Here is a 288,358-nt window from a genome sequence, read left to right as displayed (position 1 = left end):
CCCAGTGCTCCACGCAGAACGTGCCCTCTTTAATACCCATCACCAGGCTAACCCATCCCCCCACCCCCTCCCCTCTAGAACCCTCAGTTTGTTGTTCAGAGTCCATCGTCTCTCATGGTTCGTCTCCCCCTCCGACTTACTCCCCTTCATTCTTCCCCTTATAGGTTAGATGTTCTATTACATAGGATGGCTGGCAACTAACCAAACATTTCCTCAAATTGTTATAATGACATTAATATGAAAGATTGCATTATCATCAACCCCAGGAATACATCCTGTGTTTACCCCAAAGGAAGATGGTGACTTTCTTTCAAGTAATTTACCTCAAAAACCTGGGGGATTGATGTTTGCTGGAGGGAAGGGGAGTATATTTCATATACTAGCATCATCTCATGGTGAAGAATAGTAAGGGTGAACTCTTGCCAGTGTGATTAGGAATCACTGTGTATGTTTTGAGGTCATAGTTACTGGGATGGACATAAAAATATTCTTTGCACCAGAGGAAATACAACTGATGATTTATGTCCAGGTGGGCACAGCAGATCAGAGATATTGTAGAGGGGGGACTGGTCAGGAAAATAGCAGAGCAAGGCCAGGTCTGGGTTAGATATTGGCCACAGTGTTGAATACTGACCATATTGGATCATCTGACTCTGGACATTTGCTTTTAGCAGGCCCCAGACTGATTGAGCTCATCTCTCTCACTATGGGAACCGCTAGATTAGAGATTATCTGGAGGAGAATACTAGCGAAGTAAGTATCTGGGCCAGAGAGCAGTGGGAAAGGAAGAGGAAGGAGGATCCAACAAAAGCACCAGGAAAGGAAGCCAACCTACTGAAGAAGTATAATGAAAGGTTAGGAACCCCAGGTGAGTCCTCCTGAAGGAATATCAGAGCAGAAGAGGGAAAGTGAGAAAATAGAAATGCTGTATTAAGTGGGGAATGTTTAGAAGCCTGGGAAAGGCTGTTTCCTGAGGAACATAGGGCAGAGGTACTGGAGCTCTTGAGCCCCCTGGGAGCGCGAGCTGCCGATACATCCAGGAGCTTCAGCTCAGGAAGCTGCTGAGGGATGTGTGGTCCCCACCTTTCTCAGGAAGCAGATTTCACAGGCCTGAGAGAAAATACAGAAAGAGTCACAACAACAACCTCACTGTCAAGACCAGGAATGCCTGCTTAAGAGAGAAGAGCAAGGCTGTCATTTAAGAAGCTCAAACTCAGTGCAACTCTGGGGTTTCAGAAGCAAGAAACTCAAAGGGAAAGAGGAAAAGAAGAAGTACTGAATAAGTCCCAAGCAAATGCAAGGCATTTCAATCAAACCTGGTGATAGCGGTGGACACCATGTAAAATTCTAAACTTTGAAGAATAATTGCCAACATTTATCAAGAGCTTGCTGTGGGCTGGGCACTGTTCTGTGTTACACGAATTAGCTCATTGAATTCTCACAACACTCTGAAAAGGTGAGAACCACTTTTAATCCTTTTTTTTCTTTTACAGACGAAGAAATTTAAATGCTGGGAACAGGTACCTCGCCCCAGGTCAACACAGCTAAAAAGGAGTAGGAGTTAGTTGAGCCCACAAAGTCTAACTTTAAAGAAAGCCCTCCTAATTACTGTATGATAAAACCAGGACAGAATGGGTCTGCAAGAGAGGAGGTAGTTTTCCTGCCCTGCTGGGGATATGCATGGTGCCAAATCCAAACCCTATTGAGAGGTATCTTCCACTAAAATAAGTGGGAGATATTCCAGAAAACTCACAGGCTGACACCTTGGAAGACTGAAATTAAGATGATCCCTTCTGGGTGTGGCAGACACTGGAGTTGACCAACCTAAGGTCCCATTCCATCACCTCCCTATCCCCTTTCCAACCTGAGGTGGTCTTGTAGCATCATTCCAGCCAATGAAATTCAAGCAGAAAAATTCTGGTTGCAACTTCCAGGCAAGATTTCACGTGCCTGACAGAAAGGGAAACTTAGCTGCTGTGGCCTTTCACGCACTGCCCTGTTTCCTTCTTGCTTCCCTGTGATACCCAGAGGGGCAGCAGGCATCCAAGGACCCTGAGGAGAGCCACAATGTGAGGATGACACCACAAGAGTAGAGGATCCTGAGCCCTTGAAGGCATCATCCAACATCTTCCCCGCCCTGGACTGGTTGCCTCTGGACCTCATATTTGGGAGACAAATAAGCCACGATCATTTGAGAAAACAAAAAGAAAATATTCAGATAATTCTTTTGAGTACTTTATGCTGAGCTTGCTCTTTATCTCTCAGATCTATCCAAATGTTTAGTAACTACAGTCTCCAAGGAGGTGACTCCTTAATTATGAGTTGCTTCTCAGCAGTGTCTTGAACCTTAGCGCCCACCAGTAGACACTGGGCATGTGATGCCATGTAGCTCACTGAGGGTGTGGTCTCTCTTCATCTGATGGAGATCTTTGGCTCCAAACACCCTGTCCCATCAAACAACTACTAGAGCATCTTCCCCCTACCTTTGTTTTAAGATTTTATTTTTTTATTTTTGAGAAAGAGAGAGACCATTAACAGGGGGAAGGGGCAGAGGGAGAGGGAGAAGCAGGCTTCCCAGTGAGCAGGGAATCTGACGCGGCACTCCCTGGATCCTAGGACCCTGGGATCATGACCTGAGTGGAGGGCAGATGCTTAACTGATGGAGCCACCCAGGCACCCCCTTTTTTAAAGATTTTATTTATTTAGCACCTTCCCCTTTTCTAACACCCAGTTTAAACATGGGTATATCACCTTTCCCCTCTCATCTCCCTGTAGCTTTAATTTTTTTCAAGAAAGCAGGATGAAAAGAAAAAAAATTAAGTTATCTGAAGAATTAAAGAATGCTATATTTTAAACTTCATACATAAACAGGTTGTTTCTTTTCTTAAATTTTTAAGCATAGGAAAAACTATCCGAGGAAAGTCATTAAAATTAAGGAAGTCATAAAAATATTTTAATCAGTGATTCTCAAAGTAGATTCCTCTGGGAATGGTTAGAAATGCAAATTCCAGGCCCTGGCGCAGATCTGCTGAATCAGAAACTCTGGGAGTGGGGCCCAATAATCTGTGTTTTGCCAAGCACCCCCATGGGACTCTGATGCATGTTTGAGTGTAAGAACCACTGATCTAGGCTCTAAAATGTTCAACCCTCCCCCTTTCACTCACAGTAAACACATTTATATACTGAAATGCAAGTTCCTGGGGAACAAGGCCTTGGTCTTATTTATCTTTGTGTCCCCAACACTCAGTAACGTGCCTCATACAAAGTGAGCAGTTAATGAAATATGCAGGCTAATAAATGAATCAGACAACAACAGTGGTGATACTTTATTTTTAAAGCAAGTCCAAATAAAAACAGCTAATTCATAAATTTGAATTAGAAATACTACATATGAAATACCAAGCACATTAATCGTCTCAAGTTTCATCATATAGCTGTGCCTTTTTTGGACATTTTTTGCTTCTATTGTTCGTTATATATTATATGCAGAAAAGTAATATATATATATAGTATAACATTTGAAAATGAAATAAACAGGTAACTAGCATCCAGAGTAAAAAATAGAATGTTTAAGTTATTTAGAATTCACTATGCCTCATCCCCTCTGCCCTCTCCCTTGAGATAATCATTACACAAAACGTTGTGACAATCATTCTTTATAACATTTTCCCACTCATGTGTGGATCCTTCAACAAATGGCATCTAGCTGTGCCTGTTTTTGAATTATACTGAACAGATTCTTTGAGGCTTTGTTCTTCTCCAGATGAGAACCATCCATGTTGATGCATGTAACTGTAGCTCATTTTCACTGCTATACAATTACATTGTGTGAATGTGCCATTTTTTTTTTGTCTGCTCTACTATTTATTGGCATTTGAGTTGTTTCCAGGTTTTACTGTTGTAAATATTGCCCAGCTACAACAATCACTAGCTCACTGACACATATGAGCCAAAAACCCACTTCCTAATCCTCCTGCCCCACATGATTATTTTGAAGCAATTCAAAGTCTCATATCATTGTTTCTATAATCTATAAAGATTCTTCTGATAAATAGAAATTTTAAAATTTAATGTGATCACATTGACCAATCTTAGTCAAGGCTGGGGCTTCTTTTAGACTAGTTTTAAAACAAAAACCTTTCCTACTTGAAATTTTTCAAGACATTTTTATCTTGATTTTACACACTTTCAATTTTTACTTTTTTATATGTATGCCTTAATCCATTCGTACCCTGCTCTCTGTGTAGGGAGATTGAATTTCAGTTTTTGTTTAATATGATAAATAAGTTGCCTCTAGGACATTCAGTAAAAAATCTACCCATTTACTGCTAGTCTGCATTACCATGTCTGCCATATTTAAAGCTTCTGTATCTATACAGGTTTAGCATCTAAGCTTTCTACCATGTTCTATTTGCTCATATTTTAGTCCTTGCACCAATAATCCAGTGTCATAAGTCCTTTAGCTTTATAATCTGATAAAGTACTCACCTTGCTCTCTTTCTGCCACTATTCTTAGCCTTTGCAATTCCCATATAATTCTAGAATCAGTTCATCACATTACAAAATAATTGTGACTTTGTTTGACATGCATAGTAAATCAATTTTGAAAGCATTGATATCTACACAATATTGACTCTGTCAACCTATGAGCATGATAATATCTGTGATTGTCTCTTTGAAGGACTTGTATGACTTATTATATTTATTCTTAGGTAATTATATTTTTATGCTATTGTAAAATTTTAAATTTGACTTTTGTTTGCTCTTAGTATGTAGACTAATATATCTATAGTTTTTAAAAATATTTGTAGTAATCTATTGGTGTGTAATAAATTATCCCAAAATCTAGTGGCTTAAAGCAAAGCAATAATAATCATTTATTATTGCTCATGCTCTCTGTGGGTCAGCAATTCAGATAGGGTACAGTGGAGATGGATGCTCTGCTCTATAATGTCCTCAGCTGGACAATTGGGGCCTTAGAATCATCTGTAGTCTTGTTCGTTTTCCAGCAATTGCTGACTATTAGCTCAGATCTTAGCTAAGGCTGTCGGCTGGAACATCCCCATGTGGCCTTTCCAGGTGTCCTGGGCTTCCTCCCAACATGGTGGCTGTGTTCCAAAAGCAAGGGTCCTGAAAGAGAGAAAGCCATAGTATTCCACTGGATTCCATTGGTCTGGGCATCACAAATCTCCTCCCTGATTCAAGGAGAAGGAACACAGATGCTGCCTCTCTCTGGGAGGAGTGCCAATCACACTCTAAACAGCTTCCTATGAAATAGAATTGGTGGGGCCATGTTGGAACATACAACTTGCCACAATATTATATACACAGGGAAATTATCTGCAAATAATGATGGTTTTGTTTCTCCTTTTGCAGTTCTTTCTTTCTTTCTTTCTTTTTTTTTTTTTGTTTTTTTGCCATACTACTCCAGCAGATAACTTTAAGACCATGCCATATAGAAGAGCTAAGAAGGAGAGGCTGCATTTCTTTCTCTCCATCTCAAAGAAAATGCTTTTAAACATCCCATCATCAAGAATAACTTTTGCTGTAGGTTTTTGTTGTGGTGCACATGATGGTGTGACAGCTGTGTCCCCCGGGAGGAAAGGAATTGTTTCCCACCTATAGGAAGGCAACGAGCAGACGTCACCCCTACAGGGTCTGCCTCAGGTATAGACAGCTGTCCCAGCTGAGATCATGCCTGTTTGGAACAGCCTGCCTCAGGAGACTGAGTGATGTAGGGTATGAAGGCCTGGCCAATTTGGCAAAACATGGGATCCTCAGGCAGCTGGTACCAGGTCTAGAACTCCCCACCATGCTTTCTGAGGCTCTGCTAGACCAGCATCACAGCTCACTTCTTCTTCTGGCCCATCTTTCTTCCATCCACTTTCCCTCACAAGCAGTGATTCTTAGAAAATACCTCACAGCTCAAACTCTACCTTACCACCTGCTTCCAGAAAACCCACCCTACATCTCTTCACACTGGTAGTGGTAGGATAAAGCGGACAATGAGCAGGAACTTGGAGATGGATGGCCCACCTCCTGGCTGGAGGAGGATACCATCCCAAGTAGTCAGTGGAACACAGAAAACTTGGGCAGAAGATGGTGGTTCAATTGTCACGACATTGACTGGAGGTGAATTTGGAGAATATTTTGATGGAAACAAGGCACCACAGGGAGTGACATATCAGGCATTTGAGAAGTCTGGGGATAATAACAGCTATAAGGTTAAGGACGTTGGAGGGTATATTATTTTGCTAGGGCTGCCATAACAGAATACCACAGACCAGGGGCTTAAATAATAGAAATTTATTTTTTCACAGATCGGGAGGCTAGAAGCCCAAGATGAAAATGCCAGCAGTACTGGCTTCTGATGAGACTGCTCTCCTTGGCTTATGGATGGCCACCCTCTTGCTGTGTCTTCACAGGCCTTTCCTCTGTGTGCATGCACTCCTGGTATCTCTTCTTTTCTTTTAAGCACAAATCCTATTGGATTGGGGCTTCATCCTTATGACCTCATTTCACCTTAATTATGGCCTTAAAGGCCCTAAAGCTCTACCTCTAAATATAGTCATATTGAGAGTTAAGGCTACAACATGAAATTTGGGGGGGGTGGAAGGGACACAATTCAGTCCATAAGGATGGTCATTACTAAGCACCATCAATGCCCTACAAAATGATAGTAAACAGCTGAAGGGAGTAACAGGCTATTAATTAGAAGGTGGTTGTGAAAGCCAGGGGACCTCTTGCATACAGAGAAGAAGAAAGACAGAGGAAGCTAGGCAGATTTATACCATACAGATAGACTTTGCCATCCACGCTCCAGCAACAGTTCCTCCATGGCACCATCAGCCCCTCTTTCTGAGGGGAAAGATAGAAAAGGGACATTAGACCAAGCCCTCATCACTGCAGTAGAGCTCAGAGTGCAAAGGTACTCACTGTCTGTCTCTTGGATGTCCATTCAGCAGGCCTTGGCAGCTTACTTGGAGACAGGACCAAAACCCCCATTCCTGGGGGTGAGAGGTACACTTGTCCATTCATGATTTCAAGTGAATCAGCCCATTTCCCCGTGATTCTTCTGGCCTTTATTATGTAACTGCAGTCTGACCCCTTCGCAGAGCTGTAGCAATTACCCTGCGGGTGGTGACTACTCTCCTAGGGCTCCTTCAAGTTGTGCTGTCCTTCACACTTCTTTTAGATTTATTTGCCAGTTGATCTTGGGATATTTACCTAGACGTGTGGATTCCAGGGCAAAGAGTAAGTATGCACACACTTGTCAGCACGATTGCTGAATCCCCCTCTGCAGGTGTCGTTCCATTTTGGAGTTATGCCACCAACGTATGAGAATGCTTGTGTCCCACAACCTCACCAATAGAGAATTTTGTCCAGTTAAACAGGTTTGGGTTTTTGGTTATTTTTTAAATATCTCTTTATGCAAGGGATAGTACAGTGGCTTCCTGCCCCATCGATGAAACCTGAGCCCCTATGGATGCTCTCGTCCCTTCTGAGCAGTAGGAGGGGCTCCTCACATCAGTTGACTTCTAAGCAGAAGTCATCAATAAAGCTGGTGTTTAATACTATCTCTCACCTTCCAGCTGGTTCTGTTTCCTGCCTTCTAAGACCTTGGAGAAATTGAGGCAGTGCAAGAATTCCATTCAACGTGGTGATGGCGGAGGACAAAGTCAGGATTTTGCTCAATTAGAGAAGTAAGATTCACAAGGGCAAACTCTCTTTGCTAAGGGAGTAGGGGAAGCTTCATGTAGAGCTGGCAACCATCATTTTCCCCAGAGAACCCTGGACACTAATATACTGAATCAGAAAATACCAGTGTTGGGGCACCTGGGCAGCTCAGTCGGTTGAGCGTCCGAGTCTTGGTTTCAGCTCAGGTCATGGTCTCAGTGTCCTGGGATCGAACCCCTCGTCGGGTTCATTGCTAGGCATGGAGCCTGCTTAAGATTCTCTCTCTCTACCACTCTGCCCCTCTGTGCTCGCTCTTTCTTAAGAAAGAGAGAAAGAAAGAAAGAAAGAAAGAAAGAAAGAAAGAAAGAAAGAAAGAAAGAAAGAAAGAAAGAAAGAAAGAAAGAAAGAAAGAAAGAAAGAAAGAAAATACCAAAGAGGTTGGGAACTTTGGTCATTATCCACCTTCTAGGTTACAGAAAAATCACAACCTCTGTCAAAGATAAACAAAGCTGGACAATAAAGTGGCAAGAACAGATTTTAATCAGTAATATGCGATTGCAATAGGGAAAAGAATCCAGTGTGGTCTGAACTTAGCTTGCATTTGTACAGAGATGACTGAGCATTTTAAAGGGGACCCAGGGGAATAGGGAGGGAGGGAGCAGGGGCTCAGTAGAGTCAGGGAAGTGAACAGTTACAAAAAGTGGGAGGGGGCTTGCTCAATGTGACACCCACCTGGGATTGCTCCTACCCTCCCATAGAGACCAAGAGACAGGGACCTTGTCTTTAGGAGTTGGGTGAACAAATAGTAAATTGTTTTGTCAACTTTGAGTTTTCTCGGCAGGCGCTTTAAAGGGGACCACACTCATCCTAGGAATGTGGCCTTGAGCTGTTAGAAACTGTTAACGTTTGTGCAAGTTTATAGGCCAAGGTTGAGGTCTAGTCAAGAAGAGAGCTCAGAGGAGCCTGGCTGGGGGTTGTTCAGTCAAGGGAGAATCTTAGTCACCTCTAAAGACCAAACACCTGGCCCAGGGTCACCTAAGAAAATAAGGAAAGACACTGGACCAGGACACTTATGTCTCAACTGCCACTGGCTGGTCACATTGTATTGGCAGAAAGTGTCTATTTAAAAAGAATATTTACCCACCCATATGAAGAGCCCTCAAATCTAGAAAGCCAGCTACTTAAGCTATTTCGTTTAAAATAAAATAATAGTATGAATCCTCCTTTTGCTTGTTCCAATGAAAGTGACCTATGGAGAAGCCTATTTCTCAGCACATGATCCATGATTCAAACAGAAGTGCTGCCTACTTCCTCATTAGCTAAATTGTGTTCGTTGCAGAAAGCAGCTTTTGGTAGCTATATCGATCAGCAGGAAGTAAGATGGAAGATGGAAAAAATTAACACAACTTGAAGACTCCATTCTCTGGGGTGTAGCTCATCATCTGGGAATGACTTATTAGGACAGGAACAAGGAAATATTGTCCATACATTACTTTTCCATTTTACATATTCAGTCTGTCCTCATTAGTCTGAGCCCACCAACATGGGGTTTGTGACGCTTCAGAATTGTGATCCGAATGTTCTGTGCAAAACATTTAACTTAGGACCTTAATGTGTCTGATGCACTTGGAAACGTTTCCCTCCTTTTCTTTAACTGTTTTGATATGCATATAATTCCCACAATGTACACACTGGGTGAAATGGATGTATCTAATTTCTTTTTTTTTAAGATTTTATTTATCTATTTGAGAAAGAGAGAGAGAGAGCACAAGCAGGGGTGGGGTGGGGCAGAGGGAGAGAGAGAAGCAGACTCCCCATTGAGCAGGGACCTGAACACATGGGGCTCGATCCCAGGACCCCGAGATCATGACCTGAGCTGAAGTCAGATGCTTAACCCACTGAGTCACCCAGGCGCCCCGTCTTTTTTTTTCATTCTCACATTTCAATTGCTTTGATAATTTCCCCCCTCATTTTAAATTAATACCATTTTATATGAAAAGAATGATTCCCTTTTTATTGTGCTATTTTATCTCAAAAAACTTCTTTCCACCTAGGTAACAAAGATATTTTTAAACAAATGGTCAAGGTAAAAAATGCAATAAAATAAGAGTGCTAGTTATAGCACCTTCTCTGGAGAAATTCACAGAAAAATACTACATACAATGTTTGTTATTGAAAATCCACTTTATCTTTCCTTTTGTGTGTGCTGATAATTGAACAATTAACACTCCGCAAGTAAATTAAAATAAAATTACACTCTCCTAAATCCATTACCCGAGTTATTTTTAATAATTTCCTGTTTACTTGCAGTTTCCAATTGTTTTTATTTCAGTTTTTTTTTAATCAGTTCACTCCTTCAGATGAAACGTAAATGGGTTGACTAAAGATGCCAACTGTTTCTAAAGAATATGAATTGACCCAAATAATTGAGCGAGAATTTGAAGTTAATAGCAGAACGGATCTATCACAAGGCAGGAACGATAGTAGGAGGTAAATAGCGTATCATTATTCACTTCCTCCATTCACACTTCTTCTGTGTTTGTTACAAATTTCCAATTTGTTGTGAAGTGATTTCAAATTAAAGCTAATTATCAACCATATATCAATGTTTTTATTGCAGCAAATATATCATAAATGTCTCCATGTCAGAGCACTATGTTGGGGGAAATGCAAAGAGAAATAGAGCCAGACTCCTGCCATCTGAGCAATGTGTGATCCAGTTGGAGGGGAAAATGCAAAGTGGTTACAGAAATAATAAGATGGTGGCATAGCAGTTTCCTGTGGTTGTTGTAACAAATTGCCACAGGCTGGAGGCTTAAAACCATAGAAATTCATTCTCTCACAGTTCTGGAGGCCAGAAGTCCAAATCAAGGAGTCAACAGGGCTGCGGTCCCTCCAAAGACTTGAGGGGAGGATCCTCTGTGCCCCCTCCAGCTTCTGTTGGCTCCTGACCATCCTCGTACTGGTACTCCTCCATCTGGCCCCTGCCTCCTTCTTCACTGAGTGTTCTACTATTTCAAGGGTACCAGTCACTAAATTCAGGACCCACTGTGACCTAGTGTGTCCTCATCTTAATTTTGTTATATTTGGGAAAGCCTTATTTCCAAATAAAGTCTCATCCTGAGGTTCTGTGCAGACATGGATTTTGGGGGGACACTAGTCAATCTACTAAAATAGGAGTAGAGTCTGAGTTGGACTGAGTACCCCCATAAGTTCAGAGCAAGGTAGAACAAAAGGCATGATACTGGGCATCATGGAAAACATGACTGTATGGGCTTTTATCACCTGGGCCCAACCTGTCTGCCCATTCTTCATGCCTTATCTCTTTCTAGCCAAAAAGCATGCACTCTGCTTACGCTGATTTTCACTTCTGGGATGTGTGGCAATCTCTTAAACCTCTGCAGGTGGCAACTTCCTATATTTGTTTGTCTCTGTAATTCTATGGAGATTTTAAATCTGGGACAATAGAGGTTAATTGCCCATATGTTCTATAGACGAGAGTTAAGTCCATCTCTGCCAGACCTGCTAAGGGCTGGACAGAACAAGTCCTCAGACCTTAGCCCAAAACTTATCACCAACCTAACTTTACAAGAGATTGATTCAATAAATTGAGTGGAGAATTTTTTTTTTCAAGAAAGTTGTTGATCTAGGATGGGTAAAGGCCAGAACAGGTGTGGGAGGGGGCCCTGAGTCCCAGTTCTGACGTGGGGCTCCACAGAGTGCAGGGAGAGAGCTTTCTGATAAATTGACTTGTGCCTTAAAGGGTAAAGGGCACAGGGATGGTGTTGGATACTTGCCTATGGGGCAAATGCTGGCTGCAGCTGCCCCAGTTGCGGACAGCACTTCCCCAACAAGGCAGCAAGGGCCTGCTTCCTTTACATAGGTGTCCGCGTGTGATCTTACCTGTTTTGAGAAGGAAAGAGGACTAGACTGTGAGCAGCTCTAAGGACTACCAAATTGAGCAAGGTTAGTGGAAGAGGCTGCATTCTCCCTTTCTCATGGCTGGTTTCAAAACATGTTCAGATTCTTTCCTCTTGTGCCCAGAATAAGGCAGTAGAACAGACCAAAAGCCCGCTGTCAAACCCAGCTGACCCATGGCCCAAGAACTGTCCAGCCAAGCCTAGTGTAGATGAGCTGAACCACAGCTGTCCTGCAGGCAGGGCGAGTGAGAGTAATGGCTCACGGCTGTAAGCCACTGGGTTTCAAATTGTTTGTTACAAAGCATTGTCATGGGAATTGCTGACTGATGCATACATGAAAGTGATTGGAAAGCTCTTTCCAAGCATCACTTCAAATTTGGAAAAGGAAAAATGACAGAATGGGCTTGGTACCAGAGGAGTCAAACGTGTTTTTAAGTGTTTTAGTTTACACTCTGTCAAATTCAGCTCATTCAACAAATCAGTCATAGCTCTTCTCCTTTACCCAATTTGTTTGTCTTTTTTCCTGCAACTTTTCTCCATGTGAACAATCTCTACTATTCTTTGAAGACCCTAGGACCATGTTACCTCCTCAGTGAATGTCTACTGATGGTCAAGGACAGGCAGGACAAGACAGTATCCAGTATTGTTCTCAGTGTTTTTGTATGTATTACTACATATTTGTTAAGCTGAATGCTTAAGCAACCCCAGGGGGAAAAATATCATTGGTGAGGCTGGATTATGAATATTGGGTTTTATGTGCTTTGGGGGACAATCAAATGGAAAGAGTCAATAGGGACTGAATTTAAAGGGGGTTTGCAGAGAGATCTTAGCTACAAATTACATCAGGGATTCATCTGTATGTGATAGCAATAGATTTGGACTTGATACATCAAGTAAACCTAAGTGAAAAGATTTCTCAGACATTGCAGAAAATGCACAAAACACCGAAATTTGAATGTAAGCTCGAGACCAGAAACATTTCTGTCCACTGTTCTATCCTCAGTACCTAAAAAGGCACTCAGCACATCATAAGAAGGTGCTCAATAAGTGTTTGCAAAAGTTTAAATAAGTAAAGGCATTTGAGAGCCAGACAGAAAAACATCAAATCAGACCACTAAGAAATACCTGAATCAGGGTTCAAAATATGGTATCTGATTCCAAAGACTTACTTCCTCTACTATAACCCACTGCTTTGTGAAAGATAAAATGAGGGCTTAAAGAACAAGCCAAGGTTGATGGGTATTAAAGAGGGCACGTTCTGCATGGAGCACTGTGTGTTATATGCAAACAATGAATCATGGAACACTACATCAAAAACTAATGATGTAATGTATGGTGATTAACATAACATAATAATAATAAAAAAAGAACAAGCCAAGGTAAAAATGAAGTATAGCTGCATATAGTTGATCTAGGTAATATAAAGTCAAGACCAATCTATTTTTATTTGGCCCATTTCATGAGATTGTTCTCTGGGCAATGGGGAGTCTTCTCCTCTCATGAATAAGACCTCAAAAGAGAAAAGTACAGGTTTCCCCCCAGTATCTGAAAGTAGAGGGTTACTGGGAAATGTTCTGTAAACCAAAATGTCCTAAAGCCAAGAGTGTCCCCTACTTTCCAGTTACTAATGTCCATCTTTCCTAAAAGCAATTAGTGCAAAACAAACTTTCAGAAAGTGAGGGATACCTGATTATGTGCCTTTTTTTTATTTCTGTTAACTTCTCAGACACACACACACACACGCACACACCCCTCACATATACAGGAGATAGAAAGAGGGAATGAAAGAGAGAGGAAGGAAAGGAGACAGAAGAGAAGAGAAAAAGGAAAAAGGAGAAAGAGAGAGAGGAGCATAGCTACCCCAACCTTCCTACAACACTGTCATTTAAACCTAATTACACAAATAATGATGCACACTAATTTTAATGGAGATTTTGATTATATAATTTTTAACAATTAGAATGTGGCAGAGAGCAGTATAATTTAAAAGCTAATTATGAAAGATGCTAGTGAAAAAGTCATAGGAGAAATCCCAGACTATTGTCCTGTTCTCCTGGTGATCCCCATTGGAGATCCCTCTGGATGCATCAGGAATTGCCCTGAGATTTGTCTTTGCAGGACATGCCTTGAGTACACAGGGAGCCTAAGGGAGGAGCTCACTTCCCCAGGACACAGAGGGAAAAATGAAACAGCCAGGGGTCTGGAGCAAAACAAATAAGAACAAAGTATAAGCATAAATGCCAAACTATGACTACACAGCCATGCAGAGTGGGAGACTCACTTACCCTTCCCAAATTTCTGTGACCCTGTCTGCTACATGAGGATGGGAACACCACCCCCCGCCCAGAGGATTACTGAGAGCATTGTCTGTAAAGCATGAGCACTCAAGCATGTAGCTGACACTCAGTGTGTGGACACAATCACCAGAGACGGGGGAGGGAAGTTACCAACAAAGAGGAGGTGTTTGTCATGTGCATGTTGTCAATGGGGACAGTAATGTCCATGTACAGGTTGAATCATGTCCCCCAAAAGATATGGTGATGTCCTCATCCCCAGTATGATCTTATTTGGAAGCAGGATCTTTGCAGATGTAATCAAGTTGAGATGAGGTCATTAGGATACAACCTAATCTGGTATGACTGGTTCCTTATTATACGAAGATGGTCGTAGGAAGACAGAGACACAGGGAGAAGTTCATGTGAAGACAGAGGCAGAGATTGGAGGAACGTATCTATGAGCCAAGGACACCAAGGATTGCTGGCAACACAGAAGCTAAGAAAAATGTAAGCAACAGATTCTTCCCTACAGGCTTCAGAGAGCGCATGGCCCTATGGGCTCCTTGATCTTTGACTTCTAGCCTCCAGAACTGTGTGGGAGTAAGTCTCTGTTATTGAAAGCCACCCAGTTTGTGGAACGTCCTTATGGCATCTCTAGGTAACGAACAGTCTGTAATGCATTTAACATGGTTGCTGACTTGATTAGAGTCTGTCTCCTCTCTTTCCCCACCATCCACCCGTAGCATTTCCTATTGTCGGGGCTGATTGCTCCTGAAGGTCTTGGATTCCAGTCCCGGGAGTCATCTACAAATGGTGTAACCATGGGCACAATGGCAGTGCCTGTATCATGGCTCACCAGCTGGCATCCCATGACTTCTTTCTCCCAGTCAATCTCATTGAAGTCTGGGTAACAGTTTCAAAATGTAAATCCCCCCAATACTTCCCAGGCTTCCCCACGTTTTCAAGATAAAGACAAAAACCAACTCGAGGCCTGTGTGGTCTGGCTCTGCCTACCACTCTGCTGCCACAGCCACACAGAGGGAGTGTGGTGCAATTGAGGAATTGAATGACCAGCCTCAGGCCCTTTCTACGCGATGCCCCACGTTAGAAATGGCCCCTACATCTCCTTCTCCCAGACAGTGCCCATCCCATTCAGGTCAAACATCACTTCCTTGGGGAAGACTAGACAGACTCCAGTTTACCGTTTATTATTGGCATGAGTACTTTTATTTCATGGCATACATTACAACTCATATTTACATATTTATGAACTATTATATTAGTGGTTCTTGAGACCCCACTAGATTATAAACTCTAAGAAGATAGGAACTGAGTCTGCTCAGAACTGCATCTTAGTATTTAGCAAAGTACCTGCCATTTAAAAAGAGTTCAATATGGGGCACCTGGGTAGAACAGCCGGTTGAGCATCGACTTTTTGTTTTGGCTTAGGTCGTGATCTGGGGGTTGTGGGATTGAGCCCCACGATGGGCTCCAGACTCAGCATAAAGTCTGCTTGAGACTCTCTCTCCCTCTTCCTCTGCCGCTCCCCACCTCTCTCTCTCTGTCTCTCTCTCAAATAAATAAATAAATCTTTTTTAAAAAGCTCAATATACATTGGATGGAGGGGTGGGTGAGTGGACGGATGGGTGTGTTGACAGATGGATGGTAGATGAACATCCTAACCAAAAACAGAATAAATATTTGGCTTAGTCAGTTGGACATGTCCATTACTGAGGACTGGAAAGTAAAGAGTGTGATGAGCCTAGGCCTGACACTGGCCTTACCTGGCTCTCTCAGGTTCCGTGGTCATACTACCCTGGCAATCTGTACATCACCCTTTGGCATTTCTGTCCTCACTTCTACCCACATACCCAGCTTATAACCTACTGACCACCTCAACTTTGATGCCTCTACTTTCTAATAATCTTCCTGACTGCCTTTTTGTGGAATAAATATAGTTTTGATGCTAGAAAGACATGGACCCAAAGTCCAGTTTTCCCAAATACACACCATGTGGTTTTGGTTGATTTACCTGCACTTCTTCGGTCCTCATATAACTATAAAATTATATATTATCTCTTTTTTTTTGTAGATCATGAAAGATTACCTATTTGAAAAAAAAATAAGGAAAGTTTCAGAGAGCTGATATGACTTTCTCAAGGTTAAAAATGATTGAAGTTAAAATAACTGAGATTTCCAACTAAGTCCAGTATTCTTTTTTTTTTCCCCCTTCTTGATCACAGTTCGTACATTTTTTTTTTAATCTAGGATATTTTCCATTGTTCTCAAGGATTATGGCATACTCAGGCACATACACATTTGTTCCCAGTCTGAATTTAAGCCTTTCTTCATTGCTGAAGTTCAATTTAAATCCTCTGCTCCCACCTACTGAAGGAAACAAAAGGGATAAAATAATGAGGGATGTGGAACCAGTGAAAAGAGATGTCATATCACAAGGAATCTTGATTACTCCTCTTGAAAGTCTTCGTTACTGCAGAGTGTGTGGGGGGAGGTGTAGAGGGAAGTATTCAAAAAATTAGCCAAGGTTAAATAATCAGTGTGAATGTACCCGAGCTGAACAGATTAGAACATTCGAAGAGAAACTTCACACAGGATGGAGGAAAATGTTACAAAATTAAAATTAATGAGAATAAGTTTGGCACTCGTGGGTTAACTTGGATCAACATGAATATGAACAAAAAGGCACATCCTGCTGGAGAAAGGGAGGTGGGAGGGCAGGTGTGATGCTGACCATCGCCTTCTATGCGTCTGGAGCCAACCTGAGACCCGGTTGTGGCTGCTCTTCACACGTAAACTCAAGTTAATCTCGGTCAAGTCTAAATTTCTCACACTTTCTCTGTATCTCATTCTCCCAGAGCTGGGTATCCATTTTTATTTTCCCTTTTCAGCCTTTTTGTTCTGCATTCACAATAGTTCCCGAATTAGAAGATGTGAAACCGAGATGATATATTTGAAAAGCATAGATTCAGAGCCACGTCGACTTGCATTTGTATTCTGACTTGGTCCAGATCTGTGTCACTGTGTTCTTCAGTCTCTGTTTCCTTGTCGTTACCATGACGAGAAGAAATCTCTGTCTGGGAGAATTTATTGCAGTTTAATGCACTGGAACCAATTTAATGTAGAGTTTGCTCCTCAATTGGGGGTCTTGGTTGCAAGCCATGGAAGATGCCTCTGGATGTTTATACAGAGAAGAGGTTTTTTCAAGGATATTAGGTAGCTCACTTAATTTGGGGGAAAGTTAGAAATTAAACTCATGTATCGATTTCCAGCAATGTCTGATGAAAAAATTGCCCTAGCCCACGAAGAAGTAGAGGAAACTGTCCCTGCTGCCTCCAACATTGTCACTCCTGCCCCAGAAATCCTGCTTCCAGCTTTTCAGAACACTCAGGAAATGTCCTCACAAGAAATGAAGCTCCAAAACTTTATACCCCCCCAAGAGTAAAATAAAATAAAATAATAAAACAAAACAAAATAAAGTAACAAAATAAAATAAAATAATAAAACAAAAAAATAGTAAAATAAAACTTTACAGCCCACCTTGGGCAGGTGCCACCCACATACCCCTTCCTTCTGCTCATTGGATCTTGACAGCAAAATACACTAATGCCCTGATCAGTTAATTTCTGCCAGATCAAGAATAAAACATCAGACGAAAACGGAATTGCGCACATTCTCTTTTTTTTAATTTTTTAAAAAGATTTTATTTACTTATTTGTCAGAGAGAGAAAGAAAGAGACACCACAAGCAGGGGGGAGCATCAGGCAAAGGGAGAAGCAGCCTTCTCAATGCGCAAGGAGCCCTGATGTGGGACTCAATCCTAGAACCAAGGGATCATGACCTGAGCTGAAGGCAGATTCTTAACCGATTAAGCTACCCAGGTGTCCCAAGCACATTCTCTTCTGATGTGTCTTTGTCTATGGTTTGTCTCCCCGACTCACTAAATTTTCAGCTCTATGCCTTTAGAATGGATTTGTGTATCACTGCATCATCCGTGCCTAGAATTGCAACTAGCAAGGATGTTTGGTAAGTATTTCGTGAGGGAATAAATGATTATTAAGAGGGAAGTGAGGTCAATATCCCTCCTGGGAGCCCTTCCCAATCAAGAGATGAGTAGATCAGAGCCCCACAAAGTCTGAACGAAGGAGACCAAGTATGTGGCAGGGATTAGGAGGGAAAGTGGGGGAAAAAGTCAAACAGCCTGCCTGGAAATTAAAGGCACAGATGGACCTGGCTGACAAGGTAATAGCCTCTTCTTGTTGTCCACTAAAGTGGTACTGGCATGCCTGCCAGAGCCTGAGCATGAAACCGCCTGGTTGCATTGTCTTCTGACTGACTCACATGGCTGGTGGTCTCCCTCTCATGGAGGAGAGCCCTGCACAGAGCAAAGAAATGAGTGCTGAGTAAACCCACCTCACCCACCTACCATGATTCCATCAAGTTCAGTCTAGCTCCCAGGATCTCGGGAAGCTTGAAGAAAACCACCGGACCATGTCAAATAACAGGAGCACCTACTATACAGGGTAGAGAGGAAGCTCAGCACACCTATTGTTTCACTTAATCCACACAACTCAGTGTGGAAGGTACCGTGCCATCCCATTTCTTAGCAAGAAAACCAAAACAGAGGGCTTAACACGTCCCAAGTTCACACAACTCCTAGGATGCAGAGCCAGGATCCCAACTCAAGGATGTGACCACGGGATCCACGAACATGAGGAAAGAGATGGAGAAAAGCAGGGTGAAGCTTCCTTTATTCCTCTCATCCTCCCTCTGAGTAATTCCAGCAAAGATTTATGAAGCTTTGCATCCCCCAGATAAGAACCGGCAGCTACAAAGGGGGGATGGGGGCGGAGGGAGAGAGAGAATCAGAGAAAAATAATTCTTAGAGATTAAAATTTTTATTGCCAACATTTTTTTAAAAAAACCTCATAGAATGGTTGAAGATTATAATTTAGCAATGTAAATTGGAGCAGTTATTGAATATAAATTGTAAAATGCAAAATGCAACTTGGACTTATTGATTACCATTTTAATATACAACAACTCATTGATCCAGCAACTGCACTTGCAGGTCCTTAAGAGAAGTGCTTATTCACGGGAACTGCACAGGTGCCTGGGGCTCACGCCGTGCCACGGGCAACACCTAAGCCCCGGGAACCTCTTAACTGCCCATTACTGAGCCAATGATGTCACATTTGTCATTCTTTACTATGGAATACTGTTTAAACATTTTTGGTTATTTTTTTAAGGAGGGCACAATACACTTACTGATATGGACACATTCATCATATACTTTTCTTGAAAAAAGCAAATTGTTACTTCCCATTGAATAAGTCAGGGGAGTGGATATGTATTCATGAATGTGTATGTGTTGGGTGGGGCTAGAAAGACGTACAAACTAAACAACAGAACCTCTTAAAAGTTACAATGGCCATGAGGGAGAAGAAAGGAGAACAGCAAGCTAGAGAAAGATTTTTCCCATGCTGGACTTCTAAGCCAGAGTTTAGCTTCAAAGAACATGGGCCACTTTTATAATTAAAAAAAAAAAAAAAAAGGGTCACCCTTCTGGCTCAGTTGGTTAAGCAGCCAACTCTTGGTTTCAGCTCAGGTCATGATTTCAGGGTCGTGGGATCAAGCCCTGCCCTAGGATCCTCACTCAGATGGGAGTTTGCTTGAGACTCTCTCCCTCTGCCCGCTCCCCCAACTCAAGCAAGCACAGGTAAGCACTCTCTCTCAAATAAATAAATAAATATTTTTAAAAATAAATAAATAAATAAAGGACTACTAAAAGGCATGCCAAGCTCAGAGGGAAAACAAGGGAGATCAAAGAAGAAAAACAGAGCAAGGAAAGATGCACACACAAACACTCGGACTCCAACAAAGATCTTGTACATTTCAACCCAACTTCAGCCTACACTCGCAGAGTCTCCAGGAAGATCAAACTTTACTGAGAAAAAGTTGGGCCCGAGCAGCTTGTGAATGCATGACTTTCTTGTGAGGGATAGCACAGGGATTTCCAGGAGGCCAGCCCCGCGTGTTCCCAGGCTCTTGCCACTCAACCTTGAAGGGAGCATACAGAAAGGGGGACCTGGACCAATGGAAAGACATTAATGTAGGGAGTAAGGACTCATGTTTAAGACTGAGATTGGACTTGATTATTTCCCAAATCCTAGGTCCCTAATCTCATTGTGACAAGCAAATCACTTAATCCCTCTTTACTGTGTATCAATTTCCTGACACCATGTAACAAAGTATCATGAACTAGGAGGTTTGAAACAAATTCATTCTCTCCCAGTTCAGGAGGTCAGAAGTGTGAAATCTAGGTGTCCCCAGGGTTGGTTCCTTCTGGAAGCTCCAGGGAAGAATCTGTTCTAGGTCTCTCTCCTTGCTCCTGGTGAAAGCCAACAATCCTTGGCAATTCTTCGCTTGTAGACACATCACTCCTGCCTCTGTCTCCATCCTCATCTGGTGTTCTTCCTGTGTGTCTCTGTGTGTGGTTGAATTTCCCTTTTTATAAGGAGACTAATCACTGGATTAGGACCCACTCTACTCCAGTATGACCTCATCTACAGATCCCTTACTCTCAAATAAGGTCACATTCACAAGTGCCCAGGGGATGATGATTTGAACAAATCTTTTGAGGGCACACAATTTTACCCACAACAGGGTTCAAGTCCCCACTCCCTAGTTAACTTCACAATATTTGTCATGAGGAAAAATGAAATACAATTATGACAGTACAGGCCATGAAATGTGGGTGTTCCTATATCTGAGCAGTAACCATGATTTCTTTAGCATTCAGTTTCCAAATCCACATCAGGGAAATGTGGAGGTCCTTTTATCACACCAAGATATTTCCACGTCCTGTGATGTGCCTGGGGCCAGGGATATAAGGACAGTAGAGGAAGGGGAAGACCTGGCCCCGGCCCTGGGCTCCTGGCTTGTAGGGAGAACCCAGGGCTGGACCCTGGGAGTCCTAGTCTTGCCAGCATTTGTGCTCCAAGAATGTGAACTCAGGCTCTCTCCATCCCTTTTCCAGCCCCAAGACAGCTCTGGACGAGGTTCAGAAAAGAGCGCGGAAGGGTCTGGTTTGGAAGCCTGGCTCCCAGTGACTGAGTAACGGGCACAGGGCCGCCTGTCTTCACTGAGTCCCTCCTGCTTCATTTTCCTCAGACTCAGAGCCCCTGCCAGCCCACTGCCCTCTGCTCTCCCCACTGCTCCTCCCTTCCCTCCACCTCTCCCCAAAACTGGGTTGTCAAAGCTTCCCCTGCTGATGCTTTCCTGTCTCTCTCCCTTCCACCGTGGCTCTGCAGCCTGTCACTGCTGTTCCTCTCCCTCCCCTCCCCAGGGACCAAGAGAGAAGCAGGCAAACCCCTCTCCCCAGCCCCCAACCGCAGCCAGTCAGCCTGATGGCTCTGCCAGGAAGCAGGCTTTCTCTGGCTGCGGGAACCATTTCCCTCCACTCCCCTCCAAATGCTGATGCTGAGTGTTAGAGTCACGGGCTAATTAAGACTTCGGGTCCTTTCTAAGCATTAGGCATTTTGCAACTTTCTTTCATTAAAAAAAAAAGTCTAAGTAACTTGCTTGAGGTCAGACTGCAAGTAAGTTGTGGATCTGGGCTCATATCTCATTGCTCTGTAGACCCCAAACAGATGCCCAGCTAGTACCCAGCAAGACAGCTCTGGAAAACTGAGATCAAATTCCGGCTTTCTTGAGTGTTGTTCTGAAGGGATCCATGTCAGCAGGGGTCAGCGTCAGTGTCACTGCCACCCAAATCCCCTTTCCAGAAGGGGCTCTGTCTACCTCAGTTCTCCCCCAGCCACCGTGTGCCTTTGACACAAAGGCAAGTTTACAGTACTTTCAGGGGCTCTAAACACAGACTCACAAACAAAAGACTACAGCTAAGCTGTCAGTGGGAGGATGAAAGCCAAACAAGGAGACAGCCCACAAGTGCACTGAGTCATAACACATTATCCAAAATGACGGCGTGCATCTGCACACTCACACCCGGGGCCTCACCCCAGGCAACCCCCTCATACACGCAGAATATGAAATGCCAAGTATGAAGATAAGAGAAAGAGGGAGGGAAAGAATAAAAGGAACAATACAGAATCATGATTGATCAGGCCACCAGCCCTAGAAGGGACTGGAGTAAGAAGCACACACAGGATGTTGCATTCTGAGAATGGAAGACAAAGCAGAGAATGATGGCCCCATGCAAGGGCTCACCAGGAGTGATAAGTGCAGCCCAGTCTCTCCTAGCATTGCCCCCCCCCCACCCATTTCAGGGTAGGCTGAGGATGCAAAAAATTATAATTTAAAGGCCAACACGCTTATGCCTTGTAAAACAAAAACAAAAAAACGTTCATCTTCGCAGTCAGGAAAAAAAAAAAAAACAACACCTTGATTTAAATTCAATCTTTGCCACTTATGGGCCTCAAGACTTTGGGTGGAATCCTTAACCCCTCTCTGCCTCCATGGCCTCCTATATAAAACAGAATTGACATGGCAGTCTCCCAGAACCAAGTGGTCATGACTTGAGATGGTTTAGGTAAAGCCCATGAAATGTACTAGCTAGTAATAAATATAACAACAGTAAAAATAAACATGAAAATAATAAAGCAGACTGTTTAGAGACTACTTTAGTTTAACATATTTTAAAGGAAATTGGACAGAGGCACGGTAGGGCTGGATTGCAGGATTTGGTGTTCAAGTTATAGAAAAGCAGGGCAGCCAGATGGCCTGGATTCCAATTCCCAGTCCTGTCATTTTCCGTAGATATTAGGAAAGTTACCTGTGCCTCAGTTTTCTCCATTTGTAAATGGTATCCATAGGGTTATAGTAGAGCATGTTAATATAAAACATTTAGAACAGTGCTTGGAACATTGTAACCATCATATGAATATTAGCTACTCTTTTTATTACACCCCTTAAATGATTCATTCCTTTTTTTTTTTTTTTTAGATTTTATTTTTAAGCAATCTTTATACCCAGCTTGGGACTCAAACTCACAACCCTGAGATCAAGAGTCATGTGCTCCACAGATGGAGTCAGCCAGGCACCCTCAACAATTTATTCCTAATCTGATTTGGACTCCAGTGGACTTTACGAATATAAGCATGATGTTCAGATATTCTTCAGAGTCTCCGTCTATAAATGCTATATATTGAGCGTATTACACATGTTTTATTTCTCAGGTGTAGGGACTTCCATGCACTGCTTCAGGGGAACAGTAATGTTTTCCTTTACTTCATTATAAGAATTCCTGGCTTTGGAAACTGTAAGGTAAAACTCATTGCTTGGCTCTGAATGTCTGTGTGCACCCCCAAGTTCATATGTAGAAATTCAGTATGATGATATCTGGAGGTGGGGACTTTGGGAGGTCATGAAAATGGAGCTCCCATGAATGGGATTAGTGCCCTAAAGGACACAGAGAGAAGTCAGCAGCCTGCAACCCAGAGAGGGTCCTCACCAGAAATCGACTATGCGGGCACCTGATCTTGGATTTCAGCCTCCAGAACTGGGAGCAGCAAATTCTGCTATTTATAAGTCACCCATCAATGTATAGTACTTTGTTTAAGCAGCCCAGATGGACTCAGATGTACATAAAATAGTAAGGTATCCAATCACTTAAATAGTACCTCATTTTTGTACAATTAGTTTTATGAACTGCATTCTATATGCCACATTCCAAGATCTCGAAACCTACCCATTGAGAGAAGAGTTCTCTTAACCTCAAGATATCAAATGGTCTTTACCAAATTTCAACCACTAAAAAGCTCAGCCCTAAGCTTTAAGTTTTTTTTTTTTTCAAGGTGAGTTCCAGTTCAGTATACCTTTTCTCCCTTTATAAGAGATTTAATTAACTCGGTGACCCTCTGCTGATCTTAAGTGAGAGGTGACTTAGACCTTGTCTTATTCCCCCATATGTTGCAACATCAGTGGACACTTTTCCCCACTGGGTCCCTATGCTATGTTTTGAACTTGGAGAGAAGAATCTGACTATTCACCAGCACGTTTCTAGAACCACATCACATATATAGTACCTGGTTTTATGATGAAATAACCCAGTTTTATAAATCTGTCAAGAGAATAAGTTGCAATTCTTTTTAAGGGTAGGTCATACTTTGCTCAAATAAATCAGATTCATGGAAAGTTTTGAAGTTCCTTTTGAGAGTATTTTTAGAGCATTTTTTTCAGTGTCTTAACGCTCATGAGAGGCTGAATGGCATATTTAGAACACAAGAAACAGTCTAATAAGGGCACGAAGTCATACAGAACTGAGTTTAAATCCCAGTCCTTTAATTGAATCAAATCACAGATATCAGGGAGGAAATTAAATTCTCCCAGTGTTTCAAAGGTTAACCTACAGTCTGAGCCAATGTGGTATTGCTTGGATGGGACAACTTTGGTGGGAACCCTGACTGCAACCCTTGGCAAGTCACCTGATCCCTCTGAGCTTATTCTTTGCATTTCTTTTATTTTTTTTAAGATTTTATTTTTATTTATTTATCTGAAGGGGGAGCACAAGTGGGGGGTCGGGCAGAGGAAGATGCAGACTCCCTGCTGTACAAGGAGCCCAATGCGGGGCTCAATCCCAGGACCCTGGGATCATGACTCGAGTCGAAGGCAGATGCTTAACCAACTGAGCCACCCAGGCAACCCTTGAATTTTTGTACGAAGAAAAATAATATCCGTTAGGAGAGTAAAGTGAGCCCTTCAAATGTCAGCCCCCATCCTCCCCAAAACAGAGCAAATCAGAACAAAAACTTTTCTGATCTGCACCTGGCATTTAGGCTAAAAACAAGTATCTCCCCCAGCTCTGGCCCCCTTGTTGGTGAAGTTGCATACACAAGCAAATGTGCTTTGGCAAGGCAGAATGTTTTTTCAGCTGAAATGGTGGTGGTTCAATTAGCTTAGCAGTTTGCAGAGAAGATTCATTCAAAACACTGAAAAGCAAACATTGGCAAAATGGAAAGTTATTTCCTAGCTCGCTTTGGAGATATTTTAAACACTGAAACTCAAGAGAAAAAGAGCTCTAAGACAGCTTCCTGGTCCAACCAAAGTAGAAGTAGCCTCAGATCAAATGAATTCATGAAGAAACGAAGACATTTGCTACTTGGGTTGTGCGTCACATGTTCCCAGTAGACACGACACAGGGTTCCAGGTCCAGGCAATTGGCCATTATTGTTTATTCTTTTATTTAATATTTATCTCATTCTTCCTTCCTTTATATTAAGTGGTGTATCCCTTCCCCGCTTTACTGGACCATGAGCCACCTGAAGGCTAAGAAACTGAATAGCACCCGGTGGTGGTTGGAAAGAGAGCAGGAATTCCAAGCCCATGAGTGAGTCAAGCTGAGCAACTTAGCCATATGGCATGGCTGGTCTGGAGTCACGGACATCTGGGTTGCAGCCTACACTTCAACACATGGAAAAGTGACCAATCAGCTCTGAGCCTCAGTTTCTCACCTATGAAATGAGGATTATGTCTCCTAGCTGGGACACTATTTTCAGAACTGAGGTGAGGTGTGACAAGAGTTAGACACTTTATTACTGCTGGTTTTCTTTCCTCTCCAACAATCACATGATGGACACGGACAGTGAAGGGAGTCAATGATAAAAAGATAGAATCAAAGGCACATCTACTGAGCACCTACTGTGTGTGTAGATCCCTCAGTGCCCCGAGGAGAGCAAGGCAGCAGGCTCACTGTTGGGTTCCAGCAATGGCCTCCCTGTGCCTGCAGGACCCTGAGAGCAGAGGACCTCCTTAAAAGTCAGGGCTACATGTCTGCTTGTCTCACTCTGGTGCCTGTTTTGGCTGGTGTCCTCAGGTTCCTGAAACAAATACTGCAAACCGGATGGCTCACAACACAAATTTATCCTCTTACAGATTTGGAGGCTAGAGGTCCTCAATGAAGGTGTCACAGCATCTCTCTTTCTCTCTCTGAAGGCTCAAGGGAAGAACTCATTCCCTGCTTTTTCTAGTTTCTGGAGGCCTCAGGTGCTCAGTGACTGTAGCTGCCTTACTCCTATTCTACCTCTATCTTCACATGACCCTCCCCTCTTTCTCTGTGCATCTCTCCTTCATCCCTTATGAGGACATTTGTCACTGGATTTAAGAATCACCTGGATAATCTGGGATGATCTTCTCTCAAGATCCTTAATTACATCTGTCAAAACCCTTTTCCGCTCACAGTTTTTGGGGACTAAGACACATTCATATATGTTGCCGGGGGCCCTATAACTCACTACCATTCTCTTCTTTCCTCTAGCCTCCTCCTCAAACTCCTTTTCTGCAACAGGGATTGACCCCATCACCCATGTTTGGTAAGAGCAGAAACAGGGAGCCCAGCTGAGATGGGGAAAGTTTTGACAAATGAGAACACTCACAGAACCTTATGGTTCTATGTGTAATTACAGTAGTCATCAAAAGTGCAATCAGTTCATTTGAAAATGTAAACTCAATGAGGATAGGAACTGGGAACTGTTCAAAGCTTTGACTCTAGTCTTGTGGTTCACTGGTGCTCAGGAACTATGCCTTCAAGACATGGATGGAGAAGGATTGGGAGGGTAATATACCCCCATTACACACCTTCTAAGGACATAGTCTAAGATTTATACTCACCTGCCTAGCGTAGGTGGACAAGGGCATCCTAGAATGAGAATTGGACTAGAAACCAAAAGAACCAGATTCTGACCCTGTTCCCAATTCTGAGTCTTTGCATCTGTAAAATGGGGAATTAATTACTGTCATTATTGGTACTGATGAATACATCCTAAGTCATTGGTTTTTGCCAGAAATACACTGAAGGCAAGAGGGTAGGCTTAGGAAAGGTACAAATAAGCCTGTTTGATAGATCTGAGCCAATTTGATGTGTACAATATCCAGACAGTTGAATCTTCCCTTCTGCTACCAGAAGGCACTGGATAAAGGGAGATGGGGACCCATGGCCGCCATGCCTGGGAACCAGGCCAGGAGTCAAAGCCACTTTTTTCTCTGCAGCCAAGTTCCTTCCTTCTGCCTTATTTTCCAGTGGTGTGTGTAATATCAGCACATGGTGAGATGCAATTAAAATGTGTGTCACGGAGCATGAGTATCTTTACATTCTAATTACAGGTTAATAGAATGGACCCAGAGAGATCACCTAATTAATCTTGGAAGGAGATGCATATGTTTAACGATCCTCCAATAAAGGAGCTATGTTCCCTCCAAGAGGATAGTATTGAAAGGAGGCTAAAATCAGGTAAGGGATTCATTTCTGAATGAATACATACCATCCACATCAAATGCACCCAAAATTGGGGTCCACCGCATGTGTGTTCAATTCTAGTTCATGAGTGCTGGTATTGTCAATGTCTTTCTCTCTCCCACCCTAAATACACATATTTCACATTCATTTTATCATCCGTTCAGCACATACTTACTGATCAACGACAACTGTGAGCAGGAACCGATTATTTCAAATGTCAGGGTCACCTGAGTCTCCAATTGTAACTCACCTGATCTGTTGCAATCACCTCCGAAATGATGCTTGTTACTCAAATTTCTCCCAGTTCCAGTCTGAACACCACAATGCAGGGACAGTGGATGTTTCTGTCTCGTGGTTATAATCTCTGGATTTCACAGCATGGGAGGTCCTCATTACTTCAAGAATGAGCTCAGAACTCAACATGGCTTCTAGGAATGGCTAAAAGGTCTTGACTAGGTCTTTTTGAATCTTTCTCAATCCCATGCTGCTACCGGACCACACTGTCTCTCATGTTCTCTCTGCTACTTTCATGTCACAGTGTTTCTCAAACGGAGGCCATCTGTGCCACCTGCAGCAGAATCACCAAACTGCTTGATAAAAAGGTCAACCCTGGCCTCTAGGCCCCACAGGCTGAATCTGGCCCTCTAATGCTGGATCCCTGTCGATGCCTTCTTATGAAGCATTCTGGATGCTTTTGATGCCACTATAGTTTGAGAAGCTGGGCTCTAGGAATACGAAGCTTTCAGCCAAATTCTGAACACTCCATTCTGTTTCTCACCTCTGTATATCTGCTTGCACTGGCTTCTCTTCAGGATCCCCTTCCCCTCTTCTCTTCTCAATGAATTCCGCTCATCTTCCGAGCCCACTCAAACGCCACCTCTTTGGGGGAAAACTTCTACTCCCTCCCCTTTAGTGCCTGTGTGAGTCCCTCTCTCCTCTGGGACCCTCACTCTTTGCTCTTGGTCTCCACCCACCTAGAGTACTCAGGATGTTTTATTGCAGACATTCATTTTCTTCACCACATCTCTCATTTTTTGCAGAGGAAAAAAATGGTTTGTTGGACTCAACATTTTCAGCTTGGAGTGCATTGCTTGTATCTTGGACCTCTCCCAGAGTGTCAGTGTCCCTTAAAATTAGGATGATGACCAAATAAATATGAGGTGGACCTAGAGAGAGCTGAGTTTGAAACTTCAATTCTAACACCAATTTTTTTTCTTGGCAAAATCTATGTAAGCCTCAATTTCTCCATAAAAATTAGATTGATGTAATATATTTTGAACAGATTGATTCTGTTAATAGTCATAATTCTTCATCCTCCAAGTATCTATACCCTTCACCATGCAACTCTAGAGTCTCTCACAAAAGAAATGGAATCTGCTCCTCCACTCTGTGAATCTGGATGGGCTAGTGATGTGCGTTAGCCAAAGAGATGTAAAAATGTGTAATGCAGATGGAGGCTTGAAAAAGCCCTTGTACAGATGTTCCTGTGTTCTTGTGCTGCTGCCACCACCACAAGCACATGCTGGGGCTGGTCTGCTGGAGGATGAGAGGCATGTGGAGCAAACTCACTCCAGCCAAAGCCTGGCTAGATCAGCCGACAACCAGCTGACCCCCGAGCATGGGTGGGCTGCCTAAGACCAGCATAACTACCCTGCTTCCTCTCCTCCACCCCCAGATGCATGAGCAGTAATTAACCCTTAGTGTGGTTTTGTAGCTTTCTGCTGTGCAGCATTACTGCAGCCATGGATAACTGAGATACAAAACCACTGGGTTGTTGCAAAGATTAAGTGCAAGCATGTAAGCATGGTTAGCTCAGCAGCTAGGGGTATCCTTAGAGCTCTCAATACATAGTAGTTAATGATCACGAATATGGACATGGCCCTAAGTAGTTTTCCATGAAGGCATCTTTGGGAATTCGGCCCACAATCAATGTCCATTTCTTCCTTGTTCTGTTCCTTCCTCTTGGCCAATGGCATAAAATAGGCCCTTGATTTCAAGTAACTTTTTGTCAAAGGAGTAGGAAGCTACACTTGCACTCCCCACTTGGAAGTCTAGCAGAGCTTTCAAATCACCATATTTTGCAGATCATCTACTCTTCTTCATGAAAGGACTCATCATTAATTCAACAAATGTCTGTTAAAACAATAATACATTTTAATGTCTTGGGGGTATAGAAATAAACAGGTCAGATGGAGTCCCCCACTCTCTTGAAACAAACAAGGTTTTGATATACTGGTGACTACACTCGGTCATTCATGTTATTTCTTATTTTATTCATTAATTCATTAAATATTATTGAGCACAACTCCATACTGGCACTAAGGTAGAGGTACTTATCAGTTTTTCAAGAAATCCTTAAAGAAATGCAGATTTTTAGGTAAAACTTCTAGATTTTGAAATGTTGGCATCAAATAGAAAAAATATGAAAGCTTTGCATGTGTCAAACAAAAAAGCCAAGGGCCACTGTTCGAAATGCTGCTTTGTCACTCTCGTAACCCTCACTGAAATTATCTACGTGCATTTTTGTCTCCCCTTTTAGATGATGAATTCATTTGAGACAAGATCAGTGGGTTCTTCTTGGTGTCTCCCAGGTGTTCTGCACTGTACTTTCAAGTAGGAAATGTCTATGAATCTTTATGAATTTGACTGCTGAGACACAGTGTCTGTATTTTAGGTTACAAACTGATCACAGAGATAAGATAGACAAGACATGCTCGCAAATAACTATTCCATATTAATAACTATGGTGAAAGCAACAGCCAAAGATACTGCCGATTACCGAGCCTCTGCAGTGCGCCAGGCACTGCACTGTCTAGAGATCTGCTGCTTACTATAGTCCTCACAGCTAGTCTGCGGAATGCCATCATTAGATGGCACCTGTCTGAGTGCCCTTAAATGCCCTTTCCTTCTGAGGTCACATGTCCTACAATTTTAAATTTTAAAATGGCTTATACCCCCTCCTCCATAAAACAGAAAAGCAACCACCTACCACAAGAGATCAAATGACTTCACTCCCTATTCAGGTCTTACTCTGGTTTCCTGCCTGTGCTGGACTCTGGACCTTGCTTGTGTCTCATTTCCCACTGTTGACTTTTTTCTCATACTACTCAAATATTGAGACAGCCCTCTCTCCTTTGGTTCTGCAATGTGACCACAAAATACCTGCTATTAAGAGTTTACTGAAGATTTGGGATTAACAAGTCAGGATTTCACTGAACACACCACAGAATGAGATTTCTAAAAGAATATTCCTACATACTCTTCTTAAAAGTCTCTTTGCCTGGCATAATATTGGGGAAATCTCACTGGCTTCTTATCATTCCTGATTGCTTTCTACCAAGTTGCATAGGGATTCCCCCTCTCTCAAGACCATCTTAAATATCTTGATCTCTGTCACCTCTACCACATCTTTTCCACAACTACTTCTGGTTTCCCTAGTTGCCCCCAGGAACTTCCAATTCTTACCAAGCTTTTAGCAGAATAAATCACTTCTTGTGATTGTTAATTTCATGTGTCAACTTGTCTGAGCTATAGTGCCAATTTCTTCAGTCAAGCACCAGTCTCAATGTTGCCATGAAAATATTTTTTAGACGTGATTGACATTTAATTCAGTAGACTTTGAGTAAAGCAGGTGAGCCTGTGGGTGGGCCTCATCCAATCAGTTGATGGCCCTAAGAGAAAAGACTGAGCTCCCCAGTGAGGAAGGAATTCTGCCTTCAGCTGGCCTTTTTGCTAAAGACTTCAACAACAAATCTTGTGAGAATTTCCAGTCTGCCTCCCTGAAGATTTTAGATTTGCCAAACCCATAATCACATGAGCCAATTCTTTAAAATAAATTTCTTGGGGCACCTGGGTGGCTCAGTTGGTTAAGCGTCTGCCTTTGGCTCAGATCATGATATCAGGGTCCTGGGATCCAGCACTGCATCGGGCTCCTTGCTGTGCCAGGAGCTGCTTCTCCTTTTGCCTCTGCCTGCTGCTCCACCTGCTTGTGCTTGCCCTCTCTCTCTCTGTCAAATAAATAAATAAAATCTTTTTAAAAATAAAATAAATCAAATAAATAAATCTCTTTATGTGTGTGTGTGTGTGTATATATGTGTTGTCCTATTATTTCTGTTTCTCTGGAGAACCTTGATTCTTTTGTCTTTGCTGTCCTCTCTTGGCATTGCCCTGAGGTATGGGAGGTCATTCATTGGGCTCTCAAGGCATATTGACAAGTATAGCCAACAAACCCTAAAGATATTTTTTCTAATTCCTAATAAAGCAGAACAAAGCATAGACAGATGGTTTTTGCAGAGCATTTTCCTTCCTGAATAAGAGTTTAGTTTGCCTTTCATTTGTTGAGTTGAATAGCAGAGAAAATGAAAATCAGAGGGATTGGATTATTTCTTCTGAGCTATTAAATGGCTAGTCTGGACTTAGGAACTTCAAAGTTCATGCCCCTCCACCACACCTTACTGTCCCGATAATGCCAGAAGAGCCAAGAGAGAAGCATATCTTACATCTTGGCTCAGTCAGGGAATCCTTCACTGTGAGATGCAGACTCTGGGACCTGGAAAGATAGGTTGTCCCTTCCAGGGACAGTGGGTAGGATGATAGCAGAAAGAAAGGCAGGGAAGTGAGAAAGTAGAAGGTTTATTTGGGGGAATAGAGAACAAAGCAATCTGGCTGGGAATTCCATTAGCACAGTCTGGCAAGCTAGAAGGGGCACAGCCATGGGAGAACGTGAGTGCCACGTTGGTAGCTCAGTGAAGCACTATTTCAGACAGAAATAGCGTTCAAACCTTAACAGCCTGGGTACAGTGTCACAGGCCCCCTAACTCCAGCACTATTTAGAAGAAATGAAATGAAGAGCCTTAATTGCACAGGAATCAAGATGAAGACAAAGACATAAGTCATAATTTGCAGCCCCTCTCGCATATTAAGCAACCTGCAAAGCATATCAACTTGAAGGTCATTTTTAGAATGAGAGAGACACTTGAGAAAGTTAAATTGCTCTTTCTCTCAAGCTTCTAAAAAGCCCTGTGTACATGCGTTACTGTCTGTCATCACGAAGATGCCACTGATGAGGAGCTGCCTGGACATGAGTAAGATTCCGCTGGGTTCTGTCAACCCGAAATGGTTCCCTCCTGCCAGAGCTGCCTGAGACCCAAGGCAGCAGTTACTTTCCTAAGCTTGAGGCTCTGATCCTGGAAGATGTCCTTTCTCCCTAGAGTCCTTATGGCTTCCTACATCTCTTGAAGATGAGACAAATGAAGCAGACAGAAAGCAGAAGGTTCAGGGTCTCCTGGGTCATGGAAAGGACATTATTGGTCTTCATCTTGACATTTTCTTTGAGCCTGGTCATCAGCCCATCAGCTTCCCATACATGCTGCACTCACTGCCCTTCCCAAAAAAATCTTACACAGGCTGATCCCTCTGCCTGAAATGTTCTCCCCTTTCCTCCCCTCTATCATTCAGATTTGGTTAGAATCTGAAAATATTTCGTGGCGTTTGGCCCTGGGTGAGCCAGCTGGATGGCACTCTCATGGCAGCCTATATATGTAATTTCTTATCACTGGCATCCCTTGGGGCCCTCACGCACACCTGTCTCCATCTGACTTCTTACCCTTCATTCAGGTCACCTGAAATGTTACCTGCTCCCTGCTGCCTGCATCCCCACCCACCTCCCACACTGACTAGTATGGCTACTTCTCCTTTGACTCTTGTACTTTGAGTCCTTACATCATACACTGTGGTAGACAGATGTTTTAGTCTGTTCAGACAGTTACAACAGGATAGGAGAGACTGGGCGAGCTTATAAACAACAGAAATTCATTTCTAACAGCTCTGGAGGGTGGCAAGTCTGAGATCAAGGCAAATTTAGTGTTGGGTCAGAGCCTCCCTTCCTGGATAGTAGACTCTGTCCCACTGTGTCCTCACAGGGTGGACAAGGCAAAGAGCTCTGTGGGGTCTCTTTTATGAGAGCACTGATCCCATTCATGAGGCCTCTACCCTCATGACCTAATCACCTCCCAAAGCCCCCACTTCCTAACACCACCATACTGGGGAAATGGGTTTCAACATATGAATTATGGAGCTGAAACAACTATTCAGCCTATAGCAACAGAATAAGGACACCCCCAAAGATGTCCTAATCCAAATCCCCAGAACCTTTGAATCTGTTACCTTACGTGGCAAAAGGGGCTGTACAGATGTGATTGAGTTAGAGACCTCCAGATAGAGACATAATCCTGGATGTTCCCAGATGGTCCCATGTAACTGCTCACCATGTGAACGAAGGATAAGAGAAAAGCAAATGACACACAATTACTCATGGAGTAATATACTGTAAATATGGGGGAGGACCGCATGAGCCAAAGAACATGGGTGCCTCTGGAAGCTGGAAGAGGCAAGGAAGCAAGTTCTCTCTGAACCTCCAAAGAAATCCCTTCAAGTTTAGCCTACGTGAGACCATGCTGCACGGAGACCATGAAGACTCGAACCTCCAGAATGGACAGATAGTAATTTCGTGTTGTTGTAAACTACTACAAAGTGCATGGTAATTAGCCACAGCGGTGACAGAAAAACAGTGCCCGTAGCCTGGCGTCGTGGTGGTATAACTGCTTCTCCCCTCACAAGGCTGGGTCTGCTCAAGAATAAGGAGCTTGCCTTAGTCACTCATGTTTGTATTCTCAGTCCGTGCCACAAAGTAAACACAACAAATACATTTTTGGGGTTTCTTTTAACTAAATAAATGTGTAAATGAATGACTCGCTCAGTCAACCAACTTTACTCTTACAGACTTGTTTCTTTCGCTTATTTAACTTTTTAAATATTTGAGTGCTTTGTTCAAATGTAAGAGAGAGAAGTGCACGTACCATCAGTGAACAGCTTGATGAATTTACACAAAGTGAACACATCTAGCTAACCAACACCCAGCTCAAGACACCAAATGTTAACAGGGCCTCCAGAAGACCCTCCAGGGACCCCTTCCACTCACCAAACACACTAGCAATTTGTACCACCATGTGCTCCTTTTTCAAATAATGCATTCATGTGGTGAAGAATCCAAATGTTCAAAATATATATACAGTGAAAAGTTAAGTTGTTTTGACCTTTTCTATGCTGATTCTCCCCAGAGGCAACCAAATAAATTTGCCAATAAATTGTGAATCCTTTCAGGGACATCTTTTGTATATGTCAGTATAAGCCTTCCAGTTTTTGAATCACGTTCTGCAGAAGCGTTGTCTCTGGGTTAACATTACCTTTAATTTTTGCTCTAAGAAGGCATGTGAAAGTTCAGCATTGTGAGTGCTAACACATGTGGTGTAATTTTCAAGATAAATGACCTCACCTAGCAGCTAGGATGCCCAGGTTGCTTTGCTCACTGGTCTACTGTCCATCTCTGGTCCATCCCTCCTGCCTGACTCACCTGCCCTCGGATAGCAGAAAAGGGACTTGTCCATGGCTGAAAAGAAAGCAACCCTTGAACAGAGCACATGAGTAATAGCTCCTTGGAGGTGGAGTTAACACCCAGCTGCCAAAATCTGCCTTCTGTTTAAACACAGGCGTGTGATTCACTGGTGGTGTAAGTGTGTGCAGAGGGTGTCACATTTCAGCTGCACGGCAGAGTTGTCTGCTTGCTGGAAAAGGCCAGATGTAAGTGAGAACTTCTTTGGGACCACCGTCGTGCAAACGCCGCAGTACCATTTTAGCTCACTGTAGACACGCTCAGTGTAATTCTCTTACCCTCTCTGCCTGGGGGAAGCAAGGCTCTCTCATCCCTTATGCCGGTGCATTCCAAACCACCTTCCCCCAGAGCTCAGTTCTGTACCCCAAGTAGACAGAGGAGGACAACAGGAAAAGCATGGATTTTAAAGTCAGGATGTGTGGATCCACATTGACCACTTAAAAACCCTGTGAGCTTGGGACCCTGGGAAGGTCACTTGGTCTCAGAGTCTCATAATGTGAACAGAGAAAGGAAAACGGTGACTTACCTTGCCAGTTAGTTAAGGATATTAAAAAAATAAATGGCAGTTATCAGCCCCCAAGGACTTTGCACTGGAAAATAAAAATAAATGAATAAAGCAGCTCACCTACGTCTTCCATACCAGCTTTCCCATATACATTATCACCATCACCCCGAGTATTCAGGGAACATACACAAAACTTGGGAACATCTTCAATTCCTTCTGTCCTTTGACTTCTCTCAACTGCTCAACCACCATCTTCCCCCATCCCTCCTTAACTACTCTTTTTTCCTGCCCCAACTCAAGCTCACCCCGGCTTTCATCTGGTCAGTGGTTCTCAACCATGGGCAATTTTACCTCCCAGGGCATAGCTGGAAATGTCTGAAGACATTTTTGTTGTCACACCGGGAGTACAGATGTGGCTAAATATCCTACAATAAAAACAGCAGCCTGACAACAAAGCGTTATCAGGTCCAAATATCAATCATACCAAGGTTGAGAAACACTGGTCTGTGTCTCATCTAAATCTCCTTCCCTTTCTCTCTGCCAGACTAATCTTCCTAAAATTTTCTTATGATCTATAACTCATAATGACTCTGTGTTCCCTAAAAGAACAAGCCCAAAATTATGGGTTTACTTTGTTTACCTGTAGAAAAAGAATTAATACCAATAATAATTAATAGTTTTGAGCAATAAATATTGTGCTAGGAATGGTTCTAAGTATTTAATGTACATTAACTTATATCATCTTCAAAACAGTGCTATCAGGATTAAATTCAGGTTTTCATTAGCTCTAGTATTGTAAGATGGCTTTCTTTATTGAGCTTGGGACATAGGAGGCACTCAGGAAAATTTGTTGGGCAACAATAGTTAACATCAAATGGACCTGCTAATATTTGTAGAATTTGTTACAGGGTCTACTGTCTCACCTGTATTACTTCATTTTGTAATCAAAAACAAACATTTATTCCTGTAACAGGAATAAAATGTAAGTGTCCAACTCAGGTTCTCATATGGTTTAAGGTCCGTGGGAGGGCAGACAGTAAAATAAAATAAAGCCATTTTTTTCATTCCACAATGAAAGAAATTTTGAGGGGCCTAAGAACTCTAGATGTAAATGCACATTCCAGATTTTTTCCCCATGCCTTCACTGAAAAGGAATATCTGAGGTTTGGCAGTCTTGTATCTTTGAAGAATTTATCTCCTACCCACTAGAGTACATGAGTCTTATCAAGGTTTCCAGTGTACCAACTTGCTCATTTAGTCTTATTAGGATGACCTCATCAACACTATGAACTAGTGTGATGTTCTGTAGAAGGTCCAGCTGGTCCAGGACTCTTCATACTAAGACCAGGTATTACAACAGAGGTTGGGAGAGTTAGCATAACGCTAAGGCAGGACAGCAAATAAATACTGTTGTCCAGTCCAGGTGAATGCAACCCTTTCTGATCTTCTTTCTGATAAGGTTAAGAATAGATTCACCAAATTGATGGCCACATGCCATGTACCTGGAGACATGCCAATCTGCTCTAGCAAACATCCGACACATGGCCTAGTAGTTGTAACTTTGGACTACTATTTGGATATGATCACTGTGATCACTGTCCAGGATCTGTCTAGGTTTTATAGGAATGAGTCTGAGCAATTAAATTGTGGAATAGTAGGGATCATCACGCCTATATCTATTAAGTATTGAAGGGAGATGTTAATTTCTGCCATCCCCCCTCATATGTGGTATTGTTTTTATGTACTTGTTTAATCCAAGGAGTGGGCAGTTTCAGAGAATTTCTCTTGGCATTCCCCATTACAAAAGCTTCTACCCTGAAAGCCAAGGTATCAATATAGAAATTGTGGCAACTGCCAAGAGTGTTGTATTAGTCTGCTCAGGATGCCATAGGAAAGAACCACTGACTTGGTGGCTTAAACAATAGAAACATGTTTTTACACAGTTCCGGAAGCTTTAAGTCTGACATCAAGGGGTCCACAGGGCTGCATCTTTGGAGGCTTCCTCCCTTGGCTTACAGATTACCACCTCCCCCTTGAGGCTTCACATGATCCTCTCTCTGTGTGTCTGTGTCTCAATCTCCTCTTCTTATAAGGACGCCAATCCCATTGGATTAGGGTCCAACTGAATGACCTTATTTTACCTTAATTTCTTTTTTAAAGCTCCTATCTCCCAAATACAGTCACATCTGACGGACTGAGGGTTAGGACTTCAGCCCATGAATTTGGAGAGGATATATTTCAACCCCCCTACAGAAGTCCCTTCCAATGACATCATTGGGGACCGGAAAAAATGACCACCTAATATGTCCATGGATCCGTCATTGGATGCAGACCCTCCCAAGAGACATAACCCTGGATAATGGGGCTCTCTTGAGCTGAACTCATTTTTTATAGGGGATTAGAAGCTGAAAGCTGTATGTCAGGTGCACTCCTATAACTATCAGATTCCATTCTTTCTTCCTAAAAGTTGTTCTTCTGTGTGAAACATCAAAGCATCTGTCACACAAGCTTGGGCACTTGGACGACCTTCAAACTGACTCATCAATTTGTTGACAATTTACTTGAACATTTTGCAAATTCAGACACTAATTAATTAAAAAGTATACCATCCCTCCCCAAGTGACAAATGACCATCATCATTCGAAGCCTTTCTGGTTTTCAGCAACAAGGGGTAATCAGTAAATTGGGTATCAAAAAATCCTGACTATGTACTCCCCTCCTGGAACATCCTTGCTACTCACAGAGTGGTCCATGAACAAGCAACAGCTGTATCCCCTGGAAGCTTGTAGAAATACACAATCTCAGGTCCCACCTCAGAACTACTGAATCAGAATCTGCATTGTAATAAGATCCCCAGGTGATTCTTTTTCTCACTAAAGTCTGCATGTGACCTTGAGCAATTAATTAACCTCTGTGAACCTGATGTTCTTCATCTGTGAAAGAAGGCAACTGTAGCTAGAAGACCCCTTAGATCCCTTCAAGTTCTAAAATGCCGAGAAAATCTGAGCAGGGTTTGATCTTTAAAAGTAACACTGGGGGCGCCTGGGTGGCTCAGATGGTTAAGCGTCTGCCTTCGGCTCAGGTCACGATCCCAGGGTCCTGGGATCGAGTCCCGCGTCGGGCTCCCTGCTCCTTGGGAGCCTACTTCTCCCTCTGCCTCTCTCTCTCTCTCTGTCTTTCATGAATAAATAAATAAAGTCTTTAAAAATAAATAAATAAAAAATAAAAGTAACACTGTGTCTCTCATAGAAAATGCATTGAACTTTTAGCCTTCCTTATCCATGAACGTTCGGCTTCCTGCAAACTTAACTTCCATTAAAGTCATGGTTGAAAGGAGACTTCTGATAGCCTAAATGTAAAAGGCATACCTTGTTAATATGTCAGCTCGGAACCTTAAGACTAATGTAACTTAGAGGTATCTCGTGGTAATGTGTAAATGTGCTAGACCAACACTTACTGGAGTTTAAGAAGTGATTTGGGTGAGGCCAGCAAGGACCATTATCAGGTTCTTCATTTAGTGACTTGACCATAATAAAGAACTGGCTCTTTGTTAGCCAGTGTAATTTATGGCTATACTTCATTTAGATGCAGTCATCAGCAAGATAGCAATGGGGGGGCAGGTCGGGGGTGTGAAAGATTTGTGACGAATGAAAGATGGAAGCTTTAAGGTTGAACACCAAATTATCTCCCGTTCTCTTTGTATGAACTATTTGAAGCCCCAGGCCCCCTTCTAAATTGAAACTTCCCAAATGATTAAGAATCCCAAAGTACTTGAATGGTACTGCAAATATAATTTGGTATAAAAAATGGAAGTCAAAACTTACTATCAAAAGATGTGTTCATTTTTTTGTGAAGACCACAAAAATGAAGTTGCAGGGCTAGGGAAAACTATACAGAAATTGTGGTATAAACCATAATAATAATATTAATACAAATAGACTAATAAAACTCATTGCAGCTAACCTTTATTGAGTGTTTTCTCAATGAGAGAAACTTTTTTATGTACTTCATTTATCCTCAAAACAAAACAATAAGGAAACACTATTATTATACCCATTATACAGATGAGGAAATTGGAGCCTAGATTAGATGCTCCGAATGTGGCATAGCTGGAATAGGAACTCAGATCGTCTGGCCCCAACACTTATTTCTATGCCATCTTACACTTCTTAGTCAGATATCCTTGATCACTTGCCACATAAATCTTCTTACTAAGTATGCACGATGGGAATTATAATCTTTATTTTAGATGAGGAGAGGTCAACTACCTACCCAGATTCCCCCAGGTTTATTGCTTGGCAGAAGAGACGCTGTATCTACCTGACTCACTCAATCTGCAGAAATATCCCAGGTGGTGTCATGGAAGTCTTGGTTGAGAGAGGTGCGGTGATGAGGCAGACCCCAGGGGTACCCACTCTTATCCTGCAGTGCTTACCGTCCATGCACACTGCCTCACCTCCAGCTGCCAGCATCCAGGCTCTTTCCCTGAAGGCTTGGTTTTCTTTGTCAGACAAGTTCTCTCTGCCTGCACACCAGGCAGGCCAACAACGCTGGGGAGTCATCGCCACCCTGCCCTCATCCCCATCCACTAGCCCCCAGCCGGTGCCTAGTGGGATCTAATGGCCTCAGGCCCAAGCTCCCTCGCCCCTGGAGCAAGATAACTCTGAGATGTGTTCTACACTGTCTCTCAGAATTCCTCTGTGGAGTAAGCTGTTTTCTCCAGTGCCCATAGTCAAAATGTCTGAGGAATCCCTCCTTAGTTTCCTTTTTTTCTCTCTCTCACTTCCCCACTCCCCCAGTTTTTCCTGGGATCACCTTTTGAATACACTATTGCACTCAAAACATTAACATGAGTTTCTCCCAGAAGACAAGACAGATGTCTCGTTCAAGTTTACCTTCATATTATGAGCTGAGTGCTTGCATTATATCAAGCACTTGAACTAAGTGTTGAGGATATGATGATAAACCAGACAGATGGGGCCCCTTCTCTCACTGTGTCCACAGTCCAGGGATAAGACCTGAGAAGGCAATTTGCACGTTATAAAGTAATCACAATGGCATGGGAGAGGCCAGTCTAGAAGAGATTTGTGAGTGGTGTTCCATTTGTTTTGACATTTTGAGAGGGAGTCATGATGGGGAGAATGTTGCAAGCAGAAGGAATGGCAAATCAGAAGGTAAACCCAAAAGACCATGTGTTGCTTTGAAGTGGTAAGAAGGTCAATGTTGCTGCAGGTGAGGGATGGTGGCTCTGAAATAAGGATAAGGATGGGGAGGGAGGCAGGGGCGGGTCCTAGCAAGAACATTTACTTACAACAAGGGTGTAGGGCTTTATCCTCAGGGCAACGCAAATCTGTTGAAAGATTTTATTTTTTTACTAACATATAATGTATTATTTGTTTCAGGGGTACAGGTCTGAGATTCATCAGTCTTACACAATTCACAGCGCTCACCACAGTACCTACCCTCCTCAATGTCCATCATCCAGCCACCCCATCCCTCCCACACCCCTCCACTCCAGCAACCCTCGGTTTGTTTCCTGAGATTAAGAGTCTCTCATGGTTTGTCTTCCTCTCTGGTTTCATCTTGTTTCATTTTTCCCTCACTTCCCCTATGATCCACTGTCTTGTTTCTCAAATTCCACATATCAGTGAGATCATATGATAATTGTCTTTCTCTGACTTATTTCACTTAGCATAATACCCTCTAGTTCTACCCATGTCATTGCAATTGGCAAGATTTCATTTTTTTTTTGATGGCTACATAATATCCCATTGTAAATATATACCACTTTTTCTTTATCCATTCGTCTGCTGGTGGACATCTAGACTCTTTCCATAGTTTGGCTTTTGTAGACATTGCTGCTATAAACATTGGGGTGCACGTGCCCCTTTGGATCACTACATTTGTATCTTTGGGGTAAATACCCAGTAGTGCAATTGCTGCATCATAGGGTAGCTCTATTTTCAACTGTTTAAGGAACCTCCATACTGTTTTCCAGAGTGGCTGCACCAGCCTGCATTCCCACCAACAGTGTAGGAGGGTTCCCCATTCTCCGCATCCCCGCCAACATCTGTCGTTTCCTGACTTGTTAATTTTAGCCATTCTGACTGGTGTGAGGTGGTATCTCATTGAGGTTTTGATTTGGATTTCCCTGATGCCGAGCAATGTTGAGCACTTTCTCATGTGACGGTTGGCCATTTGGATGTCTTCTTTGCAGAAATGTCTCTTCATGTCTTCTGCCCATTTCTTGATTGGATTATTTGTTCTTTGGGTGTTGAGTTTAAGAAGTTCTTTATAGATTTTGGATACCAGCCCTTTATCTGATATGTCATTTGCAAATATCTTCTCCCATTCTGTCGGTTGTCTTTTGGTTTTGTGGACTGTTTCCCTTGCTGTGCAAAAGCTTTTTATCTTGATGAAGTCCCAATAGTTCATTTTGCCCTTGCTTCCCTTGCCTTTGGTGATGTTTCTAGGAAGAAGTTGCTGCGACTGCAGTCAAAGAGGTTGCTGCCTGTGTTCTCCTCTAGGATTTTGATGGATTCCTGTCTCACATTGGGGTCTTTCATTCATTTTGAGTCTATTTTTGTGTGTGGTGTAAGGAAATGGTCCAGTTTCATTCTTCTGCATGTGGCTGTCCAATTTTCCCAACACCATTTGTTGAAGAGACTGTCTTTTTTCCATTGGACATTCTTTCCTGCTTTGTCGAAGATTAGTTGACCATAGAGCTGAGGGTCCATTTCTGGGCTCTCTATTCTGTTCCATTGATCTATGTGTCTGTTTTTGTGCCAGTACCATACTGTCTTGATGATTACAGCTTTGCAATAGAATTGGAAGTCCGGAATTGTGATGCCACAGCTTTGCTTTTCTTTTTCAACATTTCCTCTGGCTATTTGGGGTCTTTTCTGGTTCCATACAAATTTTAGGATTATTTGTTCCATTTCTTTGAAAAAAGCTGATGGTATTTTGATAGGGATTGCATTAAATGTGTAGATTGCTCTAGGTAGCATAGACATTTTTACAATATTTGTTCTTCTAATCCATGAGCATGGAACATTTTTCCATTTCTTTGTGTCTTCCTCAATTTCTTTCATGAGTATTTTATAGTTTTCTGAGTACATATTCTTTGCCTCTTTAGTTAGATTTATTCCTAGGTATCTTACGGTTCTGGGCGCAATTGTAAATGGTATCAACTCCTTAATTTCTCTTTCTTCTGTCTTGTTTTTGATGTATAGAAATGCCACTGATTTCTGTGCATTGATTTTATATCCTGCCACTTTACTGAATTCCTGTTGAAAGATTTTAAACGAGATGATGGAAATATCACCCTAGCTAAAATGTGGAAACTTAGTAGGGAAGATTTGCAGCTGGAAGACCAATTAAGCAAGATCAGACTTCTAGGCCAGGACTTTTCCAATATACCTTGCTTTCTTTCAATGACTATGTCACTTAGGGATTGAGTTTAACATCACACAACAGAAAATCCATATAACAGTGCCTTACACAAGTTAGAGATTTTTTGTTCTTTCAGAGCACTAAATTCAAGATGAGGTATTTTTTGCTTTGGTTTATTGGCTCAAGGATGTTGGGGATGAAGTCTTTGTGGGTATCTTGCTATTGTCCTCATGGTCATAGACCCTCCAATCTCAACCATTATGTCTGCATCCAGACAAGCCAAAAGTAAAAGAAGGCAGGGAAAAAAAAAAAAAAAAAAAGACACTATCCAGCCAAGTCCACTTTTTAAGGAACACTCATGAGATTTCACCTAATGATTTCTGCTTACATGAATTTGTATGTCTTGTGGTCCTCCCCAGTCACTCAGGAAAATGGGAAATACAGTTTTTACCTGGGAACATTGCCATGGAACAAAAACCCAAAGTTCCATTAACAAAAGAAAAAGGGAAAATGGATTTTGGGGGAAGCAATTAGCAGGCTCCACCAAATCTATATATACAATAAACAAATTAGACAAAACAACAAACCCACAAACCATAGCAAGAGAAAAACTCATAACAATGATCATAATTCTAATACTGCCTCTGTTTGCAGAGCATTTGTACTTTTCAAAGTACATTTTGTGAATTCAATTCCCCTGTTTAATATACTTAATAAAATAGTGAAGCATAAAGATATCGATGTTTCATGAAGCAGAAATAGCCCAAGAAAAGCTGAAATCATGATAAATAGGAATAGCAGAGCAAAAAACTCATCAATGACTCTTAAATTACTTCTTTACCACAATTTTTTTTTCTAGCCTCTAACTTACGATTGTAATTGGTTATGGCTTCCTGAAGCAGGTGCATATTGCGCTCATTTAAAGAAAAGGACCAAAAGAGTTGTAGAATGATGGAAAGAGAGAGGTCCAAGTTCACATGTGGCCTGCATGATCATTCATGCCCCATGAGAAATGAGGAAGCTATGCATCCTTTGAGCCTCAGTTTCCTTTATTACCAGATTTTCTAAAATCTGGGAAATTATACCTGTCTTCCAGACTTTTAATGGTTTCAAGACAATTTCTGGCTCACTATATATTAATTTTAGTGCTTGTGTATTCTTCCCTTAGTATGCTACCACTAGTGATTAGACACTAGGAAGAATATTAAAGGAACAAATTTGCTGACGTGAGTGGTAAATTTTGCCTGGGCACAGGGGGAGGAGGGTAGTTGTGTAACTGAAACCCAAACCATGGCTGGGCTCTGTCAGAAGTGACAAGGTTTGCTCTGACACTATAGGCTGGGTGTTAGAAAGTAAAATATCCTGATTCCAGCATCTTCCTTAGGCAGAGGAGCACTGGATCGACAGTAGGGACAGAGAAGGACAGGGAAGCCTTTAAAGAGAGGTCCTCTGATTTTTATTTCCCTTGAGAATGGCACATTTGAAGTGTGACCAAAGTCCCGTTTACCAAAAATAGTCTCCGTGCCCTGAAAGGAGCTCTGGGCAATGTGGTTGCACAGCGACTGATGGCTCCTGAGGAGAAAATCCCTAGGGCCTGTGGGGTTGGCCTTTGGGGCAACCCCTCCGTCTGCCTTCTGCTCCTGCTGTGAGTCTGAGACATCGTCTCTGAAGGACTGTGTCTTGCCATCCCCCATCACCTGCCTGCAGATCCCAAAACAAAATTAACCGGACCCACCCCCTGCTGAGTTTGGTGAAGCTGCCTGGAGTTGACAGGAGGGAACAGGGGAGACCACTCACACAGATCTCAGAACGTTTGACATCTGGCCTGGGCAGGCAGTCGAATCCAACAATCATTTACCAAACGCAGACTTCATGCCAGGCTCTAAGCTTGGCTCTGAAGACAAAGAATGATAAATCACGGTTCTCTCTTTTTTTTTTTAAGGAGTTCATAAGCAAATGGGGGAGGGTCACATAGAAGAGGCAAAAGAAGGGGTGCCCACCACCTGAGAATCCTGGGGAGTTTCTCCGCAGGGGTGCATTTGAGTGCCGTGAGAAATATGGAAGGAAATATCAGGCCAAGGAATTTGAATGCCCAAAGGCACAGAGGAGGGACACAGCACGGCACGGTCAGGTGGCTGGAAACAGCAAGACTAGAAATCCATTTTCAGAAAAATATGCTGGGTTCCATCATGAACGCAGAGCTAAAGAACGTGACCGTTTATTCTTCAGTCAGTAGGGAGTCATTGAAGGATTTTGACCAAGAATAGGGTGTATTCAGATATTTATTTAAGTTAATAGTTCATCAGGGTAGAGAAGCAACCAGAGTGGACGAAGCCTACAGGGAGGTGAAGAAGATGAGCTAAGGAAACAAGGTGAGACCCAAAAGAACTAGGCGAGTCAACGAAGATCCTCTTCTGGGCAGTAGAGATGGGTACATGTGAGAGCCGGAGCCCCTTGCACAATGTGCATGCACAGATGCCACATCAAGCCACACTCATGACAGGTCTATCCCCATTTGACAGATAGGACTGAGGTCCTGAGAGAAGACATGGTCCACCCTAGCGGCAGACCCAGGACCGCGTGGATGCAATTTCAGTTTGTCAGTCTAGGCAGCATGTGGATTCACGAGTTTGCTAATGAGAAGGACTTAACGTCAGAAATCACAAGTAGTGCTTAGAATGTCTGCCAGGTGGAGGAACGTCCAGAATGCTTTTTAAAAGAGTTCTTTTGCCCATGTGGAGAGGAATTTCAGGGATGCTGCTGGGGTTGTGTGTTTAACCTATCTCCTTTCTGGGGAGTCTCACAGGTCGGGTTTGAAATCAAGTTCCCAGAATTTCTTTCCTCGGTCCCCTTTCTGAGTCCCTGCAGGAGGTACTTTTGCTTCAACTCCAGTCTGAAGCAGATGTGTTTAGAAAGTATCAGGGATATTTGTTGGAAAATATAATCATTTCCTAACATTTGTATTCATTTCTCTGAGCTGTTGGCTTATTTCTAGATATTAATTTAAATCCCCTCCTAATTTCAGAGGTAGGATTTAATAGTGATGAGTCTTTACTTTTTTTTTTCCTCCTTCTTCTAGGAAAGAATGTTAACTTCAGCAATCCAGGATTTAAAGCTATCTGTATTTATTCTGGGACTTAACAGCAATGAGTGGGGTTTAATATTTGGATAGGGAATATGGGAGTGCAATCACTATGCCTTTTGAAATTAATTAAAAATACTTTCAGATTTTTTAATGGGTTATTTAGTTAAATCACTCTGAAGTAATAAACTAGAGTGAGCCCAGCTTTAATGAAGTCCCAGGCATTTGAGTGGTGAGCTGCATCTCGTTCTGTCCCATCCCGACCCCCACTAACTCACTTCTCGCACCTAGACTCCTCTTGCTCCTTCAGCGCTCCGCCAACTACCTTCCTCTTGCTGCATTTCAGACAGAGTGCCGCTCCGTTCCTCTTGCCTTTCCTCACACCCCATGCCCATTCGTGCCCTCGGACTTCCTCAGCCCCGTTCCTCCTGCTTGAAGCCCCCTCCATGCCCTTACGCAGCCAGCAGATTCCTATGCAGTATTTGGAGCCTTGCTAAAGCGTACTCTCCAGTGAATCTTCCAGACAGAATTTATCCATCCCTTCTTTTAGCATTTCTATCCCTCAGACAACTACATAGGTGTTTATTATAAGGTACTGCACTTGCGTATAAATGCCCATTTACCTTTCTAGAATTTAAGTCCTTTCAGGTATTATTTGCCTCTGAATCCCCCCACCAGGCAGTACTGAGTAGTGTTGTTCAGCAACCGTTTTGTATCCTCCCCACCAGTCAGTACAGAGTAGTATTGTTCAGCAGTACTGTTCTGTATCCTCCCCCCAGTCAGTACAGAGTAGTATTGTTCAGCAGTACTGTTCTGTATCCTCCCCCCAGTCAGTACAGAGTAGTATTGTTCAGCAGTACTGTTCTGTATCCTCCCCACCAGGCAGTACTGAGTAGTATTGTTCAGTAGTACTGTTCTGTATCCTCCCCCCAGTCAGTACAGAGTAGTATTGTTCAGCAGTACTGTTCTGTATCCTCCCCACCAGGCAGTACTGAGTAGTATTGTTCAGCAGTACTGTTCTGTATCCTCCCCACCAGGCAGTACAGAGTAGTATTGTTCAGCAGTACTGTTCTGTATCCTCCCCCCAGTCAGTACTGAGTAGTATTGTTCAACAGTACTGTTCTGTATCCTCCCCACCAGGCAGTACTGAGTAGTATTGTTCAGCAGTACTGTTCTGTATCCTCCCCACCAGGCAGTACAGAGTAGTATTGTTCAGTAGTACTGTTCTGTATCCTCCCCCCAGTCAGTACAGAGTAGTATTGTTCAGTAGTACTGTTCTGTATCCTCCCCCCAGTCAGTACAGAGTAGTATTGTTCAGCAGTACTGTTCTGTATCCTCCCCCCAGTCAGTACTGAGTAGTATTGTTCAACAGTACTGTTCTGTATCCTCCCCACCAGGCAGTACTGAATAGTATTGTTCAGTAGTACTGTTCTGTATCCTCCCCACCAGGCAGTACAGAGTAGTATTGTTCAGTAGTACTGTTCTGTATCCTCCCCCCAGTCAGTACAGAGTAGTATTGTTCAGCAGTACTGTTCTGTATCCTCCCCACCAGGCAGTACTGAATAGTATTGTTCAGCAGTACTGTTCTGTATCCTCCCCACCAGGCAGTACTGAGTAGTATTGTTCAGCAGTACTGTTCTGTATCCTCCCCACCAGGCAGTACTGAATAGTATTGTTCAGCAGTACTGTTCTGTATCCTCTCCCCAGTCAGTACTGAGTAGTATTGTTCAGCAGTACTGTTCTGTATCCTCCCCACCAGGCAGTACTGAATAGTATTGTTCAGCAGTACTGTTCTGTATCCTCCCCACCAGGCAGTACAGAGTAGTATTGTTCAGCAGTACTGTTCTGTATCCTCTCCCCAGTCAGTACTGAGTAGTATTGTTCAACAGTACTGTTCTGTATCCTCCCCACCAGGCAGTACTGAATAGTATTGTTCAGTAGTACTGTTCTGTATCCTCCCCACCAGGCAGTACTGAGTAGTATTGTTCAGCAGTACTGTTCTGTATCCTCCCCACCAGGCAGTACAGAGTAGTATTGTTCAGTAGTACTGTTCTGTATCCTCCCCCCAGTCAGTACAGAGTAGTATTGTTCAGTAGTACTGTTCTGTATCCTCCCCCCAGTCAGTACAGAGTAGTATTGTTCAGCAGTACTGTTCTGTATCCTCCCCCCAGTCAGTACTGAGTAGTATTGTTCAACAGTACTGTTCTGTATCCTCCCCACCAGGCAGTACTGAATAGTATTGTTCAGTAGTACTGTTCTGTATCCTCCCCACCAGGCAGTACAGAGTAGTATTGTTCAGTAGTACTGTTCTGTATCCTCCCCCCAGTCAGTACAGAGTAGTATTGTTCAGCAGTACTGTTCTGTATCCTCCCCACCAGGCAGTACTGAATAGTATTGTTCAGCAGTACTGTTCTGTATCCTCCCCACCAGGCAGTACTGAGTAGTATTGTTCAGCAGTACTGTTCTGTATCCTCCCCACCAGGCAGTACTGAATAGTATTGTTCAGCAGTACTGTTCTGTATCCTCTCCCCAGTCAGTACTGAGTAGTATTGTTCAGCAGTACTGTTCTGTATCCTCCCCACCAGGCAGTACTGAATAGTATTGTTCAGCAGTACTGTTCTGTATCCTCCCCACCAGGCAGTACAGAGTAGTATTGTTCAGCAGTACTGTTCTGTATCCTCCCCCCAGTCAGTACTGAGTAGTATTGTTCAACAGTACTGTTCTGTATCCTCCCCACCAGGCAGTACTGAGTAGTATTGTTCAGCAGTACTGTTCTGTATCCTCCCCACCAGGCAGTACAGAGTAGTATTGTTCAGTAGTACTGTTCTGTATCCTCCCCCCAGTCAGTACAGAGTAGTATTGTTCAGTAGTACTGTTCTGTATCCTCCCCCCAGTCAGTACAGAGTAGTATTGTTCAGCAGTACTGTTCTGTATCCTCCCCCCAGTCAGTACTGAGTAGTATTGTTCAACAGTACTGTTCTGTATCCTCCCCACCAGGCAGTACTGAATAGTATTGTTCAGTAGTACTGTTCTGTATCCTCCCCACCAGGCAGTACAGAGTAGTATTGTTCAGTAGTACTGTTCTGTATCCTCCCCCCAGTCAGTACAGAGTAGTATTGTTCAGCAGTACTGTTCTGTATCCTCCCCACCAGGCAGTACTGAATAGTATTGTTCAGCAGTACTGTTCTGTATCCTCCCCACCAGGCAGTACTGAGTAGTATTGTTCAGCAGTACTGTTCTGTATCCTCCCCACCAGGCAGTACTGAATAGTATTGTTCAGCAGTACTGTTCTGTATCCTCTCCCCAGTCAGTACTGAGTAGTATTGTTCAGCAGTACTGTTCTGTATCCTCCCCACCAGGCAGTACTGAATAGTATTGTTCAGCAGTACTGTTCTGTATCCTCCCCACCAGGCAGTACAGAGTAGTATTGTTCAGCAGTACTGTTCTGTATCCTCTCCCCAGTCAGTACTGAGTAGTATTGTTCAACAGTACTGTTCTGTATCCTCCCCACCAGGCAGTACTGAATAGTATTGTTCAGTAGTACTGTTCTGTATCCTCCCCACCAGGCAGTACTGAGTAGTATTGTTCAGCAGTACTGTTCTGTATCCTCCCCACCAGGCAGTACAGAGTAGTATTGTTCAGTAGTACTGTTCTGTATCCTCCCCCCAGTCAGTACAGAGTAGTATTGTTCAGTAGTACTGTTCTGTATCCTCCCCCCAGTCAGTACAGAGTAGTATTGTTCAGCAGTACTGTTCTGTATCCTCCCCCCAGTCAGTACTGAGTAGTATTGTTCAACAGTACTGTTCTGTATCCTCCCCACCAGGCAGTACTGAATAGTATTGTTCAGTAGTACTGTTCTGTATCCTCCCCACCAGGCAGTACAGAGTAGTATTGTTCAGTAGTACTGTTCTGTATCCTCCCCCCAGTCAGTACAGAGTAGTATTGTTCAGCAGTACTGTTCTGTATCCTCCCCACCAGGCAGTACTGAATAGTATTGTTCAGCAGTACTGTTCTGTATCCTCCCCACCAGGCAGTACTGAGTAGTATTGTTCAGCAGTACTGTTCTGTATCCTCCCCACCAGGCAGTACTGAATAGTATTGTTCAGCAGTACTGTTCTGTATCCTCTCCCCAGTCAGTACTGAGTAGTATTGTTCAGCAGTACTGTTCTGTATCCTCCCCACCAGGCAGTACTGAATAGTATTGTTCAGCAGTACTGTTCTGTATCCTCCCCACCAGGCAGTACAGAGTAGTATTGTTCAGCAGTACTGTTCTGTATCCTCTCCCCAGTCAGTACTGAGTAGTATTGTTCAACAGTACTGTTCTGTATCCTCCCCACCAGGCAGTACTGAATAGTATTGTTCAGTAGTACTGTTCTGTATCCTCCCCACCAGGCAGTACAGAGTAGTATTGTTCAGTAGTACTGTTCTGTATCCTCCCCCCAGTCAGTACAGAGTAGTATTGTTCAGCAGTACTGTTCTGTATCCTCCCCACCAGGCAGTACTGAATAGTATTGTTCAGCAGTACTGTTCTGTATCCTCCCCACCAGGCAGTACTGAGTAGTATTGTTCAGCAGTACTGTTCTGTATCCTCCCCACCAGGCAGTACTGAATAGTATTGTTCAGCAGTACTGTTCTGTATCCTCTCCCCAGTCAGTACTGAGTAGTATTGTTCAGCAGTACTGTTCTGTATCCTCCCCACCAGGCAGTACTGAATAGTATTGTTCAGCAGTACTGTTCTGTATCCTCCCCACCAGGCAGTACAGAGTAGTATTGTTCAGCAGTACTGTTCTGTATCCTCTCCCCAGTCAGTACTGAGTAGTATTGTTCAGCAGTACTGTTCTGTATCCTCCCCACCAGGCAGTACTGAATAGTATTGTTCAGCAGTACTGTTCTGTATCCTCCCCACCAGGCAGTACAGAGTAGTATTGTTCAGCAGTACTGTTCTGTATCCTCCCCCCAGTCAGTACTGAGTAGTATTGTTCAGTAGTACTGTTCTGTATCCTCCCCACCAGGCAGTACTGAGTAGTATTGTTCAGCAGTACTGTTCTGTATCCTCCCCACCAGGCAGTACAGAGTAGTATTGTTCAGTAGTACTGTTCTGTATCCTCCCCCCAGTCAGTACAGAGTAGTATTGTTCAGCAGTACTGTTCTGTATCCTCCCCACCAGGCAGTACTGAGTAGTATTGTTCAGCAGTACTGTTCTGTATCCTCCCCACCAGGCAGTACTGAATAGTATTGTTCAGTAGTACTGTTCTGTATCCTCCCCCCAGTCAGTACAGAGTAGTATTTTTTAGTAGTACTGTTCTGTATCCCCCCACCAGGCAGTACTGGGTAAGACTGTTCAGTAGGACTGTTCTGTATCCCCCCACAGGTAGTACTGAGTAGTACTCTTCAGTAGGACTGTTTGGTATACCCCCCCACCAGGTAGTACTGAGTAAGACTGTTCAATAGTACTGTTCTATATGCCCCCACCAGGTAAAACTAAGTAATACTGTTCAGTAGGACTGTTCTTTATCCCCCACCAGGTAGTACTAAGTAATACTCTTCAGTAGGACTATTCTGTATCCTCCCACCAGGCTTAGTGTATGACTCAAAAATAGTACTGGCTCAAAAAAACCTGAACTCATCTCCCTACCCTACCTTTTTCAGGGGAAAGTGGTATAACTACACAATGAAAGTTGACCCTTACTTTTCACCTACCAAGTAGATTATACTTCCAATTCGTCAACAGTGTGGGTTGAACACAATCACAGGTGGGAGACTTAGTGCAGTTATTAAGTGCCAACTGGAAAAAAAATGACAGAAAACTATTGATTTTATAGCTTGGAATTTACAATTTTCTCTTTGAAGGAACACCATTGACATCAAGAAGTGAAACGAAATAACACTGATATGGTCTGATTAAACTGGGTGAGAAAGTAGCCGAATTTTTTTCTGCACTAGGAGCTTTCTTTTTGTTGTGAAGGACTCAAAAGTGAGAAGCTTGATAAGGAGCAGAGCCCTACTGCTTGCTTTCTTCTTTGACTTCTTATTGTACCTGGGCCCCAACCTGTGATGCATGGCAAGGACAAAGTGTATTTTAGAGAGAATGAGCAGGAGATTCAGAAGTCATAGTCTAAATGGCTTTTTTTTTTTAAGCTCAGAAATTTAACAAACATACCTAAAGCTTCTGCAACAGTGAAATTCCCCAGAGAAGCCTCATAGTCATTTTTTGAAACCTAGGATTTTATAAAACATAGTGTCAAAAATAATTCTGTAGACTCAGCAACATCTGTTTTATTTTCCCTATTCTCCATGTTATTTTGGGCATCAAGGGTGAAACACGTGTAACACACACACACATTGTGTGTCACACATGAGCTCCGGGATCTGATCATTGACCAGCAGTTCTCTATATCATTTCCTCATATAAATCATGTAGTAGCCTGCAGCAAGCCCCTTGAGCAGGACCTGCCTGGTAGAACATGGTTAAGAGAAGGGAGGTCCCTCCTCCTTACTCCCTCCCCCTCCCCGTTCCTCCCTGGAAAGGGAGTAAAAGTACACATTCATGTTTAAGTGTTCCATTCTAAAGAATGCCAGCTTCTAATTTACCTTCTAATCTCCTATGAATTGAGAAACCAGATGGCCGAGTTTATTTGACTTATATAGAAGAAAAGAATAAGTGGAGCTAATGAAGACAAAGGAAGAAAATGTCTAGAAATTTATTTTAAGATTTAAACCCAGAACAAGACAAGGGGTCAGTAGAGTAGTGGTGAGGTCACACTGAACAGCTTTCATCTGATATAAATCAAACATTTGTTCCGCGAACCTTATTGCTTTTTCTACTGCATTCTGGTCAATGTATTGGACTCAGTGGATTCAAAATGAATTAAAATGGAGGCACCCTTTCTGCAGTCCAAGAGTTAACAGTCAGTGTGAAGACAAAGACACCTAGTTTTGTAACCATCTACTTTCCCACCACTGTAATAGAGTAGAAGTCCAATCACAGAAGGGAGAGAGACAAAAGCCCAGGGTCCTGTCTCTCTCGCTTCTATTAGGGGACAGTGGGTGGCAGTTACCAGTGAATGTTTTGCTGAACAGCACCTAGGGAGGGGTACTGTGATACAGAGTGGATCATGACCTGCAAGCTACAGGGAGTAATCAACAGCTTCTAGACTAGGAAGGGACTTGACGGCATGACCAGATATGTGTTCTGGAAGGGTGATATTCAGAAAGTTGACCCTCATGTTTTTATAAGATCTTCAGTATATAGATGGTCGCATTGCAATCATACCTAATTTGATGAGACAGTAACTTCTCATTATCTAAAAGTACCACAAGTGTAAGGGTTCCTGGGTGGCATGTCGGTTAAGCATCTGGCTCTTGGTTTTGGCTCAGGTAGTGATCTCAGGGTCCTGTGATCGAGTCCTGCATTGGGCTCTATGCTCAGCATGCAGTCTGCTTGGGATTCTCTCTCTCCCTTCCCCCACCCCTGCTTGCTCACTCTCACTCTCTCTCTCTCAAATAAATAAATATATTTTTTAAAAAGTACCACTAGTATAGTGAAAAGTCTCACTCTGCAAGTTACCACAGTCCAGTGTCAGTAGAACTGCTTGGGGAAAGGGATCTTTTCTTGTCATGAGGACAGAAGGTGTCAGTGGGTGGTAGGAAACAAAATTGTGTGGGTAACTAAAATAAACAAGAAAACCCTGTTGCTTTTAGTTTTGTAGCAGAAAAGATTTCAAACCTATTTTTTCCAGTTTTCTGTGGCTTAAATAAAATTTTCTGAAAATAATTTCTTTGTCATGATTTATTGCTTTGCATGACTCCATTTGTCTGTTCATTCATTCGTTGGAAGGAAAAGTATCCCTTATTGTCTACTAAGTACCATGCACAGTGCGAAGGCATTTTCACACACTTTATTTCATTTAATTTTCCCCCAAATCCCTGTGGAGTAGATGTTGCCTTCTTCATAGTCTAGATAACGAGAGTGTAACTCAGAGTTGGCATTCCTTGCCAAAGCTCACAGGACTAGTCAGGCGCAGTTTCCAATCTCCATTCCTTCCAGGGCTACCATGTTGGTTCAAGTGGGTTGTGAATGGTATCCTGTAGATTATGCAGTGTGACAGCCCAATTACACCCCTATGTAATCCCCAAAGGCCGGTGAGAGGTACCTTCCAGGATCCTGCCATGCCAAGGGCCATCTTTACACCAGTTCTCAACTGTATTAATGTATGGTGCTGAAGGATTGGAGAAAGGACTCCATATACCAGAAAGTCAACAAACCCTGAGTAGTAATTCATCCATTGTGGAGATTTGTTATGTTCTCATAAAAATCCATGTAGAAAATCAAAGCATACTAATTATTTCAAGGCTTTAGTTAATAAGATCCAATTATTTGGGTTTTCATTCCATAGTTCCAGCTCATTTACTTTACCCAGAATTCCAAGCTCCCCAGGACAGCTGAGAACACAAGAAAAGGCCAATAATGACCCCAGAGGCTCCAGAATGCCTTTCAGAAAGTCCATGCTCTGAAGCGAAGCAAATTATCCTTAGGACTGACTTACATCTTCTCTCCACTCTGTTCCTTATGTTCTTCTGAGAAACTACGTGGTCTTCATTTGGAAAGGATTCTAACATGGCTGACTGTGGGTTGGTCAGCCTATAGCACAGGAAGTGACAGTGGAGATGAAGAGCAATGAGAAGGCAGAAAGAAACCAAAAGTGCTCATGACTATGTTTCCTGTGAGGGCAGGCATCCATCCAGACTTCGCAGGGCCCCTGAAGGATTCAGTCTAGAGGAGGAGTCGACAAACCAAGCCCACAGGCCAGATCCAGATGGTAGCCCATTTTAGTAAGTAATGGTATATAAACTGGATCACAAACAAACTCATTCTCCACGGCTGCTTGCATGCTGCAATGACAAAGTTGAGGAGTTGTGAAAGAGACCCGATGGCCCGTAAAGACTCAACTATTTATTTTATGGCTTTTTACAGCAGAGTAAGGCCCGCTTTAGATTAATCAATGGTACAAGGATTTCTCCTGGCCATCAGGTTTCGCTCTTTTCTGTGGGTCACCTCTAGGCAATAACTCTCTGGAGCAGCTGGAGAATTACCTCGTAACCATGGTACTCGCAAGGTATTCCAAGCATCATCCAGTGAGCAAATTCCCAGAAATATGGTTAAGTCCTTAAAACTGTATTGATGCTTAAAATAGTAACCTTTTCTTACAAGAACATTTGCTTAAGTGACATTAGTGGGTCTTTCTGCCTGGAATATTCCCCCAGATCTCTGTATGGCGTGTACTTTTCATTTTATTCGGGGCTCTGTTCACATACCACCACCTCAAGGACCCCTGCCCTGACCTCTGACCTAAGTGACCACACTCTTTGTTGCCCATTCTCTATACTTTATTTTCCTTCAAAGAACTGAGTGCTCACTGGGGCGCCTGGGTGGCTCAGTCAGTTAAGCATCTGCCTTCGGCTCAGGTCATGATCCCAGGGTCCTGGGATCAAGCCCCACCTCGGGCTCCCTGCTCAACGGGGAGTCTGCTTCTCCCTCTGCCTCTCACCCCACTCATGCTCTCTCTCTCTCACTCTGTCACTCTCTTAAATAAATAAATAAAATATTTAAAAAAAGAAAGAAGGAAAGAACTGAGTGCTCCCTCAATTTGTAATATTGTAGAAGCATCTCTGATTTATTGGTTCCCTCTCACCAGCATTCAGCACCCATGGGGACAGGGCCTTGTTCACATTGTCACCACCTTAGCCACAGCCCCTGTGAAGGTCCCCTGCTTGCTCAGTGAACACCTGCTGAATGAACACACCAGTGAGTCAGGCAACAGCACCAAGCAGATTAGACGTTTACCTTCCTCTTATCAATGTCAGGAGGCTTAGAAGAGAAAAAAAAAATTCCCCATTAAAACATAAACTATTTCTCTTTTTTTAATTAATTAATTTATTTTTTTGAGAGAGAGAAAGAGCGGGAGGGAGAAGGAGAGTCTCAAGCAGACTCCACACTGAGCGAGTCCAGAGCTCAACACGGGGCTCAGTCCCACACTGCAAAATCATGACCTCAGCCAAAAACCAAGAATCAGCCTCTCAACTGACTGAGCCACCCAGGCGCCCCAAAACATGAACTATTTTTTTAACTCTTTAATATACTAAGAAGTCAATGGAATCATGGAAGAAAATATTTCTTCTCTTCTGTGGTGAGATGATGAGACAGAGTAACAAATGCACGGACTGACTGACATCAGTCTGGGTTCAAATTCCAGGTCCACTTTTTTTTTTTGCATTTTTTTTATTTTATTATGTTATGTTAATCATCATACATTACATCATTAGTTTTTGCCAGGTCAACTTTTTAATAATCACCCTTTTTATATATAAAATACTTCAATACACACATATTTGTATATATATTTATATTTTTTAATTTTTATAAATATATCTTTATATAGATACATAATACATATGTGTATATATTTGAATTTATATATGTAAAATATATGCATATATGTAATAGATACATGTATATATGTATAAGATATATACAGATACAATGTATATGTATATGCGTACATATATACATATATATGTAATGTGGTTATGATTAGTTACCACGAAGTTATTATGAATGAAAAGGATTTGACCTTTTTATACATAAAATACATAAATATATACACATGCATATACGCATGTGAATATATTTGATATTCATATTCCATATGTGAAATGTACAAATATTACAAGCACAAATGGGGTTGGAATTAGCTGCCACAGAGGGCTATTCCGAACCAGGAGGATGTAGCCTGAGGACTCAGTGGGGGCTTGGATCCTGCGGTGTGGGCTGGTCGGGTCTGCAGTGGAATGAGTCTAGCAGGACGGCAGCCTGCTCAAGAGGAGGCACCACTGCTCAGACCTGCCTCCACAGTTCTTTAGTAAGCCCTCAGTTCCTCACTTTTCATTTTGAAAGTAAAAATGAGAAGCGAAAGTCATCTCCCAGGTGAACGCACTCCTTGGGTCACTGTCTTGTTGGCTGGGAGGGAAATCCAGGGTCTTTGAAAGAAGGCAGCAATGTGTTTACTGTTTTCCACGGTCTCGTTGGTCGTCAGAGCCTGACTTGAGGCAGCCCTGGGACCAGCCTCCTCATTAGAATAAAGCCCACTTTATGCCTTCCGTGGCCAGCAGCCAGACATCTAAAAGGGGCTGCTGGCCACCCCCTGCCTGTGACCAGCGCTTGCAGTCAGAGGGGACAGGCCTCCAAATCAAGGGTGGGGATACATTCCCCATTCTCGACCCACTGCCAAATAGTACAACCACTGTAGATGTTTTTGGAATAAATAAATAAATAATATCTCAGCATGAAAGGCAAATGTTATGCTCTCATCAAAATAACTGCCAAGTTTTTTTTTAAAAAAATGCCACAGTTAAAAGGCGTTCTGTGAAAAGGGTGCTCTGGGAGAAGGAAAAAGAAGCGAAGGAATGTTCTCAGCCAGGCACTACCTCACTGTGGTAAGAAAAACAGAATAAAATAAAATGAAATGAGAGATTTGCCTTTTGCTTTTTGAGAAGGAGTAGCCAGCTCAGCAAACAAAGAGCCCCGCTGAAATTTTAAGGACTTCTAATTACGACAAATAAGCTTGGCCTCAGGCTAATTGCCATCCCTAAGATTTACAACTTCCAGCTGCTTGGAGAATTTTAGTTCTTCAGTAGGATCCTTCTGGTGAATGGAGTCACTTCTTGTTTGTCTGCAACACTGAGGAAATGGGGGGTTTTTAGTCTATTAATTCAGGTCTCAGTAATAACGAATAAAACCAGACATGGTTTCAAATCCCAGGTCTGTTACATCATGGCTGTGTGACCTTGGACAAGATCTTAACCTCTTTGAGCTCAATGTTATCATTTGTAAGATGTACAAAATGTTGCCTAAATTTAAAGGCTGGTTGGGAAAGGTAAGATCCCATTTTCAAGGTGCCTAGAACAGTGTGCCGTGGAGTAATTCCCTCTTATTCCTTGACCTCTGCATGCCACACTTTAAGACAGTTGTAGGAAAATGGCTCAGGACCATAACCTGAAAACCTAAGACAAAGTGATGGAAAAAGAGATGCTTAGCATCGGGAAGAAGACTTACGGGGACATGAAAGCCATCTTCAAACATGGGCTATGAGGTAGGAGAGGGATTGAACCTATACAGGTGACATGAAGGAAGGGGAAAAAAAACAAGGATTAACAATTATAGGGGACATACTTCAGTTTAGAATTGAGCTAATAGGGAATATTAATTAAAAGTGGGGTGTGAAGTCAGACAGATCTCAGTTCTTGTATGAGTTATATGTCTTTGGGAACATACCTTGACTTCTTAGGGGTCAGGTTTTTTTCTGAAAAATGGAGCCAATCACAATCCTCATGACAAATTTAAGACCTAGATATTTAATGTTTAGTGATATAAAGCACTCTGTGCCGGGCTCATAAAAATAAATAATAATAAAATAGAATAAAATAATAAAATAAATAAATAATAAAATAGAATGTAATGTAAAAATATAATAATAATAGAGCCATTATAGTTTCCTGACATACAAAGAGAGTGGTCAGAGAAGAAATAGTAATGATTCCTAGTTTCTGATGTGAGGTTAACACAGAGGTACGCATTTTTCCAGGAGGGGATTTGAGCAAAGATCATTGCCCTAGAAGACTTTCAATCTTCATTCCAACCTCAGAAAGCTAGGATTCCAACGTTGACCTCAGGAAACTAGGATTCCAATGTTGCTGTTATCCAAAAAATGTTTTTTGTTGTTGCTTTTCACTTTGTTGGTGTAGTTTTTTTTTATTTTATTTATTTTATTTTTAAAAAGATTTTATTTTTATTTATTTGAGAAAGAGAGAGAGCATGAAAGAGAGAGAGTGCACACGAGCAGGGGGGAGGGGCAGAGGCAGAGGGAGAAGTGGACTCCCCACTCAGTGGGGAGCACAATGTGGGACTCGGTTCCAAGACCCTGGGATCATGACCTGGGCCAAAGGCAAATGCTTAACCAACCAACTGAGCCACCCAGGCACCCCAGGGAATTTTTTTAAATAATAGCTGTATTGAGATATAAGCCACATATCATAAGATTCACCCTGTTAAAGTATACAGTTCAGTGGAGCTTAGTATCCCACAAAGTTGTGCAGCCATCACCATGATTGGGTTTGAGAACAGTTTTGTCACCCCCTAAAAGCTCCCATACCCATTTGGGTCACTCCCCATCTCCCCCAACCCTTCTCCCTAAACAAACACCAATCTACTTTCTATCTCTCTGGATTTGCCTCTTCTGGAGGCCTCTTCATATATGTAAGAAATCATTGGTCTTTTGGGACTAGCTTCTTTCACTTAGCATGTTTTCCAGGTTCATCCATGTTGTAGCATGTATCAGTATGTTATTCCTTTTTATGACCAAATAATATTCCATTGTATGGATATACCACATTTGTTTAGCCATTCATCTATCAATGGACATTTGAGTTTTTCCCACTTTTTGGTTATTTGAATAATGCTGCTATAAACATTTGTAAACAACTTTTTATATGTAAATACATTTTCATTTCTCTTGGGTATATACCTAGAATTGGAATTTCTAGTAAAGCTGTTTGGTATTTTCTCCATATCCTGGACAATCATATTTTTGTTGTCTTTTTTATTTTAGCCATCTTAGTGGGTATGAAGTGGTGGCTCATTGTAATTTTTTTAATGATTTTTATTTATTTATTTATTTATGTATGTATTTAAGAGAGACAGAGAGTGCACGAGAGTGGGAGGAGGAACAAAGGAAAAGGGAGAGGGACAAGCAGACTCCAAGGTTAGTGCAGAGCCCAATACGGGGCTCAATCTCAGGACTCTGAGATCATGAACTGAGCTGAAACCATGAGTATGATGCTCAACCAACTGAGTCACCAAGGCACTCCTCATTGTGATTTTGATTTATATTTCCCTAATAATTAATGAGCATTATTTTCTGTGTTTATTGGCAATTTGTATTTCTTCTTTGGAGAAATATTCTATATTTCTTTGGAGAAATGTCTATTCAAATCCTTCGCTCATTTTTTGGTTGGGTTATTTGTCTTTTTATTGTTGAATTATAAGACTTTTTGGTATTCTGGATACAAATCCCTTATTAGACATACGATTTGCAAATATTTTCTCCCATTTTTTCATTTGGCTGCTCACATTCTTACAGATGTCTTTTGAACAGCCAACATTGTTAACTGTGATGAAGTGTATCCTTTCTATGTTTTTCTTTTGTTGCTTATGCATTTGATGTCATATCTAAGAAACAATTGCCTAACCCAAGGTTACAAAGATTTAACCTTATGTTTTCTTCCAAGAGTTTTATAGTCTTAGCTGTTCCATTTAGGTCTATAGTCCATTTTGAATTAATTTATATATACTGTGTAGTGTAGGGAGTCCACCTTTATTTTTTTCCATGTGTATATTCAGTTGTCCTAGAACACTTATTGAAAAGATTATTCTTTATTGAATTATTCTGTAAAAAATCAATTGATGGGAAATATAAGGGTTTATTTTTGTCCTCTTGATTCTATTCCATTGTCCTCTATGTTCATTCTTATACCAGTGCCCCACTACCTTGATTATTATAGATTTGTAGTGAGTTTTGAAATCAAAACACGTGAGTTCTCCAACTTTGTTGCTTTTTTTAGGATTGTTTTGGCTAATCTGGGTCTCTTGCATTCCCATATAGATTTTATTATCACCTTATCAAGTTCTTCAAAAGAAATCTGCTGGGATCTTAATAGGGTTATATGGAATCTGTAGATTAATCTGGGGAGCATTGCTGTCTTGACAACATTGAGTCTTCTGGTATACGAACATAGAATATCTTCTCATTTATTTAGATCTTTCATTTCTTTCAACAATGTCATATAATTTTTAATTTTATTTCTTTTGTGAAATTTATTCTTAAATATTTTAATTTGTTTTTAGGATTTTATTTACTTATGAGAAAGAGAGAGAGAGAAAGAGCATGAGTGGGGGGAGAGGCAGAGGGAGACAGAGAGAAGCAGAAGCTCTGCTGAGTAGGGAACCCAAAATAGGGCTCAATCCCAGGACCCCAGGATCATGACCTGAGCCAAAGGTGGACACCTAGCCAACTGAGCCACCCAGGTGCACAAAAATTTCAATTTTTTGATGTTAGTATAAGTAAAATCATTTTCTTGATTTCATTTTCAAAGTATTCACTTCCAGTGTATGGAAATACAATTGATTTTTGTATATTGGTCTTATATCAGTTTAAGCTTATGGTGGGCACACCAGCCATACATGTACCGTGGTAAATAGAAAACTGGAATTGTAATCTGGTGAATTCACAATTAAAGATGCTGACTTTTTCTTTTGTCTCCTAAAAGCATAGGTTAGAATTATGTTTTAACCCTGTATTTATCAGAAAATTATTTTTGTCTCTGAAAGACTTCATCAGAGGAGATAGAAATCTGAATCATGGGTAGGAACAGACAGGTGAACGCAGCAGCACAACTGAGGACCCAGAAGCAAGAAGGTGCTTTGCTCTGCATGGCTCTGCCAGCTACCTAAAATTTTATGCTATCTTTACATTCTTGTAATAAGGGAGAATTGAGTATAGAAACACTTTTCTTCATTAACAATGTGCCAGAAAAAGAAGGGGAAAAATCTTAAGTCTTATTCAACATGTTGTCCTCAGGACAATGTTTTTAGATTATAGTGAAACCTAAAGAAATCAACAATTTTTGTTCAATCTGTGCTTCTTGTTTTACACAGTTTCAGTGTATTTTTCCCAGACTACTTCTGCTCTTGCTCCCCAGGGACCTTATTCCATTTTCAATTTTAACACCATTCTCATTTTCAAAATCACTCGTGCAGCACACAGAAATAGAAACGTAGGCTACCTGAATCAACCTGAAAAAGTAACTATCCAGTACTTCCCCATCCCTAAGTGACCCCTGAGACACTGCAACAGTGCACAGATCTCCCTTTCAGCCCTGCCCACATGGGTTACAGCTAGCAGTTCCTACACCTGCCCCCACAAACCCTTTTAGAAAAAGAAGACTGCCCTTTGCATCACTGCATCCCTAAGCATCCATCACAATGTCTGGTCCATAGCAGATGCTTAGAAAATGTTTTCCAAATGAGTGTGCAAGGGAACTCTCTTTTGAGAGTCTCAAAAGAAAGAGGCTTTACCTTTTCTGAGTCCCCAAACAGCTTTACAATCATAACTGCTTTGGCATAATTTTTCCAAGCATTTCTTCTGACATTTCTTCTGGGAAATAATTTTACCAAAAGTCAACAGAGTTATTGAGCACCTGCTGTGTGGAAGACTCTGCCATATGTCATGGGGCATACAAAGAATGGAGCTTTTGAACTAACCGGGGACACAATTTGTTTAGGTGATAAAAATAAATGCCAGGGTTGACCAAGTACTTACTATATGCCAGTCATGGCGTTTGATGAATGTTACTCATTTAATCCCTGCAGGAAACTCATGAAGTGGACACTGGCTTTGTCCTCTACCACAGGTGAGGGTGTTACACAGGTGGGCTGACTAGCTTGCACAAGGTCACCCAACTCATCAATGGCTGAGCCAGGATTTGATCCCAGGCAATCTGACTCCAGAACATATTCGCTTAACTTAATGCACTACTACACACACAAGGCCCCAGATGACCACCAACAGATAAATATTCTTTATTCCTCTAGTGATTTAGGGAAGCAGATGACTACTACCAGCTGGGATGTTTATTGAAGGACTTGAGAGGTGGTAGATTTGAGTTGGCTATATAAAGCTGAGCCAAATTTAAAGACAAAGGCAGGAAACCCTAAGCAATGGGCAACACTATGGAGGCAGGTGGGAGTTTCAGGTATTCGGAGATGATGGTTAATAGTGTCCAGTGGACTATTCTGGGCAATGAAGATCAGATAAGATACAGTTCATGCTCCTGGACATTATAGAAGAAATGAATTCAAAATAAATAAGACTTATCCAGTGATGAAATGTGCTATTAAAAATAAAAGAGTTTAAGGGTATACAAAGGGACAACAGAGGTGTTGCTGTTTTATATAGTACATGAAGGAAACAGCCTCTCTGAGAAGGTGACATTTCACCAGACACCCAAAGAAAGAAGAAGGAGTCACATGGAAAGCTAGGGATGAGGCATTTCCAGGAAAGAGGAAGAGGAAATTTAAAGGCCAAATGCAGAGTGTTCTTATTGAGTTTGAAGAAATTCAGGAGGCCAGTATGGCTGGAGTGGAGTGGGTAAAGAGGTTGGAGGTGAGACCCAACAGGTAGATGGGGCCAAGTTCTGTAGAGTTTTGTAGACAGCACAAAGGCTTTGGCTTTTCTTCTGCTCTAGACTTCCAATGGCTCCCCGTCTGACTCAGAGGGGGAACAAATGGGTCTATTGTTTGATAAAGACCATTCTAGTTGACTGTTCCTGGATCAAAGAGTAAATGAGCAGCTACCCAGGAATGTTGGAGGAGAAATCTTCTTAACATAAATGCTTATGTAGAGAAACAGTGAGAATTAATTAAGCTGGAGAAAGTAGATTAAGGGTGGTCTTGGTTGCCATGATGACAAATTTGGGCTTTAACCCTGTGGCAATCAAAGGGTTGGAGGAGGACTCTATACCAAATACATGATACAATGCTCATATTCCCCATCTCAAATATCTTCCTGTTCTATGTATAACGTGAGCACTGATGGTTTTCAGATTTTTTTAAGTATATCCAATTAGGTGAGATACAGGAAATCAAAGAAACTCCAAACTAGCAAAGATGCCACCACCACTGATCCTGGGACAGTTGAGATGTATTCCAGATGATTTTATTTTAATGATAACAGATGTCTTCTGAGAATTTCCTATATGTGAGACATTTCCAGGTATTTCTCTGATGCATGCTTTCCTGGTATTATCTCATTGAATCTTTATAAGAATGCAAGTAATCCAGAGCATCTTGATTTCACAGATGTGGAACCTGAGACCAGGAGAGGGTGGATAAGTTAGCAATGGTCATGCAGTTAAGAAAGGTAAAGTCTGGGAGTGTTTTCATTAATATTTTATAGTCCTTTTTTAATATCACCATATACTAGTATAAATATTTACAGTCAAGTTACTTAACCCAAGGTTTATGAACAATTCCCAGCAATTCCTAAGAAATTGTTCATAATGGATGAACGAATATATTCTCTATCACATATAAACCGGAAACCTGTATTTAGAGTTAGGAGAAAAAGTGGATGCATTGACACACCAGAGGAGACATAGAAAAATGTGGGCCTTGCATCCCTCCATCCAGTCTTAGTGATATTGGACCAAAATAATAATAATAATAATTGGTCATAAACTCAAAGTTTTTAAGAAAATATTAAACATTTTAAATATATAGTTTCCTTTGTAAGATCCTTATAAACATCCAAATAATTACTCAGAAAGAAATTCAGTGAGGATTTAGTCCTTATTCTTCACTTCCCAGGAGCTAAAAATGACTTATCTAAGGTCTCACACCTGGTGAGCCTTCAGCTATACTAACCTCAGGTACTCCTCTCCCATCCTGGGATTTTTTTAATTTCCCAACTGTGAGTTCCAAATCTGATTACTAGTGTAGCTACCATAAGAAGAAAGGTCAGATTTTGCGTGTTAACTCTCCATCAAAAACCCACATTTCACTCCTGAAGAAAACATGACTTCCTTCTACCTCGGGGTGTTGTGTTCAACCTTGTGGGCTGGTGACTTTTCCTACTAAATGCGGCTACCCCAAATTTCTCCATGGAAGTCAGACATAAGAGTCATGAGTTTCTCACATTAATGATACCGCATATAAACCAGGAACATGATGTCAGAGAACTTCCTCTTGACAACCTCTTTTGTCCACTAGTTTGATTCCATTTAGCAGAAGAGACATCAAGACAAGGGGGCAGCCAGTCCTTCTAGCCCTCCTGTGACTACAGGTGATTCCTGCAGATGCATCTCCTTTTGATTCCCCTGTTTGTATAGTGGGTCGACTCCTACAGACTGAACACTCGATACCTGTCTCATCAGATACAATTGGCAAAAACATTGCTTTCCTATACTCCTTCAAAAGGATATTAAATCAGTTGTAGATGACTTTGCAAAATTAGGTACTGATTAAAAAAAATGGTTTACCTTCTACCTTTTCAGGCAAGGAGTAGAGAAAGAAATAGGCTAACTCAGTATCAATAAGAGAAATGGCCCCTTAGGATTTCCCAAAGAACTGAATGGGAAGGTCATGAAGAATGAAAGCAATAAGAGAACACTGGCTTTGCATCCCTGCGTGACCTCCTCTGAACTCTATTATCTACGCATCATCTACCAACCATGTCTGTCATAAACTGCCTATGTAGGTGACTATCCATCCATTTTTAAACTTTCTTCATTTTGTAGGCGGATATGGTACTTGTGGCATAGTCTGTTCTTATATTATATTAACAGGGACATCATAGTCAATAAAGACCCGCCATTAGCCTGCAGTGTTTGTGGAGAGAGACTAATGAGTGATTATAATGACAAGTGCATGGGATCAACACTGAGAAAAGGGTTAGCACAGGTTCTGTGGGGACTCAGAGGGGTGATGCCTAGGGAGACTCAGTAGATGGATAGGCATTAAACAGTCAAGGAAGGGAGAAGAAAGAGTAGGCAGAGAACAGAATGCACCAAGATGTGGAGATAAAAGACAGAAGTCAGAACCTGGTCAATCAGGAAAGGCGGGTGCAGTACCAAGTTAAATCTCTGGTTCCACTTCGAAGTTGTTTTTCAACAAACGTCATGAATGTAATTGGAACCCTGCCCAGAACACCTGCAATCCAAATGTAAATACTGTGGTGTGCTTTAATTCATCTTCCCAGAAAGAGGTGAGCTCTGATGTCATGTAAAACATTCCGACTGCCAACATAGACTTGAGTGTATTGTCAGTTTATATTATAAACATGAGTGCTGGGGTGTCATTTGACACTATCTGGAAAACAAGTTACTGTTAAGCGAGGGTCTGGGGGGAAGAAAAAAGGAAAGATAAAAGGGAAAAAGTCATTGCAGCACTAGATGTGCGCATTCTTGATCACCACTCAGACAGTTTGCTTTTCCATTGAATATGTTGCTGTCCCAGGTGAAAACAACAGAGAATTTCAGTTATTATCCAAGTAGGATTAAGAATCTGGTTTCCACATTGACGCAAAGATCTAACACACTCTCCTCTTTGGATTTGGTCTTTTAAACACAGCCTATTACAAATTGCTTTAATTGGCATTTTGTTAGAAAGTTAATGCAAACTTACCAAAAATAGCTTGTGGAAAAAGCAGATAAGAACACAAAAGAAAAGTACATTCTAATTGCATAACTTCTTTGCTTTCATTCAAGCTTCTTTTCAAAAGCAGTTTTAAAAATAGTGGCTCAATAACTTAGCCTTCGGCACTCTGGTATCCCTGTGCCTCCATTATTCCTGGAGGGATCTCACTCACTCCTGCTTCTATATTGTTGGTGAGAAGGCTTTCTTATTCATCCAATCAATATTGTTGATGATGCATTGCAGATCTCTCATTGCAACACACAATCTGTTTGTTTGACTCCTTTCTGTTTATCCCTTTTCCAAGAGACTACATTTTCATATCTGTCCTTTGGGAACTGCTTATAAATCCTGTGTCAGGGAGGTTTCACTGCAGCAGACTTTTTTATTCCTTTCGCAAATGCAGAGTCACATTGCCTATCTTGTGCCAGGTAACACAGGTAAAATGTACACATAGTCCTCACCTCCAAAAAGCTCATTGTCGGATGGGCAAGACAGATGAGCAGAAAATTAGAGTAAAATTTAGTATGCAATGTGTTAAAGAGCTATACAGAGACAAAGAAAAAGACAAAGGAACATAGCCCCAGGAGGAGGGCAGAGGGAAATTTCAATTCCCTCTACCCAAGACACAGTAGGTCTTATATGCCACGAAGTGACATTAATCCCATGGGTTACTGGACTTGTCCAAAGCCTCTCTGATACTCTTCATTTGCATATTCTCTTTGCATAATAATTATATAATCACTTTCTTCCTGAAGCCACAAAGGAGGCATTGAATATTTAAATTAAAATCGACCAATTTGGTTACTGGCTCTTTCTCCTGGCTGGACTTCTTTTCCTGTTCTGCCGTGCACTCTTACTTTTACATGTACCTTGCTCCTGCACAAACCCACACACTTGCTCACCTCTCTCTGGAGCAAGTGTGCTAGTAAGACTGGCAAGTATGACTCAGATTGCACAGCGGCCATCATAGACCATGATTGCCATCTTGGCCATCCTAGAGACCATCACATCTGTGAAGCACTTAGCAAAGATGTTCAGTGTGTAGTATGTACATTTCACCAACACTCATAAGGAAACCTCTTAACAACTCCATGAAGCTGGGATTATTCCCTTTGTTTTGCACATTTCAAGGAAGTAGGTGCCCAGATCATTCAGCTGGGTGGTACCTGAGCCCTTCCTATGAGAACCGAGGCATAGGCTGAGAATGTGGGATGGACTCTCAGTTAATCAAAACTAGAGCAGAATCTGGCTCACAAGATTGGTGAGACTAGGAGCGGTTCTGGAACTGCTTAAATCCCTCCTTCCTTGGTCAATTCTAAGAGTCCTGGCTGGGGGAAGGGAGGCAGGAAGCAGGCAGAACTGATGAGACAACTCTGAGTTCACACCCTGCAGCTAAGAGGACTGTTCCCCCATCTTTGCTCACCAGGCTCTACACTAATCTTATTTGACGTGTCAGGGCTGCTTAACCTCTAAGGGAGGACCAGCTTTGTTCAAGATTCTGTAGAGACAAAGGGCCTGGCAGGGATTAAAAGCCAGGCTTCTGAAGTAGTGCAGCCTATGTCCCTTTGCTCAGCCAAGGCTGCAGGCAATACATTAGCCGAAAGTTCTGAGTGTCAGGTCAGCTTTGCTCTGGTCATATCTGACCTGTGCCTCAGTTCTGGAAATAGAGTGTCCTTGTCATTCCCAAGGCCAACTGCTCACATGATGGCCCAGTACTGGTCCCAGGCCTTAGCCTCTTTTTCTCTCCCTGAACATCAAGGTCAATAACTGGATTGCTACCCAAACCCCTGAGCCTAAGTCTCCATTAATTACCCATTACTTTCATTATCCCCAATATTTCAGAGACTAAATTCCAAACTTTCTCTTCCATGTCTTCTTCTCTGTTCTCAGATAGAAGCTTCTGCTAAAGCCAAACATAAAGCCTGAGCCCACCTCCTTGATATAAGACCTAGCTGATGCTACTACCTTACCACCTACTAAATTCTAAGCACTTCCTGGCCTCATGTTCTTATTATTCTTTCTCTCAAGCTTTATTTTATTATCTTACACACTTTGACCCTGATGCTAAGTATAAGAGAAGATCAGGACCTGACACCCCACAACCTGCATAATAAAGTCTCAACCTCTTAATACACAGAGTGTGTCCATGATGACATGAACCCCAGCAACCTCTCCAGCCTCCTTTCTTACCATCATCCGCTACACCTGTGATGACCCAGGACCACCAAACTGTGTGGACTTCCCCGAGCACACCATTCTGTTCAACCCAACCCCATTTACATTTCTTGAGATATTCTCTTTTCTACTTAGCAAACTCCTCTTCAAATCTAGAGCTTACGTCACCTCTTTGATGAAGGAGAAATATACCTGTCCCTTGAGAGAAAGAGAGAGAATATGTGTGTTTTTCTACTATCTACTGATAGTTGATACAACCTGTGCCCTTTTTGTGAATGTCTATCATTCCATTCACTTGTCCCCAGAGTTCCATCCAATGGGTACATTGGTAGAAACCTGAATCAAAATCCATTTGATTACTGAGCTAACTTATTCCAGGGCTATAAAATAACAGCTTCAGGGGCCCTCATGGTTGTCCTTAATAGATGATGATGCTTTTTCCTACTGAGCCTGCCCCGGGTCTCAGAACCCTTTGTAAAGTACTGCTGTAATCAATATGAAATGGAAGATGAACCTGTGTTCACCAAAAGATTCCATGAGAACAAACATCCTGGGAGAAGATATTTGAAATGTACATAACAAATGATCAGCATCCAGATCTCGTAGAATGCTGACAAATAAAGCAAGAAAAGGCACATTTGCTACCTTCACTCAAGGAAGGAAGATTCCTGGTTGGGGGAGGCAGGGTGGGAGAGACTTGAGTTCCCTAAGCTTAGCGTTTATGAACATAAGAAAAGAGCACCATGGGAACATGCAACTGTTTGATGTCAACAGCAGGTGTGGATCACGCTGTGGCTCCACCTTGGCTCTGCTCACCTGCTTTGTCCCCGAGCCAGCAGACTCTAAGCTCCTGCTGGCAATTTCGTGTACTTATGAGTAGCTAGCAGGGACTTCAGGTTGATTTGGTTCTCCTTGGGCACTACACCCATCAAATAGACCAAGATCTTTACAGATCAAGATCTTTACAGGGGAGCCAGAAAGGGATGACCTTTCTGAACAAGTACAGACACAAAACATTTTGACAGTGAAGAAAATCCGATGGTTCTATTATGGCAGCTGGGATTTGACCATAATATAGAAGACACATGGTGAATACAGTTGCAAGTCATCTAGTCATATTTCTTGCTAAATTGTTGTGCTTTCAATGGTGAGTCCATTAAACTTTTATTTTATTAAGCTTCCTTCAACTATGAAACGGACAAAATTGTCAACAGACTAGTCTCCTTAAAAGGAGACCTGAAAAAAGAGGGAAAGATTGGGCTGAGGGATGTCAGGATTCCCTCACCTGACGCTATAATGCTGTTGTTTTTGCGGTAGTGTTCTGAGAGGTGATGAGTGTTGTCTCAAAGACAGAATGGTGGAACTGTGAGATTTAGATTGATAGCACTGCATGCAGCAAAATGGTCGGGCTTTGGTGTCAGATGGATTTAGGCTCTGAAAGTCCCGGGACTGGGGGTAAGTCTCTTAATTTCTGTGATCTTCAGCTAACTCAGTTACAAAACCAGGTGAAAGATGTCTCTTCATAAGGCTGTTGCAGAGGGGAAAAATGAGATCCCACTGTAGTGTAGGCCCCTGGTAGTTGCTTCTTGTATCTGTTGCCTTTCCTTATTAGCACTCCTAAAAGAAAGTGAAAGAGTGCTAGGGCTGATCTAATGGGCCAGTAGTAAAAACCATAGACTAACTTTAAAAATGCACTTTAAGGAAGTAAGCATTGGTAACGGTGCTTCCAGAACCAACTATTTAGGAGAATGGCGTTGACGTATGGTGGGCATGCAGGAATGTCAGCTCTGTGGGGCCAGGGACCTCATTATTCACTCTCTGTGGATCTCTAGCACTTAGCTCCACAGCAACACAATGCTAAAATTCTCTGAAAACTTATAAAAGCACCTCTGAACAAAATATAATGGGCATTGGGTAAATAGGTCTTATGAATCATGACCCCAGCAAGAGAACTTGGAAGACATGGTACCTGGTACATAGCAGGTACTGAGAATGAATAAGTAAATTAATGGTTTGATACACTCATTTCCTTGACACCTAACCTGGAAAGAAATGGGGAGTACCCTTATCCCCATTGTATAGGTAAGAAAACTGAGACCCAGAGAGGTTCCCTAGCCTATCCAGTATCACATAACTAATACATAATGAAGCAGAAATTTGACTGTCTTCAAAGCCATTTTTCTTAAGGCTAACCCCAGCCAGGACTGATGGGGTCTGACTCTGAGTGGACAGTGAAGGGGAGAAGGGGGGCTGCTGTCAGGAGTGTCTGGGGTGGCAGGAGCCCAAAGGGTATGGTTGTGGCACAGGGTGGATGGGTGGACACAGGGGTTGTGTTAGCTTCAGGGCTCCTGCTGTGGGAGGGATTAGAGCAGACACTGGCAGAGCCCCGAGAGAGAGGCAGCTGCGGAGTCAGGAAGCTGTGGCTAAACTTCAGAGGGCTAAGGGAGCCAGAGAAGACAATGCCGTAGCTCTTCATCGGTTTTCCTCCTCTTGGGTTGTGCTCTCTGAAATCTCTTGCACAAGGAATTTCCTAAAATGAAACATCACAGCATTTACTGTCCTATTCACTCCGGCCAAGAAGGAATGGCATAAATAACACACATCATCCTTTTTAGGATCATGTTGGCAAAAATATATTAGCAGATATAATTGTCTGACACTTCAAGGAAGTGATGTTTCAAAAATAGGAACCCATGAAGAGGGAGAGAGAGAAAGAGAAAACACCTGACTCACTTTGCTTCCTGTGGCTATTTATTTTAAAGACAAGGCTTTTTTTTTTCCTGGCCTCAAGTTCCTGGCATAGTTATGTACCTACTTACAATGCACAAGATAACATCTTGAGAACCTCTTCTATCTGTCCTTGAAAACTTCAGTTTCTTTCATTATCATGAAATTTCAGAGTTGAGGATAGTCATCCAGAGCCTGAATCCTCTGCTTGTGCTTTTACCCAAATTCAACCAAAACTACTCAGTGACAACAGGAACCCCCCTCCTCCACAATAAGCCTTTCCCAAGTACAATCTGATCATTTCACCTCTGCTTATACATCTGCAGGGGCTTCCCCTGTTATCCAGTTGAAGAGCAAAAAGCCTTAGAGAGCTGGCTAAGGCCCATCTCATTACAGGGGCTCTGCACATACTGCACCTCTGCGCAGCCCCCATGCCCAGTTAAACCCACTCTCTCAGTGTGCTGCTGGATACAGCTCGCATGGCCTCACAGGACTGTTAAATTTTCAAGAACACTATGTGCTGGTTGTTAAACAGAGCTTTTATTTTTAAGTGAAATAAATTATATTAAAACAAAGGCAATAAATACTCAAAATGTATAATTTCCTGACTTTTAGCAACTTTCAATGTGCTTGTGTGTGTATATACACACAAACATATATATAGAGAGAGAAACTTTATGTGTGTGTATATATATATATACACACAATATTATGAAAAACTTTATATATGTATATATATATTCACAGTATTATTAACTATAATCACCATGCTATACATGATATCTACTGAACTTATTCGTCTTATAACTGGAATATTGTACCCTTTGACCAACATTTCCCCATTTCTTCCACCCGACCCCCAGCCCTGGCAACAACCATTCAAAGCTCTGTTTCTATGAGTTCAGTGTTTTTAGATTCTACTTTATATATAAGTGATATCAACAGTATCTATGCTCATAAGGTCATTTCTGTGTGATAGAAGTGCTGTATAATGGTGGTTACTATACTATACTTTACTATACTATACTATATAATTAATATATTATACACTCCACATTCAGACCTGCCACATTGATAGCTTGGAGCCAGACATAGAGAGAACATATACACCACAGAAATTGGCAAATGCTACACATCAGGGCCCGTCCCCTTTCCCACTCCCCCATAGAGCCAGTTGTTAAACCTTTAGCAGCACACCATTGCTTCAAAATCATCTCTATCCTCACTTCCTGGGGCTGCATTCCCTGATCCCTAGTCTAGGTCAGATCCTCATGTGCCATGACTTCATAGGTTTGAATTCCTTCCTTGAAAACTCTCTTTTTCTTTATTTTATTTTATTATGTTATGTTAGTCACCATACAATACAGCATTAGTTTTTGATGTAGTGATCCACGATTCATTGTTTTCATATAACACCCAGGGCTCCATGCAGCACGTGCCCTCCTTAATAGCCATCACCGGGCTAACCCATCCCCCCATTCCCCACCTCTCTAACACTCTCAGTTTGTTTCTCAGAGTCCATAGTCTCTCATGGTTCATCTCTTCCTCCAATTTGCCCCCCTTCATTTTTTCCTTCCTTCTCCTAATGTCCTCCATGTTATTCCTTATGTTCCACAAATAAGTGAAACCATATGATAATTGACTTTCTGTGCTTGACTTATTTCACTTAACATAATCTCCTCCAGTCCCATCCATGTTGATGTAAGAGTTGGATATTCATCCTTCCTTTTTTTTTTATTATGTTATGTTAATCACCATACATTACATCATTAGTTTTTGATGTAGTGTTCCATGATTCATTGTTTGCATATAACACCCAGTGCTCCATTCAGTACGTGCCCTCTTTAATGCCCATCACCAGGTTAACCCATCCCCCCACCCCCTTCCCCTCTAGAACCCTCAGTTTGTTTCTCAGAGTCCATAGTCTCTCATGGTTCATCTCCCTCTCCGATTTCCCCCACTTCATTTTCCCCTTCCTGCTATCTTCTTCTTTTTTATTTTTAACATACAATGTATTATTTGTTTCAGAGGTACAGGTCTGTGATTCATCAGTCTTACACAATTCACAGCACTCACCATAGCACACACCCTCCCCAATGTCCATCACCCAGCCACCCCATCCCTCCCACCCCCACCACTCCAGCAGCCCTCAGTTTGTTTCCTGAGATTAAGAATTCCTCACACCAGTGAGATCATATGATACATGTCTTTCTCTGATTGACTTATTTCGCTCAGCATAGGGTATTTGTCCTTTCTGATGGCTGAGTAATATTCCATTGTATATATGGACCACATCTCCTTTATCCATTCATCTGTTGAAGGGCATCTAGGCTCTTTCCACAGCTTGGCTATTGCGGACATTGCTGCTATGAACATTGGGGTGCATATGGCCCTTCCTTTCACTACATCTGTGTCTTTGGGGTAAATACCCAGAATGCAATTGCTGGGTCATAGGGTAGCTCTATTTTTAATTTTTTGAGGCACCTCCACACTGTTTTCCAAAGTGGCTGTACCAACAGTGTAAGAGAGTTCCCCTTTCTCCACAACCTCTCCAACATTTGTTGTTTCTTGCCCTGTCCATTTTTGCCATTCTAACTGGTATAAGGTGGTATCTCAGTGTGGTTTTGATTTGAACTTCCCTGATGGCTAATGATGATGAACATTTTTTCATGTGTCTGTTAGTCATTTGTATGTCTCCTTTGGAGAAGTGTCTGTTCATGACTTCTGCCCATTTTTTGACTTGATTATTTGTTTTTTGGGTGTTGAGTCTGAGAAGTTCTTTATAGATCTTGGATACCATCCCTTTATCTGTAGTGTCATTTGCAAATATCTTCTCCCATTCTGTGGGTTGCCTCTCTGTTTTGTTGGCTGTTTCCTTTGCTGTGTAAAAGCTTTTTATCTTGATGAAGTCCCAAAAGTTCATTTTTGCTTTTATTTCACTAGCTTTTGGAGATGTATCTTGAAAGAATTTACTCTGGCCAATGTCAAAGAGGTTACTGCCTATGTTCTCCTCTAGGATTTTGATGGATTCCTGTCTCACATTAAGGTCTTTCATCCATTTTGAGTTTATCTTTTTTTTTTAAGATTTTATTTATTTATTTATTTGACAGAGAGAGAGAGATAGTGAGAGCAGGAACACAAGCAGGGGGAATGGGAGAGGGAGAAGCAAGCTTCCCATGGAGCAGGGAGCCCGACGCGTGGTTCGATCCCAGGACCCTGGGATCATGACCTGAGCCAAAGGCAGATGCTTAACGACTGAGCCACCCAGGCACCCAAGTTTATCTTTGTGTATGGTGTTAGAGAATGGTTGAGTTTCATTCTTCTGTATATAGTTGTCTGATTTCCTCAGCACCATTTATTGAAGAGACTCTCTTTTTCCCATTGCATATTTTTCCCTGCTTCATCAAAGATTATTTGACCATAGACTTGAGGGCCCATATCTGTGCTCTCTATTCTGTTCCATTGGTCTACATGTCTGTTTTTGTGCCAGCACCATGCTGTCTTGGTGATCACTGCTTTGTAATATAGCTTGAAATCAGGCAACGTGATGCCCCCAGCTTTATTTTTCTTTTTCAACATTTCCTTGGCGATTCAGGGTCTTTTCCAATTATTAGAAATTATTATCAACAACTATATGCCAATAAATTGAGCAACCTAGATGAAATGAATGCCTTCCCGGAAACCTATAAACTCCCAAGACTGAAACAGGAAGAAATTGACAACCTGAGTAGGCTAATAACCAGTAACAAAATTGAAGCAGTGATCAAAAACCTCCCAAAAAACAAGAGTCCAGGGCCTGACGGGTTCCCTGGGGAATTCTACCAAACATTCAAAGAAGAAATAATACCTGTTCTCCTGAAGCTGTTTCAAAAAACAGAAACAGAAGGAAAGCTTCCACACTGATTCTATGAGGCCAGCATTACCTTAATCCTCAAACCAGGCAAAGACCCCATCAAAAAGGAGAACTTGAGATGGATATCCCTGATGAATATGGATTCCAAAATCCTCAACAAAATCCTAGCTAATAGGATCCAACAATATTTTAAAAGGATCATCCACCATGACCAAGTGGGATTTATCCCCGGGATGCAAGGGTGGTTCAACATTCGCAAATCAGTCAGTGTGATAGAACACATTAATAAGAAGAGAGAGAAGAACCATATGGTCCTCTCAATCAATGCAGAGAAAGCATTTGACAAAATACAGCATCCTTTCCTGATTAAAACTCTTCAGAGTATAGGGATAGAGGGAACATTCCTCAAGTTCATAAAATCCATCTATGAAAAACCCACAGCGAATGTCATCCTCAATGTGGAAAAGTTGACAGCCTTTCCCTTAAGATCAGGAACACGACAAGGATGCCCACTCTCACCACTATTGTTCAACATAGTACTAGAAGTCCTAGCAATAGCAATCAGATAACAAAAAGAAATAAAAGTTATTCAAATTGGCAAAGAAGAAGTCAAACTCTCTCTTTTCGCAGGTGACATGACACTTTATGTGGAAAACCCAAAAGACTCCACCCCCAAATTCCTAGAACTCATACAGCAATTCAGTAATGTGGCAGGATACAAAATCAATATAGAGAAATCAGTTGCTTTCTTATACACTAACAACGCAACTGTAGAAAGAGAAATTAGAGAAACAATTCCATTTACAATAGCACCAAAAACCATGAGATACCTCAGAATAAACCTAACCAAAGAGGTAAAGGATCCATACTCTAAGAACCACAGAACACTCATGAAAGAAATTGAAGAAGACACAAAAAGATGGAAAAACATTCCATGCTCATGGATTGGAAGAATAAACGTTGTTAAAATGTCTATGCTACCCAGAGCGATCTATACCTTCAATGCCATCCGATCAAAATTCTAATGACATTTTTCAAAGTGCTGGAACAAACAATCCTAAAATTTGTATGGAATCTTACAAAGTCTTCTCATTTTGTAATGACACATTAACAGTGAATGGAACTATTAAATACGTAGAATCTATACTCTATAGGAGCAGAATTCTTGCTGAGTTTTGCCCACTATTACAATGCCCCTGGCAACAAAATGATGCCAAACTCATAAGAAATTCTTAATAAATAACTGGAGGTTGATAACAAACAAAATATTACAAATATTTAACTTGATTTGAAATCTTCATGCCCTTTTAAGGGAGAATAACAATTTATTATCTTAACACTGAATCAGAATTCTTAGGAAGAAAATATGTTCTTTTGGAGTAATACTGATAAGCTATTTGAAGTTAAAAGGAATGCCTCCTGAGGACTGCGTGTTAGGAGGAGCTAAGACACAAAGGATGTGGTTAAACCCCCTGCGTGAGAGAAGAGGAATGGGTAGCCTTATAGCATGAGACTGGAAGACTAAGGGCTGTGAACTCACCAGTGAGAAACCCCCTGTGGTTGGGTGGCCAAAGAAAGTTTAAGAAAAAGGATGTCTGGTATTTCATTGGAAGTTTTTGTTGACATGAGGTAACTCTTGGCTCTTGTCTTCCTCCCTAACCATGCACAAGATGCTGTGTGTGGGCACACAAGTGTAGATTAAAGGAAGGGCTACATTTCATGCTTGAATTGATACTACAGTATGTGTTGGATGGCAAAATAATTCATAAACTGAAACGATTGAACATGTACAAGAGTTGAGAATTTGAGGTAGTCATAATCAAGGAAGACCAGGAATTTAGGAAAACCTTTAGATCTGTAATTCATGAGGCATGTAAGATTTTAAGTTGTTTGTTGCCATTAAGATTGTTCCTCAGATCTTCAGGTGCTGGAAGACCAGTGGTGGTCCTATTTCTAAACCAAGAGCCCAGAAAATTATTTGTGTCTGAAAGTCCCCTTTGAGGAAAGGGAAAGCTTGGAGTCAGCCAGACCTATATTCAAATGCAAGATTAGAAATGTATGACCCCAGTTTAATGTCATTATAATCATCCAACAAGAGCTACTGGAGGCTGAATTAAATGGGAGAAGGAAGAGAGGAGTGGCAGATTTTAAGATACATTTTGGACATTGCATCATCAGTAAGACTTGTTAATAGATTAATACTGAAAATGAAGAAAACAGAGTAGTTGTAAAATCACTCAGATTTCTGAGTATAGTTTCTGAGGGGATGGCGGTATCATTTAATGAAATGGGGAAAACTGCAGGAGCACCATGGCGTGGAAGGGAAATGTGTACAATGTCAGTTCAGTGGTGTATTGATGGCCCTTGTTAGAGCAAGGACGGCCAGAGTTGTTGGATATGAACCTTTCACTTAGCAGGTGGATGCCCAGAAATACTCATGGTGAGGTGGCATGATTAGGATCACACAGCCACTGCCAATACACTCACTAGCTGTATCTGTTGACTTCTGCTCTTCAACTCACTTTGTGCGGATCGGCACCCTGTGGATTAACTTGGATAAAGTTAGAGGTTTGAGTCATATGAATAAATGTTTATATTTCAAATCCATTTCTTTTTGAGAAGCAAATGGCAGTAAAAATATCAGCTTGAGAATGCATATAAAAACTGTTCTGGGAAATTTCCAATATACATCTTTTATGACTTATTTATTTAATCTTTCCTACTTGCCAGAATTATACATTAAACATTGAATGAAATGTGGTCAAGTAAATACTATAAAGGAAAAGGGGCAGAGGGGACAGGTAATTGTATATAAATTACCTTTTTCAAAACATGTAATATTGTTCTTGTAGTTCAAGTTTTAATGAACATCAAGCGTACACCATGGCACCAGGAAAATGCAATTCAGATATGACTTCAAAGAGCTTACAGTATCAAGAAGCCACAGAGACACCTATATTCAAAGTTACAAAGTGCCAAATGAGACATAAATAGACAAGTTCAGAAGAAGGAGAAATCATTCTCACTTAGCAATGATTCAAAGATTTGAGTATATGATACTAATGATGGTTATGTACTGTAAGGAAACCAACAGAAATCATTATATAATATGCATATGGATTGAGGCATATGGCAAAAAAAAATGGCTCCACAGAAAAATGAATCACTATACGAAGTAGTTAAACTAGGATATGTTTGGGACATGATAAATAGAGAATAATACCACAAATATAAGCTGAAATTATGGGAAAGGATCCATCACAGACCAGGGTGGAACCTGGATATCTTGCTGATTTAAGCATTAGGTCAGGTTATTTCCCAACATCAAGGTCATTATTACAAATGGAATGTAACTATATAAAACATGTGGTATGCACGCATTCTTCTAAACACAATTTTGCAAACACTGACTTGGAGGAGACAAGAGAGGTTTTGCGTGGGAGATGGGTCAGGGTTTCCTGACGTCATCACTATTGACATTTAGGGCAGGACAGCTGCTGTGCAGGACTGTACTGTGCATTGTAGGATGTGTACCAGCAGCCCTGTCCCCTACTCAACTAAAGTCCAGAAGCCCTTCCTCAGTCGTGGCAATCAAACAACTCTTCAGACATCATCAAATATCTACTGAAAGGCAAGAACTGTTGAGCTGAACCAGCAAGACATGAAGGATTTGAAAGGCTCCTATAAGATCCTAACCACATGATCTGGGGCGCATTTCCTGAGCTTTCTTACTTTAGTGGCCTCATTTCTGAAAAAGGCATAATATGAGCAAGTGTGTCACAGGGCTCCTGGGAGAAGCAAGGAAGATGGTGCACATGACACTGAGAAGTGTGTCTGGCATGAGGGAAGGACTTAATCAATGCTATGCTAGATGCTTGGTGTCTTTCCCATCTTGCCTTTGTATTTGTGCAGAATCTCAGGTGCAGAAAATCGAGTGGAACCCACTCTTCAGATCATAGGACAACATCAACATTTGTTTAAAGGGCCAAAGATTCTTTCTTTCTTTCCCTTCATCACTCATTCCTTCTCATGTTTCCTTTCTAATATGGAGGAAACTCATTAGAATGGATGTCTCTATTGTCAAAAATTTTTGTGTGTATGTATGTTTTTAATTTAAATAAATTCTATCTAGCAAGAAACTTCCCTTCCTTCCTCCCTCCCTCCCTCCCTTCCTCCCCTCTTTTCTTTCTTTCTTTCTTTCTTTCTTTCTTTCTTTCTTTCTTTCTTTCTTTCTTTCTTTCTTTCTTTCTTTCTTTCTTTTTCTTTCTTTCTTTCTTTCTTTTCTTCTTTCTTTCCTTTCTCTTTCTTTCTTTCTTCTTTCTCTTTCTTTCTTTCTTTCTCTTTCTTTCTTTCTTTCTTCTTTCTTTCTTCCTTCCTTTCTTTCTTTCCTTCCTTTTCTTTTCTTTCTTTCTTACCTAAGACTAAGTTTTAATATTGATCCAAGATACCTTTACTTAAGTGTCTCCTGACCTGAAGCATACATTAAAATCTCAAGGATGTCTTGTTAAAACAGTTTGCTAGGCCCCACCCCAGATTTTCTGATCCATTAGATCTGGGATGGGGATCTGTTTCTAACAAATTCCCAGGTGATGCTTATGCACCACAATTGGATAGCCACTACTCTGGTCCATGTCTTCTGGCTGCTGCCTTAGTACTGTATTCATTCATTCTTCTAATGGTGGATGACCTGGCCGTCTCCACTTTTCTGACCCCACAAACAATGCTGAGGTCAGCATCATCCTTGTGCCTGTCCCCTCACACACTGGGTGTGACTTTCCCTAGTTCTGTACTAGGAATGACATGGCTGGCCCATGGGATGCATGCATGCTTATTGCATTAGGTCCTGCCTGATCACACTTTGGAATGGCTGAGCCTGGCTATGCTCCCACTAACTGTGCCTTAATAGCTTTATCCCCATTTAACTGAAGAGGAACTATGAATCAGGAAGTTAACTAAACTGACTCCCTCTGCTCTGACCATTAACACAGCTAATGAGTGAGCAGTCTTGGTGCAAACCCCAGTGACTCTACCCTGATGGTTGCTTTTAAGATGATCTTTCAGTGGCTTTGAGTTCCACCACAGAATTTTCCACAACTCTCAAACTGACTTTATTATTCACCTCACCCTAAAGTGTGCATATTTACCCTCCCTGGACCTCAAAATCTTATGCTGGAAAACAAGCATTATTTTGTTCAGAATTTTACCAGTTAAAAGAGTAAAGGCGCCTGGTCTTTGTGAGTTTCCCCAGAGTTGGATTGGATTGCCCAGGCTGGTCAAATTCTAATTTTTGTATGGCATGAGTTAATAGCTGTGACATATCCCCCATCCCTGCTCACATGAGTCTTAGACTTTTGCCTTGAAACTCACAGACAGGGTGCTGTGTCTAAGGAAAGAACTCCAGGCTTAATGTGATATTCCATAGATACCAATGGCATGTTGGCCTGTCACCTGCATTGTGACCTTAAAAAAATTACCCTTTACTCATATATGTCGGTTAGAGTTGATAAAGCATCTTTACGGTGATGGTCTCATTTGACTTTTATCACCTCTGCCAGGCAATTCCAGGTAATGTCACATTCAAGTGGAGGATAAAGTTCCCAGTCAGTGACTCTAGGTCATGTGGTTTATAAGATATGAGGCTAAAATTCTAAAATGGGCATGTCCTTCCCCTCCACCATACTCTGAAACATCTCTGGACTTCAACTTCCTTTTGCATAAAATGAGTTGGTTAAAGAATTTGTTGGTTTTTAATCTAATAATTTTATAATTGAAATTTTTTTTTAATTTTTTTATTGTTATGTTAATCACCATATATTACATCATTAGTTTTTGATGCAGTGTTCCATGATTCATTGTTTGTTCATAACACCCAGTGCTCCATGCAGAACGTGCCCTCCTCAATACCCATCACCAGGCTAACCCATCCCCCTACCCCCCTCCCCTCTAGAACCCTCAGTTTGTTTTTCAGAGTCCATCATCTCTCATGGTTCGTCTCCCCCTCTGACATACTCCCCTTTTCTTCCTCTCCTGTTATCTTCTTCTTTTTCTTTTTTCTTAAAATATGTTGCGTTATTTGTTTCAGAAGTACAGATCTGTGATTCAACAGTCTTGCACAATTCACAGCGCTCACCGTAGCACATACCCTCCCCAATGTCTATCACCCAACCACCCCATCCCTCCCACCCCCAACCATTCCAGTAACACTCAGTTTGTTTCCTGAGGTTAAGAATTCCTCATATCAGTGAGGTCATGTGATACATGTCTTTCTGTGATTGACTTATTTCACTCAGCATAACACCCTCCAGTTCCATCCACGTCGTTGCAAATGGCAAGATCTCATTCCTTTTGATGGCTGCATAATATTCCATTGTGTATATATACCACTTCTTCTTTATCCATTCATCTGTCGATGGACATCTTGGCTCTTTCCACAGTTTGGCTATTGTGGACATTGCTGCTATAAACATTGGGGTACACGTACCCCTTCGAGTCCCTACATTTGTATCTTTGTGGTAAATACCCAGTAGTGCAATTGCTGGATCGAACGGTAGCTCTAATTTCAACTGTTTGAGGAACCTCCATACTGTTTTCCAGAGGGGTTGCACCAGCTTCCATTCCCACCAACAGTGTAGGAGGGTTCCCCTTTCTCCACATCCCCGCCAACATCTGTCGTTCCCTGACTTGTTAATTTTAGCCATTCTGACGGGTGTGAGGTGGTATCTCATTGAGGTTTTGATTTGGATTTCCCTGATGCCGAGCGATGTTGAGCACTTTTTCATGTGCCTGTTGGCCATTTGGATGTCTCCTTTGAAGAAATGTCTGTTCATGTCTTCTGCCCATTTCTTGATTGGATTATTTGTTCTTTGGGTGTTGAGTTTGATAAGTTCTTTATAGATTTTGGATACTAGCCCTTTATCTGATATGTCATTTGCAAATATTTTCTCCCATTCTGTCGGTTGTCTTTTGGTTTTGTGGACTGTTTCTTTTGCTGTGCAAAAGCTTTTTATCTTGATGAAATTCCAATAGTTCATTTTTGCCCTGGCTTCCCGTGCCTTTGGCGATGTTTCTAGGAAGAAGTTGCCGCGGGTAAGGTCGAAAAGGTTGCTACCTGTGTTCTCCTTTAGGATTTTGATGGACTCCTGTCTCACGTTTAGGTCTTTCAACCATTTGGAGTCTATTTTTGTGTGTGGTGTAAGGAAATGGTCCAGTTTCATTCTTCTGCATGTGGCTGTCCAATTTTCCCAACACCATTTGTTGAAGAGACTGTCTTTTTGCCATTGGACATTCTTTCCTGCTTTGTCAAAAATAAGTTAACCATAGAGTTGAGGGTCCATTTCTGGGCTCTCGATTCTGTTCCATTGATCTATGTGTCTGTTTTTGTGCCAGTACCATACTGTCTTGATGATGACAGCTTTGTAATAGAGCTGGAAGTCCGGAATTGTGATGCCGCCAGCTTTGCTTTTCTTTTTCAGTATTCCTCTGGCTATTCGGGGTCTCTTCTGGTTCCATACAAATTTTAGGATTATTTGTTCCATTTCTTTGAAAAAAGTGGATGGTATTTTGATGGGGATTGCATTGAATGTGTAGATTGCTCTAGGTAGCATTGACATCTTCACAATGTTGATTCTCCCAATCCATGAGCGTGGAACGTTTTTCCATTTCTTTGTGTCTTCTTCAATTTCTTTCATGAGTATTTTATAGTTTTCTGAGTACAGATCCTTTGCCTCTTTGGTTAGATTTATTCCTAGGTATCTAATGGTTTTGGGTGCAATTGTAAATGGGATCGACTCCTTGATTTGTCTCTCTTCTGTCTTGTTGTTGGTGTATAGGAATGCCACTGATTTCTGTGCATTGATTTTATATCCTGCTACTTTACTGAATTCCTGTATGAGTTCTAGCAGTTTTGGGGTGGAGTCTTTTGGGTTTTCCACATACAGTATCATATCATCTGCAAAGAGTGAGAGTTTGACTTCCTCTTTGCCGATTTGGATGCCTTTGATTTCTTTTTGTTGTCTGATTGCTGTGGCTAGGACTTCTATTACTATGTTGAATAGCAGTGGTGAGAGTGGACATCCCTGCCGCGTTCCTGACCTTAGGGGAAAGGCTCTCAGCCTTTCCCCATTGAGAATGATATTCGCTGTAGGTTTTTCATAGATGGCTTTTATGATATTGAGGTATGTACCCTCTATCCCTATACTCTGAAGAGTTTTGATCAAGAAAGGATGTTGTACTTTGTCAAATGCTTTTTCTGCATCTATTGAGAGGATCATATGATTCTTGTTCTTTCTTTTGTTAATGTATAGTATCACGTTGATTGATTTGCGGATGTTGAACCAGCCTTGCAGCCCAGGGATAAATCCCACTTGGTCATGGTGAACAATCCTTTTAATGTACTGTTGGATCCTATTGGCTAGTATTTTGGTGAGAATTTTTGCATCCATGTTCATCAAGGATATTGGTCTGTAATTCTCTTTTTTGATCGGGTCTTTGTCTGGTTTTGGGATCAAGGTAATGCTGGCCTCATAAAATGAGTTTGGAAGTTTCCCTTCCATTTCTATTTTTTGGAACAGTTTCAGGAGAATAGGTATTAATTCTTCTTGAAATGTCTGATAGAATTCCCCTGGGAAGCCATCTGGCCCTGGGCTTTTGTTTCTTGGGAGATTTTTGATGACTGTTTCAATTTCCTTAGTGGTTATAGGTCTGTTCAGGTTTTCTATTTCTTCCTGGTTCAATTTTGGTAGTTGATACATCTCTAGAAATGCACCCATTTCTTCCAGGTTATCTAATTTGCTGGCATAGAGTGGCTCATAATATGTTCTTATAATTGTTTGTATTTCTTTGGTGTTGGTTGTGATCTCTCCTCTTTCATTCATGATTTTGTTGATTTGGGTCATTTCTCTTTTCTTTTTGATCAGTCTGGCCAGGGGTTTATCAATCTTGTTAATTCTTTCAAAGAACCAGCTCCTAGTTTCGTTGATCTGTTCTACTGTTCTTTTGGTTTCTAGTTCATTGATTTCTGCTCTGATCTTTATGATTTCTCTTCTCCTGCTGGGTTTAGGCTTTATTTGCTGTTCTTTCTCCAGCTCCTTTAGGTGTAGGGTTAGGTTGTGTATTTGAGACCTTTCTTGTTTCTTGAGAAAGCCTTGTATTGCTATATACTTTCCTCTCAGGACTGCCTTTGCTGTATCCCAAAGATTTTGAACAGTTGTGTTTTCATTTTCATTGGTTTCCATGAATTTTTTTAATTCTTCTTTAATTTCTTGGTTGACCCATTCATTCTTTAGTAGGATGCTCTTTAGCCTCCATGTATTTGAGTTCTTTCCGACTTTCCTCTTGTGGTTGAGTTCTAGTTTCAAAGCATTGTGGTCTGAAAATATGCAGGGAATGATCCCAATCTTTTGGTACCGATTGAGACCTGATTTGTGACCTAGGATGTGATCAATTCTGGAGAATGTTCCATGGGCACTAGAGAAGAATGTGTATTCCGTTGCTTTGGGATGGAATGTTCTGAATATGTCTGTGAAGTCCATTTGGTCCAGTGTGTCATTTAAAGTCTTTATTTCCTTGTTGATCTTTTGCTTAGATGATCTGTCCATTTCAGTCAGGGGGGTGTTAAAGTCCCCCACTATTATTGTATTGTTGTCAATGTGTTTCTTTGCTTTTGTTATTAATTGCCTTATATCATTGGCTGCTCCCATGTTCGGGGCATAGATATTTACAATTGTTAGATCTTCTTGTTGGATAGACCCTTTAAGTAGGATATAGTGTCCTTCCTCATCTCTTATTACAGTCTTTGTTTTAAAATCTAGTTTGTCTGATATAAGGATTGCCACCCCAGCTTTCTTTTGGTGTCCATTAGCATGGTAAATGGTTTTCCACGCCCTCACTTTCAATCTGGGGGTGTCTTTGCGTCTAAAATGAGTCTCTTGCAGACAGCATATGGATGGGTCTTGTTTTTTAATCCAATCTGATAGCCTGTGTCTTTTGATTGGGGCATTTAGCCCATTTACATTCAGGGTAACTATTGAAAGGTATGAATTTAGTGCCATTGTATTACCTGTAAGGTGACTGTTAACTGTCTGTTGTCTGTGTTCGTTTCTGCTCTTTGCTGCTTTTAGGTTCTCTCTTTGCTTAGAGGACCCCTCTCAATATTTCTTGGAGGGCTGGTTTCGTGTTTGCAAATTCCTTTAGTTTTTGTTTGTTCTGGAAGCTTTTTATCTCTCCTTCTATTTTCAATGATAGCCTAGCTGGATATAGTATTCTTGGCTGCATATTTTTCTCGTTTAGTGCTCTGAAGATATCTTGCCAGTCCTTTCTGGCCTGCCAGGTCTCTGTGGATAGGTCTGTTGCCAATCTAATGTTTCTACCATTGTAGGTTACATATCTCTTCTCCCGAGCTGCTTTCAGGATTTTCTCTTTGTCTCTGAGACTCGTAAATTTTACTATTAGATGTCAGGGTGTTGACCTATTATTATTGATTTTGAGAGGGGTTCTCTGTGCCTCCTGGATTTTAATGCCTGTTTCCTTCCTCACATTAGGGAAGTTCTCTGCTATAATTTGCTCCAATATACCTTCTGCCCCTCTCTCTCTCTTCTTCTTCTGGGATCCCAATTATTCTAATATTGTTTCGTCTTATCGTATCACTTATCTCTCGAATTCTGCCCTCGTGATCCTGTAGTTGTTTCTCTCTCTTTTTCTCAGCCTCTTTATTTTCCATCATTTGGTCTTCTATATTGCTGATTCTCTCTTCTGCCTCATTTATCCTAGCATTTAGTGCCCCCATTTTTGATTGCACCTCATCAATAGCCTTTTTGATTTCAATTTGGTTAGATTTTAGTTCTTTTATTTCTCCAGAAAGGGTTTCTCTAATAACTTCCACGCTTTTTTCAAGCCCAGCTAGTATCTTTAAAGTCATGATTCTGAACTCTAGGTCCGACATCGTACTAATGTCCGGATTGAGTAGGTCCCTGGCTGACGGTACTACCTCTTGTTCTTTTTGCTGAGGTGATTTCTTTCGTCTTGTCATTTCGTCCAGAGGAGAATAGATGAATGAGAGAACAAAATGCTAACAGGTTTACAACGTCCCCAGCAAATATAGTGTATACAAATCAGAAAAGACCTGAAACCAGGGGAAAAGAAAGGGAAAGAAAGAAAAAAGAAAGAGGAAAAAAAAAAGATAAAAAAAGATAAAAACAAAAACAGAACAATACAAAAAAAAGCAGAATATGATCAAATATGATCAGGCTAGTGCATAGATCAGTGCCACACACTAGATTTTGGGCATATTTTGGTCTGTTAGAAAAAAGTGCCTCCTAAAATTTTAAAGGAAGCAAGACATATATGTACAAAATAAGGGTTGATACAATGAAGGGATGGAAGATGACTGTAAAGATGAAAATTATAAAAGATTTTATAAAAGGACTTGGTAAGACAAGTTGTTTGAAAAAAGAAAGAAGATTTAAGAAAAAAAAAGGAAAAAGGGAGAGAATGTGATCAGGCAGGAGACTAGAACAAAGCCATACACTAGTCATTTAGGGTATCTTTTGATCTGTTAGAAGAAACTGTACCTCAAAATTTTAAAGAGAGAACAACTTATATATATATGCCAAAAACAAGGATAACTACTATGAAGGGATAAAATATGACTCTAAAAATGAAAAAAAAATAAAAAATGTTTTTTTTTTTTAAAAAAGGGATTTATAAGATGTTGGTTGAAAAAGGGAAAAAGAAAAATAAAAAAAAGTCAACAAAAATTAACTTTGATGAAATAATGAATCATGGTAAAAAAAAAAAAAAAGAAGAAGAAGCCATGAATCTATGTGCAGTATTCCCCTAGCGCTGGAGTTCTCCCATTCTCCTTGATCGATCAACTTGGTCTTGGCTTGCTGGCTGTTTGTGCTGATCTTCTGGGGGAGGGGCCTGTTGCTGTGGTTTCCAAATGTCTTTGCCGGAGGCGGAATTGCCCTACTCTTGTCGGTCCGGGCTAAGGAAGCTGCTCTGGTTTGCTCTCAGGAGCTTTTGTTCCCTGCAAGCTCTCCGTACAGCCTTGGAGGACCAGGGCAGAAATGGTGGTCTCCCAATCTCCACCCGGAGGAGCTGAGAACTCGGGGCCCGCTCCTCAGTGTGCCCCCAGAGAAAAGCAGTCACTCCCGTCTCCCCGGTCTCTGGCCGCACCCCGTGCTCACCCGGCCTGTGATCGAGCGTTGCTATCTCTGGCACCCGACCCCACGCGGAGTCTCCAAACCCAGCAGATCCCTGCAGTGCGTTCCCGCACCGCTCCTCCCCGGGAAGGAAGGGGAGTCTCCCCGGATCTGCCGCCTGCTGGGTCCCTGCTGGAGGAGCCGTGCCCCAACTGGGCCACGGATCACAGTTTATGGCCACCCCGAGCTGAGAGCCCGCGCCTCGGCTCCGTCTCTGCAGCCGGCTTCCCCACTCTGATACCTGGGAGCTCTGGCGCACTCAGGCACCCCCGGTCTCTCTGTGACCCCAAGGGTCCTGGGACCACACTGTCCCGGGAGGATTCCACCCCCCTCTTAGCCACTGCAGCGACGTCCCTCCGCCAAGCCAACTTCTACAAGGTCCGATTCTGTGCTCCGCGGCTCTAGCACTTGCCAGAAGCGGCCGGCGGAGGCCCCTCCCCCGCCGTCTATCCTCCCGAATATCGCCTCGGATTCACTTCTCCGCACGCCCTACCTTCCAGTAAGTGGTCGCTTCTCTGTTCAGAGAGTTGTTGCTACTCTCCTGTTCGATCTCCTGTTGAGTTCGTAGGTGTTCAGAATGGTTTGATCCCTATTCAGCTGAATCCCTGAGACCAGACGAAATCTAGGTCTCCTACTCCTCTGCCATCTTGCTCCGCCCCCCGTTATAATTGAAATCTTAATTACACCATAGGTAGGCTGAATTGTGTCTCCCCCAAATTTATTTATTTATTTATTTATGTTATGTTCAGTTAGTCACTGTATAGTACATAATTAGTCCTTGATGTAGTGTTCAACGATTCATTAGTTAAGTATAACACCCAGTGATCATCACCACACATGCCCTCCTCAATACCCATCACCTGTTAACCCTACTCCCATCCCCCTCCCCTCTGAAACTCCCAGATTGTTTCTCGGGGTCCATGGTCTCTCGTGGTTCATCTCCCTCTCTGATGCCCCCCTTTCGATTTCCCTCCCTTCCCCTATGGTCCCCCGTGCTATTGCTTATGTTTCACATATGAGTGAAACCATATGATAATTGTCTTTCTCTGCTTGACTTATCTCACTTAACATAATCCCCTCCAGTTCCATCCATGTGGATGCAAATGGTGGGTATTCATTGTTTCTGATGGCTGAATAATATTCCATTGTGTATATGTACCACATCTTCTTTATCCATTCATCTCTTGAAGGGCATCTCGGCTCCTTCCATAGTTTGGTTATTGTGGGCATTGTTGCTATGAACATTGGTGTGCAGGTGCCCCTTCAGATCACTACATTTGTATCTCTGGGGGAAATACCCAGTAGTGCAATTGCTGGGTTGTAGGGTAGCTCTATTATTAACATATTGAGGAACCTCCATACTGTTTTCCAGAGTGGCTGTACCAACTTGCATTCCCAGCAACAGTGTAAGAGGGTTACCCTTTTTCCACATCCCTGACAACATTTGTTGTTTCCTGTGTTTGTCCCCCAAATTTATAATCATAACCCCCATTATCTCAGGATGTGACCCTACTGGGAAATGTGATCTTTGCAGATGTAACTAGTTTGAATGAGGTCATAATGGAGCAGGGTGGGCTCCTACTCCAATATGACTGGTGTCCTTATAAAAGGAGGAAATTTGGACATAGGAATACACAGGATGATATAGCAGAAACCAGGAAATGGCACAGATAACCAGCAAACCACCATAAGCTGGAAAACAGGCCTTCTCTTATAGCCCTCAGAAGGAATCAGCACTGCCAACACCTTGATTTCCAACTTCTGGTCTCCAGAAGCATATGAGAATAAATTTCTGTTGTTCTAAGCTCCCTAGTTTATAGTACTTTGTCACAGCAGCCCTCGGAAACTAATGCACACCCTAATATATTCAGTGGATCCCAGTTGATAGGTCTCTTCCTTTTCAAATCTGGTTCCTACATGTTACATAGAATGTCCCTTTAGCTGGGGAAGGGAGTAGTGAGGCAAATGAGGGTAGAGCTCTCTCTTTCTGCATCTGGGATCCATTTGTGGGGCTAGTTACTCCTCATCACTGAGAAGTACAGATGTCTTTGCAGGTGCTGTCAAGCCAGAGACTGGAGAGAGGAGGGCACCCTCTTCTTCCCATTCCAGAGACTGTCTTGCTCACCCATCTTCACCTTGAATTCATACTGCACCAAATGGAGGTCGGGGCCCAGGCAAATGTGCCCTAAATTGTTGTAAACCTGTGAGTCCCAGGTCTGGTATAAAGCCACAGAAAGTGGAGATTGTGTGCCTTGCTTAAGGCATTAGAATTAAACAATCTTTTCATAAAACGTCTCACCCCATGGGTCACAGTTAATCACCCTCGGCTTAAGCAAAAGACATCTTTAGCAAAAGGACTCATTTGCCATCCCCAATGTGTTACAGGAATCTAGAGAAGAATTATGCCCCTTGTCTAGGTTCTCTGGCTCTTTCATGTCACAAGGCAAATAGGCTGTGAACTCAATAGATACAGGGTCAGGGACACACCCTCTTGTGCTCTGTCACCCCTTGGCTGACCCTTAGATATCACCCACAGGCCTCTCCCTTCTTCACCTCATTCTCCACAGCTGTACTGTCTCCACCCTCTTCCCCAGGATCCAGCAACGCTTGTCTCCAAAATAATACACATAGTTTGTCTTCCCATACCCTCTTGGGTCTTAGAATTTTTCAGTCCCAGACAATTACATTTGAGTGGCCTTTCTCTTATCCCCCATAACTAAGCTCCCCACCCTTCCACCCCAAAGGAATCATGGGTTCTGGGCATAAGATTTGCCAAGTCACCGGGAAAAGGGAAGGCTCTCTTCCCACACAAGGGCTGAGGGCTTGGAAAAGAAATCATGGAGTCACGTGAGCCCTGGGTTGCATCTGCTCCTGCCTTGGAAGGTCTCCAAGCAAACCCATCTCTTCATCACTGGAGCTCTTTCTTTCCCAAAGCTTATCTGATTAATTCCTTTATTTACCCAATATTAAGCATCTACTGGGTGCTGGGCACTACTCTAAGGACTTAGCCCATGACAGTGAACAAAACAGATAAAGCTCCTTGTTCTAGTGAGGTTGATGTTTCAATGGGTGGGGGTGGGGAGCAGGAAATAAACTGCAAATATAATAATACTCAAGTGAGGCATATATATTCCAGGAGGTGATTTGAGTCATAAGAACAAGAAAAGTAGAGAAAGAAGTGGAATGGAGAGTGTGTGTTACAGAATTAAACAGGGTGGCAGGATGTATCTCTCCAAGAAGGTGACATTTGCACAAAGACTTGCAGGATGAGGTGAGGGAGTTATCCACATAGATGCCTAGCAGAAGAGCATTCCAGGAGACAGAATAGTATTCTAGAAGACAAATCAAAGATGGGACCGTGTTTGGCATGTTTAGGGAGCAGCAAGAAGCCTAGTGTGGCCAGAGCAAAGTGAGGGCAAGAGAGAGGCATCTATGTAACCTACATGAGGAATTCATATACATACTATATAAACTTTTATACACTGCCTTTCCTAATAAGAAGTAATTTTACTGAAAGCATCCCTCAACCCCTTGTATCCCTATTCTGAAATATCTCACCAAGTGAAATACGCTGAAGTTTCTGGGCAAACTCATGTCCCCTCCACACAAAAAATAACCAAAGCCACACTGCTTTCCCTGCTCCCTCCCTCTCTCCCTGGCCCCTGAGGTATTCTCAGACCCTTCAGAGAGCAGTAGAATTTCAGTGAACATAGATTAATGTGATATAACTGGAAGAGGTATGAGAAGTCCTGTGATTTGGTAATTTTCTAACCAGTTTTTTCAGCAACATTTATCTACTATGTACCAGTAAGTCATATATTGAATAGCAGACACAATTATTATTTGCAACATTATTATTACTGTACAAGAGTCCAAAAGCTGGGAAAAATGAAACAAGAAATAGCCCCTCCCTCAAATAAAAAAAAAAGTGGACAGAAATCGAGAAAAAGATTTCCCATCGTACAGTAAGAGTGCTATACATATTCCAGACAGTTTGCTGAACATTTTCCATGTGTTATTCCTCTTGCATCCATCAATTCATAAAGAGAAAGAGATACTGAGAGGTTAACAAGCTTCCCTCAGTTAAAACAATAAGTGTGTGGAAAAAGTGGAATTCCTTCTCTGATTCCTGAGCCTCCTAATGCACTCTGCTGGCATACAATTAGAACCGGAAAAACACATACACTTAAGTGCTACAGAAAAAGAGAGGAGCAGCCATTCATTCTCCCTCTGTGGAGTAACGGGAAAGCCACCAAAAACTACAGTACAGTGATGCGTCGGGTTTACAAGTGGGGAAAGGGCATTCCTGTGAAGGAAACACATGCAGAGAACATGAAAAACATAAGGAGCCTAGCTGAGCTTGCAGGAGTTGGGGTGGGAAGGGGAGTTTGAGGCCATGTTGTGAGAGCCTTGTGATCCCTGTTTAGGAGCTTGCATTGTATAGTGGCTGTAATCAAATTCCATCCTGCTGAATGCACAATTTTACTCAACCCTATACAAAATGGGTGAATTACTCTCCTTTTCCATGTCATATCTACCTTATTTCCTGGGTTGTCAGAAGGCTAATAATTTGGCACCCAGCTCTGAAAACATACTTCCTTTACGTAGTCAATGAGCAGTTATAAAATTAATGAAATATATGTTCATATTGTTATGCCAAGCAACCTGGCAAACCTTGGGGGTAGAATAGGCACTTGTCAATATTGGATGGTTGAATGGTTTGTTGACTGATTGGTTGGTTGGGTTGGTAGTATACTTTGTTGATAGAATGTATAAATGAATTTCTGTAAGATCCCTAAATTCAGAGCCTGTGTCCTGTTTATTTCTCCATCCCCCTCATGCTTAATACCATACTTCATATATAGTTGGTCTCACTGATTACTGTTTGAATGAAAGATAAGATGAACAAGTGAATGAATATGTTTATAAATGAATGACTGTAAGATCATATAAATGAGTGGACAAATTGAGTGCATGAACAAAGTGAATGAATGAACAAATATGTCGAAGTTCCACCCAATCTCTTTCCCTACAGGGAGTAGAGACTTTTATCTGCACACAACACATTCTCTCTGTACTGCTTTCAACCTCTCTCCTCCAAAACACAATCCAGAAGTAGCCCATATTGCTGGGGAGAGGACCCTGTTACTGTGTTTTTGTTAGTATTTAATTAAACTTTTAAAATGTGAGATGATTATAGAGTCTCATGTAGTTATAAAACATAAAAAAAAAAAGCTCTAGAGTGCCCATTACTCAGTGGTAATATCTTGTAAAACTGTAGTACAGTATCACAATCAGGATACAAACATTGAAAGAGACAAGATCCAGAACATCTCCATCACTGCCAAGATCCCTCATGATGCCCTTTTATAGCTACACCCCCTCCCCTGACACTCCCTTCATGGTGTCCACACATTTCCTTCCCATCCTCCTAGTCCCTGATAAACATTTATCTGTTTTCCATTTCTAAAATTTTCTCATTTCAAGAATCTTAGATAAATAAAATCATACAATAAGTACCTTTTGGAATTGACTTCTTCCACTCAACGTAATTCTCTGGAGATTCATCCAAGTTGCTGTGTGTATCAATAATTCATTCCTTTTTATTGCTGAGTAGTATTTTATCATATGGGTGTACCTCAGATCATTTAGTCATTCACCCACTGAAGGACATACGTGTTCTTTCCAGGTTTTTTTTAGTACTATCAATGATTAATAACCTGTATGTGTATACATTTTTGTGTGAACATAAATTTTCATTTCTCTGGGATAAATGACCACGGTGGGGGTGGAGAGCCATCTGTTAGACATCAGTGCTTTAAGAATCTGCAAAACTGTTCTCCAGAGCCCTTGTATCTTTGTACCTGAGTGACCCAGGGAGGATATGGAGATACTGGATCACTCACACATTGCTGGTGGAAATGTAAAGTGGTATAGGAACTCTGTACACCCACTTGGTTGTATGTCAGCCATTCTAATAGGTTACATACTGATATCTCACTGAGGTTTTAATTTGCATTTTTCTAATAGCTAATGATGTGGAACATCTTTTCATGTGCTTATTTGCCATCTGTGTATCCTCTTCTGTGAAATGTCTGCTCATGTCTTTAGCCCATTTTCTAATTGAATTTCTTTCTATTGAGTTTTGAGAGCTCTTTAAATAGTCTAGATATTACTTCTTTGTCAGATATGTGGTTTGCAAATGTTTCCTTCCAGTCTGTAGTTTGTCTTTTATCCTCTTAACAGCCCACTACAGAGCAAAAGGTTTTCATTTTGATGAAGCCCGACTCATCCATTTTCTTCTCTTATAAATTATGCTTTTGGTGTCAAGTCTAAGAACTCTTTGCCTAGCCCTTGATTGGAAGATTTTGCCCATTTTTTTCTAAAAGTTTTATAATTTTACATTTAAGGCAATGATCCTTCTTGAGTTAATATTTATATAAAGTGTGAGACTTAGGTCAAGGTTCATTTTTTTCATTGCCTCTGGATGTCCAATTACACCAGTCCCATCTGTTGAATACGCTATCTTTCTGCCATTGATTCACTTTTGCACCCTTGTCAAAAGTGAGTTGGACACATCTGTGTGGGTCTCTTTCTGGATTCTCTGTTCTATTCCATTGCTCTGTGTGTCTATCTTTCTCCCAATACCACACCATCTTGATTAATGTAGCCATATAAGTCTTGCAATTGGGTAAACTCATTCTTATATCTTTTTTTCTTCAAAATTGTTTTGGCTATTCTAGTTCCTTTGCCTTTCCGTATAAATTTTGGGACAATCTTATCTGTAGCTATGAAACAAATCTTGTTGTGATTGCAATAGTAATTGTATTCAGCAAGTTCCCAGCATAAAACACACACACAAAAATTAATTATATTCCATACACTAACAATAATAAGTGGACACTGAATTACGGTACCATTTATAATCATTACAAAGAATAAAAGGACACTTAGGCGTAAATCTAAGAAAACATGTACAGGATGTGCTAAAAGTCACAAATTGCTAATGAAAAAAATCAAAGGTGATCTAAATAAATGTAGAGATATACTTTGTTCATGGATTGGAAGATTCAATATAGTGAAGACATTATCTCTTTGATTTCCTTACTAATTACAGGTCAATTCAAATGATCTATTTCATATCTGGTGAATGGTAGTATTTTTTTTTTATTTTTTGAAGAATTAGTCTGTTTTATCTAGGTTGTCAAATCCATGTGTGTAGAGTTGTTCACATATCCCCTTATTATCCTTTTGATGTCATCAGGGTCTATAGTAATATCTCCTCTCCTTCCTGATGGTGGTAATTTCTGTCTTCTCTTTTTTTTCTTTGTCAATATTTCTCTTTTTTTTTAAGATTTTATTTATTTATTTGAGAAAGAGAGAGAGAGCGAGCAGGGGGAAGAAGCAGAGGGAGAGGCAGAAGCAGGCTCCATGCTGAGCAGAGATCCCGACATGGGGCTTGATCCCAGGACACTGGAATCATGACTTGAGCCAAATGCAGATGCTTACCCGATTGAGCCACCCAGGCACCCCTCCTTGTCAATATTTCCAAAAGTTTGTAAATTTTATTGATCTTTTAAAAGCAACAGTTCTTTATTTCATTGATTTTTCTCTAAAGTTTTTCTGTTTTCAATTTCATTGATTTCTGTTCTTATCTTTATCATTTCCTTCTTTCGGCTTCCTTTGGGTTTATTTTGTTCTTTTGTTTTTTCTTAGTTTCCTAAGGTAGGAACTAGATCATTGATTTGAGATTTTATTTTCTCATATATGTAACCAGGACTACAAATTTCCATTGAGCATTGTTTGAGCTATATCCCACAAAATTTTGTATATCACACTGTCATTTTCATTCAATTCAATGTATTTTGTTAATTTCACTTAAGATATCGTCTCTGACTCATGAATTATTTAGAAGTGTGTTGTTGAATTTTCAAGTGTTGGGAGATTTTCCTGTCATCTTTATTAGTAATTTCCAGTTGGTTCCACATGGGTCAGAGAACATGTAACATAGGATTTGAAGTCATGAATTTGTTGAGGTTTGTTTTATCGCCCAAGATGTAGACTATCTTGATATATGGTGTATTGTGATACTTTTGGGTTCAGTGTTTTATAAGTGTTGATTAGATCCTCTTAATTGATAGCATGTCAAGTTCTTCTATGTCCTTGATGATCTTCTGTCTGGTTGTTCTATTAATTGTTGAGAGAGAGGTGCTGTTGTTTCCAACTATAACTGTGGATTTGCCTATTTCTCCCTTCAGTCTTATCAATTTCCAGTTTCCATATTTTGCAGCTGTTTTTCATCCATATACATTTAGGATCACTACATCTTCTTGGTGGATTGGTCCTTTTACCATATATGTTCCTTTTTGTGATAATTTTTTCTCTGAAGTCTTCTTCATCTGATATTAATATAGTCATTCCTACATTCTTTTGATTAATAGTTGCAAATTAATTAAAATTAAAATTAATATCATTTTTTATCCTTTTACTTTCAACCTACCTGTGCTATTGTATTGGAAGTGAGTTTCTTGCAGACACAGTTGAGCCATACTCATGAGTTTTTACCCAGTCTGCCGATATATGTCCAGATTAAATGTGAATATGACCATTTACATTTAATGTAATTACTTATGTTAGGGCTTGAAACTGACATTTAGATTTTGGTTTATGTTTGTTCCTGCTATTTGCATTTCTGTCTTCTTTTTCCTACCTGCTGTGGACACTTTTTTTTTTATAACTACATTTTGATTTATCTATAGAATATATGAGTATATCATTTTGAATGGCTTTTCTAGTGGTTGCTCTAAGTATTAACATTATATATACAAAACTTAACATGGTCTACTGGTAGTGTCATTTTACCAGTTCAAGTAAAGTGTAGAAACCCTACCACCCTCTACATCCCTCAACCCCTTCTCATTTATAATCAGCTTAAATATTTCCTCTACATACATCTAGAACCACACAGTGTTATAGTTTTCACCTCAACCATGAAACATAATTTGGAAACTCAAAAGGAAGAGGAAAGTCTATTTGTCCATATTTCAGCATACTATGTTTTTTTATTCTTCCTGGTGTCCCAAGGTTCTTTTCTTTAACATTTCCTTTCTGTTTAGAGAACTTCTTTGAGCCATTTGTTAGAGTATGCTAGTGTCAAATTCTGTTTTTCTTCACCTATGTATGACTTGATTTCCCCTGCATTCCTAAAACATATTTTTACTGTATATAGAATTCTGGCTTTATAGTTCTTTTTAATTTTTTTTCAGCACTTGAAAAAATGTTGTGCCATTTTCTTCTGATCTCCATAATTTCTGATGAGAAATCCACTCCCATTTGAATTGTTATTCCCCCAGGAGGTAAAGTACTAAATAATTTCTTGCTACTTCCAAGGTATTTTGTCTTTAGTTTTCAGAAATCTGACTATGATATATCTTGGTATGGATTTCTTTGGGCTTATCTTGTTTGGGTTTACTCAGCTTCTCAAACATGTAGGTATATAAGTCTTTTACAAAATCAGGAATTCATCAGTAATTATCCCTTTTGGTATTTTTTTCAATTCCACCTTCTTTCTCCCCTCTTTGTGGGAACTTTCATGACACCAGTGTTAAATCTTTTGTTATAGACCCACACACCTCTAAGACTCCGTTTGTTCACTTGTTTGTTTCAGCCTATTTTCTTTGTGTTTTTCAGATTGGATCATTTCTATTGTTTTCTTTCCAGTTCATTGATTCTTCCGTCCTCCCCTTTCCATCCTGCTACTGAGCCCACCCATTCAGGTTCTTGCTACAGTGATTGTATTTTCACTTCTAAAATTTCCATTTGGTTCTTCTTTATATCTTCTATTTCTTTGCTGAGAATTTTTATTTCTTTGCTAAGATTCTTATTTTTTCATTGTTCTCAAGCTGTTCTTCATGGCTCACTGAAGAATTTTTGTAATAGCTCTTTAAAATCTTTGTCAGAAAATTCTGACATCTCTATCATCTCCATTGGCATCTATTAATTGCCTTTTTTCATCAACCAGAACTTGCTCATTCTTAGTATGATGAGCTATTTTAAATTGAAACTTTACAACTTGGGTTTTATGTTATAGGACTCTGATATTATTTAAGCCTTACATTTTAACCGGCATCCTCTGACACCACACTGACAAGGGAAGGGGTGGTGCTGCCTCATTAGTTCCAGAGGCAGTTTGAGTTTGGAAGTCTAGATTCTCCATGTGGCCTCCATAGTATCCAATGGGGTGTGCTCTTTGTTACTGGTAAGTGGAGGTGGGAGTTCTCCTCCTGACTCCCCCCTTGTTTGGGAGGTAAGGGGTAGGAGTGCTCATTATAACTCTCATTAGGCCTCTTTTGACACATCCAGTGTGTGGAAGGGTGGTGAACACCTCACTGCTACCCAGTGAGGAAACCCACATGGTCTCTACAGACACTGCAATGGGGAGGGGGCTCATTACTGCCTGACAAGAATGAAAGTTCCAGCTCTCTCCTCAGTCTCCTCTGACACCACTACAGCAGGAAGTTTGGGGCCTCTTGTGACAACCTGGGAGGAGAAAAGTCTAGCTCCCCACTCAGACTTTGTTGGCTTGGGTGGGCCACAGTTTTTTGTGGTGTTTGGGTACAATAAAGTGGTTGTTTTCTAGATGTTTTCTGTCTTGCTTGCCTGCCCCTTTCCTGTTCCTTGGGTAGTGAGGTTAGACTTTTTTGAAGCTGTTTTTATCTGTGCCTTTTGGCATTTCTGAGTTGCTGGCTTCTTCAGCTCCAAGTCTGGGACATGTGAAGCAAAAAGAAAAGTCAGACTCACCACCTTGTTTCTTTTGGTGGTCTCGAAGTCTCCAGCCTGTCTACTAGCTCCCCACATTTGAGAGTTTCCATGTACTTTTGTTAACATAATGTCTAGGGTGTTTAGTTGTACTTAGTGGAAAAAAAATGTCAAAAATCACTTCCATCTTTCCAGAAGGATGAGACTCAAAGCGTTTTTCAAGGTTTCTATGGAAATATTCAATTGCTCACACATTTGGCCTCAACTGAGACATTTATGTATTTCTTAATAACCCATTTACTTGACTTTACCAGAATTCCAACTCTCAGAGCAAACAAAAAGTCAGCGGGAAGGGAGAGGACAAAGTCATAGAAGTTTTCCTGAGTCAGGAGACTGTTAGTGTTGCCACTTATAAAGAAGAAAACTCTTGAGAATTAATTCAGATAGAAACTGCTTATTTTTGATTTAATGTTGCTGAAACCTCGATTTGGCGGCATTCACTCAGAAATCCCAATTTTAAAAATAATTTTGCATGCTCAACTTTTGGTTAGATATCATTAAAAAACTTCCCTACCTTTTCAAACAGTAGAGACTCAGGAAAGGAATTCACTTCTTGATGACTCAGATCCTAATTCTAAGCTTCTGGGGCAGCTTTGATTTCTCTCTGCCAGGCAATTGCAAGCTCCCAATGCTCTTTTCACAGATGCCATTCCCACTTCCCTAACCCCGGCTTATAATGTTCTGGGGGATTGGAAATGAGAATACCATGCTTGGCAGAGTTTTGGGTAGATCAAGAGCCAAATGCTTGAGTTGAGGACACAGGGTCTCTCCTACCATGAGACAGGCAGGGGATTTGACTCATGGTGGGTTTGATAATTTTAGTGTCACTAAATAATTTAAACAATTCAATATTCTTAGTTATACTAAGGATGGCTAAGATTGCCAAACAAGCAGAAGTTAAAGCAAAAAAAAAAAAAAAAAGGAAGAAGGAAAGAGAGACAGAAGAAAGAGAAATTGTTATTTTTACAATGGTGGGTTTACTGTTACCCTGTCGGCAGTAAGTTTGTGGACTGTTGGTATGAACCAGATAATACACCAGATCCATTACGGATGCTATTATTTTGAATACAGCCTAATTTGCAAAGTCATGGCAAAGTATATTATCCACATTTTTAAAATGAGAGAACCGGGTTTGGGAATCTAATTGAATTGCCTGAGGTCACACCCATTGCAAACAAAGTAGCTGGATTAAAACCAGTTCTGCTCTTATCTTTTCCAAGACAATGGGGTGGGTGCCACAAAATCTAGTTAAGCACACAGACAATAAATCCCATGCTCCGTGTAACATGGCTATCTAAAAGAGTGCGTCTCAAACTCTAATGGGCATAACAATTCCAACACAGTAGGTCTAAGACAGGGAGTTGTGGTGTATATTTCTGACAAGCTCTCAGATTTTCCTGATGCTGCTTGTGCACTGGCTACATTTAAATAGCAAGGATCTAAAAGATCCACTTTGATAATATGTAAAGAGCAGGAATATGGGTTCGATCTTTAATTGAAGGTATTTCAGGCAATTCATTGTTTTGGTTAGTTTTTTTTTTCCTTTAAAAAATGCAACATAGTCATAAAAATTACATGGCTGTTTCATTACTGATACAGAAACTGAATAGGAATGTTGATTCAAGAAAAGGAAAAAAATCTTAGGGCATATAAATGAATTAAAAGAAAAATGTCTGAACATAAAAAAGAAAACTAATCCCTTACCTATTACTAGTAGTATTCAATATTCTTTAGCTGCATTGACCATAATCACTAAATCAAAAATCAGAATACATGATTTGATGATTCAACAAAAGATTAAAAAGTAAAATTCGGTAATTAGGGTGAGTTCTCCATTGAGATCCGAAATATTTCACTGTTAAAGACATCGAATAAACATGAAAATAACGCCCCCCATACACACACATACCCCACTATGAATGTGTTATCTAAAATACTTTAGATTAAAAGAGATCTAAGGGCCTAAGGATGTTTATATACCAGCTGCTGTCCTGATTTTTGAATCTGCAATTTGTGTAAATCAAAATAATAACCCTCTGCATACTGATCTGAAAGAAAATATTTAGCCCTTTGAACAACATATATCTAAGTACGTTCCAGATGATTGTATTTTTCATGGCCCTGCCTCTAGTTTCTCTTAAGTAACACAACACATTCTAGTCAGCTTAAGTCCCAAGTACAATCTTGCTTTGCTATTTGAAAAGTGTATTTCCAATTTAAAAGACGAAATGTCAATGTTGATTTAGAGACTCAGCTCCTCCCCCACCCCCAGTGGAGGTGCACTCAAGAAAGGGCCTCTACGTGGCATTTTCTCTTTCCCCTCCCTAGCACTTTCTCCTACCACTCCCCTCAGAGCCTATCTGTGTAGGCTGCATTGACCATAATTGCTAAATCAAATTCAGAATACATGATCTGATGATTCAACAGAAGATTAAAAAGTAAAATTCGGTAATTAGGGTGACTTCTCCATTGAGATCCGAAATATTTCACTGTTAAAGACATCGAATAAACATGAAAATAATGCCCGCCACACACACACACACACACACACACACACACACACCACTATGAAATTCGGTAATTAGGGTGACTTCTAACCTAACCCATATTCAGAGCCACTCCCCTCAGAGCCTTTCCCCTCCCTAGCACTTTCTCCTACCACTCCCCTCAGAGCCTATCTGTGTCAGTTTGAAGCACATGGAAAAAGGAGAAAAAGAGAGGTTTACAGGAAAGTTCTTGTTTGCTCAATAATGCTGTGAGCTGGTAGTCTGGGTTTGGCAGTTCTAACAAGGACCATGAGGTATCCAAAAGAGGGTCAACCTCTGAGACACCACTCACACTTGTGCCTGTTTTTAGCCATCTCTCCCTGCAGTTATTTGATGTGGATGATGTTCCCATCTTCCTCTGGCTTTTCTTCTATCTTCTGTACCTTCTTTTTACAGAAGTCATTCACCCTTCTGGGTGCCATCTTGGTCAGGAGCTAAGATGGCTCCACACCAGCTCTCTCTTGCTCATGACACTCATGTTGTCTAGGAATATATTCATTGACGCATCTTTTTCACAGAGAGATTCTGGAAGCACAGGATATCCGGCACAGCCAACACCCCCTCCCAGCACCCCCAACCCCCAGTTCATCCATTTGCAGGTAATCAGCTATGCTCTTACACTTCAGGTTTGTCAAAGAAGACTCAGATTCCAGAACACTCCGACCACCCTCCTTCCCACTGCATGGGACTTACACAAAACTCTCTGAGTGGTCCGCCAAAGACGACCCACCACCAGGTGTGAGATGGGGAACACCTACCTCCTCCCTTTCTTCTTTGTGAGGTGTAAGGGTCTAAAAGCTCAGCAAAGTATTTTCCAAAAATACATATTCAAAAAATTTTACTCACTCTCCACTCTACTACCCTTTTGATACCCTTATATGGTGTGACATCCAACTAGCTTTTGATCATCTACTTTGAACTTTCTTCATATGATCTAGTACCTGCTTTGAAATGCAATATCCATTGTCTCCTGGTGCCTCAGCCAACATTTGTTAAATATGCTAATGGACCTCTGGAATCCCCAAGAGTGTTTCTGAAACTTCTTCCAACTTCAAATCTTTTCATGGGACAGATCACAGAACTGGTTTGGAGCACTTTTCTGTAAACACTTCAGTAAGTGGCTGCGGGCATTGGAAAGGACATTAGAAATAATCTCACTATCTCTCTCTCTGTAAAATAAACAAATAAAAAAATATTTAAAAAAAAAAGAAATCCTTCCTTTAGTATAGTAAAGATGATCTGGGGCCCAGAATGTATATTGATGAAGTAGTCACCCAGGTTCTGAGCAGGAGAGCTGGAATGAGGCCAGCTGCCCAACTGGTAGACTTCTCCACCATGCAAGGGCCAGAAAAGAGACAGAGGTCTCAGTGTTTGAAATTTTATAAAACTGAAGGAGAATAAAAATATGTTACCTTTTTTTAAATGGAATTAAACCAGTCTTTCAAAACAAAAAGAGTTTGTGAAGAAAATATAAGCAGTATGTGTTTCCAAGACTCTCTGTTCCAGGATTCTCTGAGACATCTTTTTTATGGATTAATATATACTTTTATATTTCAAAATTATTTGGCAGCTATTCTTTGGAGAGACTGTTTTGTGACTCAGCAGTATCAGACTAGAAGGTCTTCTATGACATGAAGGATCAGAGTCAGAGAGCACTTTTTTTTTTTTTTTTGCTAAGAAACCAGTGGTCCTTGTGTTCATGTTGGAAACCAGGTCCTGCACTGCATTAAAGAAGCTCGGTACTCTTGCTGCCCCTAAAGCCCACATCAGTGTAACAAAGCAGTTAAGAGCAAGGATACTTTAGGGTTTCAGACATAGGTTTGACCACCAGCTCACACCTTTAGAAAAAGGAGAGCATGTTGCCCACAAGTTCAGAATCCTTTACATTGGTCTATAGAGTTTCCTCTTTACTAAGAGGCTAGGACCTTCACACCTTGAGCTGGAAACCACTCATGAGGCCAAGTCAGGCCTGTGGGCTCTAAACATCACTCATCCTATATTGATAGTCAAAGACTTCAAGCCCAGAAGGAAACATCCTTACAGAATCTGGTCTCACATTCAAGCAAATCAGCTTTCCTATCCAACTACTCTATGATGATGCTCTCTCGTCAACTTATTCATTTGGCTTTTATCCATCAGGGAATATGTGAAGGGGACCATATAAAAAAATTAATGACAGGTTGGGAGCTTGAGGAGGTGACAGTATAAAGGGAATCAGCATGCCCCTCTATCATAGCACTTACCCTATGTGTCTGAGAGGAACTGAGTGGTTCAAGAGAAAAAGCACCCCAACTTTGGGGTTGAGTACATCACAGCTCTGTTTCCAAGATACAGTGACTTCACTTCCTCAGTCAAGCTCCTTTATTTCCAAAACAGTAGTGTCTTTGGACATAAAATGGGGATAGGGCAGTGCCTGACTCAAGGAGGTATTGAAAGGATGAACTACTGAGTTAATAACTTCAAATCAACTAGAACAGGGCCTGGCACAAATCAATGCCCAGCACACATTAGCTCTTGTCATTGGGAAGACTACACCAAGGAACACATGCCAAATAAACACACAGAAAAGCCTGGTGTCCCTTCACTTCTTTATGAGTGTTTCTGTAGCGCACGATTTTCCCTCTGCATTGTCATTCTGACCAGCTTCACTTTCACCCTCTTCCCAGGAAGCTGGATGGCCACTCCAGCATGAGCTAGTCTTTCATACCTGTCCATCCTGATCACTCATCACCCTCAGACTGAGGAGCACAGAAAACCACCCACTCCCGATACCTCACACCTCTGCTCAGAAATCCAAGGGGCAGCTACTACCCAGAACCTCAATCTCTGCACTTTCTTGACTTACAGTTCCCAGGGAGAGGGAGACCTGGGGTAGCTCTCTTTTGCTTATTACATTTCAGAAATGATCCAGTCTAGATACTAAACCAAATGGTTATCATATCAGTAATTGGTAATGCATCATAACAAACAAACTCCAACACAAGGACTTAATAAACATTTATTGAGCTTGTGAGTTGGAGGTTGGGCTTGGCTGGGCAGTTCTGGTCAAGTCCACACTGCACTGTTATGAGCTGGGTTCATGCCTGCCTCTGTGATGTAAGCGGGAATGTATGAGGATGACTGACAGATCTAGAATGCCCTCACATGTCTGCAGTGTCAGCTGGGGTGGCAGGGCTACTGGGCCTTGTGTCCCCCATCTTCCACAATTTAGGCTGGTGTTATTCAGCTGGTGGTCATTATGGCCTGAATTTCTATGTTCCCCCAGAAATTCATATGTTGAAGCCCTAACCCACAATGTGATGGTATTAGGAGGTGGGACTCCATGATGGAACTAGTGTTCTTCTAAGAGGAGGAAGAGACCAGACCCCTCTCCCTCTATCATATGAGGACACATGTGTCATCTACAAGCCAGGACGAGGGCCCTCACTAAGAACCAAATCAGCCAACACCTTGATCTCAGACTTCCAGCCTCCAAAACGGTGAGAAATAAAGGCCTGTTGTTTAAACCTCCCTGTCCTTGGTATTTTGTTATAGCAGCCTAACCTGACTAAGCCAATGGGCTACCTGACAGGTTCCATGAGACCTAAGGAATGTATGCAAGGTTTCTTGAGGCCTGAGCTTGAAACCAAAACATGCCTCTTCTACCTCATTCTACTGGCAGAATGAGTCTTGAGACAGCTTAGATTTGAAGGGCAAGGAAGTAGATTTCACCACTTGAGGGGAAGAGCAGGGAAATAATGTTGTAAGGGCCCAGCTGAAAAAAAAAATGAGAATTATGGCCTCTTTTGCTATCAATCTACCAATGTCATCAAACTCAGAAATAAGAGTTTCAGAGTCAGAAAAATTCAGGTTTGAAATTAGTTGTGAGATCTTGGGAAAATGATTTAATCTCCTGAAGACTCCCATTTCTTCACCTATAAAGTAGCAATAGTAATCACACCACCTTCACATGGCAATTCTAATGATTAAACAAGAAAATTCCTATGAGTATGGTGTCTGGACATATTTAGCTATTAGGTCCTATAGTAGTACTCAATAAACATCGGCTTCATAGATATTTTATGCAAAGTACCTTCCACTGAACAACATTTTTTGAGTCTCCCAAGGACCATATTTTACAAATGGGAATACAAAGTGAATATAAGTCTCATTCTCAAAACTCCCGATTCCTGTCTGGTACCATGCCACTATCCACGATTAAAGGAATCTTATTAATATGAAACTTATTTACTAAAGCTACTAAGTGAGTATCCTTGCTTAAGTAGAGTATTTTAATGCTGTTTCTTATGTTCATGCAAACTGATTTGTAAAGCCAGGATTTTCAATAGACCTCTTCATTGCATAAGAAACTCTGGAAAGACAGCTTTATAACATGATCATTAAAGTGGCCTCCATGGCATTTTGGCAGTCCCAAGTAGAATCTTGGTCTCTCCTTCTTTAACCTGTGACACTCTGACTTCTTTCTGTGATACCCTAAAGTCTAGGATCTCTTGATCTCTCTCAAAAATACTTAAAATTTCCTCCAGTATCCTGCAAAGACAATATTCTGTCTTATCCAGTCTAAGCCTTCCTCTATATGGCCGCCAGAGTGATCACCTTAAAATGAATATCTGCCAAGTCACGCCCACCCTTCCTTGAGCTCTCATAAGCAGAGCCCTTCATGATCAGGCCTCTGCCCACCTCCTCTGCTCAACAACACCCCCTCTGCCCTGCCAGACGCTTATTGTATGTTGGTACTCTATATGCATTATCTACACACACTGGTTACAAGCATGGCTGCATCTGAATTCTGACTCTTCTGATTAGCATGTAACCTTGAACAAGTTACTTATGTTTAGGTTCCTCATCTTAGAATGGAAAAATAGTAGTGTCCAAAAAAAAAAAAAACTTGAGAAGAATTAATAGGTGTAAAGTACTTAGACTTGTGTCTGGAAATAATAAATATTACTTTAGCTATTCTTAAATATTATCCAATATAATCATCCCGAAATGATACACAATCATATTTCTCTTCCAGATGTAAAATCCTTGTGCACAGAAAGATGGAACAGCAGCAATAAGTAACACTGATGGGCTTTGAGCCCAGGTCTTTCTGACATCAGCACCGACTGCTATCCTCGGTGCCAGGCTCCCTCCTGCCACCCCCTCCCACCAGAGGGAACTGCCTACTCTTCTCTGACAGTGCCAAGGCACCTCTCCCCTCTGTTTTACTGCCTGGAAATCCTGCATCCCATCTTGGTCCAGTGAAGGCCTACTTTGCCTCTAGTGTTCAAGTCAAGTATCATTTCCTCCCTGGGAAACAGCTAACCCTCTCCACACAGGCTCAGGCAACCTCCTCAGGTCTAAAACACACCCTGCACTTTCTGTCCTGGGGACCCATGCTGCACTGTACTGCCGTCACTTCTTTACCAATTTGCTATAAGATGCTTAAGGATGACAACCAGGTCTCATTTCCTCCCCTATCCCCTGAATGAATGAGTGAAACTTAGCTGTGCCCTAAGGAAGTCTGTGATCCTCAGCACTAGAAGCAACAGTTCAGAAACCTCAGAAAGGAGATGCGTGGTGCCTTGGCCTGGTCCATGGCCAACTGGGTAAAGTGGGTTTTACTTTTTTTACCTGTGCAAAGGCAATAACAAAACCCCTCCTATGTAATTTAAAGATTTGGATGAGACATCAAAGGAGGAAATGAATGGACAGCCCAAGACAACCAAAGGAGATATACACTGATGACATGCATTTTCTTCTCCCCCTCAGGTCCCCATAGCTGATCCCAGACTCTGGATATTTTCAGATGCCTCCAGAGGGATTGAAATGGAGTCTGACCCTTGCCCACTGAAACCTTAGTGTTTATGTTGGCATCCTGCCCATAAGCCAGGGAGTCCTGCCCTGTGGCCCTTGGCTGGGAACTTCTGTGTGGAGTCAGCTCAACACAGAAACAAATCCTGGGATGGTTTCTAAGTGTCCCCAAGTGGGTCCCTTTAATCTTGAATTTACAGTAATAGAAGCACAACCCTTGGGAGGGTACTAGAAGTCCAGGAGTTCAGATTCTATATGACTCTTCTATGGAAGGCCCAGATGAGAAGCAGAAAGGGAGTGAACTGCCCCAAGACACACTTGGGCTAGAACTCTGAGATTTTGAGGCAAGCGGGGCATTCCATTATACTTGTTTCCCACATTCTTCCCTTTTGGCGGGTAATACCTGGAATATATTTAGAAATATGCAATCATGTTAACCTCTCTAGAGAATAGAGCAAGACATTATTACAGATCCACCCCATTCCTGCTTCTTCCTGCTTCCCACAGCAGACAGGGCTGCTGATCCACAGGTGAAGAAACAGGGAGCCATCCAAATAAATGGCTCACTGGCTCACACAGTTCATGAAGAGTGACTGACGCCAAAACCAGAACCCATGGCTTCTGAAACTAGTCCAGTGCCCCTCACCCAATGTAAACAGCACATTTGATTTTGTGTGACAGTGCCAAAAGCAGCCATGCCCTCATTCCCAGCAACTGTAAATGTGTTTGTTGTGTTAGTGGCAAAGGGGAATTAAGGTTGCCAGTGGAATGAGGCTGTTCATCAGTTGACCTTAGAATTGGGAGATTATCCTGGATTATATGGGTGGGCCCAATAAAATGACAGAATCATTTAATGTGGAAGAGGGAGGCGGGAGAGAGGGTCAGAGGGATGCGAATTAAGAAAACTCAACCCCACACTGCTGAAGATGTGGGAGGGGCCACGTGCCAAGGATCCAGGGGCAGCCTCTAGAAGCTGATAAGGCTAGAACACAGAGTCTCCTATAGAACCTCCAGAAGGAACACAGCCCTGCCTTCACCTGAATTTTAGCCCAGTGAGACCCAGTTTGGACTTTGGACTTCCAGAACTATTAGATTAAAAGATTGCATTGTTTAAGCCACTAAGTTTCTGGCAATTTGTGATAGCAGCAAATAAAAAAGCAATACAGTGTCTAGGTATAACTAGTATTTCCCAAGGTCTTACCAACTGAGGAAGGACAAATGGGTCCTAACATGTACGCATGTGTTGTGTTCAATTCTTTCTCTACACTTATGGTAGTTTCAGCCTTCAGACCCCATTCCTTCCACCCTGTTACTATTGGTGGCTCTTTGCTTCATGAAGGCACTTCCTCTGCACCCACTTCCCACACTTGAGCCAAACCATCCTGTTCTCTCTACACTTAGATACCACACTTACCACCTTGGTCCCACTGAGGCACCAGAGCACTTGATGCCCCCAAGGAGAGTGCTATTCCACCAAGTCTTCCATTCACTAGAGTTCAGCCCCTCATCCCTAAACCTCTCATCCATCCCCCCACAGACTAATGTTCAAGAACAAATCTGCGTGGCAAATACCATCTGATTTAGGATGCCCTGATTTCTGACCCCAGAAGCATTTCTATTGATCAAGCATATATCCCTGACCCTGTGTTCATCTGGATAAGTTTACTAGGAGTTTTTTCCATTCTTCATGGGACTAAGGAGTCTCAAAGTCCAGATGGACACCTTTAGGGATGAATTTAAGAAAGGTAGGAAAACCAGTAGGGAGTAGGTCTGTTTCAGTTTATATGCACTGCAAACCAACTGTGTGCCAGACATTTTACCAGATGCTTTATGTAATCATGTCATTTATTTTTCCCAGTTCAGGTCTCTGAACTCCAGAGAGTTTAACTCTTCCCCAACCCTACAGCCAGGAAGTAGAGTGTCTAGAATGTCAGGTAAAGGGAGGCTGGACCCCATGTATACGGAGACATATTTGCTCTGAGCAAATATGGCATAGCTGGAATGGGGAGTGGGTGTGCTGTCCTAGCAGCTTGTCCCTGTCCAACCTGGGGGATGGACGTGGATCTCCTCCAGAGTATGGTTGATCAAAGGAGGGAGGGAAGAGAGCTGAAGGCAGCACCATCCCCAGGGGCTCAGGGTAGGCAGCTGACATCAGCCAGCAAGGAAAAAAAAATCCATTTTTAAAACAGCAGAAGAAAAATTAAACTTGCAACTCCATCATTTCGTATAAAAAAATCAAGAATGAAAATAAGCATGGTTCCAAGTTGTTTTATTCTGAATTTATTTTCAATGCCAGTGACAACAAAATAGCTCTTTTATGAGTCATTTTACAAAACAGAAAACATGATTTCCTGAAATGGCATTTTACGGAAGCTTAAAGGAAACCACTGTTTGACATGAGAAAGATGGAATGCAGCTAACTCTGTTCACCTGGGAGTCTTTTGCCACCTCTCTCCCTAGAATGCTCTCCCCTCTTTTTAGCTACCTCCCCTTTCTTCCTGCAAATCTCTTATGCTATAGTGGAATGCCCAACTTATGTTGTTATTTCCTCAGGGACTTCTTTGGTCACCCCTCATTTTTTTTATTTTATTTAAATTCAGTTAATTAACATATAGTATAGTATTAGTTTCAGGGGTAGAGTTTAGTGATTCATTTGTTGTGTATAACACCCAGTGCTCATTACATCAAGTGCCTTCCTTAATGCCCATCACCCAATTACCCCATCTCCCCCCACCTCCCCTCCAGCAACCTTCAGTTTGTTCCCTAGAGTTAAGAGTCTCTTATCGTTTGTCTTCCCCTCTGTCTCTATTTCATTTTTTCTTCCCTTCCCTTATACTCCTCTGTTTTGTTTCTTAAATTCCATATATGAGTGAAATCATATAATTGTCTTTCTCTGATTGACTTATTTAACTTAGCATAATACCCTCTAGTTCTATGCACATTGTTGCAAATGGCAAGATTTCATTTTTTTTGATGGTTGAGTAATATTCCATTGTGTATATATACCACATCTTCTTTATCCATTCATTTGTCAAAGGACATCTCTGCTCTTTCTATAGTTTGGGTATTGTGGACATTGCTGTTATGAACGTTGGTGGTCACCCCCTCATTTTAGATAAGGTCCCCCCATTAAGTGTTCTCAAAGAACACTGTATTATTTCATCATTGCATTTCCTGAAATTGTGATAATTGTTCTGTATGGGTTTATGTGCCAGGCGCTTAGACATGTGGATGTACAGACCCAGACAACCCTGCTCTCTTGGAGCTTACAGTCTAACTGGGGGAGAGGGATAGCTTCTGTGTCTCTCTCAATTAATTATACTAAGAAGTTCAGAATTCCAGAAAACAAATGGACTTCAGGCAAGAACCAGGAGAGCAGATAGCAGAGGACAAAGCTAGTCATGCTTATGCATTAAACATACACATAAACATATGTCTCCTTTATGAGATGTTGTCTGTCCTGTTTGGTACATATTAGGTGCTAATTAAATAATTATTAAAATACTTAATGAAATGGAAAGTAGCCCCTTACAACATGTGGGCTAGTGATGTACTTAATGCCAGTGGCTCCTCATTCAAAGCTGAATGCAGCTGACCTACAAGATAAACATTTTGATTATTATCACTAATAATCCCACAAGGTACATGCCAACTTTCATCTTTGAGGTGGATTCCAAACCTAATAAGTCACTTGTTATCTTTAACTTAATTGTTCTGTCACCTGGGTTCTGCCCTGTTGACACCATGTCCTTGAAGAAATGTGCTTGATGTGATATAAGGCTTTGCTGATGTTTTTCTTAGTCTCTAGATGGTACTTCTAATAGTCTTCTTCAGTCCATTTCTAAGATGCTGGTCCTCCTCAGGCTTCTCTCCCTGTTTCCTGCCCAAGACTCAACATGTACCGAGCAAGAAAAGAAAGCTCAGCTGCCATCTAGATGGGAGTTAATTTACTTATTTTGCTGAATAGGCATTCATATAGCAAAGACTAAGTTCCAGGCACTATTCTAGATGTTTTGTTAAATAATAATTCAATTACAGTTAATAACTTTCACAACTCAAGAGTAAGACATGACTGGAAGCAGAATTCCAGACTCATATCCAAGAAATGGTGGTACAAATGGATGGTGTTAAGAGGACTTGGGTTGCCCCATAAATGACTACAGCACCTCCTTTCTTGAGAACTAGCCAGTTGTCCATATCACTAAACACTGCTGTGACAAGCCCCCGGTCACTTCTACCCAGAGTGCCACCTTTCAGCTCCTCTTTCCAGGTGCTGGTCCCCACCATATTCATCCATAATGTGTACATATCATCCCAGGCATATGTCCCAAGCACCTCCAGCCCTCCAAAATAGTGTCATCTTCCTCCTTTCTGCTCCATTTTATATGTTCCTGTAGACCCATCCAACCTGGCCACAGTCCTCAGCATCTCCCTCTTCACCTGCCTAGCTTATCAGTCCCAAGCCTTCCAGTCCATCTTGGGCACTTTGCTTTTCCTGCCCACAACACCTTTCTGTCCCCTGGCACCTAGATGATTGTGAGAGTCTCCCTGCTGGTCTCTGCTTTGGGTCCCCTCTTTCTTCTTTAAATATATACTATCCTAGATACTAGGTACTCTAGATACTTTACTAGATGTTCTAGATACTCTCCTTCACACCTCCTCCAAATGACCTCATGGAAAATGGAAATCAGATCATGACATTCCTCTATGTAAAAATCTTTGATGGCTTCTTCTTGTCTTCAGAATACAACAGGGAAGTCTTTATCTGGAAGGGGCAAGATAAATATGCTGACAAGTCTAGTCTTACCTTTGGCATATGTGTCTTCATACCTGTGTGCCACAGGCATCCCAAGCTGTAGGTCTCCATCCCTGCCTCGTCTTCCCAGTCCCTTCCACCTCTGAATAGGCAATTCAGTCTACACAGAATCTGCTTCCCACTTCCTCTGACTGGTTAACCACTCCTTCTCCCCTGACCACCAGCTGAGATGGTAGAGGATGGCAGCTAAGTATATGTGCCAGTCTACCTGGATTCAAATCTCAACCCTCATACCTGCAGGGTGACCTTATACTACTGCTTTTCTGTGCCTCAGTTTCCCCTTCTACAAAATAAGGATGATGGTAACCTACCTCACCGAGTTATTGTGAGGACCAAAAGAGCTAATATATGTAAACATACGGTAGCCCATGTCAAGCATTATGTGAGTTTTTATTATGATCAGCTGCTGCATATTACCAGCTTTCTCCACAAACCCCTTATGCATATCTTTTATATGTTCATTCACCAAACAACTTGTCTGTTTATTTTCAGTTTCTCACCTCACTGCAAGTTCCTTGAGAGCAGGGGCTGGGTTTTATTCATCCTGCCAACATCTAGCACAGAACATGGCGAGGACCAGAAGTTCAGTGGAGATTTGCAGTGCTAGCAAATAATGCCAGTTTTCAGCTGTGCTCTCAAGCACACAACCTGGTACAGAGTGGCCGGGACATATCATTTAATGCAGGACATTCAACCATACTGGTAGAAAAGAAGCAAGGGAAGGAGTAGTTTTAAGGACAGGATTGTACTTTATGTCCACAGGTAATAGATACAACTGAGCCTGAAATAAACATCTGCTTGCAAAATCTATAGCATGATTTTAAGCATTTCCTTTTCAAAGTATTGACAAAAAAATGAAAAATGTGTATCTTATTCATGTCCAGAAAACTTGGATGGTGATAGCCCCATGGAATCTTCATTTAAAAAATGGAAGACTTCATTGAGGGCTTAGAGAAATTATGACTAGGCAAAGGGTAGAGCTGCTAAAACCTCTTACAGGTGCAAAATATGATCACCATAAGACACTCTTAACTATAGGGAACAAACTGAGGGTTGCTGGAGGTGAATTAGTGGGGGGGAATGGAGTAATTGGGTGAAGGGCATTAAGGAGGGCGCTTGATGTAAAGAGCACTGGGTGTTATATGCAACTGATGAATCACTAAACTCTACCCTGAAACTAATAATACACTATATGTTAACTAACTTGATTTTAAATTAAAAAAAAAAAAAGATGATCACCATTTTCCAGCAAGTTGGAATCATCACAATTTGCTAAAGTGTTTTAGGCAGTAAAACAGTTGAATGATACAATTTCTAAATGCAAAGCCTCTGTGTAATTATATATATGCCATGCATATATTTTGCAATGACATTTACATATTCCTGTTTGCATTGTTTACACAAAAGCATGTTTTTTTTAACTTTATGAAAGAAGGCGATTTTTCAAGTAATTGTCCCCACCCATGCTTGTTGCCTCACCACCTCCAATAAGAATCTAAACTCTTTTATTCACCTCTGAATAAGAGGCGATGCACATGGCTTAGAGTCAGGAAGTCTGAGCTCCAGTATGGTCACAGCATTCAAGCTGCATGATTAACAGGTCCCTTCACTTGGCTGAGTCTCAAGCTTCCTTATCTGTAAAATTAAAAATAGTACCCACATCACAAGTCAGGTTCTGAAATTTGAATAAGGTAACGAGTGCTAAATTTTCGGAGACTGTGAAACACTGTGGATGTATAATAGGAACCCACTTACAGCTTTTAGGCAAAATAATGGATAATTTCAAGGTCTCTGTAAAATCATAATGGACATTTCTTTGGCTTTGGAGTTGGACAGGCTTGGATTCCTTTCCAGATTTTCTAGATATCTTTAACCACAGTGACTTCAGTTTCCTGTAGAATGACCTTCAGTTTCCTGTAGAATAATCATATCAGTCTCACAGCATTTACTGAGTATTTATGATGTTGGATGCATTACACAGATGATCTCATTTGATTATCATTGCAGTTCTTATCTTTTTTACCCAAAAGTCAGCGCCCTCACTTCCGCCTCATTCCTTTAATTCCATAACTAGACATTCTTCCCTTTGCCAAACTTGTTTCTTCTCTAATTCCTATTGAAATGCAAATACTTTGTACATGAATGTATTAATCAGAGTTCTCCAAAGACAGACAGATGGATAATAAGAAATTGGCTCAGGTGGTTACAGAGGCTAAAATAAAGTCAAGATGTGCTGTCAGCAAGACAGAGACCCAGGAGAGTGATAGTGTAGTTCCAGACTGAATCCAAAGGCCTGAGAAGCAGGAAAGAATATGGCTTCAGTTCCAGTTTGAAAGCTGGCAGGCTTAAGATACAAGAAGAGCCAATGTTTCAGTCCAAGTCCAAAGGCTGGAAACCAATATCCCACCTCAAACATTCAAGCAAAAAGAGTTCCCTCTTACTCAGCCTTTCTGTTCTAATCAAGTCTTCAAATGATTAGATGAGGCCCAACCTCAGAAGCAGATTGCCCAGAAAAACAATCTGCTTTACTCAGTCTACTGATTCCCATGTTAACCTCATGTAGAAACACCCTCATAGATATACCCAGAATGATGTTTAGCCAAATGTTTGGCCACTCCATGCCTCAGTCAAATTGACATATAAAATAAACTATCCTGAGGGTCCATGAGAGTTCCATCACAACGTAAGTTGAATAATGCTCCCTGACCTTTCCTTGAAGATTTCAGTTAGGAGGTGGAAATATCTGAAAAATATGAGGATTTTGGAAGGTGCTCCATCAAGGGACAGGTGGGTCTAAGTGTGGGAGGAAAAAGCAGAGAATACCAAGTACCAAATTAGCTTCACAGATTTTCAGAAATATGACCAAACCTGTCTTATATATATTGTCAGATTTTATTTTTCCATTAGTCATCCATTCATATATTTACATATTCACGTTTCAACTCACATTTACTGAGGGCATAATATGGTCTAGGTATTATGTGGGTACAAGGGCCAAACAAGCATCTAAAGTATGAAGTTTGCCCTCAAAGTACAGTGGAAGCTAAAACCATGTTTTCAAATTTCTTCTGAATGATATGCTCATGAATCCCTAGACCTATTGGTTTGGAATTTCCCTTAAGTCTTGTGTAGTTCAAACCCACCACCAGCGACACCACCATCTCCACCAGGGACTTTTGACTCTTAGTCCTATCTACATAGACTGGGATCTCACAACCCACCATCTGAATTAACATTCCTTTGTTTTTCAGTTTAATTTTGAGTGGAAAAAATGCTTATTTCAGCTTTTATCCCCACAGTCCTATTTATATCATACAAATCAATACAAAACAGTCAATAATTCCATAGATGCACATTCTGTTACTGTCTTCTTAGCCCAGTTTGGTTACCATAATGATGAGATGACAGTGACACTTAAAGACCATTTCTTAAATTCCTATTCCATGCTATGACCTTTTATAATTAGCCTCGTGTTATTCTCACAACCTACAAAAGCTAAAACAAAGTGTCCATTGTCCAAATAAGTAGACCAAAATTTAGACACAATGAATAGTTTGCTCAATGTTCCCAAAATAGTGAAGAACTAAGTTGAGTTTTGAAGCCATTTCTGTGTGACCCCTAGTTCATTCTTCACCTGCTACACTAGGTAGCTTTGCTGAAAAGGAGCCAGCAAAGAGAAAATTAAAAGCAAATATATCCTGTATATACCCAGTTGCCTCACTAGCTACATGAAGAATGTGTTTGAGTGTGTGAAGCCATTCTTGTTGGACTCTTGAACTTAGTGAATTACTTGGGGGAAAGTAAATAATAATGCTTTTCTCCCTCACAAGTTCATTCATTGCTGAAATTTTGTTTTCACTACACAAATACTTACAAATACTATCATAGTTTCTTTTGTTCACGAAGAGAAATGATGGACTGAAATTTCTTGGCCACTCCAACCCTCATTCTGTAAGGACTTTCTTAATTAAGTCAGTTGTGCAGACTTTTAGAAGATTGTCCACATATCCATGTCTCCAGATTTTAGATGTTAAATAAATTACACCAAGGCTCAGCAATTCCTCATGGGTAACTTTGGGATGAAAGCAGGCATGGGACCAATCCTATGTCAGTGAGATTACCACCCTGAATCTATGTGGTAGCCTCTGGTGACTTCGGGTACATAACCAACTTTTCTTGAATGGGTTTTAAGATTTCTTTTGCAATCACATGTGTCTGGAATCATTCACCTGTGGCAGGAAATGTATCATAGTTTGGGAGATGATAGGTGGGTTTGAAAGCCATAGCTAGACATTTCTCAGTTGTTCTAGGCAAATAGGATGTTGAGGGCACATACCTTGCCCCTCTTCCTCCTGCCCCTTTATCCTAGACTGTAACACTGGTTCTCAGACTCTGATATGCATGAGAATCACCAGAGGAGCTTGTTTAGAAGGAACAGCACTATACCTAAAACTCAGAGATTCTAATCATGGGATGGGTGCCTGGAATCTGCATTTTTAACAAGTGTCCCAGGTGATTCAGAGAAAACACTATAAAATCAACCATAGGGGAAACTTGTCTTAACATTGTTCCCCAGAAAACAGAGCTTAAAGCATTAATGGTTGGCTACTTCACTAGAAAATTTGATCCTAGAGAAGGTGGAATGAAGGCGCCTGGGAATGTGACAGGTTAGGAGGGAGACCCAATGTGATAAGATGGCACTGAGCTGGCAGAGCATTTCATATCATGCCCAAGTAAGTGTTCCATCCCACTATCACATGGTGCTATCTTCCTAGGGTCCTCAAAAACTATTGGATCCTAGACAATGCATTTTGGGGAAGGAAGGGGAAAAGCATATCTGCCAGCTTATATTTCCCAATATTCCCTATGCATTTTAACTCCTTATACTTCCATTTGGGTTTTACATAGGTTTAAGTGAGTACTGAAGTACCTCATGCTTCAGTGGCAAGTGAGGTGCTCCAGCACCTTGGAAGTGAGAGGCTCAAGTAGTGACTACCAGGCTGGGTGGTGGTAGATTGTAAAGTATATGTGGAGTAGATGCAGCAGAGATGGCTGATGAAGCTCATGTAGAATATGACTGTAGCCAGAGTTAGGTGGCCATAAATAGATGGCCAAAAGGACCTGTGGTGGCACATAAAAACCATCTGATACAGAGTCCATGGTCAACTTCCTCTTTACTCCATCTACTTGGAGAAGAAAGTCTATGGCCCAGGGCAAAATGGAGTCCTCAAAGACAACCAGGGGGGCTGAATTCTGTGTGGGCTATTAAAATGAAACTCGGAGCTGGAAACTCCCCTCTTCTCACCACGTGCATCTCCATTTTGGACAAGAGGGACTGGAGAACCACATGCCTGGAGAGTGGCCCTGAGCCAGACTAGGAGGGAGAAGGAAGAGAGCCTTGAGGATGTCACTTGGCGAAAGGGCTTCATTCCCCTTTCTTATCTCTTACTCTGTCACAATAAGTTCCAGAAGGCCCTGCAGGGTCAGGAAAGGTATAAAGAGAAGCAGGCATGGGGCAGGACATGAAGTTTAGTCTGGGAGGAAAAGTAGAATAAGGAGAGGTTTCAAGTCAGCTAGGTGTGATTAGGTCAAGCCTGGATCCAGGGGCTGTCTAGTTTGATAATACTAAAACTCCCAGAGATTCAATCTCCTTCTTTTTAAATAGAGATGATGCCCACCTTGAGAAGCTGCACCAATGCTTACCCAAAACAATATACGCATAGTATCTGGGGATATACAGGTATCCAACCAGTACGAGTGAACATATTCCTCACCTTCTTGTCCAAGGTGTAGTCTAGTGGTGTAAATGTAAGCTGAAGACCCACACTCGGTCCCACCTCGTTGGATAGAAATTAAATAGAATTTGGGAATCTTGCACAGTCAGCAAAAGAACAAGGTTTATTGCACTGTGTTTATGTTATTGGAGTTTATGCTGCTCAAAAGGCTGATGTGGCAATTATAGGGTCCTGGAGGCTAATTCAGGGATGGTTTTCCCACATCCCTCGTAACCAAGAGCAAAGGCTAAAGGAGCTGGTACACCATGTTGGGAAGACAGGGCAGTATTTCTGTTGAAAGGCCTAGAATATTTGAATACATTATCTCAACTGCTAATTAAAGAGAAATTATAGCTGCTAGTCACAGGATGTCTGACCACCGGCATTTAAAGCCATGGTGTCCCCACTCCAACACACGAATGTGATCTATCATATTTGAATCCCTGAAAATCCTCAGATCATTTATTTAAAATCACATTATAAAAAGTTTGTTTCAATGAAGATAAAAAGGGATTCAGAACTGGTCTTGCAAGTTCTTGAAATAATGGTGTTTCAAAGTTACAAATGTGTGTCTCTACGCTAGTTTACTGGGGCTGCTATAACATATACCACAAACCAGGTGGCTTACAACCACAGAAATGTCTTCTCTCACAGTTCTGGAGGCCAGAAGTCTTCCATAAGGGTGTCAGTAGGACTCTGTTCCCTCCATAACCTATAGTACAGAATCCTTCCTTGCTTCTGCCAGCTTCTACCAGCCCAGGCCCTCCTTGGTTTGTGGCCACATCACTCAGATCTTTGCCTTCATCTTCATATGGTCATCTCTTCCCAGTGCGTGGCTGAGTCTTCACATGGTATTCTCCTTTCTGTGTGTCTCTCCTCTTGTTACAAGAACACCAGTCATCGTGGCTAGGAACACCCAAAGGACCTCATCTTAGATTGGTTGCATCTATACAAAGACCCCACTTCTAAAAAAGCTTTCATTCTCATATACTTGGGTTATAACTACAACATATCTCTTCAGGCAGGGCACAATTCAACCCACAGCCAGCTCTAAAATCATCACTGAACAAATTCATTCTTTAATTACACCTAACTTTCACTCCTGAGCCTTTTCTCCCATCCATACCATCAGAATCGCTATTACATTACTTCTTACACATTCTCATCCCTTTCACACCCATTACTACGATAGACCAGGCTCAAGAAGAACCAAATAAAGCAGCAGTCTTGCAAACCCAAAAAGCTTCCCTGACACTCCAGAACTGGTTCTACTTCCCAACTGAAATTCTATTGCATATACCCTCAGAGGCCTATAATGAAGCCCTATTCCCTAATTGATTGATTAGAATATATTCAATCCATATTGGACAATTGTTCAGTACAGGAGCCATGTCTTCATCTAAGACCTAGTACTAACCCTATGGAGGCTTAGTATTCAAGTTATTTGGTATCAATTGAAAAACCTATGTAACCTTTTATTTTTTCTTTTCCATTTGCTAACCTGCAAGGCTTCATAAGTACTGTTCCAGGTGCCAGAACATAGCATAAACAACACAGATCAAGCCCAGGCCACATGGAGGCTATATAATTGAGTACCTACTCTGTGTCCAGGGATGCTTGCTATGGCAGATCCCAACAGGGACACGATGGTGGGAGCACCCTTCTTGTTCTCTCTCTAAAGTGCCATAGAATTCTTTCATTCTTACAATCTTCTTCTTAGGATTGTAGTTGTGATGGACTGAATGTTTGTGTCCCCTCAAAATTCATACGTTGAAATCCTACCCCCCCCCAGTTCAATGGTACAAGTAGATGGTACCTTTGGGACATGATTAGGGCAAGATTAGGTCATGCAGGTGGGGGGCCCCAGGAATGAATCAGTGATCTTATAAGAGTCACTAGAGAGCTTGCTCCCTCTCTCTGCTGTGAGGATACAACCAGAAGCTGGCAGTTAACAACTGAAAGATGGCTCTCACCAGACCCTAACCATGCTGGGGCCCTGACTTAGGACTTCCAGCCTCCCAAAATGTGAAGAATACGTTTCTGTTGTTGATAAGCACCCCCAGTCTATGGAACTTTTTTTACAGCAGCCCAAACTAACAAAGACACTCATCTTCCCCTGGCTGCTGTAAAATACTTCTAGGATTTTTGGTGTGTGATCATTAAGGAACCATGTTCCTACTGTTTCTTAGAAAACCCCAGAGTCATAGAAGGTTCCAGGCACAGGGATGGCAATATGGACTTATATGAAGAGCTCCAGCCTTAAATCCAAGTCACAGAACTGCCAATTTCACAAATGCTTACCGTGGACTCAGCCCCTACTTTTCACTCCGTTGAGCCTCTATGTCTCCTTTTTAAAGAAAGACACATTATTGGCTGGGGCAAGAGGCCTGAGGGTTAGAGATCCAGGTTTGTCCTTGCCCGGTGGTTTCCCAGACGCAGGATCCAGGCAACACTTGTAACTTAACTGCTTTGAGTCTCAAAAATTATGCTGAGTGGTAGGTGTATTACAGACTGAGATGCAAATGAAGAAAAAGTTCAGGAAAATTTGGGCACCTGGGTGGTTCAGTCAGTTAAGCATCTGACTCTTGATTTTGGCTCAGGTCATGATCTCAGGGACCTGGGATAGAGCCCTGCCTGGGGTTCACACTCAGCAGGGTGTCTGCTTGAAGATTCTCTCCCTCTGTCCATTCCCTGCTCTCTCTTACTTTCTCTAAAATAAATAAATTAATTTAAAAAAAAGGAAAAGAATCTAAAAATTGTAGTTACCCTACTTATACCAGCTATGGTTATTCCTATTTGCCTTAAAGACAGAAAAGCAATTTTAGTTTCCTTCTCCTTCCTTCTAGAAAAGAAAAAATTAAAAAAGGAAAAAGCAGAGAAAGAGAATGAGAGGCTAAAAGCCCTGTCTCCATTTAAAAGTCAAAGGTCCAACTCCATTTTTGATGTTAAACTTGGCCTCCTTCCTCTCTTCTATTCTAAGTCCTGCCTTGCTCCACTGTCTCCCCTAATGATGGTTCATCCCACGTGCTAAGCAAAACCTATCAAGGATTCCTCTGTGCTGTTCCTGCTGTTTTCTTTTTCCTTAATCCGACTCTCACTTCAAGACCTAAATTCAACCAATGTGAGGACAGATGGTGTAGGGCCCTTTGCCCTGCCAATTTAGCAACCCTGGCAACAATTCAGCTCCTGCATGGAGAGGGAGTGATTTTGCCCGCATGATTTAAAAATACCACAGTGTTTTAACCCCCGGCAAAAGTGTTTGGCAAACAACCCATAGCAGATTTGTGTGTGTGTGTGGATGATGTCACACTCCTTACCAGATTTGTCTAAACAAGGCTCTGCTCAAGATAAATGGCTAACTGTGGCTGCCATTTAAATGTAGAATCAGGAGACAAAGCTGTGCGAGGCTGAAAAGAGATTTAGCTGAGAAGCTGGACTTGTACCACTGTCTTCGTTCTTCCCCCGATTCACCTCAGTGGTCAGTCAGGTTTCTTCCACTTCCTCATTTGAAAATGAGAAGTGTAATCTACAGCCAATTCCATTCACCCAATTGCTGGATGATACATGGTGGGTTCTTGGTATTGTAAAGGATTCCAGGATGAGAAGCAACTACAGCCACCCTCAAGGAATTTATGATTTAATGAGACACATGAAGTTTATCCCCCAAATCTCATCTCTTTCTCAACAACCTCTTATGGGGTTATCTCCACTCAGAAATCCCTTCCCTCCAGACCTGCATCTGGCTGAGTCTTTTTCCTCACTCAGGCCTCAGCTCAAATGTCATCCCAACAGAGATTCAACCTCATACCGCCTGATATGAAGAAACTCTCCTCCCTATACATCCCCAGCCACTCTCTGTCCTGTTATCCTGTATCATTCCTTCACTGAGCTGCACTTCTGCTTACGTATTTCTTTCTCACTGGCATTTCACCAGGCACAGTAGCCTCTGCTGCTACTGGTTCCCATGGCCTTGGTAGGGCAGAGCTCTTGTGATGCCAAAGCTGGGAGGGAACTTGTGGAGGCAGTGGGGATAGATGACTCTATCACCAGTGTGGTGATGCTGAGACTCTGCTCTTTCACATGGGTAATAGTAATAATGATGCCAACATGGAGGCATTATTGTGATAATTAAATTATGCATTTATGCGAAATGCCTAGAACAATGAGGTCTTACTTAATGTTAGCCCCATGAGGCTCTTCCAGGGAAAAGTAGCATGAACTAAGTACTGAATTTGTATTTAATGGATCTTCATTAATTGATAAACAACCTAGCATTTCTACAAATGCAGAATTAGAGGAGTCCAAGGAACCTCAGCAGAGATTTAAGGGAAAAGCTCTTTCTTTCTGCATTTACTTATCATTTCCACCCTGTGATTTCCAAAGTTATGCATGAATGCAACAAAATTTGGCTAGAAAATCGATCCAACAATCAGAAACCTTGAGCTCTTACACTGAGCCCTGGGTCTACCTATGTTGGTGTTTGCTTTCCTGTAGGATGTGGTAGGGTGGTTGGTCCAGGAAGCCAGGGACGCCTGAAGGTCCTTTCTAGAGAGAATGGACTTCTATGGGAACAACCTCCACAGCTGTAACTCCCCAGACACCAGATGAGTTCGAATATCAACTATGTTTATATGTTGAGGTTTTTCCTCAGAAGCTACTTCTTGGCAGTCATGAAAACTGCCCAAATGGGGACATAAACCCAGCTGACATTGAGCCTCTGAAACACAGCACAGAACTCAATTCATACTCACACCAAGATTCCCCTTTCCAGAGTCCTCATGTGATGTGTGAGAGAGACAACAGCTAATGGAGAGAGGCTCATAATGTGCTTCCTGGAGGAGATAGGACATAAAATGAAAAGCAATTAGCATGAGGTGAGCCCCTCTCAGTGGCCCAGAGTCAAACTGCCCAAGGCCCACACACAAACAGGTGCTAAGCTATAAAAAATCAGAAATGCTTATGTCAATTAACCTAGGTTTTCATAGGAGCTCTCATATAATTCATAAAAAGTACATGGATTTTGATCCATTACAAGAGACAGTACCCTGTCTCTTTATAAAACAAACACATACCTACTGTGATGGTGTTAAACAGTCTCTCTTATGTTTTGGGGTTTACGGATGTATGTGCAAGCTTCATTGTCAACCTCAGGCCTTGACACCATCCTGAGACTAGCTGTATGACAGGAGCCTGAACTTGGCAATCACCACCCTCCAAAAGGAGGACACCAAATACCACCCAGTATTAGGATGCTGACCCAGGACCAGCAATTTTTTTTAATCACCTGAAGTTATTTTGTTCAAAAAATTTTAAAAGAAAACCAATGAGAGAGCAAGAACAGCAGGAAAGTGGTTAAGCCAGGTTTTATCATCTTTTTTTATTTTTTTAATTTTTTTGCTTTTTTGCTTTTCTAACACATTGTCTCAGCTTTAGAGAAAACTGAATGCATCTGTGTAGAATGTTTATTCATAAGAAATCAGTTTCTCCAGTGAAAAGTGGGTGACAGGTACTCCATGGGATCTCTCTATATGATTTTGGCAACTGCTTGTGAGTCTATAATTACTCCAAAATAAAAATTGTTTAAATAAGACAATAATTTTCAAAGTATAGATATGCATTTCAGTTTCTCCTTATGTGTGTTAAATTCAAGTTGAAAAAATATTTAAAGAACTCTTTGAATGGGTTCCAGGTTGTTGACATGTGGTTGCACCTTTTCTTCTACCTACATTTATGAGGTAAATTTATCATTTTGTGCACTGGAAATGCTATGAGGTTAGTAGTACAACGCTCCTTTTTAAAGGTGAGAAATGAAAGTATCAGTTAAGTTAGATAACTTGCTGGAAGTCATTCAATTAGGGCCAGAAGGGATTTGAACAAAGCCAGAGTAATTCCAAGTCCCGACAGTCTTGCAGTTCTGTCTCCCAGCAGGGCCTACAAGAGCCAGTAAAAGCTTTCTTTCCCTCCATCCTAGGAACTGTGGTCCTGCTTGAACATAATTAGGTCTTGAAAGTCTTGCTTTCTGGTTTTTTGTGTTTATTTGGTTTTTTATTTTTTTTCCTGTGATTCTTCCATACAATATACCCAAGGTCTTCATATGCTGAGTGGACTAGCCAGGGAGTGAAATCTTGACAAAATCACTGTGTCAAGCGTTGACAGAAATGTCCCTTTCAGACCCACAGGCATCTCATCCCATACACTGCATCCTTTGTTCACAGATGTGGTGGATCACTCATCCATCAGTAGTGTTTCTGGAGGCCGCATATTACGCTTTAGTGGCACTGCAAGAGGGCCCCAGGGAAAACTAAGGGACTGATATTAATTAGATGCCAGACACAGTACTAGACACTCTGCAGGAGGCAAGCAATGTAATCTTCACAGTAAAGATTATCCTTCCCAATTTACAGATGCAACAGAATGGTCAAGTCCTTGGCCCAAAGCCAGGTAGACTTCCAGTGACACATCTTGGGACATTTGATCTGGCCATTAAAACCCAAACTCCTCTGGATTTTTCCCATACTCCTCCAGTATTACTCAGGGTCCATGGACCCAATAAACTATGTAGGCAGGGGGTGGAGTGTGATGGGCAGGAGATAAGAACTCATGAAGTAATTAACACAAAATAAATTGTCACCCAAATCAAAGACAACTGTGAGGGAGTCCTCCTCTTGGGGGGATATAAAGTGGACAGCAAAAAAGAGGGAGATGTGGATGGGAACCTGTGGGTGGCTGGTTCAGACTCAAAGAACACAGCCAGTCTTTCTAGCTGCTTCTGCACCGTGCTCTCCCGGTTGTCTCTGCCTTTCAGTCACCTTTGCTTTTTGAGGTTCCTCCAGTGAGCTACATACGCTGTCTCTTCCATCCTGGCATTTAGATATACAGTTGCTTTGGCCTGGAACATTCTCCCTGACCTTTACTCACCCCTTCTCCTCTCCCTCCTGCTCTTTTCCCTACTTTGTTCCATTCTCCCTCCCTCCCTCTCTCCCTCCCTTCCTTCCTTCCTTTTATCCTGCCTTCTTTCCCTCACATCCTCTCCCCCGCCCCCTTTCCCCTCTTTTGGTCTAGCAAATTCCAACTCATCATCAAAGACCTCTAATATCACCCCGTCCCAAAGGGAGTCAGTCTTCCCTGAGCCCCCAGAGTAGAATAAATACCACCTACACTATTAACCACATTCTTGTTATACCAAACTATCTCCAGTTCTTCTTTGGTAAAAAGCAGGGATTTTTCATATCATCAAGGTTTGAGCTCCCACTGTGGTCCAGCTGCTAGCTAGATCCCAACATGGGCATTAGATTATTTCCCAAAGAAGGCCACGGTACCTCCCTTCCCCAGATCTGTCCCTTGAGTGATTTTCTCCCACATTCATTCTGGACTTGTCCTTGTGATTTGCTTTGGTTAAGGGGACCATAGCAAACAGGATGCACGCAGAGACTTGAAGTCTTGAGCCTTGAGACCTTCCCTCTCTGCTGCATTCTCTGCTGCCCTGAGGCCACCACGTATTTGGGCCTGAGCTAGCCTGCTGGATGATAAGAAGCCAAGTGGAGAACTGAGGCACCTAGCTGACCTCCTGCCAACCAACAGAAACATGACTCTAAGGACTCCATGTCCTCTAGCTACCTGCCAGCGCACAGAGATTCATATGTTAAAATTCATATGTTAAAATCCTAACATCTAGTGCCTCAGACAGTGTCTTCAAATGGTAATCAAGTGAAAATGAGGTCATGAGGGTGGGCCCTACTCCCTTGTGACTGGTATCCTTATAAGAAGGGGAAATGTGGACACAGGCATAGGAAGAATGCCAAGTGAGGATGAAGACCACCATCTCCAAGGCAAAGACAGAGGCCCGGAACAAACCTGATCCTCACGGCCAGAGGGAACCAATCCTGCCAACACATCGATTCAGACTGCTGGCTTCCAGAACTGGGAGAAAATGCATTTGTGTTGCTTTAGCAGCCCACTTTGTAGAACTTTGCTACTGCAGGCCCAGGAAACTAACACAGGCCCAGACCAAGTGAGCCAAACCGTAGTGAACTCAGGGAATTGGCTACTCTTTTAAGCCCCTGGTGCATCAAAAGCTAATTGATAAAGTGGGTGAATTACTTGAATTTCCCTAGGCTTCAGTTTCCACAATCACAAAAAGGGTTTAAATGTCTTTTCCTCACATTATTATCAGTAAGATTTAGTAGGATAATGGCTGCAAATTGCTCAGCACAGTTCCTGGCACATAATTAACATTTAATGAGTGCTTACTTTAACATTACCTTTGGGTTATCTGTCAAGTCAAAACGAGAATTATCTACCCAAGAAAAGATAAACTTCTACCTTTGAGTTTATCTTAAATGATGTTGGGATTTATTATGGAATTCAACATCAATTTATATAAAACCAGAGGGTCAAGTGGCAAGTACTGGATTATAGAAGGAACTTGTAAGAACTTACTGCCAGCTTAAATAAACCAGAAGTAAGGCAGAGAGAAATTAAATATGCTGAGCACCCAGTATGTGCCCCAAACCTTGCTACATGTCTTAATTTACATTATTTTGATCATTTCTTGGAACAGCTCTAAAATACAGATATTATTATCCCTGGATCATAGACATGGAAGCTGGTTGACAAACAACAACTTGTCCAAGATCACACAAATAACAATTAGTACAGCAGGAGTAAGAGCTAGGCATTTCTCTTGCCAGACCCCATGTTCTCTCCATCACACCTGAGGGATCTGGTCCATGTGTCTTGTGTGGTCTCAGGGAGCCATGGGCAACATCAAGTCATATGATAAATAGCGTTCAGTGCACATGTGAAACAAGACCAACAAAACCCACCTTTGATGCTTGAGTGTTGCTCAGCAATCCATTTTAGTGTATTCTATAATTGTGAAGGGCCACTCAGGGACTCCATGTGTCTTTAAGGACACCCTTTGGGTTGGGAGACCTTAGCCTCCAACGGCTTCACATACAGCATTGCACTGAAGAGGAAGTCCTACCCACACACAGGTCCTACCACCCTAATCTGTGGTCACATTTCACAGGAAACCAAACTTAAAACGGACCTAGGAGGGGCTTTCTGTTAAAGGACACTGCTTAGCATTGAGAATCATTCACCCCACTGACTTACGGATTACTGGCTCCCGGAGTTTTCTGCAATGCTGCCACGGTGGCCCCTCACAGGAGACCAGCATCTCAGCACGGGACCTTGTGCTCCTCCACGGCTCTTCAGGTAAACTAAGGAGGCAGCTCCATCTGAGTGGGCATCTCACTGGCATAAATGATCATTAGGAAAGAGCTGACACCAAGCAAAAAAGGATTTTATAACATTCAATGCTGGGCCTTCTATAAAGCATCGAACAGCATAAAGAAAGCCAGCTCCCTTAACTCAGTTTTTAAAGAATCCTTCATTCTGCTAGAAAAAAGAATCAAGATACGTAGCCATTAAAAATTAAAAGACTAGATGTTTTCAATCTTCTCATCCTGGAGCTTGGACCCCCTGACTGTTTGCTACTAAAATCTAAAGGCCAAGCCAGTTGCTGGCTTTCTTGGCTGACCTTCATTAGGACAGCCCCCTAGAAAGGCAGCCTCAATTCAAAGTAGGTCATTGAAAGTAGAAGTTAAATCCTGGAGCCCCTGTGGAGAGATATATATATATACACTTTTTTTTAATGTTCTAAATTGAAATAATTTCCTTTCTGGTTTGGTGTGATTTTGGAATCATGCTGACCATCCTTCCACTCACAGGGATGAGGAGCCCAAGAGTAAGAGTGAAGGTGGGTACAATATTCACCCTCCAAGATGCCGGGAGACATCTCTGCCAGGTTTTTCTTGGAGAGAACAAACAAAACATAAATGAGTGAGACAGAAAAGAGAGTTAGTGTCCTCAAAGTCTGTCTGCTTTACAAGATAGTGACATGGCTGCAATTTATCAATACTGATTTTATTATTGTGTGCCAGTGTTACTTATCGGATTATCCTCTTTGTCTCTATTGTAGCATAGACCCTCAATGATGTTGCTCCATTGGATTCCCAGGGGTACCCTCAAACCACTGGAAATGGTTATTTCAAATCTCAGGAAGACAGCTGTAGGTATCAGGCCAATTGGAGGTCTGCCAGAGAAGTGACAAAACTTCAGAAAGCCTCTGAGAAACTCAAGATAAAATATGCCCCAGAGAAGCAGGAAAGGCAACTGGCATTTACAACTCTGTCTCTTGCTGGCCAGTCTGTATGTATTAACTCATTTGATCTTCACACCCAACCTTGAGAGTTAGGTAGTATTTTCCCCCATTTACAGAGGAACTTGAGTGATCCAAGTAGGTGTTCAAGGTTGTCCAGCCACTAATATCATAAGAGAATTCAAAAGTACCCTGATTGCACCTGAGCTGACCGATAAGAACAATGTTTCTTGGCAGCTTCCTAGGGTTCATCTTGAAGCTGTTCCTGGAGCGGCGTTAGAAATATCTAATGACGGTATTTCTCCTTCTTCCCTCCAAGCCCACTCAGACGACTCCATGAACAAGACCATTCTAAAACCAAAGATTATACTTTCTGTACCATCTGGCCAGTGCTGCCCTTAGCATCAGGGGACCCTGTTTCTAGCTCACTTTGCCATGAGTCAGGTGCTCACTTTGCCATGAGTCAGGTGCTGTCCTGGAAAGACTGTGGGGTTTAACATCTGACAAGTTGGTCAAGATCCAAATTCTGCCACTTGGACCAGACATGTTACTTTATCTTCTCCAATCCTTGATTCCTGCATCTTTAGAATGGACCAAGATCACATAACACTTGCACTGACAGCTATGTAACCTCAATAATATACTATTTATATTAAATGAAATATGGTACATATTTAACACTTAGTAAGCACTCAATAAATGTCAGCTCTTACCCCAAATTAGTGTTGGCCTTATTCCTAAAACATGCCCATAATCACCATGGAGTAATTAATACAGATAAATTTATGAATATTTGATTTTAATAATCTCATTAAACAATAGTAATATGCAACAGTTGCATAGCCTTGTACAAGCAGCCTGAACTAAGTAGACAGGACGACATCAGGTCATTTAAGAGATGTTGCCACTGAGGCTCTGGGAAGTTGACGAGGTGGTACAGCATGGTGAAACAGGAAAAGAAGGAGCTTTGAAGTCAGTCAACACTGTATGTGAATGTGATGTGTGACTTGTGTGTCTTTGGGTAGGTGACTTAACCTCTCTGAGCTTCAGTCAACTGTTGTTGGTTTGTTGTAACACAAAACTGGGTAAAATAATACACTTTGTGACTTGCTGTGAAGATGAAAGCAAATGTACTTATGGTGTCTGACACAGAAATGACATTCAGGAAATGGACAAGTGGTAGGTGAGCGGTGTCACTGCCAAGGTCACACAGTGAGTAGCAGAGCTCGCTCTATAAGTGTCTTTTTATGAACACCACTATATAAAGCAGTTATGTTCTTATGTCAATGATACTTCAATAATAATTTTTTAAAAAGCAGTTATAGGCACCATTGCAGATAATTGCCAAGGTCTACCAGGACCTGAGTTCTGGAGAGTTCCTCCAGGCTATGCCTACCTGTTCTAGCGTGAGAAAGATACAGTGCTCAAAGGGGTTACATCATTAAATAGAGATAACCACTTGAATCTAAAATAGGTTGAAGATTTTTACTGATGGAAACAAAATGTCCAGTGATGTTACAAAGTGAATTATCAATAAGTCTGGAAAGATCTGGTTAAATAAGTTCAGTATCAGTAACTTAAGAAAGAAAAATTACCATGGAAAACAGAATTGTGGAAAAAAGTCATTATGGGAATATACCTTGTGGTTTTTGTTTCATTTGTTACTTTTGTGGATAGAATACATTGGAAATCATCATCACGGTTCACTGTCTTTTTTTAGTAGGGATATTTATTCTTACTCTACAAGAGGATGCTGAGGTTCAGAGAGATTCCCTACAATTTACACTTTACACAGTGAATAAGAGGGAAAGCCAAAAATGGGACTCAGGTCTACCTGAGTCCCAAGCTCCTGCTTTGTGCACAAGGTTTAATCAGTACTCTGCTGAATGTGTTCAGGGTCATGATCATAGCATCACTTTCCTTCAAACTAAACAACAGCATTTTAGGACTCCCAGATAGACCACAAGCAATAGCAAAATCGGTGTATGAGTTTGGTTATTTTTTTTCATTGGTGATGCTAATTGAAAGACTATTTCTGAAACACTTAAGAATGAAAAATAGAAGTCCACTGTGCTGAAATGGCACTGTGCATAGTTATCTGCCATCTAAACCTAGAGGAATCAAAAGATCTGAACATGACATGGAAATTCTATATCCATGTGTTTGAACACACCTTCCATTGTGGTGGGTTTTCTGTTGAATTTAGTGTGAGATAAATATGAGGGGTGCCTAATAACCCAAACCCAACCTTTGAGAGAATTAAGCCTTTGTGGGGTTCCATCAGACCCATATTTCATCATGGGTTTTGCAGATTTCATCCAAGGCATTCAAAGCTGATGGTACTCAAGGATGTTGTCAATACTGGCATTCTGGCCCATATATCTATCTTCTGTGACTCTGTTCAAGTGTTAAAAGTGTACTTAGGTTGTAAGTTCCTTTCCAGTAGGCAAATCTATGCAGGAAACCAAATTAATGCAGGGAGGTAGCTTCCTGAAAACAAAGTCAGAGCTGGGTCATTACAGTCCCTCAATTAACCGAGCTATTGACAATCTGATGTCTTGATAGGCACCTGGGAGCCAGTCTGCCCCATGACTCCTTATGGATATTCATAGATCAGGTCCCCCTTACTCCTGGGCATGTCCAGGGATCTCCTGACCAGCTCCACCTCTATGGGCATTCCCCGTAAGAACATTTCCCTAACCCAAACTCCTCCTTCTGTTCCCAAGCTCTTCCTACTACATGGCTCTACCCACTCTTTGAGAAAGAAATAACCTAGGTTTGGGTTCAGACTGTTACTTTCTAGCAGAATGGTTTCAGGCAACTTATCTAACCTCTCAGAATCCCAGGTTATCCTTATAAGATGGAATTGCAATACCCACCTTCTGGACGTGGCGGGGAGGAATGAGATGTGGTATATAAAAATTATGTATTATAGTGCATGGCAATTATTAAAAGCAAAGTAAATGATAGTGGCTATATTATCATTTTTAGCACAATTATCATGAGTTTAATTTACATTCAGGCAAACTTTCATTAGATTCTTTGGCTTCTTTTCCCTCTTTAAGAGTTTTGACCTAAAGAAGTCTATTTTAAGGTGATTTCTCTCAGAAAGCTAATCTCATCATTTTCGTATTTATTTTAATCATTCATCTATCAAAGCCTCAGTAGTATCTTACAACTCCCCAAATGTACCAATCCTCTGAAAATATTAAAACTTAATGGAAAATGATAGAAACTTCTTTAGAACACTTTCCTTGCCAATTTCAAATCCTCACTGTCCTTCACGGTACTGATAACTTTTAGAAATTGCTCAATAGTTACCTGTTGAACTAGACAACATAACCTTTTTTAGTTGACAAGATACTTTCACTTCCATCATCCCACCTATGAGCAAAGGAGGGTGAGTGTTTATATCCCCTTTTTCAGGCTGGAGAAACAGAGTTGAATTTGCACAGTGCTCTGTACAGTTAGGCACACCCAGGCTGAAAGACTTGCTTCCCATCTTGCCAGGCGAGTGATCCTGAATAAAAGGAGGGGGCAACGAAAGAGTTATATGGAGGAAGCTCAATTCAGGGGTTAAGTTCTAAATGCACTTGAAGTTTTAAAGGAAGCAGTGACCTCATCTGAATCCATACTGTGCATTTGTTCACTAGACATATTTGGCTCAAGAGGGCTCTCGCTGAAAAAAATGACAGAATTGTTCAATATTGAAAAATCTGGGTCATTTGGATTGTTGCCGTAGGATGGAATCTCAAGTAAACAGGGTGTCCTACATAGGGTTCTGGTATTCAGCAGATGGTGTTATTATTATTGTTGTTGTTGTTATTGATTACATTACTCTCAGTCCAGTGTCTATTAGATTACCTGGCTTTTCATGCCCTGTCTTTGGATTTAAAGATGCTCTCAAACTTCTTTGAGACCCATCTTACTGTGAAACAGATCCTCAGAAAATGACCATCATATAGCAGGTGCTTAATAAATGACTATTTCAAGAAGACAGTGCTTTCACCATGGGCCCTTAGATGTCCATGGGGGAGGTAGGGTCCCTGGACCCTGGAGACCACCCCAGGGCCAGCCTGTAAATTGTGTCAGATGATGATAGATAGATAGATGATAGATAGATAGACAGATAGATAGATAGATAGATGATAGATGATAGACAAATAAGGGCCTGGCAGTACTAGCTCCAATCAGTGTGTTTCTGCCATGGTTTTATGAGAGCCAAAAGCAAATGAGGTGAAGCAAACAGGTAAACCTTTAGAAAAATGATAAGGAAACATCTGATTAGGCTCCTGATGATCTACATTTTATTTTTGCTACAGTCTAGTTTTATCTGAGCCGTAAAACCACTTCAGTGATAAGAGAGCAGGAAGCGGGAAGGATGGGGAAGCAGGAGGAGAATGGGGGGGGGAGAATGAAGGAAGGGAGGACGGAAGGAAGAGAGGGCTGGGAGAAAACAGCATGACTGAGTGAGGAAAAGGATAAAGCAAGAGACTATTTACTACAAAATGGGGAAAAAGAGGGAAAGAGAAAAATCCTACCATGGAAGGAAGGGCACCCTTTCTGCAGAAGGGAGAAAGAGATGGTTTTTGAAAACAAAATGCACCAGGAGGGATATATTCCAAAATCTGTAGATTGCATCAGACCATTAAGGGTGTTTTCAAAATCATTTAAAATAAAAAAAAAAAATGGATGTAGGTGCACATTGCCTTGAGATACATAAAGGAAGTTACTTGTCACCAAGACAGTTGCAAAATCTTTTTTTTTTAAATATGTCCATACTTAATAGCAGAAAAACTAGGAAAGCAGTCTCCTATATTCCTCAAAAAAAATCTATAATAACAATCCATTTTACTCCAAATGCCTCCATTCGTTGGAAATCCAATAAAATTAAATGTTATACTTAATTAAATGTAGCTGATTGCTCTGACCAGGGTACAGAAATAGAAATCCAATCAACATACAGCTTCCTCTAAGTCTGAGCATATCTAAGATGTAACTTTCTCATTTTTTGTGTGAAAATAGAAGAAAATTGAATGTAATTGTGACCAAATTAATAAACATCTGCATCTGAGAAGTCAGATGTTTCAACACATTTACTCAAAGCATATGCATGCATGCATGCACAGACACACATGTGCACGCACAGACACGCATGCATACTCCCTGGCCCTCTTCCCAAAATGTTCACACGGTAACCCCTCCTTCCCTGCCTCAACTCCAAGTGACATCCATCATTTGGGATCTGCTGGATGTGACTATGTAGAGAACCAAATGTGTACAGTACGCACTGTATGCTGGGTTCTTTCTCGTTTTTGTGGTTTAATGAGAAAAAGCATCAAGCCTTAATTCTGACCGCCCCCTCCAGCCTTGACCCAGTTTTAGCTGCAGAGCTATATCATACCTTATTTTCCTCAGCAGTTCATAGTTAGCTTTCAGCCATTTCCTGTATCTGTTCAGGTACACTGTCATTACTAGCATGATGTTTCTTAAACTTTGAAATAAAGAGGCTAGCATTTTTATAAGCCTTATCTTCGAGGAATAAGTGAGAAATATTTGAGAGCAAAAAAAAATCCTTCACTGTAAACGCATTGTTTTTCCTTCATAAAATATTAATTTTGGATCAGGTGAAATGCAGCAGAAATATTTATGATGACATGTCTCTTTGCAAGCTTAGTTTGGTAGCACTGGTGAATTCCCATTGGAGAAAAGAGTTCTCCAGGATAACAAGGAAATGTGATTTGTTGCTTTACATATTTCCAATTGTTTAAACTGCTTATGGTACCATAAGGGTATTAATTATTTTCGGATTAAGAGCCTCACCAAAATCCAATCCATTTATGAAATAAGTCTTTCCTTCCTAACATATTCACTGAGACCCCAGGCGGTTTTCAAGCTCAGAAGCCACCATCCTGGTTTTAAAGCCCAAATCTAATGTATGTTCTTTGGAAATCTTAAGCAAACGCCTATCTATAGGACCTTGCTTTCTTTATTTTAATAGTTTTCTGAAATATTTATGTGCTTTAACCATCAAACCCATTATCTTCTTAAAAAAATGCTTTTCAACCCACAAAGTACTTAGTAAGCTAGTTGAATATAACAACTGGGACCATCCCCTCCAAAACCGTAGGCTTATTTGGCTGAAACAGATGTTTAGGGCAGGGACTCCACTACACTAGGACCCCAAGCCATGCTGTGTACCTCTCTTTGATATGGTCCTCTTTATCCCTTGAGAGCAGTGGATTGAGTTTTAATGGGAGGCAGCATAAGGTAGAGCAATGTTGCTCAAACTGGGCTTCATTTTGGACCCCAAATAGCTCCGGAGCCTTAGGTGTCTGTAAATCCCATGAGAACTCTATCACTGAAATGAAAGCACGGATTTCTAAGCCAAAATTAAGAGTGTATTCTGTTGCTTCTGCCTAGGCTTTGGAACCTGGTCATAGTCAGCAGCTATAGAATCCATGTTGGCATTTAGGATGAGATATGCACTGGCATCTAACGTTTAATACAGTTGATATCTCTCCTTGTTGGAGAAATAAATTTTAAAAAATTTTAATACCTGGGCTCCACCCCAGGACACCTGGATCAAACTTTCTGGGGCGTCAGTATTTGTCAAAGTTCCCCAGGTAATTGTAAAGGGCAGACAGCTGTGAGAACCCATGCTTGCCCACCAGTGGTCATGAACAGCAGGGAAGGGCTTCTCACTTCTGAAGACTAAAACCTAAAAGTCATAGAGGACATTTAATCTTAAAGTTCCAGTTAACGTCAATCCCTATCTTTCCCATATCTTAGATAGTTTATGGTCCCATGTGATCCTCACAAGAGCCCTGCCATAGCTGTTGTGTTACCCCCACATTACAGATAAGCAAAGTGAGGCTTAGAGCAGGCAGATTGTTGTCCAACATATTACCAAAAAGCATCAAGGGGAACGGTTTGCAACACCAGCTTATTGTACGTGCAACATAGGGCACGTTACTTAACTTCTGTGAATGTCAGCTTAGTTTTGTACAAAATAAGGATGATAATACAGATCATACAGGGTTACCGGGGCAGAGCAGGGACACATAACAGGCGTTCGGTGTTCATTACATACCCATGTCAGGAGGAGAAGGGCCTTGATAATATATCACCTTCATAAAGCCTATGGACACAAAAATCTTTCTGTCTGCCTCGCCACACCTCATTCTCACCACATCCTTTACAAAGAGACTGAGATCAGATAGAACTATAGCATTCTTGGGCGGAGCTTAGACGCTCTGAATAAAGCGAAGAGCTGCTTCTCTTAGAAAGTGCCACCCATTACGTCATGCTGATGCCACCACCTGGTTGGCTTATACTCTGTTGTGGGTCACTAAGACCCCAAATTTTGCTTTTTAAATGCTAGAAGGTTTGGGATCCTTTCATGACATTTTAAAATTCTTTTTATATAATAGACTGTTCACATGTCTCGAAAGCTGCTAGTTATATCTTCTCTGAACTCTTACTAAGATTTTAAAATACGAGCTGTTACAGATCAAATAAATTGCAAAGGTTTAAGGACACGGCAAAAGTTAAGTGTTTCCTCCCCAGCTCCTACCTGTCCTTTCCTGATGTCCTCCATGTGAGCACTTTGGCAAAGCCTTTGCGGTGTTGTTCTGCAGGAAGCTTGATTAGAGAAGACAATAAAATGAGAGAAACATAATAACGTACATCCAACTTTCTTGACGATTTTTTGTCACCAAATATGGAAAAATTATAGGGTTTTTTTAAGATTTTATTATTTATTTGAAAGAGCACAGGCGGAGAATGAGAGGGAGAAGCACACTCCCCACTAAGCAAGGAGCCTGACATGGGGCTCAATCCCAGGACCCTGGGACCATGACCTGAGCCGAAGGCAGACACTTAACCGACTGAGTCACCCAGGAATCCCAGAATTATAGCTTTTTTAACTAGAACTATTTTATAGAATCTTTGAGCTGGAAGAGACCTATTTGGCCCAACTGATCATTTTTCAGGTGAAAAACAGGCAGAGCATTTCAGTGTTTTGTTCAAGGCTACACAGTAGATTGCAGGTGGGGCTGGAAAGCAACTTCTTCCCTGGGGCCACCTCCCCAGGCCTCTGATCTGAGGCAGTAAGCCCTTGGAAGGGATTGTCCTGCACCCTGCAATTCCTTCACTCTGTACCTAAGAGCTGAGCAAGAGCCAGGCACAGAGGGGGCCCTCCACTAAAATTGTCTTTCTGTACCCCATCTCAACACTGCTAACTGATGCACTCAAAGAAATGAAGTGAGTGTATAAGCAACATATTTAAGTGGTGGGTGGTCCTAAAATGGGGAAGGGGGTGCAAATCTGTCCTGCATGACCATAATCAAGTAATTTAATTCCTCTAAATATTAATATCCAAAAATCAATGTCAATATAACCCTAGAAACCCAAATGTACCACAGCTGATGTTATAGCAACCTGAAGACTTTACTTTGTTATACAAGCAATTCCCAAGCATCTTTCCATAACATTGTACCATTTGCAAAACATTTCCAGATGCATCAACTGATTTCTTACTTAAAACAACATGGTAAAAGAAAGATATGGGCATTAGCATTTATAAATGAGGAGACGGGGACTGCTCCTACAAGGTCACACAGCCAGTTAATGACGGCGCTGGGACCCAGTACCATCCTTCCACGTCCAGTGCATATCGTTTCTGTTATATGGATGAAGGTTCAAGCCCTGTTCCCCACCTCCATGGAGGAGACAACTTTCAAAGAGGCCAAGCACTAGACATTCCACACGACATCCAGAGAGGACTGTCAGCGGATGAGAGTCTAGCAGCTGCCTCTCGTTTCCCTGCTGCCACTCGCTAGAAGCTGAAGGTAGGGCATGCAGCTGTGAAGTCACACATGGAGCTTAGTCTGGTTCTTTAGTAACTTTCCTGCTGTTACTGGTCCAGGATCACACAGCTCAAGTCCAAAGCCCATCCTTTGTCATGCATGATCCCTGACAATCAAAACCCAGTGGATCTTCCCAAGTTCCTTTCCACTTACTATCAACATCCAAGCTGCTGACCCCCGTGGTCCCACCAACCTGGGCAAAGCCTGTCAGGAATGTTGGGTATTCTAACATCTTCATATCTTTGCACATGGCGCTGCATTTGCCCAGCACACCTCCCCTAATTCTGAGCCAAGAAGAGGTAGACTTAATCTGCAAGACTCAGTTCAAGTGCTCTCTCCTTTGTGAAGTTTCCCCTGGCCTCCAAGGCATAGAGGATTTGTTTTGTTTTATATGTATCTGTTTTTACAAAGCACTTTGATAACAGCCATCATAGAAAGAGGCAGAATCTATATTATACTGAGTTTTAGGAGTTCCTTGAGGACAGAGGCTGTGTCTTATTGGGCACAATATTTGCACAAAGTAAGTTTTCAGTAAATGGCAGTTGGATAAGTGGATGGATAAATGCCAACAGATGGATGGCAGAACAATCTAGAAGTGCCTAGAGCTCAGTGGGGTGTAATATGGTGACTGGCCAGGAAATGGCATTTTTGAGTTCTGTGCATTCGGACTTTTCTTGCAGATGGGTCACCTTGGGCACATAAGTTAACTTCCCTGAACCTCATTCTTTTTAACATTGAAGTCCACTCCCTAACCTGCTATGCTAACTGGGATCCCCAGGAGGCTGATGGGTAGAAACCGCATCAATGCCTCTTCACACTTGGTTTCCTGTTGAGTTTGGCCAATGGGAGACAGCAGCAGGAGATTCTGGCCAAGAGAAGTGTGAGATGGGGTTTTGTACACACCCACCACACTATCTCCCTGTGTGTCCCTCATACGGTGGAAGCCACCACAGTTCCTTCCCACTAGCCCCATGTCTGGGTCCCAGTGACCCCTGGCTCCCCTGACTCCTCCAGGCCCAGGCATGGCCTAAGCACCCCCAGGCCCTTCATTTTACTTTGTAGTTTCCCCATACCCTGTCCATACCTTTTAAGCCATCTCCTTATTAAACTTCTCAAATTACCAATTTGAGCCTGCTGTTTCTTGCCAGAACCCCAATTGACTCCATGGGCAATATCCTTCATACCCCCGAGGTCTTTGTGTAGATTAAATGTAATTATTGATGTAAAGCTCCTACTGAATACTCCCAGGGTCTCTGCAGCTAATGTATATGGTAAACGGAGTTAATAATCTCTCCTATGTGGATGAATACAAGCCACAAATAAAATGTTCTGCCCTATGCGAAGCGCTATAGAAATGTAGCTTCCAATAAATATTTCATGGCAGGTCACGCTTGGAAAAGAGAAGCATCCCTTCTCCTGCACGTGCACAGGCGCCCAGAGCAGAACCCACCAAGCAGGGGCTAACACATCCTGTGTGCCCAGGGGAAGTACACAATTGCACACTAGGGAAAACCAGACTCAGGGTGTGTGTGCTCAGCTCCCCGGGGCAGACGGGCTGGATCCTGACAGAAAGAGGACAGCATGTCAGGGAAAGGTCCCCTCCCCCACCCCACTCCAGAAATAAACCAGTTATCGACCTGGATTGATTCTCTCCCCATCACTTCCTCTAAGCAGGCACCTGTGTCCCATTTTAACAAGAAACGACAGTAGCGTGTTCACCAGAATTAAAACATGATGTGTCTGGCTCAGTAACAAGTTCACTTTTTGTTTCCACAGGCTGAACTGAAGATCCCTCTTATTTGCGGGGTGCCAAGAACTATGAACAGACAGTAAGTACCGTGATGTCACTATGAATCCCAATCTCCCCTCTCCTAGTGGAGGAAGGAAGGGTGCCAATGTGCTCCCGTGGGAAGGGCGTTTCCAGTTTCAGGGCCAAGCTGGAGAGGTTGGGGTCGAGGACATGTGTGTTGGTGTTCACAGAGCATCTTTCCCATAGCACCGGCGTTTTCTATGGGCAGGCCTTTTGTTCTTGCACAGCAAGGGTGTGTGGCTGGGATAGGGACAAGATGCCCCAGCGCCACAGTGCCAGAAGGGCACCCCGAAATACCACCCATCGCGTCACACCCCCGTGCATGAAGGTAGAACTAAAGGAACTGTGGTTGCCAAACTTGTTCCCACAACAGAGAACTTGGAGTCCAACCATCTCTGTGTGGAGCACCCAGAGGGCTGATGTGGTCAGTTTAGGATATCCGAATGTGTATCTGAGTCTGCAAAAAATCCATCCTGTTCGTGATGTCTATGACTATAACATATAAATTTAAAAAAAAAAGCAGGCCTCCAAGTTGTAAGAAATATTTATAATGAAAAACACACACACAAAAACTTTTAAATTGAGAAAATATGGTATACTAATTTTAAAATCAATCTACTTTGCTTTATTTTGCCAATCGGAAAGGTAGCACTGCTATTCTCACTGTCATCGTGTGAGACAGAGCATGAGTTTCAGAGTCAGGAAGACCTAGTGTAAATCCCTTGTTTTGCCCCATCATTTTACATCTGTATGATATTTGGGAAGTTACCTGACCTTCCCTCCAGAAAGCAGGGTCTGGCCTGGAGAAGGAGGACTGCCGGATCTCTGGGTGGATTCCCAGACCTGGAGGGAGCCTGGGGGAGAGCCCACGGTAACCAGGTTATGCCTGGGTCTCCCAGGTGGGTGCTGGAGGCAGGGTTGCTGTCCAGAGTGACATGGAGGCAGCAGCTCAGCATCACAGCTGTCCCAGATGCCCACAGGTGTTGGGGGGGGGCAACCTGACACACAGCCAGGCCCAAGCCTATGGTATGCAGAAGCTGGGGCTGCTGCTTTTCTTCTTGCCATGCAGCGGGAGCTTCCTGGCACACCGTTCATGGGTGGGCTCTGCGTCTGCCTCTGAATCTAGTTTATGGAGCATCTCCTCCATGCGAGGTGCCAGGACTCCCTTCTTTTATATTTGATCCTCCGGTGGCGAGTGGGGCCACATGGCAGGCACCACTACCTTCTCTGAGCATCACCTTCCTGGTCTAAGTGACTCCTCTGAGACAGCACAGAAAGTGGGGGTGGAGCCAGGGCTGGGATTTGAGTCTGTCTGACTCCAAATTCAGTGCTCCTTCTGTTTATCTCAGCTCTGTGGGAAACTGAGGAAGGCAGGGGCTGGGCGGGTGAGGCAAGGGTAGGTCAGAGAGCTGGCTGATCCAGGGTCGCATGACAAAGAGGTTGAAGTATAATCACTGATGAAGGTGGCAGACAGCAGCTTCATTGTAAGATAAACAAATAAATGGTCTGTGGCAGTGGAATGAACAGTGAGGCAGACGCATCTGCTTCCCACCAAACTGGGTGCCTTAAAACAACCAAAAATGTATTATTTCACAGTTCAGGGGGCTAGAAGTCCAAAATCAAGGTGTGGGCAGGCCACTGCTCACTTCAAAACCTCAAGGGAAGATGCCTTCTTACCACCACCACCACCATCCCTGCCCCTGGCTTCTGGTGGCCCAAGATGCTCCTCGGCATGTGCCTGCATCACTCCGCCATCTATCTCCACCTTCACTGGCCTTTTTCTCTCTGTGTCTATGCCTTCTCGTCCTCTGCCTGTCTCAGATCTCCCCTGCCTTTCTCTTATAAGGACATTTGTCATTGGGTTTAGGGTCCCTCTAGATAATCCGGGATGATTTCATCTCAAAATCCTTAACTTAATTACATCGACGAAGACCCTTCTTCTTCATAAGGTCATGTTCACAAGTGCCCAGGATTTGGGCATGGAAATATTTTAGGGCTGCCATTCAACTCACTAGGGCAAACTTTATTTTCAGACCCACCCCTTTCTTTGGGGGCACTGTGGGGTTATTTTGACAATCTCAGCGCCTCCCTTATAAAGATGAGTAAGATCTAATTCCTACCCTCAAACAGCATTAGCTGTATGTCGGGCAGATCATTTTAGTCTTACGCAGCAGGTGATGGGAAAGTGTCACCAATGCTAAGGATTCTGGATGTCATGGTTCTAAATTGCTTCTGAAATTAGCAGGCTATTCATGTTTCCTCTCCCTGCGACAAAGCTTTCAGCTTCCTGAACAGTCAATCAGAGTACCTAAGACCGCACTCTTTGGAGCACATTGGTGCTGTTAGAGAAGACAGACCTACTTACTCCATCGGGTCTGGATGAAGGGGTCTTGGGTTTGGTTCCAGGATCTCTCCATCATTCTGAACAGAACTGATAAGAACCTTGGTGCTATAGCTCTGAGTGTTTTGGAAGAGATGGAGGTCATGAGAGTGATTGCTTCTGGGCCCTTCCAGTAAGCAAACGCCCTGCCCTGGCCAGGCTGCTTCGGGCACTCAAGAGGGAGACACACTCACGCATCCCAGACTGGAGACTGATCGGCGCAAGTGCCCCTGTATTGCCCACTTTGAAACGTGCTGAAAAGGCGTGACAGCCAACTAGTTTTATTCACTGTTAAAATCATTCACAGTCCTCATGGAAATTTTAGAAAATACGCAAAAGTACAATGAACAAAACAAAAGTCACCATTTATCCAAGCAACCAAAAATAACCACTATTTTGCTGCAGGTTTTTGAAGCCATTTTTCTGTATCCTTGTGTAATATTTTAAAATTTCAGCAAACCTACTTTTAAAACTTCTACTGTTTTCATTCATTCAATAATACCATTTTGTGTTATGAGCACAGTCCAACATTATGGTCTTCTTCAAAATCAAAAGTGTTTTAAGGCTAGTGCTTAAATAAGGTTCACAATCCTTTATCCATAATTCCAAAGCCAAAGCCTCCAAAATACTGAAAACTGTAACTAATTTGGCAGCAAAATTTGACCAACAATGAAATTATGTATGTTCTTCACTTATCCCTCTTACTGTGACTATATCTACATGTTTCACAGCAGAAATATTAGTATGTTTAATGACCAGGCATTACTCCAAAACTTACAGGTAAAATTACTAGTATCAGTACATGCACAATATTACTTTCCTAAAATCCAAAATATTCTTAATCCCTCACCCTAAGGAATTTGGATAAGGAATGGCAGACATGTATTTTATCCAGTGGTTTATTTTATCTTGACCTTGGTGTTGGACATTTCAGTTGTTACCCATAAAGTTATATGAGGCAGTTTTATTGCCAAGATTAAACTTCATACTCTAGGAGTATTAGAGAAGGCTGTGTCACTATGGCCCCTAGCATGCAATGCTGTGTGTCCTATCACATGTAAAACAAATCGTGACAATCTATTATTACATAGGGACACAGGTTCAATCAAATTATCTGACAACAATCCACTATTTCTTCTCTTGCTTCAGGAAACTTGTCTGTCATATTCATTTATTTGGGCAAGAGTTGATGGTAAACAAAGCAAACCAACAAAATAGTCTGAGAGCTAGAGAGAGTCTTAGAGGTATGGAATTCAAGCTGCAAGCCGGGGCTATAACTCCAGACTTGAGAGTCTTCTTGAATACTCACTACCTTCTGAGGCAGTGAGCTTAAAAATTAGGAGAAAATTCCTCTTTGTATTGACACCATCAAAGCCAACTTCAAAGCAGTGTTATTCGTTGACCCTGTATATTTCGCTAAGCACATAACAATTCTCCTCTGCAATACTTTTCCCATTTAAGTGCACAGTTTGGTGGTGCAAAAGGCAGGGTAAAGAGATAAACAGTACTACAAACCAGGAGTGCCTATGGGCCAGCACACCGCTAGCCATTTGCATGAGGATTTGTGAGGCTATTCAGCATGAAACCCCACTCCCACTCCCACGTCGCCACATAAGACCACCAGCTGGGGTAACAGGTTTCCCGATTCAGAGTCAGCTAAAGACACATGTCTTGGATTCCAAAATCCATGATCATTGTGCCATATTGAACGACTTCATGATGATTAAGAATATCATCTTTACATATTTCTCATCAGGGACACATCCCCAAACGGAACGACTGTTTTGCTTATGAGAGGCATATTTTCTCTTTGAAACCTTGCATGATAAAAGCCACTCAATTGCTGGGTGGGGATGGATATCAGCTCCTCTCCAAAGAGCCCAGCTCAGTGGCTGGTACACAGGAGATGGCCAATAAATGATATTTCCCTCCATATGAATGCATGATAAAACTCCCTGTAAACTCTAGGTCATTTTTTTTCCTCCATGATATAGGTGAACAACCCATGCCTTCGACCTCAGGGAACAACTTCATTTGGGTTTGCAGGAATTCATAAGTGTAAATCCCACCGAATCTTGGGGAAACAAGAAGCTGCAATTTTGGCATCCCGAGATCAGAGTCTTGCACCCAGCAGAGTCGTCAGTGTGGCTGCCTTCCTAGTTCCCCAGAAGTAATTATGAACCAGCTCTCGGGCCAACCAGGCCCATTCACTGGTGCTATCAGAGTGGCATCGCTAGCATTCAGCTTCATGGTTGGCTGGTAATTAAAAAGCTGCAAGCTGTGAGAAACACAGCTGAGATCCAGGGTGAGAGTTTGCCAGAGGTTGCAGACATGGCCGGTGGTTCCTGTGCAGGAGCAGCAGGTGCGGCTGGCCCTGAGACTCATGGAGATGGGTGGGGATGGGCCAATGGAGCATTTCAAGATAGCTTCTTTCCCTCTTAATGGCAAAATTGCCAGCTGTGAAGGAACGACCTGACTTAACTCACCTGTCGCCACTCGGGAAAATTCCCTCTAACCAAACTTAGTCTTCTGCTGACTAGCCACAAGGTTGGACTTTTCATGCTTATGTCTTTTAAAAACATCACAAAGAATAGAGAAGGCTGCGACTTATTTTAATATTGAGTTTACTGCTATCATACAAGTAATGTATATTCATTTTAGAAAATTTAAAAATACAAAGACATACATACAAAGGAAAAATACTGTAATAGAACCACTGAAAGGTGGTCAATATTATGGGCATTTTTTAAGCCTTTCTTATAAAACTATACATTCTATTTTGTTTTTTAATGTTAATATATCATAACTATTTTCCAATGTTCCTAAAGTCATTTCCATAGCTTTACAATCTTCCATCACTTAGACACGTCATATTTTATATTTTCCCACTGCTAGAAAACAACACACCTCATGAACTAATTTGACAAGCTCTATTAATACCCCCCATGTCTTAAGATACTGTGCTTTATAACCTAGCAATAAGCAAAACCAACCACCCTGGGAAGTCCCATGAGCCAGGCCAGTGTTTGGAGGACCTGACCCACAATGACAGTTTATAATAATCTCATAGTATTTGATTGTGTAAATGTGCAGAGAAATTGAAAGTGAGGTCCAGCATTTCTGGTTGGGTCCTCCACATAGTCCAACCCACTAGTCACCCACTTGTTCTAGTTTCCATATATCCAACATTCAATAAGACACAGGAAGAGAGGAAAATCGACTTCATGAAAACCTTTGGTCATGTTCAAATGCACCTGATACCAAAAAGCTGAAAACCTTTTCAAAAGTCATGGATGGACATGATTTGGGGCCAAAATCAGGAAGTCCTAGAAAAAGGAACTCATAAAAGAGCAAAAGGAATTTCCCGGAGGACTGGCTGCCTGGAATTTCAGAATTCCTGGTGAAGAGAGACCAGGTCACAAACCAGACCACAGGCCAAATATCAAGTAGAAAAGTAGGAGGGCCTCCTGTGTGGTTCTGTTATTGCTTTCCACTCTTTCTCATTACTTTTCTTGGAGGGAGGGGGGATATTTTTTCAGTGATTTTGTCTTCTTTTTTTAAACTAGTTTTTTATTGAACTTTTTATTTTGAACTACTTTTAGACTTACAGAAAAATTGCAAAATAGTACAGAGTTTCCATGTATCCTTACATATACGCTCCCAATTGGTTTTTTTTGTTTTTTTTGTATTATGTTCAGTTAGCCAACGTATAGTATATCATTAACTTTTGATGTAGTGTTCAACGATCCATGAGTTGTGTATAACATCCAGTGCCCAACACAGTCTGTGCCCTCCTTTTTTTTAATATACATATTTTAAGAGCTTAAAAATTATTCTGTTGAGTTAGTCAAAGAAGGGAAGTATTACAGTCAAACGTTTATTTATATGACAGCACTCATAATGAGGAGGCCACATACTTCCATGATTAAGAGAGTGGGCTCTGGAGTGATCTACTGGGATTATCAGCTCTGCCACTTACTGACTGTGACATTTAAGGCAATGAGCCTCTCTGAGCCTTGTTTTTTTAATCTATTAAATGGAAGTAATAGCTATCTCCAAGTATTGTTGAGAAGGTTAAGTGACTTAATATATGCAGTATGGGAGCACCTGGGTGGCTCAGTCGGTTAAGCATCTGCCTTCAGCTCAGATCATGATCTCAGGGTCCTGGGATTGAGTCCCGAGTTGGGCCCCTGCTCAGCAGGGAGTCTGCTTCTCCCTTTCCCTCTCTCTCTCTGCTTGCTCTCTCTTGCTCTCTCATTCTCAAATAAATAGAATCTTTAGTATACATACATATATATATATATATATATATATATATATATATGCAATATGTTTAACACTGTGTCTGCAACAGAGGGTGCACTCCACAGATGTTGTAGCAGACTGTACTTTCTGAATGTGGCCACGTGCACTAGGGCAATGTGACTGGATGCCTCCCATTCAGAAGTGAAACTTTTTCTCCACCTTCGTTAACTTGTGTGGGCCTGTGGCAGCACTGACCAATAGAATATGACAGAAGGGACAGCGTGCCAAGTCTGGAAAGAGGCCTTAACAGCCAGGCAGCTCTGCTTCCTGCCTTTGGAAGCTGGATTCCACTGGTCATATGCTATGACCGCCATGCTGTGAGCAGTATAAGCCATGTGGGAGAAGCCCCCATGGAGAGACAGGGAAGCTAAAGGGCACCAGGCACCAGGCATGAGAGTCGGAAGACCATCTTGGGCATTTAGCCTGGTCCAGCTCTGAGATAACCATCTGAATGCAACAGCAAGACAGAACCTCAGAGGAACCCTCCCAGCTGAGAGCCAGGAGAGATAAAAATAAATCCTCATTTCCAAGCCACTGCTTTGGAGTGATGAGTTATGCAACAATAGATGTCTAGAATAGATATTGTCTACTTTTTTATGATCACGATTATTACTTAATGCAAGACCCTTTGCTGTTGAATATTCAGGATATAATTTAAAGATTCCTATGACTTGATATCCCACCTTAAAGAACATCCATTCTAGATGAGAATGACAATAAATAACTAATAGTGGGCAAGCAGAATGCTAATAAGGGGTTCTTTGCCCCATGTGTGTGCAAAGTGCTAAAGGGACACAGGAGTTATTCTGTCTGGGAGCAAATCTTGGAAAAGGGTACAGTGGTTGGGAGAAGAGACATCCTCACAGAGGAGGTGACAATTGAGCTGAGCTTGGGGCTGATGGGATGTCACTGAGCAGCAAATGGGAGAGGGAGCAGAGATGGACTAACTACCACAGCTGGAAAAACTCTATAAGGATTTAATACAAAGGGGTAACATTAAATTGACTGATAATTTGAATTTTGTTCCTTAAAAACTGATTCTAAGTAATTGGAGAGACTTTCCTGGCAGCTTATGATGTACGGTAGAATTCTATTTCCCGCACCGCTTTATTGGAAGGGAAAAGAAGGAGCCACAATCCATAATCAGAAGGAGGATAAAGGTCTGGGTTGGAATTGCAACATTTAAAAACTCCATGTTGATGGGCTGGATTTTCTGCCCAAAAATGTTGCCTTTTGGACAGGCTGCAATTAGAGGCATTTGTGCAGCTATTTGTTGCCATTGTTGTTTCTTTGAAAAAAAAAAATCTTTGAATAATGAAAATTCTACATCCAGATCCTCCTCTGTGGACTTTTCTGAGGATTTCATCAAAGATCCAAGAAATGTTATGAAGAAGAAACATGAGAACTTTCTCTGCCATCGTCTGCAAGGTCTTATTTTCTTCCTTTAGTTTCTTCAACCGCTTTAAATATTGATTAGAAACAAAAGTAGTCATAAGATATGCATAAGGCATAAAGAACAATAAAATAATTTTGCTATTTAAAGTTACCACTGCTTTTGAAGTTTCATCCACTATTCTGTGATCACAAATCCCCACCCCCACAGGGAATAAGTGTCCTGAATTCTGTGTTCTCCTTCGCTTGCTTTTATGTTTCATTTTACCACGTGTATTTGTATCACTAAAAATAATTTGTTTGGTTTTACCTGGTTTTGAACCTTAGACCCCCCAAACATCATTCCACAGATACGTCTTGTGCCCAGAATATGTGGTTCTGTTTTTTTTTATTATGTTATGTTAGTCACCATACATTACATCATTAGTTTTGATGTAGTGTTCCATAATTCATTGTTTGCATATAACACCCAGTGCTCCATTCACTATGTGCCCTCCTTAATACCCATCACCAGGCTAACACATCACCCCCCCAGAACCCTCAGTTTGTTTCTGAGTCCATAGTCTCCCATGGTTCGTCTCCCCCACCCCGATTTCCCCCCTTCATTTTTCCCTTCCTGCTATCTGTTTCTTTCTCTTTTTTTTAACATATATTATTTGTTTCGGAAGTACTGTGATTCAACAGTCTTAAACAATTCAAGTGCTCACCATAGCACATACCCTCTCCAATGTCTATCACCCAGCCACCCCATCCCTCCCACAACCCTCAGTTTGTTTCCTGAGATTAAGAATTCCTCATATCAGTGAGATCATGTGATACATGTCTTTCTCTGATTGACTTATTTTGCTCAGCATAATACTCTCCAGTTCCATCCACGTTGTTGGAAATGGCAAGATTTCATTCCTTTTAATGGCTGCATAATACTCCATTTTATATATATACCACTCTTCTTTATCCACTCATCTGTCGATGGACATCTTGGCACTTTCCATAGTTTGGCTATTGTGGACATTGCTGCTATAAACATCGGGGTACATGTACCCTTTCGGATCCCTACATTTGAATCTTTGGGGTAAATACCCAGTAGTGCAATTGCTGGGTCATAGGGTGAGCTATATATTCAACTTTTTGAGGAACCTCCATGGGTTTTCGAGAGTGGCTGCACCAGCTTGCGTTCACACCAACAGTGTAGGAGGGTTCCCCTTTCTCCGCATCCCCACCAACATCTGTCGTTTCCTGACTTGTTAATTTTAGCCATTCTAACAGGTGTGAGGTGGTATCTCATTGAGTTTTTGATTTGGATTTCCCTGATGCTGAGTGATATTGAGCACTTTTTCATGTGTTTCTTGGCCATTTGGATGTCTTCTTTGCAGAAATGTCTGTTCATGTCTTCTGTCCACTTCTTGATTGGATCATTTGTTCTTCGGGTGTTGAGTTTGATAAGTTCTTTATAGATTTTTGGATACTAGCCCTTTATCTGATATGTCATTTGCAAATATATTCTCCCATTCTGTCAGTTGTCTTTTAGTTTTGGTGACTGTTTCTTTTGCAGTGCAAAAGCTTTTTATCTTGATAAAGTCCCAATAGTTCATTTTTGCCCTTGCTTCCCTTGCCTTTGGCGATGTTTCTAGGAAGAAGTTGCTGTGCTGAGGTCAAAGAGGTTGCTGCTGTGTTCTCCTTTAGGATTTTGATGGACTCCTGTCTCACACTGAGGTCTTTCAACAATTTTGAGTCTATTTTTGTGTGTGGTGTAAGGAAATAGTCCAGTTTCATTCTTCTGCATGTGGTTGTCCAATTTTCCCAACACCATTTGTTGAAGAGACTGTCTTTTATCGATTGCACATTCTTTCCTGCTTTGTCGAAGATGAGTTGACCACAGAATTGAGGGTCCATTTATAGGCTCTCTATTCTGTTCCATTGATCTATGTGTCTGTTTTTGTGCCAGTACCATACTGTCTTGATGATGACAACTTTATAATAGAGCTTGAAGTCCGGAATTGTGATGCCACCAGTTTTGCTTTTCTTTTTCAACATTCCTCTGGCTATTCGGGGTCTTTTCTGGTTCCATACAAATTTTAGGATTATTTGCTCCATTTCTTTGAAAAAAATGGATGGTATTTTGATAGGGATTACATTAAACGTGTAGGTTGCTCTAGGTAGCATTGACACCTTCACAATATTTTTTCTTCCAATCCATGAGCATGGAATGTTTTTCCATTTCTTTGTGTCTTCCTCAATTTATTTCATGAGTATTTTATAGTTTTCTGAGTACAGATTCTTTGCCTCTTTGGTTAGATTTATTCCTAGTTATCTTACGGTTTTGCGTGCTGTTGTAAATGGGATCAACTCCTTAATTTCTCTTTCTTCTGTCTTGTTCTTGATGTATAGGAATGCCACTGATTTCTGTGCATTGATTTTATATCGTGTCACTTTACTGAATTCCTGTATGAGTTCTAGCAGTTTTGAGGTGGAGTCTTTGGGGTTTTCCACATAAAGTATCATATCATCTGCAAAGAGTGAGAGTTTGACTTCTTCTTTGCTGATTTGGATGCCTTTTATTTCTTTTTGTTGTCTGATTGCTGTGGCTAGGACTTCTAATGCTATGTTGAATAGCAGTGGTGATAGTGGACATCCCTGCCGTGTTCCTGACCTTAAGGGAAAGCTCTCAGTTTTTACCCATTGAGAATGATATTCACTGTGGGTTTTTCTTAGATGGCTTTTATGATATTGAGGTATGTACCCTCTATCCCTATACTCTGAAGAGTTTTGATCAAGAAAGGATGCTGTACTTTGTCAAATGCTTTTTCTGTATCTATTGAGAGGATCATATGATTCTTGTTCTTTCTTTTATTAATGTATTGTATCACATTGATTGATTTGCCAATGTTGAACCAAACTTGCAGCCCAGGGATAAATCCCACTTGGTCGTGGTGAATAATCCTTTTAATGTACTGTTGGATCCCATTGGCTAGTATTTTGGTGAGAATTTTTGCATCCATGTTCATCAAGGATATTGGTCTGTAATTCTTTTTGATGGGGTCTTTGTCTGGTTTTGGGATCAAGGTAATGGCGGCTTCATAAAACGAGTTTGGAAATTTTCCTTCCATTTCTATTTTTTGGAACGGTTTCAGAAGACTAAGTATTAATTCTTCTTTAAATGTTTGGTAGAATTCCCCTGCGAAGCCATCTGGCCCTGGGCTTTTGTTTGTTGGGAGATTTTTGATGACTGCTTCAATTTCCTTAGTGGTTATAGGTCTGTTCAGGTTTCTATTTCTTCCTGGTTCAGTTTGGCAGTTGATTCATCTCTAGGAATGCATCCATTTCTTCCAGATTATCTAATTTGCTGGCATAGAGTTACTCATAATATGTTCTTATAATTGTTTGTATTTCTTTGGTGTTGGTTGTGATCTCTCCTCTTTCATTCATGATTTTATTGATTTGGGTCATTTTTCTTTTTGATAAGTCTGGCCAGGGGTTTATCAATCTTGTTAATTCTTTCATAGAACAAGCTCCTCGCTTCATTGATCTGTTCTACTGTTCTTTTGGTTTCTATGTCATTGATTTCTGCTCTGATCTTTATTATTTCTCTTCTCCTGCTGGGTTTAGGCTTTATTTGCTGTTCTTTCTCCAGCTCCTTTAGGTGTAGGGTTAGGTTGTGTATTTGAGACCTTTCTTGTTTCTTGAGAAAGGCTTGTATTGCTATGTACTTTCCTCTCAGGATTACATTTGCTGCATCTCAAAGATTTTGAACAGTTGTGTTTTCATTTTCATGGGTTTCCATGAATTTTTTTAATTCTTCTTTAATTTCCTGGTTGACCCATTCATTCTTTAGTAGGATGCTCTTTAGCCTCCATGTATTTGAGTTCTTTCTGACTTTCCTCTTGTGTTTGAGTTCTAGTTTCAAAGCACTGTATTCTGAAAATATGCAGGGAATGATCCCAATTTGTTGGTACCAGTTGAGACCTAATTTGTGACCTAGGATGTGATATATCCTGGAGAATGTTCCATGGGCACTAGAGAAGAATGTGTATTCCGTTGCTTTGGGATGGAATGTTCTGAATAGATCTGTGAAGTCCATTTGGTCCAGTGTGTCATTTAAAGTCTTTATTTCCTTGTTGATCTTTTGCTTAGATGATCTGTCCATTCAGTGAGGGGGGTGTTTAAGTCCCCCACTATTATTGTATTGTTGTCGATGTGGTTTTATTTCGTTCATTTTTTTTCATTTTTATTTATTTATTTTTTTAATTTTTTATTGTTATGTTAATCACCATACATTACATCATTAGTTTTTGATGTAGTGTTCCATGATTCATTGTTTGTGCATAACACCCAGTGCTCCACGCAGAACGTGCCCTCTCTAATACCCATCACCAGGCCAACCCATCCCCCCACCCCCCTCCCCTCTAGAACCCTCAGTTTGTTTCTCAAAGTCCATCATCTCTCATGGTTCGTCTCCCTCTCCGATTTACCCCCCTTCATTCTTCCCCTCCTGCTATCTTCTTCTTTTTTTTTTCTTAACATATATTGCATTATTTGTTTCAGAGGTACAGATCTGTGATTCTACACTCTTGCACAGTTCACAGCGCTCACCATAGCACATACCCTCCCCAATGTCTATCACCCAGCCGCCCCATCCCTCCCACCCCACCCCCACTCCAGCAACCCTCAGTTTGTTTCCTGAGATTAAAATTTTTTTAAGATTTTATTTATTTATTTGACAGAGAGAGACACAGTCAGAGAGGGAACAGAAGCAGGGGGAGTGGGAGAAGGAGAAGCAGGCTTCCCACAGAGCAAGGAGCCCAATGTGAGACTCGATCCCAGGACCCTGGGATCATGACCTGAGCCGAAGGCAGACACTTAAGGACTGAGCCACCCACACACCCTCGATGTGTTTCTTTGCTTTTGTTATTAATTGGCTTAAATAATTGGCTTAAATAATTGGCTGCTCCCATGTTAGGGGCATAGATAATTACAATTGTTAGATCTTGTTGGATAGGCCCTTTAAGTATGATATAGTGTCCTTCCTCATCTCTTATTATAGTCTTTGGTTTAAAATCTAATTTGTCTGATATAAGGATTGCCACCCCAGCTTTCTTTTGGTGTCCATTAGCATAGTAAATGGTTTTCCACCCCCTCACTTTCAATCTGGGGGTGTCTTTGCGTCTAAAATGAGTCTCTTGCAGACAGCATATCGATGGGTCTTGTTTTTTCCTCCAATCTGATAGCCTGTGTCTTTTGATTGGGACATTTAGCCCATTTACATTCAGGGTAACTACTGAAAGATATGAATTTAGTGACATTGTATTGCCTGTAACGTGACTGTTACTGTATATTGTCTCTGTTCCTTTCTGGTCTATGTTACTTTTAGGCTCTCTCTTTGCTTAGAGGACCCCTTTCAATATTTCTTGGAGGGCTGGTTTCGTGTTTGCAAATTCCTTTAGTTTTTGTTTGTCCTGGAAGCTTTTTATCTCTCCCTCTATTTTCAATGAGAGCCTAGCTGGATATAGTATTCTTGGCTGCATATTTTTCTCATTTAGTGCTCTGAATATATCATGCCAGTCCTTTCTGGCCTGCCAGGTCTCTGTGGATAGGTCTGTTGCCAATCTAATATTTCTACCATTGTAGTTTACAGATCTCTTCTCTTGAGCTGCTTTCAGGATTTTCTCTTTGTCTCTGAGACTCATAAGTTTTACTATTAGATGTGGGGGTGTTGACCTATTTTTATTGATTTTGAGAGGGGTTCTCTGTGCCTCCTGGATTTTGATGCCTGTTTCCTTCCCCAAATTAGGGAAGTTCTCTGCTATTATTTGCTCCAGTATACCTTCTGCCCTCTCTCTCTTTCTTCTTCTGGGATCCCAATCATTCTAATATTGTTTCATCTTATGGTATCACTTATCTCTCGAATTCTGCCTTCATGATCCAGTAGTTGTTTATCTCTCTTTCTCAGCTTCTTTAGTCTCCATCATTTGGTCTTCTATATCACTAATTCTCTCTTCTGCCTCATTTGTCCTAGCAGGTAGAGCCTCCATTTTTTATTGCACCCCATTAATAGCCTTTTTGATTTCAGCTTGGCTAGATTTTAGTTCTTTTACTTCTCCAGAAAGGGTTTCTCTAATATCTTCCATGCTTTTTTCAGCCCCGCTAGTATCTTTAAAATCATCATTCTGAACTCCAATTCCAACATCTTACTGATGTCCATATTGATTAGTCCCTGGAAGTCGGCACTGCCTCTTGTTCTTTTTTTTTGAGGTGAGTTTTTCCATCTTGTCATTTTGTCCAGAGAAGAATAGATGAATGAGAGAACAAAATGCTCACGGGATAACAACGACCCCAGAAAAATAATCACTAAACAAATCAGAAGAGACCTGAAACCAGGGGAAAAGAAAGGGAAAGAAAGAAAAAAGAAAAAGATAAAAACAAACAAACAAACAAAAAAAACAGAATATGGTCAAATATGATCAGGCTGGTGAATGGATCAGTCCCACACACTAGATTTTGGGTGTATTTTGGTCTGTTAGAAGAAAGTGCCTCCCAAAATTTTAAAGAAAGAAAAACTTATATATGTACAAAAATAAAGGTAAATAGGATGAAGGGATGGAATATGATTGTAAAGATGAAAATTATAAAATATTTTATGAAAAGAATTGATAACATAAGAAGTTTGTTGAAAAAAGAAATGAAGAAAGAAAAAAAAAGGAGAGAATGTGATCAGGCAGGAGACTAGAACAAAGCCATACACTAGAGATTTAGGGTATATTTTGGTCTATTAGAAGAAACTGTATCTCAAAATTTTAAAGAGAGAACAACTTTTATATATATATATATATATATATACCAAAAATAAGGTTAATTACTATGAAGGGATAGAATATGACTCTAAAAATGAGAAATAAAAAAGATTTTTTAAAAAAGGGATTGATAAGATGTTGGTTGAAAAAGGGAAAAAGAAAAATTCAAAAAAAAAGTAAATTCAAAAAATTAACTTTGAAAGACTAAAGAATCATGGTAAAAAAAGCCATGAATTTTGTGTTCAGTACTCCCCTGGCGCTGCAGTTCTGCCGTTCTCATTGATCGGCAAGCTTGGTCTTGGCTGGCTGTTCTTGCTGATCTTCTGGGGGAGGGGCCTGTTGCCTTGGTTCCCAAATGTCTTTGCCGGAGCTGGAAGTGCCCCACTCTTGCTGGGGGCCGGGCTAAGTAATCTGCTCAGGTTTGCTCTCGGGAGCTTTTGTTCCCTGCAAGCTTTCCATACAGCTTTGGAGGACGGGAGTGAAAATGGTGGCCTCCCAATCTCCACCCCGGAGGAGCCAAGAAATCAGGGTCCCACTCCTCAGTGCGCCCCAGAGAAAAGAAAAGTCACTCCTTCCTGTCTTCCCAGTCTCCGGCCGCACTCCTCGCTCACCCGGCCTGTGACTGAGAATCTCTATCTCTGGCACCCGACCCCGTGTGGAGTCTCCAAACCCAGCAGATTCCTGCGGTGCACTCTTGCACCGCTCCTCCTGGGGGAGGAAGGGGAGTTTCCCTGGATCTGCCGCTTGTTGGGTCCCTGCTGGAGGAGCAGTGGCCCGACTGTGCCATGGATCACAGTTTATGGCAACCTCAAGCTGAGAGCCCGGGCCTCAGCTCCGTCTCTGCAGCCGGCTTCCCCGCTCCAATACCTGGGAGCTCTGCTGCACTCAGACACCCCTGGTCTTTCTGTGACCCCGAGGGTCCTGAGACCACACTGTCCCAGCCAGTGTTCCACCCCCCGCTTAGCCACTGGAGTGATGTCCCTCAGCAGAGCTGACTTCTAAAAGTTCCGATTTTGTGCTCTTCTGCTCTGTCACTTGCCGAAGCTGGCTGACGGAGGCCCCCTCCCCCTCCGTCTATCCTCCCGAGTATCGCCTCGGATTCACTTCTCCGCACGTCCTACCTTCCAGGAAGTGGTCGCTTTTCTGTTCAGAGGGTTGCTGCTATTCTTTTCTTCGATCTCCTATTGAGTTTGTAGGTGTTCAGAATGGTTTGATCCCTACCTAGCTGAATTTCTGGGACCAGACGAAATTTAGGTCTCCTACTGCTCCACCATCTTGCTCCTCCTCCTCCAGACTACCTGGTTTTTAACAGCTGGTTCCTCCAGTTATGGGCTGTGAGACCTTAAGCAAGTTAGTAAATGTCCCTGTGCCTCTTTTCTCAATTGCAAAATTGAAATAATTGTACCCACTTCTCATGAATAGGAGCTCATTTGTGTAAGACTTTGAAAGTAGTGCCAGGAACACACAGTGTGGGCTCCATAAGTACTAGCTATTATTCCACAATCTGTTTTATGACTGCCCCAATTTACATTCCAAAGATAATCCATGCTATCATAGAGAGCCATAAATCCTTTGATTTCATGGCTACATACTATTTCCTTATGTGCATAAAATACTATTCAATTATCTGCTGTCTAGTCAATAGACATTGGGTTGTTCTCCAGATTTTGCTTACACCAGTGCTACTAAGAACATTCTAGTTTGCTGGAGCATATATTCTAGCCTGGAGGGCACATATTCTAGAGTTATCTGTATATAGGGGTATATGCTCAGGATTAACATTGCTGGGGCACAGAGACGGCATATCTTCAACTTTACTAGACAAAGTCATAGTTTCCAAAGTCGCCCAGCCATTGTACATGCCCACAAGTGTGTGTAAGTGACCCGGCTGCTTTAGAACCTCATGCACCCTCTATACTAGCAGTTTTCATCTCTACCCAACTCGGGGGTGATTTTAATTTACCTTTGTTGATGACAGATGTGGTTAAACATCTTTTCAAATACTTGTTAGCGGGGCACTTGGGTAGCCCAGTCAGTTAGGTGCCCAGCTCTTGATTTCAGCTCGGGTCATGATCTTAGGGTCCTGAGATCGAGCCCCATGTCTGACTCTGTGCTCAGCAGGGAGCCTGCTTGAGGATTCTCTCTTCCTCTGCCTCTGCCCCTCCCACCCACTCACTCGCTCACTCTCTCTCTGTCTAAAATAAATAAATAAATCTTTTTTTAAAAACCCAAATATTTGTTAGCTATTGTTTTTCTCGTATGCACACAGTACTTGCTTAAATCTTTTGCCCACCTTTCTATCAGACATTTTGCCTTTTTCATGTTGATTGGTATGAGTTATTTATTTATTCTGTACTTTTCTCCCAGTTTGGGACTTAAGTTTTCATTCCTCTAGGATGTTTTCTTTCAGTGACCATGATTTTGAAGCAGTGGAACAGACCAAACTTTTCTTTGTGATTTTTTTTTTTTTTGAGTTTGTGTATTGTTTAAAGAAACTTTCCCTCATTAGGTTACCTTCCTCTCTTGAATTCCAAACATCATAAAATTTGTCTTTTTCTTTTGGGCTTTTCATCAGCCTGGAGTTGGTTAATTTGTGCATGATACAAAGTAAGGGGGATCAATTTCTTTTCACTCAGGTGCACAATTTGCTCATTACCATATATGAGAAAGTCGATCCCTTACACACTGGTCCACAGTGCCAGCTCTGTCATACACAGGGGGATTTTTTTCTGGGCTTTCCCTTCTTGTATCATGAATAAAGCAGCTACCCTATGTCAATTACAGAAGTCTTAATTAGTATAACTTTATAGTAATTCATGATATATTGGAATTTATGTCCCTCGTGTGAACTTCATCAGTGAATTGGCTCTTAAATGTTTACTTTTTAACTTAAATGTTAGGATCAATTTGTCAGTACACACACACACATACACACCCCTTTTGGGATTTTGATTGGAATTACATTGAATCTATAGATAACTTTGAAGAGAAACAGCATCTTTATGACACTGAGTTTCCAACTCATGAATATATTATGTGTCTCCAGAGAGAGGCAGAGACAGAGACAGAGAGAAAATTTCCTCAACATAATTCCATAATGTTTTATAATTTTGTTCCCAAAAGACTGTAATTTACCATCTTTTGAGAGATTTGTTTGGGGGCATTTCACATATTTTAATATTGTTAATGTTAAGATACCAAAGTTCCTGGGGTGCCCGGGTGGTACAGTTGGTTAAGTGACCAATTCTTGGTTTCAGCTTAGGTCATGATCTCAGGGTCGAGAGATCAAGCCCCTGTCAGGCTCTGTGCTCAGTGGGAAGTCTACTTGAGATTCTGTCTCCTTCTTCCTCTCCCTCTGCCTCCCACTGACCCCCGATGCTCCCTCGCTCTCTCTCTCAAAAAAATAATAAGTCAAGATATCAAAATTCCATGTTTTTGTGTTTGTCATTGGCAATACATTTTTAGAGATGATATACATACAGCTGGCCTACTCATGCTTTATAATTCTATTTGTCAGTTTATTCCTCAGGTTTTGCTATGTAGATGACAGTATCATCTGCAAATAATTGTATTTTATTTCTTCCTTTTTGTTTTTTATTCTTTTTTATTCTTGCCTGACGGCACTGGTTAGAACATCCAAAACAAGGTTAAATTAAAGTAGTGATAGGAAGCATCCTTGCTCTTAATCTTCAAGGGAATACTTTCAGTGTTTCAGCACAAAGCATGAGAGCTTGTTTCCAGATTTTGGTAGGCTTCAAATACCAGATTAAAGATATTAGGTCGCCAGGAATCTGTTTATTTTTATTACAAATAAATATTAAATTTAATCATTTGTTTGTTGTGATGATTAGGTATATTTTCCCTTCCCCTTCTGTTAGTGTAATGATTTGTATCAGTAGATTTTCTAGTGCTCAACAAAACTAGAATTTCTGGGATAAACATAACTCGGTCACAACATATTTTTATTTCATAGCATATTGGTCCAATGAGTCATTAATGGGCTTTAGTGACAATGGCCTATAATCTTTTCTCTTACTCTCCTTGCTGCCCTTTGGCATCAGGTTTGTGCTAGCTTCATCAAATGAGTTAGAGTATTTACCAATTTTTCTATTCTTGACAAGAATGTGTAGTAGGGAATAATTTGTTCCTTTAGCAATAAAATTCTTGGACAGGTATTTCCTTGGGGGAAGATTTTCAACTATTGATTCAGTATCATTGTCAGTTATAAAAAGTATCATTTTTGGTTAATAGTCCTTCATGGGTAATTTTTGTTGTTATATATATTTTTCTAAATACATGTTTGTCACTAATATTCCTTTAGCATTTTAACCTCTGTTGTAGCCCTAGTTATGTCTCATTTTTCATTTTTAATTTTGTCTGTGGTGCTTTCCCTTTTATTTCTTATCAAGCTTGCCACAGGGCATAAATTGTATTAGTCCTCTCGGTTGTAATTCCACGCTCTATTTCGGTAACTTCTGCTCTTTGCTACTTCTTTCTGTCTGTGTTCTTGGCATTATGGTTTTGTTATATAACAGATCTACAAAGTTAGTGCATCAGTGATTAAATTTTAGTTTTTCTCCTTTTCTAATATAACTATTTCACTTCTATACTTCTACATTATTGTTCTGCCTTAAATCTTTTTATTCCCATAAATTCTTGACTCATGGCTTGCTAGTTTCCAAATAAATTTGGATTTTTTCAATTGTCTTTTTTGTCACTGATTTCTAACCTCATAGTATGGTGGTCATAGGAAATAGTCCCCATGATATTATTCTGTGAATTTTTTAGAGAATTTGCATTGCATTCAATTATAGGGCAATTAATTTTCTGTATGAAGAATACAATTTGGAATTTTTTTTTAGCGTTGAGGCTTATTGTAAGAAAACACTTGTTGGCACCAAAAAAAAAAAGTCTTTATTTTGTCCTCATTCTTTTTTTAATTTAATTTAATTTTATTATGTTATGTTAGTCACCATACAATACATCATTAGTTTTTGATGTAGTGATCCACACGTCATTGTTTTCATATAACACCCAGTGCTTCATACAGTACATGCCCTCCTTAATACCCATCACCAGGCTAACCCATCCCCAGGCCCCTCCCCTCTAAAACCCTCAGTTTGTTTCTCAGAGTCCATAGTCTCTCATGGCTCATCTCTCCCTCCGATTCCCCCTATTCATTTTCCCTTCCTTCTCCTAATGTCCTCCATGCTATTCCTTATGTTGCACAAATAAGTGAAACCATATGATAATTGACTTTCTCTGCTTGACTTATTTCACTGAGCATAATCTCCTCCAGTCCCATCCATGTTGATGTAAAAGTTGGGTATTCATCCTTTCTGATGGCTGAGTAATATTCCATTGTATATATGGACCACATCTTCTTTATCCATTCATCTGTTGAAGGGCATCTCGGCTCTTTCCACGGTTTGGCTATTGCGGACATTGCTGCTATGAACATTGGGGTGCATATGGCCCTTCTTTTCTCTACATCTGTGTCTTTGGGGTAAATACCCAATAGTGCAATTGCTGGGTCATAGGGTAGCTGTATTTTTAATTTTTGAGGCACCTCCACACCGTCTTCCAAAGTGGCTGTACCAACTTGCATTACCACCAACAGTATAAGAGGGTCCCCCTTTCTCCACAACCTCTCCAACATTTGTTGTTTCTTGCCTTGTCAATTTTTGCCATTCTAACTGGTATAAGGTGGTATCTCAATGTGGTTTTGATTTGAATTTCCCGAATGGCTAATGATGATGAACATTTTTTCATGTGTCTATTAGCCATTTGTATGGCTTCTTTGGAGAAGGGTCTGTTCATGTCTTTGGCCTACTTTTTGACTTGATTATTTGGTTTTTGGGTGTTGAGTTTGAGAAGTTCTTTATAGATCTTGGATACCAGCCTTTTATCTGTAGTGTCATTTGCAAATATCTTCTCCCATTCTGTGGGTTGCCTCTTTGTTTTGCTGACTGTTTCGTTTGCTGTGCAGAACGTTTTTATCTTGATGAAGTCCCAAAAGTTCATTTTTGTTTTTGTTTCACTAGCCTTTGGTGACGTATTTTGAAAGAAGTTGCTGTGGCCGATGTCAAAGAGGTTACTGCCTATGTTCCTCATCCAGGATTTTGATGGATTCCTGTCTCACATTGAGATCTTTCATCCATTTTGAGTTTATCTTTGTGTATGGTATTAGAGCAATTTCTACCTTCAACAGGTAGAGATTCAGAAAAGAATCAGAAAAGACCCCGAATCACCAAAAATGTTGAAAAAGAAAATCAAAGCTGAGGGGCATCATGTTGCCTAATTTCAAGCTATATTACAAAGCAGTGATCACCAAGACAGCATGATACTGGCACAAAAACAGACATATAGACCAATGGAACAGAATAGAGAGCCCAGATATGGACCCTCAACTCCATGGTCAAATAATCTTTGACAAAGCAGGAAAAAATATGCAATGGAAAAAAGACAGTCTCTTCAATAAATGGTGCTGGGAAATTCGGACAGCTATATACAGAAGAATGAAACTCGACCATTTTGCCCTCATTCTTAAAATGATATCTTCATTGGACACTTAATTCCAGCTTGACAGTTCAAACCATGACATTATTTTTCTACAATCTTTTCCAACCACTACTGTTATTAACTGTTGCTGAAAAATCAACTATCAATATAATTGCTATTCTTTTGGAGGTGATATTTCTTTTCCCACTGGATGCCTGTAGGTTCCTCTCTTTGTCTTTGGTTTTCTACAGTTTCACTATGCTGTATCTAGGTGTGAATTTCTTCTTATTTATCCTGCTTTGGATACATTGGAATCCTGAGTCTCTGTTTTGATGTTTTCCACCATTTCTGAGAAAAATTTCTTATATTGAAGCCTCTTCTTTTTTATTTAAATATGAAGTACACAGTTGGTGTATATTCTTTGTCTGATAAGTTTAACATCTAAAGACTGAGTAGCTGATTTTGTTGTCTAGTGTTTCTTCCATCTTACTTTGGTGCTTTGTTATTTTAAGGGTTTTCTGATTTTGTGTGTATGCTCATTTTTCTTAGAAATTAATTTGTGGGAATTCACTGAGCCCTGGGTTGAAGGTAAGCTCCTCCAGAGAGGATTTGTGTTTGCTTTTGTCAAATTCTTGAAGGGAACTGCAAAAAGAGAGCTTATTTATTCTACCTTCTCAACTTAAGGTTTTTAGACATTCTAGGCTAAAAACCCATGTGTATTTATGAATTTTCATGGAGAAACACTGTCCTCTTTACTCTGCACCAATGTTAGAGAGTAGAAAAGGTGGGCTTCTCTCTAGTTCATTCTTAAACTGAGGCTTTAACCCTTTAGACTCCAGTTTATGCTGGGATCTAGACTCTCCAGAGTGCAGACAATCTGAGCCCTATTTCAAGTCCACTGAGTTCTGTGATGCCATGAAAATCAAAGGCCATTTTCCCCTGTAGTAGCAATTCCAGCAAGGAGACAGCGGGCTTCTGCGTTCCGCTTCCATGTCTGGGTTCTCATCTTCATTCAAATTTTAGGCTCTCTGTGGGAAGTCCTTACTTTTCCCAGGAATTGATCGCAAAGTAAGTTGTTTTTTTTAAACTGTTTTCTGTGGAAGATTCAGTCAGGTATCTAGTTCATTATGCTATAAGAAATCAAAGACATTCTCCCATTCTTGATATGGAATTCATTTTTGTAATTGTGTTTTGACAAAAATTTAATTAAAAAGAGAATAAAAGATAACTTCCATGTTTTCAGTTTTATCAACGATGTTTTTATTTTTATATAAAGAAAAGTAACACATCCCTTGGATTGGTGTGTTCTTTGCTTGATGTGATTCATCAAGGTTTTGCAAATGCTCATTCAATGATTATGAATTAAGCTCTTCCTACATGCCAGACTTTGTGCTATTCATATTTGAATACATTATCTCATTAGATTTAATTTTCAGAAATAAAGGATTCAGGGGCTACCCTAGCCATTAAAGTGGGAAAACAGTATCAGACAGCATTCTGTGCAAAGCTAGTATGGCTTGCCATGTGCCCAGCAGTATTAATAGGTTTGTGTGTATATGAAAAATTAATCTTTATATGCATAAATAAACAAATAAATAAACACATCAATCAATAAATCTAAAATACATTAACAGCCCTATATGCTATTATGGAATGATTAGGGAGTTTGGCTGTTACATGGGCTATGCCAGTTGTTAAGACAAGAAGACTGGATTACTAATGTTACCTCTCTGTGCTACAATTTCCTGGATCAGTCAGAGATAATAATAATCCACCTCATGGAATAAAAATAAGGTTCAAATAGGTAATGTATATGAAAAACACCAATGTTAGCTCCCCCCTCCCTCTTAATCAGTCAGATTATGTTTGGTGACTTCTCAGCTGTGTGACCTAGAACAAATTACTACATCTATGTGTACCCCAATTCCTTCTTCTATACAGTGTAGGTAATAATAACACTAATCTCATTAAGTTGTCCTTAAATGACTTAATACATGTAGAATGCTTTGAACTTTATCTTAAACATAGTAATCCTTTATAGAGTTTTAGCTCTTCTCAGCAATTATTACCTCTATTTAACACCTAAAAGGTACTAGGTTTTTTTAATATAAGAAATAAGATTTTTATTTTTTTTTAAGATTTTATTTATCTGAGAGAAACAGAGAGCACAAGCTGGAGGGAGGGCAGAGGGAGAGGGAGAAGCAGACTCCGGCTGAGCAGGGAGCCCAACATGGGGCTCAATCCCAGGACCCTGAGATCATGACCAATCATGACCAATCCAAAGGCAGACACTTAACTGACTGAGCCATCCAGGTGCCCCAAGAAGTAAGATTTTTAAAGAAACTTTGTTTTTTCTGATTATAAAATAAGAGTACATTCATGTGAAATACAAAGATAAGTCACAGAGGTACAGGAAAAAAGGTAAAACAGCCAAAAATGGCCATGTCAAAGATCACTGTGCCATTCTAGGTACAGAAAAGTCTAAAAGGGTACACACTAGAATGTTAACAGTGATCTCTGCATGTAGAAATCAGGATATGGGCACATAATGTTGATGTTGATAAATATAGATATGAATATAGGGCTATTCAAGCTATATATGTGTATGTAGGTATATCCAGCTCTCTGTCTCTTTATAATTCAGTCATTGAAATAGGATCAGTTAATGTCTAAATTAAGCCTTCAGGGGCGCCTGGGTGGCTCAGTTGGTTAAGCGACTGCCTTCGGCTCAGGTCATGATCCTGGAGTTCCAGGATCAAGTCCCGCATCGGGCTCCCTGCTCAGCAGGGAGTCTGCTTCTCCCTCTAACCTTCCCTCCTCTCATGTGCTCTCTCTCGCTCTCATTCTCTCTCAAATAAATAAATGAAATCTTTAAAAAATAAAAATAAAATAAAAAAATAAATTAGGCCTTCAGTTGAATCAATCCTTTATTATTTTCTTTATCTATATATTAATCCAATCCAGTGTCTGTTCATTTGTGCATCCATTCATCCATGTATTTCCTATGTACAAAGCCCAATGCTGGCTGCTAGGGACAAATAGATGGAGACATCTCAATCCCAAATTTAACAATCCAGTAGAGCCAGCACAGAAATGAACCAGTAAGCAAGGAGTTTCTAAGCAATAATATGTATTAAGTACCAGCAGAAAGTGAAGGGTAAGACAGGAGCACAGAAGTAAGGGCACCTATACCTACTCAGGTAGGAAGGACAGGTGAGAAGTATTATATTGAAGACAAGTAGGAGTTTGCCAGGTATACACATGGAAGGAAAATTCTTTCTTAGCCTGAGAATGCTTTGTAAGTTCTGAAAAACATGCTTCCTTCTGTGCCAGGGAAGACCACTGGTTCTTTCCTCCCAGGAAAACCAGACCTCCCTTCTCTCAGGGATGAAAATCAGTGTATTATCTGAGCATTTAGAAGGTTACTAGTAAATAAAATCGAGCTACTTTGTTTTCTTAAGCTCCAGGCATTAAAGTGGAGGAGTCTAGGATAATAGGGCAACCAACAACCGGAAACCAGAAAGCCTGTCCTTACCTTCTCTCTGCCATTCACAGGGTCTTTGGACCCGTATAAGATCTTTATGAGTCTTGGAATCCCTTATCTGAAAAAGGAATATAATAGCACCGATTTTCTCCACCATCTTTGATATGTCAGATACTCGAAATGGCAGCATGTTTGATCATGAAGATAGATGATTATGGTCTCTCTGAAAGAAGATTATGTGAAAAGAGATTAAGCCTTAAAATCAACCAGACCACAGTTGCAATCTTTCCTCCTTCACGTTCTAGGTAAGGGTTACATGAATATAATGTATGTAAGGTACATGGGAAATGCCTAGCTTCAGGTGCCTCTTTGTGGGTTCTTTGAACTTGGAGTCATAGATGGCAACTGCTCCAAAATTTAGTTGACATTTGAGACTCAGATAAATTCTCCAGGTACCTCATTTATAAAGCAGAGATGTCTCAAGATGGAGGTCCTCTGATGTCACTTGAGATAATATGTGGGGAAAGTCTTAATTAGTTCAGTGGAACGAAAACGATGTAACGTGTCATTACATGATAATTTGTACGATGAGATGTTTTGCTGAGAAGATCAGTAACAGGGTGCGGATTCTGTCCTATAACACCAGGATGCAAGTGAAATACAAAACACAATGATGTATCCTAGTTTCTGACCTATACAGAAGGGGAAACTGCCGGGAGCTCGTGTCCAGAGAGGGGTCACAGCGGAACAAGTGAATCTGGCACGATTGGGGGTAGTGAAATGAGCACTGACGTGGTGCTCTTTCTGTGCAAAATCTCACCCATGCTCGCCTTTTGAGGATCAGAGCAAAAATGTCTACGGGCTTTAGGACAGCTAAGGTGTCGGTGTTCTTTACTTCTGTATCGCTGTCACCGAGAATAATGTGTTCTATAAGTCAGCTGAAGGCTGTAATGAAGCATTTTTTTAGTTAACTCCCTGCTCTGTGAAATGCTGATTATATAATACTTATCTCAGAATTATGGAGACAGACAGAAAGGGCCTCACCTAGGACATGGTAGATGTTTGGTGTAGAGCCAGTTCTGGGCTCACTTGTGTTGCAGATGGATTTAATATGGCTTTTTCCTATGAGTCCCACCAGAATGCTCAGTGGAATGTCCATAAACTAAGTGCTCTTCCAACTTTCAAAAGTTTCTGTCTTAAATTGCCCCTGCCTTCACTGGGGTTCATTTACCCAGTTTCTGCTTACAATACTCAAGGTCTAAAGGGGACCGATGTCTAGCTACTTCCCAATCCTAAAGAAAACTCAAATTCATAATCCACAAGCTCAAATGTCTCACATAAAATACAGTTGATCCTTGACCAACATGGGTTTGAACCGCGTGGCTTCACTTATACGTGGATTTTGTTTTGATAGCTACAGTACATACTATAAATGTATTTTCTCTCCCTTATTTCTTTTTTTTTAAAGATTGTTATTTATTTATTTGACAGGGAGAGACACAGTACGAGAGGGAACACCAGCAGGGGGCGTGGGAGAGGGAGAAGCAGGCTTCCCACAGAGCAGGGAGCCCGATGCGGGGCTTGATCCCAGGACCCTGGGACCATGACCTGAGCCGAAGGCCGACGCTTAACGACTGAGCCACCCAGGCGCTCTTCCCTTATTTCTTAATAACATTTTCTTTTCTCTAGCTTACTTTATTGTAATAATACAGTATATAACACATAAAACATATGAAATACATTAATCGACTTTTTATGTGATCAATAAGGCTTCCGGTCAACAATGGGTTATTGGCATTTAAGATTTGGGGGAGTCAAAAGTCAGGTGTAGATTTTGACTGAGAGGGGGTTGGTGCCCCTCATTCCCACATTGTTCACGGTCCAACTGTTGTCAGATAGAGAAAGGAGTGGAAGACCTTGACCTTCCCCCAACAAGCCTGAGACTGTACCTGCATTTGCCAAATCCCCACTTTTCACCAGTCACAAAAGGAAACAGTTGACAGAAGGAATAATCTCTTGATGGACAAGTTCTTGGTGGTAAATTCAAGGCCAGGCTAGGATAAGCTATGTCTCCTGCGCATCACAGAACCTGGACCCACCCATTAAGTATGGACAAGTAAGACCCAACTCCTGCCCTGGGGAGTGGATAGTCTAGGGCAAGACTGAGAGGTTCCCCTGGGGCATGCCGGGATTGAGGTGCACACAATGTTCCGTGATGGCAACACAAGAGTGTGGAAAAATCTGCCTGAGGGTAGGGAGGAAGGTCCAGGAAGGATGCCTTGAAAATATTTTCTTTGAAAGAAAGAGAGAGAAATAAAAAAGAGAAGAAGAAGAAAGAAAGAGAAGAAAGAAAGAAAGAAGAAAGAAAGAAGAAAGAAAGAAAGAAAAGATAAGAAAGAGAAAGAAAGAAAGAAATAAAGAAAGAAAGAAAGAAAGAAAGAAAGAAATAAAGAAAGAAAGAAAAGAAAATAAAGAAGAAAGAAAGAAAGAAAGAAAGAAAGAAAGAAAGAAAGAAAGAAAGAAAGAAAGAAAGAAAGAAAGAAAGAAAGAAAAAGAAAGAAAGAAAGAAAAAAGAAAGAAAGAAAAAATATCTTCTTCAGTGTACTTTAGATAACAAGAATCTTAGTTTGGCAATTTTTTCCTGTTGCTAAATCCCTGGCCTTGAAAATAATGCTGGGATCAACCCCATTCCTATAGAAACATCTGCATCAAGTCCATCCTGGTGGGCAATGAATAGTTAGAAATAATGGTTTGAATGCTGGCTGCTTGAGCTTCTGTGAGTCAAAAAGTATCATTTGCCCATGAGAACACTCAGAGCTTTATCTATAAAAAAGCAAGAAGCAGGTAGGAGGAGACAGCTTTCCTCCACCACACCAGCATGGCCTGGAGGAGACAGGCCTCCCAAGCTTGACTACAGTAGTGTGGCTAGGAAGTCATGCTCCCTGCCAAGAGGCATAGAGCCTGGTGGCTGGCTTCTGTCTCCTACTTCTGTCTTCCTTGGCCCAGGTTCACTGACAGTGAGGAATTTCTTCTTGACAAAACAGATTTGCTGGGGCACATCTGCTCCAAAGCTGATAGCTTATCCTGAAAACCCATTATTGGACCATTTCACTCAATACCTCAAGGCTTGGGTCTATTTCACCAGCTGACACATAAGGGCCATAGACAGTCTCTTCTTCCAAAGCTCTCTGGGTTTGAAAATAAACCTTCACCTTCCACAGTTCAGCCTCTAATTTGCTTTTTATTGTGTTGTATTTAAATGAAGCATTAAAATTTTTAAAAAATGCAATTAGAATTAGAAAATTTCCCAACAGATCTCTGTACATAAAACTGTAATGTGTGTGTATGTGTGCACATGTGCACTTTTTAAAAAAACCCATTTTTAAAAAAAAAAAAAATTTTAATTTTAAAAAAACCCAGCATGTAGCTGGTACATGCATTATGTCATAAAATCATCCTAAGGATTAAGTAAGGATTATATGTATTACTGTCTCCAAAGTTACATAGTTAAGTACGTAAACTCAAGTGTATCTGACTTAAGCACTTAAGTCACTTCTACTTAACTCTGCTGATTTGTAAGGTTCTTACCCTGAGAAAGGGGAGGGATTGATATTTCAAGAGGCATGTAGAATCTTAGCACAACAGGGTTAAAAGTCCCCCCGAGCACATTTACTCACTTTGCAAGCGTGAAGTGAATCCTGTTTCAGGCTGGGCACTGACGAGATGCTGGGACAGCGACAGGAGCATATTGTCAATTTTGAGAGGCAATAAGGGCTGGGTGCTTGGCATCATAGAGAGGGCTGCCCGTCACCTCTGGCTGAAACTGGAGCCCGAGCTCAGACAGGAGGGGATCAAGGAAGGTCTTTCAAAGGAAATTTTCATCCTTCATTGCACTCCTGCTTGTGGCCCAAGTTCTCACAGCACTATTCGTACCGGCCAAGATGGGGGAACAACCTAGATGTCCATCGGCGGAAGGATGGATAAAGAAGGTGGGGTCTATACTGACCACAGAATACTATTCGGCCCTTAAAAAAGGACTTTCTGCCAGATGCCACAACACAGATGAACCATGGGACGTTATGCTAAGTGAGACAAGCCAGTCACAGAAAGACACATGACATGATTCCACATACATGAGGTATCTAAAACAGTCAAATTCATAGAATCAATGAGTAGAATGGTGAAGGGCTGGGGGGAGGGGGGTAAATGGGAAGTTATCGATCAATAGGAACAGTTTCAGTTGAGCAAGATGAGTAAATTCTAGAGGTCTGCTGCACAGCATTGTACCTATAGTGAACAATACTGTCTTGTGCACTTAAAAATTTGTTAAGAGCAGTGTAGATCTCATGCTGTTACCACAATCAAATGATTTTTTTTTTTTTAAGAAGAGATTCAATTTGAGCACCACAAACAGAACAAACAGTAGGTGTAAATGCACTAGACATGGGACAGTTATCCTGCCATCAGCTGGGACCTTCTAACCCTTCTAATCTAGCAAGGATTGGCACGAACACCCTTCTTATGCTTTAGCAGAAGTTTAAGGCTTACCTAAGAATTTTATGAATCTCAGCATAAATAACTTCTCAGAGCTATCTCTGGTTCAGAGTGGAGGACAAGTCAGGAAAATCTGACTCCCCTTAGTATTGTGCCGAGCCATATATGTAGCCAGTGGGAAAAAGAAAATCGGTAATACTCACATGGTCTTTATTTTGAAATTTGTTTTTTTTTTCATAATAGATTTCTTGCATTAATTTTGATTTTTTTAAAAATATTGCTGTCTAGGGGTGCCTGGGTGGCTTAGTCTGTTGAGTGTCTGCCTTCAGCTCAGGTCATGAGCTCGATCCCAGGACGCATCGGGCTCCCTGCTGAGCAGAGAGTCTGCTTCTCCCTTTCTCTCTGCCTCTGCCCCTTACCCCGCTTGTGCTCTCTCTCTCAGATAAATAAATAAAATCTTTAAAAAAAATTGCTGTCTAACTGTATTCAGCTTGGTTACTACTGAGTTTTTTGGTGCCCCCCTTAAATTTTGTTCCCAAAGTGAATGCCTCAGGAAACCTGCCTCACCCTTGTCTCCCCCCTGAGTCTCTACCATGTTCTGGGCTGCAGGGTATAAGCTGTCTGAGCCTAACCCTGGGCTCTGCCTTCTACTAGGGGGGAGACCATACCAAAGATTAAACCTCACTGTGCCTCAGTTTCCTCATCTGTAAAATGGAGATATGAGCACAACAGTTGTGAGGTGTAACTGAGTCAGTACATGGGATGTGATAGAGGAGGGCCTGACACCTAGTAAACACAATGTTAAGTTATTATGAGGTCACTGAAGTAAATGTAAGCAATCATCATCCTGAGACTGTCCCTACTTCTCACTGTAGCAACAGCCAGGGTAAGCCTGGTCCATGAAGCAAAGCCTGGAAATGTAGGGGTGAAGAGGCATGGAGACATCATACTTGCCACCACCCACAATTTGGCGATCACCATCGACAGACTTCCATCCCTGGGGCCACATTTCCCTGCTGCTCTAACACTTGCCCCCTCCGCCCCCCAGTGTTCAGCTTCCCAACATCCCCCTGGCTCCTCCCTCTTCCCACCACCGTGTATGAACCCTTCTCGCCTCCCTACTCCTGTGCCACCCAAATTCCACTCCATGTTATGCAGAACACTTTGACCTTCTCCAGTCCCTTCTTCCAAACCGTGTTGGATATCCTGGGGCTCACGTGCTAAATTAAGAATATGCAGATTATGACCTGCTGGCTGAGGAGGCACAAGCCACCACATGGTGGGCAGGTAGTTCCCTTGGCTTCTCAGGTCCCACTTTGGGGAAATGAAAAGTCCAGGGCCATTTTGATTGGAGGTGCAGTTTCAGTACACTCACACAAAGGAGATAAAGTCGCAGGGTTTATTAGGTACAGATCTCAGGATAAAGACACAGTGAACCAGGGGTGGGAGCAGTCCCCTGTCCCCGGTCATGAGTGCAGGAGAGAGAGAACAGGGTCACACCTACTACTTATGAGGCGGTTGGGGCAGAGGTCACTAACTTTTCAAGGGCTAACCCTATGTGGTTATTTGAAAAGTGCCCCTGGAGAAAAGCAAAGCAGGAATCGGTGGCAGGCATCCTAAATTCAAGTGCTTATCTCAATGTCCAGACTCTGGGTGTGAGCAGGTTGTCACACTGTAAAATGCCTGGGCAGAAACGTAGGATGGCTGTTTCTTCAACACACAAACCAAACATCAGGCCTGCTGCCCACAGCCAAGCTCACTGGGGTTGACAACAGAAAAAGGGATTTCCATGTACCATGATTCAGGGCCCTAGAGTTATAAACAACATAGGAGAGCAAAGAACTGAGGAACTGTGAGATATTTGGTGTGGTTGATGCCCAGAGAGGTCATGGTGGGATTTCTCTCTGGGACCTCTAGACATTGCTTTGGGACACTGAAAGTTTACAATTGTGTTGTTACTGTGAATTGTCATGACTTAATTTTGAATGTTTGTTAGGGGTATATTAGAAAGTAGAGGAAGTTTGAGGTTGTGGGGATGCTGGTACACACCTCCACCCTGTGACCATCCTATGACTATACGCCTGCGTGTGGCACTGTCTCTTTTCCTGGTGTGCTGTCTTTGGTCACTTGCGGCACTGATCCTGGAGGCAGCAGGAAATTCTGAGCTGGTAGTGATAGGTAAGAGAAAGGAAATCAGTCCCTAAAGACAACCATGATAGTCTGTTTTCTGGCTTCTGGACAGCAGGCACCATAGGGCAAAGACTATGTCTCTCTGGTCACCTGTGTCACCGGTACATAGCACAGAGCCTGGCGCAAAGTAGGTGTTCAGTAGGCAATTGTTGATGGGGTTATTGCTAGAACAACTGATTGAAAGCTGAAGGGAACCTAAAGATGGGATCTCGTTGACTGTGAAGTCATAGGAGTTCCTCCTCCTGCAGCCATCCCAGGGAGAAAAAACTATGAAGAGATATCTGCTCCTATCAGGAGGACCCATGCTTCTCCAGGTGACATGAGTCAGAAATACAGTCAACAAAGAGAGCCATGAGGGAGAGGATCACTAACAGCCAAGAGCCAGGACATTTACATCTGACAGGTGGACCAGACACTTTTAAGCATCATTTCTGTGAGTCTGCCTATGTGTGTCTGCATATACTTGGGTTTTGTGTTAGAGAGATCCGCCAGCTATCCTTCAATATGGACTTAGAGAGACCCACTAAAATAAAAAGTTTTAAATAGTGACTCACAACTTCCCAACACTTAATATTTTAAGTGACCTTCAGGTTTTACTTAGCCTTCCCTGCAGCTCTGTAAGGGCATCAGGGCAAATAGATGGATTCCCACTTGGGAGTTGACTAAGAATTCATGAAGGTGACTGTCCCAGGGCCACTCCAGATATGAAATCACAGGCAGCCCAGTGAGATGGGGGTGGGTCATTCTTTTTTGCATTTTTTTAAATTTCCTTTTCCCCTTTATGTTAAATTGATGGGGAAACAGAAGCTCAAACATTCCAAGCTTCTGCAAATTCATACAGGTCCCATTGGTGGCAGTGCCAGGACTCACACTAGCAAAGTCAGAAGGCCTGGGTTTTCTTTCTAAAGCCCATCTCCCTCCTCATTGTTACGTCCCTGCCCTTGCCCGGTAGCTTACTCTGCCTGGAATGACTGTCCTCCCCAGCAAGTCCACCTCCCGGATGTAAATCGAATGACTCTCCTGCAAAACGGTGTCCTTTATTCTCCCAGGCCTCCCTGGACATCCTATCCATACCCAGTCACCCTCACTTTGCTTGTGCTCACGTTGCCTCTGCATCTCAGTCAGCAGCTCCCTGAGGGCAAGGGCAAGGTCTTGGCCAGTTGCATGGGGCAGGTACCTGGCAGGAGGCACTGGGCATGAAGTCAGAACGCATATGCCACAGTAAGCTGAAAATAGTAAAGGGCTTTGCATATGTTAGATTTGCTTATTTGTTTTTACCCTCTTACCCTCTTTTCCAAAATTGACTTATAAATATTTATGTCTCATGTGTTAGTTACTATAGGCGTATTCTTGAGAATGCCCAATTAATGGATGATGTATTTGAAGGATGTACTTCTGTCATTCATTCCTTCATCCACTCCCTCACTCAGATGAAGAGGTCAGACTGTTGTCTAGAAGCAGCATGCCCAGCAGCTGGGGGAATACATCCCTCAAGCCCCCAGGGGATAGGGTACATCGGAGTATCCACTACAGAGAGCCTCAGCATGGTATGGACTCTATCCTGAGGGCAGCCAGGGATCTTCAATAAGTGAGAATGGTGTCTGTGGAGTTGACCCTCCACTCCATGTAAACTCTTATTTTCTGCCGAGGTCATGCTGGGCTCTTAGTGCAGACCCAGATTTAAGACTGGGTCTTTTGGAACCACCTGGTTACCTCTGCCTCCCCTGAGTCTTCTGCTCCAAGCAGCATAACTTCTGCAACGCACTGAAATGACCCGTGCCTCCATGCCAGTCCTCAGTCCCGGGGAGCCTGTGGAACCCCACTCAGCACCCTGCACACACACCCCAGCAAAGCGGCCAGGTTCTCCCCCCGAGCTGTCCCTCAAGGGGCCAGTCCCTCTCTACGTAGGGGTCCACATCAGACTTGAAAGCACAATCTTATTCCCCTACAGCTTTGAGACACCTGCAGCAAAACTCATTCTGATCTGATACTTGATTATTGTTTCACATGAAAGATGGCCCCGACGCACTCAGAGGTTAGAGGGTTGGGCAAGCTTCCAGAGGTAGCTGCCATTAGCCCCGCTTGACTGTGGCTTCACTTCCCGCTGGAGCAAAGTTCTGCCTCTGAAGTTGGAAGCACAGGCTCCCAGGTGAGCTCTTCCCGTTTGTTTCAAGCATCTGCTTTTCATCTGCCTGCAAGTCGGTTTCACGTTGCTGTTTATGGTTGTCGAGAGGAGGACAGTTGTTGGGCAGGAAAGCAGAAGCCTGCAGTGCTTGGGAGAGGCAATCATGTGATGAAGGAAGAGTGAGACCCATAGTAGCAGCTCACGTGTGCAGGCTGCATCTCATGTGTCCGTATGCATGCTGCAGCCTGGCAATAGGATCCCTATGTTATAAGTGAGCGGGAGTGATGGATTTTTATGCTGCTAGTTTAAGGTTGCTCAGTAGTTAGCAACAGAGGAAGAATTTTGAGACAGGATGTGTGTGTGTGTGTGTGTGTGTGTGCGTGACAGAGAGAGACAGAGACAAAAATTTTAGTCCAGCATCCTGCCCAGCAGGCACGCCCCAGATAACCCCCTGGCAGAGATTCGAGAGCCAGAAGCTTCCTCACTGCCTCGCAAGTTAGATTCCCGGGTTGTTGATGTTAAGGACTGAAGAAAAATAGTCCATTCAGCTTTAGGTCGGAGGTAGTGTGGGGTAATGAAACAGAAGCCGGACTTTAGAAATTGGACCATTTTGGAGTTGGGTCTCGGCTGTTCAACTTCATATGTGACATGGAAGAAGAGCTTAAGTGGTGATAATGTCCTTCAGGAGGGAAGATCTGGAAAGTACCCAGAGTGGCACCATCCAGCAGGACTTTCTGTAGTGGTGGAAATATCCCAAATCAGGACTAGCCAATACAGTGGCCACTCGCCACATATGTGGATGTCGGGAACTTAAAATGTGTCTCGGGCAACTGACGAACTGAAGCTTTACTTTTTATTTGCAATTAAGTATAAATTAAGCAGCCACATGAACATGTGGTTGCTATATCGGGCAGTACAGAAATAGAAGCAACAAATTTATGGGCTCATGTGTTCTCCATGATAACTTTGTGAGTTACGTGGTGCAGAAAGTCCGTTCTCATTTTATTGACAAAGAAACTGCGTCTCAAAGGAGATCCCACTAAGACTTCACATGGGCATCTCACACCATCAGCTGGATTATGAGTTAGGGAGCTGTAGGCAGCCCCCTCCCACTCAGTCCGGCAGAGCACATGCAAGCCCTGAGGTCAGTCAGGCACTGCCTGAGCAGAGAAAGCGCTTTGCACAATGAGCCAAAGCCACTGACAAAATATTATTCAATGTGTCAGTGCTAAGGCATTCTGTCTAAACCATTTCCCATCACCAACGGGAGAGGACTGGCTGGGTAAGATGCTCAGAGTTGTTCAATCAATCTCACGGAGGCTCACTCAGCAGTGCCGGAAAGGGCTTTGCACTGGCCAGAAACATCTCCAACTCACCACATCAAGACTATTTTTGAAATTCCTTCAGTACAATGGGTTTTGGCCCTGAACTACACCAGCATTTCTGGGGATGGGGAAGTCATCTATTGTGAGCTGAATGGTGCCCCCATCCCCACCCCCCCAAAATCATATGCTGAAAGTCCGAATCCCCGGCACCTTAGAACAGCACTGTATTTGGAGAAAAAGACTTTAAAGAATTAATGAAGGTAAAGATGAGGTCATTAGGGTGGGTCCTGATGCAATATGACTGGTGTCCTTATAAAAAAGGGGAAATAGGGACATAGATGCACAGAGGGACAACCATGTGAAAGCACAGGGAGATGATGATGGCCATCTACCAGCCGGGGAGGGAGGCCTCAGGGATAGAATCCTGCCCACACCTTGGCTCAGACTCCTGGCCTCTAAAACTGTGAGAAAATAAATTTCTGCTGTTTAAGCCATGCGCTCTGCAGTTGCCGGTTACGGCAGCCCCAGCAAACTAAGACATTTATTTATTTCTGTTTGATGAATCTTCCCAGATGATTCCAGCAAGCAGCACAGGTAAAGAACCCCGGCTTTAATTCACTAAAGCATGACGGTCATTAACAACACTAATGTCAACGTCAAGGATGATGATGATAAATTAAAGCATTATAGCTTTTCACAGTGAATACACCACCTTCACATACATTTTCACCAAGTTGTTGTGAGGATTTGTCATTCTTCCCACTCTACAGATAAGCGACTGGAGTCTCAGGAAGTGGAGTTTGTTCAAATTCACAGAGTCCCTAATTAATACAGCCAGGTCACATACCCTAGGTCCTGGACTCCTCAATCAGATTAGCTGTTTTTCACCAAATCCACCTCCGAGCGGGGTGGGTGGTGTGTCCCGATTTGCCCAAGACAGTCCAAGTTCACACTGTTTCCCAAGAGCCATTAGGAATGGTGCTCCCTTTCTCTCTCAGAAGCATCTGGGTTTTTGCAATTTATAACAGGGTCACCTTACAGACAAGCTACATCGATAGTAAAAGTCCCCCCGGGAGGTTACACATCCTCAGGAAGACTGCAGCAGCTACCTGTATGGAAAGGGAATGTCCTCGTGCAATCAGTGGTCCCATGGCCATGGCTAGTGGTGTGGACACAGGCTGGATGATATGTGTAGTGTGAAGAACAAGGTGGGCTTGAGCACTCAATGCAGGACGCCGGGGCTTTGCCTTGACCTGCCGCGGGCTTGCCATGGGAGCTAAGGTCAGATGAGGGATCCATCTAGACAACCCTGAGCTCATTCCAGCTATAATTCTCTGGTTAATTTGATAAGTGCTCAATATGTTTAAGGGGCTCTGAGCAGGAGTCCGCAGTAAAAGAAGAATGAACCACATGGCCTGGGGTCTTTTGGGGAGGAGGGACATGCATGTAATTCTGATATTCTGTCTCCAAACATCTGGAATACCTATTGGTGGTTTGGCACAGTAACAAACAAACCCCAGAAAGATCAGTTGCTTCAGGCATGAAGGTTTATTGTTTCATTCACACAAGGTTTGCTGTGAGTCGGGCAGCTCCCCTGGACAGATCCCTTCATGCAGTCTTGCAGGGATGCAAGCCGGCATCTGAGCTTCACCACCTGGAGCAGGTGTCCGAGGCTGGGGCAGAGAGAACTAGGGGGTGATGACACACTTCCCTTCTGCTCACACCTCACTGTGCAGAACAGATGCATGCCCACCCACCCCTCCCCCCAGCTGCCTGTAACCCCCCAGGTTACCCTGATCATGCCCACCCTTCAAAATACAGTCCCAATCCAGCACTTTAGCCTCATAACCTGCAACCCCCTGCCTGCCTACCCAAGCTCCAGACTCGCTCCCAGTGGAAGCTGCCTCCACTCCCTGTGGCATGCAGTCGTCCCCTCCTGCCATACCTCCTCCCCTCTGCCCAATACCACTCAGGCCCCAAGTTCCATGCAGGTGGTACCCGCTTGTATGAATTTCCTAGGTCTGCTGTAACAAATTACCACAAATTTGGATGGTTTAAAGAAGCAGAAATTTATCCTCTTCTGGTTCTGGAGGACAGAAATCTGAAATCAAGGCCCTTGGAGGGGCCATGCTCTCTCTCTTAACTTCTGGTGGTTGCTGGTGGTTCTTGACATTCCTTGGCTTGCCACTGCACTGCTCCCATTTCTGCCGCCATCCCCACGTGGATTTCTGCCCTCTGTGTCTGTGTCTTCACGTGGTGTTCTCCTCTGTGTGTGTGTGTCTGTCTCTGTGTCTCTTCTCTCCTTATCAAAACACCAGTCCTATTGGATTTAGGACCCACCCTACCCCAGTATGACCTCAGCTTAAAGCTTCATTATATCTGCAAAGACCCTATTTCCAAACAAGAGCATATTCATAACTACCAGGGGTTAGGACTTCAATGTGTGGGGTTTTTTTTTTAAGATTTTATTTATTTTTTTGTCAGGGAGAGAGAGAGAGAGCACAATCAGGGGGAACATCGGGAAGAGGGAGAAGCAGGCTCCCCACTGAGCAAGGAGCCTGATGTGGGACTCGATCCCAGGACCCTGAGATCATGACCTGACCTGAAGGCAGATGCTTAGCTGACTGAGCCACCCAGTCATCCCTCAATGTATGCCTTTGGAGGACACAAGGCATCCCATATGGCTGCCGAGAAGTCTCCCCAGGCGCCCATGAACAGAACTGCTGCCCCACCTCTGCATTCTCATGGGTCATGTGCCACATACCTGAGTATGGCATCGGTGCCAGTTTGGAAGGCAGTGGTTTGCACACCTCTCTGTGCAACTTTGTGAGCAGGGATGATGCCTTCTGTGCACTGTGCCTTCTAGCAGCATCTTCCAATCCCTGACGCTGTCCAGAGCAGCCTGGTCTAGAAGAACACTGACTTTCCAGAGAGGTATTAATTCCAACTCCAATTCTGCCACCTCCTAGCCATGTGATTTGGGGGCAAGGTATTTAACCTATAAAATTTTCAGTTTCCTCATCTTTAAGATGGGAATAATAACCCAACCAAACCAGCTTAAGACACAAAAGGAATTTATTCTTCCTTGAAGATGACCCAGCCCAGCAGCACACTTTACAAAAATTCCTTTCAGCAGTTATGTTCTCGGATCTTTCCTCATCTCTAATGGCTTTCACTAATCTGAATCAATCTGAAGGGAAAAGTCAAATTGTTCTCCTGAGCTCTACACCAGAAGGAAGCAAAAAATCTTCAGAAGCCTGAACAGTGACAGGAGTTTCAAAAAACCAAAGTTGGATTGGGAAAGCTGGAAACGCAGAGGTGCCTCTGAGAAGCAGTAGGGCAACCGAAGTACTTAAATTAATTAGCGCTAAAAATGCACAGTCTTTTGGAGAGCGGCATAAGCCCAGTAAGCACAATCCAGGCTGCAGAGATATTTTCTCTTCCGTTAGATCAAACATGGGGAGGTAGAAGGCATGAAGCTTGAGGAAATGACAGGCAAATGCAGTAAATAGAACTAATTAACTTCAGCTTCATTCCCCACGTTACAAAGGGCGGAGCACGCACAGCAAGCCAGCAGGGAAGCTGCCGGGTCTCTGGGCCCGCCTGTGACAGGGAATAACTTGTAAGATGCCTCCCAAAGTGACAGCCCAGGTGTTCTCTTTGGTCTGAAGCTTCCTGGGGGCTACTCTTGCAGGGCAAATATTCAGTCTTCCTCCCTCTGACTCTCCTCAGTGTCCTCTCTTTTCTCAGAGGCCTTCCCTACAGACCCTAGTGACCTCCATCCCCCTTCTCTGAGCTCAGGCACCTTCCAGAAGCAAGCGTCGGCCAGGGTCAGGGAGTACCACACAAGGATTCAGGACAGGGCACAAGGCGCAGGGCGCAACCGTCGATCTATACCCAGCTGACCTGTGTGATTTTGGAAGAGTAATTCCCCTGCCCCCCATGACTCATTTTCCTTGTCTGTAAGATGGGAGTCCTAATTCTAACCTCACTGGTGGTCCTAAAGACTAATGGGAATATGTAAACCCAACACAGAGCTCTCATCTTCATGTGACAGAGCGCCCAACATTGTTTACCCTGTCCCATTACCACCAACCTCACGGGGCGGACACAGGGAGCAAGTGAAATAGTGTATGTGACATCACTCAGCAAGGCCTCGCACCTCTCACACTGCAAATGCCCATCCTACCAGCACCGTGGGGGTGGGTTCTTTCTGCTTCTTGCATATGAATCTCTCAACCCAGTGACATCCCCGACTTTGGGAAGGGTGTGGAGTACTTATAAAAGTGCAGAGTGGAAAGATGGCAGCACTCCTGGTCTTCAGAGAACTTGCAAGCACCCAAGAGGGCATCGTGGTCCAGAGGAAAGAGCTCCAGTTGTAGGGTCAGACGCTCCTTACTTGGGCGTACCACCCTCCACCAAGCTGCTCATCTCATGTCCCTCCCCTGCAAGCCGCAATCACACAGGGAGTAAGAATCAAATGAGAGAGTGTGGGTGACAGGTGCACCTATCACCCGGCCCATCCGTAGGTCCTCAGGAAAGGCTGGCTTCCATCAGATCCCGAGAAAGCCCCAACCCTGTAGCAAAGACGGTGAGGATGGTAACCATAGTGAACAGACCTCGCTCTCAACCTGAGGACATGCGGGCCTCAACAACATTCTAGAAATGGAGTTCCAGATTTCTGTTGGGAGTGGCCTGGCCAAATTTGCTTCTTTGAGCCTAAGTTTGAGGTATTTTAAAAACACTATTCAGTTCACGATATGTGATGAGTGCAAAAGTGGCAAGAGTATTGAAAGTGGTAGAAATAAAAATGGAGACTTTTTATGTGAAAAGTGAGTAAAAATGCTACATGTCACATGGTTCGTGTGGCCTGACGCTTTTAATACTGGGAACATTCTGGAATACAAGCAGTGAGTCTGCTGTGTTTGAGAAGTGTGGCCAAAGCACACCAGCAATGCTTATCAAGAGACAAGGAAAGCGATCGTGGGACCCTGGGCTAGACTCTGAGAGCCACTCCTCCTGGCATGACAACATGGCGGAGGAAGCAGATATCCCACAAATAGCCACAAAAGGTCAGACATTCTGGATGAAGGTTGTATGATGCAATATGTGTGAAGTGCTGTGCAGATTGCCAGGATGAAATCAGAAGTCCCCATCTTCCTCTTTGGTGTTCCTTCACATGGAGGCCCCATAAGGGCTGGGCATGTTTTCTGCACCCTTCATGGACCAGGAGACAGGCAAAGGCGAAGGTGGGTGTGGTGGAGGTCAGCTGGAGAGAAGTGAACAGATTCAAGAGGTAGTTTGGAGGGAAAATCTCCAAGATCGGGTAACAGAGAGTAGCGGGTGACTCCTGGACTCCTCCACTGCACAACTGGGTGAGAGAAAGTGCCGTTTACAGAACCAAAGAAGCCTGCAGAGATGGACATTTGAAAGATGTGACTTAAATATTGCATGTTTTAATCGTTAGATGCCTGTCAAGCATCCAATAGGAAACATCAGGTGGCCACCCTCTTCAGGGACTGTTCACGCCTTCAAGCACATCTAATACTGCAACTCAGCTCGATCTGCGAATCAGGTGCCCACACACTGAGTAAGCCCTTGATTCAGTAAAAACTAAGGGTTGGAACAAAAAGGCCTCAGAAGCAGGCACATTTGTATCCCTACTCCATTGTCCATTTGCTGGGCAACATCTGAAGGACAGTTGGGAAAATCCTTTGGCTATTTGAGCTTCACTAAAAAGTAGAAATAATCCCTCTATTACAGAGCAGCTTCGAGAGTGAAAGGAGATTGAAAACTTTCTAATTGCCAGATGTTGTCATTGAACTAGTTCTTCTTTTGCTTCATTTCCCTCTTTCTCCTCCATTTCCCTGTTACTTGGTGATGAGGCTGAAGGGAATTAATATTAGACGTGTAATTAAAGATCGTTGAAATAGTTATGTAATGTTGAAGGGTGGGGTTTTTTTTTTTTTTTTCTGGCTTTACCCCAAGTTCCTATTTCGCATAGATAGACCAATCAATAAATAGATGGATATAGAGACAGAGAAAGGGAGATGATAGAAAGATAGTAATAGATGGGCTCTATCTATATAGATCTATTTGGATACAGATACATAAACAACTGAGATATACACCAAGTGTTCTCATCTTATTGTCAGACAACATGGTGATCTGAAAAGCTTTTACCTCCCTGTAATTGTGATTGTTCCTCTCTGGCTGGCCATTGCATCGCGTGTTCCTCCGTCTGAGCACCTGCAGCAGTGGGGATGTCCGTCTGCCCTCCACCTGCCTCTAGTTTCCAACCTCTGTTTTACCACAGAACACAATTACATGACTTCCCACGGAAGGCAGCTCGAGCGCTCAGCCTTTGTAAGAGAGGAGGCCTCCCTTACGCAGCTCAGAAATGCGTTTCCATCAATGTGCTCTGGGCAGGGATCACTCAGTGCTTATGTCCTGCGGGGTTGGTCAGGAGCTGACCTCATCACGTTGACCCCAAGACGACCAGACACCAGGGGGAGCAGGAGGGAAATGAATGGAAGACCAGGAGAGAAGGCTTTCATTATGCCATGATGGGGAGTGATGGTGGATCGGGAAATGCTGATTCCCTAAAGCAGCTCTGGCATTTGATGAGATACGGTAGAGGGAAAAGAGCCTCTTCGCTTGTTCTTCTCCTCTGTACTTTCTGTAATACCTTCATTACCCTCATTCACATGTCCATCCATTTATTCATTCACTCAGCAAATGTGCCTGGAGTTAATTGTCCATGGAGATAAACATCACCCTCCATTCTCTTGCCTGTTTAAGGGGCTATACACAATAGCATACATAGGACGATAGTGCCTGCCTGTAGGTTTGCAGTAGGTGCCACATAAATAATGAGTTATTGGTGTAATTGCTAAAGAAACGTATGAATCTGGGCGCCTGGGTGGCTCAGTTGGTTAAGCGACTGCCTTCGGCTCAGGTCATGATCCTGCAGTTCCGGGATCGAGTCCCGCATCGGGCTCCCTGCTCGGCAGGGAATCTGCTTCTCCCTCTGACCCTCCTCCCTCTCATGCTCTCTGTCTCTCATTCTCTCTCTCTCAAATAAATAAATAAAATCTTTAAAAAAAAATCTCTTTAAAAAAAAAAAGAAATGTATGAATCTGTGATTGAAGGAATGGATGGACAGGTTAAAGAATGAATGAGAAGGAGGGATGTTCAGCCCAGCCTACGAGATTGTGGATCGTGTGGGTAGGAAAGGGGAATGAGGCGTGATGGCGAAAGGAAGATAAACCTTCCCACTCCTGCTGTGTCTATTTGGAGAGTGAGAGTATCTCCATAATTTCTGAATCTACAACCCGAAGTGCAGGGCTCAGCACAGAGTGAGAAGAAAGGAAGAGCATCCCCGGTGAGGTAGGCGTGGGATGGATCCCAGCTCCAGCACGGCTACCCGTGAGAGCTCGAGCCTCCCCGGAGCCCTGGGATCTCCATTGTGTCCTCCGTAAATGAGGGTCATGAAGGCTTCACTCTGCTTCTCTCTCAGAGTGGTCACAGAGTCCAGATGGACAAATATGTGTCATACTAAGTTGTCAACCATCAAGCAAACTTGTTCAGAGGAAGTTTATTGCTTGTTCTGTCAGCTGACAGGAGGAAAATGCATAGGAAACAAACCAAATCCAACTCGGATGTACAATGTTTAATCGGCATCCACAAGGCTGAGGAATTTTCACGGAAAATAACCCCACTCCTGGAGTGGGAGCATAGTGAGACTATTTCAGCGTGTCTCTTAATTATCGTCCATCTTTTCCATTTGGGACCCCCGGCCCTCGGAGGTCTTCCCATCCTGTGCTTCTCAGACACTTTGCATGGACTGGGGTTGGCTGGCAGCATCAGAAGCATGGGGTGGGGAAATCCTATTTTCAAATGTTTTATGAAATATTTCTGAAGCGTTGAAAAAACTGAGTTCCTGGTCTCTCTTGTGGAGGCTCTAAGTCTGATGTCTTGAGATAGACAGGGACTGTCTGTTTCTACAAGACCTTCCCAGTGGGCAGCCAGGGCTGGGGACCACTGACCCACTCACCACCATGTTCCTCATCCTTTTCGGCTCTACAGTTTGGAAGATGTTGCCTTAAAGCCTACGTGGGCTTGTGAGACATTGGCTTGGGGTGGAGGTGAGGGGTCTCCTCATGGATAAAGAGGAAAACTCCCTGAGGTTGGCTCTGTAAACCTTGAATTGAGGTTTTCTAGACCTGAGCATCCCCTCTCATGGCCCTGAGAGATGGCAGAGCCTCCTCCCTCTTGCTGGGTCTGTGCCCACTTCCGGTTCCTGGACACGTGCAACAGCAGGGGGCCTCCCAAATGAACACTCTGTTACTCTGTGCCTTGGATGTCAGATTGCCAGTATGTCCTGGGAAGGTGAGACCAGTTCATCTCTGCTGCTTAGAGCCCAGGCCAGGTGAGCTCTAGCTATCACCAGTATTATTGAGGAAGGCCCTTTGTGCAAGCCTGTGAGGGAGGCAGACACTCTTGTCTCTGCTGAAGAATGAGGAGACAGGGGCCAACACTACACAGTTTGTCCCAAACAGCTAGGAGCTGGGCCCGTCCTCACTGGCCTCCAAAACCCCTCTGCCCCTCAGGGGTTCACCCACTGCTCCACTCTGCAATGTCCTGGGCATCTTTCTATAGGTTGTCTTATCCTGTGAGAAACTGAGAAACAGACCCTGCCTTTTAGAAACTTAACATGAACTCAGAAAGAGGGAAAAAGAAGTGAATAATCTCACAAATCAATATTTGCAAACCATGGTAAGTCTAGGGGTGACTTATAATTAGATGAGAAATGAGAAACAGTGAGAGCTAGCTCTCTGGAAGAAACATAGCACAGAGCTCTCCCTATGATGCAGATAAAGAAACTGAGGCACAGAGGTCAAGCAGACTGCTCAAAAAATACATGAGCTATGAGTGGCAGAACTAGGATTCAAGCCCAGACATGACATTAAGGTATAAATCTGTAACCATGAATGCAGGAAATTGTTAAAATACAGTATAAGAGCCATATTATGAGATGTTATACAGCCATCAAGTATGATTTCATGGAGGCATATTATGCACATATTTTTACCAAAAAAAAATAACATTTACTTGTGTGTATGCTATAAGCCAAAATATGTCAAGATCCTTATTGTATGCTTTTTATGTTCTTGTTTTTGTTTGTATTTATTTTCTCAATTTTCTACAATGTCCATGCATTATTTTTTTAAGATTTTATTTATTTGAGAGAGAGAGCACCAGCAGGGGGAGCAGCAGAGGGAGCAGGAGAAGCCGACTGCTCAGCAGGGGGCCCAATGCAGGGCTTGATCCCAGGACCCCAGGATCATGACCTGAGCCAAAGGCAGACGCTTAACCAACTGAGCCACCCAGGCGCCCCAATGCATTATTTTTGTAATCAAAATGTTAAGGTAAATAAAAACGTAAAAACCAAATTTAAAAAAAGAAGGCAAGTGGAGGGAGAAGAGTAAGGGGCTGATGCTCCAGCTGTTGGAGAAAAAAAGAACTGCGTGTGAATAAACTAAAAGCCACTCAAGAGAATCAGATGGACTAAAGATGGGCTGATGCTGGTCAGTGAAGCAGAAACAAGAGCAAAAAGGAGAGAATGGGAAACAGAAAGGTGGAGGCAGGAACTTGCTATCCAAAATCTGTTCTTCTTAGAGATAAAAATCATCATCATCATCATACCATTGCCCTCAGAGAAATCTTCATTTCATGGATGTAGAAATTGAGGTCTGGGGCTCTGAGGCAACTTCCCCAAGACTTAGAAGGGGACAAGGCAGAGCTGGCCCTGAGAACATCAGCGGAAAAGACATGCGCTCTGGCAGAAAGGCCTGTTTGTGAGGCTGGCGCCACCACCTGCTAGCTGGACTGGACAGACAAATCAAGGATGAGAACCCAAGTTCTCACGGGAGAATAATCAATCCCGTGCCCAAAGATCCCCACGAAGCGTCAATTCAATGAGCAGCTGAAATGAATGTGCCTGGTACAGAGCAGGTCACAAGTGTGGCTTTCTTTCCTAGTCTAGATGACCCCTTCTCCCCTCCAGACGGGAAACCCCCCCCAAACCACGTTAGCCCTCAGCTATGTCAGTGGGAGTTTGACCTGTCACACAACAAAAGAAGGCTTGGTTTGGGTGCCTCTCTCTCTGACTCTGTGTGTCTCTCTGTCTGTCTGTCTGTCTCTCTCTCTCTGCCTCTGTCCCTCTCTCTGTCACACAAGCACAGCCCCCCCCACACACACACACACACTCTTAGTACAATAAATGCCTGGCATTCTTCATTTCCAAAGTTCATAAACGATCTCGCTGAATCTAAAGGGAACAATCAGTTGGGAAGAGGGAATGAGCCGGAAGAGCCAAGCTCAGTGTAGAAGCAGTGAGAAAAGCAAACACAAATTGTTCAAATAACCTTACCGTGGTGTCAGCCTGGTGTGTTTGCCTCCACCCTCCTCTTTTAAACACAGACCACCTCCCCTCCAGGGCGGAGGACAGCCATGCTTTCAATTACATCGGTTAATGTTTCCCTGTAACAGCAAGTCTCACATCCTGTCAGACATCCCCGGAGCTGGGTTGACTGGTCTGTTCAAAGTCTTGGGTGGCTTTACAACTCCCTATGCAGGAGATCTTCATGTCAAAGGCATCTTGGAGCCGTGTTCTTGGTGTGCCTGGGGCTTCAGGGATGAAAGCTCATTCGCATTCACAATATTATGATGGTTATTATTCTCCTGCCCAGGAAAACTACTGCAATTCATTCTTCTTGGAAACCACCAAGAAAGATAGTGAGGACTCTTTGCCCTATAATCAGCAAAGTTGAACCAAGGAAGATTTGAGGCCCGCCTGGGTTTGCCACCAGGGTTAGGTATATGGGGCTGGTCACTCTCCCTCTGTAGGGCAGTTCCCCCAGCCCACACAAGGAGTTTGGATGGAGTCACCATTTCCCAAAGTGTGTTCCTCTGAGCACCAGTCACCAAGATTCTTCAGAAGAATAAAATGGGTTGTTTCTTAACCAAGTAATATGGGAAGCAGGAGAAACGCTCTCTCTTGCTTATTAGCATTTTAAAGTTACTAAGAAGTCCTGCTGGAATGATGCTATGTTTACCATCCAATGGGCTAAACCAAACCACCTGACACTAGGCTGCTTCACCTTGTGCGAAGTCTATTATAATGTGTCTTGATATTAGGGTCCAGCATTACACATTAGTGCTTCCCTGTCCTAGCATCGAATGATGTCCCTCCAAAGTCTAACACTCTGAACTGTTTGAATGATATAAACCTTAACTATGCATGCTATTTATTTTTCGACCTACGGATGGGGAGGAAGGAAAGCAATCCAAAATGCGGGGCTATGGCACTCAACTGGGACATGCACATCTCCACGTTTCAGGTTAAACACGTCTTGCTCAGTGTAACATCTAACCTCTTTCTTCCCCTCTTCACTGTCTACCTTGTTACACTGTAAGTCTGGACATCAGCGTCCTGACTGGGGGTCCCACTTGGGCTCGGGGTCCCCTCCAGTGGCAGCTGCAGCTCCCCATGGCAACATTCCGTGTTGAGTTGGAATTCCTTGCCTCTTGGCCATTTCCAACACTAAACTCAGAGTCACTAGAGGTCAGGGCCCCAAGTTTGTAAGTATTGTATCACTATGTGCCTGACAGAAATATCCAAAATCAGTTGAGTGCTTTTAATATGTGGAGCGCCATCTTGTTTAGTCCTTTCAAGTATCCAGTGAAGTAAATGCGGGTACCACCTCTGATGCACAGACTGGGAAGCTGGGGCTCAGCAATGTGCACTGACCTTTCCTGTCCACACAGCTACAAAGTTCGGGGCTGGAATTTGAACCCAGGCTATCCGACCCCGGAACTCTGGCTCTCACCACATTATTATGCTGCCCAGAGGCACTGACGAGATGTTCAATGAATACGTACTGAAAGGAGAAAACAGCAAATCTTTATTCAAGGAACTTTCTGTAAGGGGGTGCTTTTCTGATTCTGCGCCCTCTGGATCTTGGGGCTAATAATCTGTTAACCCTCTCCAACCCAGGAATTAATCTCTAAAACCCATAGAGCAACTTGTTAAGTCAGGGGCTCATTGAACCAACCAATGAGTTAATTGAGTTAAGGAGGATCCATTCTGGATTCTCCAGAATGAGAATTGTATATAGTACATACCTTTTAAATAATCCATTATCTTTGTTTGGTATGTATCTTTTAAATAATATTTTAACAACTCTGTTAAGGTATAATGGACATAAAAATCATTGAGTTGTACGTTTAAAATAGATGAATGTCATAGTAGAGATTTTTTATGCATTTGTACTGAGGCTTCCTCCACCAAACCATGACAAAGGGTTTCGATACCAAAGTCATGCTCTTTCTCGATAAAGAACCAGCGGTGTGGTGGAAACATCTTTGCTGTAGTGTGAAGGCCCCTTTTGCCCCACACCTTTTTGACCGAGGATTATAGGAAGTCCCTCCTCGTGGGGTCATGGCCCTCATGCCTATTATAGTTAGCCACGAGCTGTTGTGAATTGTGAGCTCTCAGAGGAGGACACGAGGAACCTGAGAATGAACAAAATAACATAAATGTCTGGACAAGGGGCTTGCAATCAGGTGACCCAAGTTTGCTTTCCAGCATCAGCCCTTTTGAGCTGATGGGTGACTACGAGCCTCAACTTCCTGGGTTGAGCTAGGCTCCAGGCTGGCTCTGTGCCTAACAATCTCTATGGCATTTTCCAAATTAAGGGGTAGCACTCACAGACATTTAAGTATTTTCAATTCCTGGAAATCTTTTCAATGCCTAAAATGTCAGGACTCAAATTTCCAAGCAAAACCTTTTTTCTTTTTTCTTTTTTCTGTCTAGCCTCTAAGCAACTATTGTTCCCAAACCACTTGCTTTTATGATCTAGACGGCAAATACCAAGTCCCAAGTCCTGTTCTGCCCAGACGAAAGAGTGATTGGAGAACCATTTAACGGTGTACATTTTCTCAGCATCTCAATCACAGAAATACCTGGGATAAACGGCTCCATGCTGATCTGCCGTGAAAACTTTGTGAAGTGTTCGATTACCCTTACAATTGTTCATCTTTTACCTGTGGAGCCCAATGTTAAGTCATGGGACAATGGGCTGCCATTGGGAATTTCTTTTTTTTTTTTTTTTTTGCTGAACACAAAAGAAGTTCACGGAGAAGCCACGGGCCCCAGACCCCACCTGGAAAGTGAGCTGTCCTTTGCTTTTCAAAACGTGCATCATTTTTCTTTGACATTTTGTTCTTAATATCCTCCTAGAGAGGACAGAATAATAACAGTGAATCTGACATTGGCTTATGGAATCTGAGGATAGAATGCATTCAAGGGCTAGAGATTCCAGGGGCTAACATGTGTGGGTCTCGACTGGATGTTGTTCACATCAGGCACATGGCACATTTCTGGCAGCACCTCGGCGCTGGCAAGGATTACACCTTCAACTCACCCTAAACTGGAAAGACCCCAGTGACACTTAGCTTTCTCACATTTAGTTATAGACTTATTCATCCATTCTTTATTCCACAAATGTTTCATAAATATCAATTATCTGCCAGTAGCGGTGTTTGGGGCTAGGAATTAGAAGCCACGCAAGATAGGCCCCTGCCCTCGGAATCTCCCTGTCCTGAGATGTGTTGTTACTGTTCTGACCTCTCCAGGATGCTTCTTACCCTGTCTCGAGGGACCGACAGGCAAGCAAGCCGATAGTTACAGTGCACTATGGTCAACATGATGAGAGCAATACTCACATAGCATCATGGGAACCAGGTGACGGGCCACCTAACAGGTGGGGTGGGCAAGACATGCTCAAGGAGGCAGAAGGGGATCTCGGTTTTGAAAGGCAAGTAACAGTTCTAGCTGAGGAAGTGTGGGCGAGCAGGAGAAACTCCGGGGGTGTGACGTGCTACACACCAGGGTTAGTGCCTTTATGGGAACATGCAAGGGGATCAAACATCAAGGTTCGAGAGGGCCCAGGCTAGGAGCTCCAGATATAATCAATGACAATTCTTTGACAGTTAAGTCAGTGCCTGAGTGAGGAGACTTTATGAGAGGTGTTAACCTAGACACTCTAGGTACCAAAAACTCGCTGAAGAGGATAAAGCAATTGGTCCCCCCAGAAAGGCACAGACTCCTAGTAAAATGGTGCATCTCAGGAACAGAGGTATCTCTGGCTATTGCCTGGCTGTGGGGCTTGGGTACGTGGCTCTCTGTTTCTGGACTTCAGGTCTCTCCTTCACACATGAGGAGCTGGGAGTTCTAAGGTTCTGAGACGAGGGGGGCGGTGTAAGAAGATGGGGTGCATGCTCAGTGCTCGTTCTGTACCCAATACACAGCATCCCCCACTCGGTGTGATGACCAAGCGGGAAGGAGTACCCAGGCTACAGATTTCTCACATTCTTGTGTAAGAAGAAAACCAGGGCTAGTTGTTTAGCAACCTCCCTTCTTGTACCATTTAGTATCCATGAGTGACTATTAGGACGGGGTGTTGTGGAAAGAATCCTGGGCTTTGGCCCAAATGGGAATAAGTTTGGCTGGTGGTTCCTACTTATGGGGCTCAAGCCCCTAGTAGTTCCCTCTTACGTCATTCAACCCCCTTAGTCTCCATTTCTTTATCTGCAAAATGGGGATAAGAACACCAGTAGTCTGAGAGGGCTCCCTGAGACTCTATACGTAAAGCACACAGCACCTGCTGCATTTAAACACCTTTCTATTTGTTTGCGTTTCTATGTTTGTTTTTTGAGGGTCATGGAAATCTGTCCCAACCCATTTGTAATGCTGAACATCCTCTGTCCTTTTTCCATTTCCTTTTCTTTCTTTTCTATGCTGGCCACAGTCTACTCCCAAACCCCTACATGCACACATACACACCTGTGTTTCCTACAGAAATAAAGCTAATTCTAACAACCAGTTAGTGAGGTCATTGTCACACGGAGAGTGGCCAAGGTGCTCTGAGAAGGATGGTAGCTCATAACATTTAATTTTATTTCCAACAATGTATGGACCACATTATTATTACCCAAACAGAGTCTCAAAGACTCCATCTGTCTCCTACTGATGTCTATTCCTGGTCTGCTGGCACAGCTGAGGAAGTCTGGCAGTTTAAAAACACAAAGTTCCTAAAACCAGAGCCAGTTTATTTTCCTAACAGGTGGTTAGTGCGCTTGATTCTAATTTAGCGTGAAAAGGCTCTGGCAATCACCTTTGCGGAGAGCTGGGTGGTGGTAGAGTGAATTGCAGTGCTTGGTCCACAGGTGCGGGCCCACCTACAGGCACAGCTCCGAGAGGACTAACCCCTTCTGGAAGCTCAGCCCAGGTGAGAGGTGGCCTAGAGCACAGAGCTCCTCACGCCTGTTCTGTAGACAAGGATGCCGCAGCCTGGGACATGCACTGATGAAGGATCAAAGCTAAAGGATGCTGCCAATATGTAATTTTCTCCTGAACCTTCTTCTAAGTAAACTTACTTAGCCATACGTTACATGTTACCCATTTCAAGTGTACAATTCAAGTTTCTTTTTTTAGTAAATTTAGCAAGTTGTGTAACACTCACCATAAATCAGTCTTGGAACATTTCTTTCATCTCAGTTAGCTCTCTCATGCCCTTTCACTGTATTCCCAGTCCCCAGCTCCCGCCCCCTGCCCCAGGCAGCCACTAATCTACTCTCTTGCGGGCTAGATTTGCCTCTTCTGGGTATGTCCATCATATACTAGGTGGACTCCTAGGTCTGGCTTCTTCTACTTCACATGTTTTTGAAGTTTGTCCAAGTCATAGCATCTGTAATAGTTCACTCCTTTTCATTGCTAAATAGTATCCCATTGCATGAATAATACCGCATGTCATCTATCCACTGAATCCACCAGTGGACACTGAGGTTGTTCTCTGTTCTGGATGCTAATGAATAATACTGCTAAAATCATCCCTGTGCAAGTCTTTGTGTGGCTCTATGTCTTCACTTCTCTTGGGTAGATACCTAAGTATGGAATTGCAGAGTCACATGGTACATTTGTGTTTACATTTTTAAGAAAATGCCTCCAGAGTCTTGATTCTTTTGTGTAAGCTCATTTGCTCTTCCCTTCACAACTAAAAGGCCAGTGATTCTAACACAAGGACCATACCCTGCTCACCCAATTTCCCTACCTCCTTACAGCCCAGGATGATAAACAAAAAACAAGCAAAAAGAAAAACCAAAGCTGTTCTTTCTTTCCTGGTTACACACATAGTGGAAGAGATGAGAATGTTCTGTAGGCCCAAAGGGAGCATGTCAGAGGAGTAAGAAAGTCATTTTTCTCTCTCCCATTCTCTTTTCTGTATGGTACAGAGCAGAAAAAGGTTACAGGGAAATCGAGCCCTACGTTTCAGACGGTAGTCTTGGCTCATAAATCACTAAAGTCTTTATCTGTAATGCTCTGGGCAAACATTAACTATTATCTAATTAGAATTTAATTTACTGGAGAGTTTGGGTACCTACTAAGTGCCTAACACAGAAAAAGAAGCGAGTAGGGAAGTGATTTCAACTGAGGAGTACCCTCTGTCCTTCCTCAGCTTGCAGCGCCAGTAATGAGAAGCCCATCATTATAATCACTCGTCACGTTGTAGTTCAGGAGGGGGTTGTGGATCTGCTCTCCTCTTTTGCTCACATCAATCCTGTTGACACAGAATTCCTTTCCAGGGGGTAAAAGAGAAGGGGATATTTAAACTTAGAACTGCCCCAGGCTTATAGCTCCTCCAGCTACAAAGGAGAGATGCTGGAGTTGATCCTGGATACAGGGAGATAAGTAGTGAAGTCACCAGCATATTTGGGAGAAGATAAGGAAGCCCACTGATTTACATACACTTTGGGACTTGAGACAGGGCGGGAGGAAGGCAGCACAGTTCTGTGGGATTTTGTTCCTTTTGTGTTCCTATACTTGAAAAGAGAATAGAATTAACTTTTACTGGGCCCCCAGCCTCACATCACACCTAAGACGTTACTATTGTTGCCACTTTAGAGATAAGAAATATGTGGCTCAGAGCAGTCTAATCATTGCCCCAGGCCAGAAACCCGGAGTCTAATCACAGCTGTGCTTTTTCTGGCACCGAAGCTGAGCTCAGTCTGCCGTAGGACACTGTAAACAGTTATCCTTCCAGTAAACTCTAGTGAACGGTTAACATACAGCTCCTGAGTTGGGGTGGGGGGGAGGGGGATGCATATAAATGCACACAATTTGCTATAAATGTTACTGATATGTAGGATATAGAGTATGCAATTCACAAATAGTAATGAAATACACAGCACTCTTTATTGTAAATTTCTGTAGTGCCCATTGATTCTCACAGAATGATTTCACTGATTTTTGTTGAACTCTTATATCCCTAACCAACCTATGGTGGCAACTGACAAATGAGTACAGTTCTAACATCAATATTGACTGAAGTCTTCCTTTACATGAATGAGTAAAACAGAAGGGAAAGAACAAAGAAATCTTCCCAGAACTTGGCTTGTCAGTGATGTGAGCAACTTCTTTGCTTGTATTGGAAAACAGTTTTGAATACTGGAATACCTCCTCAATTTCGGTGTATTCACAATATTCCAGCTATAGACATGACATACTTTTTTTGAAGATTTTATTTATTTATTTGAGAAAGAGAGACAACATGAGTGGGGGGTAGGGACAGAGGGAGGACAAGCAAGCTCCCTGCTGAGTGCAATGGCCTGCCCGCAGGGCGGGATCCCAGGATCCTGAGATCACGACCTGAGGCTTAATGGACCCAGGCCACCCAGGCATCTCCCCAACCACGATACACTTTTAAATTAAACCTGCTTTACTAACATTTCCCCATCATTTTCTTGAGTTAGTCTATCAACAAAGCAGTAGCACAAACCCTGACTTGCAGCATGTGCCAAGTTCTATGGTTGCAAGAGCTTCCCACAGTGGCCAAAGTCAAAACCAAACTGAGGTCACTAAATGCAGAATTGGGAAGAATGCACATATTTCCACTGCATGGATCCAATAGACGTGAATAGCATCAGAACCACAGGTGATAAGAAAGTAGCAAAATAATTTAGGAAGGGATGTGTTTTTGAGTATTTATTACCTTTGTTTTTTACTATAATTTATCCAATTGGAATGTGTGTAATTTAATTTTTAACAAGTCATTTACCAACTGGCTCTCAAATTCTTGCCATGGTTAATAATCGGCCCTGCTGTATAGTGTGAATACACTCCAGCACACCACCAATAGCCCCTGGTAGCCGCCCCCACCTTCTCCCACCCCATGTGGGTCTAATGTGGAAGGTCTCCTCCATTCCTGACATCTTACAGCTGGAGAAATAAGGTCTGGAGATAGCAAGCACACTGTGAGGCAGAGGCTGACTGTAAACCATTAGCATGTTCCTCTCTTCTCCAGCCAGTGTGGTGGTCACCACTGAGAGTTCCCCCAGGCCCCCACCGGCTCTCTGCTTCCTCTGGAAACCTAAGCACAACTTGCTCTGTGCTCCAGGTGGGACAGAGTATCTCCAGCAGGCCGTCAAGACGAAGCCAAGTGGTTAGAACAACAATGCAAAATGGAATAGGGAAAAACATGAAATGTTAGGACACTTGTTTTTTGAATGGTTTTCCAGGGGAACCAGCATTAAGGAGAGATTAACTCTGGATGGGGTTGGGAGAGGCGATGTGGGAGAATGCCACCCTGTGACCTGCCCACGCGCAGTCTTTCTACCTGTTGTGATTGCTTACCTTCTCTTTCCCCAAGACAGAGAGCCTTTTGTGCCTTGTTCTATGGGAGGTAGGACTCTTAGCTTTGTTCACTGACATATCCCAAGCATGAGAGCAATTCTTGGCCCATAATGTGCACTAAAAGAGTATTATTGGATTAATTCTGATAAAGACTTCCAGCTCAAATATTTATTGAGGACGTATTACATTCCAAGCCCCGTTGCAAGCATTTTGCATGCATTATCTCATTTAATTCTCACAGCATACTCCAACCAGCCCCATGCAGGGACAGGCCAATGGCTCATGATGGCCGACATTAGGGTGCAAAGCAGAAGCCGCAGAGAGCTAGCTGTGGGAAGTGTCAGGGAGACCACGGAAGGCCTGTGTTCCACATTTGGGACATGGACCATAAGCACAGTGAGAGGTCCCGCCGCAACGTGGCAGGTGGATGGGGGGGAAGTGAGATAGGATGGGACTGGAGGGGAAACACTGCTGGCAACGGTGCTGCAGATTCCCACAGGACGGAGGGTGGAGCCCAGCCCAGGAGCTGGCATCTTCTAGAATCTTCCCTTTTCCCTCTTATTTCCCTTTCCTGTCTTGATTTCCCTTCCGTTCTTCAGACCTTCTGGAGTCAGAATGTGTTGGGCCGGGAAATGGAGGAACGCGTATTATCTTGAGGGACCACATGCTCTAAAAGCCCCTCCTGCCCTGTAAGCTGGAGGCCCCTCCCTGGCATCCCTGCAGACACAGAAGGTCAGTAATGTCCCCTTTTACTCTTGAGTTTTCATTGGGTGTGTACTAACCAGGCACAAATCAAGCATTTGTTTTGAGGGATTTTCTAAAAATACACGTATTGCTTTTTTCAAGTCATTTTCTAGCCACATCCAAAATCTTTCAGGCATGCCCATCTATAAATTAAATTTCACTATGAATACATCTTTGGATGTATAAAAGGGGTAATTCACTGTTGTTATTGTATTTGCTCATTACATACCCTGATGGTCTATTAGAAGCTACGTCCCCTGACAGTCAAGACTGAAGAAAAAAAGAGAGAGAAAGAGAAAGCATTTGAAAAGCTGATCTCTAAGACTTCGGTTTTTCTTGGTTCATTTGTTTCCTTTTGCTGAATCAAAATTTAAACAAAAAAAGTAAATGGGAATAAGGTTTTGTGGGTTTTCTTGAAAACTGGACATAAAGGATTCAGGATTACTTTCTTATGTTCTAAATTAGATTATCTTTCTTTTGTCTTTCTTTATTTCCTCAAGAAGATTAAAAAGAAAATGAGGAGAAATTATTCACGAGACACACAAAGAGGTTTAATTAGAAGGACAAGCACTGGGGAAGCAAAGACCAAATAAAAGGGACCTTGAGCACCACAGGCGGAGCCAGGAGCTGAGCCAGAACCTTCACGGTCAGCATCTGGCTAACTTGAGCAGGTCATTCCATTTCTCTGGGTCCAACTTTCCCCATTTATAAGATTAGCAGGTTTAAGGAGATGATATCTATCTTTCCATTCAGCCTCATGCTCTGAAAACCGTCGAGGCTAAAACTCTGGAAAAGGAAGGAGTAAATTCAGACAGCACCCTCCACTCTGCATCTACAACCCATAAACAGAGCTGGTCTCTTCTGGAATATTCTGAGTCCATTTTCTGCCTTAATAAACAAGAGTGAGTAATTCCCTCAAGAGAGTCCTGTCTCTCTGTCTATAGCTCTTCTCATGCACAAATACTTCCTTTGCTGCTATTCTGTGTGAGGAGGGGGTGACAAGAATTCAAAGTTTGGGTGGGAGATGTGCACAAAAATGATGACCATGCAGGTGGCAGTCCCTGAAAATCCAAGCCTGGTCCCTTTCAACAGAGAACCCAGAGCCTCTCTCTGAGTCAGGGGAAGCTAGAGGAGGGAGTATAGCCAAGTGGATCCTAAGAGCCTGAAGAAGGTTCAGAAAGGGGTTTCCTCCTTGCCAGGTATAAATCCAGCAGTCAGTAGTCAAAGCTGTGAACAAAAGAAAAATCAGGTCAGAACCAGGTGGACTGTCTTGAAATTATGTAGCCATTCAAATCAGGAGTCAACAAAGATAAGAAGCCATGGATAAAAGAAAGGCAGAGGGATGAGCTCCTTGCTCACCAGCTTGGTTCTCATGCATGTGGCTGCCACCTTCATGAGGGTAGGACCTTCTGTGTCTTGCCCACCTGTGTCCGCAGGCCTAATACAATGCCCAGCACATAGTAGTTACTCAATAAATATTTGACTTGTGGAATGCACCAGGGTCTGCTTCCCAATTTCAATTCAGTTCAGTAAAGGATTTAAGTCTGAGAGGACTTTGTTCCCCTGACTATGAGACAGAGGCTCTCAGGAGCTCTCAATGAGGATGCAGGAGAAGAGGGCTTAGGTTCAGGACAGGGTGGGGGCTTAAGAAATATGGTTGTCATCCACTAAGGCAGAGAGCAAGAACCATTCTAACTCACAGAGGGACATGGGACCTCTTCCTAGACACATTTTTTAAAGATGTATGTATTTATTTGAGAGAGAGAGAGAGAGAGTGCGTGTGCGCAAGAGTGGGGTGAGCGGCAGAGGGAGAGAATCTTCAAGCTGACTCCCCACTGAGCATGAAGCCCTACATGGGGCTCAACCTCACTACCCATGAGATCATGACCTGAGCTGAAACCAAGAGCTGGATGCTTAACTGACTGAGCCACCCAGGCGCCCCTTCCTAGACACATTTTCAAAAGATGATTGGAAAAGATGGCATCTGTGCTGGGTGGGCCCAGAAGAACAAGAGATGCTGAAGTTGTGCACGTGCAGAAGGAGAAGAGGAAGAGAGAGAAATGAATCACAAGCAGAGGAGACCACATGAACAAAGAGAATCTCAAAGAGTTCTATTTCAGCCCAGCAGGAGGTTCAGTTTGCCTGAAACATAGGTTTGTAAAACAAAACTGCAGAGTTGAAATGATAGCCGAGACAAAATTATAGGGGCTCCTTGTGGAGAAAAGGGTTGATGTCAAGGAGATCAATTAAGGAGCTCTTGTAGGGGGGCTTCAGTGAGCACGGGACCCATGAGTCAAGTCATCCTGCTAAGCCATGGAAAGCATGGTGCATATGCACACCCCGCTTATGACATGGTTTTTAAAAATTCTGCCACTAGACTTCCAGCTGCTTGTGAATCAGGACTCTGATTTACCACTGCTTAACGCAGAGACAAGAAAATACTCAGGATATGTTTAGTGATGGTGCATCATGGACACACCAACCAGTCCTACCCTGATTTTATGCCTACACCACGTAACCATTGTGGGCCCAGGGTGGTTAAGTGGTGTAGGTGAGACAACACGATGAGGCAGTAAGTAGTTGGGCTCAAACCCTAACTCTAACCCTGAAGTTACACAGCCAAACTCCCCTTCCCCTCCAGCTGGCTGGTCCAGAATCACTGTCCAGGACTGTAGCTATAAACACAACAGCTAGGAGACATTGGACAAGACAGACAGAACCCTCTGGGCAATTCCCTCAAAGCTGAAACTGCTTCAGAATGTAAGTCTGTCCTATATCTGGGCCATTTCCTTCACTTTCTGCTACGCATGTAGTGCCAGGCAAGGCAGGAATAGCCTCCAAAGTCCTTGGATTGTGATCTCCTGGTGTCCGGAGACTCAGGGAGTACCTTGCTGCATTCTTGCCTCCGAGCAGGGGCTGAAGTCATGCCTCATCAGTGGTGTTTGCCTCCCAGCAAATGTAGCTTCCGATGGGCTATCTAAGAATGGGTTCACTGCAACAATCCAGGTGGGCGATAAGGCCATGTCCCAAAGACAAGGGCTCCCACCGTGTCCTCACTGGCCGCTCAAACTCCAGTGTGACTCGGGCACAGAGGAAAGAGAACATCCCACAGTGGGGGCCATGGCAACCAGAGAGGATCTTCTCCCATGGCCCCACTACTAGATCTCCTCAGCAGAAACCAGCTCAAAGCCTTGATGAGCCCAAGAAGGATCCTTCAGGACAAAAAGTCTCCTGTGTGCATATCTTTCCTCTGTTCACCAGGCACTTGCTGTGGCATATAGTGGAGTCTATTACACGTGGAGTCCGTCCAGTGAAGGAACAGGTTTTACACCAAGATCTGTCCAACTATGGAAGCTCATTGACTGGAGCCCTGAGTCTTCGTTTCACCATCTGTAAAATGAGGACAACATGAATTGCCCTCATCTAATTTGAAGGTCTGTTGTGAGGATTAAATTAGAACACCTACAGCAGTATCTGGCACATGGTAGACACCTACTACCTGTTACTTACATATTCTTTCTTCCCTGTGTGTTGAGAGGCAGTTCCCAATGACTAAATGTTTGAGAAGTATATTTGTCAGGGTTCTCCAGGGAATAGAACCAAAAGAATACATACATACATACAGAGAGAGATTTCTTTTAAGAACTTGGCCCACACAATTTTGGGAGCTGGCAAGTCTGAAATCTACACGGCAGTCCAGCAGGCTGGAAACTCATATAAATATGAGTTGTGTTGCAATCTTGGACCAAATTCTGCAGGACAGAGGCTGAAAACTCAGGCATGGTTTTCATGTTGCTGTCTTGAGACAGAATCCCTTCTTTTTCAGAAAACCTCAGCCTTGGCTCTTATGGCCTTCAACTGATTGGGTGAGGCCCACCCACACTATGGAAGTTCATCTGCTTTACTCAAAGTCCACTGACTTAAATGTTAATCACATTTGGGGTACCTGGGTATCTCAATTGGTTAAGCATCCCAACTCTTGGTTTTGACTCAGGTCATGATCTCAGGGTTGTGAGATCCAGCCCACGTCAGGCTCCACGCTGAGCATGGAGCCTGCTTAAGATTCTCTCTTTCCCTCTCCGTCCGCCCCTCCCTCCCCCAGTAGTGTGTGCACTCTCTCTCTCTCTGCCTGTATCTAAATATAAATAAATAAATAAATAAATAAATAAATAAATAAATAAACAAATGTTAATCACAACTAAGAATACCTTCTCAACAGTATCTAGACTATTGTTTGACCAGACAACTGGGCTTCATAACCTAGCCAAGTTGACACATAAAATTAACCATTATAAAGGTGCGAATACGTGAGGGATAGCAATTAAAACATCTCTTTACAGTCAACTGATTACTGAATGGACTTCCCTCTCAAATTCCTCTGGAAAGGGTCACCAGCTCAAATCTTCAGGGGCTAGTCAGCATATAGGAAAGTGTAAGATAGTCAGGATGAATGGTGGGCTTCATGAGCTTGAGGGTATAGGCCCTATGTAAATATGTTCAAGTTCAAAATTTTCTTTAAAAGTATGGCAGAAAAGTTGTGCATGCCCTTCAGCTTTTCTGGGTTCAGCAGTGAAACACATAATGATATCCAGCATCTAGGCTATGGCACATCAAATTCCCAAGAAACTGAGCTTTTCCAGATGCTCAGGGAAAGCATTTCCTAGGTTTAGAAAAAACTGTGTACAGAAATATACCACTTGAAGGAAGTTTGCACATACCACCCACACAGCTTAGGGACCAAGTGGAAGAAACAAAATGGGCATTGCTCACTTGGAAAAGTTGTGACAACTGATGTGGACTATTTTAAGGGAGTTAGAAGCATCGCATCCGGCTACAAAAAAAAATTATTGCAATGGCCTCTCATGCGCAAAAGAGTTGGAGAACCAGTTTATTCTGGTCTTGGCTGGAGCCTTCTGTAATTAGCTGAAAAACCTTCAAAAATTGGCCTGACATTTTCAGAGGTCATAAAAAGTTATGAAATAAGCTGCAGAAAGATTTGAGCTGATCTGGTTTTTAGGCTCACAAAAAACCCTTCTAGATATTACTGAAGTGTCATCTGTAGTCATGCTTCCACATTAAGTAGACAATATGTGTGGCAGACAGTCACTAAAATGTGACCCCCCCCCCAATTATCTATCTCTTGATAGTCATGTTCCTCCCTGTGTAATCCCCTCCCCTGAAGTGTGAACAAGACCTGAGGTTCAAGGAAATGGGTTGTCATTTCTGTGATTATGTTACCTAAGATTGCAACTTCCTCTTGTCTTCTTGGTTAGCATGCTTTGATGAGGCAAGTGGCACGTTAGGGAGGTCCACATGGCAAGGAACTAAGGGTAGCCTCCAGCCAACAGACACCAAGGGCCTGAGGCCCTCAGCCCAACAGGCCACAAGAAACTGACTCCTACCAGCAATCACATGTACTTAGGAGCAATGGAGCTTTCCAACCCTGGCTGATACCTTGACTGAAGCCTCAAAAACACCCTAAAACAAAGGACCCAGCAAAGCCATGCCTACATTCCTGATCCCCAAAACTGTAAAATAATAAACATGTGTTGATAAAGCTGCTAAGTTTGTGATAGTATTGATACACAACAATAGATAACTAATAACTGTATGGCACTTTTTTAAGATGGAAACAAAAGGTGATGTAACATCTCTAAAGATGCTAAAATAGCAGGTGCATTCTCATCCTCCTGAGGGCATGATAACAGAAACTAAGAGAACAGAACTGATAATCATAGAAGAATTGATAAATTGTGTAGGAGAGAAAACGATTCTGTGGATTTATAAGGAAGGAAAAAAAATCCCATGAATTTTATAAGGGAGTAGAAAGTCTCATGGATTGTGTGAAATGGAAGGAAATCTCATGGATGCACAAATTAAATCCATGGTGATGCTGGTACAAAGTGGGAGTAACACATAGCATGGTGGAGTTCATAGTTCTTGAAGGACGGTGCAAATGAATATGAGGTCATGTTGGTTGGGCTGGACTCAAACTGGGATCCCAGGAGACCCTATAAAACAGCTGGTGCCACCACCCTTTCTAGATCAACTCCTCCAGTCATTGAAGACCCACGCCACTGTAGAGTGTTCATCTCTCAGAGGCTGAGAGAGAAAAAAAAAAACAACACAGTGCTATTTCTATGGAAGTGTTCCAAGGTTCTACAGCCAACCTGATGATGATATAGGGAAAACAGTAGGTTATGGTGTCAATATTTTCAAAGTCCTCACGAGGAACAAATGTCTTATGCTTGCAGGTGGAGTGGCAGAAACTGACTTAGCCAAAGAAATCATATCACATGAACAGACATGACCTGCTCTTAAATAACATGCTCTGCAGAACTTCACTGGAGCATTCAAAACCATTCACCAGACACAGCAAGAAAATTCTAGAGTTAAGTCCGATGACATAACCTCTAATGCCTATGAAGTACTAGATTAGATAATGAAGTTGAATTTCCTGCTTAAAAGAAAAAAGGACATGTTGGAATCTAATACTCTATTTACCTGGGAAAATACTGGGCAATTAACTCGCTGCCAAGGAAGAAGCTGCTGCATTTAAATGAGACCAGATCCTCATGGATGACCACCCAGTACACCCAAGCACCCAAAACAAATGGCTGGCTAAAAGACCAAAATTATTGAACAGCTTAATTTTACTTCGTGTAGAGTCCCTATCAGCAGTAGGTCTCCAATTTTTCTAGCTGATGCTTCTCACTCTCCTGAAGTTAAGGAGAGTTCTATGTTGTTATCCTCCGCTATATGAGATAATAAGCACATGCTGGTTGTTCTCAAAAGAAAAATCAGAAAACAAAAAAGAAACAACCTAAACCAACAAATTAGGTCATATTTAATGCTAGGACTTTGTATCTCTCTAATCGAGTAACCCACACTTTTGACCTGGGTGAAATGGTTGAATTATCAACTACCCTTCTCAATGCTACTGGTTGTCCACCTCTGGTAATCTTTAGTCATTCTGAGTGAGAATCAGGTCCTAGATAAGAAAAATGACCACTAACATGCAGTCGATAGGTTCTCTCCTACTGAAAAATAGAGCCAAGGCCCATTTTGACTTTGAGAACTCAGACTTGCTAAAGAGTCAGAATCAGTGTGATTTTGTACTAGACTTTGTGAGTCTCCACCTAGGTCCCCCTCAAACTTCTTTGGGAATTGCCTTGGTTGGATCTGCCTTCCCTGGTACAGCCCACATTCACTGACTGGTCCACCAAGGGCACAAAAGCCCAGCCCTCCTACCACAGCCCGGGACAATGGTGAAGGGCCACGATGACAGCACCAGAGCACAGCCCACCTCCTCCCTCTGCCAATCCTGCTCCTTTGCTTTCCTTCCTTGAGGGCTGATTCCAGGAGCTCACCCTAATGCACTTTCTGAGTGATTCCATTTCAGGGCCTATTTCCTCAGGATCCCAACATGCATCAATTCCTGAGGAGATAGAGCATGCGTTAAACACAAGAGGAAGAAATCCAATAGAGCTGGGGATAGAGTGGGACCAGTCTCACAGGGTGCTGTGAGGATTCCATGGATTAATATGTGTGAAATGCAAAATAATAGCCAGGAAGCTGTAAATCCCATGTAAGTTTTGAGTTGTCATTATCATCATTACATAGTATTATACATTATTACCACTCACGATCTTGGACTCAACAATGGAGGAGAATTACGGCTTAAGAGCAATTTGTGTGATTTCTCGGGAGTCTGCAAGATCCCTGTGAATGTATAGAATGCGAGCCCAGAAGTCTAAAATCAAGGTGTCAACTGGGCTGTGCTCCCTCTGAAGACCCTACAGGAGACTCCTTCCTCAGCTTTTCCAGCTTTGGGTGGCTCCATGGCCCCATGGCTCCAGTCTCTGCCTCCATCTTCATGTGGGTCTTCACACAGCCTTCCTCCATGTTCTCTTCTCTCTTCTCTGTCATTGGTTTTAGGGCCCACCCTACTCTGGGATGATCTCATCTCAAGATCCTTAGCAGGATTACATTCTCAAAAAAACTTTTTCCAAATGTAGTCCCATTCACAGGTGCCAGGCACACATATCTCTTGATAGACACCTCTCAACCCACTACAACAGGTATAAATTGATTCCACCATGGAACTAGACCACCAGTTCTAAACTATCAGGTAGGTTAGGTCTACTCAAAAAGCAATGGGAATCACAGAAGGTATATAGAAAAAGGAGGGAACAAGAAAACAAACCTGTGAAGGGATACCAAACGGCTTTTGTTAACTGACCATGCAGGAGGGAGGTAGAGAAGAGAAGAAAATCAAAGATGGCCCGAAAGTGTTGAACCTCTAGTGCTAGGAGGAAATCAAGAAGAGAGGCTGGATGGTGTGGGGCGATGTGTTCTTGCTCCTTTTCGGCAGGATGTGAGTTGTTTGGAAGAACAATTAATTGGCTCACCCCCGCTGGCTCTCTGTGCCTCAGTTTCCCCACAAGCCAGTGGCATCTCTTACTTTTCCAAGGATGTGCTGAGTTCTCTGAGCAATAAATAAACTTGTATTGCTTCCCTGGTGGGCACTTGAGTAGGATCAATGACAAGTAATAAGGCAGCAGTTTAAAACTGCTGATGTGATTCATTTTACAATGTGGGTGGGACAGGCTGAGTGGCCCACAGGAAAGGCAGCTGGTCCCAAATGTTTGAGGCCTTATAAAATGGTGAGTATCTACTTACCCTGCTGTAGTAAACGGAACTGTCATTCCCAGGTTCACAGAGGCAATGGCCAACTTGGGAACACTGAACCTTCCAAGGTCAGATCTCGATTTAATGCAAAGCAAATAATCTTGACCCATGATGATTAACATTCTTAATCAACATTCTCTGTGACTGAAACTTTATGATTCTTTCAACATTGGATATTTAAAACAATGTGTCTCTAAAAACTGGAACCCTAAAGAATGATTTAAAATAGAGAAATCTGGTAGGGGGTAAAACCGTGGAGCTGGACATTTCAGTTTTCCTTGAGATTAGCGAACAAAATTCAAAGCCAAATAACTGGGAGGGAGCTGGAAATAGGGAAGCAACCACTTTGATTTCTAATCTCTGCTCTTTCCATGCATTTCCAAAGCACATAAACTTTAACTACTTACTATCCAGGTAAATGGCTATTTGTCAGCTTCGTTAATATTTTCCTTACATAATCTGTTGTGGGAGGAGGAACTCCTCCCAGACCCATCTTCTCTCTCTTCCGCAGTGGTTTTCAGAGGGCCTGGCCCTGAGCTTCTGAAAATCACTGGCTCCTGGTTCCCCTAACGCACATCTGACATGCACCTGGCCGGAAGTCAGAGCCCTGGCCTGCAACAAGCCTGGTCACTCCAGCCCAACCCCACTGCTCACAGGGCCCCTGTGTCCTCATCTGTATCTTGGAGCTGAGAAGGAGACTTGCCCATCTACTGCTGAGGGTTACTGTCAACATCAAATAGAAAAAGACTTTGAATTCAACTCTCTTCTTAAAGTTAAAAAGTCAAAAGCAGATTATCTGGAAAAGTAAAGGTAGCTTCCGGATGTTGGGTTCTTAAGGTATTTAGAAAGAGGTTGAGGAAATTCTCAGAATCTCTCCCATTCTCCTACAATGGGACTAGTTAAAGCCATTTAGGCAAATGTTACGTGGGCTGTCAGAGAACACAAATGCTCTGACATGATACCGAGGGCCTCCTTCTCTGTGCAGGGACAGGTCAGAATTCCCCTGGTAGCAGAGAGACCCACAGGATTCGGCACATGAAGGGCACGGCTTGCTTCTGTGGATGAGCCCAAACGGGCAGGTCATTTGTCAATTCTTTATTGATACATCTATTTGTATCTTACAAACATTCCTGAGGTCAGGTAGCCAGTGTGCTGGGAGAGAAACAATTCCCAGGGTACGGCTATATTGTCAAGCCGCTAGTCCAGGGGGACATGAACGCATGAACAGGCACATACAAGACACTATGGTTTAAAAAAAAAAAAAAAAAGATTGTTTACTTGTTTATGGCCTATCTCCCCAACAGCAGTAAGATTCATGAGGCAGACTCCATCCATCTTCTTTAACAACTGCATCCCACTGCGTGGCATCCAGCCTGGTACAGTGTAGATCTGATATATGTTCATTGAGTTAATGAATGAACAGGTCCATGAACAAACGAACGAACAGTAAAACAGAGATATACCAAAAGTCCTAAAGAGGAAGCAGGACAGAACTCAAGGGAAACTAGCATTGGAACTAGACCTGGAAGAATGGAAAGGTTTTTGGCAGATGGAGAGGAGGCCAAAGAAAAATCTAATCAGTGATGCGGGAGCATGCAGAGGTAGGGCCCAGATTGAGGACAGTGTGGGGCCCTGGTGGGGGCACAGGATAGGAGGGAACAGAGACACAGACAACAGAAATTGTGTTCAAGACCGCTGAGGCAGGCATCTCGGCTATCATGGGAATGAGTATGGATTTTGTCCCCCAGAAGGGGCAAGTGGTGTGGATTTTCAAGCAGGGAGGTGACTTGACAATATCCTGCTAATTAGAAGTTACCCCAAAGACACAAATGTAGTGATCCGGAGGGGCACATGCACCCCAATGTTTATAGCAGCAATGTCCACAATAGCCAAACCGTGGAAGGAGCCTAGATGTCCATCAGCAGATGAATGGATAAAGAAGATGTGGTATATATATATATACAATGGAATATTATGCAGCCAATCAAAAAAATGAAATCTTGCCATTTGCAACGGCGTGGATGAAACTAGAGGGTATTATGCTAAGTGAAATAAGTCAATCAGAGAAAGACAAGTGTCATACGATCTCACTGATATGAGGATCTTGAGAAATAAGACACAGGATCATAGGGGAAGGGGGAAAAAATGAAACAAGATGAAACCAAAGAGGGAGACAAACCGTATGAGAAATAAGACAGAGGATCATAGGGGAAGGGGGTGGGAAATGAAACAAGATGAAACCAAAGAGGGAGACAAACCGTAAGAGACCCAGGAAACAAACTGAGGGTTGCTGGGGGGGGGGGCGGCGGGTCAGAGGGATGGGGTGGCTGGGTGATGGACATTGGGGAGGTTACATACTATGGTTAGTGCTGTGAATTGTGTAAGACTGATGAATCACAGACCTGTACCCCTGAAACAAATAATACATTATATGTTAGTTAAAAAATTTTTTTAAATAAAATAAAACACACAATAGAAAAGGTCCAAAAAAAAAGAAATAAAGGTCACTCCTGTGGCATTTTGGTGGGTGGATTGGAGCCCAGGGGGCCAGGAAAGCAGGTAAGGGGTTGATGCTGGGAGTTAGACCTCAGAGAGAGCAGAACGAAGACTGAGCAAGGACAGAATTGAGCAAGGAAGAAGGGGCAGGAGAGGAGACATCCGGGGATCTGTCAACAGAGCATGGAGTTGTTGGTGAGGGGGGCGGGAAAGAGGAGCCTCAAGGTTAGTGCCCAGGCTGCTGGTTTGGAAACTATATGAGCAACGGAGCCACTCACGGGGAAAGGGCCTGTGTCTGCTAGAGAATAACCAAGCAAAAAGGTCTGGGAAAGAGATGCCCACGTTGAGAACTTAGAAGTCGGGGTGCCGATGTAGGCGTGAATCAAGCTTTACCCAGATAAACAGCAAATAATGAAATATATGAAATAATACAATAATTAAGTAATTTTTGAAGTCATGAAATGATGAAAAAATCAAATGAAAAATAACAAAATAACACCATCATCTTTGTGTCAATTTACACAGTGACAAACAATATCCAAATGACTCACTAAATATTTTAATTTTATTTTAAATTTTTTTTATTTTTAAAGATTATTTATTTGAGAGAGAGAGAGAGAGAGAGCGTGAGCAGGGGAAGGAGCAGAGGGAGAGGGAGAGAGATCCTTAAAATAGACTCCCCGCTGAGCACGAAACCCAATGTGGGTCTGGATCCCAGGACCCCGAGATCATAACCTGAGCCGAAATGAAGAGTTGGATGCTTAACCGACTGGGCCACCCAGGCACACCACACTAATTTTTTTTTTTTTACCACACTAATTTTTTAAAAATATTTATTTATTTGAGAAAGAGAGAGAGAGAGCAGGAGGGGGGCAAATGAAGAGGAAGAGGTAAGTAGAAGGGGAGAGAGAATCTTAAGCAGGCTCTACACCCAGCATGGAGCCCGATGCAGGGCTCCATCCCATGACTCTGAGATCATGATCTGAGCCTGGACGCTTAAACAACTAAGCCACTGAGGTGCCCCTCACTAAATTTTTTATTTATTACATCACAGCCTATAGGCTGCACACAAAATCCTAGATGGACAATCTCTGGTCACTGATAGGCATTTCCCAGGGTCCTTGACTCCTGCGTGCACAGGCATTCCCACTGAGGGCCCGCTGCAGACCAGGCGCTCTCCCCGACCCTACGGATGCACAGCCGGCACATCTCTGCCCTCGAGGGCATGGTCATTGAGCTAGCTTGGCAGACATGATCACAAGCTACGAGTTAAGACAAAAGTAAAATTACAACTCAGACACACACTGTGAAGGAGCCAGTCTTAGAGGGCGGGAAGGTTCTTCTGAGGACCTGGCACCTGTGCTGAGCTCAGAAGCAGAAGAGAGAGAAGGGAGACAATAAACAGTATCTGAAAGAGGCCTGGGGGTGGGGGTAGCGAAAGTACAAGGACCAAGAAGAAGCAAGTTTGCCCCACGTGGTGGGAACCAGGACAAGGAGGTCAGCCGAGCTAACGAGGTAGCTGTCGAGGAGCATTTGCTGACGAAACTGTTATCAATAAATCTCTGCTAAAGCTCACGAAATACCCGCAAAAGAAATGGAAGTATATTAAATGTGGCTAATTAAATGAATGAGGGATGCATAATAGTGATGGTTTATGATAGTGTGAGCAAATTAACTCAATTTAAAATAATTTAATCTTTTCACAGTAAATGCCATAGCAAAGTATCTAAATTATATAGAATTCCAATAAATATAATTTGAATCTGAACTGCTATTGCTAAGTAATCTGCCTTCCTACCCTGGATGATGTCTGCTAGCTTGGGGTCAAATTCGACTAACACAGGAAGCATCTAGAACATTCCTTGGTCCACAGGCACTGTCCTTCTTTGACAGCCTCCCCTCAACCATGTGTTGAAGGTATGATGCTCTTCATTTTACAGAACAATGTCACAGAGACAGGGAGGGTGCCGCAGTGAGCCTGCTGACGTAGGACAGCAGGCCGACTTTCCACCCTGACTGGGGTGCTTCTTCACCCCACACCACCGCCCCTTGTAGAAGAAAGCTCTTACATTAAAATATATACATATATTTTAAAGTAATTAAATTACTTGAAACACAGCTATTTTTTTAACCCCAGTGGAAATGCAAAGAGAGATTTGGAATTATTTGTGAGATGTTCATTACTTAAATCTGACCGGGTGGTTGTTTCTGTGAATGAATGCACTTAATTATTTTTTTTCCCCTAGCTTCTTGCTATTTCCTGACTGCAATCTATTTTCTTTCATCCCAGGGACAACAGAAGGGCAACAAAAGAAGGACCCAGTGATCTGAACCAGAACCTCTGTCTGCCAAAAAATAGGTCAGAATATTTACTTGTTTATTCATAGAGGAGCGAACATCCATAGAGGAGTCTGTGGCAAATCAGCCGACCAACACACACACACACACACACACACACACACACACACACACACACACACACACACACCAGGTTAATGTGATAGAATTTTATTGCTGCCAGGGGTCTTAGAGGTCACATGGAGACCAAGGTTCAGAAGGACAAGAACCTCATGTGGGTTTAAGTACCAGCCCGCGTGCAATGCAAGGAAAGGTTGGGAAGCCCCAGGGCACCCACAGCATTTCTGACGAGGGCTATTTCCACCACCCACCAGGGGTCCAAACAGCCCAGGAGACAGCCACAAAGATGGAAACTTCCATTCTCAGCTGGTGAACGATTTAAATGATGGATCACAGATGCATCAGGCCACGAGCCCACCGCCAGCTCTCATAAGTGAGGAGAATAGAGGAAGCCATGTACCTATGCGGTTTCTTCTCTTTGTCCTTCAGCTGAGCAAACATTTACTAAGCAGTCATGACATTAGGGCTTGCACAGGCTAGGGAATATGCAGAGAAAAAAGACAAAGTCCTACCTCCAAGGGGCTCAGAGCCTGAAAGCTCAGAATGCGGACTAACTTGGTAAATGACAAGATCCCAATCCTAAAGCCCAATCCAGCTCTGTCATTGTCCAGCAGCCAGACCCTGGGCAACACCCTGATGCCCAGAGGGGGTTGCAAGGTCTCCTTGTACCCTGCCAGAGCTCCCTCACTGAGCCCTGCCCGAGCAGTCTCTCTGCCCAGAGGGCCACGAGGGTCTCAGCATGTTATACCACGCCTTGCATCCTAGCACACTTCAACTCAGGTCAACCACCAAACACCCATTCAGTTCCTACTATGTTCCAGGCCCTGGGACTTTCTTAGCATCCTAAGATTTACTTGAAAAACTATTTTTCCTAAGAAGAGTAAATGAATGCCTGTAAAACAGAATATTCGAAATATTGTCAAAACCACATTAAGCAAAGGAAAAATTGTGGCTGTTCTCAGACTTGTTCAATGTTTACATTAAATACATTTGAATAATGCATTTTAAGTCAGTTTTTCTTATTTCTTGACAATAGCAAGAGATGGGAGCTGGAAGGGTTAGAAGACTTCCTTCAAATGAAGATGGTTGCAGCAATCACATACATCAAAGTAATATTTACAGCTACATTTGAGAAAGAGAGAGAGAAAGAACAGTGCTTTTCCGCAGCAAATTATTTCAGGATGTGTCATAGCATGCTCAAGATATATTAAAAAGAGCAACAGACGATGTTTCTGCAACCTGTTCCAAACCATTTATAAACCCAAATTAAAAAAAAAAAACCCATATGCATACAAATCTCTGTACCACTGCGTATTTTATAATGAAAGTATTAGATGAGTATAAATTAGTATTTGAGATATATAAATCAAATCAAAATGTCTGAAAACTACATATTTGGGTCTACTGTCTTACTTCGAGAACTATTAAACCCATGAATTCATTCTCCATACAAATTACAATTATCAGCATTTGGCGGCGAGGAGAGAAGGATGCTGCGAGCAGGCGGGGCTGCGCAGAGAACCGGCCTGGGGCGCCGGGTCTCAGTGTCACCCGACGCGCTCACTCACGGAGCGACCTCACTCTGACAAGCCCATTTCCCATCTCAGCTCCTCATATGCTTTAGAAATGGTATTTGAAAGCAAATGAGTAGGCTGCCTTGTCCCCCACTGACCCCTGTATGTAAAGCAGTGCACATATGTGGGAACGAAACGGGTGACCCCTGTAGCACGCCTGGAACATGGCAGGTTCTCAATAAAAAACAGGGGCTAATGATCACTGAGTGGTCATGTGACCATCATGTGACCATGCGCTGGGCGCCGTTTTAAGAGTTTAGTAGGTGGTGTCTCCCTGGATCCCCACAGTTCTGGTCTTATCAGTCTCCCTTTTATAGGAGAGAAGAAGGCATGCCCAGGATCAGTAACTTCCCCAAGGCTGATGAGCTGGGTGTGGTATGGTAAACCTTAGACTTTTCCATATTGTTACTGGCATCTAAAACAGCCCTGGCACTCCCTGCGGCTCCCCTCAATACTGCCAACCCTTAGTTAGGTGAGGGGTCAGCTCCCCCGACAGGTGCAGAGGGCTGTCCCCGGCCACCCCCCAACACACACACACACTCAAACACGCATGCGCCTCCGGGCCACACAAGACGCTCACACAGATGCTGAGCGCTGGGGACCCGCCCAGCTGATGCGGTCCAGGAGGTGATCCAAGAAAAACACAGGACCACATCCACGACACGTCCACACTACTGATACGAATGCATCCTAGAACTCCCCATGGAATTCATCGCGCTGAATCCCCAATATCCACTCCTATCCCGTGCCGCAACCCCACATGTGCAGAAAACGGAAACATACTGATAGATGTTGTCCAGTCGAGCCCAAACTCAAATCAGTAGTTGAGTGCCTGACGTGCACCAGCCACCACGAAAGGAATTTTGGCATTTAATCCTCACAATACTGCTCTGAAGTAGTTATTCTAATTCCCATTTTATGGACTAGACAAGAGTCTGAAAGAGGTTCCATTTGTGGTCAGTCACAGAGCTCGTCCCTGGTGACAGCTGGATTTGGATTCAGAGTCTAACCTCAAGTCGAGTGCCAATCCTGGGTTCTAAGTGACCACAACTTTCTGCGGTGTCGGCATGGTCGTGTGGATTTCGTTTTCTGTTCCTGTGAGTCTCCAGTCTGCTCCTGTCAAGACTGCAACGAAGAAGGGGCATGCGCAGTGCGCTCCTGCGAAGAACATCCACATTCATAACAGAGCCTCACAGCAACACGTCCTGGAGCGTGGTCCCTGGACCAGCATCCGTCAGCACCACCTGGGAACTTCTTAGAAATGCAGATTCTCGGGCCCTGACCTCTGGAATCAGACACTCGGGTGTGGACCCCAGGCACCGGTGTTTAGACAAGCCCTCCGGGTGATTCCGGTGCCCATTCAAGTTTGAGAACCTCCACTTTAGCATGGTTACTGCGAGTGCAAGCTTCGGAGTTGGAGTAGGAGGGCCTCTGGGCCCAGCACTTACTCTGCCCTTAACCACTACCTCCAGGAAACAGGAAGGAATGAAGAAGCCACAAGACAAGACGGGGGCCCAGAGGGTAGGAGGAAGGGGAGAGAGGCCAGTGCGTTGGGGACAGGGAAATTCAGAGATGCAGACACAGCCCTTGCCATCAAGATGCTCGGTCTAGGGTGGGGGGGAAGTGAAGACTGGTGTTGCAGATCACAAGACACTGTGCCACGTGCAGTGATAGGAACAGACAGGCCCCCAGGGGGGCACTAAGGGTCAGGGAGGCTAAGGGCTTGCCCACGAGGTTCCCAGCCATGCCTTCACACTCCGAGTGGAGTCTCTTTTCCCATTCCTGACGACAGCACTACAGTTAACACTGTCACTCACGTCCCACACTCCAACGTTCCCAATCTGCACCTCACTGACTGTCCATTTGTTCCCTTTTGCCACTAACACCTGCAAAATAGTTAATTCCCGGGGGAGGGGTGGAGGTGGGGGCAAGGTACAGGTGGGTTTAATTCCTCAGGGCTCAGGAGAGCCAGTCCTTACCCTTCAGATGCAGGAGCCCTGTTCCTGTGCTAGGAGGCCCCCTGCTGGACCCTCCCAGCAGGCAGCCCTCACCTAGGAGACAGACCTGGTGGGGGGGGGGAAGTCGGGGGGAAGCTGCTGCTTGTTGCTCTTGACCTCTCTGGTTTCACCCTACCCGCCTCCAGGGGCCCTGAGCAACCATGGCACTGACAGATGCATAAGAATACTGCTCCCTCTGGCCCTCCTCAATGTGCAGAAAGGGGAGTATCTTTCTGAAAGGTGTGGCCGGCTGAGAGCGTTACAGAGGGCAAGAAGTGCTTTCACAGAGGGTACGTGGACTACAGTGTGATGCCCCATCCCTTTCCTGGGCTCGCCCACAAGGAGCTCCCCATGGCAGTTGCTCAGGAAACATTACTGAAGGGTTGGGAGGAAGAAGGGCTGGAAGGACCTACCAGGATGCCGTGGGCTTGAACGATGCCCTGTGCCTGGCACATACTAGATACTTAAATAGGTGGTGGAAGGAACTTTTAGCAGAAGGAAAGGATGGAGAGATGCAGAGAGAAGACAGAACAAGTCAGGGAGGGCGGGGAGAGGGTGGAGGCCATGGGCTTGGGAGCCGTCCACTGGCTGGAAGGGCGCTAGATTCAGACTAGCACGTGGCACAGTGTCTTGTGATCATGCTTCACTTCCCCCCCACCATGGACTGAGCATCTTGATGGCAAGGGCCACCACCCTGCTCCTCTGCGGTATAACCATCCCAATGCCAGATACGGTGGTTTTCCTCCTTCAGTATTTGCCAGGGACATGGAGAGCCCATATGAAAGGGATCAGAGTCACAAGACATGCGTTCTGTCCTCCGAGAACTTAAAATCTAGTTGAGGAAAGAAAAAAACACAAGGTTTAACAATGAGATTTGAGTAAGAAATTCGTAACTCCACACTGCCTTTTGACTCTCCTAGTGTGTTAGGAGGGCAAGCAGTACTGCAGTGCTCAGAGGTGGGGAAGCCCACAGGCCCCAGGGGGACCCTGAGGGGGTAGACAGGGGCAGGGACCCCCCAGCCCAGAGTTTTCCCTAGGATCCCTTCGGGTTGCCGCATGCCCCACAAATGTGTTTTGTTTTATAAAACTAAAACAGAAAAGAGGATTCCTGAAACTAATCAAGGATTCCTCTAACAAAGAATGAGCCCACTCTTTCACTAATTAATTATGAGCATTGACTTCATTCCACCCTGGTGTGAGTTTCTTCTACTTCAAAGTAATGTGGGTGTTGGGAGATGTTCTCCAGTCTGGGATCTGTAATGAAAACGAGAGCCTATTCTAGAGGGGTCTATGTGGGACCCATGCACGTGTGTGAAGCACGTTCCTCCCATGTAGTTGACACTCTGCCAGGCCTTGCTGGGGCGGGCGGGTCCACGGAGAGACCCAGACTTGGTTGGCCATGGGTCTCTAAGCTGCTCTACTCTGGGGACACCCCTCTTATCTCCGTTTCCCTGTGCACCTGTGCCCTGCATTCATTCCCTCGTCCATGCACTCACTCATGCTTACTTGGCCACACATTTGTGAGTCCAGGCCATGTTCTAGGCATGTTCTGTATTTGGTGCCTGGTCTCCCTTTTAGGGGCTGGGGGCCTGGTGGAGGGAGTTTGAGAAATCGAGTTGTACTGTTCTGCTTATGGGAGTGTGAGTTCCGTTGGATAAGTGCCACATGAGCAGATGAGGGCTATGGTGGCCACACAGGGAGCTACGTCCTTCCCTCTCCAGGAGATCCTACGCACACCGGCATGGCCTTTCTGAGATGCAGCTCTGAGCAGGCTTTACCTAGTGCCTCACCCAGTTCCACCTGTCTCCAGGACCATGCAGGCCTTCTAGCTCACCCCTGCTGGTTCCTCACTCTCTGAGCATGAGCACACCGTGCCTTTCCAGACCTCAGCTCCCACAGCTCCCTGATACAAACCTGCACCTCCCTCCAGTGCTGGAGGGGAAGGAGGGTGCACCCCACCTGCAGACTGGCTGCATGGGAACCGTGGCACCCCCAACTCCCCTCATGGGGTAAGCTGGGCCTCAGCCCACCCATCCACAAAATGAAAGGACCAGTTCTGGTAATTAACCCTAACACTGAGATAAAGATTCCTGTCCACCGAGAGTTGCCAGATTTGCTGAAATGATTTATAAAAGGCTCACACTTAACCAGTATAGAGCAGGCATCCAAATAGAGGGAAGAAGGCAATGAATTTAGAACTTCGGAGTCACCTTCATTTCTCTCTAGATTTAGCAACTGTTATCAATTGTCTGACAAAAATTAGAATTTTAGCTCTTAATGTCAGAAGCAGGCAGTTTCTTAAGGTGAGACGTGGAGCCGAGCCAGTCAATCTTGGAGGTTTGGGACAGGGAGTGGGCTGGCAGGTGAAATCACGCTGACCGTCTCCCAAGGGGCTTGCTGTGCATTCTGCTCCAGCAGGGGGGTGCCTGGGGAGACCCAGAGGGGACGACACACGTCACACTCCAGGGGGCGATGAAGAATTATCTCCACGCCAGGAGCTTGAGCCTGGAGACAAGACCCAATGTTGTCTCTATGGGACAGGAAAAACACACCATCCAAACTTTGTTCCCATGGATAAGTAAGACGCAAGTGCACCCTGCCTACACAATCAGATCCAGTTCTCCCAGGCAGCAAGGGGGTGGGGGAAGGGAGGGATAGCTTTAATTTAGTGCCCATTCAGGATTAAAAATTATTAAGTGTATTAAACTATTAAGAAGTATTAAAAATTAAAAATAATTCGGAAATTAAAAATCTTTATTTGTAATAAGGCTTAAATATTGAAAACCACAAACCGCTGGAGGTCAGTCTTGCTCATTTCATATTCCGTGAACTCCCCCCACCACGACGTGGACACCTGCCTGCACAAGCCAGAGATGCAGAGGAAGGCCTGCTGCCCTCAGGCCCAGAGGTGGAAGGAGCAGGGGGTGGGAACAGTAGAGAGGTGGCTGCCAAGCCAGCCCACCATCCAGCCGAGGCCCGTTCGCATGTGGCCGTGTTATGGATGCCATTGATGCAAAGGAGCCAAGGAGCATCCTTGTAGTTCCCTGGTAAGAGGCAGCTTGCTAACGAACACATGGGGCTTGCTTGGGTATAAAGAACACATCAGATCTCCATGAAGTTTGCTAGCAGCCTCCTCTTTTGCTAATCACCCTGGCTGTCAGACTGCAAAGAGCATTAACACAAGAGCCTTTTCAGGTACCTTTTCAGCTGCTGGTCTGCACAGCAACCAGACATAACTGTGGAGTCCAGGCCCCCTCCGGGGCCCCCTCCTTCACAGGCCCTCAGAGGCAGGTTCCAGCCTTCTTCCCCTCCCTCCCCCCTTTCCGGGCTCAGCTGGAGTAACAATGCTGCTCCCTGCTCTGCTGAGGCTTCCTCTGCTAATTCATTGGGCTTGCACTGACACACAGAGAGCCCTGGGGTGCAGAATCCCAGAGGATATGACATATGAATGAGCGCCATTGCTTCGGGACCCCACCGAGAGGCAGAGTGGATCCGAGAAGCCACTTTCCACAGCCTCGACAATCGGGAGGAAGCTCCAAGGCAAGAGAGCTCGGCGGTCTACGTCGCTGCTGTCGGCTTGGAAATAATAAGAGTAGTGGGACACTTCCCAGCTCTACTGATTGCTTGCTGGGCCACTTCAGGCAAGTCACTTACCTCTTCCGAACTGAGCTGCACCTGCAAAGCGGGGAAAGCCTGCCCACCGGAGTGGAGCCTCGCTCAGTGCGGGACAGGCTCCACTCTTCACAGGCGTCAGACAACCCCACGTCTGCCTTTGAGGGTCCGAAACTTGGAACAACAAATTGGACAACATTGCCTCCGATGAGCTTTTTAGCATTAACGGTTTTTGATTCTAAAAGCCAGGTGAAGCCAAGGTCAGAAGAAGGACAGAATCCTAGCTTCAAAGCCAAAGTTCTTGCTAGGCTCCCCGGGGAGAGTGAGCATCTTCTTCCTCACCCCTGGGCTCGGGCTTACACACTTCGCTGCCTCCAGGCAAGGGCCTGGCTTGCCACACTCCCATCAGGCTCGCCATTCACAATGGAGAAAACATATTTGCATTTCACGTGTCACGAGTGACAGGTCTGGGGAGGCTTTGGAGGCCTTAATCGAAGACGAAGATGTCAGGGAAGAGGCCCTGTGTTCAAAGTGTCAAGAGAGAGCTCTAGGGCCCCAGATAAATGATCTGCTCCCTCCTGGCTGATTTACTGTTAATTTCTGCAGAATCTCGGGCAGCTTGAAAGGACGCCAAGAGCGAACCACAAGGGCTCTGAGACCACAGCTGCACACTGCTTCCCGACTCACCACCGCCCACGGGCAAGGCCGGGGAGGTGGCGAGGATCTGGGGATCCGACAGGCTGGTGTCAGGTCCCTCGCTCTCTGTGGGACTGGGCAAGCTGAAGAGCTTTCTGAACCTCCCGTCTCCTCGTCTGTAAACTTGGGACAGTGTTAGCCACCCCACAGGGCCAATCTGGGTATTAAAATGGAAGAGAACAAAGGGTGAGCAGGAAGCCAGACTCAAGGGCCGTGGCCTCCTGGTTACTCACATCTCCCAGCTTAACTGTTGGGGGCCTGATGTCCCAGCCACCAACCAGGCCTCATAAATATTTACACCCGGCGTGTGTTGCGATGCTCAATTAATTGCTCCTATGACGTACTTTGAGAGCCTCGGAGGATAGATGCTGTGTGAGGCCCAGGATTATTAAAGGCACAAACAAGTTGGCTCACAGAAGCAGCATCCTCCAGAGCCTTCCACCACCCCAGAGCTTTTCCAGTCTTTGCCCAAAATCTAATCAAAAGGTGTTTCCAAAAGCACCCTGTCCAACGTGAATGTGCTGGCCAGGCAAAGACCCTACTAGAAAATGGACAAACACACGTACAGACAACTCACAACAGAAAAAATCCAAGTAGCCTAAAACCACTTGGAAAATAATAATAATAATTCAGGCTCACTAGGCATCAGGGAAGTAAAACAGGTAAAATAAGGAATCAGGTGCCAAGTAGAATCATTTTAAAGGATGGATTTAAGGGTGGTGAAATCCAGCGAGATGGTCACTTTCCTCTCTGTGGATTAGCACCTAAATTGACCCAGCCCACCTGGAAGGCACCTGAGTGATCTACAGTGAGGGCTTTGGAAGACCCCCATTGCCTGACCCCTTCACTGCACTTGGTGGAGTCTCTCCATGGAAATATTTGGGGATTAGATGAAAAATGCAAGCACGGATGCTCCCTGCAACATTATTCACAATAATAAAAACTAGCAAGAACCTAAATGTCCCCTCTAAAAAATCACAGCCAATAAATATCATGTCTTTGAATAATAGCTAGAGACACATAGCGCATTTTTAACATCAGCAGCCCATACATTCCTGTGCTATTTTTATGCAGCTATATGTTTAGATGTACGCATACACCTCATCATTAAACACATGCACATATGTATGGCAGATTTGCCAAAATATTACCTGGGGCGGAGTTGTTTTCTTCTCTGTGCATTTTTCTATTTTCCAGATTCTCTGTAATGAGATGTTGTTTTAGATCTAGAACAATATGAACATGAGGAAATCGTTCCGTAGGTTGATCTGGGAAATGCATGTGATAGCTGCCCAGTCCTCTGGGGAAGGTGTGTGACCCACATGCCATTGACACTGACCTTGGTTCTCTTTTCTGCCCTAGGTCATGGCCTCGAATCAACAGCACCGCAGGTGAGTCAGGGGTCCTCCGTCGCCTGAGCAGTGGAAATGTCAGCATAGGACTGTTAGTCTTCCTTCCATTCTTTTCTGCTTTTCCTTCAATAAAACTATCAGCCTGTTCCAACTGGCATTAGCCACTGAAGGTCTCTCCCTCTGGTTGCTCCTGGGGGGCAGCCTGGTCTGTGACTTCCAAAAGCTTTGAAAGCTGGTAGGCTGGCAGGGAACCCTGGCTCCCCACTTTTTAGCTGTGAAGCCTGGGACAGAGCACAGATCCCTCCAGGCCTGAGTTCCTTCATCTGTAAAATGGGTGAAAGTCTGCCTAAACGTCAGCGCAGTGGCCACTCGGTAGCGCTCGTTCAACTGAACTCTATATAATGGCTTCCCCCCAAAATATGTGTTGAGCAGATGACTGATTAATTTTATGTTTCTCTTGCATCTTGTTTAGAGCCTAGTTCTGGATCCCATTAAAGTTTGAGTAAAAGTATGTACTATTCATCTTGGAGCATCATTATTTCAGGGAAAGTCCAATAGAACGTCCCTAGAAAGCTGGTGGCCATAAATGATGGCTGCAAAGAGACAGAATAAAGTGAGAAATAGACAAGAAGTGTGCAAAGAAGGGATAGAATCATAGGAAGTGATGCAATCTGCAAATGAACTCCAAGGTTCATAATGGTGCATGTTGGAGCATGTAGCCAGCACTAAGCATGTCCCAAAGAGCCATGAGAAGTGGAGAAAAGCAAAATCAAAATTGCAAGTATGAATATAAATAAGAAACAAGCACCCAGCTCTAATCCTTCTTACAGAAAATGCTTTTAGTAAAGCTTCCCAGTCCTTTGCTAACAAAGGTTGCATTCTGTCAAGGTAGATACTTCCAGACTGTACTGGAGTCTTTGATCCCAAATATACCTCCCTCCACTGGCTTGCTACCTCTCATCCCTTCCCACTACCTGCTTAGAGTCTTGGGGGTACTCTAGACACTTCCAAAGGGGATGGTGCCTGAAAAGGAAATTGCCAATCTGATGCGGTGGCTGGCAAGTTATAAACCACGTGACCCATACCCCTCTCCCTTCACCCGCTCTCCACATTCCTGAAGATAGAGAAAAACTGACAGGTGGGTATTCCATTTCATTAACAACATTCAAGAGACAGAAGCAGGGTTGGGGGACAAAAAACAAAAACAAATCAAAACACCAAGAGAGCTGATTGAGATAAAGCTGCCCAGGCCTGCCTTTACGCACTGGAATCTATATTCTGCCAAAAGTATTAACAGCAAATCACACCACCCCAGCTTATGCATGTTTATGAACCATGGCAATTATCTATTAAAATAGAACAGAACTGATATAATTAAGGATACACATGATTCACATAACAGGCTGTTCGCCACGATATTTATAACATTTCTAGATATTTTTAAGTTGTTTGCAATTCTTTACCATGGGCTTAATTGAAAATATGGTGGGGCATCCATAGAAGAGAATACTATATAGCCATTAAAAAAGATGACATTGAAGCATATTTATCGACATGGATATGTTATAGTATGCTATTATATGACAGAGCAGGTGAGGAAACAGTGTGCCCAGACCTCCTACATAGGCTATATCATGTGTGCATGTATGTGTGTGAGTGATCAGGCTACGATCAAATATTTTTAGTGGTCGTCTTGTTATGGGGACTTTATAGTAATTTTTATTCCCTTCTTTTTTGCTTATCTGTACCTTATAAATTTTCTACGGTAGCATATATTTTTGTATGCTAAAAACAATATATATATAATATATATACAATATATATTTTCTACAGTAGCATATATTTTGTATGCTAAAAACAATATATATATTATATATTATATATTATATATTATATATATATTCTAGGTCTGGAAAAGACAGACACATGTCTAAACTTGGACAATCAATTAATACCAATATCTTCCGTGAGGCTGATTTATAGAGAACAGTGCCATGTTTTTCCATAAAATAAACTCAGGAGTTTCTCTCCATCCCCTGATTAAAGAAGGAAATTAAAGAAGATAGACCTATTTAGAAAGCGGTCCTTTGCTCTTAAGGTACCGGACACAGTGAGAACCCTGATAAAGATATACATTGGCTGTTTCAATTAAATGGACAAGAAGTTCCATTTTGTCCAGGAGCACTTGTTTTGTTTTTGTTTTTTGCTTTTTGTTTTTTCCTAAGGAAAGCAGTCTTGAAAGTTGGTTTTCCCCACTTTTAGAAGAAAAATTAATAAGGATTTTAGAAGTAGGCTAAGGAAAGGCAAGAACGGGATGCGTGAGCCTCCAATGCCCCCTGCTGGTCCATTTCTAGACATTGCAACACTCGTATTAATTTAGCAGAGGCTGGTTCTCCCCCCAAGATGTTGGCAAAATGGGTGGACGGAAACAGCGTAAAAGGCTGATGGTTGAATTGCTGGGAAAAGGTGTTCCCCAAGGTCTCCTAAGCACAAGCCAGGATTTCAAGTCGCCCACGATTGGTAAACACAGGAATTCAGAGTTGTCTTTAAAATGTGTATCATAGGGCGCCTGGGTGGCTCAGTTGGTTAAGCGACTGCCTTCGGCTCAGGTCATGATCCTGGAGTCCCGGGATCGAGCCCCGCATCGGGCTCCCTGCTCAGCAGGGAGTCTGCTTCTCCCTCTGACCCTCTTCCCTCTCGTGCTCTCTATCTCTCATTCTCTCTCTCTCAAATAAATAAAATCTTTAAAAAAATTAAAAAAATAAAATGTGTATCAGAATCGCAATAGTCACAAATGTGTATTCTCAAGCCTACTCCAGGGTCTGTGCTTTCCCAGGTCTGTAGTGAGACCAGCGAGTCCTTGCCCTTCCCAAGATAATGCCAGCTCATGTAGTGCTAGGACTGTCTTTGGAAAATCACTGGTTGAAGCAACAATAAATAAAAAGGAAACTATCAAGACTGTCTCCACCAAGAAGCTGCTGTCAATTCTCAGGACAACAACTGTCTCAGAATATTTTATTTGAATTTCAGAAGAAACCTTGTGGTTCCTAAAAGACAAACACTGATGAAAGCAGCACAGGTAGGGAAAAGGACCCGGGGCCATAGGTCTGGAGCCCAGAAATTGAAAACTCCTTCTCCCACGATATCAGTGAGACCTAGGCCCTGTGAATGAGAGGAAATGGAAAGAAACTAACATACATAATGAGTCCCTCGTTTGTGCCAAGCATTTTATAGACGTCTCTAATTTAGCTGTCGGGAGCTGATAATACAGTATAGATTAGTCAAACTGAGCCTAAGAGAAGCTAGATCCCCTGGGAATAGGTCAGCAGCATAGAACTCAGATCTGCCACAGTACTCTTGTTCATGCTGGGGGCAAGCAGTGTTTTCATCTTTAAACTGAGGCTGTCAACCAACCCTGTCTCACAGCCGGACGGGGCGCCGGCCTGACGGACCACTGGGGAGAATCCACAGAGCCATGTCAACGGAGTTGAATGTTGAAAAAGGCACTGCTTTTGTTTTAAAATGAGAACTCAGTAACGAACAAGTTCCTAATATGGATCTGAAAGCAGAGGACTCACAATCTGGACTGAATGAAAAAGATTTGGTCATGAAGTTGAACTTGAAATGAGAAACACAGCCATCCACTGAGGGGACACACAGCCAGAGGGTTATTTTTTCAAACTTCTCAACTGCTGCTTGGGGCAGACACTACTCTTCTCGTTCTACAAGCTGATAGTTAGCTGAGGCTTATGGGCCAGAATCGGGCCAGGTTTTAAACCTAGAACTTCTAACGTCTCATTCAGCTCCCATGACGTATGCGTTCATGACTTTCATCAGAGGCTCCACTACACTTTTGGTGAATTCCAAAGCTGACCTCCACAAGGAGATAAAACAGTAAAGGCTGAAAGACATGTTCAGAAAGAAATCACGGGCACTTAAATGTGACATGTTTATTTTCTTCTACGTAAGTCAAGTCCGAAGGTAAGCCGTGCAAGGCTGTTTGGCAGCTTTGCTCCCCCAGGTCCTCAGAGACACTGCTTCCTCCCTGGTATTGGCCCCAATCCCATTGCCTAAAAGAGTGATAGCCATGTTCCAGGCAGCAGGAGGGAGGAAGGGAAGAAAAAGAAGAAATCAACAGTGCCCAACAATTTGAAATGAAAGTTTCCTGAAAATTGTGAGTTGATTCTCTGCCTCTTCCATTTACCAAAACTTAGTGTCATGGGCACACATGACCGTGAGGAAGACCGGAATGTGTAGCAAGGACTTGGTCTAGGTGCCCATGTACGCAGCTGACAGTCAGGGCTTCCAGGACGGATGGGCAAAGTGGACGTGGGGAGACACACAGCCGTCTCCTCTTCGGAGTTCCTAGTGATGGGTCCTTGGGACCCACTGGCCTCTCCCTTGTCACCACGTGTTGATGAGCAAGCCCAGGGGCAGCCTCTGGAGCCGGAGCCCACGCTCACCTTCACCATACTTCTCCCCACCCTCTGCCCTCCAAAATCTTGTGACTGCAATGAAAACAGAAGCTGCATCTGCTTGGGGAACCCGGCTGGTTTGGGAATGCCATCATCTGCAAAGCCCAGTGACTCCACTTCCCAGAGAAACAGGAACTTCTAAAGCGCTGCAGGCTCCCTACTCTCACTTCCCTTCTCCCACCAGAGAAGCAGATTGTCTTGACGGCACCTGCTGGGAACTGTTTCAGCCGGTGATTGCCTTTGAAGGCGACCATCGCATGGAGCCGGCCCTTGGGGGCGCAGCCAGCACCCCTGTCCCAGTAAAGACACTGAAATGCACCAGCCTTGCGCTTCCAGGGGCTTCCATTCAAGGACATGTTTACAAGTGCAGATAGTGTGAGCTTCTCTCTAACTTTATCTGACTTGCTTGGCCCGTCTCCCATGGGAAGGAGCTGGAGCTTCTAAGTCAGTGGTCTACAACATCAGTGCGAGTAGATGTCACCACAGAAGCTTGTGCAGAAAGTAACTGCTTTGCACTGGGGCCCGGTTTTGCTTTCTTTCTTTTTTTTTTTTTTTTTTTTTTTTTGGACGCACCCAAGATGCAAGTGGTCAGGGGACCGTAACTGGATGGCCATTGGCCAGAGGCCTTTTTCATACTTCTCTGGTCCTGAGAAGAGGTGTCCAAGCTGATAGCCAAGGGCTGGGGTCATTGGGAAACGTCCGGAGATGACACATATTCATCTTCACTTCCCTTCTAAAAATAACTTTCAAGGGAATGTTGTCTTTTGTAAAGAGATGTTGTTTCCTTCAGAGGAACGCAAGAGTCGGTTGTTCTCCGGAGCGGTTTGGTGTCAGTGGCTGATGAATGACCCTCCGCAGACACATGAGCATAACTCTTCCAGGATGATGTGAAAAGCTGCTGGGTAAACTTCCTTCGTCTTTTTAGAAAATGGCTCTCTCAGAGGAGCCAGCCTATCCTTCGGCCCCAGGAAGACTCAAAGACTTGGAAGGGTTTGGGGTGCCTCTGCAGTGGGGGTCTGGGGCCCGCGGGAGGGAGTGTCAAGCTCGCTCAGCCAGGGAGGAGATCGGGTTCTACTTGCTTTTCTGTCGCTGGTTCTCGATGCTGGAGTGCTTCCACACTGTACATTCGCTGCGCACCTGCCATATATTGGGTTACAGGAGTGATCAAGGGCCTGAAATCTCAGCACCACCTTGGGGGAGGCAGGCACCAGAGTATGTAACTATGGAGCACATTTATTGGCTTGTCTTGTCCCTACATGCTATGTGGAAACCAAAAAAGAGTGTATTAATCAGGAAGGGCTAACATCTATAATGCATGAACTACAAATGTTAGTAGTTTAATAAAATCAAGATTTATTTCTTGTTCACATCGCAATCCAATGTGGATCGAAGGAAGTCTTTTCCCCAAACGCTCATTCGGGATTCACTCTCCTTTTACCTATAATCCCTGAAGACCTCGGGGTCTTTTATCTCTACCCAGCCACTGAGGCAAGATGAGCGTCGAGAGGAGCAAGAGAAGGAGAGGGTCAAGCGGGTCACCCAGGAGGGATGCACACGCACCCACCGTGTCCCAGTGGCTAGGGCACCATGCCATGGCCACCCGGTGCAAGGCACACTGGGAAATGTGTGCCAGCCGAGGAAATGGGGCTCAGTGCACATCCTCACAGCATCCTCAAAGCCGTGTGAGCTGCCTGAGGTAGTGAGGACCGGGGCTGGAGAGGTGCTCCTTCATTTTTACCTAAGGCTGGTGGTCAGGGAGGGTCCTCCTGGGAAGATGACATTTAAGACATGATCTGATGGATGAAAAGGACCCAGACATAGGCAGAGCCGAGGAAAGAATGTTCTGGACTGCGGCCCAGTGCGTGCAGATCTCTGTGGTGGAAGGAGCTTGGCATACTGGAGAGACTTGAAAAGAAGCTGATGTAGCTAATTTCAGAGGCGAGGAAGAAACTAGAAAGAGATGTGATCAGAGAGGGGGCAGGAACCAGCCTGTGCTGGGGGCTGGGGGCCACGGCAGAGAATCTGGATTCCACGGGGCATTCCCTGGACCATGAGTGACATGAACTGATTTACAGTTTTCAAACTACGCTTTTATTAAAATTCCATTTCTAAACTGCATTGCTAGTAACACAGGTACTGCAGCAGATAAAGACAACTCCTTCCCTAAAGAAGAGCCAAGTACAGGGGGGCCTGCGTGGCCCAGGGTGGTTGAGCGTCCGACTCTTGATTTGGGCTCAGGTCATGATCTTGGGGTCGTGAGATCGAGCCCCATGTCAGACTCCATGTTTAGTGCAGAGTCTGCCTGAGATTCTCTCTCTCTCCCTCTGCCCCTGCCCCGGCTCAGGTGCTAAATAAATAAATAAATAAATAAATAAATAAATAAATAAAATCTTTTTTAAAAGGGGGGGGCGAGTACATGCTGCCTATTTTTATTTAGGTGTCAGTGAGTGAGACAGAAGGTAACTGTCCTGACAATTCCGTGACATTAAAGTCACCTAGCGTGGTCAGAAAGGGAAGCCCCAGGAGGATCCCAAAGGGCACCGAGCCTTGTGGAAAGCAACACAGAGGAGGTGGGGCCTCCAGGTGGAAAAAACCCAAGCAAAGACTCAGAAGTGGCAGGAAACATATTTGGGGGATCCAGGAGAGTCTCAGGCTGCAAGCTCATGAAGGAAGAGACCCCATAGCTCTCTGTGGGGATGTCGGTATAATGACCACATTCGATGAGGCCAATTTCCTCAAATGAAGTTGTATCAAACTCTGAATCAGACAGTGGAGCTGCTTTCCTAGGTCCTGTGGGCCAGAGCAGATCCCCAAAATTTCAGTGCTCATTTGTTCCTTCCAGGCCAGCTGGTCCTTAAGGGTGACCTTATTAATTTAACTCAATTCAAGAGAGAGTACAGATTGTTACTGTGAAAGGCTGGAAAACCTGTGGGTTTCTCCACCACGGCTCTAGGTAGGGGTGTAATTGTGTTGGGTCAGAAAGGTGTCATTGGTGCCCCAGGACAGTGGTAGCTGCAAGTCCTACCACCGGGATAGGCTAGGACCCGGCGGCAGGTGCAGACAGACTCCTGCTCCTGCCTACTCATTATCTCAAGGAAATTAGCTTTGGCTAGTTAACACTTCCCTGATGCACTGGTCCTAAGCAAATTCCAGAGAGCTGTGTTTCCACTGAGCCAAATTCATTAATTTACACTTTACACTCTATACAAGGCTTGGGCATGCTAACACAAATCCCCAGCTATTAATTGCATATTTTGGTATGGTAAGAGAATTCGGGGTGGAGGGGCAAAAGTCTAAGAACATGAAGCCAGAGCAAGATGTAAAAATGCATATCATCCTGTGGTCTTCTGCGTGACTTGGACACAGGCCAGAAATTTGCCCTGAGATTCTTAACAGCCAAAGGAGGAAGGAAAATGCAATCTCTTATAAAATTGGTATTTTCCATTAAATCAAAGCAAACTAATCATTGAGAAGCATGCAGCTCCTGAGACCCGCTTGAAACTTCTCACATATGTGCTAATAAAGAGGATGTGATAAGAACATTTTCTGCTTCTGGTGTTTCTCAATGTAGACTAACAGCATGACACTATAATGCAATTTAGGAAAATTAAGTCTAGAGGAAGCAAAAAACCCTGCAGATCATGTGAGCAGTTCTTTGGTGGTTCTGCATCATCTGAGGGTAAAGTTTAAAGCAGAGCATTGATCGAGTGCACTAGACAACCCCCAGGCAATCTTCCATAAAACAAGTCCAAGTCAAGCATTGGCAGAACTCACATGAATAATACTTACTCAACAAACACCTGTCAAGAACTCGTTTGTTCAGGGGGGCAGCTAGGTTAAGTGTCCGACTCTTGATTTCGGCTGGGGTCCTGATCTCTGGGTCCTGGGATCAGCCCGATGTTGGGCTCTGTGCTCAGCATGGAGTCTGCTTGACTCTCTCTTCCTCTGCTCCCCTCCTGATCTCTCTCTTTCTCTCTCTCTCAAATAAATAAAATCTTAAAAAAAAAAAAAAAAGAATTCATGTGTTCAATGTTGGGCCCTGTGCCTGGAGCTGGGGACAGATGAGTGAGTAGACCTATCCCCCCCTTGCCCGTGAAATACTTCCAATGTGTTCCAGGAGATGGACATATGGCAGATTACAGCAAATGCAATGTGTGGGCCAGGGGGTGGGGGAGGGGCAAGGAAACCTCTTCACGGGCCCAGATGCCCTCAGAGTCATGACTGGGTGCTTCTGGCGGGGGGGGGGGGGGGGGGGGGGGGAGGCATGTCCTTCTAACCTGATGCTGACCCTCCATAGAAGAAGCGAGCCTTCCTAGTTTGGATTTAATTGTCTAGCCTCCTTTTTCATCACCCTGCTTTGCAAGAGCAGCAGATAGAAGGAGAGGTACAGACCTACACACTGCATTTTAGGCAATCGCCATCAAGAGAAATTAATGGCAATGAGCACAAAATTTCCAGAGAAACACAAGGGCCACTCTTTTCAAAGTGTTTGTTTGTTTTTTTTTTTTTTTAAGATTTATTTATTTATTTTAGAGAGCGAGAGAGAGCATGAGCCAGAGGGAGCAGAGGGAGGGAGAATCCGAAGCAGACTCTGTGCAGAATGCGGGGCTGGACACAGGGCTTGATCCCACAACCTCTGAGATCGCAACCTGAGTGGAAACCAAGAATCAGCGACCTAACCGGCTGTACCACCTAGGCGCCCCCACTCTTCTCCGTGTTTCGCAGTAACATTTTGTCTACTTCTGTTGGCAGGCCAGTACCGGGCTGTCGACGAGCCTCCTCTCGAATGTGTAAGTCAGCCGCTTCCTTTCCCTACTGGTCTGTTTTGACATTACAAAGTGAGTGGCTCTTCTCAAGGTACTTGGTGAATTTAAAGAAAACAACAACAACAACAACAAACTTTTCCAAATGGCATGATTTCCTAGCAGAGAAACCTGCATTTCAGTTCTTGGGTATAAAGTGTCTTCCCACAATATACATTGTAAATCAAACCATCACACTGTGCACCTTAAACGTACACAGTGATGTATCTCAATTATTTCTCAATTAAATTGGAAAAAATAAGTGGATAATAAGGCATTAATAGACAGACAGGCAAAAAAAAAAAAAAAAAACTGCCTTCCAATTCCTCAGCTATGAAATGCAGATAAAAATTAACTCACATGGCCACTGCGAAGATGAAATAAGATGAAAATGTCACCACATGGTGCTGGCAAGGGTGTGATGAGAAAAGCACTTCCTAAGGCTCATGGTGAAATATTAAATTGGAACTAACTTTCCGGAAAGCCGTTTCATAATAACCAATCAACCTAAAAATGTCCACTTTCTTTGGCCCAATAATCCTATGGTTGGGAATTTAAACTAAGAAACTAATCTGAAATTTGGATTAATATGTAAACATACTCATTTATATTTTATAAAAATACAGTTAAACAGAAACACTGGAATCATTCTAGATATTCAATGAGAGAAAAAAAACATTGATTAGATTATGATGTATTCATATGATGAAGCCATTAAGAGTACTGACCAGAATTTTAATGACTAAAGAAAATTTGAAATTTATAACATGAACTCAGCTACCTAATGTTATAAGTTTATTGTTAAATTGTACATAATTTAAATAGTTTTAACTAGCACGTCTACAGATGATATATAGAATAGGTAGATGAGAGGGAGAGAGAGAATCTGCCTGTAAAATCACTGGTTCTTTATTGTTTGAAAGACTTCTTTAAGAATCAAACTAAAGCTATGGATCCTCACCCTAGGACACACACACTTAATCAATCAATCAACAAATCAATCAATCAATCACAAAATATTTTATAAAGTAGGAGACTTATGGACAGAAAATACTGAGTTTTTAGTTAAGAATCCCTGCTATTGATAGTAGGTAGGTAATAGATTATTAGATAAATAAATGTACCTCATTATATTCAAAATAAAATTCTGTCTCCTTCTCATTCTGGAAAGAGATAAGCCAAAATATTTATATTTGGTCCTGGGGGCAAGATTCTCAGGGTCTGGTGTGTAGATTCTCTACAGACCTGGGGTGGTTGGTTGCTGTCCCTCCTGGTGTCCCTCTGTGTCCTGACCCCACAAAGTCTAGCAAGGGGACCAGACTAAAGATGGGCTCTGTCTCAGATTCTTCTAGCAGGTCCAAGATTTCCCAAAGAGATTGTGCTCTGTGGAGTCTTGGTAGTTGCCATAATAGTACGTTAATGATGCTCATGCAACAAATATCCATCTGTCAAATCCCAAAAGGAGTTGCTCCAGGTCAGAACTTACTTCTTTGTGCAGTTCTGGTGGAGAACAGCCTGACCACCTTCCCCCCCTTTGCCAGGTCAATTGTGAAAACCCCTGGAGTTCCCCTCCTGGCAGCCTTGCTTTGCTCTGGGCACTCAGCTCTACCAAAACTCAGTACATTAACTAGAGAGAAGGGATCTACCATGTCCTGAGCTCCTGTCATGGGCAGGTGTCAAAGTAGAACTTTTATGGACAGCACTTAATCTCTGACTACAACCAAATAAAGCAGATTTAACCATCCCCAATTTACAGACTGAGCATGTGAGTCAGAGGGGTTAAGTAACCTCCCCAAGGTCATAAAGTGGACCCACAGTTTAGCTCTAGCAGTGGGTGACTCCATCCTGAATCCATGCTGCCCCCAAGCAGACTGATCCTACCTGGTTTCCCACCCAAGAACTCCTGTCTGAGCCCTGCTTGACTCCTAAGACCAGACCAAGAAGGCAGGGTTTCATAGCCACAATGCCTGGCTGTTAGGGGCACAGCACAGTGTCCATGCAACACTTCCAATGATCCCACTCCAACTCTGTGTTCAGGGACCTAACCTCTTTCCTTTGGGTCATCAAGCTCTCCCTTTCTATTCTGTTCCTACTGCTGGGTCACTGGGTTGGTCCCTGTTCTCTTAGACTTGAGCCCCTAGAATTTTATAATGTCATAACTTGCCTGAGCCCTCAGTTCTTATAGGACTCGAGCCTCGCTTTCCTTTAGGAGCGCTCAGGTAGGAATCAGGGGCAGCACACTGAAAGCCAAACTTGTAGTCTTCAGGGAGCCCACCTCCTTTATGCTGTCCCAGGGAGAACACAGACTTACTCTTGCATCAAATGAGCAGAGTTACTTAGAGCCCAAGGAAAGCCTAAAAGGCCTTCCAGATGGGCTGGTGAGTCCCCATGGCACTGCTGCTGGCCTGGAAATCAGGCCCATTATGGATGGTGTCTTTACTTGTACCAAACGGCTTTGACAGAGCAGTGATGGAAAAAGTCATACACCTGGATGCTTGGGGCTGGTAAGCAACTTGCTCACATACACTAGAGAACTGGAATCATGGGGAGCTGAAAATTAAACACAAGCCTCTAATTCCAAGTCCCTCCACTATAATAAAACCACCTCCTAGATTGTTGTGTTTATACAATGAAATAAAGTACATAAAGCATCTAGCACATATAAAGTCTTTAACAAACGTTAGAGGGGCTTTAAGAGGAGGATCGGTGACCTTGCTTTATCTCTGAATTTCTGCAATTGTCTTTAGTATAGCTGCCACAGTAATATTTATAGCTACTATTTATTGAGTGCCGACCATCAGCCATTTTGCTCAAAATTTTACATGCATTGTCTCATTTAACTTTTGGTTGCCAACATCACTTTAATTCTGGGTGATTGTATTAGTGCATGTGTATATCATCTAACTCAAAAATAAATTTGAAGTGGCCTCCAATAAAGATATGTCTAACTGAAGAAATTACAGTACAAATGAAAAATTTTAAATCACACTCATCATTACACTGTAAATCTAGTTAAAATCTATTATTTTATGTACTTGCTTATTTAACAAGCATATATTAAGAATCTACTATGGGAAAAAAAAACATATAGTTAAGGCTATAATGCAGTAATTTTGACTTTAAGTCTTCAGTCTTTGACTATAAAATAATTGGGAGTCCAAAGAAAGAGTTAGTGGGCTGTCCAATTCCCATAGTGTGACTAGGATTGGCTGGGAAGAAGTGAAATGCTCTCTGCAGAATAACAAAGGAGCTTAAAAACTCGGGCTCTGAGGCCAGGCTCACACAGTTTGCCATTGCATTCTCTGGTTAGAAGTCAAAATTATGGATGTTGCAACGCAAGAAATACCCTAGACTCTTCGCTCTTCATCTTAGGTTCAGAACAATTTTAATACCTGGCGCTGGATTCTAGTGTGGATGTGGCAGAAGACCTGGTTCTGCCCATTGATGGCACCCATGGCCTGTGTGGCTTTCAGAAGTCACCATTCCCAGGTTCTATATTTGTAAAAGAAAGATATAAGTTCTTAATCACGATGGCCAAACTGGGGGATGTGCTTGAAAATCTCTTGTAACTGGACTTGTTATTCATAGCCATGGCCATTTGGAGTCTTAGAAGAAACTTTAAGAGAGACAAGGGATCTTTCTGTATGAAAGACCACTGAGATTAGTATCCGGGCTGAAACACAGCACATGCTGAATCCAAATCCTAACACATAGGTGCAGATTCCAGAATTTCTGTGATGATGATTACATCTCTTACTGAGTGGTACCCAATCCCGCCATCCCCAGTGTTCAGACTTGGAGCTCATTACTGGTATATAGAAATACAACTGAAATTTGTGTATTGACCATATATCCTGACACCTTGCTGAAATGTTTATTAGTTCTAGTAATTTTTTAGTGGGTTCCTTGGAATGTTCTACATTCAAGATCCCATCATCTGCAAATAGATCTCCTTTCTGCTTTGAAAGGCTCATGTGATTACATTGGACCACTCAGGTGATCCAGGATAATATCCCTATTTTAAGGACAGCTGATGAGTAATCTTAAGTACATCCTCAATGTCCCTTCATAGCAGCACCCAGATTATTCTTTGATCGAATAACCAAGAATGGGAATATTTGAGGACATCTTTAGGATTCTGCCTACCACAAGAATTTAACTGCCCAGATCCCAGATTCTTAAATGTTTCCAGCTAAGAGAATCTATACCACTCCCCTAGCGAGCACTTTTGTTATGACTGTACCTTCCCTTGACTCACTCAACCACTCCCTCCTGCTTAGGAAAGGAACTTTGCTGTGGCAGCTCTGGATGGAGCAAAAGACTACAGGGATGGTGACTACGAAGACCCTGAGCTTCATGTGGTAGAGGCGTGGAAATCGATACAAATATTACCAGCCAGGCCTATAAAGGAATCAGAATATGCAGGTAACATCTGGGGTCTAAAATCTGGGAATGCACATCCACGACGCAATACTGCACAGCAATTAAAGCCGCAGATTCTGAATTAAACAACTCTAGGCTAAACTCCTGCCTCCATGGCTTACTACTTAAGCAAGCCTAAAAAATTCATTTTCTCTACCTGAAAATGGTGTTCATAATAACAGAAATTACCCTCTGAGAGTTCTTTCAAGTTCTCACCAGGGGACTTGGCACAGTGTCAGAGCTCTATAACTACAGGTTGTTACTATCAGGATGTTCTTCCTGAGTCCTAGGAACAACTGGTGAGCATGGCAGAGGGTGGACAGGCAGGGCTGTGGGCAGCATGGGAAACTTAAGACAGAGTTTGCATAATGGAGAGTACCAGGAAAGGGAAGAATTTTCAACTTGCCTGACTTGTTTTATAGGTAGCCAGCATATATGCAGCCCCAGGACATGGCAGCAAAGCCAAGCTTCTTAAGAGTAGGGAAGATATAATTTCACATCCACCCTGCCTCTTTCCAACTGGGGCACACGGGGCAGCCTCAGCAAGTTCTCTGAATTGTAGATACAGAACAGGGCTGTAAGGGAAAAGAGGAGGAAGCACTTGTGATTTCTGAGGACCTGACCCACTGAGACGAGTCTACAGAAGTTTCTTTGGAAAGAATCACCTTGTAAATAATGATGAAACACCTCCGTTCATTCACTCAGCAAGCAATTACTGAGTATCTGCTGTGTGCAGTTATGGTGTTAGGACTGATCAAGTAACACAAAGATCAACAAAGCATGATCCCCATTCTCAGGAAGGTCACAATCCAGGGGCAGATGCAGAGAGATCAACAGATAAATGAGACAGGCTATAGTAGGTGTGCAATATAGGAAGAAGAACCAGGGGTGGGGGTTGGTGGGTGGGATCTAGAAAGATTTGCAAAGAACATGACACAGCACAAGGCTTGAAGGATGAGCAAGAGCCTCCGGGGCTGAGAGAGTGAAGGATTCTCAAGTCCAGACTCTGGTATTTACACATACGGACTGGGAGGAATACACGTCCTCCTGCTTGGGCTTCATCTCCTAATCTGTCCAGTCAAAGTACAGCTGCTTGCCTCATACCTACGTTGTGATGATTCAATGAGTTGGTATATATACATATCTTATAAACTGTAATGTGCTGAGTCCACCTAAGGTAAGACTTTGAATTTTTCTCTTTTCACAGACACACGCTATTTCAAGGGTGTGATGGACACTCCCCATCCCTTAGACACCAAGACCTCTGTCCCCACAGAGCGCCATCCCTGGCACACACAGATGGGGCTGGAAAAAGTGAGTATAGATTTGGCCATGTGAACCAAACATGGGCAGGGTAATTCTTAGCAGCTGGGAGCTTCCCCACCTCTCAGTCCCAAGGCATCTTGAGGGTGATGAGCACGTTGAGTTCAGCGAGGGGCGGGGGAACTGGCTTGTATAACTGCTGACACCTTGGTCCAGGGGAAGGAGCACCAAGAAGGGATGAGAACTAGCATTTGGGAAGGTTTTCTGTGAGGAGTCAGGGCGGAGACTCTTCACAAACATCACACCTGAGGCTTGCCTCCAAATTCTCCTCCAGAAGAATTTGGACTTAGATCTGGTTGATAATAACATATCATTTTGCCCAAATTGTAGGCCCAATGCTGGCAGCTGGTAACTGGGTGGTAAGAAGTAAGTCAAACAACCTCTCTGAGCCCCATTGTAACCCCATCTGTAGAACAGGACTAAAAATCTCTACCGGGTTTTACTTCAAAAGGCCGTTTGGACACTACATTACAAGAGACCTGTGAAAATACCCTGTAAATACAAATGCTCTAAACATATATATAGAATTTCATTTTTAATAACACTTTTGCTAATGCTTTTATTTCCTTCATGCAGAAATACAAATGAATCACCCCTGTAGATTCAGGGTTTACCAGGCATGATGCTATGTGACATTTTGTGTCCGTATTCTCTGTGTAGACATATTTCATGCAAGAGAGTCCCGTTGTCACATATACCTGTATTTTTTTTCTTTTCTTATTAAGTTCTGCTTATAAAATGATTTTCCACATGATAAACAAGCATTAATGGCATAATCTTTATGGATATATCATACCCCATTATGGGATTTTTAATTAACCTACTTAACCATTGAGTGAAAACATTTTAAAAAGCTCTGGTACATAATTGTGAAATTTCTTCCCTGAAAAATTGCTTCGATTTACCTTCCCAGAAGCCCTCTATGAGAATGTGCACCTCACAGGACTCTCACCAAAACTGGCCATTACTTTATTAATCACATTTTTAAAGGGATTTCACTGTCCCTTTTTTTAATCTGTACCACATTTATTAGTGAGCATGAACACGCTTTTAAATATTTATAGCGCATTCTTCCTTGTGCATTATTTGTTCACATTGTCTATCTATTTAACTTGAGGGCTTCTGTTAATATAGATAAGCAAAGGAAACTACAAATATTACCGAGCAATGTCATTTACCCAGAATACATCCAGGAGAGCTTGGGAGAACAGGATGAGGGATGAAATATTGAACACTTCTGCTTTACACAGGCACCAAGCTAAACTTCAGTCATTCATTCAACAAATGCATTCAAGAAATATGTGTTTAGTGCCTGCCATGGACCAGACACAGTGATAAGCTCCCACATGCATTAGTAAATAACAAAGGCCCTGTGCTCATAAAACTTACATACTGGTGGGAGGAGACTGGAAATAAATAAATAATAGAAATATTAAGTTTTATGTGATAAAAACTTTGAAAAAAATCATTAAAGCAGGGTAAGAGTAAGTCAAGCAAGGTCTTCCTGAGTAGCGACGGGAATGAATGAATGAATGAATGAATGAATTTAATCCTTAATTTAATTTAATCCTTTAATCCTTAAAATTTAATCATTTAATCCTTAAAATATCCTTGCAAGACGAGCATTATAATCCCCATTTTAACAGCTCCAATTTTTTTTTAGATTTTATTTATTTATTTGACAGAGAGAGAAAGGTGGGGGGAGCACAAGCAGGGGGAGTGGCAGGCAGAGGGAGAGGGAGAAGCAGGCTCCCCACTGAGCAGGGAACCCAACGCGGGGCTTGATCCCAGGACCTCGGGATCATGACCTGAGCCGAAGGCAGACGCTTAACTGACTGAGCCACCCAGGTGCCCCAACAGCTCCAACTTTTATGAGCTCTTTGAGCCAGTTACTTACCCCCTCTGAGCCTTTATTATCTTAGCTATAAAATCTCATCACTGTTAATGATAATACATACAGAGCACGGTGCCTAGCATGAAGTGGTCAATAGAGGACCTCTCCTTGAGAACAGGGACCATTTTAGCCCCAGCACTTAGCACAGTACCTTTATGTAAGAGGATCTCAGGAGATATTGGTTAGATGGAGGAAAATGAACAAACAAATAAACTCTCAATCATTTGAACTGAATCTTGAAATGTGAGTAGCTGTTTAATAGGAAAAGAGATCCAGGCTCGACTGACTTCTGTCCACATGGAACCCTTTTTCAGCCTGGTCTTCAAAGTTCTCAGGTGAATATTTGCTACTGTCAGCAAGATCTGCCACTGGGGCACCCCCCCACACACACACCCCAGGGCTTGTGGGACAGGGAGGAAGATGCTTTAGGGCACTCATCTCCGGAGCATAAAGCATGTTCAGGAAACAGTAAGAATTGCAGAGCGACTGGACCAGTGGCTGAAGTTACAAGTTCTGGCCTGGTTATTAAAGAATAGAGACTGTTCACCTAAAAACTGGAGCTTCCCTTTCCCCCAGAACTCACCGATTCATTCCCCTTTGCATGTAAGTATCCCTTTACGAGAAAAATTTTTTTAAAGATAATTCTCATTGGAGTTTTTAAAACAACTATACCAGAATTTAAGCCTCCACTCTTAATTATTTATATTTCCTTCATAATATCTTTGTAGGTTTCTGTTACAATACAGATTTCTTCCTTCATCTAGATCACTTTGCAAGTGGAACTATTATCTCAGCATATCAAGTCAAGTGAAATCATGTAAGAAAGAGAATATGGGAGACTCAGCACAATTTTGGCCAGGGGGCAAGGTGAGGGGAGGTTGGATTATTCATTAAGTAAAGACTTGGCCTCAATTCAGATAAGGAGGCAGTTTTACTCTTCTGACCAATGTTTGAACAATCACATTTTTATGAGAAGCAGATTCTGTTTTTCATTATAGCCCATTCTCAGGAGTTAATTCTTACTAGTTCTGCATCCTCTGTAATCTCTGCTGAGACTCAACCAGCTGTGAAAGGCATCTTCACTAATCCTGACAAGAGGCCAGGTCCAACCTAGACTCCTTAGGTTGCTTACAGCTGTCTTCAACCACTAAGCCTCTGCCCATTTTCCATTTACTGAGCACTTGCTATGTGCCAAGCACTGTGCTCAACAATGGGGATGAAAAATGAGCCAGTGCCCACAGTCTAATGGAAGAGGCAGTGGCCCAAACCGGCAGTTCCAATGTAATGCGAAGTGCTAAGACAGAGGCGAGCATGCTTCACAGAAGCTGCACCACTTAGCCCAGCTAGAGGCTTTTGAGAAGCCTTCTGGAAGAAGCAGTGCAAAGCGGTCTTTGACATATCATTTCACGGTCATCGGTGGTTCTCATCAGTGGTCCTCATCAGGGACCATTTTGCCCCTAAGGGATGGTTGGCAATGTGCAGAGACAGGCTGGTTGTCAGGACTGGGGGTAGTGCTGCTGACAGTTAAGGGTGGAGGGCGGGGTGCTGCTAAGATTTACTACAATACTCAGGGCAGCCCCCACAGCGGGGAGTCATCCAGCCCCAACTCTTAATGCTGCTGAGGTTGAGAAATCTGTGTTGCAATGTGCTATAATGTGTTGTGAGCCCAGACTTGTGTGCATGTCTGAGCCCTTTAGAATCCAAGCTCTTATTCTTCTTTTTCCCTCATAATCTAGCATTGATACAGGCCGACAGTAGGCATGAATAAATATTTATCTGACAGAAAATGGGAGCAGCCCCCCTGAAGGGGGCAGAAAATATTCCCAGCCCTGGGATCCTACACTAACACCATCCAAGGGCACTTACTGCTGGGGAAGGTGCAGGGCAAAGAAGCTCTCACACACAAAAGGGCCAAATGGATCCGAATGTCCAAAGATACCAAATTAATTTGGCCACCAAAGGGGAAAAGTGCAGGATGAGGAAGCCCCATCTCTGAGATTCTAAGTACACGGGGCCTACCTAAGACAGAAAGAGAGAACCTCTACTGCTCCTGTGACCAGGCTAGCAGTGGGAGGTGAGCATGAGCATTGAGAGACCCCATCCATAAGGCAGGCACACAGAGAAGGCTGAAAGCTGAGGGTGCAACAGAATGTTGAAAAACCCATCCAGCACCCCAGCCTCCACAGAGTAACCTGAAGGAACTGGAAGCTCTGAGGGAGGCCATAGCAATAACAACATCCAAAGGACACTCAACTCTTGCTAGACTGATAGACCAGCAGAAGAGCCACACACATTCCAGGCATGTACTATGGTTCGGTGTTCCACAGGGGAAGAGAACTAGACATTGAACATCACAGGATCAGGAGTAACAGGGGATTCAATGATCCTTCTCCCTCCTCCCATCCACCTTGTCTACCTCAACTTGATGCCAATAAAGAGTGACATTACAAGCTGTATTAGTCAGGGTTAGAACCATAGGAGATAGATGATATAGATAGATGATTGATAGATAGAAGATAGATAGATACATAGATAATTGATAGATAGATGATAGATGAGAGATAGATAGATAGATAATTGATAGATGATAGATGAGAGATAGATAGATGATAGATGATAGATGATTGATAGATGATAGATAGATAATTGATAGATAGATGATAGATGATTGATGGATAGATGATAGATAGATAATTGATAGATGATAGATGATAGATGATTGATGGATAGATGATAGATAGATAATTGATAGATGATAGATGATTGATGGATAGATGATAGATAGATAGATAATTGATAGATGATAGATGATAGACAATTGATAGATAGATGATAGATGATAGATAGATGATTGATAGATGACAGATAGACAATTGATAGATAGATGATAGATGATTGATAGATAATTGATAGATGATAGACAGATGATAGATGATAGATAATTAATAGATAGATGATTGATAGATAGATGATAGATAGAGACATAGAGACAGCTAGACAGACTAGCCCGAAGTTCTAGTCTGAGTCCAAAAGGTCTGAGAACCAAGAGAACAAATGATGTAAATTTCAGTCTAGGGCAGGAAAAGACCAATATCGCAGCTCAACACTCACATACAGAGACAAAATTCTCCTTTCCTTTGCCTTTTTTATTCTATTCAGGCCCCAACGAATTAACTGATGCCCATCCACACTGGGGAGGCCAATCTGCCTCACTCAGTCTACTGACTCAAATGCCAATCTCATCTGGAAACACCTTCACAGACATACCCAGAAATAATGTTTAACCAATTATCTGGACATTCTGTGGCCCTGTCAAGTGGACACATAAAATTAACCATCATAGACCCCACTGCTGACCTAGGCTTAAAGGCTTTCAAAAGCCCTGGGCATCATTATGATATCTTCATTTTCTTCTTACCCTCTTGCCTAGCCCTTGGAGAGCCCTTAATGGTTGGCCAATGCCTTTAATAACATTAGTAATGAAGGCTAACAACTCTCAAGCTTTATTGGTGCCATTCTCTGTTCTAGGCACCTTGCACAGTGTGTCTTATGTAATCACCCCATCCTCTTGACGTATCAGTACTTTTGTTACCTTAATTTCACAAATGAGGACATTGAAGCTCAGAAGTTTAAGTGACTTGCCATGTTCTCACAGCTGGCATGTGATGAAGGTGAAATCCCAAACGGGCATCCACACATGGCCACACTCTCATCAGCCTGCTTGATCACTATCACATACTTGACCATGTATATTGGTCTTCGTAATAACTCAAGGATCTGAATTGACTAATTTCCCTATTAAAAGGATTAAAAAATTTAAGGCTTATAATATGACAAATGCCTTCCCAAAGTTTCACAGCAATAAGAGGCAGGACTGGATCTCAAACATGAGTATTTTTATGCCAAACACCATCAGAGGTCACTACACTGGTCGCTGGCACGGTGCTTCACATATTTACATTTATTTACATGTATTGACTGACTGCCGACTATACACATACAGTGATTCTCTAAGAATGATGAGTCCAGGGACTTATGCCTTGACCCTGGGGAGTAACCATACAGAGTGGCAACATATTCGACAGTATCATAGTCACAACTGAAAAGATGATGATGCCACATTGTCTTCCACAGGTGGACAAACCCATTTTCAAGGATTCCAGAAGCCAACATGTTAAAGGTAAAGTCAAGTTACAATGTTTGAAATGCAAGGGTATTTCTTTGCTTCCAAGAACTTTGTTGGTGGTCACAGGTTATCTTTGTTGGTGGTCACAGGCTATTGTAAAAAAGACGATCTATTGGACTATACTTCATGAAATAAGTACTTTCGGAAAGGCTCTTCCACATCTTAAGCCTTTTTATCACCTTGCCTTATTGATGAAGAAATTGATTGTGAAAATTCATATTCCATAGCTGTGCAATTTCAGAAAGGAATTGCTTTGAAACATATGGGTTGCATTAAATATATAACTAAGTTATTTCTCCAAGCATATCCCCAGTAAAATCACAAGATAGAAATCTAATTTTAAAACGTTGATTAATTCATATGAAAACAGATTTTTAAAGCTTTAGGCAAAGCAACTCAATTTAGAGATGAAGATACAGGTAGAAAGCTGAAAGGAAATAATCAATTTCAGGAGTGCTAGAAGCACAAATGGAGGACAGCCAAAGCAATTTAATTGGATCATACACATTATAGCTCCTCTCATCATCTCCCCCATACTCCATCTTCTCTCCACAATGTCCAACTGGAAAAGATGGCAATGACTTACACTTCCCAGTACTTGAAACATATCAACTTCATCCTTTATGGGTCTAATGCTATATTCTATAACATATTATTAACATCACATTTTCTTTCATGGGAAGGTGTAACAGTTAGGGTCCTAGTAGGAGACAGAGGGTGCACCCAAATTAGGATGACTTAAGGAAACTTATTTACCAAAGGAACCATTTCCTGAGGTGTGTAGGGTGTAGGGATGATGTGGGAACTGGGGCTAAGAGCAGTTGTGCTGTCACCACCCCTAGCCCAAAGGGATGAGGGGACAGTTACAGAAAACCAAAAGCACACCACCTTGAGGGGAGGGACACCACCAGCACCAGTGAGCTTCATGGAGGGGAAGCCAAAGGAACACACACCCACCAACTTCCCTCTCCAACCTGCCTCTGAATTCCTGCAGGGACTAAACCCAACCAGAAACCAGAGGACAGGGCAGTCAATATGTGGTCCATGCTGGTTGGTGCCCCAGGGATGGAGAGGCAGATGGAGATGGTAAAGGATGGAGGGGCATCCTGGGGCACAGAGAATATCCCCACGACAGGAAGCATGGTGGAAGAAGCAACCAGAATAGCCAAAACACAGCTTCTGCCCCTCCCTGGCTGTGTGACCTTAAGTGAGGCACCTAACCTTTCTGGGTCTTACTTTCCTCCCCTTCAAATTGTGAAGTGGGCAGGGTTTTTATGACTATTCAATTCAGGAGCATTCACAGAGGCAGAAAAATCTAGCTTTTCTCAAGTCCTTCTTCCTCTCAGTCCTGCACAGCCTGACAGACCCGTCTGTCTCCCTTCCATACCACCCCTAAAACTCCCCCAAAATAGGAACTTCCAAATCAGTGCCTCTTTAGTCCTTAAAATGTCAGTACCTTCAATGTTCACAGCACTTGATTCAGAGCTCTTCTCCATGAACTCATGTATTTTAGTCTGTAGAAACCAGGTGAATTATGTAAACAAAGTATTTTCACACCTCTTGAGAGAGAAAGGGACCAGAAGCACTGAGGAATCCCAGATCAGACCATAATCATTTGATACACAAATGTTGCACATCATTCTAGAACCTTCACAGGCACTCGTTGAGAAATGAGAGCAGACAAGAAATGGACCTCACAAGTCCTTCCTTTTTTACGGTTCACCATAGACATCCCACTTCACTTCTTTGATTGCAGAAGCTTCTTTGACCATTATTCTACATATCAACATGTCTTTTGGTCTGTTTAGACGCTTCTAACCCCCGTTCCAACATGCATGTTGGGGGAGCACTTCTCCCCACACCCCCAAGCGGTCCTTGGGCACCAGCTGTGTCTACAACTCAACCCAATCCTGATACTATCCACCCAGAGGCAGCATCAGATTCCAAGTTGAGGGCTCAGTCCTGCAAGACTGTCCCCACTTCAGATGCCAGTCAAAAGCTCAGATTGTCACCTGTGCTTCCGATAGACCAGCGATAGATTGGAGGTGAACCCCCCCTTCTTAGGTTCCACTAATTTGCTAGAGAGGCTCACAGAACTGAGAGCAACATTTTACTCACTAGATTACAGTTTATAATAAAGGGATATAAGTCAGGGAGAGCCAGACGGAACAGATGCACAAGATAAGGTATGTGGGAAAGGGTGTGCCTCCCCCCCGCCTCCTTTATCTCCGACCCAAAAGGTTTCCAAACTCTGACCTTTTTGCTTTTTATGGCGGCTTCATTACATTGGTATAATTGATGAAATCACTGGGCATTGGCAAGTGAACTCAATCTCAATCTTCTCTCCCCTCCCTGGGGTGAGTGTGGGAGGTACAGAAAGTTCCCACTCTCTAGTCACATAGTGGGCTCCCCCATCCCCCCACAACCATCCTCAGGTGCAGTCCAAATGTCACCTCCTTAACATAAGAAAAGACACCTTTATAGTTCTCATCACTTAGGAAATTCCAAGGGATTTATGAGCTCTGTGCCAGAATCCTGGAGATTAGGACCAAATATATATTTCTTATTATAAATCACAGTATCACAACTATCCATGCATATATTTATCTATACTTTGCCTGAGCTCACAAAGATATTGGGGTAGTTAACAAAAACTTACACTGTAAAATAGAAGAAAATAAAAATGAAATCCTAGGGTAAATCTAGGTAGACTATAACATTAAGGCAAAGATAAAATTCAGGATCCTCGGGTACACATCACTACATTCTATTAAAATTAAACTACTGACTCACCTCCTCAGCTTTCTGGTAGTCTAAGCAAACAGGGGATCATGCTTCTTTATGTGATATTAATTGCCCATAATAGAAAAGCAAACTAATTCCTAAGAAAGCACAACAAGGGCATATCTTTCAGATTTATGTCAGTGCTCTCAATTTTGCAGCAAACGTAGGCTAGTATACAGAGACCATGGCTGCAAAAATATGACTGTTTTTGAAAAGGAGCCCCCCCATGTAGACTGCATACAGGACATCAGTGAAAGCAGAGCTCCCAGAATTGAGGCTTGTAGGGAGTAGGGGGCGGTTGCGTGAAAAACTTCTCCAGTAAGAGTTATTCCCTTTACACCCTCTCTTCCTACACTTCCCTAACTGATGGTTCTTCATCACCACCCGGAGCTCTAAGGAACCACACAAAGAAGGCAGCTCAAAGGGGCAAAATTAATATGAATACCCCCTTCTTCAGGATCAGGCATCTTGCTGGAGAATGCTTGAATGATTTATGTGTTTATTACAAAATTCTGTATTTTTGATGCAAACACATTCTCAGATAATTTATTCATCCTCACAAAATGTCATGGAAAAAACATATTGGGTGGTTCAGCAATGACAGAATTTTATGGTGATATTTTTCATCAAGTTGAGCAGTTATAGATTTATATTAATGTACATTTCATGTCATTTTTCTTGCAATCGTATTCTGACATTATCTGGAAACTGTCAGATTTCAAGACCTTATCTTCCCTGAAGCTTGGATTTTTTTTTTTTTCATTTCTAAAAATGGGTGAAAGTTTATTTGGGGGCGAAGTATTTATATATAATATAGTAGTACAGCTTGTGTATGATGAGCCCATTAGCACTCACCACAAATCCAGAAGAAACTGTCTTCTTTTCAGAGAAGGGTAGCTATAATGTTCAAATATATGCAGCTTAGCTTCTTAATGCTGAGAATAAAGGACGTTAAAGTGAATTTCTCTTTGCCTCAGATGTGAACCAAGCACAGACTGTGAACCAATTTTCTTTGAGGTGACAAGCATACCATATGCAAGAATGAATTTATAACGAAATACAATAAACTATCCAAGAAAAGAAAGAGAATTATGCACAGGTGACTGAACATGTACATCCAGAAACATGAGCTTGGTTGAAAAGAAGCAGAATAGAATTCCACATAATGCCATCAAAGGCCTTTCTTCTAGTTTGCTTTTAGAGGAATTTGGATGCCAACAAAATTAGAATTAGAGATGAGTTTGAGTTAATCTGGTTTAACTCCCTCATTTTATGCAAGGAAATCTAGCAAGAGAAGTGGCTTGCTCAAGGTCACAGAGACCAGAACCCAGGGTTTTGGCAATGTTTTCCAAGGTTTTGCTGTAAAATCCATTCTGCAAACTCCCCCTCCTGTTCCACTATCCCACACATCCAAACTCTGCAAGGTTTCCAAAACTGAACCAGGAAGAAATAGAAAACTCGAACAGACCTATAACCACTAAGGAAATTGAAGCAGTCATCAAAAATCTCCCAACCAACAAAAGCCCAGGGCCAGATGGCTTCCCAGGGGAATTCTATCAAACATTTAAAGAAGAATTAATACCTATTCTTCTGAAACTCTTCCAAAAAATAGAAAGGGAAGGAAAACTTCCAAACTCGTTTTATGAGGCCACCATTACCTATATCCCAAAATCCGGCCAAGGACCCCATCAAAAAGGAGAATTACAGACCAATATCCTTGATGAACATGGACGCAAAAATTCTCACCAAACTCTGCAAGGCTTAGTGCTGGACATGAATTGATGGGCGATACTGCCCCCTAGTGGCAGAATATGGCAACACAAAACATCGCAAAAATGATGGAATTTGGCATCCTTTGGATTGTATTCTAAAGAAAAATAACAAGCCTTGGGCCACAGAGATGATTAAAAATAAATTTAAGATTATTCTCCTATCATTTTAGATTTAAATTTATTTCAGACACAACCCATGGCTCAAAAGCAACAGAAGAATTGGTAACAATATTCAGTTCAAAGTTAATGTTATAAATTTATTATAAATGTTATAAATTTTATTAAAACCCCTCAGTTATGGGACTACAGGAAAGCATTTGGTCTCTCCATCATATACACAGAAAATCATAAGGCTCAGAGAAAAGGAAGGGCATCTGATAAAACTGCTCATTTTAACAAATATGGCTTTCTGAAAGAGAAATATAAAGTAGCCACAAGTAAAGGAATTAAAAACAAGGGAGTTAGCACACTGTGTGATAACTTCCAGGGTAACAGGGCACTTTGTTTAAAATTACTTGTTCCAGGCATTGAACAGCATAAGACCTTAGACCATGAGGAGTCCACTATCTGGTCCAGTCAACACAAAGTGTTCTGGGAACTCAACAAAAGTGCATACTTCATTCTCCCTGGAAGGAGAATTGTGTCTCCAGGGGAGGCTTCACAGAGCAAGAGACATTGGACTGAGATGGGAGACAATGACCTCACGGAAGTGAAACTTGATTTCTGATGCTCAGAAGCAGCCAAAATGTGGTTGCATGAATGTGAGACCTGCAGACACAGAGCCCTGGGTTCACACCCAGCACCACTGTTTTCCAAATAAGAAAACTCCAAGGATCATAACCTCTCCACGTTAGTCTCCACTTGTCTAAAATGGAGGAGATACCAGCTATATCATACAGTATCTGTCAGTTTGAAAGGTGGGAACCAGTGAAAACCTATAGCACCGTCATTGACACATGGCAGACCTCCCACAGAGGGCTACTGAACTGACCAGATTCCCAGGGTTCTGGGCTCCCTCTGGCCCTTGTCTTTCTCCCAGCACTCGAGCATCTTCCTGACTCTCTCTCTAAGCTAAGACCATTTCATGCTCAGGTGTCTGCGTAGCTCAGTTGATTAAGCGACTGCCTTCGGCTCAGGTCATGATCCTGGAGTCCCGGGATCGAGTCCCACATCGGGCTCCCTGCTCAGCAGGGAGTCTGCTTCTCCCTCTGACCCTCTTCCCTCTCGTGCTCTCTATCTCTCATTCTCTCTCTCTCAAATAAATAAAGAAAATCTTTAAAAAAAAAAACAAACCATTTCATGCTCTATCCAGTCTGGTGTTCAGCATACAAAATAAGTCTTGTAGATGAACATGAAAAACAAGCTAGCCTCCTCAATCACAAGGATCAACATTTATTGAACATTATTATCCCTACAGCAAACACATAGCGCTGTGCTGCACACATAGTGGATGCATAGTAAATATTTATTCAATTAAGTCTCAAATTTAGCCCATTTTAAAAGCGTATTCAATCAGCATTTCCAGGTGTCACTGGACCAGCTGGAGATGAGCCTGTGACCCTCAGTCATGCACCCCCACTAGGTGGGGGCCTGTGGAGGAGCAAGTCAAGAGGCCCGGGTTGCTTGCTTCTGGTCCCATCTCTTTCTCTGTTTCTAAATCTAGGCAAAGATATTCCCTCACTGGGCCTTAATATCCCATCTGTAGAAAGAGAGTAGAACACAATGGTCTCTAACATTTTGTGAATCCAGACACACAAACCCACCCACCCCACTGCCCAAGTCACCCCCTGAAGTCTCAGTCCTTCACGTGCCCTACATGCCCTCCCTCCCTCCATTCCCTGAGACATCCAGGTCAGCAGAGAAGACCTTCCCCAGCCTTGTTTGGGGAAGATGCTTCTATCCCACATCCATCACTAACCCCAGCATGCAGCTGTACATGGTCAAGTGCATGTTGGTGTACACGCTCCTGAGACTATACTTTCTGACCCAATTTGAGCAGTTGCTAAAGAAGGTATGTCCCTCTCAAATCCGTGGCTTAGCCTAACTTACTCTCTCCCGCCCAATCCAAAGAAGGGTGTCAGCAACTTATTGTTGGAATTAATTTCTGAACGCTTCAACAGACTTGGAGAGGTTTCTCAAAGGAGCCTTGTCAGATCTACATTAGCCACTTGGATCCTAAGTTGCTTCTTAAGCTCTTCCATAATTAATCGTCAGGACATGCAGTCCTGATGGTTCACGTCCATATATCATAAAACTCTTAGACATGATGAATACTGTGACTGAGCCCAGGTTTTATCCATTTTAGCCCAGAGTCTGTCTCTCTAATTACAGAACATTACACTGATGGTCCATTTCTGAAGTGTTGATCTTCATGATCATATTTCATAGATAAAGGGTATGGCATATATTTAACATAAATAAAATGACAGCTAAGTGAAAAACAAGTATTATTTTATTTAATTCTAACCACCTCCAAGGAACTATGCTTCTTGATCTGCATTCTGCAGACATGGAACCCAAAGCCCAGAGCGTTTGCATGATTTGCCCACTGTCACTCAGTAAGTGACAGAGGAGGGATTCGAACCCCACGTGAATGATTTCAAAGATTCCATTTGTTGCCACTCTGTTGTGTCTTGTCCCTTCTATCAAGAAACACATGCTTGGATCCTACGTATCTTTGTCCCCCCGTTTAAGTCACAGATGAGGATACGGAAGCCCAGAGAGGCCAATTTGTATTGAATCACTCAGCTCATTAGTAGTAGTGCCAACACCAGATTACAAGCAGTGGTAAATATCCGAAAACAGATCTCTGGGGGAAAAAAAGTATGAGAACAAATATGAGGCGCTGACACTATCCTACTTCCAGACGTACTATAAAGGCCCCGTAATCAGGACAGTGCGGTATTGGCAAAAGAGCAGACAAATGCATCAGTGGAGCAGAATGGAGAGCCCAGAAATCAAGCCACATATGGTCCACTGATCTCTGATAAGGCAGCAGAGGCAATCCGATGGAGCAAAGATTGTCTTTCCAAAAAATGGTGCTAGAACAACAGGACATCCTCTTCTTTAAAAAAAAGGAAATTAATCTAAACACAGGCCTTAGGTCCTTTACAAAATTTAAATCAAAATGGATCAGAGACCTAAATTAAAAATCAAAACTATAAAACTCCTAAAAGATAACAGAGTAGAAAACCTTGACGACCTTGGGCGTGGTGATGCCTTTCCAGACAAAACACCAAAGGCACGATCCATGAAAGAAATCACTGATGAGCTGGGCTTCCTGAGAATTACAAACTTCTGCTCTGGGAAGGACAATGTCAAGAGAACAAGAAGACAAGTCACAGACCTGTAGAGAATATATGCAAAAGACACATCCGAATAAAGGGCTGTTGTCCAAAATATACAAAGAGCTCGTAAAACTCAACAATAAAAAAACCAACAGTCCGATTAAAAAGGGGGCCAAAGACCTCAATAGCCACGTCACCAAATAAGCATATGGGAAGATGTTCCACATCATACGTCAACAGGGAAGTACATATTAAAGCAATAATGAGATACCACTAAACACCTTGAAGAATGGCCAAAATCCAGAGGACGGACAACACCAAATGCTGGTGAAGATATGGAGCAACAGGAACTCTCATGCATTGCCGGTGGGAACGCAAAATAGCACAGCCACTTGGAAGACAGTTCGGCAATCTGATATAACTGAAGTGTACATGAAATAGTTTATTTTTTAATAATGGCTGTGTTTAACAACCGCATTGCAAAATTCCTAAAATTTAACAGCAAGCTTTGTACGCTGGACAAGCTGCTCCAACAGAACAGGATCCTTTGCTTATACTTCACAGAACCCTGTAAGGTTGACAATTTCTTTGTGATTTCTCCCTAATAAGTTGTGGAGGTAATAGTCCAACCCCATCCATCAGATTCTACAGCCATGCTGTGCTCATCTCACCACATTACCGCTGAAGCAGCAATAAATGTTGCAGCGGAAGTGAAATCAATCTTGTTGCAGAGCGAAGAGCAAATGAGGACACGCTGTTGGCAGATGGTGCTAATTACCCAGATGGCCACCAGATGGCGAGCATGCCAGCCTCCTCCTCGTGAAACCCACTTTATTGAATTTCAAGGGAAGGAGGACCCCAGAGAACAAACATTTGGGTCTTCTTATGTGACAGAGGGGAAACTTTTCCTAGCATTTGAGAATATTTGTGTGTACTTCACAAGGAGAGTAAATTGTCATTCCCCCTCTAACTGTCCATCACACAATAATGCTAATAACTGGGCGTGCATTAACAAGCCACATACTTGAAGTGCATTAACCTGTGTATTCCATGCATGAATTCCAGTGAAGTGTGAATAGCCATTTCTCACTTTTCCAGATGAGAAAACTCAGCTGTCCTTCAATCCATTTGCTTATTTCATAAATATTTATTGAGGACCTGCTATGATCCTGCCTATAGTAAGTAGCAGAATCAAGATTCAAACTCCAGAAAATCCACTCCGTATCTCATCTTCTTCCATTATCCCAAATACCTGAGCTGTTATTACTTTATTAAACACTCCCCTCCCCAAAGCAAAGCTGGTTGGATTTTATGAATTATCACAGCATGGCATGGTACTTTGCCTATTTGATCCAGTTTTCTCACTTGTAGGATTCTTGAAATTCACTCTTACCCACTAGTCCGTAGGATTTCAATTATCTAAGCAACAAACAAGTGAAGTTTGACAGCATAAATGACTACTAATAGACATACCTGAGATAGCCAAAATCTCCACAGCTGTTGCTAATGATATCATATACAAAATTTTTTTAATTGTTGGGGGTGGGGAACTAAGTCTAAGTGATGCCAGAGAAAATGTCATATCATAATGAAGACACAGGACACATGAACAGTGTATCAAAAGATGCAACGTGTTTAAGACAAAGCTCTTCCCACAGCCTACAAGACAGCAGGTGATCTGGGCATGTCCCTACCTCAGCAACCACTATTCAAATGGTACCTCCCTCTTATTCATCTCACCTCAGGGCCTTTGCACTTGCTCTTCCCTCTGTCACAAAACTCCTGCCCACACAGTCACATGATTCCCTCAATTTCCTTGGGTCTCTGCTCTCATTAACTAATCAGAGAGTCTTTCTGGGATCTGCCTAAAAATGGTCACCCCGTTCCCCATCTCTCTTGCATGACAGATGGAGAACTCTTCATGCTCCTGCTCTCTCCATGGCCCTGCTTTCTCCCGCACTCTGTTGCATTTTTCTTGGGAGCACATGTCCTCACCTGTCATTGTCATTGTATACTTTTATTTGTTTTCTACGTCCTGCCACTGAAATACAAGTTACATGGGGATAGCAACTTTTGTTTGGGGATTATATTCCCCAACACCTGCACCAATAAATATATTACAAATGAACCCATGCCTGACGTACCCTACATGCGCAATAATAAGCCAATGAATAAAAGGAAGAGAGATGTCCTTTTCTGAGCTCAGTCACTGAAGCCATGGGGATAGATATCTCTGAAATGATAAATGGAATGTGCCTACTGAATCCCCGATACTCAGTCTCCTTATTGAATTTTTTTTTCCAGTAAATTGAATCGATCCCCCATAGATATAGTGGTAGCGATAAAGAAAGGCCTCTTAGAAAGCCAGCGTCTAGCTTCACAGGGAAAGGCATCAATATGAACAGCGAGACAGTCCACTGGGGAGCTCTGTGGGTCAAGCCAAAGCACAACAAAATGAGACGAACTTAATCTTACGTTTTCTGGCCTGGTGCCTTAAGAGGACATCATGTGGTCTGGGCTCTTTGGAAATACCATTGATATAGCCAAAGATCTCACATTAACTAGATTGCTACTGTTGCTGAAATCCATCCCGGATCCTATTTGGTTTTTACAATGCCAAGAATATCTACGATTCCTGTTTGCCATTAGTCTTTGAATGTATGCTGAGAAATCTAGTCTATCCATTTAAAAAGTGTTTTCCAAAAACAAAATACGGAGAATGGTAATTTTGCTCACTCAAGTAATTATCTCAGACCCGGAAGAGCCCTTGAAATCATCCAGACAAGTGTTTGTAGTGTTGTGTTTTTCTGGGCCAGCTGGACTTCTCCCCAAAAGAAATCTGGAAGCAGATGGAATGAAGCCTCCTGTGACATACGACAATGAGCCAGAAACCAGTCCCATAACCCTCCGGCTCCTTACGAGTCTCCAGGGGAGCCCAGGGTGCCCTTCAGAGCTTGGTTAAAAACCACTGAGCCCATCCGGACTCGTTGCTTCACACACAAGGAAACAAAGCACGTGGAGACCAGTAAGCAGCCCAGGGTGAAGCCACCTCTGACAGGAGCCACGTTTTCCCATTAGCTCCTCCCACAGCCATATAAAACACCATTTACGACACCACACCCGCTCTTACAGATCAGTGAACGTTGCTTTCTCAAGGAGGCTTTTTCTGACACCCTGGGACTAACTTAAATGTCCTGTGTGTCCCTTTAATACCATGACCTTCTCTCTCAAATTCTCAGAGATTTAATAGTGTTTTCAATGCACATCTGTGCTCCTAGGTATAAACCCTCTGGTGACAGGGACAGTGTCTCACCCTCACTGCATCCCCAGAACCCAGACCTTTGCCTGGAAACCGAACAACCATAAGCACCTTGAGGGGAAGGCCTGTTGTCTTTCTATTCTGGCGCCTGGTTCTGTGCTACTCTTAGCTCACAGTAGTAGCCCAATAACTGTCTTTGAGTTGAATCCAGTCGTGGAAATAAAACTACCTAAGAGTCAGGAAAAGCCTTCCTGACCTTCATTCAGGCTTTTCTCGGGTTGGGTGGTCTTGAGCAATTGTCCTACCTAGTTTGTCCTTACTTTGGTCTGAAATAAAAGTTGGATTTGGGAGTCTTAGAAAACCCTCCCATCTGGAAAATACTGTGATGCTATTTTCCTCTGCTCAGAAATATCCAGTGAGGGTGTTTGGCAGGAATTTGAAATAATGAGATAACTATAGAGATATATAAGAATGTTAATTCTAATCAAGAATTAGTGGTTAAGAGGGGGACCTTGGGAGTCGTACCGCATGCAGTGAAGTCTTCGTTCTACCATTTACGGGGTGACTGGAGAGTAACTTTCCCATACCTCGCTCTTCACTTCCAGAACAAAGGCCAGGATCGAATGAGATCACATAACTAGTATAATTAGGTCCTGGGTACCTAGTAAGATCTCAACAAACCTTAACTGACATTATCATCAAGATTATTCAAATGGGAATGATTTCCATTCAAACATATGTAAAACTAACTTGATGACATTTTCCATAAACTCACTGCTCTCCCTCTTATGTTTCAGGAGACAGACCCACAAAGGGAAACAAGGTAAGAGAAATCATTAAAATGTGTTTGTTACCCACTCTTTATTTTAGAAGCATGGGGATGTGGACAATGTAAAGGCTTAGATATCACTTGAAAAATATAACCCAGACGTTTGGTTGGGATTTGTCATTTCTATTTGTAAACCCCAAAATTGTTAAGCATTACTTCTGCTCAGAGAACAATAAATTTAATTTCTGATTCTCTTTCCTTCTGCAGACTCCTTTACCACCTCCTCGGTAAGACACCTAAAATAGAAATTGTATTTTGCTACGCACTTAAATGATTAGTTCCAGAATTTAAAAAAGAAAAACACGAACCATTGATAGTTGAGAAACTAAGATGAGCTTGCCAGTGAACAAGGTCGAACAAGTCAGCCACTCCACGTACCTTCACTCATCAGTCCGAGATGTGCCCCCTTTCCCTGTTTCTTCCCTCCGTTTAGTACAGAAACCCCCCCCGAGAGTACTGGCCCTAGAAAATGCCTTCAGGAACTTACAACGTATAGGCCTATATTTATATATGCACATAGATTTTTCTATCTGGTATACATAGAAATACTACTATCATTCTATTATACATACACATAAAGGTGAGAGTCACAGCCTTGACTTCTCGGGCTCTGGGTGAGTCAGGCACTCTGCTGTCCTACTCGGAGGCCCAAGAGGACCTCCCTCACAGCGCGAACCACCCTTGCTGGTAACCTCTCATGGCTTCTCTCTCTGCCACTCTGGAGGGAAGTATCTTGAGCATGGACTGTGTCTTTGCTCTCTGCATCTCCAGCCTCCATCAGTAGTGCCTGATATGCTTTATAAATGAGTGAATGTGAGAATAAATGGGTGAGTGAGATATTCACTGACTCTCAAACATGCTCCTAATTCTTTGGGGGCCTTTAAAGAGCTCACATCTTGCAGTCTTCCTCAATCTCAGATAGGTGGCATATTGAGAAATCTATGATGCCCTGCAGAAAATGACATCCCGCCCTTTGGAAAACAGAACAAGACCAAAGGGCACGTTGCAGGGAGGGAGCTTTAGGCTCCTCCAGTATTCGGATAATCGCAGCTACCTGAAATGGATCAGACTGCCCTGTCAAGGAGCCAGCACCCCAAAATGGACTTCCCACCCAAAGCTGGGGACACGGAGGCTAGGGCTGGTTGAGGAGGCACTTGCACAGCTAACCTTCTCAGACTCTCACTGTGACTCTTCCCGCAGGCCACCTGTCACTCTCCCAAAGAAGTACCAGCCCTTGCCCCCCCGGCCGGAGAGCCGCCGGTCACCCCTCCCTCAGAGGATCAGCTTCCCTGACGTCCAGAAAGGTCCCAGGTGACAGGTTTGGTGTTGTTGCTGGTGAAATGCCCAGGGAGGTTGGTGGGCTCAGGAGGGTGAGGAGGACAACCAGCGATCTCGGGAAATAGTGTCCCTAATGTGCTGGGAAGAACCAATGATGCCTGGAGGGAAAATACTCTTAGAAAACTGCACTTTGATTCTTTAACAGAAAATACACCTTCTTGGGGCGCCTGAGTGGCTCAGTCGGTTAAGCGTCTGCCTTCAGCTCAGGTCGTGATCCCAGGGTCCTGGGGTGGAGTCCTGCATCGGGCTCCCTGCTCTGTGGGAAGCCTGCTTCTCCCTCTCCCTCTGCATGCCGCTCCCCCTGTTATCTCTCTCTCTGACAAATAAATAAAAACCGTTAAAAAAAAAAAAAAACAAAGAAAGAAAATACACCTTGTTTGTAATAAAACTGAAACAAAGCCTCACTTGAGACCTGAACTGTTACAGAAGGAAATGTTAAGTGCCAGAAAGAAATCAGGACCTTTTACGTAAAAACTGAAAGGGGGTTCAGGTTACTTGTGGACCAATACTGCCCCCCAGCTTCTCACCACCCCAGCTGTGGGAATACAACCATGCGTGAAAACCCATTTGTCAAAAACGTTATTGCCATTTTTGCCAACTCTCTGTCATTAGCTGATGACAAAATCCCATTCCCAAACGTGTGGGTCAGCTGGCAGCCAACAACAATCACAAAATGTAACAAATGCGAATAGGTGCTTTTTTTCCCCCAAGAGAGTTTGAATTTCCAGAATGTCCTCATTTTTGAAGTCAGAACAGAGATTAACATTTCTCTCTTGTTCCTGCATGGAATCAATGATGCTTTCTTATGGAAAGCTTGAATCAGCAGGCTGGAGCACAAGGCATTAGTTAGTCAGCATTTTTCATAGATAAATTAAAAATATCAGGCACATTTTGAGCTACTGTGGAAAACCCAGTCATCACTGGTTCTGCTGGGGAACGCTGAAGAGCCTAAAAGGCCATTTCCCCCTTATTTTTCTGGTGAATGTCTCTTCATCTCTTCATCCTTGGCAGCCCCACGCAAACATACCTCCTCCAGGCAGAACCCTCGTCTCCCCCGTGCCATTTCCCCTGGTCTGCCAGCTTCTCCACCGGCCTTTGCAGTGTGGGGAGGGATGCAAGCTCTCAGGTGTCGATTCCAACTGCCCCAGTTGAAATTTAGGTGTTCCTTCTTATGAACTGGCAGATTGGGTTGGAGGTGTCTTTGCCCTCGGAGAAGTTAGCAGCGTCCAGAGACACATTTTGTTGCGACGAGTCGGGTGGTGGGAATTCTCCTGGCATCTGGTGGGTGGAGGCCGGGGATGCCGCTAAACACCCTGCAGTGTACGGGACCGCCCTATGACAAAGAATAATGAGCCCTCAAAGGTCAATAGTGCAGAGCTTGAGAAAGTGCTTTAGAGCAAATGACTAAACTTCACCCAGCCCTCGTCCTTCTGGGCGGTAAAGTGAGGATAACAGTAATACCTACCACCTACTTCATGGGCTAATAGAATTACACAAGATGAATCATGCCAAGCGCTCCACACTTCCTGCCCAGCACATAGTTGTGACCTTGAGCCGTTTCCTGTTGGCACCCTTGCCTATCCCTCACCCTGTATAATTATTTGGATACAGGTCTGTCTGTTCCACCCCAAAAGGGGGGACTGACTCAGTTCAGTGTGCGTAGTTCCTAGCGCAGTGTCTGCCTGGCACATAGTACATCTTCGATAAATCTGTGTTTCCTTCTGCCGTTTCCTAGCCAGACTGGGAGTCACCAAGTTTGCTCTGTTTTGATTTCTAGTTTCAAAGTGAGAGAAACAGGGAGGCGACAACAGCCAATAATTGACCATGAAACCCATAAAGTGATGTCATCAGAATTGGAAACGTAAAATGTAAAAAACGTAAAATCCCTGACGCTACTGACCAAATAGTCTAATATGTTCAGAACTGGTCAAAACTCAGAGAAGTAAGGAGGTCGAACATAGGATGAATAAAATATCAGAGCTGATGAGGTTGTTCAGTGTGGAGAAAAAGAGAGGATCTTCTCTTCCTTCTGTTTCTTCATCCTGGAAAGGACAGGTATTGGGACCCAGCAGAACTGGGTTTGGATCCCCACTGAGTCACTTCTGGCTACCTCATCTCATAAAGCTCTCAAACGGTTCTGAGTTTCCGTGTTTGTGAAGACAGCGGAACTGTCCCCATGTGACAGAGTGGTAAGGATTTCTCCAGAGCGCCTAGGAGAATATCTGTCACGGCAAAGAAAGAAAGAAAAATACCTGAACATCATCTCCCATCTGTTCCCAACAGAATTAGGCACCCATAACCCTATTTTTCTCTTGAAATACAGGCTATATATTCTAGTGCAATGTTTCTCATTCTGGCTTTACCTTAAAATAATTCGGAAAGCTTTTTTAAAAGTACTATTCCCCAGTATGTGCTTTAATCACTCTGAGAGGTAAGAAGAACCCATCACTGTTTTTTAAAGCTCTGCTGGGTGAATCTGACATGCAGGCAGAGCTAAGGACCCAGAGGGAACCAGTTTCCAAGAATCTGTCAGTAAAGCTTTGATGGTCTTTAGGCCGTTCCTACATATGCTCCAGCTTCCAGCGTCTAAAATAATACTCCCTTGATCTGCAAATGAGTTCCTCCGCAGTCTGGATCACTCCAACCTATAGTGCAGCCAACACCATGGTGTTGGAATCCTTACAAGTTTGCATTTTGCATCCTTTTGGGTTTCTGCAGCCATAGTTAAATTTGTTTAATCACTTTTAGAAGTGACAAGAACCTGGCTAGGTCTCTTCCCCATCAACCCCTCCAGAGTGTCATGACATCCCATCTTACTATATGCTTCCAGCAGCCCTCTAAAGTATGGTTTTCAAAGGCTCAGTGGCTGGTTCGTAGCAGGTGCCTGGTAATAATAACTTCCCTACCCATTGGGCACATAGGGTCACTAAGATTCACAGAGGTTAGGTGACTTGGTCAAAGTTATAGGGCTGGCGTAGGACTGTTGAAGGGTCAAAAACATGCAGAGCCTGTGTGAGACACCAGGAAGGAGGAGGAGAGCTGCCAAATTCATTTTGAGTTGGGCGCCATATTGGTAGTCAGATGGCCATTTCTAATGACCCACACGTGGCCTGTCCACAACCACAGGAGGCTGTGGCTAGGTTCACTTTCTCTGAAAACAGAAGGGACTTTGGAGAGCTGAGCTGCTTCAGTCCATGCAGGAAGACTAGTGCCCGCTCCCCTCCTACCAGCTGCTCTGTGGGCACTTGGGGATGGACGGCACTCTGTCAAGGGAGGCTGTGATTCACATGGGGTAATCCACGGTGGCCACTGAAGGCAGCCGACAGCTGCAGCCCTTTACAACGGTCTCTGTTCTCCCGATGGTGAATGCGGCTCTGCCCATTGCTGCACCCATTTGTCTCCACCTGCTCAGCCAGTCTCTGTTTGAAAGCTAGGTCTTGGCTTCACAAAACCATTGCTGAATCGAAGCACTTCAGTTCATGAACACGCCACTTAAATCCTTCACCAATGACTGAAAGCTAGAAGAGAACTTTGAAGTCAGGGGAATGTTCACTGGGCATTCTCAACCACTGATGTACCGTTATGATTTTTATCATATCCACGTACTTAATATTTTTGGCTCAGCTCATTTTTTAAAGTAAGGAAATGTACTTAAAAGGGGAACATCATTAGCATAACTACCACACAGACAGTTTCAGACCCAAACTTTGCGCCAGTGGCATTTCCTCTCTCAGACAATTAAAGACAATTAAATGCAAGAGCAATATTTGGATAAAGTCATCACCACATGGAGACTCTCTCTTTGACATAATTAGAAAGAGATTAAAAAGGGAATAACTCCCTTGTATTTTTAATGCCATGGCATGTGCACCAAATAAAAGCATCCTGAGTAATCATCAGGGGAAACAACATTTGCTGAGCTCTGATTAAATACAATGGGTCCACTCTGGGGTCTTTCGGATGCTCTACCTCATGTAGTCCCACAACCACATTGTGCGGAGAGCAAGATCACAATCTCCAGTTTACTGAGAGGGACACCGAAATGCAGAGAGGTCACGAGCCACGACGTCTCCCTGTAGCTTCAGCAAACTCCAACCCCATGCTGCAGGGTTAAGCCAAAATCTAATTTACAGAAGGTACCTGCTATTTAACCAACAAAACTTCAGTTTTCCCTTTGCAACCAGCAAAGCCAGCACCATGTCAGTTCAAGCAATCTCGGGGACAAAAATGTACATCCTGACGATTTGGAAAGTGAAAACAAAAAAAAATCGGTGGAGATATTGAGAAACCAGAGTCCTTGAAGAGAGGAAGCATGGATTACCAAGAAGATAAACAAATTTGCATGGGAACGGGAACTTAACGGGAAATACTGATTTTAGAGTGGATTTAATTATTATGGTTTTGCAGGATGTTGCCATTGGGGGAAATTGGGTGAGGTGCATACAGGATCTCTCTGTATACCTTCTTACATGAGCAGGAGACCTACAATTATCTCAGAACAAAAGTTCCATTTAAAAGAAAGGGTCACTGTGAAAGGCGTTCTGCAGATGGAAGGTGTTATTTTCTTCCAAATAGCTTTCATGTATATTATTTCATGAGCACCTTGATCAACCCTCTTCATTTCTGTGTGGGCTTACCCATTTTACAGGTGGGAAAACCAAGCTTCAGAGAAGGGACTTCACTTCCAGAGGATGAGGGAGCTCACAGATGACAGAGCAAGGATTCAAACCTGGTTTATTTAAAACTAAGCGAAATCCAAGGGAGGCTCAAGAAGGGCTATTTTTACAAGTAAAATGGATTATCCTCAAATACACACTGAGCACCTATTTTGCACAGGAAAGGATGTCAGGAAGCTTATTCGTGCCATGTGGGCAGTGACCACGGTTTATTGGCCATCTCTGAAACAGAACATGGAACAACTTACACGAGATGAAAGACGCTCTCAGGGAGGTGGTGTGGTTCTCGGGGGCGGGGGGGCAGGCAGGTCCCCACCCCGTTCTGCCATTTTGTGACTGTGCAGGTCTCCCCCCAACCACTCCCAACCACCCCAAAGCCCGATGCCTTCATTTTATAGATAAAGGGAGCAACTAACTTGGGGAGTCTTGTCAACATAGGCATTTCCAGGCCCAGAGACATTGCCATGCACAGAAAACACTCCTACAATTACTGGGGTTCTTACTTAAAAATCCATTTTTTAATGTTACCACTTCCAAAGCCTAACTTTCCAAAAGCCTCACATTTCCATTGATCAAGTATATTAGTTATTTACAAATCAAGCAATTCTATCTAAAAAGAAGGACACTCTGTCACACTAGGTAGGTTAAGGAATCTTAGACAATAAGACTTATTTACAAACTCAGTTAAACCTCCTTAAATATTTGAAATACCTGTATACACCTAACTTTAAACCCTAACGAGCAAAACTTCATAAATTTTTATAAATCTAATAAGGTAAATATATAAATCTAGAAAAAATTCAAGTTCTCTCCAAAAGTTTGAAATCTTTATAAGTGGAGGCAAACGTAGCTTGACTCTTTGTCACTTAAAGTCACGATCAATTGCACATTTTAAATTGAGGCCACATGGCCAATCGGTCAGTAATCCTAAAATGCCAGAGTCTCTTAAACATTAAAAACAGAAATTAGCCTCAATTTAACCCAAATAATTAATACTATGGGTGTCTGTTCAACTTTATTACTTCTGATCATATCTCTTTATCTTCCCACTTGCCCCATTAAAAGTGGGAGGCAGGGCGCAGACGTACCATCCCTGATGGGCTGATGAGCTGGTTACAAAATATGGCCCTCAGTCCATTTGCCTGCTACTTGGGGGTCTGAGAGCAGGATGCAGCATCTGAGCGCTGTGTGCTCCTGGGCTCATCTCCATCACCCTAGATCAACAGTCGTCTTCTGCGGCTGGTGTTGCTGTCTCAACCTCCCCACATTCCCTCAGGACCAGGCCCTCTCCAGCAGACCCAGGCAGATAGAATGTGCCTGTCACCCCCACGCCTTCATCACTCCTCATCTGACTTTGACCACATCCCAACAGCAGAGCCCACTGAGCGCCCCACATTGTCATCCTTATCGCTAGCAATCCTCACAGTAACCCCCCAAGATGAATGTTCTTGTGGCCATTTTGCAGATGAGAAAGACGAGGTTCAGAGGCGCAAAGTGATTGAATTGACAGTATCCACGAAAGGCTTGCTGGCTCTTCTGAGACCTGCCCAGGGCGCACGTCAGCACACTGTGCGTTGAGTTCTTACCCCATCATTCATTTCATGGTCTGTCTCAGTCTCCCTTCATGGAAGCATCGGCTTCCTGGGAATCCCGCTGTACCCTACAACTTCACTCGTAGGACTCTTTATGCTTCCTCAAAGCAAAACACGAAGAACTTTGCAATCAAGCTAATAATAGCAGGTCCGACTGTGCTAATGAAACCCAACACGGAAAACCAAATGTCAGGAGAAATGAAGACATTATTGAAATTCTCCAAAAATGAGAAGCTAGTTTATTCATGTCCCCTTTCTGTCACCACCTTTCATATTGCCTCGTAACTTCTTCTGTTGCTTAGAAAATTATGAGAAAAATAACCTGGCTTTTGCTTTATAGTACAGTGATGGATATCACACTGGACCATGGCTGTTAACTTGGCAATGAAAACGCAGTCAAAGGTTTTTAAGTGCTCAGAGTGATTTTATCTTGACTATGAACTGTATTTTATGTAACACCGTATTTATTTTCCTTACAGGCAGATAAACTTAAAGGACTTAAGTGAGGTAAGTGGAAATTTTGTCCTAGGAAACAAAGAAGGGATTTCTGTGCATTAGCATCTGTGATGGGCAAGACACTATTTGATTCAGAGACTTTATCACACTTAATTTTCATAATAGCTATGCTCAAATGTATTATTAGCTCTACTTTGAAGATGAGAAAACTAAAGCAAAACATGTCAAGATCCAGATCTTAGTCCAAGGTTTTATTTTGCCACCTGAATATACTGAGGAGTTCACCGGTCCAATGAAGAGCACCCAGTTTCCACGGAAGACATAAAGCCTCTACCAATGGCTTCCAGTCTTCAGCTTTACAGAAATAGGATATTGGAAATTGTACTATACCTTGACATTTGTTCATAAGAGAAGACAAGCTGGCTCAGTACAAAAATTTGAGATACAGACCCACACAGACCTGGGTTTGAATATACACACAACCCCACCCCTCTTTCTGTTTTCTTGGCCATAAAATAGAGATAGATATACTTCTTTGCAAAGTTGTTGTGAAAAAGTTAAAGTAAGTCAAAGCAAGTGCATAATGACCAGCTGAGCAGTAGAAGCTCAATAAACAGCATGCAAGTCAGGTATCATGGAGCTGCCTTAGAGCCCCTCCACACTCAGCTCCCTAACCCCCAATGAGCAAGTTCCCTAAGAAGTGGTAGGTCCGCTGTGACTGATGAAAAGTCACCCTCCAACAACCAGAATGGCCTCACCTCATTCCCACTGGCTTCCTAAGGGACTTGGTTCTTGTCTTAGTATTTTGACCATGCTCTTACATATAGATGGCAGAGGTTCATCTATTTTCTTTCTTTCTTTTGTTCTGTCTGTCCGTCTGTCCTTTCTTATTTGGCTTTACGAGAATGCTAAAATCAAAAGTCACACTTCTCACTTGTCACTCAGCAAGACACTTACTACCTCTCATTCATCAGATAATCACGGCAAGGAGGACAGCACATAACTGCTGAATGAGAAAGTGAGCCCTGGTTCCAATCAGGACCTCACCCGGCTCTCCCTCTCCTGGGAGTTGCTGGATTTTCCAAGCGCACCCCCGCCCCCGGGAAGGAGAAAGGTGGGTGTGGCACTCTGCTACTTGGCACTCTCTGACTCCACCCCCTTGTTCCTGTGGGTCAAATTTATGTGTCCCTGGTTGCAGATAGCTGCCACCCAAGATGATGTGTAGTCCACAACTCATGGGTCAGCCTGCAAAGACAATAGGCCTTCCAATCAGTAAGGAGCAAGAAGGAAGTAGCAAGGTCAGCCTCAGACAGCAGGGGTCATGCAGGACAGTTTGTTTTCTTTGTGACTTTGCCTGGCATTCTAGAAGTAGATATCATCTAAAGAACAACACCGCCTACTGGAAAAACACATTCTTCCTCCTTATCTTTTGCCAAGACACTTCCCCATTGTTTGTCTGGGCCCAGAGTCAAGGCCATTTCTCCACCACAAAAGCCCATCTCATAGGGCAAATACCATGCCTGGGTGTGAAGTGCTCACTCACATTATATCTTGGGAACCAGCACCCATTCCCAGCAGCGGTGGTGTGCTGCCCGCCCCAACTCAACTTCACATAGCACGTTAGAGTTGTCAAAGAGAGACTCATTGTCTCATTTAATTCTCACAAAACCTTAAGAGAAAAAGAATCCTCAGGGGTAGAAGATTTTCCAGAGTCCCCACAGCTTGCAGAAGACAGGGCCAGCCCCTGAAAACCCAGGTCCACTCCCCACACTGTGACTCTCTGCCTCAGGAAACACAGACACCTCCGAGCGAAAGTAGCTTGAAAGAAAAAAAAAGGGAGGAGAAGGAGGAAGGAAGGAAGGAAAGAGGGAGGCATTACTATTTAACTTGAATGTGTATTTTCTAACAACAAAAAAAAGGAAAGCAGATAAACTGAAGAGATTTTACCCCACTTTTCTAATCGCATTCCATTTTAAATTCAGAGCCCTTAAGCGCAAAGTGGTCTGGATCTCAATTAAACAAAACACCTGCTCTCCCAGACAGATGGCTTCTTAGCCCTGTTTCCAGCTCTGTTCCCCCAACTCCTTGAAAAGGTCTGAGACTGTCTTCAACAAGGCTGTCTCCACAACAGCCTCTGACTGGGCACTTAGAACTGCCAGGTCCAAAGTCCCGGGCAAGACTCAGTGGGGAGACTTCCAAACCACTCATTAGGATGGATTCATTATCCTTTTTACTTAGCCTATAGATTTGCCTGATCTGCTGCCCATGATGAAATGTACGGCCTCTTTCCCAGAACCCAACTCTTTTTGACACGGAAGTTTTCAAAACAAAGGGGCTTGCCTGTTGGCTAGCTTCAGACAAGAGGTTCAATGCCTCTCTGAGCTATTTGTTGCTAAAGGTTTCCTGTCTGTGGAGCCAAGGTGAGTCAGGAGATCTGGGCTCCAAGGTTGGTACACTCCCCCCAACACACACACACGCCTGCATGTAAAAAACATCATAAGTCCAGTTTGTAGCCGGAACTTTTCACATAACATTGAGACGTACTTGTAGTGTACTATTTCATACTCTGTATAAATACTTGCAATGCATTTATAATATTCCAATAAGTCAGTATAGTACCAAAATTTACTTAACTGTTCTCACTTAGATGGGCACGGAGATTGTTTCCAGGGCTTAACACCATAAGTAATGATGTACTGGACATCTTTGGGCATGGAACTGGGTCCAGATTTCAGGTGTTTTCTTAGGAAAAAAAGTCTCATCGATGGAATTATCGGGACGAAGATAGGAGCAATCCTAAGGTTCTTGACAGCTATGGTTCAACTGCTTTCAGAAGAGTCAAAGTAATTTATAGCCCCATCAGCAGACTGTATATTTGCCTGTTGCCTCACACAGGGAGTATAACATTTTGATTTTGCTTAGTCTTTTGGAGAATAATTTGTAGGTTTTAAAAAATCCATACTAACAAAAATGTTGTCCAAATTCTACTAACCAACTGCTCCAAAAAACCATGGTTTAATGTAAAATTCTCTATCACCAAGATTCACTCAACGTTATTTTGTTGTTGTTGTTAATTCAATGCAGGTCCTTGGAACAGAGAGAGGTAAGCTGTTTACATTTGTTTTCATACACCAATACTATTAGGTTAAGTTCCATTTCCAGATTTATAGCATTAGTCATTTTTTAAAAAGGATTGTTTCAGGGCCTGGCATATAGAAGCACCTGTGTGTGTGTGCATGATGATGTGATCCAGGTGGGCCCAGGACCGCCTAGTCTACTCAAGAGCCCTCTGGTTGAAAAAAGGTGATTAAAATTGAGGCTCAGGTGGAGGTCTTTCTTCTGCCATAGGCAACCGACTAGAAGGAGGCACGCTGTCAGCCCCTGCCGTTTTAGAAAGACGTGCTTGGCCCACTACTCCAGAGAAGCTCTTGGTCTCTCTGGCTTTGATGGTACCCATGCACACACACATAGTCCCTCATTTGATTGTGCACACACACATATGCATGTATGCACATCATTGGTAGATGCTAAGCAGCAGCAAGTTCATGCCCACCTTTGAAATACCATTCACCTGATTCACTTACAATGATGAGTTATGTCAAAGTCCAAGGATTTGAGCCATGACCCAGAGACTTAACACGGGCAGCATAGTCCCACAAAGCAACATCGGTTAGGATTTCAGAGGCTGCCACCAACTCACTGTTTGGTTTTGGCCACGCTGCGTTGCATCTGTGGGTCTCAAGTCTGCTTTTCTTTATACAGAGGGAGTTAGGCTTAAGTGGGCCTAACCAGGGTTTGTAGATTCTCAAGGGTCCCTCATGGAGAAGTGGGGGTCAGTTGGCAATTCTAAATAACTTTAAAACCTAAAGTAAACTGTGCCCTTTTCCACACTGAAACTCAACATCCTCACTAAAATGTTCAGATGTTGTCGTCTTGGACTTCTGGGATTATCAGTGCAATGATGTCACGTTGCTCAGCGCATGAGGGGCAGAAGCTCTGGGTGGCTGCTGATGACATCAAATGATTTTACGGGATGGGTGACTAGTGGACCAGGCACTGACCCCATTCACATTGCAAGTAATCACAGCCCTTCAATCAGAGGTGTCCAGTCTGTGACCCACCTTGGACAGAGAAAAGAGCACAGAGCAACAACCAGAATTAAGACATGTCAATGTCGATTCACTTCCTTAACTTTACTACTAAGGATAGCAACGGGGAGAGTGTTTTATGGCATTTCATATCATAGTATGATTACATCCCTTGGTGATTTGGATGGCAGATTATTCATGATGAAAAGGAAATAAATAGTGGTCACATCCATGGCATATGTAATTACTAAATAACTCCAGTTCATATGGTTGGCAAATCTTTTCAAAACTTAAAGATCAAATGGGGAAAATTGAGAAAACGTATGCCTGCTGGTAAGCAGGTAGGCACGGCTGGTCTACATCAGAATCCTGGGAGCTCTCCAGCCCTGTCGCAGAAGAGATGCGAGACTTCAGGAGAGCGTGGGCCAGCACTGGGCAACCCCCTGCCCAGAGCAGTTCTCAAGTTTCACTGTTTTATTTATGTTCCTATGTAAGTTTTCATTTGAATGCAGAATTCAACTTTGGTTCACTTCCACACCAAGCCCTTCCAATACCAAATACCTTCCAATGTGATATTCTGTATTTCAGGAAGCTCAATGATGAATTCCAGATTCAGTATTCTTGATCCTATTGAATATTCACGATTCGAAACAGTTTTTATAGCCTCAAGGAAAAGCCGCCCACGGGAGCGAGGGGAGTTGTAGAATATGTAGGTTACGGTTTCTGCTGACCACCAACAGCCCGCTCCTACTACTCAGAGATCACTCAGATGAAATCACAGAAGTTCCATTAGGTCCCCAATCATTTTCTTTTTACAACCTGACCAAATTTTGTGACTCTTTCATGCAGTTCCTCATTACCAGATGAAGCCTGAATCAATTCACCTGTCACAAAATCAAAGCACTCCAGAGATTCCTCTTGCCATTGCCAGGTAAGGAGACAGGAATGCCTTGTTGGGCGGCAGCCTGGGGGTCAGGCCATGTGTTGTCCTGGATAATGACGCACGAAGGCTTCCTGAGAAATGGGAAGTCTTTGGTCTTTGATAATGAAGCCCAGTGATGAGGCCCAAGGGAAATGTGTGAGTCACAGTTGTTAGGGAAGCTAATGGCATTGTTCTTCCTGTAATTTACTAGTGATTGCTTGTTAGAGAAGTTTGGGAGATCTGAAGGCTTGGATATGAACTAGACAGGTTTAACTGGAATGGATGCAAATCAATCTGGGGGGGAAATTGGCTATTTCTAATTATTCTCGGTTGGTAACTTGTAAGTTACCACACAGAAACTGACAGCTACCTTTGAACAAAACTATAGATGGTTGGAGGTTGAAAATGCTGTTATCTGATTTAACACCTGCCTGATGGGGTTATTGTGACCACTGCTGTCCCAAATGAAGATTCGAGGAAGCAAAGGCTCAGACCAGTGATTCACTGACCAAGGTCACTATAAATTAGTGGTGGCTTCCTTACAACAAAATCCAGGGCCTCCAAAATTAGTGCTTCTAAGGTCCCCATGACCCCTGGCTGGCCAGTGGCTCCAGCCTCAGTTCATGCCACTTTCCCACTGTCTCAATCTGTGTTGTCACATAATGCAGCACCTCCCCCCATATTTCCCTCTTTCCACCCTCTCCCTACTCGGAAAAACCCCTCTTCAGCCACCAGACCCCAGCTTAAAGCCACCCTGAATCTAGGAGATAGTTTTGACCCACTCCCCAGAGGGAATAAATGAGGCCCAGGGAGGTGGAGTTCCCTACTACTGAAGTCAAGTCCAACTCCGAAGCCCAAACAGTAGCCCATGCTGCCAAAAGGCTTGACTCTGAAAATGTATGAATGCTGACTTTCCCTGGTGCCCTGCCCACAGTTAAGATGCTATCTTTTATTTATTCAATAAATACAGGGAATGTACCTTGTCTATGGTAGAACAGAGAAGTAGTCAGGAGAGATTCACCAGAATCGGACTGCCCACCTCATCACCAGCAAACCACATCCTTGGGCAACATTGCTCGTCCTACAGTAGACGCTGAGAGCAGAGCCAGCCCTGTTGCCAGTGCCCAATAAATGTCAGCTCTCACTGCCATGCCAGGCCTGCACATCAAGGGCATGATCTCCATCCCCCATTACCTCCCTTTCCCTCACTTGCATATTGTTGTTTTAAGAGTCTTTTATTATATTTTTATAATCCTTTCTCTCTTATGGATTTCCTAATAATAATCCAGTTTTCTCACTTAGCTCACATTTCAGGAAGGAACAAAATAATTTCTGTGCTCCTCTTGCTTGCTATGGCTCGCTCTCCTTCAACTGGTAAACAATTTCTATAGAATATTAGCCCCAACCCGCCACCTATCTATAGTGACTGTAGTTACGAGGCAAGTCTGAATTCATGGTTTCCAAAAGCAAAGAATCATGATATGTGCTTACTGAAATATGATGGAAAGAACTTGTATGGGTCAATTTGTTCCATATCTGTTTGCCTGCCTTGAGAAAAGAGAGAAAGAACCACCCGCCTATTGCCTTACAAAACAGAAATTCTTGTAGCACAGCCAGTGAAATATAAAGTGCTTTGTAAATGGGACTTAGTCCATTATGACTGACATTGCCTTTGAATGGAATTTTACCTACTATGGGAAATACCAACATTCTGTCAATTCTAACATTCCCTTTAGCTCGCCATTCATGACCAGGAACCACAGTGTACAAAACAGAGGTAAGAGCACTGTATGTAAGAATTATAAAACAAACAGGTAAGCCAGCACACTATGACATCCCTGCACTGTGACTTAGCTTTTGCGAGGCTCCACGCCGTTGAGCTGATACGTGTAGGTGTAATTAGCTTGTTTTCATTGACAGATAGTATTCCATTTGTTAATATCCCAATTTTTATCCGTAATTCAATATGATCACTTGGGTGGTTTCCAGAGTTTTCTTCTTAGGAACATGATGATGTTATGAACAATATTGTAGAAGTCTCCCCATGTACACAACACGGTAACTTCTCTAAGAGTGAAATTTCTGGGTCGGAGGCTATGCCTCTCTTCAATTGTACTAGATGCATCTTCCAAAGCAGACATGTTAGTGTCACCAACAGCTTATGAGTCCTACTCATTCCCCATCATCTCCAACAGTTGTTCTTGACAAACTTTTAGTTTTTGCCAATCCTTTGGATATAAAATAGATTTAAGTAAGTCAAACAAAGAAAATCAAATTGACTCCTCTTACTAATTGACTGTAAAGATAAATATAGGATACCTGTCTGCAGAGATGTCTAAAGCAACATATAAATATAGCGTTATATTACTATTGGTGGTGGGTTTTGATTAGTATTATTTTGTTCAAACAAATCTATCATGTACTTTTGCATTTCTTTCTTCATTCCATATGCTATGGAGATTCTGTGTCCAGGTCTAATCCTGCAGTCTCTTTCTGTTGAGCCTCAAGAGGGCTTAGAGCTGGAGGAAGCAGACCCCATGGGATATAGTGGAATGACTGAGGGTTCTACTGACCTGACTCCCAGTGCTGCCTCCTTCCCTGCAATAGGGTCATCTTGAGCAAGTTCATTCTTGGATCCTCACCCTCCCTCCATCCACAAAATCCAAATAATAATATTAACTCACAGGGTTACACACACACACACACACAGTCGTGTGATACACAGTAGGCAACTAACACATTTTAATAAATATACTTCCTTCTCCAGAGATTCCCAACCCAACTGACCCATTAGACCTAAGTGTTTTCTGCCTGCCCTCCATCTTGTCCTTATTCCTCTTCTGCCCTACACTATCTATGCCTTAGACTGAAAAACCAATTTGGAAAGCTTAGTTCCCACGATGTGTGCGCATTGCTAGTAAGACTTTCCCAAGAGGGGCGCCCGGGTGGCTCAGTCGGTTAAGCAACTGCCTTTTGCTCAGGTCATGATCTCAGAGCCCCACGATCAAGTCCCACATCAGGCTCCCTGCTCAGTGGGGAGTCTGCTTCTCCCTCTGACCCTCCCCTCTCTCGTGCTCTCTCTTTCTCTCACTCTCTCTCTCTCAAATAAATAAAATCTTTAATTAAAAAAAGGCGTTTCCCAAGAGAGGACTTCCTTCTTTGAAGGAAGGCAGTTAAAAGAGCTGTGATTAATGGGATGGGCTGAATCCCTAAGAATCAAATGGCAGAAACAGTAGTCCTGGAGGCCAGACTAGGTGTAGGAAGATAAAAAGGCTTGCAGCATCCAGGGGCGAAAGTCTAGGAGCTGAGTGAGGGTTGTGAGAATATGCTGCAGGGAAGCAGAATCTGCGTAGAGAGAATTCCAAAGTCTTAATTTGAAAGACGAAACCATACACAAGTGAAAAATGAAGAGCAATTCAAGATTGGAACAGCCATGTTAGTGAAGCGGATGGCCTTCACAGACATGAGTCCAGCCAAGCACCCCAGGACCAGGAGTATATCATCTGTACTGAGCTCTTGCAGACTGTTCTCCGCTCGTGTCCGAGAAACAGTTGATGAAGGAAACAGCCCAGAATGGACAGGGGAAATGTTTCCAGAGCCTTCAAACACCACTGATTCATTTCTCTTTCAGTCATCAAACATCCACAAAGCACATGGGTTGTATACAGAATCAGGCTGGGCCCTAGGAAGACAGAACAGAGACAGCCCCGCCCTTCAGCTAATCAGTGCTTTCACACCTGCCTCGCTCCGCCATCGGCTTACTGAGCAGGTGTTCATTCTACTAGGTGAAAATTCATTTCTGGATCACCAGGGCATGGCAGAAACTAGATACATAGAAAACCACACAATCCCAGCACTCAGTTTTCAGTCTAGCAGACTCTCTAAGGCTTACTGGTTTTAATTTGAATGCCTGAGCAGAAGAAGTCAGCACTCTTCATGCAGAATAGTGAAATCTACACCTCTGTCAATGGGGATATTATCCTTATTCTACAAATGAGAAAGGAATTTGGGAAATGCTTATTTTTTATAGTTCAGCTACTACTTGATAAACAGACTTGGCTCAATTCCCTAATTAATGAATTCAAGCTAAGCTATTAGGAGTCGGAGAATTCTATACCCAACAATTCTAAAGTCGGGGGCGGGGGGGGTCCACATCACCAGGCAATTCTCGACACCAGCTGGGTGACCTACAGTTCAACTCTATTCTGACACTACATGAGTTCATTAGATCCCACAGGTAAAGTGTTCAATCCCACAAGATTGTGCCCCACCAGCCCATGCCAGATGCCAAGCATATGTCACTTGGGCTTCTGATCAACCAGCTATAGATCCAAGATTCCAACGAACCCCTCCCTAGATTCAATTAACTTGCCAGAATGGCTCACAGAACTCACAGAAACATTTTTCTTGCTGGATTAGCATTTGATTGTAAAAGAACACAACTCAGCCACAGCCAGATGGAAAGGATTCATAGGGCAACATCCTGAACAAAGGGGCTTCTGTCCTCATGGAGTTTGGGGCCCTGTATAATGGCATGCGGAAGCATTCTGGTTCACCAACTTAGAAGCTCTCTGAACCCCATCCTTTGGGGTTTTGGAGAGGCTTCATTACATAAGCAGGATTGATGAAATCACTGGTCCCTGGTGACTGATTCAACCTCCAGCCCCTCTCTTCTTCCCTAGGTCAAGGGGGTGGGACTAAAAGTTCCAACCCTCCAGGCACATGGCTGATTTACCTGTCAACCATCCCTAGGCACTTTCAGAAAGTCACCTCATTAACATAAACTCAGGTGTGGTTGCAAGGGGCTTGTTATAAATATTAAAGTAACTGTGTCATTCTTATCACTTAGGAAATTCCCAAGGTTTTTGTTGTTGTTGTTGTTCTGATAAGACCATGTTTTAATTGCCTATGACAATTCCAAAGGTTTTGGAGCAGCTGTTAACTGACTACAACCAAATACATGTTTCCTCACCACATCACAGAGCCTAAGCAAACGGGTATCAGGACCAAAAAATAAACTGTTTTGATATATTGGAAGATGGTCCAGAAAGGTTTGGCTCTACTCCAAAATTATAACATTAATCTCTAAGCTTCGGATTGTAGATGATCTATGTGCTTTTTGTCTTAAATTTTTGTTTTCTGACGTTTTCTATCAGCATTTTATAAATATTCTTTAAAAGATATGGCTCTTATCTTATAAAATTAATTTTTAAATTGCATGTAAGAGTAACTTCAAATTTACCAATATATATGTATGGATACCTGCTTCAAATAAAATGCTTTTATATAACTTACAAAAGAAAAGTCTAAAACTGTGTTTCTCTTATAATATTAACAACATAAGCAGTGGTGTTTTTTGAGGGATCAGGACAGGTCAAACACCACGCTAACAGCTTTATATACAGAAGAATTTTGAAATATTAGTAATTATTGATATCAATATGATTCTACAACCCATGCCTTTTTTTATTAGGCTGCCCTGCCTCAAATTTTATTGACCACCTACACAGTGTCCTCCTCACAATGTTCTTCTGCTTACTCTGTGTCAATCTCTTCATCAACGTGGCCCTCTGTTCTCCAAGTAGGAGAGTCCTATTTCATGGGGTTATAAAACTAAAATGCAGTTTCATGTAAAATATATATATATATGTATATATGTGTATCTGCATACGTATAAATGTTTGTATATATAACATATATTATACTATGTAATATAATTTCCAAAGATCAGCTGCCATTATTCTAGAACAAAATCAGTTAAATATTTATAGTGGATTATATGCTCAGAATTTCATTCACTCATTAAACAAAGATCCAAAGGGCCTTCAGGGGAAAACAGCACAGCAAAGTTGTTCTGTTTGTTGTTTTGTTCCATTTAACTCATTCTCTGCATAGACTACAAATGCATATAGCTGTTCCCAAATGCTCTTTTTCAAGTCAGACTTTTTAAATATTCAAGCAAGGCACTCAAGAGTTGAAATATAATAAATCAGTTGCCACAATATAATGAAAAATTCATAATCACTGAACACTATTATGTAAACTACACAAACCAAGTGATAGAAAATGCTGATAATGGTTATTTTCTTTTCTCAAGTACACTCACACTTTCGATCCATGTTGAAAAGATAGCGATGGCCATTTCAGTAATAAGTCTCTATGTACCACTTCACTCTAATTTAAAATCAAGTTTTTAAAGTATTTTTGGAAATACTACAAGAGCTCTTTTAGCTTTTTGGTTAGGATTTGCCTAGTATAAAGTCTCCATACTCCCTAAGTGATCACTTCGTCATTATATTTAGGTGTCATTATATTTGCACAAAACTGGAATTTTTAAACTAGTCTGCACCTAATTTTTCAAGGCTTAGCTTAAACTTTTGACATTTATTGTGATTACTAATATTTTAGATCAGTTTTTATATTATTCTGTGACTCCTCTTCACCCTACTTTTTTGGACTATTTCTTTTCCTGACAGATAGTGGGTTCATCTCCTAATTCCCCTCTCTTTCTCCCCCTTGGAAGTTATACATTCCAATTCTATTCACCCATTCATGACCTTTAACATTTTAAATAAAAGCATGCTTGAATTTTAAAAATCTGAGGTTCATAGCCTCTTCCCAAGCAATAGAAGAAACTCAGAATGCCCTAATTCTGATGATATGGATTCTGCACTATTTGAAAATTAAGCTCCTTTACTTATAAAATTTGAAAATCAGAGATGTCTTTAGCATAATTCCTATTTTTAAGGTCATAAATTGGTGGGTGAAGTTAACTTACTATGATGAATGTGATTTAAACTTCAAGCAAACAAACATTTTCCAACAAACGTTTTCATACACGTCATTCATTCCCTATAACAAACCTTCTTAGGCTCCACATTAAAAGCCACAATCCTTGAAACCCTTAAAATAGAATGTAAAATGTTACTCTGTTCTTCTTAGTAAACTTAGAGAAAAATTCAGCTTTTTTATGACAAGAAGCAGAATAAAAACATAAAACCTAAATGCTACAGTAACTAGCATGTAAATATTTGCTATCAGTATTGCGTTTCAAAGTATACTGTCAAAAGTATCTCACTCTTTCAAAGTTCTTACTCAGCTACTAACTAGGCCCATAATTTTAGTTATATTTTTAGACTGAATTAAGACTCTCTAGCTTATAGTTCTGGCTTTATACTAATCGCCTTTCTTCCATGTTATATTATTACTGTCCAGTATTCTACTTTGATATTGTTTTCATACTCTCAAGGCTTTGTGATTTTTATACAGTTAATCCTTGCTTAAAATTACTAACATATTTACAAATATCTTTGCTTAGTATTTCTCCTAACACTTCATTCCTTCCTTGTGGCCTTGATTTCATCCTTTATTAGTGTTTATGAGAATGACGTGCAGTGAAAATATGCTATTTTCATTGAATATAAAGAGAAAACACCATGTCAAAACTTGACAAGCGGTAGTATCTCAAGGTTTAGGTTCCATGTGAACACTAAACCCTTTCAATGAACTTTTTGTATTCTGTTACTTTGAAGTCCATTGGTCTATCTTATTCTTTTAAAGAATCTTCTAACCAGGCATGATTTTGTAATGTCACGCATTGGTCACTTGGAATATTATTCACAGACCTGAGCAGATCTTTCCAATGTTAACACATTTTATAATATTTTTTAATTACATTTGCAAATAACACCACCAGTCTCGTCAGAAAAGTGTGTTGTTATGTAATGGTGGTAGGTACAAGCTTTTCCAAATTCTAGTTTGCACTAGAAAAATCTAATTTTATAACTGGCAACAAATACTGCCAGTTGTTTTCCATAAAGTGACAGGCTTACTTGGTTCATTTTTAATAAAATATCTGCCAACTGCCCAAGTCTGAATAACCATAATTTATCTGTTAGTCATTCTTTTAGGTTAAAAAAAGTGATATTCCATTAAAACAAAAAGTTATTCTTTCAAGTCATAAAAGTAGTGTGTTCTGAGTTGAGAACAAGCTTAGCTTGTTTAAGAAACTGAACAGGGTTCATTATGACCAGAACAGAGCAGACGATGTGGGATGGATGGATAGGTAAGATTATTCCAGGCCTTACTGACAGAAGTAAAACATTTGGATTTTCTTTCAGGTATAAAGGAAACCATGGAAGGATTTTTACCAGGTGGAATAACAAAGTCAGAATTACATTTTGTTAAGATTACTCCAGATGCCCTAGAGAGAGAGAAAGGGGCAAAAGATGAAGCAAGAGAACAATCCAGAGGAGACTGCTTGTCCAGAATGAGATGACAGTAGTGTAGACCAAGAAGGTTGCCCCAGACATAGGAAGGAGTGATGAGTTCCAGCTCCTTGTTGGAGGGAGGTAATCTGAAACAGTAACAAAATCATATTTATATGTGAATTTCCTTTTCCCCAGATCATAAAGAAAGCATGCAGTTTCATCCTCCTCAGAGATGTCAGTCTCCAGCCCGCTTCAGCTCTCAGGAAAATTTGCTTCACCATAAAAACACAAGCTGGAGAAAACCTTTCCCTACGAGGTCTGATGCAAAGGTAAAACAAATACTTCTCTTCAGTGTCTTTCTAGATGAACTTAGCATCGACAGAGAGCTTTGTTGAACAATGCTTAGAAGGAGATCACCATGATTGGCTTTATTTTTTCCCCTTCTGGTTATACATTACTGGTTTTTAATACACTTTACAGTGTTTTGCTATATTTTGTATAGGTCTTTTACCAGTCTTTAATTTGCATATTCTCAGATTCTCCAAGTGGCATTAATTAATCAAAAAAATAGATATATCAAGGCCTGTGTTTTATATACACTAGCTGTTCAATAATCTTTCAGGACTAGCAAGGATTTATATATGGCAATTCTTTTGCCAATAAAAGATCCACCTATCACATACTCCCTTCATTTGAACAGTCCAACAGCTATTTATTGAGCACTTTTATATGCCACAAAACATGCTAGAGGATATGGTCTCTGCCTCAGAGGAGACATAGAGCAGGGAGAGATGCTAATGGATAACAGACGTACTCTTGTTTGTCCTTCATCTATTTCCTGGTCTCTTTCTAAAATATTCACCATCCCTATGATCTTCTTGGATCATGTTGCACTTACATTTACTATGGGGGAGGGTGGGTGTCAAAACTTTCTTTGTAGTTTCAATGCCCTTCCCTCCATTACCTTATAACGTTGATTATTAAAGTCTTTCACTATAAGGCACAGAGGAATATGCTTCTTCTGGGTCTCCATTCCATATCCTCCTATGCGTGGGGTCCTGCTATGGAGCTTGCAAAGCGTTTTAAGCAGAAGCAGAGCATATAAGATATCTCTGGTCCAGTCTTATAATCCCTGTGGTATCCTAAAAGTCTTTTGCTGTCCTTATATTAATTTCTACCTTAATTCTAAAAGAGGTCACATACTCTCAAGTTAGACTTTAGGAAACTTTTGCACATACTTCTGTTATTGTTCCTTTTTATGTACCTGGATTCCTTTTCCTCTGTCATCTTCTTCATGAGCACAGAAATCCCTGAGTTCTAACCAGGTGTCTCTCCAAAGTCACGCCCCTCCCAGAGCCTGGATCCCTTACAGGCATGGGAGAGGCTTGCACTAGATCAGGAGTTCCCTGATGTCAACAATTTCAATGCACCTTACGATCTGTGACCGACCCATGTACTATCAATAATAATGTTTACTTATTAATATTCTTTGACTCTTTTTTTCACTTTGTACCACTGTTGTAAAGAGAAAGCCAGTATTACATGCCATAGATAGGAAGTAACCTTAAAACTAATGGCAACAATCCACTTCTGAGCATATATGCCCCAAAGAAGTGAAGGCAGGGACTCAAGACAGGTTATTTGTACACCCATGTTCATAGCAGCATTTTTCACAATAATGCCAAGACGTGGAAACAATCCAAATGCTCATGCAGGGATTTTATAGATATAATTTCAGTTTGAGATGATGACAAAAGTTTTGGAGATGGACAGTGGTGATGGTTGCAAAACCATGAAAATGTACTCAACGTCACTGCATTATACACTTAAAATGGCTTAAATGGTAAATCTTGTGTTGTGTCTGTTTTACCACATTTTTAAGTTGCTTAAGCTCAAACAAAACAAGGCCATTAAATTGTAGCAAGATCCCACCATTCACTAATGGCTCTCAGCATAAGGATTGCAGGAGAGATTAGAAATGCCAGAGAGTTATTAGGGACATACTAGAACAAAAATGAAACATTCCTCTTGAATTATTCAAAGGACTAGACAAGAGAACTGAAAGGGAGCTACTTCCCCCCCAGGTAATTCAGGATTTAATGCTGTATCTGAGTACCACCTAAACTCACCTGCTGGCACTCATGACTATACCTGGAGAAACACAGGACTATAAAATCTCTAAGTGTCTTCCAGTTTGAACAAGTAAATAAAGTCAGAATTGCTGAAATGCACGATGACTGAGCCCAGCCAAGCCCCTAGACTATCTGAGAGACCCTCCAGAAGCAGCAGATCACTCTGAGCTCTGAAAGCTCCCACTTCTGAGGGGGATGGGGCTCTAAGGCCCCTTTGTTTCTGGAGCCTGTTACGTGGCTTTGCAGGAATAGAGCAGAGCTGGTCCTGCCTCTGGACCTTCCCAAGGGGTTAGGGACTAGGTAGAGGAATTTATTCCAAGGGGGGTGTTAAATAAGAGATGACTTTGATCCCCAACTGGATGGAAGAGAGTAGCAGAGCCAGGAGGGAGGAAAGGGTGAGGTGTGAGGGGGTTTCTAGGCAGCAGGGCTAGCTCATGCCAAGCCTTGAAGCTATGCATGTCCAGAGAACAGCAAGCACATCTGCCTGGCCGGACCCATGTCCTCAGACTGCAGCCAGCGAGGTTGCAGACTTAGGCTGGAGCTAGCTCATGCCTCTCCCAATGGCACTCACATATGACTGGTGGTGTACCCATTGCTAGAAGGATCAGGTATGTGCTGGGAAGACCAGAGACTCAAGACGGAGAGAACAAAGACCTGCTGTCCCATACCTAGCTCTTGCCAGTCCTGTGACAGATGCTGACTCCCTGAGCCTGCACTGTCCTGACGTGCAAACCTCACAGGATTATTATGGGGGTGGACTGGATAATGAATGAAGAATGGCCTTGGAGAGGTTGGACTCATGCAAAGGACTGTTTAATGGTATCATCCTTGGAATCCAGTAAAGGAATTGCAGATTCATGGTACATCTCCCTGACTGCCCTTTCTTCTGTTATGGTGGATTTCATCATCAAAATAAATCAATTGGTATAACAGGGTATCAGGGAGAAAGCCAGATAGACCAGGGTTCGAATCCCAGTTCCACCACATGTGATTTGACGCAAGAGCTATAAAGATGCTCTCGATCTGCACCTCCCCTGCTGGTTTTGCAAGGATTAGGGCCACGCTGGCTTCACAAACAATACACCTCCCACCATAGCTTCAGCAGGTGCAGATTCAGAAAGCACTGGTAGATAGAAGGTTTATTACCCATTTTGAGCATGGTACCAATGGGCCTTTCTTAACAGATGGGAGTGAAATTTCTGGTTACTTTCAGTGACAGACGGACTCTGTCATGCCAGTTTCCTATAATCCCTAAGCTGCAGTTGCTTTTCCTGTGTCCATTTCCAGATCCAGGGATGGAATTTTTGTACTGCGTATTTGCTATCAATCAAACTGTGGTGTGACCCTAGTAGAACAAAAGCATACTTTAGTTAATTAATTGATTAAAGTTAGCACTTCTTTTTGATCCTAAAATTTTCATCATTTACCTGCACCGCAGGATGTCCAGCAGAGTGACTGGTACATCGGAGAACAAAGCCGCAAGGCAGTAGAAGAGGCATTAAGGAAGGAGAACAAGGTAACGCCTTCTAGAGGGCCCATGTCACCCTGTCTGCAGCTGTCTTACGGTTTTCTGCCCATGGGTCCCCCAGCACGTACAGAGCAGTGTGCTTTGACGCACCAGCCTGTATCTCTCAGTGCTCAGGAGGTTGTCATTAAAAGGGGGACTTGGCTGTGTCACTATGAGTCACGGGACTTGCTCTTCTTCCAAAATATCTTTAAGGAGGGCATGTGTTGTGATGAGCACTGGGTGTTATACGCAACTGATGAATTACTGAACCCTACATCTGAAACTAATGATGGTTAATTGAATTAAAAAAATATCTTTAAGCTTAGGTTTCTTTATTGATTAAATGAACACAGTAAAATCAACCCTAAGGAACTATTTTGGAGATCATATGTGGAAGCTGAGGTCTGAATGGAGGTCACCATGGAAGATGCCTTCCTTCTGCTTTCTTCCAAGGTCATCTCATTATTAAAGGTCTGCATACAGTACGGGCAGGTCTTCATCTCTCCTGTCTTCAGGAAAGGTGCAGGGATCATGAACGCTGTCACAGTCAGGGTATGATAGGTTTCTGTAGTAACTACCGCAAGATCTCAGTTGCTTAGCATAGCAAAACGTTCTTGCTTGCGCTCCATGGGCTAGAAAGGTTTGGGTGCTGGTGGAGACCCCTTCTCCATGTGTGCTCACTCCAGTCACACACTGGCTCTTACCACATGCTCTCGAAAGTAACACTCATCCCTGCTCACATTTCATTGGCCGAAGCGATTCACATGGCCAGGCCTAAGTCCCGAGGGGGTGGGGAAGGACAAACCTACCATCTGACCAGAAGGAGAAAAGAAGTGAAATACTTGGGATCAGATCAAATGACTACTAGAACCACCATCACAAACAGCAAACAGTTATTAAATAACTACTCGTCGATGAGCAGAGAGCTCTACTAGGCTGTGAGAAATCTCTCAGAAGTGATAGAAAGGTTCTCAAGACTGTTGGAGCATCAAAACCTCTCCTCAGCTAACAAGTGCGATGTTTATTGTTGAATGAAGAGATACAAAAATGGATGAGTGAGTTAATTAGTAAACGGGTGGATAAATGATAGGTCCCCAATAAATTTTAATAAAATGTAGCTCTCAGAATTGATACTGTAAAATTAAATAAGACAAATTATATGTAAGTTTCTAGGGTAAATTGGATAATGCCCCCTGACAAGAAACCCACATCCTAAACCCCAGACCTTGTGAATATACCACCTTACTTGGGAAAAGGGCTTTGCATATGTGATTAAATTAAGAATCTTGAGATGGGGACAGTATCTTGTATTATCTGAGTGGATTCAATGTAATCACAAGAATCCTTATAAGAGGAAGGCAGGAACGTCAGTCAGACATGGGGGCCATAAGTCAAGGACCCCTGGCAGCCTCTAGAAGCCAAAAAAGGCAAGGAAATGCATTCTTCCCAAGGGCCTCCGGAAGGAACCCAGCCCTGTGACCCCTTGATTTTAGCCCAGTCAAACCCATATCAGAACTCAGTCTCCAGAACCACAGGAGAATAAATCTGCGCTTTAGTCTGCGAAGTTCATGGTGACTTGTTCCAGCAGCAGGAGGAAATTAATACAGTTGCTAACAAAGGATCTTGAGCATATTAGAAGTCAATGCAACGATCTCATTCTCTAGATGAGGAACCTGAGGCTAAATCAAGGTCTCGGTCATAAAGAGGAAAAGTGGAAAAAGTGGCAGAACCTATACTCAAGATCAGGGCTCTTTTTACAAAACCACAACTGCTCTAGTAGCCATCACAGTTCTTTACATTCCAGTGGGGAGCCTCAGGTGGCTAGCTGATGCCTTGCCGACAGGACCCTTCCTGCCCCCTCCCCGGGGAACCCCACCTGAGCAGACCTCTCCTTGTAGATGGGGGAGTACAGTACCAGCTCCAACCGTGCCTCCTACTCCTGGTTAATCAGTACCCAATGAGCCACTGCACTCTCTGAGCCCGTCTGCCAACACAGAAATTACTCTTAGCAGACCTGCTTCCCGGAGCCGCTGTGGGGATGGTGCTAGAATTCCAGAGCAATGTATATATCCCACAGTGTCCTTCCAGCAACATTTGGGCACTCAGTAGAGGCTCCTTTTGCCACCACTCTCTGTGCCTGTTTCTGTCCCCTCCCACAAAAGCACTGATGAAACAGCATCTCAGTGGCATGACTTCATCTTTTCCTATTCTGTTTGTCTCAGTTGTGTCAAAACATGTTTCCAGTTAAGGAAAGATAATTTCATTTAAATTGCAGGATCGCCCAGATTCGTGATGACAAACTCACTGCAGAGGTTAAGATGATGAATCCAAAAATTGGTTCCGTGTCTTGGTGTCCTCTCCCTTTCTGATCTCAGGCAATGTTCTGTGCTTGAATCCTAGGGCGTCAATTATGGCTGAATGTTTTAGGTAGAACGAGTTCCAGAAAATTCCTTAATCCCACTTTATGTACTCAGAGACTGATATATTTAAAGGGCAAGAACTTGGGCTTGACTTTTAGGTAATCTACTAACTAGCCGTGATGCGTTAGTGGATTCACTTAAGCAATTAGACCCTGGGCGCCTGGGTGGCTCAGTTGGTTAAGCGACTGCCTTCGGCTCAGGTCATGATCCTGGAGTCCCGGGATCGAGTCCCACATAGGGCTCCCTGCTCAGCGGGGAGTCTGCTTCTCCCTCTGACGCTCTTCCCTCTCATGCTCTCTATCTCTCATTCTCTCTCTCTCAAATAAATAAAATCTTTAAAAAAAAAAAAAAAAAAAAAAGCAATTAGACCCTACTTCCCTTACCTGTAAAATGGGGATACAATAATTTCTCAAATTTTATGTAAACATCACATGAAATAATGTGTGTAAAATGCTTAGCATCTTTTTTTAAAGATTGTATTTATTTGAGAGAGAGAGAGAGAGAGAGAGAGAGCACAAGCAGGAGGGAGGGGTGGGGGGAGAAGCAGACTCCCCATTCAGCGGGGAGCCTAATGAGGGGCTCGATTCCAGGACCCTGAGATCATGACCTGAGCCAAAGGCAAACGCTTGACCAAGTGAGCCACCCAGGCGCCTCCAAAATGCTTAGCATCTTGAGAACAAGTCTCAATAAACCTTAGCTACCAGAATTATCATGTCACTACAGTTTCTTAGTGTTATTTATAAACTTAATATATTTATAGTATTATTGTATTATAACCATTATCTATATCTATAACTATAAATATTAGTTATGCACAAGTTATATATAGATATACAGATATATATAAGAGTTATATATAGATATACAGATATACAGTCTATATGGAGATAAGTATATGTGACAATTAATTATAAACATAAATTATTATATATAATATCAATCTGTAAAAAATAGTAAGTCCTGCACACATCTAATTAGATCTATTCTAATAGATCATTTACAACGATCTATACAAGAATCTATGCAATTACAGTTACAGATTTTTCAGTATTTTCATCATATAAAAGACAATGTAGCCACACAACCATCCTTGCAGGTGTGTTTCTATTTAGGAGAATCCAGGACAATCACTCCACTTCCTAGGCGTTTATGACCAGACCTCCAGCGAGCTATTCCCCAGGGTGGGCCTGATGCCTGCAGCCTGCCTCTTCACAGCCCTCAAGTCATCCCACACTGTTGAAACCCTCCATCTCCTCTCCTGGCCCCTGTCACACTGAAGCTTCTGGGTTTCCTTCTTAATCCCTCTTCTGTCTCCTCTTTCTTCCCCTGCACCCGCCTTCCCCTCACAGGAGGCTATGTTAGCCCCTCCCCCCATGTCTGCTCATGCTGCTATCAATGACTGAAGCCCCATGTTTTCGGGGGGGACCCTAGCCCTATATTAACACCTCCCCACTCAGAGTCTCCATGTATTATGCTAAAAGCCTCTCCTGCTAAAGCCTGCAGTGGCTCCCACTGACTCTAGAATAACACCGGCGCACCAGGCAGAATAGGATATATGCGACCATGGGCAGGTGAAGGTAGCACCCCCAGGAGGGGCGGTGAAGGGCTACTCCCCGCAGATGAGGTGGCCTGTGTGAAAGCCGAGAGCCCAGAAGCAGGACGGTAGGAAACAGGGACTTGGCTGGAGCCAGGATGCAGGAAACAAAACCCCAAGACAGGCTGGAGCACTTATCCACGAACATCATGCTATGGTTGTAGGCATGACATTGAGGCCAGTGGGGGATGGTGGAAGATTTGGGAGAAGGGGATGTCCTGATCTGACTGGTACACTCTTTAGAAAGTAACAAGAACCCTTACAAATGCCGACCCTCAAATACTCACTGAATTAAACTGCACGAAGAACTGCTTTGCCAACAAGCAAGCCATGTGGGAACGTGGCACACACAAGTGTCACTACGGCCAACACTGGCAGGCTTGGGAGGCTGGCATGCCTGAGACAAGACCTTTCTTCCTTCTGCTTCAGGACGGCACTTTCTTGGTCCGAGACTGCTCCACGAAATCCAGGGCAGAACCCTACGTGCTGGTGGTGTTTTATGGGAACAAAGTCTACAATGTGAAAATCCGTTTCCTGGAGAAGAATCAGCAGTTTGCCCTGGGGACAGGACTGAGGGGAGATGAGGTGGGTATAACCTGTCAGCTTCCCTTTTCCAGACCAAAGGCAACAAGGGGAGATGTTGCGGGCGGGGCGGGGCGGGGAATGCTGGCCAAGTCATCTGTCTTATCCCCATGACTCCTGGGGGAGGAGAAAAGAGCGCCGCCCTAGAGGTGGAGACTAATTCCCTTCCAGCCCCTTCTACAAGCATCCCTGCCCACCTCACGCTTCAGCTCATGAGCCCCAGCCAATCCTGACCATTCCATGTACCCTCCACGTGGCTCTGCCCATTAAAGGAAAGTCATTCTGCGGGACAACATTGAAGTTCTGCCTCCCGGGAGGTCTCCCCTGAAGCCCCAGCTAGTGTTAACACCACATTCCTTCCCTGCCCCCACACCAAACTCCCACGGCACGCTTTCCTCACCACACCTGCTGGCATTAGGAACCCTTAGGTTTGTGTCTCCAAATTGAATGTGAGCTCAAGTACAGCATTCAGTGCCATGTTGAGCATGCCCATCCTCAGTACAGAGCTGCTGATAGTCAGCTAGGTGAGAGAATCCATCAGTTAAGGCATTCATGAACAACTGCATAAAGACAAAGGAGGAAGGAAACTGATTTTCACTGAATGTGCTTATGGTAGGCCTGGTCTCTCTGCATCACCTCACGTGAACCCTCAATTACGCCTTCCCGTAACAATTGCTCCAACCTTAGATATAGGGAAACTGAGGGTCAGAAAGTTACGTAAATGGCTAGAGACACACAAGTAGAAAGTGAGAGGGTGAGGAGAAGCTACTCCTTCAACTCTTCTTAAAGGAAAGTTGGAAGGGAAGGGTAGGGGTCAAGTTCTGCATCACCATTTACTAAGTATGTGAGCTCAGGCCAGTCACTTAACGTCTCTGGGCTTTAGTTTCGTCAAATGTAATATTCTTTTCTTGTCTGGACTTCTCTAATTCAGTAATTCTCATTTAGCATCTCCAGACCTCAATGTTCTTCAGTAGAGATTAAAATGAAGAACATGGCCAGGGCTGCCACAGCGCATCGGGTAGGTGCGTATGTGAGAATCCCAACAGCTGCCGCGTGGAGACTCCAGCTTAAACCCAGTGTCTGACCCCGAGTCCCTTCAGAGAATCGCTCATGGCTGGAGAGGTGTGGTCGGCACTGGCCTTTGTGAGAGCCTGGGAAAGTCTGGCCATAAATGAGAGCATGAGTAGATACATAGATTAATACATAAATCTGCTAAATGCAGCCATACCAAGAGAGGATGATAGCAAAGCTAAAGGGAAGTAGCCAATTTTCCTCTTTGTGATGAGGATTAGTGATGTAACAAACGTAACGTACTCCGAGCCAGCCTGAGACTTAGCAAGCCCATGGTAAATGTGAGTTATTATATTTTCATTTTTATTCCTGAGTCACTGTAATAACGGGTACAGTTCCGGCTCAGTCCCCCTCTATCCTTTCTAGCTTCTTCCAGCTCCTGTTCTTTAAAAAAGTTGTATATGACTTCTAAATGCTCAGGATACACAGCAAGTGGAAATCACGCACCCTGACACACGGAGCTTCTGCAAAATGCTGTGTCATTTGCTCCCTGACCTGGACCTCAAAAAACCTCAGGGAAGGATGCATTATGGAGCCCCTTTTACCAGCAAGGACACAACCCTAAAGAGGTCACAGCTTTTCCCCCGCTGCATGCCACACTTTGGTCTTCTCATAAAAGAGGAGACAGCGACTCTTACTCTGGGATGGCATCCCAATAGCGTTTAATCAGATCGTCAGCCAGTTCCCCGCCTCAAGAGGGAAGCACTTGCCATCTGTGACAGCCAAGATATAGACCATCAGCTTCCAGGTGAGCTGCTCTAATTATCGTCACCAAGGACCCCTTAAGGATTCAAATGCCTATTTTAAGAAAACCCTTTTTGGATATTCCGGAGTTTTCTCCTCCCACGCATTATCCCCCCAAGCAAGTCTCCTTTTTTCCTATTTAACACTTGCGTGTTTGCTGTGCACAGGACCTGTCCTTCGCAGTTAACAATTACTAATTAACTTGATCGATTTCATCCTTCCTAGCAACCCTGCAGCTTCGGTGCCACCAAATTTCCAACTAACAGTGACACTGAGACACAAATTAAGTAACTGTTAAGTAACAGGACCCCAGTAACATCAGGTACAGAGCAAGGCTGGGCTTCATTTCTCATTCTGCAAAAATATTCATATGGTCTCGGATAACATCATGACCAAATGCGAACAATCACCAGCCTGCATGAAAACCGTCCAGAACGTGGGGTGAAAGAGAGTTAACGCTTTCGCGACGCTTACTATGCACCAGGCACTGGGTGAGAAATTACACTTCACAACTGTCTATTTTCCTGCCTTACGAGCCAGGTGCTGGTGCACAGCTGGGACAGTGTAGCTTGCTCTCAGCTCCCTCCTGCCCCTCACCAGGCATGCGAGTGCCCGCTTGGCTAGGGAAGATGCTCCCAGCTTTACAAAAGGGAGAGAGAATTTACAGTAAGGCTCTGCTGAGTGCAAGCCAGCGCCAGCTACTTCATCTGGGGCTTGAATAAAGAAATAGCGTCTTAGTTTGACGCTGCAGGAGAAAGGTAATGAGATACAGAGCTGTCAAGGATAATTTTGATTTTGTGGGGCTTTTTGGCTGCCTTGCAAACTTGAGAAATTTAACCACACATCCAAAGCAACGACACCTATCAGATGAGGTGAGGTAAATACAGTCATAGAGGCTCAGACACACAGAGACAGGTGCTTAGTGAGGATGGGTTTCCATCGGAAATGATTCCCGAGAGCCTCTGCATTGGGTTTGTGCACCCAGGCACAAGTGAGGGGGCAGCTACCCCAGAACATGGGGGTGGCAGGGGATGTCTGGATGAGGCCCCTGGAAGGCGAGCATGCCAACACCTCCCCAGGCAGAGAAGGCGAGCAAACCCACCCACATCTGCCAAGAATAAGCCTGGGAAGGTCCGTTTTGCTGCATATTTAGGTATTTGGGTCATCCTGTTAGCCACGTGGCTAGAAACTCATGTCTGAATTCAGATTTAGGAAAGACCCAGTGTCTTCATTCCCTGGGGCCTATAACAAAGCACCACAAACTTGGTGGCTTCAAACATCAGAAATGTCTTTGGCCAAGTTATTGGTCAAGCATTCATTTTACGCCTACACTATGCTAGACTTCATGCTCCATTCTGGGGACACAGAGTCCCTGCCGTCCAGGGACTACCCTGCTCATCTGTGCCTATCGATGCATGCACCTGAGCAGGGGTGAGACTGGAAATATTTAGCAGCTGCTAGAACACCAGCCCTGGCACGAGAAGCACCTGCCATTAGTAACCCGCAGAGATTCACCTGCTGCCAGGCATTAACCTGAGTCCGAGTTCAGAAACCACGTGTGTCAACGTTTCTCTGAAACCTCATTAGAAAGGAGCAATTTCCATCATCAGACCTTTCCTTGTCCTGCAAATGGTATGATAAGTGACCGAAAATTATGATAAACATTCACTTAATAAATGTTAAAGACTAGTGAGCAGAGATAAACAATGAACCCACGAGCTCACCGCTTCTCACTTCCCCTGCCCACTTCTCTCTTCTCTTCTTTCGCTCCTATGCATGCACCCAGACAGATTTCTTTACCCTTCTGGCAAGCAAATCATTGCCTACCATTGGTATTTAGGGCAAACGCAAAAGGTTTAAAGAAATTTTAAGATCTAATATTCGGATGACATTTGCTGCCCTCCTGGAAAAATCATTTAATATGAAACTAAGAGCTTCATTATAATATTTTTTAAAAGTCTTTAGGGTAATAATATATCATTTGTGGGCCTATCACTAGAAGGGCATAATCAGAAATGACAGTAATGATTTATCGCTCCTGCCTCACTTGCTTCCTACCACTTATTAAAATTACAATTTCCTGTAAAATGGCATCCATGCAGTAGTTATTAAAACAGTTAATACTGAACCCATTATTTCAAGACCATCCTGAAGATAACAGGAATGAGAAGAGGAATCATGCATTTTCCTTCTGAAGATGAAGATCACCGAAGAGGCTTTCCTCTGTGCCACGTGGGTTAGCCAATTTTGCAGAAGAGTTCCACGTGAGAAGTTTCTTTTCATTACTCACTTTTAGTTTTGTCAAGTATGGAAAAAGAGAAAGAAAACTCTGTTCTTAGTTTATAACTGGAAATGAAATACAAAAAAAAAAAAAAAGCCTTCCTGAAGGTGTACAATGATCATCTATAAACTTCTCCAGTGATTTCATTGCTCTTTGTTCTTGGCAAAGCCAAAAGGGATGAGGTCATGGTAATGAGACATTTATTGAGCACTCACCGTATACCAAGCTGTCTTCTAAATGTTGAGTATATGTCAATTCAATTAATCCTCACAAGCGCCCTCAGAGGTGGGTCCTGATAATACTTACCATCGTGTTCATAGATAGAGAAACTGAAACAGAGAGTGTGAGAAACCTGCCAAAGGTCACACAGCTACTGAGTGGGAGAGCCTAGTTCAGAACTCAGGCACTTGGTCCCCAAAGGCCCTTCACGTACGACTTCTCTAACACAGCACTTGCTTTCTGCATGGCACAAAAGGGAAACCACCATACCTTAGCATCAGGTAGGAACTAGTATTTATCATATACCTATTAGGGGTGGACAGACAGGTTATCTCCTTGAAACCAGATCTAGTAACAGGTGCAGAGGGGCAAGTCACAGACTCAAGCAGGTCTGTTTTAGTGTGAAAAGACAGAACCCATGTCAGATGAGCTTGGGTGGGAACAAGGGGGAAGCTTGTGGACTCAGTCTTCAGGATGGGCAGAAATGGAGTGGATCCAAGGACTGGTCCATGTCAGGAGATTAGTCATTCCCTGACCCTTTCCCTGAGTCTTTTCCCCAGTGTGGTGCCTCTTTGCCTTCCCACCCTCCTCCAGTGGCCCCTTTGTCTTCAGACCCTCCACCATGGCGGTTACAGGTCTCTAGCTTTTCAACTCAGGGCTCCCCTGAGGAAAAGGAGTTCCCTCCCAGTAGCCACATGCAGCCCCAAGGGAAGGTCCGTGGGTAGCCTGGTGATGTTCTTGAGTTCCAAGTTAATTAACTTCAGAGCACGTTATCCCTAAATGAAATTACCTCTTTGTAGAGGAAGTTGTTTTCCGTCTGTCCCAACCAGAATGTAATCTGCACGAGGCCAGGCACCGTGACAATTCCATTCCCTGTTGGAGATCCTGAAGGCCTGCAACTGTGTCTGTGCTGGGACGCACTGGGCAGAGGGAGGATTCACACTAGAGGAGCATCAGAGGCTTCCCTGCCAGGGCTCCCTCCCTTCAGGCTGTGTCCTCTCTCCTAGTCTGTTGGAACCCAGGGTCATAAGCCGTAGGCACGTTGTAGAAGGGAAAGAGCAGAAGCCTCCTGTCCAGAAAAACCAGGTTGCATTCCTGGTTGTGGCCCCCTGGCTGTGTGACCTCCAAGCAGGTCAGGCCATGTCTCTGAGCTGCAGTTTCTGTAGCTCTTCCATGAAGGCCATTCCCCCTGCCCTGCTCACCTCCCAGGGCTGAGGCCGAGGAGGATCAACATTGTCTTAAAGTGCGCGAGGCAAGCTGAGTGAGCTCTTCCTACTCACCCTGCAGGATTTCCTTTGAGGACACATCCAAACTCAGCTCATCAGAATCACCATCTGGACCCTCGTGTCCTCAACACCTGCCTTTGTTCATGCTTTTAGAATCCTTAAACCCCCTTGTCCCTTATCTAGAATCACCCAGAAGGTATAGCCCGTTTTGAGTCTGCATCTTCGGCAAAGCATGTCCTGATTCCCCAAACTTGAAATAATCTCACCGTCCATCCAATCGCCACGGCCCTTCATCTGTGCATCTCCAGAAACATCAAAGTAAAGATCTGCTGTCACCTCATTATTTCACAAGAAACCCAGGGAAGGAAATGACATTGGTTAAGAACTGCCAGCACCTTGTGGCCGGCTCTGTTCCTTCTGATGACCCCAGGACTCCCTGGAACACAGGGGTTTCCGGGAGCGGAGCTCGCTGCAGGCCTTCCCACCAATTCACTCAGTGAAGGCCGAGCCCTGACCTGCTCACTTTTGGTCTCCCCAACCACCTTACTCTCCCATGTTAACTTAATATTTATATCACTCATTCTTCAAGAGCTGGCTTTCCACTTTCTTTTTTTAAAATCACTTTCTGACACACCTTCACAATTCGGAAAAAATAAAAATAAAAAAAAAAAACAATGTTAAGTGAGTTAACTTCTTCCCTAAGGAAAATGAAGCATCTTTTTCTGTGCTTTAACCCACTGACAAAAAAGATATTTAAATTTTCATTAACTTTCTTTTCTGTGTTTCAGAAGTTTAATTCAGTGGAAGACATCATTGAACACTACAAGTATTTCCCCATCGTACTAATTGATGGGAAAGACAAAACCGGAATCCACAGGGAGCAATGCTACCTGACTCAGCCCCTCCCCCTCAGCAGGTGCGTCTCACCTTGGTAGTCGGGAGTTTGGTTTTCTCTGCAGTTCACTGGATCCAAGACCTCTACCCACTTTTCATTTATTTCAAAAGACGATTTTTCTGTGGCTTCGAGGGATCACTTCTTTGACTTCGGAGAAAAGGGAAACCTTCTATAATGGAAATTGGAAAATCGATCTCGGTTTTGAAAGTTCAAACCACAGAAGAAATATTGATAAGAAGCAAAAATAAAAGCAGGCTTTTAAAAAATATCTTCTAAAGAGAAAACCATAAACGTGGTCGCCATGCTTCCAGGTGAGAAATAAAGGTGAGGAGAAGCTTTGCTTAGATGTTTGCAGCTAGCACGGGACAAATCTATGTGAGACTCCCGAATCTATGCTCTTTATAGGACCTGGTCCTGCCTTCATTTCAGAAGCGGTAGGACCTTGTGAAGGTACAATGTTTTTGAGATTCCTTATGCTGAAGACGTTGGTGAATGTAAGCTCTATTTTATTTGTAATCCTGGAAACTCAACCGTAGAGAAGGAATGTAGCAGAAAAGGAGAGTGTTTGCAAATATCACCCATAAGACAGAAATCAAAACGCTTTTACTCCAGGGGTGAAAGGGCCATGGGCCCAGTCTCCAGGACTCTGTTTGGAGTGGCTTTAAGACAAACGGAATTAGCAGATTCGTAGTAAGGGAGTAAGCCTAAGTCTGAGAGAAAGTAATTTTTTTTTAATTCCAATTATGGACTTCCCTTCAAAGGAAGAGAAGTGTCCTCAGATTAGTGCCACTTTGAAGGAACATTGCACGCCCCCTGATACTGTCCCCTCCTAAAGCTAAGAGGATATTATTTTATTACTATTTTACAATACAAATGAGGAATAAGAGGCTCAAAGAGGTTACTGGTCTCACTCGATGTAAGAAGGGAGCCCCCATCTTTATGCATTTTGCCTGGCTCCATCCAAGCACACCTTCCCAGGTACATTTCCCTGTGGAATTTTACCATCAGGTTGAAAAGCTGAATTAAAGAGAGAGACACCATTTGAAAACAGATTTCCCCGCATTGAAAAATATAAATAAATAAACTCTTTAGTGGAGTACGTTTAAAAAAAAAGAGAGAGAGAGAGAGAGAGAGAGTTCTGGTTGAAATCAATCTACAAAATGACTTCAAATGTTACCAAAGTCTATACATGAAATTTACGGAATATTTACACAAGAGTAGCTTTAAGGCAGAAGTAAAATGAAAATAGATTTAGAAGGGGAGAGATGACAATGGGAACCTTGCTCAGGATTATCTCATCTAAAATAGCAGCCACGGACTGCTCTGAGAGGAACTCTGAGAGTCTACCTACCAACCGGAAAACCGTCCAGGCTCAGCTTTCTCAAGATCAGTGGGAAATTATGCCTCTAAGTCAGGTCAGGAGCCTTAGATGAAGCTCTTTGTCAGTGAGAGCTCCAGATACCCCACTGAGCCTCCCTTCCAGCGCACCTGCACGGGGTAACATAGGGACCAAGAGGTGAGCGTGTCCAAACTGCGGCTTGGCTACTAAGGAGCGTACTGCTCAGAGCTGAAGGCAGTATGGTGGCTGGACTTGGGCAGACCCAGGCCGGTGTGGAAAAAGACCGCAGAGGCCCCAGCTCTAGCTCAGGAAGAATCTGAGCCTCCCTCTACAAAGCTATCGGGAGATGCCTGGGACCTCTGATTCACTTGTTCTCACCATTCAACACTGTGTGCTCAAGAAATGTCTGAGTCTCCTCAAGCACTAGCGTTGTTAAAACGGATGAGCATCAGCTGGTGGCTGGCATTTATGAGGCTTATGTTTTTCAAAATGTTTTATTCATAAATGCCTGACATGATGGGGAGAGGAAAAGGAGGCAGAAATCAACCATCTTAAAATAAAAAGCCCACCATGCTTATCCATAATGAAAATCTCTGGAAAGAAAGACAGAATTCAAAATATTGACGGGGTTGTTTTTTAGATGATTAGGGTTTGAGGGACCATGTTAGCTGGGTCTTCTGGAACTCAGATGCCCAAGACAGGAGTCAGAAGTGCAAACATTTGTTACAGGTAATGCCTGAGAAAGATAAGGGGTGAAGGGAAGCAATAAGACTAGGCAGGGAGAGCCTTCGGGCTGTGACGTGGTCCCCTATGAGAGGAGAGAGAGAAGGAGGGAGATGGGGGTAAGAAAACCATCCAGCTGAGATGCAGCTCTGGGAGACTCCTGGCCAGCTCGCTGGTATGATCCAGAGCAAAGATTGCTCATAGAGGATAGAGTCCCATGTGAGGCAGAAATGACTAGGTCTTCGTACACACAACAGCATGTAAGTCATTCCCAGAGACCGCCCAGGGAAAACACAACCTTCAGATGCTGGGGGAGATCCAGAAGCTGCTGCAGAGGAAGGCTGTCAGATAACCCACTCATCAGCAAGTTCCACTTTCAAGGGAGAGCCAAGTGGCCCACCACCATGCCCGCCACAGAGACTCTTGTTTCCAGTGTTGATTGTAATAAGGACATACTGCTTATAAATATTACTGAAGAATAAGGATATACATACACATAACTGTACTTGATTGTACAACTGTACAATATATATACATATACATAATTGTACCTGATTCTCACAACAGTTCTGTAAAAAGGCAGGACAGGTCTTCTGAACCCACTGTATGATTGAGGACACTGTGTCTCCTTGGCCCAAATCCTATGATGACATAGTCATGGCTGAACCAACGTCTTCAGACACAATTCTATTCAGTGTCTAGCTGCTTATTGGATCTGTAATTGAAAAAGTTCAGTGACTTGGGTTTGGCTTGCCCAAATTCCAAAGGGCTTAATCCCTCTTCAACTAGTATTTCATTTTCAGTGTAAAAGTGTCACTTGATCCCTAGCCGCCAGAGTAGTGAAATCTTAGCTTTATCTGATTATAGCATCTATGCATTCAATACATTTCCTGTTGACTAAATAACTATCATTCTGAATCAATTTATATCTTCCTCATCTTTAACAATACCTTGCTATGAGCACTTGCTTCTATATGCATATGCATTCATTGCTAGGCACTCTTGAGGACGTTGGAATTACAGTGATGAATTAAGTGGGAGAAACAGACCATTAAAAAGCACCCAATAAATAAGATAATCTACTTTATCACTGAGTGCTTGTCAGTGAGGTCAATATTAGACATTTTGATGAAGCTTATTTGAGATGGTTTTTAAAAGCTCTGTACCAGAAAATTTTTAATTTTTCCAAATTTACTTAATGGAAAATTCCCTCACTTGGGTATATGTGTGGGGGAGAGGATGTGGGTGTGTGAGTGTGTTTGACACATTGTAGCTGAAATCCGTTAAATTTTCTGTGCTAACGACCAGAAAGGAACCAAATTTTATCCCATTTTCAAACTTAACCCATTGCCATGTATATGTACACATAAACACATTTTTTAAGATGGCCTGTATCATAGACTAGCATATTTGTGCATCCATTTTTGTATACTAATGTTTGTTCTAACTAACATTCACTTTCTTTTGAACATTCATGATTTATAGCTGTGCTAAAAAAATGAAATCAAATATGTAATTGAATGTCATAATATCTCTGTAATTGAGTATTAAAGAAAGGAATTCAAAATGTAGTTTAATTTTGTTCATTTCATGCCCTATTAGCCTTAAAGTCCTTCTGAAATCATAGTTAGGATAAACTTATGATAAAATTTCCGGAACAATTTTTGACATATGAGCATTAGCCCATGCTAGATTTGGGGAATAAAGATGAAAAGACCTAATCCTTGTGATTGAGGGTTAAGCGTCTGGCAAGCAAGATACGCATGCAATTAAAATCATGCAACAGAGAATAATAGATTTGCTAATTCTCTCCCTTGTGCCACCATCGCATTGGTAGGCAGAAATGGTTGTGTGGGGAGGATGCAGTGAGGGAGACCTACCCAGAGGAGATGTTCAAGCAAAGAGTTGAAGGATACCCCTAGAACCCAAGCTTTAGAGGTACAAATATTTTGTCAATCTATTTCTGAATGCTCTTATCTTTAGGGCTTTATTCTCAGCCATTCTTGTCACCAGTCAAGCAATGACTCCCTAGTGAATGGGTATGTGAACACAACAGAAGTGGCATCCATGGGAAAGGACAGATGATTAATCAAGTGGTTCTGGGGAAACTGGCTCACCATATGGAAAAGACATACAATTATGTCCCTACGTCAAATCATATACAAAAATAAATTCACCACGGATCCAATAGCTAAAAGTGAAAAGAAAACTTTAAGTTGAATCTTATATTTTCTTCTAATAATTTCTATGATTTGGGAATAGGAAAAGAGTTCCTAAACCACATGGAAACATGAATTTCATATTTCTTCCTTAAAGTCCTTCTGAAATCATAGTTAGGATAAACTTATGACAAAATTTGACATAGGAGCATTAGCCCATGCTAGATTTGGGGAATAAAGATGAAAAGACCCAATCCTTGTGACTGAGGGTTAAGCGTCTGGCAAGCAAGATACACATGCAATTAAAATCATGCAACACAGAATATTGAATCTTGGATCACTACATCAAAAACTAATGATGCCTTGTATGGTGACTAACATAATAAAATTAAATTCAATTAAA

At 42.7% G+C, this 288,358-nt stretch overlaps 1 protein-coding gene across 1 annotated transcript; it reads left to right on the top strand.

Moving 5' to 3' along the window:
• The first annotated feature begins 125,685 nt into the window (after positions 1-125,685).
• CLNK (cytokine dependent hematopoietic cell linker) lies at positions 125,686-286,284 on the top strand. The gene is made up of 19 exons (XM_027600401.1): positions 125,686-125,801; positions 137,394-137,446; positions 205,390-205,458; positions 214,759-214,787; positions 223,976-224,013; positions 228,306-228,450; positions 229,655-229,761; positions 235,799-235,844; positions 247,750-247,775; positions 247,989-248,008; positions 248,982-249,092; positions 255,867-255,894; positions 258,928-258,946; positions 260,781-260,862; positions 262,590-262,630; positions 269,259-269,392; positions 272,634-272,711; positions 277,146-277,301; positions 283,628-286,284. Exons 2-19 carry the CDS (start codon positions 137,436-137,438, stop codon positions 283,772-283,774), a joined length of 1,287 nt encoding a protein of 428 aa, XP_027456202.1. The 5' UTR covers positions 125,686-125,801; positions 137,394-137,435; the 3' UTR covers positions 283,775-286,284.
• Positions 286,285-288,358: the final 2,074 nt, after the last annotated feature.

This window comes from Zalophus californianus, chromosome 2, assembly GCF_009762305.2.
Source record: "Zalophus californianus isolate mZalCal1 chromosome 2, mZalCal1.pri.v2, whole genome shotgun sequence".
Taxonomy (NCBI): domain Eukaryota; kingdom Metazoa; phylum Chordata; class Mammalia; order Carnivora; family Otariidae; genus Zalophus; species Zalophus californianus.
The sequence above is the reverse complement of the archived record's forward strand: the minus strand, read 5'-3'. Positions and strand labels throughout refer to the sequence as shown.

Excerpts from the sequence above, each read along its gene's own strand:
- CLNK (XM_027600401.1), top strand. Across the intron at positions 228,451-229,654 it reads AAAGGAATCAGAATATGCAG|ACACACGCTATTTCAAGGGT; the intron begins GTAACATCTGGG and ends CTCTTTTCACAG. Across the intron at positions 269,393-272,633 it reads CTACGAGGTCTGATGCAAAG|GATGTCCAGCAGAGTGACTG; the intron begins GTAAAACAAATA and ends CCTGCACCGCAG.